This window comes from Cetorhinus maximus, chromosome 3, assembly GCF_964194155.1.
Source record: "Cetorhinus maximus chromosome 3, sCetMax3.hap1.1, whole genome shotgun sequence".
NCBI lineage: Eukaryota > Metazoa > Chordata > Chondrichthyes > Lamniformes > Cetorhinidae > Cetorhinus > Cetorhinus maximus.
Window position 1 is genome coordinate 17,341,890 of NC_135881.1, and position 288,358 is coordinate 17,630,247.

General features: G+C 44.1%; 2 protein-coding genes across 3 annotated transcripts; one reads left to right on the plus strand and one right to left on the minus strand.

Annotated features, from left to right (window-relative positions):
• The first annotated feature begins 52,854 nt into the window (after nt 1-52,854).
• Nucleotides 52,855-180,897, plus strand: wdr48a (WD repeat domain 48a). Its single transcript, XM_078536797.1, has 19 exons — nt 52,855-52,935; nt 76,818-76,958; nt 89,192-89,270; nt 91,534-91,616; nt 92,658-92,787; nt 97,647-97,735; nt 99,865-99,966; nt 104,780-105,004; nt 110,296-110,370; nt 112,449-112,551; nt 122,777-122,874; nt 130,395-130,502; nt 134,869-134,965; nt 155,409-155,504; nt 164,166-164,271; nt 164,662-164,749; nt 173,768-173,844; nt 178,581-178,773; nt 179,619-180,897. The coding sequence occupies exons 1-19, from the start codon at nt 52,888-52,890 to the stop codon at nt 179,712-179,714; spliced, it is 2,034 nt and encodes a 677-aa protein (XP_078392923.1). The 5' UTR covers nt 52,855-52,887; the 3' UTR covers nt 179,715-180,897.
• Nucleotides 180,898-201,790: 20,893 nt separating this feature from the next.
• On the minus strand, nt 201,791-272,976 carry LOC144672672 (uncharacterized). 2 transcript variants are annotated; one of them, XM_078534561.1, is made up of 11 exons: nt 272,756-272,976; nt 246,936-247,074; nt 231,285-231,438; nt 227,289-227,523; nt 226,671-226,759; nt 222,875-223,155; nt 215,245-215,406; nt 212,946-213,082; nt 205,824-205,930; nt 203,848-204,251; nt 201,791-202,113 (listed from the first exon to the last, which is right to left on the minus strand). In XM_078534561.1, the coding sequence occupies exons 1-11, from the start codon at nt 272,862-272,864 to the stop codon at nt 202,107-202,109; spliced, it is 1,824 nt and encodes a 607-aa protein (XP_078390687.1). In that variant the 5' UTR covers nt 272,865-272,976; the 3' UTR covers nt 201,791-202,106. The 2 variants fall into 2 exon arrangements, with proteins under 2 accessions (XP_078390687.1, XP_078390693.1); XM_078534567.1 differs by lacking the exon at nt 215,245-215,406.
• Between the last annotated feature and the right edge of the window lie 15,382 nt (nt 272,977-288,358).

Genomic DNA, 288,358 nt, shown 5'->3' on the forward strand with positions numbered 1-288,358 from the left:
TGAACACCAATTGGAGGAAGCACTGAGGGTGGCAAGGGTGCAGAATGTAGTCTGGGTGGGGGACTTCAACGTCCATCACCAAGAATGCCTCGGTAGCACCACTACTGACCGAGCTGGTTGCTAGACTGGGTCTGCGGCAGGTGGTGAGGGAACCAACAAGAGGGAAAAACATACTTGAGCTCAACCTCACCAACCTGCCTGCCGCAAATGCATCTGTCCATGGCAGTATTGGTAGGAGTGACGACCGCACAGTCATTGTGGAGACAAAGTCCCCCATTCACATTGAGGATACCCTCCATCGTGTTGTGTGGCATTACCATCATGCTAAATGGGATAGATTTCGAACAGATCTAGCAATTCAAGGCTCTGCATTCATGAGGCATGTGGGCCATCAGCAGCAGCAGAATTGTACAACCTGGAACCTCATGGTACAGCATATCCCCCACTCTACCATCAAGCCATAACATTTATAGACAGCCCTCTATCTACCAAGGCAGAGGCCTCCTCAAAACAATTCAACTAGATTCAACAGTGCTATCAAGTGGCACTTGCTTAGCTATAACCTGCTCACTGACGCTCATTTTGAGTTCTGCCAGGACCACTCAGCTCCTGACCTTGTTACAGCCTTGGTTCAAACATGGACAGAAGAGCTGAACTCCCAAGGTGAGGTGAGAGTGACTGCCCTTGGCATTTGACCGAGTCTGGTATCAAGGAGCCCATAAAAACTGGAGTCAGTGGGAATCAGGGGGAAAACTCTCTGTTGGTTGGAGCCATGCCTAGCACAAAGGAAGATGGTTGTGGTTGTTGGAGGTCAGTCATCTCAGCTCCAGGGCATCACTGCAGGAGTTCCTCAGGGTAGTGTTCTCAGCCCAACCATCTTCAGCTGCTTCATCAATGACCTTCCTTCCATCATAAAGTCAGAAGTGGGGATGTTCGCTAATGATTGCACAATGTTCAGCACCATTCACGACTCCTCAGGTATTGAAGCAGTCCATGTCCAAATGCAGCAAGATCTGGACAATATCCAGGCTGGGCTGACAAGTGGCAAGAAACATTCGCGCCACACAAGTGCCAGGCAATGACCATCTCCAACAAGAGAGAATCTAACCATTGCCCATTGACATTCAATGGTATTACCATCACTGAATCCCCCACTATCAACATCCTGGGGGTTACCGTTGACCAGAAACTGAACTGGACTAGCCATATAAATACTGTGGCTACAGCAGCAGGTCAGAGGCTAGGAATCCTGTGATGAGTAACTCAGCTCCTGACTCCCCAAAGCCTGTCCACCATCTACAAGGCACAAGTCAGGGGTGTGATGGAATACTCCCCACTTGCCTGGATGAGTGCAGCTCCCACAATACTCAAGAAGCTCTACACCATCCAGGACAACGCAGCCTACTTGATTGGCACCACTTCTACAAATATTCACTCCCTCCACTGCTGACAAACAGTGGCAGCAGTGTGTACCATCTACATGATGCACTGCAGGAATTCACCAAGGCTCCTTAGGCAGCACCTTCCAAACCCACGACCACTACCATCTAGAAGGACAAGAGCAGCAGATAGATGGGAACACCATCACTTAGAAGTTCCCTCCAAGTCACTCACCATCCTGACTTGGAAATATATCACCGTTCCTTCACTGTCGCTGGGTCAAAATCCTGGAACTCCCTCCCTAACAGCACTGTGGGTGTACCTACACTCCAGTCACTGCAGCAGTTCAAGAAGGCAGCTCACCACCACCTTCTCAAGGGCAACTAGGGATGGGCAATAAATGCTGGCCCAGCCGGAGTAGCGCACATCCCATGAATGAATTTTAAAAATGACCCCTATATACAATTTCCATATTCGGATGTAGTCATCCAGCTGAAAAATTTATGCATCCCTGGTCTAAAGTGTCAGAACTGCAACAATTCAGCATAAAACAACATGGAATTTCAGGTCTTGTGAGTTCAAAGAACATTGTCTCCTTTAATACAGTTTGTTTCAAAACTATTCCCAGTTAAAGGCTTTATCAGCAATTGAGATGAGCCAATGAGCTTCCCCTGGAGCATATCCGCACTGATAGCTTCGCGATCAGTTTGTTCAGAAACTGAGTTATGTTCTTTATGCCTTTGGATTCATTTTTATTTCCTCCGTTTCTTACTGTTTGGTACAGGAGGACACGAGTGTTGCCAAATCTGCTTGGACATATTCCTGGAGGTTTGACCAAGTGAGATTTGATCACGTAACATTTGATAATATGATTTTTGATTACATGACGTTTGATCACGTGACATTTGATCACCTAATATTCGACTATGTGACATTTCATCTGTTTGCTCATAAGGACACTTGATCACGTGATATCTATAAGGTTGTACTCCTGACTGAGTTGCAAGGCAGCTTATTATGTGATGTTCTCACCTTCCTAAGGTGATGCAAAATAATTATGTAATAGCACATGTGATTTTTTTTTATTAAGAAGAATGCACATTTTTGATGGAAATGTTTTGGAAAGATGATTTTATTATGTGTGCCAGGCTTTAAATGGCTTAGGACAAAATCTATGCAAATTGCTCATAAATATCAACAGCTTTGCAAAGCTTTCGGAGAACTGTAAAGCAAACCATGTGTAGAACGTGCAGTTGTGAGAAAAAGGAATTTCTTTTACACAGGTCACTGGCCCCTTCATCCACGCTCAGTGAATGAACCTCTGTGTGACTGAAAGGAGCAGTACCAATTTGTAATGCTCCTTCCAGTCAGAGCAGCTCCACGGATGTAATGTTTCTTCATCTCGGAACAATTTCTTTCCTTGAAATGTTTATAGTAAACAGAGTAGATATTACACTATACCAGGTAGACATCTAAAAAACTGACAGCAAATTGGATTCTGACATATTAGTTCACAGCAACTTATATTTATAATTATACAACACAGAATCACAGAATCACAGAGTGCAGAAGAGGCCCTTTGGCCCATCGAGTCTGCACCGACACGTGAGAAACACCTGACCTACCTACCTAATCCTATTTACCAGCACTTGGCCCATAGCCTTGAATGTTATGATGTGCCAAGTGCTCATTCAGGTACTTTTTAAAGGACATGAGGCAACCCGCCTCCACCACCCTCCCAGGCAGTGCATTCCAGACCGTCACCACCCTCTGGGTAAAAACGTTTTTCCTCACATCCTCCCTAAACCTCCTGCCCCTCATCTTGAACTTATGTCCCCTCGTGACTGACCCTTCAACTAAGGGGAACAGCTGCTCCCTATCCACCCTGTCCATGCCCCTCATAATCTTGTACACCTCGATCAGGTCGCCCCTCAGTCTTCTGTGCTCCAACGAAAACAACCCAAGTCTATCCAACCTCTCTTCATAACTTAAATGTTTCATCCCAGGCAACATCCTGGTGAATCTCCTCTGCACCCCCTCCAGTGCAATCACATCCTTCCTATAATGTGGTGACCAGAACAGCACACAGTGCTCCAGCTGTGGCCTCACCAAGGTTCTATACAACTCCAACATGAACTCCCTATTTTTATAATCTATGCCTCAATTGATAAAGGCAAGTGTCCCATATGCCTTTTTCACCACCCCACTAACATGCCCCTCCATCTTCAGAGATCTATGGACACACACGCCAAGGTCCCTTTGTTCCTCAGAACTTCCTAGTGCCATGCTATTCATTGAATACTTCCTTGTCAAATTACTCCTTCCAAAGTGTATCACCTCACACTTTTCAGGGTTAAATTCCACCTGCCACTTATCTGCCCATTTGACCATCCTGTCTATATCTTCCTGTAGCCCAAGACACTCAACCTGACTGTTAACCACCCGGACAATCTTTGTGTCACCCTTTAATGTAATGAAAAATCTCAAGGAGCTTCACTGGAGTGTTATAAAACAAAGTATGACACCAAGCCGCATAAGCTGATAATAGGTCAGATGACCAAAAGCTTGGTCAAAGAGAAAGGTTTTAAGGAGTGGTCTTAAAGGGGGAAAGTGAGGTCGAGAGATGAAGAGGTTTAGGGAGAGAATTCCAGAGCTTGGGCCCTAGGCCAATGGTGGAGCAATGATAATCGGGAATGCACAAGAGGCCAGAGTTAGAGGAGCGCTGATATCTCAGAGCGTTGTGGGGCTGGAGGAGATTATAGAGATAGGGAGGGGCAAACTCCATGGATAGATTTGAAAACAAGGATGATTATTTTAAAGTTAAGCTGTTGCTTTACCAGGAGCCAATGTACGTCAGCAACAGGGATGATAGGAGAAATGTGCTTGTCACAGATACATTTACTAGACACAGTGACCAATTTGGAACACAGGATTTTGGTGCATACACCAATACTTGAACAGATTGCATGCAATATGGCCCTTTTAGTCACATTTTTACAGCAGAATTGTAGTATGAGGGTCTGGAACATAAAGGGTCAACATGGGACTGAGTACGGTAACACCCACATGGTGATGTAAGAGAACACATGACCCACACCTAGGGGTCAGTGTCATGTTGGACAAAGCTGTGTGTAGAAGCCAGCATGGAGACAGCTCCTATTAAGAGGAGAAAGCAAGCCATGGTACAAAGTAAACCTCACTGTCCAGTGAGCGAAACAGCACAGAAACAGGGACACTCCAGGCCAAGGGAAGCAATACCCTAACCGACCAGTAGAGCGACCAAGCCAGTGCTGTGAAGCAAAGCGCCCCACAGGTGTGATCAATGTCTGGCAATTTCAGCCCAATTCTTGCAATGTAGCCAAATAGGACACTACGGGCAGCTGTGCAAAGCCAAAACATCAAAACGCACAGAAGATCCCAAGAAGATTCACGAGGTTGAGACAGCACCAAGAGGACACACAACCATGCTTTTTGGATGAGGTCAAAGATCCTGGATTTTTATCCTGGAATACAGACATCTCGTTGAATAGCCATCTCATAAACTTTAGGTTGGACAGGGGAGTCAGCGTTACATTCCTATCAGACAAAGAGCCATGGCTGAGAGGCCTCTGGCTACAAACAACAAACACACCAGAGGAATCCAGCTTCCAGTCACAGGCATGATTCTGGAACCATTGAGATATGGCAGCAAACAAACCTTCAAACTGATGTACATCATTGTAATGATTGTAAGTTAAACTATTTCTTACTGTTAAGGGGATCGTGTGACTGTATGGACGAATCAGCCCTAAGCGTGGGGAATCTTAGGGGCGGAGCTTTTTAGCTTTGGTCTTGGAACAAGCATGTAGCCACATCTGGAATCTGTGGATAAAGTTTACTGTTTCTTACAAGAAACTTGTCCTGCATTTCAAGTTTATTGCAAGCATTCATAACCAGTCTTTTTCTCTCTTAAGCAGAAATGCCCATGTGGCCCTGAATCTCCTCAATAGGGCAGAAGATGCCTCAAGAACCACAGTCATAAATTAGGCAGAACTGTAAGTTCCAGAGAGCCCCAACAAGAAACATTCAGCTCTGAATTGTCTTCCCTCTTTGCAGAGCAGGTTTGTCCACTTTCGTTACAGGTGCCAGGAGGCCCTCTTTGGTCAGATCAGGCAATTACTCAGATGGTTACCTCGAGCTGATGACAGTCAAGAGAGGAGCCAGCAATGAGAAGATCCTCGATCTCCAGCTCCCATGCCAGTTGGAGAGATAAACCCTGAGACCGCAGAGCAGGTGCTATAATCCCCAGACAGCATGGCAGCGCCAGATACGATACTGAACCGAGTAGCAGCCATCCATTGATGACAGCACACCAGACAGCCAAATGCAAAAGTGACCTTACTACCAAGTCACACTGCCACAACAGGAAGAACATCTTCTATCCCAGCGTATGCCATAGCAAGCCACACAAAGGAAAATGAGAAAAGAGCATTGTAGAGACGAGTCCAGAGTTCGCCGCCCTATAAAGAACAGGATAAACCAACCACCATCTATCACTGCAACTGGGGAATCGACAAAGAGCGATTCAATGCCAAAGAACAGAAAACGAGGTTGAAAAGACACCCAGATGCCAAAACAACCTCCGATTCAACAGAGTTTACCTGCAGTGACAGAGCCTAGCACTCCTCCAACGTTAGTGAGAACAAGATGTAGAAGGGTTATAAGGCCTCCAGACCTCCTGAACCTGTGAACTCAGAGACTTGAGGGGGGGGGGAGGGATTTGGGATAGTAGCAATGGTGTAAATACATGGAGTAAACTGGGAAAACTTGGAAATACATTGGATAAAGACTTATGGGGGAGGTGTAGTATAAGGATCTGGCACATAAAGAGTTAATGTGGGACTCACTACAGTACTGCCCACAAAATGATGTAAGAAAACAGATAACCCGCATTTATGGGTCAGTGTAGCATTGGACAGAGCCGTGTGTGGATGCAAGCATGGAGACAGCTCCTAGCTTGGACCTTTACTGTACCTATGTATATAGTTTCTAGTAGTTAATAAAAACTTACTGTTGAACTACCTAAGACTACGAAAACCTTAATAAGGCCCACCAAGCTACGGCCGGCACCTTACAACAAGAATATTGGCCCAGAAATCTCTGGACAAATGATGGCGAGAATTAAGTGTGTGCACCATCACCATGCTGATTGCTAAAATATTTGACCCTTTGCAGTGAAAAGGAGACTGCAGTGGGTGGTACGCTTCACAAAACATCCTGGGCGATTTGTGCTGCCCCACCATTAGCCTTAATAAAACTGGGGAAATAAAATGACAAATTCACCATGGGTTTCCCAACTGAGGCTCATTGCCTGTCATGGGATTTCTGCATTTACACCATTATTGCGAATGAATCTCACCACACATTTAACACTCAAACATAGAGGGCCAGAAAGGGAACAGTGAAGCTGTACAGTCTCATTCCAGCATGGTAGTAGTTGTTCATACACATTTCTTTTGAACTTCTTAATCTCTCTTGACATACTTTTGTGCTCTCTGTCCTCCTGTTAGTATCGGAAGCCAATCAGTCTCAGGAGGCAAATTTGCTTCAACATTCAGAAATGCAATAGGTTAGGTTTCTCTCAGAAAATAATTTTGGGATTCGGTAATTGAATAATTTGAGATGTGACATGGGGAGCATAGCACGCTTAGGAGGAAAAAGGTGACATTGGACCTCAGGTTCCCAAAGCTCTCCTCCATTGGGTGTTCTTCGTTACATGTCTGGGTCGTTTGTAGACTAACAGATATAGATATTTTAAATTATTTCGTGGGATGTGGGCGTTGCTGGCAAAGTCAAAATTGTTGCCCATCCCTAATTGCTCTTGAGAAAGGGGTGGTGAGCTCCTTGCACCTCTGCAATTAAACTGCTGCTAATTAAATTCAACTAATAAATCTGGAATTGAAAGCTAGTCTCAATAATGTGGCCATGAAACTGTCAGCAATTGTCATAAAAACCCTCCTGGTTCACTAATGTCCTTTAGGGGAGGAAATCTGCCGTCCTTACCTGGTCTGGCCTACATGTGAGTCCAGGCCCACAGCAATGTGGTTGACTCTTAACTGCCCTCTGAAATGGCCCAGCAAACCACTCCGTTCAAGGGCAATTAGGGATGGGCAACAAATGCTGGCCTAGCCAGCGACGCCCACATCCCATGAAAGATAAAAGAAAAAAATCTCATCGGAGAAATGTCACCACCAACAGTGCAGGATTCCCTCAGTACTGCAGTGGAGTATCAGCTTAGATTACGTGCTCACGGCCCAAGAAAGGGACTTGGAAGCCACAACCTTCGGATTCAGAGTGCTACCGGTGAATCGCAGCTGACACTTTTTGAAGTTCACACAATGCTACACAGAGACTACAAGGATTTTCAAGAAAATCTTCATGAGGCTACAGTTGGGGATATGATGTCGAAAATTACGTTTTGTGTCTTTTAAATTGCAAAGCCTAAGCGAAGCCACACCAACACATAATATCCTGATATTGATGGAATAAATAGTTTACATCAGCAATACTTTCTTACTTTCAGAGCAGGATTGCACAAACCATCAAACTCCTGGGGCTGTGGCCAATGTAATCCAAATGTCAGAAAGTGGCTCATTTCCTATGAACCACTCTCCTTAGTGATTTATCTGCTTTACACCATTGCATTTACTGGAGTTGATGAGCATTTTCAGCATTTTCTCTTGAGAGAGCTAAATTGCAGCTCAATATTAAATTTCATCTGCTGCTCTATTAAACTTGCAAGTGGCCAGTTAATGGGAACATTGTAAATTTGCTGGTATCTTTTTTCATGGGATGGAGGTGTACCATCACTGACTAGGCCAGCATTAATTGCCCATCCCTAATTGCCCTTGTTCAGATGGCATTTAAGAGTCAACCACATTGCTGTGCGTCTAGAGTCACATCTAGACCCGGACCAGGTTTCCCTCTGCTGCTTTTGGGTTTTTACAACAATCATGGCTTCTAATTCCAGATTCTTATCAAATGGCAGGATTTGAACCCAGGTCCCCAGAGTATTACCCTTAGTCTCTGGATTATTAGCCTAGCTACACCACTACACCACCACCTCCCTGTATCAATTTCTGTTGAATCTTACTGTCCTTTCATCCTGGGGGGGAATTTCCGTTTCTTTGTAGTAGAAGGTGCCTCCAACAAACTTTCTCCCCTTTTCTCTTCCCCCTGAAGATGCTGACTACTGCTTCTACCAGCACTGGCCCCCCACCATATTTAATAGTGGACATTCTTCATATGTGAAACTAGAACCTGGGAGTTTGAAGAAGAAAATGTCACAGCTGAGCTTGATCCTGTCTACGACACTCAGCAAACACATTCATCCATTTTACAGAAGAGATTCATTGGGTAGTAATTGAGAGCAGGCACCCTGGGCCAGATTTTCAATGTGAGGTTCGGGACCTAACACCTGGATGAATTCTGAGTCCCAAGCCCCTCCCGCTCTTGCTGTGCCATTTTTAAATGCAAATGGCCGAATTGGCCACTAGGTGAGCTCGGTGCCCAGTTTGAAGTACTGAGTGCCTCTTGGAGACGGGAGCTGCCTGGCTGGCGCCAGCAGCAAAGGCAGAAGCAGCCATGTTTGAGGCTGCCACTGGCTTCCTGATTGGGGATGGAAAGAGGAAGACAGAGGCCTTACGGTACGGACCAGCACTCACATTGGCAATAGTTGGTCCCACAGGTTTGTTTCCAAGACAACCACGGAGAGATTTATTTGAGCCCCGCAGGTGAACCCAACAGCTCTGCACTGACGTGCACGAGACTGTTCGCACTTACCAGGAAAGAAATTAGAAATTGCATTTGGGAACAGACAGGCCCCTTAACAAAGGTAAAAGCAAAATACTGCAGATGCTGGAAATCTGAAATAAAAACAGAAAATGCTGGAAATACTCAGCAGGTCTTGCAGCATCCGTGGAGAGAGAAAAACAGAGTTAACGTTTCGAGTCCTGGGAGTCATACGGACTCAAAACATTGGCTGGATTTTCTGGCCCCCTTGCGGGTGGGACCTGCTGCGGTCCAGGCTGTGCCCCAGCCAGAATCCCATTGACTTGCAGCGGATCTGGAAGATCACGGTGGTGGGTGGGTGTGGGAAATCCAGCCCATTAACCCTGTTTCTCTCTCCACAGATGCTGCCAGACTTGCTGAGTTTTCTGTTTTTCCTTTAGGCCCCTTAACAAGCTCCTTAAAGAGCCCATGGAGCTGCTAATTGGCAGTGAGCGCGTTCCCCGCTCCCTCCTCCCCCGCGTTCCCCACCTCCTGTGTTGCCCTTTGAAAATTCAAAACTGTCCCGAAGGCATTGGGATGCCAAGGCCACCTTCAGGAGGGTGATTTTCAAAGCCTGCCCACACTGGATCCCGACCTCTTGGCCCTTTGGAAACCCCGACCCCTTTCTAGGCAGGGAGTGCTGGGCTAGGCCGGTAGCGGGGCGGAGTGAGCTGGAAGCTGAGTACAATGTCATGTCTCTAACTCTGTCCCAATTACAGTGATCTAAACCATTACAGCTCTGGGGTTGGACTTGGCAACTCTCTGGCGTGTATCTGTTAGCCAAGGCAAGCTGGTGCCAGCCATGGCTCAGTGGGTGGCATTCTTGCCTTTGAATCAGAGGTTATGGGTCCAAGCCCCATTCCAAAATCTAGGATGACACTACACTGCTGTGGTGAGGGGGTGCTGCACTGTTGGAAGTGCTGCATTTTTTTTGCATGAGATAGATGTTTAACTACCTAAACTGCCCTCTTAGGTAGATGTAAAAGATCCTATGGCACTATTTGGAAGAAGAGCAGGAGAGTCCCTTTGGTGACTGCCCATCATTTATCCCTCAGCTAACATAACTAAAAGCAGATTATCTGGTGATTATCACATTGCTATCAGTGGGATCATGCTGTGCACAAACTGGTGGCCACAATTCCTACATTACAACAGTCACTGCATTTTATAAGTCATTACATGGGTGTAAAGTGCTTTAAGATGTCCTGAGGTCATGAAAGACGCTATGTAATTGCGAGATATTTTACAATGCTGAAAAGATTTCTTTTCCCCTTAGCCTTGTTCTGCCTGTTCCACATGTTGTTCTCCTGCAGCCAGGTGAGCCAGAAAGCAAGCTGATGCAGCTAATGCTGGTTTGGAATAAGCCAATAGAAATTGCACAGGAGTTTTCCGTTGTCCTTTCATCATGTGGGGAAGCCCACAGTCACCTCCTGACATTATAAAAGGTCATGTGGTGAGGAAAATTGACCCCAGTGCCCCAGGCTAGCTGGGGAAAAAAATCCAGTCATGCTCTCTGCTTCATGGCCTCTGCCTTCCCTATCCATGTAACTTCCGTAAGCCTCAAAACCCTCGGAGATCTCTGTGATTCCCCCAATTCTGGTCTCTTGTGCACCCTCGATTTCCTTTAAACATAACTTCAGCTTCTCGACCCTAAACTCTGAAATTCACTCCTTAAGCCTCTTCACCTCTTGGCCTCTTTTTCTCTCTCTCCACCTTTAAGATAATCCTTAAAACCTACCTCTCAACTGTCCTCATATTTCCTTATGTGGTTTGGTGCCAAATTTTTTTGCCCGACGCAACTTTTGTGAGACGCCTTGGGACATTTTTGCCGTGTTAAAGGAGCTATAGGAATGCAGGTTTTTGCTGTTCAGCATTACCCAATAACTCCTGCTGAAAAGTGCATGTGTGTGAGTATCAGGTGAGGGGAGAGCCTCGCTGTGTTGTGATTCCTTCTCCAGTTGAATTGTCTAATGGCGTCACTGTCTCACTGAATGTGGCATTGAATGACAACTGTGGATCCGTAAACCAGCGAGAGCCACCACTTTCAGGGGAGATGGGGAAGAGGGTGAGGAGGGACAAGAATAAACTTGACCACCACAGAATTTACCAGGAGACTTTATAGAGCGACCAAGCACTGTACATATTAGCCGCCCCTCACGGTGGAGTTTATAAACATAGAAACATAGAAACTAGGAGCAGGAGTAGGCCATTCGGCCCTTCGAGCCTGCTCCGCCATTCATTTTGATCATGGCTGATCATCCAACTCAATATCCTGCTCCCACTTTCTCCCCATATCCTTTGATCCCTTTCACCCCAAGAGCTATATCTAACTCCTTCTTGAAAACATACAATGTTTTGGTCTCAACTACTTTCTGTGGCAGTGAATTCCACAGGCTCACCGCTCTCTGGGTGAAGAAATTTCTCCTCATCTCAGTCCTAAATGGTCTACCCCGTATCCTCAGACTGTGACCCCTGGTTCTGGACTCCCCCACTATCGGGAACATCCTTCCTGCATCTACCCTGTTTAGTCCTGTTAGAATAAAGGTTCTGCTGTGTTCTGGTATGGATGGTATTTACAGCCACAAACAGTAAAGGAGGTAACTTTATCCTACTCTGTCAGGCAGAGAAACTGATGGGATTGGATCAATTGCCTGTTTGGCTCCTCATCTGGCTTCGATGGGCGCTGGGCGGCTTAAGTTAAAATCTACCACCCTATCATAGGGCAGGATTCTCCTGCCCCGCCCACCACAGCCGGGCCGTCAAATCTCCCCCGGCGGGTCCCGCCATGACTGGGCCACAAAACCCAGTCATAGGTGAGGTGAGTGGCATTGATGGGCTTAAGGGGAAGTTAGATAAGCAGAAGTGAATGCAAGCTTTTCCCTTTCCTTTATAGAAACCTATAAAATTCTAACAGGACGAGACAGGGTAGATGCAGGAAGGATGTTCCCGATGGTGGGGGAGTCCAGAACCAGGGCTCACAGTCTGAGGATACGGGGTAGACCATTTAGGACTGAGATGAGGAGAAATTTCTTCACCCAGAGAGTGGTGAGCCTGTGGAATTCGCTACCATAGTAAGTAGTTGAGGCCAAAACATTGTATGTTTTCAAGAAGGAGTTAGATATAGCTTTTGGGGCGAAAGGGATCAAAGGGTATGGGGAGAAAGCGGAAGCAGGCTATTGAGTTGGATGATCAGCCATGATCATAATGAATGGCGGAGCAGGCTCGAAGGGCCGAATGGCCTACTCCTGCTCCTAGTTTCTATGTTTCTATGTTTAAGCACATGACAGAAAATGGAATGGAAAGATATACTGATCGATTTAGAGGAAGTAGACTGGGAGGAGGCTCATGTGGAGCACAAGCACAAGCATAGGCCAGCTGGGCTGAATGGCCTGATTCCGTGCTGTAAAATCTAATTCTATAAAACTCTACATAACCACACCGCCCTCTGCTAAAATTGAGCACACAGGGATAGCATTGATCTCAATTTTAAACCCTGGGTAGTGAGAAGTACTAACCTATTACTTTCTTGTCCAATCTGACTGCCTGAAATTTTAGGACACCCAACCTAAACTGGCAGGTCCTGGTTAAATATGCAGATTATTCTCCATTGGCCTCATCAGGATCTGATCTGCTATTTTAACTGGAAGCCTGAGCTAAGGAGCATTGATGGCTTCCCCGCCACTGGCCTTACCTGTTGGAAGCTGGATTTTAGGGTGGGATAGGCCCAAACAGGTGTGTTTTCTTATGAGGTTGTGGTATGAGGAAAGGTAGAGCAGGTTGAGCCTGTTCTCATGGGAGTTTAGAAGAATGAGAGTTGATCTTATTGAAACAAGTAGGATTCTGAAGGGCTTTGAAGAAGGGTCACATGGACTCGAAACGTTAACCCTTTTTCTCTCTCTACAGATGCTGCCAGGCCTGCTGATTTTTTCCAGCATTTTCTGTTTGTATTTAAGATTCTGAATTGGCTTGGCAGGGTAGATGCTGAGAGAATGGTTCCTCTAGTAGAGGCATCTAGAACTAGGGGACACCACCGCCTGGGTCATAAGCTCCCTCCCTTACCCACTCCGCATCCTTAACTCTTTCCTTCAAGATGCTACCTCTTTGTGCAAGCTTTTAGCCACTTGCCCAAATATGTCCTTATATGGCTTGGTATTAAGTTTTGTTCCCTAACTCTCCTGTGAAGCGCCATGCAATGCTTTACTATGTTAAAGATGTTATATAAATACAAGTTGTTGTTGTTGTTGTCCATCTGTTACCCAGTTATTGTCCAAGTTCAACCATGTGAACTGGCAACTTGGGCAAGGTGTTGGCACCTGGCACTTATAGATTGGTGCCAACAGCCAGCACTGTTAATAAAGAGAACAAAGACTGAGAGGAAGAAACAGCTGTTGTGTTAACTCCGAACTCCTTTGCCTGTCACCTCTGACAGCAGTGAAGCAACATTCAGAACAAAATTCTACATGCTGTGCATTGCAGCTCAAAAGATAGATTTCAGCATGTTCAAAAAGTAAAATAGCTGAATGGCACGACTGAAGACTCTGTAATACCCCAGACTTCGGGACAGAAGGATTTTTTAAGAAAAGACAATCTGTGTGACACTTCCGCCTGCAGAAGTGATCGATTCTTAAAACCATTCTGCTGGTTTTGGGACCATTTTGCCCACAGGCTAAGTCTAGTTAAATTCATTACACACATGACTCCTACAGGCAGGGAAGAGAGTTTCATCTGTCTGGGCTCAACCTAAAATCACATTTGCCAGGAGCAACAGGGCAGGTGAGAAGGAACCACACCACCCAGTTGCCCTACAACATACCTGTTTACAAAAAAAAAATGCTTGTCATCAGCCAGGTAATTACTATCTCACCTTTAGCCCCAACCTATTCCCTTTCTTTCCCTCTCCCTCCCTCTCTCTCTCCCTCCAATGCTGCCTTTCTTATTTCCCTCTATTCTACTGATGTGATTGCATCCAATTCCAAGGACTTATCTTGCTCGTTGCTTCGGGTTATAAATATACCACCTTCTCTGCCATTCCTCCTCCCTGTCACTTTAGTAAAGAAAATCTAAGATTCCTTCCTCCTTTTCCTACTGTGCTCACTCTCCCCCAGGGATGGGATTCCTTTTCACACCCAATCTGTCCTTCCTCCAACAAGCTATGAATTGTTAAAACTTAGGAAGTCATCAGCTCATTCTCACACTCCCTGATTTACCTCACCTTTTCTCTAATGTGTTTCAGCCTTGCTGGTGTCCTGTAGTTTGGCCTTTGATCCTTTACACTGGGATACCTTTTGAAGCAGTGATCACCATGACTGGCTATAACCCACCCAAACTGATCTTGTCTAGGTTCTTAAAGATCCAGCAATAGACCTATTCTAATCCCATTTTCCAGCATTAGGCCCATAGCCTTGTATGCCATGGCATCGCAAGTGCACATCCAAATACTTCTTAAATGTTATGAGGGTTTCTGCCTATACCACCCTTTCAGGAAGTGAGTTCCAGATTCCCACTACCCTCTGGGTGAAAAAATTCTTCCTCACATCCCCTCTAAACCTCCTGCCCTTACCTTAAATCTATGCCCACTGGTTATTGATCTCTCCACCAAAGGGAAAAGTTCTTTCCTGTCCACCCTATCTATGCCCCTCATAATTCTATACACCTCAATCATGTCCCTCCTCAATCTCCTCTGCTCCAGGGAAAATAACCCCAGTCTATCCAATCTCTCCTCATAACTAAAATTCTCCAGCCCAGGAAACATCCTGGTAAATCTCCTCTGCACTCTCTCTCTAGTCCAATCACATCCTTGCTGTCATGCGGATTCCAGAACTGCACACAATACTCTAGCTGTGGCCTAACCAGCATTTTATACAGTTCCATTGTAACCTCCCTGCTCTTATATTCTATGCCTCGGCTAATAAAGGCAAGTATCCCATATGTCTTCTTAACCACCTTATCTATCTGTCCCGCTACCTTAAGGCGCCAGTGGACATGTACACCAAGGTCCCTCTGATCCTCGGTACTTCCCAGGGTCCTACCGTTCATCGTGTATTCCCGTGCCTCGTTTGTCCTGCCCAAGTGCATCACCTCACACTTATCCAGATTAAATTCCATTTGCCACTGATCAGCCCATCTGACCAGCCCGTCTATATCCTCCTGTAATCTAAGGCTATTCTCCTCACTATTTACTATCCCACCAATTCTCGTGTCATCCGTGAACTTACTGATCAACCCTCCTATATTCAAGTCTAAATCGTTTATATCTACTACAAACAGCAAGGGACCCAACACCTATCCCTATGGAACCCCATTGGACACAGGCATCCAGTCACAAAAACACCCCTCGACCATCACCCTCTGCTTCCTGCCACTCAACCAATTCTGGATCCAATTTGCCAAATTGCCATGGATCCCATGGGCTCTTACCCTCATTATCAGTCTCCCATGTGGGACCTTATCAAAAGCCTTGCTGAAGTCCAAGTAGACTATGTCAAATGCATTGCCCTCATCTACACACCTGGTCACCTCTTTGAAAAATTCAATCAAATTGGTCAGACATGACCTCCCCTTAACAAAATCATGCTGACTGTCCTTGATCAATCCCTACCTCTCCAAGTGTAGATTAATTCTGTCCCTCAGAATTGCTTCCAATAGTTTCCCCACCACTGAGGTTAGACTGACTGGCCTGTAGTTCCCTTCCTCCTTTCTTGAACAACGGTACCACATTGGCTGTCCTCTGGCACCTCTTCTGTGGCCAGAGAGGTATTGAAAATTATTGCCAGCGCCATTGCTATCTCCTCCCTTGCCTCACTCAACAGCCTAGGGATACATTTCATCCGGGCCTGGAGATTTATCTACTTTTAAGCCTGCCAGACCACTTTGAACCTCCTCCCTTTCGATGATAATTTCTTTAATTATATCACAGTCCTTCTGCCTGATTTTCATACCCACATCTTCCCTCTCACTTGCGAACACTGACTCAAAGTATTCATTTAGAACCCTACCTATGACTTCCGGCTCCACACACAAATTACCACTATGGTCCTTAATGGGCCCTACTCTTTCCCTAGTTATCCCCTTACTCTTAATGTACTTGTAAAATAACTTTGGATTTTCCTTTATTTTACCAGCCAATGTTTTTTCATGCCCCCTTTTTGCTCTCCTAATTTCCTTTTTAAGTGGCCCCTGCCACTTCCCCTGTTTTGAGCCCTCGGTATCTGCCATAAGCCTCCCTTTTTCTCTTTATCCAATCCTGTATATCCCTCAACATTCAGGGTTCCCTGGATTTGTTGGTCCCACCCTTTGTCTTTACTGGAATATGTTGGCCCTGTACTCTCCCTATTTCCTATTTGAATGAGTCCCACTACTCTGATGCAGATTTACATAAAAGTAGCTGCTCCCAGTCCACTCTGGCCAAATCATATCTGACCTTATTAAAATCGGCCTTCCCCCAACTTAGAACTCTGATTTCTGGCCCATCCTTGTCCTTTTCCATAACAACCTTGAATCTAACGGAGTTATGATCATTATCTGCAAAATGCTCCTCCACTGATACCTCTACCATTTGCCAGGCTTCATTCCCTAAAATTAAGTCCAGGACCGCCCATTCTCTTGTAGGACCTTCTACATACTGGCTTAAGAAGCTCTCCTGGATGCATTTTAAGAATTCCACTCCCTCTAAACCTACCACACTATGACTAACCCGGTTAATATTGGGGAAGATGAAATCCCCTGCTATTACCTCCCTATTATTTTTACACTTCTCTGAAATTTGCCTACATACCTGCTCTTCTATTTCTCTCTGACTGTTTGGGGGCTTATAGTACACTCCCAGCAATGTGATTGCTCCTTTTTTGTTTTTAAGTTCTACCCATGTGGCTTCATTTGAGGAGCCTTCTAAGATGTCATCCCTCCTTACTGCTGCAATTGATTCCTTGATCAATATTGCAATACCCCCTCCTCTTTTACCTCCTTCCCCGTCTCACCTGAAGACCCTATATCCTGGAATATTGAGCTGCCAACCCTGCCCCTCTCTCAACCATGTCTCTATGACAGCAACAACATCATACTTCCATGCATTAATTTGTGCCCTCAACTCATCTGCCTTATTCGTCAAACCCCTTGCATTAAAATAAATACCATCCAACCTTGCCAAACTCCCTTGTGCCTTAACTGGTCTATAATTTCTATGCCTTCCAGACTCACTTGCTCTCGCTTCTAATTTTGGCTGTACATCTCCCCCTGCTGAACCTCCTCTCAGGATCCCATCCCCCTGCCAAGTTAGTTTAAACCCTCCCCAACAGCACTAGCAAACCTCCCTGCAAGGACATTGGTCCCATTCCAGTTCAGGTGCAACCCATCTGCCTTGTACAGGTCCCACCGCCCCCAGAAATCATCCCAATCATCCCCTTACTATCGAGTCTCCTACCACTATTGCTCTTTCCCTCTTTTTCTTCTCCCCCTCTGCAGCTGAGCCACCCACAGTGCCATGAGCGTGGCTGCACTCCCCAGAGGAACTGGAGATAAAAGTCGTGATTCATGCAGGCAGTTCAACAAGTAACATTGGCCTGGATTTTGCCCTGCCCAATGTGGTAAAGAGAGGTACCCTGCCCCTTTAAAGGAATGCAAGTGTCCTGATCAGGTGACAGCACTGACAAGTCACTGTATAGCGTGGGCAACTGAGAATGGTAAGTCTCGTTCTGGAGGTTTCTGAGTGAGAACCTATGATCTGGTGCTCTGCCCTATGTCTCAATAAACCATCACTGTTTATTCTTACATCAATCTCTCCCCATTATTGATTGCAAGCAGCAATTGATGAGAACATAGGAAGGTGTGCAGTTAGAGGTCAGTTGGCCAACGAACTCATTTACCTAAGACATAAAACCCCCCTTCTTCTCACCTCAGTTAGACCCCTGCCCTGAATCATAGAACGTTCAAAGGATGCCACTTCTGATAACATAGCCATCTCTCAGCACTGCACTGAATTACAAAATCACATGCTGAAGCCCTGGAATGAATCTTGAACCCAGTAAACTTTGAACATAGGTGTAAGAGCACACATCAATTGAGCCAAATGATGGATTGGTTGGAACTCTTATAGTTTTGCTTTTGGAGGACATTCTGGAGGAACATCAACTCTCCATAGTCTTGACATGGATTAAATATTTTTGAAATATCAAAACTCTGAACAGTTTATACATGGGCTAAGGCAATGTAGCTCAAAGCGCCATACAATCTGATCACCTTCCTGGGAAACATAATCCCAAATTTTGTAATCGCTGGTGAATGCATAGTATTTGTCATTTATTCTACTTACAGCTGCACATAGACTTTTCATCAGCTCTCGCATGGCAATTCATGATAATTAGAAATCCCTTTCAGGTTGGCATCTTCAACAGGGAAGCATGTGAACAGAGCAAGCAATAGTGTGGCTCTTCAATCACTCAGATGAAAAATCCTTACAGAGATACACAGAGTCTAAAACAGGGAGCGTAAATCAGAATGCCTAATTCAACATAAAATCATGCTAAGGAGGCAAAATAAACAGTGGAAGAAGAAAATTGGACAGGGAGAGAGTGATATAAGAGACAGAAAGAAAAGTATGTTTTTATTTTTTAAAAATCTCCAAAAATAATTAAAATCTGAAGGAATGAGACTTCGCATTTATAAAAGTAAATTTTCAGTGCCAGAGAGGTTGTTTATGATAATTAAGAATTATTAAGTTGTTTAAAAAAATCACATATACTTGAATGGACAAACTCTAACTTTTTCTGGCGTGTTTGGTGGGTAACGACTGCAACTCCCCGTTCTTAATTTGTTTAATGATGAATTGTTCAGTGAGGTATTGATGTAGCAAGTACTGCAGAGGAGCAGAGCAACTTGGACAGCAACGTCCTGATTTCAGCTGTCCAGTTTACTTCATAGCAATGCAGTGTGTTAATAACCTCAGCTACCATAAAATCCAGGCCATAATGTCATTACATTTCCCAAATGTCATTGGGCCCCAGTGGTGTCATAACATCCTTGCAGAGTGACTAATAGACACTTGAATTGTGTTATCTTAAATGGATCAGCAGAGGTGATTTGCAACAAAATGTTTGAATTCACCTGAATGAATTAATGAGCACGTATACTCGTACAAAATCTTTCTTCTACATGCACTGACATAGTTCCTGTCAGCTGTGATTAACTCCTATTTCAAAATCTTTTTTAAGTAATGTATGGAATGTCATTATGTTTACATACAAATTGATCTGCAGCTCAGACCCACATATATTAGATGTGATGTAATATAAAAACATTCAGTTTTGTAAAGATATTGTGGCAGTAAACAACAAGCTGCAACATGACAGGAGAGATTGACAGAAGACAAACTAAAACGGATGAAAGCAGGAAATAAACTGCAATTAAAACTATGGAAATGCTGAGGAGAAATGCCCAAACTGAGTACAGTACATGTGAAAAGGGAGGATGACAGGTAGGATCAAATTAAGCAACACGCCAAAACAAATGGCTGGAATTTTCCACCCCTGTTGGCGTCAGGCATCACGGACGGCATGAGCAGACAATATGGCGAGAGGACCAAAAATTGGCTTTACGCCATCGTGAAACCAGTTTACGATCATCCGCTCCGCCCGTCAATGGCGGACGCCTTTCCCTCCGTCCAACATTGGGAACCGAATTTCAATGCATTTGCATCTCATCATCTTGCCTGCCCGCTGGAATCATCCCCCCATACTGGATCATCCGGGCAAGATGGCGTGATTGTGCATCAACATGTTTCACAACGGCATTTATAAGGTGCGCACCTGGTGAGCTGAACTTCGAGGGAAGCTCAGAAGTGAGTACACACTAACATTGCGCAGCGCTCACAAGGGTCACCCGTTCGACTTCAAGGAAGAGGCGCCGCGCATTCAGGCAAGGGCACAGGCTGTTCCCGGCTGGCTGACAGTGTGGTGATGCTGGGGCAAGGGCTGCACTGCTGTTGGGGCAAAAGGAGGGGCGAGGCAGCATGGTCTGATGGCAGCGCACACACCCTCTGTGAAAAGCTCCTATAATGGAGACATAGCAGATACCCATAGTCCCTACATTCCAGGAGGATGATGAGATGCAGTGAGGACACCCCATAGATCCTCACATAGTTTATGTGAATGTCTAACTCCTGTCTGGCTGATGGCAGCTCACTTGCGCTCTGTGAACAGGGTCATATCATGGAGATGCAGTGGAGAAACTTTAACTTCTCCTGATCCTATGGCATCCTTCATGAGCTGAACCCTTCAGGGGCACACTGTCACCGGGCACAGACGCTGATGAGATGGGGGCCAACCACACCTCAAAGGTACTAGGAACACAGAGAGAATGATGGAACTCTGTGCCGCCGGCCCAGGACATTCTGGCGGCATTAATAAGCCCCGTCGAGGTGCAGGCATGACCGATGTGTCCAGTGACAGTGAAGGCGCATCATTGGTGTACTGGGAAGGTTGCACAAAGCACAGGAAGGAGGCCCTGGAATGAGTCATCTTGTGCAGGAACCAAGCTTTCACTTCAGGCTGACACGAACATTGCTCATCATAATAAGGAGCCATTGACAGGGTGATACTGTTTGGAGTTTATTTACAATAGTCAATATTATGTACAAGTGATTAACACCCATGTCAACACAGTGAAACTACACTTTCCTAACCTTCCTAACCCTGTCGTTACATCTTGGTGCTCCCTGGACATCCACAGCGGAGGTGGAGGCAGCCTGCTGACTGCAATGCCCTGTCTGTGATGACCTTGACAGGCGCCATCTGGAGGGCTGAGCCTACTTTCAGGGTCCCGCTGTGTGGCAGTGGCCCTCCTCAAACTAGAACTGCTGGGGTCAAAGGAAGAGGGGGTTCGGATGGGTCGGACACTCCCAGAGTCACCTGGGTGCATGGCCCTGGGTTGTAGACCTGCTGATCCACCTCCCCATGGGTGCTTGAGGGCCCCTGGCTGACTCCTTGAGGAGAGGGGGGAGCTGGATTAAGGTCGAGCTGCCGCGCACGCCTCTCACGTTGACACTGTTGGAGGCCAACTATGGTGTCAGCAATGGAGTTCAGCTTGCGCAGCAGTGCAGGACCAACATCCTGGACCAAGGTCTGCATGGTAGCCGCCATCCTACCAGTGTTGACCTCGGTGCGTTGCAATGCCGGAGCTATCACCTCAGACTGAAGGTGGATGAACTCTTCCACCATGCCTTGCAATCTGAGGAGTGCAGCAGACATCTCTTCCTGATGTTCCCGAGCTTGTCTTTGCAGCTCCAGCAACTGTGACATGACCGAGCCATTGGTTCCTTATCTGATTCAGGTTCAGCAGATTCCTGGTCTTCTGCAGTCCTCTGAGTGCCGGAAACCTGGGAAGTCCCTGCCTCCGCCTGCTGTGGATCAGATGTGCTCACCAGATTGTGATCCCGAGGCTACTCTAAAGCTAGGTCCCACCGAGGTGTGTATCTCTGCGCTAGTGGAGGGTGTGGGTGAGTGCTGTGACGGGACTTTAATGAGAGTTTCATCTTCTTCCTCATCTTTGGGGCTTGAGTCAAGGAACTGGGTCGCGGACCCCCTCAACTGCTTCCCAGATGTGCCTGCGAAAGCAAGGAGGGATAATTAGTGCATGGCAGTGGCCTGTGAAACAGGACACATCACTCACAGCATGGCTGTCTGATGGATGTTGCACTCCTGGATCCTCACTAGGTTGGGCACCGCCAACCACACTGTCAGCACAGGAACAGTCCAGATCCTCTCTGGCCAGCTGGATGACTCTGTTTTCAAAGTCTGTGAGGACCTTGATGTCAGGCATTCCTCCACCAGTCTGCAACCTCTCCCTTTTGTTGTATGCCAGCTTGTCCTGCATGAAGACAGATGGAGAGAGCGTAATCAGGACGCCTGCCTGGCATGTGTGGGTGGTGAGTGGTGACAGGCACAGGATGAGGACATGATTCACAGGGCAGATGAAGGCATGTGGGAGAGAGAGAATGGTGATGTCCCTTGAACTGGCAGTGAGTAAGATCCCCGTGGATGTGTGGGAAAATCAGAAAATGCTGGAAAAACTCTAACAGATTCTGTGGAGAGAAAAACAGTTCACGTTTCTAGTCCTTATGACTCTTCTTCAGTCATACGTACTCGAAGCGTTAACTCTGTCTTTCTCTCCACATATGCTGTGAGACCTGATGAGTTTTTCCAGCATCTTCTGTTTTTGTTTCAGATTTCCAGCATCCGCAGTATTTCGCTTTTACCCTGTGGATGCGTGATGGGCTTGTGAATGTGTGAGAGTGATGAGAAGAGTGACTTACCCTGGCGGAATGGAGGTGACAATGACATTGCAGCATCCTCTCAGTACCACTTTGATGTGCCAGCCTTGATTTTTGTGCTCCACCACTGAAGTGGGAATTGAAAGTGAAACCTTGTGACTCAGAGGCAAGAGTTCGGCCAGCTGAGCTGTGGCTGACGCTCTGCAGCGTAGATGCACTTAAGATAAATAGAGAAGGATAAAAGGGACAAATAAATAGGATTAGATGAAGAGGACTTGGAGAAGGCTCATGTGGAGCACCTATAAAACACCAGCATAGACCAGTTGAGCTGAAAGGCCTGTTTCTGCACTATAAATGCAGTGCTCTGGGAGACATGATGACCAAATTTCCCATCAGTCCCTGACCAATATATGCACATACATATTCTCCAGCAGGTGTCATTGGATATGAAAGAGTGAGGAACCCGGGCTTATTTCTGCCCTCCACACCACCAACACCACCACCGCCCGCCACCCTCCCTCAACCCCGCCCAACCCCCGCACACATTTCAGGGTCATTGAGACCAACATCTACTGCAGCAGCTCAGCACAAGACAGAGAGCAAAACCCGGGTCGCTGGTTTAACGCAGGTAAATTTAAATAAGTCCCTCAAGGATTTGTTTTATACTTTACATAATCTAAATTTAAAGCTATGTATCAAATGACACGTTAGCAGTATATACACCCATTCCACACAATAGTCAGGTATTCTAACAGTGATGTGGTTAGAAGCTGATAAACAAGAGCAACAACTTCAGTGGAAATATTACAACGGGTTCCTTCGAGTAAGAGGCACAGATAAAAAAGAGCAAGGCTTCACAGAAAGAGGAAGGGATAGCTAATGAAAAATCTGATTTTAAGGGGCTGAGAATAGAATTTGGGAAAATAAAATGGACAGCCATAGTGGCCAACAATGATGTAGAACAGCAACGGGAAACATTTTGTGTTCAACAAAAAAAATATATATTCCCCTAAAAGATTAGAACAAACTATATACTAATGGGACAACATTGATCAATAAAACCGTAAGGAAAGACTTGATGGTAAGGAAATGGACAGCAGAGAAGAATGCAAAGAAATTAGGAGGGAAGTCAAATAAACTATTAGGAAGGGAAGGAGAAATTGTGAAATTGAAGTGACAAGGAACAGAAAACAAAATAGTAAAATATATTCTACAGGCACGTCAACAAAAACAGGATTCATTCAGGATGGAACTAGGGTCACCAAAGGGACCTACAGGATAAGATCACAGGCAGTGATAACGAAATGGCAGAAATATTCAAAAATTACTTTGCTTCAGTATTTACCAGAGAATCAGATCAGGTGGACATGATGTTTAAAATAAAAAGAGAAGTAGAAAATGAACCAACCAAACAAGACCGTATCCGAACATTACATTAAGTCCATTAAGGAAAGGCACTTTGCCAGAGGAATGAGGATAGCTAATTAAACCTACAATTAAGAAGGGAAATAGAACATGTCCAGGCCACTATAGACCGGTCAGCTTAACAATGGTAGTAGGAAAAATTATGGAATCTCTATTAAAGAAAAAAAATTAGTAAAACATATAGGGTGGAATTTTCTGTGCCCACTGCCGTGTTCAGTGACGTGAGCAGACAATACAGCGAGGAGGCCAAAACTCAGTTTCATGAGGCTGTGAAACCAGTTAGCAATCGTCCGCTCCGCCCATCACAGCAGCATATATAAGACGTGCACTTGGCAGGCTGCACCTTGAGGGGAACTCAGAGGTGTGTGTACAGTAAGGTTGCACAGTGCTCGCCAGGGTCACCTGTTGGGCTTCAAGGTGGAGGCGACTTGGGGGGGACAAGGGCTACCCTGCAGTTGAGGCAACATGCGGCAGCAGGGGGTGGGTGCAAAGGCTGCACTGCGATCAATGCAACTTTGGGGATGGGGCAAGGGCTGCACTGCGGTTGGTGGTAGAGCACAAGCACATGCGGGATGGTGGGAGGGAAGTGACCACACATTAGGGACACCTTGTATAAAGTGACCATTGCTCCGCAGCTGAGGGAGTGCAGACGCAGCCACATTGACATGCTTGGAGCTGGGCCTCTACCTTACCCCCAACGCCCCCCTCTCTCTACACATGGCCATCTATCACTAGTTTCTATATTGTGCTTTCACAGAGCACTGACCCTTGTTCTGCTATTAACACCCTCTGTTATCTTACTGTTATGCCACTATCAGCACCTTCTTTATTCTTTACCACTACCATTAACACTCCTTTTGTCTTGTGTCTATGACATCTTTGTCAATCTCTCTTTAGCTGTCACCTATCCCTGACCTTCTATCTTGCTCCAACTGCTCCAACACATTTCTACTTCTCTTTAGTTCTGACAATGGGAAATATGGTCTTGAAACGTTAACTCTTTCTCTCTCCACAGATGTCGAGAGAATGACGAAACTCTGTGACACCTTCCCCACAACATTCTGACAGCAATAACAAGCACTGCCGAGGTGCAGGCATCAATAATGTGTCCAGGGAGTGTGAGGCCAGACCATCACTTTGGTCTGAAGGCTGCACAGGGCACAGGGAAGAGGCCCTGGACTGAGATACCTGCCTTTATCTTGTACGGAAAGGTTTCACATCTGAGTGACATGAACACTGCTCATCAGAACAAGGAGCCACAGACAGGGAGACATTCTTGGGAGTTTATTTACATTAGTGAACATTATGTATAAGTGATTAACACCCGTGCCCAAGCTGTGCAAATACATCTTCTTAACCTTCCTAAACCTGCTGCTACGTCTTGGTGCTCCCCGGACATCCACATTGTAGGTGGAGGCAGCCTGCTGACTATGATGACTTTGGCCGGCATCCTCTGGAGGGCTGAGACCTGGAGGGCTCTGGCCTGCTTTTTGGATCCTGCTGTGTGGCAGTGGCACCCTCCTCGGCCTGTGAAGCTGGAGCTGCTGGGGTCACAGGGAGAGGGGATTTGGATGGGCCGGTCACTCTCTACGGCACCTGGATGGATGGCCCCGGGGTGTGCACCTGCTGGTCCACCTCCCTATGGGTGCCCGATGGCCCCTGGCTGACTCCTTGAGGAAAAGGGGACGCTGGAGTGAGGTCGAGCTGCCCGGCACTCTTTTCACATGCACACTGTTGGGGGCCAACTATGGCGTCAGCGATGGGTTTCAGCTCACACAGCAGTGCAGGACCGATGTCCTGGACCAAGCTGTCCATGGCGGCCGCCATCCTGCCAGTGTTGACCTCAGTGCATTGCAATACCGGCGCTATCACCTCAGAATCAAAATGGACGGACTCCTCCATCGTGCCTTGCAACCTGAGGAGTGCAGCAGACATCTCTTCCTGATGTTCCCGAGCTTGCCTTTGCAGCTCCAGCAACTGTGACATGACCGAGTCCAGGGGCTCTTCATCTGACTCGGACTCAACAAATTTCTGGCCTCCAGCTGTACTCCGAGCGCTGGAAACCTGGGAAGTCCCTGCAGCCGCCTGCTGTGGATCAGACTGTGCGAGGTGCTCACCAGATTGTGATCCCGAGGCTACTCTAAAGCTAGGTCCCGCCGAGGTGTGTGTCTCTGCGCTGGTGGAGGGTGTGGCTGAGCGCTGTGATGGGTCTTCAATGAAGGTGCCTTTCAATTCCTCTTCAGAGGTTTCTTCAGGGCTTGACTGAAGGCCCTGGGTCCTGAACTCCGTCAGCTGTCTCCCAGATGTGCCTGCGAAAGCAAGGAGAGATAAAATGAGTGCATGGCAGGGGACTGCGGAACAGGACACATCACTCACAGCATGGTTGTCTGATGGATGTTGCACTGCTGGATCCTCACTTGGTAGAGCATCACTGACCTCACCGTCAGCACAGGAAAGGTCCAGATCTTCACCAGCTAGCTGGATGACTCTATTTTCAAAGTCCGTGAGGACCTGTATTTCAGGCATTTGTCCACCTGTCTGTGACCTCTCCCTGTTGTTGTGTGCTGGCTTGTCCTGTATGAATAGGGACGGAGAGTGTAAGCGAGACTCCTGCCAGGCCAGATGATAAGTATGCCTGGCATGTGTGGGTGGTGAGTGGTCCCATGGATGGGATGAGGACAATGACGGTGCGTGCGAGAGAGTGAATGGTGATGGCCCTTGAATTGGACGAGTTAGGGCCCTGTGGATGTGTGATGGGTTCATGAGTGTGTGAGTTTGAAGTGATGAGAGGAGTGATTTACCCTGGCTGAACGGAGGAGATCATTTGGGAAGGCGATGACATAGTGGCTTTGTTACTGGACTAATAATCCAAAGACCCAGGGTAATGGTCTCGGGGTCCAGGTTCGAATCCCACCAGGGCAGATGGTGGAATTTGAATTCAATGAAAAGCTGGAATTAAAAATCTAACGATGGCCATGAAGCCATTGCTGATTGTCGTAAAAACCCATCTGGTTCACTAATGTCCTTTAAAGAGGGAAACCTGCAGTCCTTACCTGGTCTGGGCCTGCATGTGGCTCCAGATGCACAGCAATGTGGTTGACTCTTAAATGCCCTCTGAACAAGGGCAATGAGGGATGGGTAATAAATGTTGGCCTAGCCAGTGACGCCCACATCCCATGAATCAATACTAAAATAAAAAAATGCATCCTCTTGTGGCACTGGGTGGTTGTCCTCTTTTGCAGGACGTTGGCACTGACCACCGCTGCCACCGCCTCCCATGCTGGATTGGTGATGTTGCTGGCCCTCCTGTGGTCAGAGTGGGGGTAGAGGACATCACAGCATCACTGCATCCAAAAGTACTCGAGGGATGTGTCATTAAACTGGGGACCGTAGTCTTCCTGCCTTTTGGGGCCATGTCTTCTTTCACAGAATCACAGAATCACACAGTGCGGAAGAGGCCCTTCGGCCCATCGAGTCTGCACAGACACGTGAGAAACACCTGACCTACCTATCTCATCCCATTTACCAGCACTTGGCCCATAGCTTTGAATGTTATGACGTGCCAAGTGCTCATCCAGGTACTCTTTAAAGGACGTGAGGCAACCCGCTTCTACCACCCTCCCAGGCAGCGCATTCCAGACCGTCACCACCCTCTGGGTAAAAACGTTTTTCCTCACATCCCCCCTAAACCTCCTGCCCCTCACCTTGAACTTATGCCCCCTTGTGACTGACCTTTCAACAAAGGGGAACAGCTGCTCCCTATCGACCCTGTCCATGCCCCTCATAATCTTGTACACCTCGATCAGGTCAACCCTCAGTCTTCTCTGCTCCAATGAAAACAACCCAAGTCTATCCAACCTCTCTTCATAACTTAAATGCTTCATCCCAGGCAACAACCTGGTGAATCTCCTCTGCACCCCCTCCAGTGCAATCACATCCTTCCTATAATGTGGCGACCAGAACTGCACACAGTACTCCAGCTGTGGCCTCACCAAGGTTCTATACAGCTCCAACATGACCTCCCTAATTTTGTAATCTATGCCCTGATTGATAAAGGCAAGTGTCCCATATGCCTTTTTCACCACCCCACTAACATGTCCCTCTGCCTTCAGAGATCTATGGATACACATGCCAAGGTCCCTTTGTTCCTCAGAACTTCCTAGTGTCATGCCGTTCATTGAATACTTCCTTGTCAAATTACTCCTTCCAAAGTGTATCACCTCACACTTTTCAGGGTTAAATTCCATCTGCCACTTATCTGCCCACTTGACCTTCCCGTCCATATCTTCCTGTAGCCCAAGATACTCAACCTCACTGTTAACCACCCGGGCAATCAATGTGTCATCCGCAAACTTACTAATCCTACCCCCCAACATAGTCATCTATGTCATTTATATAAATGGCGAATAATGGGGGACCCAGCACAGATCCCTGTGGTACGCCACTGGACACTGGCTTCCAGTCACTAAAGCATCCTTCTGTCATCACCCTCTGTCTCCTACAACTAAGCCAATTTTGAATCCACCTTATCAAATTACCCTGTATCCCATGTGCATTTGCCTTCTTTATAATATGTGGGACCTTGTCAAAGGCTTTGCTGAAATCTATACAAACTACATCAACTGCACTACCCTCATCTACACACCTGGTCACCTCCTCAAAAAATTTAATCAAATTTGTTAGGCACGACCTCCCTCTGACAAAGCCATGCTGACTATCCCTGATCAAACCTTACCTCTCCAAGTGGAGATAGATACTCTCCTTCAGAACTTTCTCCAATAGTTTCCCTACCACTGACATGAGACTCACTGGCCTGTAGTTCCCTGGCTTATCTCTACAACCCTTCTTAAATAGCAGAACAACATTAGCTGTTCTTCAGTCCTCTGGCACCTCCCCCGTGGCCAGAGAGGAATTAAAAATTTGGGTCTGAACCCCTGCGATCTCTTCCCTTGCCTCCCTCAGCAGTCTGGGACACAAATCATCTGGACCTGGAGATCTGTCCACTTCTAAGCCTGCCAACACCTCCAATACCTTGTCACTCCCTATATCGATTTGCTTAAGAACCTCGCAGTCTCTCTCCCGAGTTCGATACCTTCATCCTCATTCTCTTGGGCGAAGACGGATGTGAAGTATTTGTTCAACACTCTAGCGATGTCCTCTGGCTCCACCCATAGATTGCCCCCTTGGTCCCTTATGGGCCCTACTCTTTCCCTGGTTATGCTCTTCCCATTGATATAGTTATAGAATATCTTGGGATTTTCCCTACTTTTACCAGCCAGAGCTTTCTCATATCCCCTCTTTGCTCTCCTAATTACTTTCTTAAGCTCCACCCTACACTTTCTGTACTCCACTAATGCCTCTGCTGATTTGCTTCCCTTGTACCTGCTAAAAGTCTCTCTTTTCCTTCTCATCGTATCCTGAACATCTCTGGTCATCCATGGTTCTCTGGGCTTGTTACTCCTTCCTATCACCCTAGAGGGAACATGTTGAGCCTGTACCCTCCCCATTTCCTTTTTGAACACCCTCCACTGCTTTTCTATAGATTTCCCCACAAGTAACTGTTCCCAGTCTACCTTGGCCAGATCCTGCCTTATTTTACTAAAATCCACTCTCCCCCAATCCAAAACATTTTTTTGCAACTTATTAATTTCTTTGTCCATAACAAACTTAAACTGTACCATGTTGTGGTCACTATCACCAAATGCTCGCCCACCAACACCTCAGCCACCTGTCCGGCTTCATTCCCCAGAACTAGGTCCAGCACTGCACTGTCCCTAGTTGGACCCTCTACATATTGACCTAAAAAGTTCTCCGATACACATTTCAAGAAATCCACTCCATCCAAGCCCTTAACACCACATCTATCCCAATTAATGTTGGGAAAATTGAAATCACCTAATATAATTACCCTATTGTTATTGTTTTTACACACTTCCACAAATTGTGCACATATTTGCTCCTCAATTTCTCACTGACTATCTGAGGGTCTATAATAAACACCTAATAATGTGGCTGCCCCATTTTTATTCCTAAGCTCTACCCACAAAGCTTCATTCGATGACCCCTCCAAGATATCATCTCTCCCTACTGCAGTAACTGACTCCTTAACTAATAATGCAATGTCTCCTCCTCTTTTACCCCCTCCCCTGTCTCACCTGAAGATTCTATATCCCGGAATGTTGAGCTGCCAATCCTGCCCTTCCCTCAACCACATCTCAGTGATGGCTACTATATCACAATTCCACGTGTCAATCCTCACCCTTAACTCATCCGTTTTACCTGTAATACTCATGGCATTAAAGTAGAGGCAATCCAGCCTTGCCTTACTCCCTTGAAGCTTAATGCAGCTGTACTCCCTCTGACTTGATTGTTTTACTGTATTATGATGTGTCCCTATTCTGCTAACATTCTGTGTCCCCTCCCCCTGCTGAATTAGTTTAAACTTCCTCCAACAGTACTAGCAAACCCGCCCGCAAGGATGTTAGTCCGGCTCTAGTTTAGATGTAGACCATCCCGCTTGTACAGGTCCCACCTTCCCCAGAAACGGTCCCAGTGATCCAGGAATCTAAAACCCTCCCTCCTGCACCAATTCTCAAGCCATGTATTCATCTGTGCTATTCTCCTATTCCTGAGATCGCTAGCACGTGGCACTGGGAGTAATCCAGAGATTACAACCCAAGAGGTCTTGCTTTTTAGTCTACTGCCTAACTCCCTGAATTCTTGATGCAAGACATCATCCCTCTTTCTACCTATGTCATTGGTACCAACATGTACCATGACCTCTGCCTTATCACTCTCCCCCTTCAGGATGCCCTGCAGCCGTTCAGTGACATCCCGGACCCTGGCACCAGGGAGGCAACATACCATCCTGGAGTCACATTGACAGCCACAGTAGTGCCTATCTGTTCCCCTGACTATAGAATCCCCTATTACTATTGCTCTTCCTGCCTTCCTCCCCTCCTGTACAGACAGGCTGCTTGTGGTGTCAGAAGCTTGGCTCCGTCCACACTCCCTAGATGAACCAGTGCCCTCATCAGCCTCCAAAATGGAATACCGATTTGCGAGCGGGACCCCAGGGGACTCCTGAACTACCTGCCTGTGTCTCTTGGGCTGCCTGGTGGTCACCCATTCCCTTCCTTCCTCAAGTCCCTTCAGCTGCGATGTGACCACCTCTCTAAACGTGCTATCCACGATGTTCTCAGACTCGCAGATGCTCCACAGTGTCCCCGGCCGCCGTTCCAGCTCTGAAACCCAAGCTTCCAGGAGCTGCAGCTGGGCACACTTCCTGCACACACGCTGGTCCTGGGCACTGGAAATGTCCCCGGCTTCCCACATGGAGCACAAGGAGTACACCATGGCTTTGAGCACTCCTGCCATGACTTATCCCTTTAAATTAAACCTTTTAAGTCAATTACTCTAGGGCCCTTCTTTCCTGATCCTCATTACTGTAGAATATACAAACTGTAAGCCACAAAAAGACCTTAAACTTTAAGCAATGAAAGTAGTAAATACCTTACCCACTACTTACCAGTGATTCCTTTCCCTTGTAGCCTCTCCTGCTGCAGCACGCTCTGAAGATTTAAGAAGTTGGATAGCAAGGAAAAAATGCAAAGAGCACCTCGTCCCCTACGCACCGAATTCCCACTTTGCACCAAATTGCCAATACCCACTCTGGCTGAGTGTCACTCAGGATGTGCTCTCTCTCCTGTTCGTGTGCAAGCACACTGCAGTAGTCCCCCAATGGAAGCACTGTGAGGTGTGCGTCCACTTTAAATAAGGCGCCCGGCATGATGAAGCAGCGAGGTAAAGGCGTGGTGGGGGAATGAGAGCCCGCCTGCCATCGAAACGGCATGTTTCCCGGGAATGAATAATTAATGAGGCGGGATTGGGATGATATGGTGTGCAAAGCTGCCAATCCGGCTGGTGGGTAAAATGTCCTTTCTCCCGCCTACTACAGCACTTGGTGCAAAATCTGGGACGATTCCGCCCATATAAACCAAGAATATGATAATGACTAGCCAGCATGAATTTCAAAGGGGAAGATTTTGTTTGACCAACCTCACTGAGTGCTTTGAAGAGGTAGCGGAGAGAATAGACAAGGCTAATATATTAGATATAATGTACCTAGATTTCCAAAAGGCTTTTGATAAGGTGCCACATAATGAATTAATTAATAATGTCAGAGGAGTCAGGGGACAAGAAGCGGAAAGGATAGCTAGCTGACTGTAAGACAGAAAACAGAGAGAATTGTTACGTAAAGAGAAATGGCTAATGCTAGGGACACAAGTTCAAATCCCACCATAGCAAGTGGTGGAATTTAAAATCAATGAATAAAATATCTGGAATGCAAATCTAGTCAGTAACAGTGACCATGACCACTATCACTAATTGTCATTTAAAAACCCATCCGGTTTACTAATGTCCTTTAGGGAAGGAAATCAGCTGCCCTTACCTGGTCTGGCCTACTTACAACTCCATCCCCACAGCAATGTGGTTGACTCTTAACTACCACTCAGTTCAAGGGTGATTAGGGATGGGCAACAAATCCTGGTCTTGCCAGTGATGCCCACATCCCATGAAACAATAAATTTTTTAAAAGCTGTTTACGCAGAAGGTGGGAAGTTGAAGCCTACAAGAATCTGAGCTGGGAACACTGTTCATAATTTATATTAATGATTTAGACATTGGAAACAAAAACACAGCTGCTCTGTCCGTCCGGCGATGGTGCCTGCAGCTGGCGAGACCGGAAAATCTCAGCCACAAATTCTAAATTTGTGAATGACACCAATTGGGCAGGAGAGTCTATATTGAGTGGACTGTAATAAGTAATGAGATGGCATAAATAAACTGGCAGAACCAGCATACAATTGGACAATTAAATAACTCACTGGGGTTGGAGGCTCCACAAATAACCCCATCCTCAATGATGGGGGAGTACAGCACATCAGTGCAAAAGATAAGGCTGAACCATTCGCGACAATCTTCAAGCAGAAGTGCTGAGTGGATGATCCCATCTCAGCCTCTTCCGGAAGACCCCCAGCATCACAGGCACCAGACTTCAGCCAATTCGATTCACCCCACATGATATAAGAAACAGCTGAATGGATACTGCAAAGGCTATGGGCCCTGACAATATTCCAGCAATAGTACTGAAGACTTGTGCTCCAGAACTTGCCGCGCCCCTAGCCAAGCTGTTCCAGTACAGCTACAACTCTGGCATCTACCTGGCGATGTGGAAAATTGCCCAGGTATGTCCTGTACACAAAAAGTGGGACAAATCCAACCCGCCAATTACTGCCCAATCAGTCTACTCTCCATCATCAGTAAAGTAATGGAAGGAGTCATCAACAGTGCTATCAAGCAGCACTTGTTTAGCAATAACCTGCTTACTGATGCCCAGTTTGGGTTCCGCCAGGATCACTCAGCTTCTGACTTCATTACACTCTTGGTTCAAATATGGACAAAAGAGCTGAACTCCTGAGGTGAGGTGAGAGTGACTGCCCTTGACATCAAGGCAGCATTTCACCAAGTGTGGTAGCAAGGAGCCCTAACAAAACTGGAGTAAATGGGAATCAGGGGGAAAACTCTCTGCTGGTTGGAGTCATAGCTAGCGCAAAGGAAGTTGGGTGTGGTTGTTGGAGGCCAATCATCGAATTCCAGGACATCACTGCAGGAGTTCCTCAGGGTAGTGCCCTGGACCCAACCATCTTCAGCTGCTTCATCAATGACCTTCCTTCCATCATAAGGTCAGAAGTCGCTAATGATTGCACAATGTTCAGCACCATTCGCAACTCCTCAGATACTGAAGCTGTCCATGTCCAAATGCAGCAAGACCTGGACAAGTGGCAAGTAACATTTGCACCACATCTCCAACAAGAGATAATCTAACCATTGCCCCTTGACATTCAATGGTATTACCATCGCTGAATCCCCCACGATCAAGCACCTGGGGGTTACCTTTACCAAAAACTGAACTGGACTAGCCACATAAAAACTGTGGCTACAAGAATAGGTCAGAGGTTAGGAATTCTGCAGCGAGTAACTTACCTTCTGACTTCCCAAAGCCTGTCCACAATCACAAGGCACAAGTCAGGAGTGTAATGGAATATGGTCCACTTGCCTGGATGAGTGCAGCTCCAACAACATTCAAGAGGCTTGACACCATCCAGAACGAAGCTTCCCGCTTGATTGGCACCCTTTCCACAAACATTCACTCCCTCCACCACCAACGCACAGTAGCAACAGTGTGTACCATCTACAAGATGCACTGCAGAAACTCACTAAGGCTCCTTAGACAGCACCTTCCAAATCCGCGATCTCTACCATCTAGAAGGACAAGGGCAGCAGTTACATGGGAACATCACCACCTAGAAGTTCCCCTCCAAGTCACTCACCAGCCTGACTTGGAAATATATCACCATTCCTTCACTGTCGCTGAGTTAAAATCCTGGAACTCCCTCCCTAGCAGCACTATGGTGTACCTGCACCACATGGACTGCAGTGATTCAAGAAGGCAGCTCACCACCACCTTCTCCAGGGAAATTAGGAATGGGAAACAAATTCTGGCCCAGCCAGTGACACCTACATCCAGTAAATGAACAAGCAAAATATGCAAATGTGAAGTATTACATTCTGGCAAGAAAATTACGGAGGCCCATATTCCTTGGAAAGTAAGAATTTAATATGTTAGAGGAGCAAGTGGATCTGGGACTACACATACATCAATCACTAAAAGTAGCAGTGAAAGTTAATGGGATCATCAATAAGCAAAACAAACACACGGGCTTATTTCCAAAGGGATAAAGTTGAAAAGTGGAGAATTTATACTGAACTTGTATCAAACTTTGGTTAAACCACAACTGGAGTACTGTGTACAATCTAGTCAACATATCATAAGAAGGATGTAGAGGCACTGGAGAGAATGCAAAAAAGATTTACAGGAATGAAACCAAGACTAAGACACTATACCTATCAGGAAATGGTGTTAAGCAAATGAGAAAGAAGAGACTAGAGGATTATGTTGATAGAGTTAAATGAGGAAGGATGGGAAGAGGCTTCATTGGGTCATAAATGCCAACATGAGCAGGTCGGGACAAATGGCCTGTCTCATGTACAGAGTTTATGTGTTTCTTTATTGTTGTACATAAGCAAAGTCTTTTAATGTGTGAAATGAGTGTGTTTTCTTACTCTCAGAGTGATTTGACCCAGCAGCAAGCTTTTGTGAATTTTAAAATAAATAAGGTTATTTATATCACACTGTTGCTCCGGATGTTTAAAATGTGACATCTCACAAACACTATCACACAAAAAGAGTAGATACAGATGAGGAAAAAAATACGATTACAAAGTGGAATTATTTCAGTCTCTTGTAGCAGGCTTGTAGTTTCTTGGGTGAATTAATGCTTTAACTGGAGTGGAGACCTTGTTAAAGCAGAGGATTCTCATAGGAGCATGCAAACATACTGTTCTGCCATTCAATAAGATCATGTCTGTTCTGTCTGTAACCTCCCGCCTTCCCCCAATAGCCCTTCACCCTCTTGTTTATATCAAGGATCTATCTACCTCTGCCTTGGAAACACTCAAGGACTCTACTTCCACCTCCTTTTGAGGAAGGGAGTTCCAAAGACTCAGGACCCTCTGAGAGAAAAAAATTTCATCTCATCTCAGTCTTAAATGGGCGACCCCTTATTTTGAAACAGTGAACCCTAGTTCTAGGTTCTCCGAAACAGGAAACATCCTCTCCACATCCATTGTGTCAAGGCCTCTCAGGATCTTATATATTTCAATCAATTTCAATATTTCAATATTTCGCCTCTTACACTTCTAAACTCCAGCGGATACAAGCCAAGCATGTACAAGCTTTCTTCAGAAGACTACTTGCCCATTCCTGGTTTTAGTTTTGTAAACCTTCTCTGAACTGCTTCTAATGCATTTACATCTTTCCTTAAATAAGGAGATCAGTACTGTACACAGTACTCCAGATGTGGTCTCACCAATGTCCTGTACAACTGAAGCAAAACCTCCCTATTTTATATTCAATTCCCCTTTGCAATGAACGAGAAGCTTTCCTAATTACTTGCTGTACCTGCATATTAGCCTTTTATGATTTATGCACTAGGACACCCAGATCCCTCTGAATCTCAGAGCTCTGAAATCTCTCACCATTTAGATAATATGCTTCTTTTTTATTCTTCCCACCAAAATGGACAATTTCACATTTTCCCACATTAAATTCCATTTGTCAGATCTTTGCCCACTCGCTTAACCTATCTATGCCCTGAGGAGCCTCCTTATGTCCTCTTCACAACTAACTTTCCTACCTATCTTTGTGTCATCTGCATATTTAGCAACCATACCTTCTGTCCCATCATTCAAGTCATTTATATTAATTGTAAAAAAGTTGAGGCCCCAGCACTGATACCTGTGGCACACCACTCATTACATCTTGCCAGCCAGAAAATGATCCATTTTTGGCTACCCACTGTTTGCTGTTAGCTAGCCAATCTTCTATCTATGCCAATATGCTACCCCCTACACCATGAGGTTTTATTTTTCGCAATAACTTTTTGATGTGACACCTTATCAAATGCCTTCTGGAAATCTAAGTACAGTACATTCACCAGTTCCTCTTTATACAAAGCACATGTGACTCCTTCAAAGAACTCCAATAAATTGGTTAATCATGGGCAGAATTTTACGCGTGCCTGACCTGATCGGACATGAAATCGCGCAAGATGATGTCGGGCAAGTGCCCCGATGTCATCCCGCACTCGAGTGATATTTCGGTCAGCGTGCAAAAGTTGGAAGCAACCCGTCGACAATTAAGAGGGCAATTAAGCCCATTAATGGAGCAATTGACTCCAATTTTTTGTGGTCTGTCCAAACTTACGGTTGGCAGACGAGCAAATCGGCCAGGGAACTTTGCATTTTTCATGAAACCTCATCTAAGGGCGGGATGAGATTTCCATTATTAAATAAAATAAAAATAAAACTCTATGGACAGCATTTTTATAATCTATATGTTCAGGTGCCTGACTGTGATGTTTGGACATTTCTTTCCTGATTTGCAAAACTTTATTTCATGGTTTTCAGGTCTGCAGCTCCCTAAGGCAGCTCTCTGCCTTCAGGGAGCTCTCTCTCAGCGTTCGCTTGCCCTCCTCCACCCCCACCTCAGCAGTGCTGAGCTTTTCAGCATGCGTTTCACGTTGGCTGGCTGTTAATTGGCCAGCCAGCGTGAAATCACGGTCAGAGGCTGATTGCAGTCAGAGGTTCGTTTCCCGCCCACCCACCGAGCTGAAAATTCTGGCCCATGATACCCCTTTCACAAAACCATGTTGACTCTGCCTGGTTGCCTTGAATTTTTCGAAGTGACCTGCCATAACATCTTTAATAATAGCTTCCAACATTTTCCCTATGATAGATGTTAAACCACCTGACCTGTAGTTTCCTGCTTTCTGTCTCCCTCCCTTTTTGAATTGTCTATAAAGCATAATAATTTTCACAATATTTTTCTGGTTTATTGTAAAGTACGTTTATTGGGGTAAGTATAGTTGGGTCCATCTGTGTGTGATTTAATTACATTTGGAGTCAAGTAGACTGCAAGCTTTAACTCACCAAAAGAAGCTAGGTGCTTGACATACTCATGAGTAAACATGGACGCTGGCTTAGCAGGGAATTAAAGGGAATTTGCATTTTTAGATAGATGAAGGGAGATTTGGATTTCAGAGGGATTTTAGTCTGTTTGCAACTAGCTAAATAAGCAAGGCTAAGGAATGTTACTGACAATAAATAGTAGCAACATGAAAGTTTTTATATTGTGAGGAAGATACAGTTTCAAAGACGTATGAAACAATTCAATTTACATATTAAAAAGAGAGAAACATATATAAAGGAAAGTGAGGCTATGTGTCATAAGAAGACCCGATGAGATCTAACAGAAGTCTGTGAAATAGCCTTAATGAAGCCTCCAGCATTTGTGCATAAGCCTGCTGTCTACCGAAACTGAAGCTGGAGAAAAGCCATTTGAAATTCCATTGTCCAGGTTATTGTGTTAATTTGCTGGATCTGTTTAAAATCTAAAACCTATGTTTGGACCGTTGCCTTAGGAATTCTAGGAATTATTACAGTCATTATTTGTAGTCTCATGTATGTGCTTGAAATCATTTCTTTCATTTATAAATATTTTAATAATTTTTTTTTAAGTCTCTAACAGGCTTGGTGGACTTATTACTTCTGAGTTCAGTGCACGCATCGCGAAATAAATACAAATTGCAAAACCATTGTGATAGCACGCTCAAGTTTCCCTCATGGATTTGGTCCACCTGGCACACATCATCTGTCCCATCATAACAGAATAAAGGAGTTACATTTGCTATTTTCCAATCTCATGGAGTCCTCCCTGAATCCAGGGAATTTTGGAAAATTAAAACCAACACATCAACTATTTCACTAACCACTTCTTTTAAGACCCTAGGATGAAGCCCATCAGCACCCCAAGATTTGTCAGCCCACAGCTCCAACAGTTTGCTAAGTACCACTTCCCTCATGATTATAATTTTCCTGATTTCCTCCCTCCCTTCTAATTCCTGATTTACAGCTGCTTCTGGAATGTTACTTGTATCCTCTATAGTGAAAACCAATGTAAAATACTTGTTCAATTCATCTGCCATCTCCTTATTTTCCATTAATTCCCCAGACTCGCTTTCAATAGGACTGACACTCATTTTGTTAACTCTTTTCTTATTTAAGTATCTATAGAAATTCTTACTATTGTGTTTATGCTTCTGGCAAGCTTTCTCTTGTACTCAGATTTTTCCCTCTTTCGTAATCCTTTTGTCATTCTTTGCCTTTCTTTATATTCTGTCCAATCTTCTGAACTGCCACTTATCTGCACAATTATATGCTTTTTCTTTACGTTTGATACTGTCTTTAACTTTTTTCAGTTAACCACGGATGGTGGGTCCTCCCCTTGGAATTTTTCTTTCTCGTTGGAACGTATCTATTCTGTATATTCTGAAATATTCCTTTAAATCTCTGCCACGGCATTTCTATTGACCTATCCCTTAACCTCATTTGCCAGTTTACTTTAGCTAGCTCCGCTTTCAGTCCCATATAATTGCCCTTATTTAAGTTTAAAATGCTAGTTTTGGATCCATCCTTCTCTCCCTCAAACTGAATGTAAAATTCAATCATATTATGATCGTTGATACCCAGGGATGCCTTCACTATGAGGTTATCAATTAAGACTATCTCATTGCACAATACCAGGTCTAGTATAGGCTGCTCTCTTGTTGGCTCCAGAACATGCTTTTCTAAGAAACTATACCAACAACATTCTATGAACTCCTCATCGAGGTTACTTTTGCCCATCTTATTTTTCCAGTCTATATTCAGATTAAAATCCCACATGATTATCACTGTGCCTTCCTGACAAACTCCCATTATTTCTTCCTTTATACTCTGTCCTACTACATAGTTACAATTAGGTGGCCTGTACACCACTCCCACAAGTGACTTTTTGCCTTTATCATTTCCCACCTCAACCAATGCCTCTTCTACATCCTGGTTTTCTGAACTGAACCCCTCTCTAATGTGCAAATACCATCATTAATTAGCAGAGCCACCCCTCCACCTTTTTCTAGCTTCTTGTCCTTCCTAAATGTCAAGTACCCTTCAATATTCAGGTCCCAACCTATGTCATCTTGCAGCCCTGTCTCTGTAATAGCTATGAGACCATACTGTGTTATTTCTATTTGCAGTTCACCTGTTTTGTTTCAAATGCTACGTGCATTCAGATATAGAGCCTTTAGTTTTGTCCTATTATTTTTGTAACCTCTAACCTTGACTGCTGTTTTACTCATAGATTTGTATTCTCTATCCCTTCCGGTCCTGTTCTGTTTACCCTTTCCCACATTAATACCTTTCTTTCTTGCCTTGTCTCTATTTTTTGGTTTACCACACCTTCCCAAATTTGATCCCTTGCTCCCACTAATTAGTTTAAAACCCTCTCTACTTCCCTAGTTATGCGGCTCGCAAGAACAGTTCCCAGCATGGTTCAGGTGTAAACCATCCCAACAGTACAGATCCCACATTCCCCAATACTGGTGCCAGTGCCCCATGAACCAGAACCTAATTCTCCTACACCAGTTTTTGAGCCACGTTTTCATTCCTATCATCTTATTTGCCCTATGTATGTGGCTCAGGTAATACCCCAGAGATTATTACCTTTGAGGTTCTGCTTTTGAATTTAGTGCCTAGCTCCTCATACTGTTTATGCAGAACCTCTTTCCTAGTTCTACCTATGTCACAACTCAGTAAGTTGCGAGGCTACTTGTGGTTGAATTGCTAGGAGGTTGATTCTCAGGTGAACTTGAGGTTGAAAAAAGTTTGTGGGAGAGTCTTTCTCCCACTTTCTGTATTGCATATTACTTTGGTTGCATTGTTGTCTTGCAGCTGGTTCAATGGCTAAGGTGGTGTTTCTGATGGTGTCTGTCCCAGTACAACTTTGACTGTCACATTTTAAAAGCAGGTAACAAACATGGCTGCCTTACCCATGTGACCTGTTACAAGTCCAATGTGATTGTCCAAATAAGGTGGTGAGCAGAATGATCCACTTTGAACTCAGTTCGGTGGCCAGCGCTGATGTGGGAGTGATTCCTGCTGGGGCGGATGTGCCAGGGGGGGAGCAGGATGGCCGACCAAGGCGATCTTGCGCTGGTCAGCTCATTAAATATGCATCTGTGCGGAGCAAAGCGAATCCCGCATCGGGGGCAGACAGAAAGTCTCCGTCCCCAACATTACCTTGTGGGCTTGAAGGTCCAGCACCATATTTAAAGTGTAATTTTAAATATTTAAAAGGTACCCGGACAGACATTCACTCACAGAAGGCCAGGAGCTTCAGCCTGGGTGAGAAGAAAACAACGTGTGGCCCCACAGGTCAGCGAAGCCTCCCTGCGGCAGGAGGCCCTCTGACCACGGCCGCTTGAACAGAGGTCACAGTGGAGGTTAGCGCCTCTGGGGCCCAGCACAGAGATGCCCGGCAGTGTCGAGAGAGGATGAATGACCTGCTGCGCTCCGCCACAATAAGTGCACTGTCTACCCAATGCAAACTGACACTCATAAGGGCTTAAGGCAGACTAAGTATGTGAGTGCACAGGTTTGGGTTGCAGCACTCACCAGCAGATGGGACATCTTCACTGAATGTGTGCCAGACACTTCATGCTCTCAATCTCACATCAGTTGCAGGACATCCTGCTTCTTAATCACTTTTCTGGGGAGGACTCAGCAGCTGACAGAGTCGCGCTCATGCAGCCATTGCCATGACCATCAATCCTTCTGCCTTTCTGCAGGAGAAGAACGCCCACAACAAGCACAAACACTGCCAGGAGGTGGAATTCTGGACATCAGAGTCCTCACCCTGTGTGAGGAGCAGGCTGCAGAGAGAGCCGGGGAGAAGCAGGATCGTGCCTGGGCTGAGGGCGAGATACCCCCAGGAAGCCAGTGAGGATGCCTTCAGTCTGCAGCTGTCAGCCCCGCCCACTGAGAGGTGTATTTGATGAAGGAGCCAGCTTACTCATTCACTAAACCTTTCTCTTCTCCATTCCAGGTACCAGCAAGGAACAAGAGAGGCCAGCGACCCTGACCAGCTACACCCCCAGCCCCACCCCCAATCCCACCTTTTGAGGAGGATGCCTCAAAAGCCTCAGAGGGTGCATCATCACGGAGTTCACCTGCACCCTCCATCAGCACAGGTACATTCACCTCAATGGGTGCACGGTCTAGAGTAAGCTCGGGGTTACAGTCTGGTGAGCACATGACAGACACGGGTCTACAGCTGGTGAAAAAAGTGACAGCCGAGGAGACCAGACCCCTGCTCAGCCCCACGCAGATGACGAGCCCTAAGAGACCTGTTGGAGATGCAGGTACACGTCGGCGAACATTGGGCAGAGATGCTCGAGGCCATGCGCAGGCTGGACTGAAGACCGGAGGAGTCTGTCCACATTCTCTCTGCTATCGCGGCTCCAGCATGTGAGTGCTCCATGGAAAAGGTGGCAGTCACCTTGGAGACCCTGGCACAGCAAAGCGCACACTGGCTGCCGGATATACCGCTGGACCTGCGCTCTGTTACTCTAGCCACGGGCGCAGTGCAGCAATAGCCAGGCGAGAGGGGGATGTGGTACCTTGTCCTCCCTCCAGCTGCTTCTTCTCCTCATGGATTCATGGAAGTGCCATCGGAACGCACAGGGAGAAGGAGCGCCAGCCAGGTCCCCTACGGGAGCTTCATCCCAGGACACTCCAATGGTGCCCTGCCGCTCCACCTCCCCTCTGCCAGTGACCCCATCGCCTTCAGCAGGTCAGACCTAGAAGGGCGCACCTACATCTGAGCAGGAGATCTTTAGCAGGCCAGGGCCCTCTAGGGCTCAGGCCACCAGAGGTCGCCCTTCAAAGTCATCACAGTCAGCAGGGCGTAGCAGTCAGCAGGCTGCCTCCACCTCTGCTGTGGATGTCAAGGCTACACCGAGGCAAAGCAATAGAAAAAGATAAAGAAATTTTGAAGGCACATCAGTGGCATGGGTGTCCAATCAATCTATATTTATTTATTTCTGATTTGTACATGTCATTATATGTTTAATTGCATTGTGTTTAAGTTTGCTGTATTCTCATCATGCTGCTAGTCGCTGTAATGGTCATGGGGATTTAAGGGAGTTGTAGCTTATTCCCCATCAGATCCCAAAGCTGTGGTTCTACTGATTCACCATTTATTGTCTCACATCATCAGTAGTGTCATCACCGAGTATCCCGACATGAGCATGTTTCAGCCTTGGCCATCACTGTGAATGTGCGGCCTAGGCACACATCAGGCAACCCAGCATCACCCAGTTTTGAGCCTCTGAGACTGTTGTCTGTACAGTGTCTACAGTCAAGTCATTGCATGTTCTGCAGGGGTTTGGCAATGAGCTGTGAGGAGGATGCAAAGAGACCTCAAAGGGAATTGGACAGGCTAAGTGAGTGGCCAGGATCATGGCAGATGGAGTATGAGGGTCAAAACCATGAGGCTCTCCACTGTGGTCTGAGGAATAGAATACCAGAGTCTCCCGTAGGTGCTGAGATAATGAAAGATGTGGCTGTCCTCGTTTAAAAGGGACTATGAGCTAACATGCAGGTGTAGGCGGCAAGTAAGTAGGCAACTGGCAAGTTTCCCTTGATTGCAAGAGGGATAGAGTGTAGGATTAAAGAGATCTGGCTGCAGTCGACTGCAGCCTTGGTGAGACCTCACCTGGCATCTTGTGCAACCTGTTCATCTCCTCACCTAAGGATCGCCCTCCCATTAAGAGATTACAACCAAGGTTCACCAGACTGATTCCAGGGACTGTGGGATTGTCCTGTGAGGTGAGAGTGAGGAGAATGAGCCTGTATTCTCAAGAGTGCAGAGGTCTGTGAGGCTATCTATGTGAAGCATGAAGGCCTTTTACAGGGCTCTGCAGGCTGGATGTAGGAAAGATGTTGCCCATGGCTGGGGTGAACAAAGGGCCACAGCCTCAGAGTAAGAGGTAGGCTACCTAGGATTGAGATGTGTCGGGATTTCAACACTCAGATGGTGGTGTGCGTTGGGAAGCCCCCATCCCATAGGGCAGTTGAGGCTCTGTCATTGAGTATGCTCAACTAGTAGATCGATAGATTTGTAGCTAGACCAGGGACCCTCGAGAACATAAACCAACGCATTGTTGTGTCCCCCACCCCCCCAAAGCCCTGGGGTGCTAACCCCTGCCTCCCTCCTTCCATCTCTGCCTTGGTCAACTTGGGTTGTCCTTTTTCCCTTTAACACAGGGCATAAACAGGGTTTATGCAGCTCCTGACATTAGGGATCTTAATGTTATTAGGCCCATAAGTCAGGAAACAAACTGCTGCCGTATGGTCTTCACCAGAGAGAGGAGAACGCACCTGAGCATGGTTCTCATGCACTTGACTCATGGTTATTAGGGTGGCTCTTCAGTCAACCAACTCTGTTCACCATTAACTCCAGCCACCCAAAATGATCCTTCACCCCTTTCAAAGGATCACAGTTTCAGGATGACTGCATTTCGACAAACACATTTTAAAATGGTGTGCATCACATTTCTCCTGGCTCCACCACCTTCGACCCTTCCCCTGTCACCCAACAACTTCCCCTCATTACCCTTGACCCACCCAATATAACCATTCCTCTCTCTTCTGTTACCCTTCAACCTCCTCACTTTATCCTTGCACCTATAACTATCACCCTTCACATGCCTTCTCTCCCCTCTGAGCCTACACCCATTACTATCCCCATGCCCACCCTTACCCTGACTCCTCCCATTATCTGCACCAACTGTTTTGTCTAGTTCCGTGACCACCCTCCCCCCACCCCCACCCCACCTCTTACCGCCATGAGACCATCCACTACTCCACCATGACTCTGGACCTACCATCCTACCACATCCCACTCCCCCACCCCCACAGTGACTGTTCCATCCACTGCCCAGTGGCCTCAGTTCAACCTCAAGACCCCATTGTAGACAGCACCAATCCCACCCTTTAGGACCACCCCTGCCCAGAAAAGCCCACCCCCATCCAACCACAGGATACCCACACTCAACACACAAGGCCCTTCTCTCACTCCCTCCCAAGCCCCTGCACACTTGCATTCCCCCCGCGCCTCCCTCTCTGCCCCAGACAGCCTGCCTCCCTCCCTACCTCCCTCCCTGGCTCCCTTTTACCCAGAACAGTATGGCTTTCTTCCCAGGACAGCCTCCCACCGTTCCCCGCCGGTCTTCCCTCCCGTGTCCAGCCTTCACGCAGCTTGGCCCTCCAGAACTCAATCTCACATTTCTGAGTGGTCCCCAAGAAGGTCAAAGCAGCGGCTACTCACTCTAAAGTAGTGGAAGAAGTCAAGCTGATCACATGCACGCTGCTTGTGTACAGGCGTAAATACGAATGTCCTAATTCCTCGCTGACGGGGAACTTAATTCCGGCAAGCTGGCCTTTTAATAAGCATGCATGACGCACTAATGCACACAAAGGGGCTTCCCCACACTGTTCGTCAGGAAGCTCGACCTGCCTTTAAAGTCCCTAGAACTCAATTGCAAAAGTTCATCCCGCCGTCGGGAAGCTGATTTCTGCCCTCATGCCAAATTAAGTTCCCCCGCCCGCCAGACATCCCGCTGCTGGCGGGACTGGAAGATTCCATCCAATGTTTCAGGTCACTGACCTTCCGTCAGAGCTGGAAGAATTTATAGATTTAGCCAATGATAAGCTGGAGCTGAGATGGGGAAAGGGTGGGCTGGGAGCGCAGACTCCTGGGGAGGTGGTCAGTCTCTCTCTTGGCCATGGCCTAGCACTTGAGAGGCAGAAATGTTCCTTGCTAGGTCTATGGCAGAGGGGAGGGGCAGGAGCGATTATATTACAAAAGCGATGATGGTGTAATCGCTTGTTTGTAGATTATATGTAAAGCTATGTGCAAGGCAGCAATTCCCAAACTGCAAATGGGAGTCACAAGGTATAAAATCACCTTAATCTCCCACACCCTCATGTTGTCCTGGCAGTGGGAAATAACCAATCACAAGACAAACTCCCAGCGTTGGACACTTTGATTGGCTGCAGGGACTCTTATCAGTTGTGCTGTGACGTAACTATGCATCTACCTAAATATGTCTGATAATTCACAGAGAGGCTTCTTGGAGAAGCAGTGGTGGAGGAGGACACAAATTTAGTGATTGGCAGCCCAGTCACCAAGGGCCCTGTAGTTTAAGGGCCTGGCACATAAAGGGTTAAGGTGGGATTATGTACAGTACCACACACATTGATGTAAGAGAACACATGGCCTGCACCGAGGGATCAGTATCATGTTGGACAGAGCCATGTGTAGAAGCAAGCATAGACACAGCTCCTAGCTTGGACCTTTACTGTCTCTATGTATATAGTTTCTAGCAGTTTATAAATACTTACTGTTGAACTACCTAAGACTACGAATACCTCAATAAGACCTACCAAACTACACCCAACACCTTACAACATAGTGGCAGTGAATGGAACAACTCAAAACCTCACAGCGACTGCAGAAGAAAATTAAAATCCTGGAAAACTGAAGGAAAAATCAAAGGCGTATTCTGACCCGAAGAAAAGCTCAAGGAGCGATGGCTCAGAAGGAAATCGCCAGAGAAAAGCTCCAAAGAAAGGCTTGGAAACTGAAGGCAGAAATGAAATTCCTCACTGCAGCAGAAGACTCCATTGAATCCCATGGGGGCATCAAAATCCCAGTAAAAGGTGTTCTGCAGGCAACACTAAGGTACAAAGACAAAAGAATCTGAGAGACTCTGTTTGTGGTCCACAGCCAGAACTGCGGAAAATCTGCGTCAACTTTATCCTTTCACAAAAAATTGATCAAGCCAACCAACGAGGGCCTGGATCCAAGTATTAAAATGAGTTCCCGAAGCTCTTTACAGGATTGGGATGACTAAAGAACGAAGACAAGATCACACTGAGGAAGGATGCTAAACCTGTGAGCCTGTTCACACCACAAAAGATTCCCCCCCACCACTCATCAAGCAAGTGCAGTCGCAGCTGGATGAGATCACAAATATGTCAACTCCCACAGGTCCCACAACTAACTGCATGGTGTTCCGGGATTGTCTCAGTACCAAAGCCAAACAGGTCCATTCGTATTTGCTTCGACTTGACACAGCTCAATAAATCCATAGTCAGAGAAGGGCACCCTATGTCCTCAGTAGACAAAAGCCTGACTAAACTCTCTAAGAGCATGGAGTTTTCAAAACTCAATGCCAACAGGAGCTTTTTGCCGCTTCCCTTAGTTGAGAGTTCAGGTTGCTGACCACATTCATTACCCCCTTTGCCAGATTCTGCTTCAACCGCCTGCCATTTGGAATCACTATGACACTAAAAATATTTCAACGTACAATGTCGGCCATTTTGTAAGCCCTACAGGGTGTCATCTGCCATATGGACGAAGATTTGGTTCCCAGCACAACAGTGGAGGAACACGACAAAAGATTCTCAGCAGTCCTAGAACACCTGCAGGAAACAGGGCTGACACTGAATGAAAAATGCAAGTTCTCCAAGACATCAATTGGGTTCCTGGGACACACACTTAGGAAAAGAAGCTATTAGCGAGTTCCCAACCCCATCCTCGATTCTGGATCGCCAGAGATTCCTAGGGATGGTGAACCAGTTGGCAAAAGTCTTACCAAATCCGGCACAGGTCACAGAACCTGAGACATCTACTTAAGAAAGACCAGGCATGGTGCTGGAACACACATCAAGAGCAAGCATTCACTCGCATCAAAGTGATGCTGCTCTCAACCGACATTCTGGCCCACTACAACCCAATCCCTGCCCACCGCCATAGCAGCAGATACTTCATCCACAGGCCTCAGGGTGCTCCTACTTCAAGCAGTGGTATGAACTTTTCTGTGCCATTTTGTTCATAATTAAAACTCCCTCAGAGTTTTCAGCAGTAGGCTACCCATATGAGTTTTGTCAAACAGTAGTTGAACGGAAACATACAATACCACTGCGTGCTTTATTGTCACATATACATGTGACCAGTTTTCTGAGGATGATTTCACAATGGTTGTTTTATGATGGTACGAAAGCCAACCAATCCAACTTGAAAAGAACACTTTGCCCGATTAATTAAAAATTAAAAATGCCCTAATCTGTCAGAGCTATTACTTCACTATTAATCATACTTGCTCAACATGGTGACTCTCCCACAATAACGAGAGGAGCCATTGCTGTTTAAAAAACTGGCCAGAGAAATTTCCTGATCATCTGGCTGTAAGTTACATTATAGTTGTCAAACTTTGCAACATGAAAGTCTCCTATATTAAAGGATGTGTAATATAATGTAAAATTGGAATATTCCAAAGTGGTCATGTCATCTTAGGGTTCAGATGTGCATTGTGAGAGTCATTTAAGATTTACAATCTGAATTTCTGGGCTGAGATTATTCATTTGTAATGATGATGCTCAGGTTTTGTTTTTTTACACGCTGGCATGCATGCTGAGGCTTTGTTGTAATTGTGTATTTATTATTATCTGTATAAACCAGTGAAACTGGATGCTAAATATACAAGGTTGTGAGGTCTACAGGAAGGTTGCGTAAATGGTAGAGGAGGAAGAGTAGTCTTCGTGATTCAGGATGAAATTGCTTCAATGGTAAGAGGATTAATGAGAGGTAAGCAGGCTATATGGAGACTATATGTGTTGTTTTAAGAAATAGAAAACGATTTGAGACTTCTAGTGGGAGTTGTTTGTAGGCATTTTAAGTAGCAGCTATAAAGTGTTAGATTGTATAAATGCAGAAGTTAGACAAATATGTAATAAAGGCAGAGCATTTTTATGGAGGGTTTAACTTTCATATAGATTGGAATAAGCAGACTAGCACAAGTCAAAAAGGCCGTGAATTTTTTGTGTGTCCAGGGTAGTTTTATGTAATAATAATCTGGATTTCTGGGTGCAGCATTGGTCACCCTATTTAAGGAATTATGAAAATGCATTGGAAGCAGTTCAGAGAAGGTTTACCTGAAATGGGCAGGTTGTCTTATCATGAAAGGCTGGTCAGGCTAGGCTTGTATCTGCTGGAGTTTAGAAGAGTAAGAGGCAACTTGATTGAAACATATAAATCCTGAGGGGTGTTGACAGGGTGGATGTGGAGAGGATGTTTCCTCTTGTAGGAGAATCTAAAACTTGGGGTCACTGTTTAAAAATAAGGGGTTGCCCATTTAAAATGGAGATGAGGCGAATTTTTTTTCTCTGAGGGTCGTGAGTCTTTGGAATCTCTTCCTAAAAAGGCAGTGGAAGCAGAGTCTTTGAATATTTTTAAGGCAGAGGTGGATATACTCTTGTAAGCAAGGGGGTGATAGGTTATTGGGAGTAGGTGGGATGCAGATTTGAGGTTAATATCAGATCAGCCACGATCTTATTAAATGGCGGAGCAAGGTCAAGGGGCCGAATGGCCTACTCCTTCTCCTTGTTCGAGCAAGTGGATGGAAGACACCGACTGGTGTACGACTATGGAGGACTGTCAGACAGAGACAAGGTATGCCATCATCAAAAAAGAAGCCCTCACAGTCACATGGGCGTGCAAGAAATTTTCAGACTACATCAATGGCCTAAAGGTCACAATTGAACAGACCATAATCCACTGGGCTCATTGCCAGATGAGAAGGAACTGGCAAAGATGCCTCCCAGAACCCAGAGATTCCACCTACATCTCATGAGTTTCGCCAACGAGTCAGTATACAGCCTGGGCAAAAACCAAACAAAGGCAGACATACTTCCCAGAGCCACAGTGGGCTTTCTGAGAAATCTGATCTGATCGAGGAGCTTGAAGCACAGTCCCAATTGACAAGGAGACACCTGCTGGCGACTGCAAGTAAACGCCTTCGTCTCCGTGCTCACTTCTTTGGGCAGGAGTCCTCTCCCCGTTCAATGGATCCTTTTACCCACCTCCAATATTCTCCCTCCACCTGGACCCCTCCCTCTGGATTCTTACCTTCTCTTGATCTTCTTATTGAGAACTGTCGGCGTGACATTAGTCGTCTCAATTTCTCTGCTTCTCTCACCCATTCTAACCTGTCTCTCTCTGATCTTGCCGCATTCTGTTCTCTCAGGTCCAACCCTGACATTGTCATCAAACCTGCTGACAAGGGTAGTGCTGTTGTGGTCTGGCGCACTGACCTCTACCTCGCAGAGGCTGAGTGTCAACTCGCAGACACTTCCTCCTACCTCTCCCTGGACCATGACCCCACCACTGAACATCAAGCCATTGTTTCCAGGACTGTTACTGACCTCATCTCCTCTGGAGATCTTCCTTCCACAGCTTCCAACCTGATAGTCTCCCAACCTCGGATGGCCCGCTTCTACCTCCTACCCAAAATCCACAAACAGGACTGTCCTGGCAGACCGATCATGTCAGCCTGTTCCTGCCCCACGGAACTCATTTCTTGCTATCCTGACTCCCTTCTCTCTCCCCTTGTCCAGTCCCTTCCCACCTACATCCGTGATTCCTCTGACACCCTACGTCATATCAACAATTTCCAGTTCCCTGGCCCCAACCGCCTCCTCTTCACCATAGATGTCCAATCCCTCTACACCTCCATCCCCCATCGGGATGGTCTGATGGCTCTCCACTTCTTCCTCGAAAAGAGGCCTGAACAATCCCCATCCACCACTACTCTCCTCCGTCTGGCTGAACTTGTTCTCACACGGAACAATTTCTCCTTAAACTCCTCTCACTTCCTCCAAATAAAAGGTGTGGCTATGGGTACCCGCATGGGCCCCAGCTATGCCTGTCTCTTTATGGGGTATGTGGAACATTCCTTGTTCCAGTCCTACTCCGGCCCCCTCCCACAACTCTTTCTCCGGTACATCGATGATTACTTCGGTGCTGCTTCATGCTCTCGTCGGGACCTGGAAAAATTTATTAATTTTGCTTCCAATCTCCACCCCTCCATCATCTTCGCATGGTCCATCTCTGACACTTCTCTTCCCTTCCTTGACCTCTCTGTCTCAATTTCTGATGATAGACTGTCCACCAATATCCATTACAAGCCTACCGACTCCCACAGCTACCTCGACTACAGCTCCTCACACCCCGCTTCTTGTAAAGACTCCATCCCATTCTCTCAGTTCCTTCGCCTCCGTCGCATCTGTTCTGATGACGCTACCTTCAAAAACAGCTCCTCTGACATGTCCTCCTTCTTCCTTAACCGAGGTTTTCCATCCACGGTCGTTGACAGGGCCCTCAACCGTGTCCGGCCCATATCCCGCGCATCCTCCCTCACGCCTTCTCCTCCTTCCCAGAAACATGATAGGGTCCCCCTTGTCCTCACTTATCACCCCACCAGCCTCCGCATTCAAAGGATCATCCTCCGCCATTTCCGCCAACTCCAGCATGATGCCACCACCAAACACATCTTCCCTTCACCCCCCCGACGGCATTCCGTAGGGATCGTTCCCTCCGGGACACCCTGGTCCACTCCTCCATCACCCCCTACTCCTCAACCCCCACTTATGGCACCTCCCCATGCCCACGCAGAAGATGCAACACCTGCCCCTTCACTTCCTCTCTCCTCACCGTCCAAGGGCCCAAACACTCCTTTCAAGTGAAGCAGCATTTCACTTGCATTTCCCCTAACTTAGTCTACTGCATTCGTTGCTCCCAATGCGGTCTCCTCTACATTGGAGAGACCAAACGCAAACTGGGCGACCGTTTTGCGGAACACCTGCGGTCTGTCCGCAAGAAAGACCCAAACCTCCCTGTCGCTTGCCATTTTAACACTCCACCCTGTTCTCTTGCCCACATGTCTGTCCTTGGCTTGCTGCATTGTTCCAGTGAAGCCCAACGCAAACTGGAGGAACAGCACCTCATCTTTCGACTAGGCACTTTACAGCCTTCCGGGCTGAATATTGAATTCAACAACTTTAGATCTTAAACTCCCCCTCCCCCCATCCCCACCCCGTTTCTCCACCCCTCCCCCCCCATGCTTTTTTTTTTCAATAATTTATATAGATTCTTCTTTTTCCACCTATTTCCATTATTTTTAAATCTAAAACTAAAACCTTGTTAGCCTTTCCACCCCACCCCCACTAGAGCTGTACTTTGAATATCCTGTCCTCCATTCTTAATTAGCACTTTTCTCAGACAAAACACCTCTTTGACCCTTTTGTCTGTGACATCTTTTGATTATCTGCTCATCTCCACAATCACCACACCCTCAATGTCTCTCTCTCCCCCCACCACCCCCTCCCCCCCCACCTTAAACCAATTTATATTTCTCCCTTCTTCTAACTATGCTTCAGTTCTGCCGAAGGGCCATGAAGGCTCGAAACGTTAACTGATTTCTTCTCCGCCGATGCTGCCAGACCTGCTGAGTTTTTCCAGGTAATTCTGTTTTTGTTGTGTGATGGAATACTGTCCACTTGCCTGAATGTCCGACAACACTCAAGAAAGTTGCCACTATTCAGGACAAATCAGCCCACTTAATGACACCCAATCCACAACCTTAAACATTCACTCCATCCACCACCGATGCACAGCCGCAGCAGTGTATACCATCTACAAGATGCACTGCTGCAACTTAGCAAGGCTCCTTCAACAACACTTTCCAAACCCACAACCTCCACCATCTCGAAGTGCAAGGGCAGCAGATGCATGGGGGGGACACCACCACCTGCAAGTTCCCCTCCAAGCTACACACCATCCTGACTTGGAACAATATTGCTGTTCCTTCAATGTCAAAATCCTGGAACTCCCTCCCTAACAGCACTGTCGGTATACCTACACCAGATGGACCCCAACGGTTCAAGAAGGCAGCTCCACCACCACCTTCTCAAGGGCAATTAGGGATGGGCAATAAATGCTGGCCGAGCCAGAAATGCCCACATCCCGTGAAACAATAAATTTTTAAAAAGTGAAAACAAAAAGTGCTGGAAACATTCCGCAGGTCTGGCAACGACTGTGGAAAGAGAAACTGAGTTAAGGTTTCAAGTCAAATCCCAAAAGGAAAACACCAAGAGTAAAACTTGGAAAGTAAAGGCATCAGTAAAACCTGTCTGAACTGACTCTGTGCATCTTTAAATGGAACTCCAGTCTTAACTGATTTTTATTGGGATGTGAAAATTTTGAACTGTTTTTTCCTTCTGGGATATGACTCTTCAGATACGAAGGAGCCACATTCGACTTCAAAGGTTAACTCTGCTGTTGCTCTCTCTGCAGATGCTGCCGGACCTGCTGAGTATTTCCAGCACTTTCTGTCTTTCCAGCATTCGCAGTGTTTTTGCATCTTCGGAGTGTAGTTTGGGAAGCGCTGGGTGTTGAGCCCTCAGCGCGTCGCCAGGTGAGGCGCTCCAGGTGTTCCACCTGCTGACCCCGCCCTCCCCTTCTCTGATTGGCGTAGCCCTCCCCGTGGCCCCGCCCACGCTTCCGATGCCGTCACACAGGAGGTGACGTTGCGCTGTCAACATGCAAAATGGCGGCTCATCATCGCCAGAACACCGCGGCGCGAAGGAAAGTCCAGGTAAGGATCGGGCCGACATCGCACCCCCCCCACCCACCGCTGGCGGACCCGGCTCCCGGCGATCGCGGGCACCAGCCGCTCGGAGCCTCCGCCTTCCTCCAACACCTTCCTCCCTCCCTCCCTGGCTGCCTCTCCCCGGGGCCTCTCTGCAGCCTGTTCAAATCAAGCGCCTGCAGCTGCTGCAAGGAGGGGGGAGGAGGAGGAGGGGGGGCGTTGCCGGGGGGTGGGGGGGGTGGTTGGTGACCGGACTGGTCCCGTTCCATTTACATACTGTCACGTTTCAATTTTCAGTAAACCAATCCATTTAAAATGAACAGAAATCTCCTGCTAAACCATCTGTAATCCCCTTGTGTCTTACTGTACGGAACCTGCTGTTCACTTGTTTCATCCTCAATCATCACCCTCGTGTATTTTTCTCTAGGCAATTCATTTCTATCGCACAGTGTGAGAACTCTGCAGCTGTGCAACTGTCTGCTTGTGATTTGCTAATTTGTGCGGCAGCAATTATGAACCGTGCTTGCAAATTTGACGAGCGGGATTTGCATAGTGATGCTAGGGAAGTGATGCAGCGAAGAGAGAGGCGCGACTCCTGTGGGGGCATAAACGCAGTGGCATAGGCCAGAAGGGCCGAGTGGCCTGTTTCCGTGCTGTAAATTCTGTGAACCCAAGGTTTTATGTGGTATTGTGCTTGTGTGATGCTTGTAATTTATTGCCTCACATTGCCTGCAACAGTAACCCCCATCGACAATAGTCCTGGGGTTGTTACTTCACTTTGATGTTCCGAGAAGTTGGGAGAATAGCATTAAGTAAATTGCTCATTCAGAGAGGTGGTGCAGACACGATGGGCCGAATGGCCCCCCTGCACTGCTTAAAAAAACATTGAGATTCTGTGATTCTGCTGAAAGTGTCCATGAGAACACAATTCCAGTTGTATACTTTCTGGTAAGTGACCACATCATGCATTGTGCACCACTGTTAACCAAATAACACCTTCCATTATAATAAAGGCAAAATACTGCTGATGCTGGAAATCTGAAACAAAAACAAAAAATGCTGGAAAAACTCAGCAGGTCTGACAGCATCTGTGGAGAGAAAGACAGAGTTAGCATTTTGGGACTCGAAACGTTAACTCTGTCTTTTCACAGATGCTGTCAGACCTGCTGAGTTTTTCCAGCATTTTTTGTTTTTGTTTGTAACACCTTCCATTGATTTTTTAAAAAAATTTTGTATTTCCAAATATCTAACACCCTCTCAGTAGAAAAGCAGAATAATATGTAAAATGTTCGACCAACTGAGTGGCCTAACCTAAACTGCAGTCTCAAATGTTGCATTCTTTGGCCAAGTTTCATGCAGAGGCTTATTGGAGCATGGGTTGTATTGTCACATGTGTTGGCTGAAGCAGAAACCATTGCACATTTAAGGGAAATTTGTACAAATCTTTGAAGATGAGTAAGATGTATAGCAATGGGGAGAGGGTGGTTTATTGATGAAGTTTAAGCTGCTGTCGTAAAGAGTGAGTACAGACTTCAGGGTCTGTAGGGCTTCCTCCTATACTGAAACTTCCATGGTTCCTTTACAGCCACAAGGTATAAACTTTTGTAAAGTTTGTGTAACAGATGACTGGACTGTGGCTGACCTCATTAAGCCAAGTGTTGGGATTAATATTTTGGTTTACTTTTCTATCCATTTAACTGATGATGCAAAAGTAATTATTTTTGTAGTGAGTAATCAGCTACACAAAATCCCCTAGGTTCCAGTGACATTCACAAATCCTTAAGCTCTTGTCAAGAGATTTGTGAATTTATCCATACCTGCTGAGTTTTTTTTTGTTAGAACCCCGCAAGCTCCTTAGCTGGGCAGTGTTCCAGATTTGGGAAAATTCACTAAGTAGAAAAGCAAGCAAATCGCAGAAAAGTTTTAGAAATCACTAGTTTGCCCTCAGCTGGAGTATTGTACTGGACAATTCTGGGCACCTCGCTTTAGGAAGGGTGCCAAGGAGGGGGTTTGAAGAAGACTTACGAGGATGATACCAAGGGGGACTTCAGTATGCGGAGCGATTAAAGAAGCTGATAAAACCAGAAACTGTTGGAAATACCCAGCAGGTCTGGCCGCCTCTGTGGAGAGAGAAAGATTTAACATTTCAGGTCGGGGATTCTTCATCAGAACTGCAGAAGGGTCACCAGCCTGAAATGTTAACTCTGTTTCTCTCTTCACAGAGGTTGCCAGGCCTGCTGAATCTTGCCAGCATTTGGCTTTTATTTCAAATTTCCAGCATCTACATTATTCTACTTGTTAATTAACCTGTGATAAAATTAACCTGAGTCAAAATAACTAGAGAGGAAATGAGAAAATATTTCACATATGGCTGTAAAAATCTGGAAGACACTGTTTGATAGGATGATAGAACCAGATTCCATAGGAACTTTTAAAAGGCAGTCAGACATGCACTTGTAGCAGACTAATTTGCAGGGAAATGGGGGAAAGGCTGAGGTGCAGGACTAAATTGGACAGTTCTGGGCACAACAGGCCAGATAGCCGCCTCCTGTGCTGTAAAATTCTATGCTATGTAACCACTGCATAAAAAATGCTTTCTGACAACTTTGGGTGTCGTTACATATCTTCTTGTGGCACTGTGCTTTCTTAGCTGTCTATCTTATGTTTTAACATGCTGTGATTTAGGTACCACTGTCACAGCTGAAATTCTTTGAGTCTGAAATAGTTTGTGGTAGCAATCGCAAGCTCTACTGTCAGTGAGAAATACTGTACCTCACTGCAGTACCCTACATCCCGTGACATTGTATCACCTTGTATTGTCAGTGTGCTGATTGCACTAGCCAGAATGTAGCACTACTAATGCAACACACTATTAAGCTTGCAGCTTAAGAATGTGTTAGTTGCATCTTTGCAGTATCTGCCTGAACCTGGAGAATGCAACCTTATCTGACTTGTGAGAAATAAACTTGCTGTATTCATATTAATTTCACAGTGAGCACTTCAGCACCTTGTTACACAAGAAGGCTAATATTTGATACAACAATGTGAAGGAAGCCCAGTTTAAAAAGCTCAGGGCATACAGATGCACCTTGGAAAGCTTTTACACAATACTAAAGATAAGACAATTGGAAGAACAATTTAATCAGTATACCCAAGAGCTCTAGGTGTATTGATACCTTTCATCTTTCTGACGTGAAGTATTCACTTTCCTTACTTAGTTAGTGCAGGTCAGGGTTTGATTGCAAAATGGGCTAATTTAGTAAATGTGGTACTTTTTTGGAAAATATGATTCAGTAATCAATTCTGTTGCGAAATGGAGATTGAGGTTTTGTATACTTGGCACTTTGACCATGAACTGGGGTCCAAAATGAGCAATAGGACCAAGCTTATAAAGCTGAATAGTCTGGTATTTTAAGTAGCATGGATAATGTACATCAATTGCACAGAATATGATGCATGCAAAAGGGGTGGCTATACTTGGTGTACTTTTTTTATTTTGCAGTCTTTGAAGGTCTGCAAAGTTATGGGAGAAGGGAATGAAAAGTTAATGTATTGCATAGAGGTGTTCAACAAAATCTTGAACTCTTCTGCAAAATTTGCCTGGTCGTAACCTCCTACCCACTGTAAATTTGGAGTTTCGGGCATTACAAAGAAAGTGTTTGGGATGAAATGGGCTGAAATGTAATTTTTTAAAAATGCATGGTAAGAGATGAATGACAATTGTGATGCTTTTCTATTGTTCCCCTTTGATATTTTTTCCCCTCATTTTAAATTCATTATAACACTTATGGATGAAATAGGTTGACATACGAGCATTTCCCTGAGATTTCAGTTTTGATGCAAAAGTTTTGCTTAGTCCTAAATAGTTCTAAAATGTTGCACTCAAAATAGTGGTAGCTTGAGCTCCAAGGTTTAGCTGCAGGAAGACTGGGTGCCAGGCAAACAGTTTGACAACACAACCACTCGATGGGTCAATTTAGTGGTGGACTGGTAGAGATCAGTGTCAATAGCAGATGTCTGGAAGTAGAGCTCCATTGATTTGGCCAAAAGGCAACATTTGGATAAAAAGACTAAGGATGAATGCTTGGTGAGAACTACCGGTGGTTGGCTGGGGAGAGAAGCTATTGCTCGAGCTAGTCTAGCTATGACGGGTAATCTAAGAGTGGAAGCAAGCAAGGGCAATTCTATGGTTCAGGACAATGGAAGAAAAGTGTTGGAGAAAGGTCATATGATCAAGTGTGTCAAAAATTGACAAGAGATGAAGGTGAGAATTGATGCATCATAGCCACACTCCGGTTGTTTGTGACTTTGGTTAGGACAATTTTGGTGCATTGTGATGGAGGTTGGTCTTCTAATTGGAGGCATTCAGACGGGAGCGGGCATGGAGCTGGAAGTGGCCAACACGTTCAAGGACCTTGCAGAGAAAAGAGGATAGAGATGAGGCAGTGGTTAGTGAGGACAGGAGTTAAAAGCAAATTTTCTTTGAGAGGAGCTGATGTCAGTTTTGACAGGGGAACAATGCCTGAGGAGACAACCATTTGCAGTCATTCCTAAAGTGAGGGGTAAAGGTCATTTTGGTAATTGGGAGGTTTTTAGTGAGAATGGGGTCAGAGGAATAGGAGGTGGGTTTCCTGGAGGGAAGATGCACAAGAGATTGGTGAGATTGAGCCCCATTGTTCAGCTTTGCTTGTGCTCCTGCTTTATTAGCCCCAAACCCACTCTACCTTCTAATTTTTCTCTTTCCACACATACCCCCACCTTGAACATCAGATCTACCATCTGCTCCCTTGACCTCTTCCCATTAAATTGATGACCCACATGCTAGCTAACATTGTAAATGGTTTTGTGTCCTTGGGTATGATCACCCTCCCTTTCAGAACCAACATTGTCTTCAAGAAAGCTACCCTAGACCTCTACAGTGCATCTCCAATGTTCCTTTAAGTTCGTAAACATATTGCCCCTCAAACCTGTGTCCAGCTTTCCAGCAACTCCATGTTTAAACCTCTTCAGTTCCTGCCAAAGAATTAAAACAGCCCTCCTCAAGGTCACAAATGACATTCTCTGATCACTGCTGCTGTTAGGTCAAACTATCCATCAGTTTAAAAGTTCTAAGCTAATTCATGCTTGTATAGTTTTGAGCATGCCTGTTTCACTGAACCTTGCCTCCAGAAGTCTGCTATTAGCACTTTAGTAAATTGTGCAATACCGTAGACATCGCCAAAGGTTCTGACAGAAACTAGCACTGTAACTACTGAAGTAACTAGCACATTACCTTATCTTCGAACTATGTTTAAAACTTTCCATTCTCAGCTTAAAGTTGCTGCATCTGATCTGTTGGTGTCTTATCCTGATCCCCATGCCCCATTAAGCCAGTTCCTTGTCCTCCTTTCCCAATCTATTCCTTCTTTCAAATCGATGATTTTTCTCCATTCAACTGCCAACTCTGTGTTCTCCAACATCATTCAGTTTGCCGATCTGAATGGCAGAATTGCCAACTCTGCATCTTCTGTGTACTGCCGTGGAATCCTGAGAGTCTTATTTCCTTGATATCAGCTGGTTCTTTCTGTCTTTCAAATCCTACCAACAATTTTAACTTCCTACACCCAATGAGCCAATAGCCAATTCAATTCACTCCACATGATACCAGAAACGGCTGAAGGCACTGGATACTGCAAAGGCTATGGGTCCTGACAATATCCCAGCAATAGTACTGAAGGCTTGTGTTCCAAAACTTTCTGTCCCCCTAGCCAAGCTGTTCCAGTACAGCGACAACACTGGCATCTACCCAGCTTTGTGGAAACTCTTTTGAGTTACCAACTGTCACTGATTGCAACTTCTTTCGAGTACAATCACAGTTCTTGGTTTTGCGGGAGTGGGACATGAACCCACAACCCTCTGATTCAAAGGCGAGGGTGCTATGAACTGAACCACAGCTGACACGTGGAAAATTGCTCAGGTATGTCCTGTACACAAAAAGCAGGACAAATCCAACCCAGCCAATTACCGGCCCATCAGCCTACTCTCGATCATTAGTAAAGTAATTGAAGGGGTCGTCAACAGTGCTATCAAGCGGCACTTACTTAGCAATAACCTGCTCACTGATGGCCAGTTTGGGTTCCGCCAGGGCCGCTCAGCTCCTGACCTTGTTACAGCCTTGGTTCAAACATGGACAGAAGAGCTAAACTCACGAGGCAAGGTGAGAGTGACTGCCCTTGACATCATTCGCAACTCCTCAGATACTGAAGCAGTCTATGTCCAAATGCAGCAAGAGCTGGACAATATCCAGATTTGGGCTGACAAGTGGCAAGTAACATTCGTCCCACACAAATGCCAGGCAATGACCGTCTCCAACAAGAGAATCCAGCCCGCCTTTTGATGTTCAGTGGCATTATCATCACTGAATCCCCCACTATCAACATCCTGGGGGGTTACCATTGACCAGAAACTGAACTGGACTAGCCATATAAATACTGTGGCTACAAGAGCAGGTTAGAGGCTAGGAAGCGTGCAACGATTAACTCACCTCCTGACTCCCCAAAGCCTGTCCCCCATCTACAAGACATAAGTCAAGATTGTGATGGAATACTCTCCACTTGTCTGGATGAGTGCAGCTCTCACAACACTCCAGAAGCTTGATACCGTCCAGGACAAAGCAGCCCGCTTGATTGGCACCACATCCACAAACATTCACTCCCTCCACCACCGTCGCACATTAGCAGCAGTGTGTAACATCTACAAGATGCACTGCAGGAATTCACCAAGGCTCCTTCGAAAGCACCTTACAAACCCATGACCACCACCATCTGGAAGGACAAGGCCAGCAGATGGATGGGAATACCACCACCTGGAAGTTCCCCTCCAAGTCACTCACTATCCTGACTTGGAAATATATTGCCGTTCCTTTACTGTCACTGGGTCAAAATCCTGGAACTCCCTCTCTAACAGCACTGTGGGTGTACCTACACCACAGACTGCGGCGGTTCAAGAAGGCAGCTCACCACCACCTTCTCAAGGGCAACCAGGGATGGGCAATAAATGCTGGTCCAGCCAGCAAAGCCCACATCCTGTAGATGAATAAAAAAAAGACTTGAATATTGTCCCAGTGTTTAGAGAGGTTTGTTTGCTGGGATGCAGCCAAAGCTCTTTAATTAAATATCTCGCTTTCACCCCATCATCTAAATTCTCTCATTTCTTGTGTTTATTTTTTATTTAATTGTTTGCTATGGACATTATTTCTTGAACTTACGTGGTCCAAATATGTATTATTCGCATTTTTTCCCTTGTCTTTCAATGCAACAGGAATGGAATGAAAGCTGTGCAATCCATTATTGTTACTTCTATTGCAACTTATTACTTCCTGGGAACTACTCCTCTCTTTGGCTTTCCTTCTTCAAATCTTAAGTCTGGGTTTTCAAAAGCCTTGGTATCAACTAATGACTAATTTCTTATTTATCAAGTCCTCTTTCATTTTTACTTTTCGCCCTTTGTGTGGCCTTTTGCTTTGTTTTCAATTTTAAAAAACCTAAAATACTGAACCATAAGTGCTCCCACTACTTTAGTTTGGTTATCTTCCCTGGGAAAATTCATCCTGCATAATGTGGCAAGAGTAGGAACATGTTAAATGCAATGTTGACTTGAATATTATCCAAGTTTTGCTATACATAATAGACTTTTACAAACCTTTACACTAGACCTTTAGTGATTGGAAGCCAGTGTCCAGTGGCATACACAGGGATCTGTGCTGGGTCCCCTATTATTTGTCATTTATATAAACGACATAGATGACTATGTGGGGGGCAGGATTAGTTAGTTTGCGATGACGCAAAGATTGGCCGGGTGGTTAACAGCGAGGTTAAGTGTCTTGGGCTACAGGAAGATATAGACGGGATGGTCAAATGGGCAGATAAGTGGCAGATGGAATTTAACCCTGAAAAGTGTGAGGTGATACACTTTGGAAGGAGTAATTTGACAAGGAAGTATTCAATAAACAGCATGACACTAGGAAGTTCTGAGGAACAAAGGGACCTTGGCATGTGTGCATAGATCTCTGAAGGCAGAGGGACATGTTAGTGGGGTGGTGAAAAAGGCATATGGGACACTTGCCTTTATCAATCGAGGCACTGATTACAAAAGTAGGGAGATCATGTTGGAGTTGTATAGAACCATGGTGAGGCCACAGCTGGAGTACTGTGTGCAGTTCTGGTCGCCACATTATAGGAAGGATGTGATTGCACTGGAGGGGGTGCAAAGGAGATTCACCAGGATGTTGCCTGGGATGAAACATTTAAGTTATGAAGAGAGGTTGGGATAGACTTGGGTTGTTTTCGTTGGAGCAGAGAAGACTGAGGGGGCAACCTGATCGAGGTGTACAAGATTATGAGGGGCATGGACAGGGTGGATAGAGAGCAGCTGTTCCCCTTAGTTGAAGGGTCAGTCACGAGGGGACACAAGTTGAAGGTGAGGGGCAGGAGGTTTAGGGGGATGTGGGGAAGAACTTTTTTACCCAGAGGGTGGTGGCGGTCTGGAATGCGCTGCCTGGGAAGGTGGTGGAGGTAGGTTGCCTCACATCCTTTAAAAAGTACCTGGATGAGCACTTGGCAAATCATAACATTCAAGGCTATGGGCCAAGTGCTGGTAAATGGCATTAGGTAGGTAGGTAGATCAGGTGTTTCTCACGTGTCGGTGCAGACTCGATGGGCCGAAGGGCCTCTACTGCACTGTCTGGTTCTGTGAATCTATGCAAGGTTCACTGCCAAGGTACTGGGAGCTTTCAGTAGCCCCATGACCAGTAACAGTTGTGGATATATGATGTAGGGTCAGATGATGTAGAATCTGTGTGGGTAGAGTTGAGGAACTGCAAAGGTTAAAAAAACCATAATGGGAGTTATGTACAGGCCTCCGAACAGTAGTCAGGATGTGGGGCACAAGATACACCAGGAGATAGAAAACGTGTGTAAGAAAGGCAAGGTTACAGTGATCATGGGCGATTTCAATATGCAGGTAGACTGGGAAAATCAGGCTGGTAGTGGATCCCAAGAAAAGGATTTTGCAATGCTGTTAGGGAGGGAGTTCCCTGAGGTGCATCTTTGTAGATGGTACACAGTGCTACCATTGTGCATTGGTAGTGAAAGAAATCAACGTTTAAGTTGGTGGATGCCAATCAAGCAGACTGCTTGTCCTGCTTGGTGTCAAGCTTCTTGAGTGTTGTTGGAGCCACACTACAGTGGAGAGTATTTCATCACACTCCTGACTTGTGCTTTGTAGATGGTGGACAGGCTTTGGGGAGTGACTCAGAATCACAACTATTACAGCACAGAAGGTGGCCTTTTGGCCCATTGTGTCTGGGCTGGCTCTCCGTAGGAACGATACACCTCGTGCCACTCCCCCGCCTTCTCCCCATAGCCCTGCACATCCATCCTTTTCAGATAATAATCCAATTCCCTCTTGAATGCCTCGATTTGACTAGCCTCCACCACATTCTCAGGCAGTGCACCCCAGATCCTAACCACTCGTGACAAACCAGAGTTTTTGCAGGTTTGTCAGCGGAGATCTCCGGTCATCCCGTGTCTCTCCCCTCCAGAGGATCCATGGTGCATGTGAACAGGGCATGCAACAGCGAGGCTCTTCAATTAATCATATTGAAATATCCTCACTGAGACAAACAGAGACTAAAGCAGGAAGATGTTTTTAAAAAAAGGAAATGTAAGTAACATTTAAATAATGTATGGGAAGTGAAATAGAGTGGGAAATGTAGTTGGGATTGAGAGAGATAAAAGATGAAAATAAAAAGTTTAACGTTCAATTTTTATTTTTAAATTTGTAATTTTCTTGAGGGAATGAGACTCCACATGTAAAATTAATTTTTCAGGGCGAAAGAGGTTGTTCAGCAATTATCACCTATTACGCCATTTAAAAACTCACACACTCCTAAATGTACCAATCCTGACTTTTTTGGCCATTTTATACATAACTAATGGGCAAGTACCCAAGATTCATGGCATCATAGTGATTTCAATACCAATTCTATTGGCAAGGCCTACAGCTGTGGGAGGAGTGGGAATCTCTGATAGGAGCTTCTGGATTTCCGACTTTAACTGCACGTGTGAGGACGACAAAAGTTGCTATCAGATTTTCTTTAATAGCGACAAGTGCCGATAGCTTTGCTTTCATTATTACAGCAAATCCCAGGCCATTGTGTTATCTTCTGTGGATTTTTACCCTGTGGAGAACAGCTAAGTGCTCCATTAATATGAAGAGCTTTCTGATGCATGCTTGGATAGCGCATTGTAAAGTGGAAAATATCATGACACCTTTAAGAAGTGGATAATTTATTAAAGATTAAATCATTATAACTCATTTAAAAGCGAACAATGGGAGGCGGAAGGTTTCAAAGGCTGTTTTGGAGAGCTAGAATGTTAGTTTTAGAAACAATCCATAAGTTAATTTTCACGTTGTATAATTTAATATTGGGATTTGTGCTTGTTTCACTAATTGTACAATGCCACTAACAGCATTTAATGTATTGGTATCAGTATGCTATATCCTAATCTAATTCATTTTTATTTATTCACAGGATGTGGGCGTCGCTGGCTAGACCAGAATTTATTGCCCATCCTTAATTGCCCTTGACAAGGTGGTGGTGAGCCACCTTCTTGTACCCCTGCAGACCATCTGGTGTAGGTACACCCACAATGCTGTTAGGGAGGCAGTTCCAGGATTTCGACCCAGTGACAGTGAAGGAATGACAATATACTTCCAAGTCAGGATGGTCTTGCTTGGAGGGGGACTTGCAGGTGGTGGTGTTGCCATGTGTCTGCTGCCCTTGTCCTTCTAGGTGGTAGAGGTCATGGGTTTGGAAGGTGCTGTCGAAGGAGTCTTGGTGAGTTGCTGCAGTGCATCTTGTAGAGTGTGCGCACTGCTGCCACTGTGTGTTGGTGGTGGAGTGCATGCCAATAAAGTGGGCCTACTTTGTCGTGGATGGTGTCAAGCTTCTCGAGTATTGTTGGAGCTGCACTCATCCAGGCAGGTGGAGAGTATTCCATCACACTCCTGACTTGTGTCTTGTAGCTAGTGAACAGGCTTTGGGGCAGGCAATGGTAACCCCCAGGATGTTGTTAGTGAGCTGTCAAGGAGAGATGGTTTGATTCTCTCTTGCTGGAGATGTGTGTGGTGCAAGCCTGAATGTAGTCCAAGTCTTGCTGCATATGGACCTGGGCTGTTTCCATATCTGAAGAGTTGCAAATGGTGCTGAACATTGTGCAATCATCAGCACACAACCAGTGGGCAGTTTTCCTCCTGATTCCCATTGACCCCAGCTTTGCTAGGGCTCTTGATGCCGCACTTGGGTCAAATGCTGCCTTGTCAAGGGCAGTCAGTGTTACCTGACCCCTTGGTGTTCTTTTGTCCATGTTGGGAAAGGCAGTAATGAGGTTTGGAGCTGAGTAGCCCTGGCAGAATCCACACTGAGCAGGTTATTGCTGAGTAAGTGCTGCACGATGCCACTTTCCATCACTTTGCTGATGATCGAAAGTAAACTGATGGACTAGTAAGTGGCCAGGTTGCATTTGACCGGCTTTTTGTGCAGGATATACCTGAGTAATTTTCCGCATTGCTGGGTAGATGCCAGTGTTGTAGCTGTACTGAAACAGCTTGGCTAGGGGTGCAGCAAGTTCCGGATCTCACATTTTCAGTACTATTGCCGGAATGTTGTCAGGGCTCATAGTCTTTGGGGAGGCAGAGGCGGTGGCATAGTGGTATTGTCACTGGACTAGTACTCCAGGTACCGAGGGTAATGCTCTGGGGACCCGATTGAATCTCACCACAGCAAATGGTGAAATTAGAATTCAATAAAAAACCTGGAATTTTAAAAAAGTCTAATGATGACCATGAAACCATTGTCAATTGTTGTAAAAACCCATCTGGTTCACTAATGTCCTTTAGGGAAGGAAGTATGCCATCCTTATCTGGTCTGGCCTACATGTGACTCCAGACCCACAGCAATGTGGTTCACTCTTAAATGCCCTCTGAAATGGCCAAGCAAGCCACTCTGTTCTCAAGGGCGATTAGGGATGGGCAACAAATGCTGGCCCAGCCAGTGACGCCCCCGTCCCATGAATGAATTTAAAAAGAAGTATCGTTTCTTGATATCACGTAGAGTGAATCGAATTGGCTGAAGACTGGCATCTTGTGTTGCAGGGATCTAATTTGAAGTGGCAGTAATGGGTTTGATGGGGGCATATGTTAATTATTTGTAGCTGGAAGTAAATATTTGGCACTAATTTTTAGGATAGTCAAAACATTTTTTTGAACCTTGGAAGTTTTTAAAATTGTAATTTTGCTCAGATTCTCTCAATTTAATTTTAATATTGTGCAATGCCCTGAATTCTTCAGCTTAACCTGCTATCATCAGTTGCAGCAAACCTAATACCAGGAATGACCCACATGTAGAAGGGCAAAATTTGCAGCCTGTACTATCATCTATTTGTCATACTTGGAGCCGGTAGAGGTTTCACAAGCCCATCATTACATTTTACAGAACTCCAAGCAGCAGCATTGGCAGATTTGAAAGCAAAAGTAGCGGATGGTTTAGATTTCCCCTCTTGCCTGCAGGTTGCCTTAGTGAGCACTTTGTACAAATTGCTGGCAGAAGACAAAGGCTTCCTTACTGAGTTTTTTTAATTTATTTTTACAGGATGTGGGCACCGCTGGTTAGGCCAGCATTTATCACCCTTGAGAAGGTGGTGATGAGCTGCCTTCTTGAACCGCTGCAGTCCATATGGTGTAGGTACACCCACAGTGCTGTTAGGGAGGGAATTCCAGGATTTTGACCCAGCGACAGTGAAGGAACGGCGATATATTTCCAAGTCAGGGTGGTGAGTGGTTTGGAGGGGAACTTCCAGGTGGTGGTGTTCCCATGTGTTTGCTGTCCTTGTCCTTCTAGATGGTAGAGTTTTTTGACTCTAACCAAAAAATTAGCTTCTGTTGTCAGCTTGGGCTCACAAGTGGCAAGTAACACTTGCGCCACACAAGTGATCATCTCCAACAAGAGAGAATCCAGCCATCGTCCCTTGATGCTCAATGGCATTACCATCACTGAATCACCTACCAACAACATCCTGGGGGCTACCATTGACCAGAAACTGAACTGGACTAGCCGTGTAAATACTGTGGCTACAAGAGCAGGTCAGAGGCTAGGAATCGTGCGGCGAATAACTCACCTCCTGACTCACCAAAGCCTGTCCACCATGTACAAGACACGGGTCAGGAGTGTGATGGAATACTCCCCACTTGCCTGGATGAGTGCAAACATTCACTCCCTCCACCACCGACGCACAGTAGCAGCAGTGTGTACCATCTACAAGATGCACTGCAGGAACTCACCAAGGCTCCTTAGACAGCACCTTCCAAACCCACGGCCACTGCCATCTAGAAGGACAAGGGCAGCAGATACTTGGGAACACCACCACCTGTAAGTTCCCCTCCCAGCCATTCACCATCCTGACTTGGAAATATATCGCCGTTCCTTCACTGTCGCTGGGTCAAAGTCCTGGAACTCCCTCCCTAACAGCACTGTGGGTGTACCTACACCACATGGACTGCAGCGGTTCAAGAAGACAGCTCACCACCACCTTCTCAAGAGTAACTAGGGATGGGCAATAAACGCTGGCCCAGTCAGTGAAGACCACATTCCGTAAATGAATTTTTAAAATGTTGTCAGCTTTTGAAATAAAAATTTTAACAGAGCAAGATGCTTTCGTGCATCACTCAGTTTGAAAGATATTTCTCTCTCTGGCTCACCCGCGCGCCCTGCCCCTCCCCGCTCACCTGCACACCCTGCCCCTCCCCGCTCACCCGTGCGCCCTGCCCCTCCCCGCGCGCCCTGCCCCTCCCCGCGCGCCCTGCCCCTCCCCGCGCGCCCTGCCCCTCCCCGCGCGCCCTGCCCCTCCCCGCGCGCCCTGCCCCTCCCCGCGCGCCCTGCCCCTCCCCGCGCACCCAAACCCTTTGAGTAGTCTGATTTTACATGAAAAAATGTAATTTTCCTCAATTTTATGTTCTTGTCAACAACTTGAAACAATTTTTGAAAATATGTGCAAAGTTTTCAGCTTCAATGAAAATAATTTTTTAAAAATGTAGGCACCTGGTAACGAAGTTGCACTTTCAGTTTCAGCATAACGGTAATGGCTATGCTGGGCTGTGGATACTGTACCACTGAGGATACTTCTGAATGGTGCACTGTGCTAGCCTGTTTCACAGGCTTATGCTTGTCAATTCAACCAGTACAAATTGCCAAAATCACTTTGGTAATATCTTCACAACACAAACCTATTCTGATGACTGATGGCCTAGCAGAGCGATTGTGGTAAATATTTCTGTAGAGAATATATGCACTTGTTGTCCTGCTCCCCCACCCCACAACCCCCAGGCTTCTGAACATACAGAAAATTTAGATGCAAATCTTTGGAGTATATGGACCCACAGAGGGAAGGAGAAAAAACTGTCAAAGCACTTGGGTAATCAGTGACCTCGTGGCAAATCTAATGGGCTTCAATGAAGAAAGTTGAGCTTTTATTTGCACAGTGCCTTCCATCATCCCAGGACGTCCCAAAGCACTTTGCAGAGTGGTCACTGTTCTAATGTAGGAAATTGGGCAGCACAGCAAATTACACACAACGATGTCCCATAAACAGCAATGTGATAATGACCAGATCATCTGTTTTAGTGATGTTGGTTGAGAGATAAATACTGGCCAAGACACCGAGACAAATCCCCCTGCTGTTCTTCAAAGTAGTGCCGTACGATCTGTTTGAGCCACCTGAGTGGCCCGATAGTTCCTCGTTTTAATGTCCCATCCACAAGGCAGCACCTCCAACAGTGTAGTGCTCTCTCAGTACTGTAGTGGAGTGTCAGCCTCGATTTTGTAGTCAAGTCCCTGTGCCTTCTGATTTAAGGTGAGCTGAAGCTGTAAGGTATTGAAATTTTGTGACACCCCAAATCATTAGTTTGGAATTAAAGGGCCTGGAGGTGTAATGTTAGCTGTTTTTATTTTTGCCACTTAGTGCAGATATCAAAAACTCCTGATTGAGATACAGCAAAAGCCTGTTTCCAGCTATGTGCCTCAATTCCCGACTTCAGGAAAGTTCCCTGAAAGCCAACCATATAGTTATTTCCCATTCTTGTACCAGCCAGCCAGTGGCCTTATGTAGATGAGATTAGCAGTAAATGCCCAATTGGGACAGGTTTACACCGTAGTGTTGGAGCCAGCAGGAACTCAGCCTAAAACTTTCAAGGGCTAGAGAGGAGGCTTCAAAGTCGGCCTTCGGCTGGATTCCCTCCCAGGTTCTCAGAGGTGAAAGGGCTCTGTTCTAAATCATTGCACCTCCCTGGCCTTCTCTCCCTGTAGAATCTGTTACTGACAATGTAGAGGTGCACAGTCCATATACCGGATCACCCTGTGCTTTGTACCTTAAGTACCTTTGTACCTTAAGCTTTGAAATATCACACGCAGTGTAGTGGTGAAATACAATTTTAGAGCTTTTGAAGTGTTTTGGAATTACGCATTGGAATCATTGAGGAAGTTGCATCTTAGCTCATCCTGTGGAAAGACCCTTCAGTTCTCTCTTTCATCCCTTCTGATCTAAATAAGACTATAATTTTTCCTGTCACTAATGATCAAATGGAAATTGGTGAGGCACTTGAGGAAAATAAACTTGCAGGGGAATGGGACTGATTGGATTGCTCTACAGAGAGCTGGCATGGACATGATGGGCCAAATAGGCTCCTACTATGCCATAATGTAAAAATTCTGTGACCCTAACTATGTAAGCTGCATGTGTAATCTTTGTGTGAAGAAATTCCTGACATTCTGTCACTGGCTGTCCAAATGCATAAGTGGCCAAAGCATGCCAAATTAACAATTTGAATACATCAGACTTGGCATCAATTCCATGGTACTGCTAGAATGCATTTTAGTTTTATGATGTTAGATTTGAAATTCCAACTGTTCTAAATACTTTTAATCTGTTATTGCTGTGAGAATTTATATACAATAGATACTATCACTTGGTGCTTCACTTTATATAAACTTGGAATGATTACTGATAAAATACTTCAGCACGGTTGAATAATAGAGGGGAACAGTCTAGAATTAACAACTATTCCTGACATTGGTATTCTCATTTATATTATTTTCAAATTTAAAAATCATTCTTTAACATTTTTATCCCGCGGTAGATTCCCTGTTTTTCTCCCCTCTTCTTTTGCACCCTCAATTGCACAGTTGCCCAGCTGAACAGGCAGCCAAGCAGCTTGCTCACAGGGCCCTGGTGCACTGGCCTGTTTACTTTTCCATCTGCCATGTAACCACCAGAAACAGTAGAAGTGGGAGGTCATAATTCCCAGTCGAAAAACATGTTATCACTTAAGACCTGTTATCACTAGAGCAAGGTAGATCAAAACACAGTATCACAGAATTTGTACGGTGCAGAAGGAGACCATCCGGCCCATCATGTCTGCCCTGGCTCTCCAAATGAGCAACTCACCTACTTCTATTCTCCTGCCTTCTCCCCATAACCCTGCACAGTCTTCCTTTTCAGATAATAGTCCAATTCTCTTTTGAGTGCTTCAACTGAACCTGCCTCCACCACACTCTCACGCAGAGCTTTCCACACACTCACCACTCACTGCGTGAAAAAGTTTTTCCTCGTATCACTATTGCTGCTTTTGCTAATTACTTTAAATCTGTGCCCTCTTGGTCTCCATCCTTTCACGAGTGGGAGCAGTATTTACCTTGTCCGGATTCCTCATGATTTTGAATATCTCTATCAAATCTCCATTTCACACTTACTTAGCAAGTGCATAATGGCTGCAGAACTGCACTTTTGCAATTGGTCACACTTTTTACATAAGGTGAAACACTTTAATCAGCTGCCAGGCGATGTGATGAGTTCTGCTCTTTTGGCCCTCCCTGTGAGGAGGTTTTCAGCATTTGCATTGTGCCTGCTTGCACATCAAAGTAGTGCTAATCTGGGGATATTTGGTACAATGCTGAATCTTACCATCCTGGCATTCTAATATGCTGCACCACCTTGTGATCAATAATTGTCTGCTTTTACTCAAATTTGAGCTTTTTGGTTATCCGTCCGATCATTTTTACCATCCAGATTGCGTTTTCCTAATCTTCCACTGTGCCTGGACATCTTTAATGCTTTGGGATGATATTCTAGGCTTGAACCTCTCCGCTGCGGACATCAGTGCTGCTTTGTAATGGTGCTGCTGTGCTCAGGGTTAGTGGGCAGACTTTCTCTCTTTCCTCTCTACTGCCCGCAAGAAAAACTTATGGGAAGTTTCACTGGAGAGAACAAAGCAATTGCATCAAATTTTGTCTTTTAAGTTATGATGCAAAATTAAAATGGATGTTCAGTGTTAAGGACCTGCTTATCGGCTAAATAATTATTTGATTTCACTTTTTCTGCATCATATACCTGAACCCCTGAATCTTTGTACGCTGTTGCAGGTTTTCTTCATCTCACTGGCAAAGCGTACATTTTTGGCATAGAAGGGGTATTTTTTAAGGATCTATGTCCTTTGATTAAAGCTCATCACCTCCTTACTGTCTTCAGTAATTATGGAATCCTTTAATATTGGCATTACATATTTTAACAAGAATTGTTTTGTATTGGAAAATACTTACCAAGAAAATTGGCAGATATTGTTTAAAAATGAAAGCAGTTATTGTAATCATGGTACCAAAAAAAGTTGCAATCAGAATGTCAGAGGGATCCATAAATTGTTAAATAAAGATTCTCCTGCGTTTAGATTTGGCTTCGTAAAGCTAATTTAATAAATAATGTACATTGATCATTGCATTTAGATTATTCCTAGAGTCTTGATCTAAGAAAATATTTATAAGAAAGTAATACATTTATATAGCACGTTGCAGGGTCTTCCAAAGCACTTCACAGCCAATGAATTACTTTTGAAGTGTAGTCAATGTTGTAATGTAGGAAACGCAGCAATCAATTTGTGAACAGCAATCTCCCACAAAAAAGAATGTGATAACAACCAGGTAATCCCCTTTAGTGATGCTGATTGAATGATAAATACTGGACACTGGGAATATTTTCCCCGTTCTTCTTCAAAATAGTGCCATGAGTCTTTTTAAGTCCACCTGAGAAAGCAGACAGGGCCTCTGTTTAACGGCTCACCTGAAAGATGGCAATTCCAACAGTGCAGCATTCCCTCGGTAATGCACGAGAAGCGTCAGTCTAGATTTTTGAGCTTAAGCCTGGAGTAGGGCTTCAGAGGCAAGAGGGGTACTGACTGAGCCACAGCTGGAGAGTCCTAATGCTTACTTGATTGTTTACCAAGAGCCTACCTTTCATTTGCAACATAGATTGTGTTTGCCAGTTTGGTTCCTGGAAACGCTGCTGATCCCACTCTTTAAACGCGGACCTATTGCAAAACAAAGAGACATTTCAATTTGAGCCTGTGCTTGGTGTTAGCGTGCTTGTACCTTTTCCACTTGGTGCTGTCTGTTTATTGTCAGGCACTGGACTGGCATTGGTATGCTGCCTCTGTATCTGTGTAGTGCGAAGTTGGCAGCATTGTGTTGACATTTCCACATAACAATTTCAGGATGTGATTTTTGTTTTAGTATCATCCTTTCCTCCCTGTAATATCTGTGTTGCTTTTGGCTAAGCCTGATTATCTTGGTCTCAGTGAGATTTCAGTAAAGTAAAGGAGCACAGCTAGAGATTCAATTTTCGAACTTAATTTGTGCCTGCAAGGAGCACCCTGAGCTGTGTAAGTGCTGGTGGTAGAAGTGCTGGGATAGTCTGAACTGACAAATTAAGTGAAGCACAAAAATATGAATAGAAAAGCAGAATATCTTTTAACTTGTAAGTGTTGATGTTCAGAAGGATTTGGGTGTATTCGTACAAGGAACATGAAGTTAGCATGCAGGTACAGCAAACAACTGAGAAAGCAGATAGCATGTTGGCCTTTATTGCAAGGATATTAGAGCACAAGATTAAAGAAGCCTTGCTACAATTGTGTGAGGCTTTTGTGAGACCACACCTGGAATACTATGTGCAATTTTGGTCTCCATATTTAAGGAAGGATGTACTTGCATTGGAGGCAGTACAGTAAATTGGTCTCTGGGATGAGAGGCTGAGTAAATTGGGCCCATATTCTCTGGAGTTTAGGAGAATGAGAGGCAATCTCCTTGAAACTTACAAGGTTCTGAAGGGGCTTGAGAGTGTAGATACTGAGAGGTTGTTTCCCCTGGCTGGGAAATCTAGAACATGAGGGCACAGTTTCAGGATAAGGGGCTGATCGTTTGGGTGAGATGAAGAGAAATTTCTTCACTCCAAGGGGTTGCGGATCTTTGGAATTCTCTACCGGAGAAGGTTGTGGATGCTTCATCGTTGGATATATTTAAGGCTTGGATAGACAGATCTCTCTGAATCGAGGGATATGGAGAGTGGGCTGGAAAGTGAAACTGAAGCCCAAACTCAGCCATGATCATACTGAATGGTGGAGCAGGCTCAGTGGGCCGTATGGTTCTTGTTTATGTTCAGAAAATCCCTTATGCAATTTGCCCAATTTCAGAACTGGTTACCTCCACCATACCCAGAGCAATCAAAGCAACTCAGAAATTTGACCAAATTCAATCCCATAAGATGCAGGACAGAAAGGTACAGCTGCAACCCTATTCCTTACATGGTTTGGCTCGTCGATGAAGTATTTCAATGATGAAATTCATATGTACTTCAGTGCCTGTAGTGTAGGAAGCTTGACACCATCCAGGATAACACAGCCCGCTTGATTCGCACCCCATCCACCAGCTTAAACATTCACTCCCTGCACACAGTGACAGCAGTGGGCACCATCTGCAAGCTGCCTCCCAAACCCGTGACCGCTACCACATCCCACGAATGACTAAAAAAATTCACTGCAGCAACTTGCAAAGCATCCTTCAGCAGCCCCTTCCAAATCCATGACCTCTACCACCTTGAAGGACAAGGGCAACAGATGAATGGAAACATCACCACCTGGAAGTTCCCCTCCAAGCCACACACCATCCTGACTTGGAACTATATCGCCATTCCTTCACTGTCGCTGGGTCAAAATCCCGAACTCCCCTACTGTTAGCACTGTGGGTGTAATTACACCACATGGACTGCAACAGTTCAAGAAAGTGGCTGTCCACCACTCTCTCTCTCTCTCTCTCTCTCTCTCTCTCTCTCTCGAGGGCAATTAGGGATGGACAGTAAATGCTGGCATTGCCAATGATGTTCACATTCCAAGACAAGTAAGAAATAACTTGCCATGCAAGGTTTAAAAACCTAAACATGCAAGTCTGCTGTCAGATGCTGCCCTGCTGCACCAAATGATGATCCCATGTTTTTCCAGACCTCACCCCTGTACCCCCTGCAATGCTATATGGTTAAAATTCTGGCAAACTGATTTTCAAATATTGCCTGCAACTCAGTGTACAGCACTGCACCTTCCTTCAAGTACCTGGTACCCGATGTATAGTATGAGCGATGCCTTTTATGAAGTGCTTTGTTAACCAGTATAAAAATGGGTTTCTCATTGTTCAGTTTTATCAGACACTTTGAATTTTATTTTCATAAACACTAATTTAAGCATAACAGAAGTACTCAAGGTGACATAGTTTGATTGGATACTAAGCGTGGATTGGTTTCTACTTTGTAGAAGCAATTGTGTTTGTTTAATCTGTTGACAGTTGCAGGAGCAATACCTTTAATTTATGCTTTTTATGTTTTTGACAGCGCCACATAATCTTTTCTTTCTAAAAAGTGGAATTTGCACTTATTAATGTAGCAGGTAATTTCAGCCTCTTCATTTAGAAAATGGGTGGTTACTTGCTCTTATGCATCGCTACCTTTTCCTAGCAACCTTATTACGTTGACTGTTTTATTATTATAACTTAATTTCAACCTGCAGGGCATGAAAGCCTTTATAATGACTGAAAGTGTTCTTCCTGTAACTAGTTGTGTTTTGAATCTCTACTGTAAACTGAGGCTTGACAGCTTTCAGCAGAAAGTCCACTCATTGCTCTGGACATGTATGCAGCTGTTTGTGAATGTGCCAGCTGTGCACTCTGGCTTGCATTTGAATAAAGAATCATTTTACACTTAACTACACATCCAGACACGAATCAGATGAACCTTAAGCCCTGGGAAACCATAATTTGAGCATTTTAAAAACTTGCTACAACAATTTAAATAAAAAGCTAAAGACAAGAAAATAGATGCAAATTTTAAGATGGCACATTTTAACAGTCATGAAGCAATATTGCACTTTTTAGTAGTGATTGGTGAATTCACATGTCCACTTCAAGTTTAGTTACTCCCATGTCTATTCCAAATTCAGATATCCTTTTTTGTTTGTGTAAGCGTGAATGGGGCAAAATGAACATGGAGTGAACTGCACAATCTAAGTGCAGTTTTTATTCTGAAAAAAAATTGCAAAATAATTTGATGCAGGTGTGAAAACTACAAATCTCACTCCTGAATTGACTCTGAGGTGAATCAGTTTCCTTGCTCTTGGATACTTAACTGCTTAGATCAAGTGTTGGGAATAAGAGCACTGAATCTTTATAAAACTTCATGACACTACTCTGAGTGCAGCTGATCAAGTTGATCATAGCCCTGCCTGACTTTACAGGGAGGCGCTAAGCCAGATTCTCATTTTCCACAATGCTGTAATGCAGGTGACCAGTAGACCAGTGTGCTGTACAGTGAGCTGTGTTTCACATCTCAAAACTCATAATTTCAACCAAGGTTTTAGTTGATTCTCCTAACCCGTCCATTGTGGCCCACTGTCCGTTCCTTTTACTTTAGGTTTCTACTCCTCTGTAAAGCTTCTTGGCACACTTTGTACAAAAAATACATTTTGTAGCACAAGTCATCATTGTTGAACAAATAGTAAGTTTATCACTACTCTTGCTGGGAATATTTCTCTCAAAATCTTTTGCTATGTCTGTAGTTAGATGTGTGCTGAGTGTTGAAGCTGGTAAGTTTTGCCTGGTTAGACTCTAGCATTGCACGCTTGAGTTTCCATAAGCCTTGCCTATTGGCAATCCTTTGTTAGAGCTCCTTGCAATTTGAGTGTAGTGTGCCCGTGTAGGTAGAGTATGTGTACTACATATCTTGCAAATAAAATCACTACCTGCATGGATTACACAGTAGCTTAATTTAGGTATGCTTGAGTTTCCATTCCGGGCGCCCACTAGTTGTTCAAAAGAAAAGAAAGAATTGGCCAAAAGCAGAGTGTTACTTACCTGCTGGATCTGTTAATGGCTAGGGATCTAGCTAGGCTGTACCTCCAGCAATGATGTTTAAATTACTATTGGATAGACCAGCACTCCCACTGGAGTACCTTGTGAAAAGCTGGTAAGCGAGGGGGGGAAAGTTGCATTTATATAGCATCTTTCATGACACCCGGCTGTCCAAAAGCACTTCAGTCAGTTAAGGACTTTTGATGTGCGGTCACTGTTGTAATGTAGGATGCATGGCAACTAATTTTACACAGCAGGTTCCCGCAAACAGTACTAAGAAGAATAACCAGGCCATGGGCTTTGCTGTTGGTCAATGGATAGATATTAGCCAAGACATTGGAGAATATCCTTACTCTCCTTTTTAAATGGTGCCATGTCATGTTTTACATCTACTTGAGAGGACCATGGCGGGGGGTGGAGGTGGGGCCTTCCCTTTATTCAAAGCATGGCACCTCTGACAGTGCATCACTTGCTCAGCATTGCACTGGAGTTCAGCTTGAGTACGTGCTTTAAGTTTTCAGAATGAAAGTTAAGCTTTCAACTTTCTGACTGGAGCCAAGGCACTATTCCCGAACCAAGGTGGGTACCAAGCATCTCCCCCTTCAAGTTGTTTATTTTATTGTGGCGCTGTTAAAGTTTTGAGTGCTCCTTCAACCCACAATCTGCTGTCAAACTTTGTTTTGCTCAAAATGAATTTTGCAACCTACAATGGCCTGTTCTAGAACTATGAAAGTTTAAACAAACAAAGTATTTGAACATAAGTATAGCACTGATGATATGGTGTAGAGTAAGTGCCATGAATGCTACTTGGAATAAGTGTCATCCTCGATATCATCAATCTTCTTTGAGTGTTGTAGCTGGAATATTTTATTTTTTAGCAGAGCTGAGTTTTTGGCTCACTAAAAAGATTTTTTTTTTAACGGGTCCTGCAACTTTACAAAGTACTGTCATTTTTGTAGCTGCAGACATGAAATATCACTCAGAAACTAATAGCTAACTTTGTGTGAGAAGCAGTGGTAAAGCAGGTTGGAAAGGTTAACATTGTCTAATCACAAGCCAGAACGTAAGTGACTGGTGGAGCATTCTCAGTCTTTGTAAACCAGCCTTTTAAAAATAAACAATAAATGTGTACGATAAACTTTTATCCTCCTTTTGAGACCTGAAGAGGCTCTAATGAGTTCTATACGTGAAAGCTAGTATGTATATACAAATTATCTTTGAGCTGTGTGTGTGTGAATCATATTTGCGCCTTCTTACTTTGTAGTCTGGTTCTAGTGCCTGGTTTGATTTGACTGCAACTGACGTAAAGGGACCAGACTTTGCTGAAAATTTAAGGTCACTCAACAAATTATCAAAATGAGAGGGCGTTCTTACAAGTAACCTCCTTACGCTGTAATGTGGAGAAATTAAAAGCATGGGTTACTGCTGCTTAAATTAACCACGTAAATAATATATTTGTTGCTTTAAATAGCCACTGCACAATTCAACCTGTATGACAGGTTTCTTGTATTTTATTATGTTGTGGCATGACTCTTGTGGTAATGTTATTAAGGGCTGACTCTGACTCTCTTTTTCACTTCAGGTGTCTTATGTTATTCGAGATGAAGTAGAGAAATATAATCGTAACGGTGTTAACGCACTTCAGCTAGATCCTACGTTAAACAGACTGTTTACAGCTGGTCGAGATTCGATTATCAGGATATGGAGTGTCAACCAGCACAAGGTGAGAAATTTGATCCAGAATATTTTCGGCTCCACACACAGGAAGAGCATTAATCTGCAATCTCAATATTTATTTCAGTATTGCAGGGAGGCGATGGCGTAGTGGTATTGTTTCTGGACTAGTAATCCAGAGACCCAGGGCAATGCTCTGGGGACCTGGGTTCGAATCCCGCCACGGCAGATGTTGGAATTTAAAATCAATAAAAAATCTGGAATTAAAAGCCTAATAATGACCATAATTGTTGATTGTTGTAAAAACCCATCTGACCTACATGTGACTCCAGACCCACAACAATGTGGTTGACTCTTAAATGCCTTCTGAACAAGGACAATTAGGGATAGGCAATAAACGCTGGCCTAGCCAGCAACGCCCAAATCCCATGAATGAATTTTTTAAAAATTGGCAGTAGGGAAATGTTAGGATTCCATGTAGTAATGCAAAATGCGCATCATGTGTAAATAGAGCTCCCACCAATCTTTCTGTACCAGGATCCAAAGCATCTAATGATATTTTCACTCAATCTCTTCAGGGATCTGTATTAACTTGATCTATGACCTCTGAGGATTCTGGAAAATTCATTGTTCTGTCATTCAACATCAGGAACTATTGTTCCTACTGGAAGCCACCAGAAGACTAATAACCATTGAAATTAAATGAAGCATTAAGTCTTTTCAGGACCTTAACAATGGAGACAGAAATGTCGTGGTTTTTGTCCTGGATAAGCAACCCATAAGTCAAATTCCACATCTGGTCATTTATGGGCTAATGCAAAAGGGAAGCCATTGAAAGTAAAAGCAGTCAGATTCCAAAGCAAACTACCATAGATGCTGGAAATCTAAAATAGAGAAAGTGCTAGAAATACACAGCAGGTCAGGCAACATATGTGGAGATAGAAATTAATTTTTATAATTTTTTTTCCTTCGTAAAGCAATACAACAATTGATCATTTCTTCTAGCCCCCTGCCTCCTTGTGCCTATCCCCTGCGTGCACACCGCCCCCCCCCCCCACCCCCCTTCCACGCCAACAACAACCTGACCATTCAAAGCTCTGTCTGCAGAGGATTCTTCATCCTTCAGCCGACATGCATCTCTAACCTGAAGAGAGGCGAGGCCTGTGGTTTTGCTTTCAGTGGAATTGCTTATACTGTCATAGGGGCCAGAAAATTCCTTGGATCTGCTGGCGATTCACTGCGGTTACTTCACCAGAAGTGAGGTGGGAACCTCATTTACACGCCATTTTTCTGCCACATTTCCAGAAAAGTTAAGTCAGCGAAGCAGGAGCAGATCCTAAGAATTTTCTGGGCAGTACTTTGTATTAAAAAGCTGAAGTGACCAAAATGCAGAAGTATTTTGGGTTACCCGTTGTATCTACATTAACATTAATTACCGTCTCTTAGAAAGAGAGGAGCTTACATGGAACATGAATCTCCAAAACTAGGCTGAGCAAAAAAACAAGTTTGGGAATCTCTGTTGGGGGGAAAAAGCTGACACCTGCTTGCTGCCGTTTCAAAGTAACAATTGTGATTGTTGGGGTGGGGGTTTGCAGCTACAAGCCCTTGTCCTTTCTCTTTGCAGTATGTTGGGTTGAGATATTTACAGCACAGGGACACACCGTTTTGCCCAATAGGTCCATACTGTCGTTTCCTCTTTGGCTTTGCCAATGTTTCATATCTACTGCTCCTCTGTTGTGAGCCTTCAAAAATAGTCCTATTTGACCAAGACTTTGGTTGCAGTTGGGGTGACGTAGATTGTCATTTGCTGTTGCAGGAGTGACTGCCACATGCTCCTTCCTATGATGGCACTCTTCTGTGGAAATCTGAAGACTTAATTCTTCAAATTTGCAAGCTCCACTGCGAAGACTTTGGCGTCAAGTGTTTCAGTTGCAGACTGTTCCCAGTGTTTAAAGTCATGGGACATGAAATGATGTCTCACGTGTGAATCCTTGTTTCTAAGTTTTGGTGCCCCAACAGGTCTACTGGCACCATCAAGCTCTCTATATAGCACGTGACAATCATCCAGTCTAATGACATGGCCTAGCCATCGTAATTGGCATCACTTGAGCATAATACCATCACCAGTGTTTATGCTTCACACAGACCTCCTCCATCTAAGCCCATCAACATATCCTTCTATTCCATTCTCCCTCATGCTTACCTAGCTTCCACTTAAATGCACCTATACTGTTACCCTCAAACACTGCTTCTGGCAGTGAGTTCTACTTCTAACCACCCTCTGGGTAAAGACACTTCTCCCGGATTCCCTCTTGGATTTATTCGTGACTATCTTATATTTGTGGCCCATAGTTCTGATTCACCTGCAAACGGAAACATCTTCTCTATGTCTACCTGATCAAACTCTTTCGTAAACTTAAAAATCTCTATCATGCACTTCTCAATCGTTTTTTTTTAATTAGAGAAAAGGACCCCAGTTTGTTCAACCTTTCCTGATAACCGTTCAGTCCTGCTATCATTCCAGTAAAATTATTTTGTACCTTCTGCCTCCATATCCTTTTTGTAATGTGGAAACCAGGACTTTACACAGTTCCTGGAAAGTGTGGTGTGAATAGGGTTCTATAAAATTTAACTTCTCTGCTTTCAATTCCATCCCTCTAGAAATGAATCCCAGTGCTTTGTGTGTGTTTTAATGCCTTATTAACCTGTATTGCTGCTTCTATGATTTGTGTATATGTAGCCCCAGACCCCTCCTATTCCTGTACCTCATTTGAACACTTATTTTCCAGAGACTATGTGGGCTCCTTATTCTTCCTACCAAAATGTACTATCCCACACATCTATATTGAAGTTCATTAATGTAATTCTCCACATGAAGTTTCATCAGACTGTGCAAATAATCAGCAGAAACAGTCACTTCTTTAAACATTACATGTGAATAATAGCACAATTGGATTTCTGTTTATTGCATATGGCCTATGCTATTCATGATCTGCACTTTAATTGTAAAGAGCACAATTGATCTTTCTAAAAAGAAATACTGTTTTTCTTCCTCCGCCACCTCCTCAACAATGTTTGTTCTAGGCTACTGAACCCTGTTATTGGTAATATAGTTGGAAATGTCAAGAGTTCTTGAAGAATAAGTACTGAGAATTATAAATTTATTATTGCAAAAAATGCCATTGTGAATTTACCAAAAGAGTTTGGAATGATAATGGGTTATTAGGTCCATGAAACCCACTCACCTGTAATCTATTCATAACTACATCAATCATCAACCCACTTCATCCCCAAGAACCCATGTATTCCTTTCCAATATGATCTATATATTAATACTTGTATAGTATCAGACTGGCAGTAAAAATACTGAAGAATTAGATTATTGAGTCTTGCCACACAGAAGGACGTCATTCAACTTGCATTGCCTGTGTAGGCTCTCTTTGGGGAAAAAAAAAGGTGGGGGGGGAGGCTGTGCAATTTAGACCACACCCCAAATTTTTCCCCATTTCTCTGCAAGTTAGTCTTTTTCAAGTGCATGTCCAGCTGACATTTGGAAGTCTAATAGTATCTACTTCTACCACCTTCTCACGTAGAATATTCTATGTCTCTACAACCCCCTATGTGCGTTTGTGGGGTGGGGGGAGGTCTCCTTGCTTCCCTTGCACTTCTTTGGCCAATTGTTTTAAATATAAGCCTCTGGCTGTTGACCCATTTGTCTGAGATATAATTTTTCATGACTTGCTCTCACAAAATCCCTCTAATTGTGAATATATGTATTAGAACCCCCCACACTCTTGACCTCCTCTGTTCGAAGGTGAACAATCGTAGCTTCTCCAATCCCTCCACATTAGTGAAGTTCACATCCCTGGTACATTTCCGGTAAATCTCCAAAGCATCTCTCCAGGACTTTCACATCCTTCCTCAAGAGTTTCCCTGAGGTCTAACCTGAAACTTGTGAAAGGTTTAGAGTGACTGACCTGTTTTTGTATTCAGTGTCCTTATTTAGAAAACCAAGCATCCCATGGGCTTTTTTTAACCATCTTGTCAAGTTGCCTTGCCACCTTCAAAGATGTATGAATTTGCACCCATGGTTCACTAGATTGATTCCTGCAATGAGGGAGAGATTGAGTGGAATGAGCCAATATTCCCTAAAGTTTAAAAGAATAAGAGGTCATCTAACTGAAATGCGTAAGATTTTGAGAGGATTTGACAGGTTAGCTGATGAGAGGCTCTTTCTCCTGACTGGTGAGTCTAGAACTAAGAGGCATTGTCTCAGGATAAGGGTTCGACCATTTAGGACTAAGACAAGGAGAAATTACTTCACTCAGTAAGCTGAGAATCGTTTGAATTCTCTGCCCCAGAGAGTTGTAGATGCTCAGTCACTGAGTATATTCAAGATTCAGATCGGCCTTTGGATTCTAGGAAAATCTAGGGTGCGAAAGTGGAGCTGAGATTGAAGTTTAGCCATGATTTTATTAAATGGAGCACATTCAAGGGGCTGTATGGCCTTCTCCTTTTTCTTATGGTTTTATCTTTATGCTTATCCACATTAAATTGCATCAACCTCAGCTCCACTTTTCACCCTAGATCCTTCTAAATTGCACTGGCCATTTCTCAAGTCCTCCTGAAATCTGCTACTACCCAGCTCACTTTCCTATGGTACTGAGTTTTATTTCATCTGCAAACTTCAAAATTGTACTCTCCATATCCGAGTCCAGGTCATTTACATATAAATCAAGAAAACCAATGGTCCCAATACTGATGCCTGGTGGGCCCCACTGCATTCTTCTATTCAGTCAGAAAAGCATCCATTCACCACTGCTTTCTGCCTCCTATCCCTTAGCCACATTACCCAAGTTGCTACAGTCCCTTTAATACAATGTGCTTCAATTTCTGGATAAATTTTTATATACGTCTTCTGCATTACCTTCATCAATCCTCTGATATTTCATCAAATAACTTGGTTAGTCAGACACTATTTGCCTTTAATAAATGTGTTGGTTGTCCCTTATTAACCCATGCTACACCAAATGAGAAGTATTTTTTTTCCCTGACTGAGGTGTCTAGTACTTTTCCTGCCACTGACATTAGACTAGTTAGCTTGTAGTCACAAGGTTTATTCCTCCTTTTTTTCAGTCTTTGGAATTTGCTACCCCATAGGGTTGTGGATGCACCATCATTAAATATATTTAAGGCTGAGATAGACAGATTTTTGGTCTTTCAGGAAATCAGTGGATATGGAGAGTAGGCGGAGAAACAGGAGTTGAAGCTGAAGATCAGCCATGATCATATTGAATGGTGGAGTAGACTTGATGGGCTGTATAGTTGTCTTCTCTTATTTCTTGCGTCCACCTGTTTTTTACCCTCTGGAATAGAGAATTCCCATAGATGACAACCCTTTGTGTGTAGATATTTCTCTGTGTCTCAGTCCTAAATGATCGGTCACTTTATCCCGAGATTATGTCCCATGTTCTAGATTTCCCAGGCGGGGGAAACAATCTCTGGGTCTATCCTGTCAAGTTCCATCAGAATCTTGTATGTTTCAATGATATCACACCTCATTCTTCTAAACTCCATGAAATATAGGCCCATCTACTTGGCCTCTCATCGCAGGACAACCCTTTCATCCTAGTAACCAATCTAGTGAACCTTCGCATTTCTGCCTCCAAGTTAGGTATACCCTTCTTTGGATATGGAGACAAAAACTGCACATACTACTCGGGTCTGGTCTCACCAAAGTCCTGTACAATTCTAGAAAGACTTCTTATTCCTATACTCCAATGATGACAAATGTGGGTCTTGGCAAGACAGCTATGTTTTAGAATGTCTCTTTTAATATAAGGTGAAATAGAATGCTCTGAATTAGAGGGATGATGATCATACGAACTATGCCCGGAGACAGGCCCATGTGATCTGTAACCGAAATCTATTGAAAATCAAGTGACAGGTTATCGCACCTGTGGTGTGAGGTGACAGCGCAGTGGTATTGTCGTTGGACTAGTACTCCAGAGACCCAGGGTAATGCTCTGGGGACCCGGGTTTGAATCCCACCACGGCAGATGGTGGAATTTGAATTCAATAAAAATCTGGAATTAAAAATTCTAATGATGACTCATGAAACCATTTCCAATCGTTGTAAAAACCCATCTGGTTCACTAATGCCATTTAGGGAAGGAAATCTGCTGTCCTTACCTGGCCTGGCATACACGTGACTCAGACCCACAGCAATGTGGTTGACTCTTAAATGCCCTCTGAACAAGGGCAATTAAGGATGGGCAATAAATGCCCAGCCATGAATGAATTAAAAACACCTGGGACAGTTGCTTTGTGAAACACAGATGCAGAGACAAAGGAATTATTATGTGGAGTAGAAAGCATCCACTGTTGTGAAGAGCATTGTGAGCTATGTTTGTGTTAACGACTAGCAGAATGCTTGGAAAAGTTAGTTTTCTTTTTGAAGGGAAGAGAACAAGGCTTTGAGATTTAAGGAGCAAGGCGTCACCGAGGTAGGCCTTGCTGGTGAAAGTCGGTACTGAGACAGTCCAGCTGAGTGGAATGATTTTCGAAGGACATATGAAAAACCTGGTGTGCAGGGAGAAGGGAGCCTGCTGGAAGCTGAGAGTACCTTGAGACTCAATCTTGTATGACTACCCATCTGGCAGAAAGGTGGATTAAAATAAAAGGTGCCTTACAGCATATTTTGAGTTCAACCAGTTAATGCAAAAGTGCCTTTTCTTTTGGTTGGCGTATTAATTGCCTGTTAAGTAATTTTTAGTTTGTTACAGTAAAATGTCTTAAAACATGAGATCTCGAACTACGATTCTTTCTGTTGGTCGCTGGGAAGTTCATTTCTTTTTTGAAAAGTTATCAGTCTCTATGGTTTTGTAAACAAAATCCTCTTGCAATAAAGGCCATATTGCCATTTGCCTTCCACATTGCTTGCTGTACCTACACGGTAGTATTGTGTTCCTTACACAAGTATGCCCAAGTTATTCTGAACATCAACACTTGCAAGTTTCATGCCTTCTAAAAAGGCTTTTGTATTCTTACGACCAAAGTAAATAACCTCACACTTCCCCACACAGGGAAGGCAGTGACTTGGTGATATTGTCATGTGATTTGAAATCCAGCGACTCAGCGTAATGTCTGGGGACCCAGGTTCGAATCCCACCACAGAATTTGAATTCAGTCAAAAAAGTCTGGAATTAAAAGTCTAATGATGACCATGAAACCATTGTCGATTGTCGTAAGAACCCATCTGGTTCACTAATGTCCTTCCTTTAGGGAAGGAATTCTGCCATCCTTACCTGATCTGGTCTACATGTGACCCCAGACGCACAGCAGTGTAGTTGACTGTTAAATGCCCTCTGAAATGGCCCAGCAAGCCACTCAGTTGTATAAACCACTACGAAGTCTCTAAGGAATAAAACCAGATGAACTATTTGGCATCAACTTAGGCACCAGAAACGACAACAGCAAAATTCAGCCCTGTCGACTCTGCAAAGTCCTCCTTGCTAAAATTAGGAGAGCTGTCCCACACACGAGTCAAGCAGCAGCCTGACATAGTCATACTCACGGAATTGTGTCTTACAGATTATGTCCCAGACACCTCCATCACCATCCCTGGGTATGCCCTGTCCCACCAGCAGGACAGACCCATCAGAGGTGCTGGCACGATGGTATACAGTCGGAGGGAATTGCCCTGGGAGTCCTCAACATCGACTCTCATGGCATCAGGTCAAAGATGGGCAAGGAAACCTCCTGCTGATTACCATATGCCGTTGCCCACACCTCAGCTGAATGCTTGGAGGGTGGCAAGGCTGCAGAATGGGTGGGGGACTTCCATGTCTATCACCAAGAGTGGCTTGGTAGCACAACTGAGGACCTAAAGGACATAGCTGCTTGACTGGGTCTGTGGCTGCTGAGGGGGAACCAACAAGAGGGAAAAACATACTTGGCCTCATCTTCACCAACCTGCCTGCTGCAGATGCATCTGTGCATGACAGCATAGGTAGGAGTGACCACCGCACAGTTCTTGTAGAGACAAAGTCCCATCTCCTCATTGAGGATACCCTCCATTGTGTGGTATGGCACCACCACCGTGACTGCGAACAGATCTAGCAACTCAAGACTGGGCACCCATGAGGTGCTGTGGGCTATCAGCAACAGAAGAATTGTACTCAACCATGGTCCCTTGTTCCAGTACAGCTACAACACTGGCATCCACCCAGCAATGTGGAAAATTGACCCAAGTGCCCTGTGCACTAAAAGTAGGACAGACCCAACCTGGCCAATTACTACCCCATCAGTCTACTGTCGATCATCAGTAAAGTAATGGAGGGGTCATCAACAGTGCTATTAAGCTTAGCAATAATTGGGTTCCGCCAGGGCTGCTGGGCTCCTGATCTCATTGCAGCCTTGCTTCAAACATGGACAAAAGAGCTGAACTCCAGAAGTGAGGTGAGAGTGACTGCCCTTGACATCAAGGCAGCATTTGACCTAGTGTGGCATCAAGGAGCCCTTGCAAAATTGGAGTCAATGGGAATTGGGGGAAAGCTCTCCACTGGTTGGAGCTATACCTAGCACAAAGGAAGATGGTTGTTGGAGGTCAATGATTTCAGTTCCAGGACATCACTGCAGGAGTTCTGCAGTGCTTGTCCTAGGCCCAGCCATCTCCAACTGCTTCATCAATGACCTTCGTTCCATCATAAGATCGCAAGTGGGGATGTTGTCTGATGATTGTTTAATGCTCAGCACCATTTGCGACTCTTCAGACACTGAAGCAGTCAGTGTTCAAATGCAGCAAGACCTGGACAGTGTCCAGGCTTGGGCTGAAAGGTGGTAAGTAACATTTGCACCGCACAAGTGACAAGCAATGACCATCTCCAACAAAAGACAATCCAACCATCACCCCATGACATTACCATCACTGAATCCTCCACTATCATCATCCTGGGGGGTTACCATTGACCAGAAACTGAACTGGACTAGCTATGTAAATACTGTGGCTACAAGAGCATGTCAGAGACTAAGAATCCTATGGCGAATAGCTCACCTCCTGATTCCCCAAAGCCTGTCCACCATCTACAAGTGTCATGACGAATGCAGTTGGTAAAGCTGAGTTATTTAAAAATCCTAGAGGAAAACTTTAAACAACTGTCATAACCAATAATTTTAAGTGTTATGTTTGAGATGAGACTCTAAATTCCAGAATCAGACCACCAGTTCTTGAGGTTTTATATTAAACTAAATAGAACATTTTATTAACTTACACAGGTTAAAATATATATACATATGGCTACAAATTACTACTATTATAACTTTTAACAAATTCCCAAACTAATCTCCATTAAGGCAACAGCAACCCATAGACCTAACCAGACACTAGTCAAAGCATTTTCATCCTACGAATTCAAAATTAGGTTCTTTTCACTTTGGTTCCTGTGGGGACAGCTGGAAGCTTACAGCTGCATTTTGATATCTCATTGCCTCTGCTCCGCATACCCGAAAACTGCTGAAGTTATTCCGACCACCGTCCATTGAATATAAATTCTCACTGTATCACCAGCCTCTTCTAACAATAAAACCCCTTTCATAGAACTCATTTTATTAGTAATATAAACAAATTGCTTGGTATCTGCTAGATAGGTGTCAGTTTTCACCCCACTTCTTGAATGCTCTATTCAAAAAAAATGCAAATGCACGCTATCTCTCTTACATATCAAAACTAGTACATATCAAAGCACCCACACTAGCTGGCTTTAACCCAATTAAGACACATCCACAGACTGAACCTCCATTTTAAAAGAAGAATATTTTCCAATAATATAATATACTTTAATAGCTTCATGACACAAGGCACAAGTCAGGAGTGTGATGGAATATTCTCCACTTGACTAATGAGTGCAGCTTCAACATTGCTCAAGAAGCTTGACACTAAGGACAAAGCAGCCCACTTGATTGGCACCCCGTCAGCAAACATTCACTCCCTCTACCACCGATGCACAGTTGTTTCAGTATGTACCATTTACAAGATGTACTGCAGGAACTCACCAAGGCTCCTTGGGCAACACCTTCCAAACCCATGACCACTATCATCTAGAAAGTCAAGGGCAACAGATAACATGGGAACACCACCAGTGGATGCTGCTCTCCAAGCCACACACCATCCTGACTTGGAAATATATCGCCATTCCTTCACTGTCACTGGGTCAAAATCCTGGAACTCCCTTCCTAACTGTGGGTGTACCTACACCATATGGACAGCAGCGATTCAAGAAAGCAGCTCAACACCACCTTCTCAAGAGCAGTTAGGGGTGGGGAATAAATGCTGGCCTAGCCAACTGTCCACATCCCATGAGTGAATGAAAAAAAATGTATATTCCATCTGCCCCCCTATTGCCTACTCACTGTCTCTTTGCAGGCTCTTTGTGTTGACGTCCTGCATTCAGATTTGAATGAGTATTCCACACAGATGATGAAGGGTTCCTTCACTTCCGTGAAGACAAATGCGACCTGCGTCTTGACAGAAATGCCATGTCCATGTGACCGTTCAACATTGCGACCCTATTCATTAATGTACCATTCAAGGAAACCATAGACCTTTGCGCCGCATCACTTTCATAGCAATCTAGACATGCTGCCATGTTCTGAATCTGAGTTCCTTGAACTTGTGAACTTAACTCATGCAGTTGATTCCGCTTTAATGACACTGTATGCCAAAATAGATGGTGTTGCCTTCGTTCCCCTCTAGGCCCAGATGCCTCTTGACATTTTTTGTCAGTTTCCACAAGAAATGCATTTTCGACAAAATGACCCCTAACCTCCTACCCTTTGCATACTTTCGATTCGTAGATGACACATTTGCTATATTTGAATCAGCAGCTGCATGTAAGAATTTCCTTCAGCACTTCAATGCACTCCATCCTGCGCTCAAACTCACCTTTGAAATGGGGCAGTCCAGCGAGCTCCTTTTCCTCGACTTGCTAGCGGAGAAATCTGCTAATTGGGTTCTCCACTACTGTCTACTGTAAGCCTACTTTCACTGATCGATATATGCGTTGGGATTCCTGCAGCTCCACGTGCTGCAAGATTGGCCTTGTTGGCAATCTCATAAATAGGGTCCAAGCGATTTGCTCACCATGCAAAGTTGGAGCTGAAATAGGGCACAACAAAGCTATCCTGCGGCATAATGGCTACTCTGGTCAAATGATTGCTTGCTGTGTGTAGTGCATACTCATGATTGGGCCTAAGGCCACAGCTTTCAATCTGAAAAGTGCCCAGTCTACCTCAAATTATCCCAGAAAGGTGAAGAATCTTAAATATTTGAGCAACAGGTGAAGCTAGTCTTTTCCTTGCTGCTCTTATGCAGTGGCAACGCGATTGGTGTTTTCCACTTACAGGATGCTGCCGTCAAGCCAAAAAGATGTTCTGCCTTCCATGCAAATGAATAATGTGGTATATGAACTTCAATGCCAGTGTAATGCCAGGCATGTCGGCTATATGTCCCAGCAACTGGTAGATCATACCAAACAATACATCCCTTCAGCTGTTCGCAATAGACAGAGTACTGACCGTACTTGACTAAGCTGTGCTTCCAAAACTCAACACAATGTCTAACGTTAGATGTGATTCTGCAATTGAACAATACCCTGTGTGCTGAGAATTACACTAACTAACAATTTTAAGATTATCAGTCAGGCTTACAACATAGCTCACTTACCCTTGCTAGAAGCTATATGTATTCATAATCGGACCTGTCCTCTTCAGGCAAAAGGAATATGTCCAAATGTTGCAGCTTTTTTGAATGAACTAAAAACATGGGGGATAATAGCTCCCTGGTGTATTCGCCATGGCAACATCTCGACCAATCGGAGCCGACTTGCCAAAATCAGCATTCTTTTTCTCATGCTGTATAAATTGTTGTTCTCTTTAAAATGCGGCACTCTTGCATCTTTCCTGATGAGTGCAAGATGAAAAGCTTCAATAGCATGTCTCTTTTTTTCAACAATACTCAAGTTCTGCACGACAAGCTACTATTTCTCTGGAGTTGTTTTAAATGGTTCCAACATATCCCCTACAGATTGTTATGACTACCTGTTGCCTAGACCTGGTTCATTTCACTTCTCACACCACAAGAGAGTTGTACTCCATGTGGTATTAAACCCAGGCAGTATAAGACTGCTCCTCCTGAGGGCCTTCGCTCTGGAACAGATTGTAATCAAACTTTAAAGTTGTGCTTCCACTTTTGTGTCAGTTTAATAATTTCTCTTTCTTTTTCAGCAAGATCCTTATATTGCGTCCATGGAGCACCATACTGACTGGGTGAATGATGTGGTGTTGTGCTGTAATGGAAAGACCTGTGAGTAATTCAGCCTTACTTCATTGGATCAGGGTTTTGTACATAGAGTTTAACAGTAAAATTGTCTTCTTACCCAGTCTGGTTCCCGTTGTACCCCTTCGAGGGGCTGAGCAGCCAGTGACTGATGCTTTACACTATATGATTATTGTTTAATTCAGCCTACACAAGGCTATATTGACTACTTGCAGTGCTCAGTGTTGGCAGTAGCTGATCTAAATGCTCTTTAACCAGCCCATTGCTGGATGGACCTTGTTGCAATATTTTTGTCATTCTTTTTTTCTCCAGCTTTGGTGCTTCAGAAGTGTTCCCTTCCCACCTCAATGATCCAGAATTGTGTGTTACTGATGGCTTGCTCACTTGTCAATTCTACAAGGCCAGCATTTATTGTACTTCCCTATTTTTCCACTAAAAAAAGATGACTGCTCTTGAACTGCTGCAGTCCACGTCGTGAAGATACTCCCACAGTGCTGATGGATATGGAGTTGCAGGATTGTGACCCATCAACCATGAAGGAACAACAAGTTATGATCTGGAAGGCGATATTCCTGTGCATCATCTGCCCTTGCCACTCCAGGTGGTGAAGATTGTGTATTTGGGAGGTTCTGTCAAAGAAGGTTTGGGGAGTTACTGCAGCATATTTCATAGTACGCACTGCAGCCACAATGGGCTGGTGGTGGAGGGAGTGGATGAGGGATTGTAATTGTGAGGCTAGGGCAGATAAGCTGGGTTTGTTCTCCTTGGAACAAAGGAGATTGAGGGGAAACCTGAGAGATGTACAAGGTCATGGAAGGTTTAGATAAGGTAGACAAGGAAACGCTATTCCCATTAGCTGATAGTACAAGGACTAGGGAGCACAGCTTTAAGATTTTGAGCAAGAGATGCTGTGGCATATAGGGAAGAAGCTTTTTACGCAGCAAGTGGTAATGACCTGGAACACGCTGCTTATGAGGGTGATGGAAGCCGAGATGATGGATGATTTCAGAAGGAAATTGATAGGCACCTTGAGGGAAATAAACTTGCAGGGTTACAGGAATAGAGTGGGGGAATGGGACTGACTGGATTGCTGTACAGAGAGCCAGCATAGACTAGACAGGCCGAATGGCCTTCTGTGCCACTCTGACTCTTAGCTGGTAGAGAGTCTTTGTAAAGTCAGGAGCTGAGCCACTTGCAAAATACCAACCCTATGGCCTTCTCTCATAGCCATGTGGCTTGTCCAGTTCAGTTGCTGATCAGTGGCAACTCCAACACGATGATGGGAAATTTGATGATTATAATGCTTTTGGATGTCATGTGGAGGTAGTTAGTGTCTCTCTTGTTGGAGATAGTAATTGCCTGGCACTTGAGTGGCAAGAATGTTACTTGCCATTTACCAGCCAAAGCCTGTGTGCAGACCTTGCTGTACATAGGCATGGAATTTTTTTGGCTACTTGTCATTTTTTAATAGCATTAAGGATTACCATTAGTTGCCTTAATTCGGATTTACCTCTTTTTTTTCCCCGCTACATGTCAAGATTTATCTACAAGAGAACATAAGAATTAGGAGCTAGATTAGGCTATTTGACCATTGGAGCTTGCTCTGCCATTCAACAAAATCACGGTTAATCTTCTACCTTCACTCCACTTCCCATAGTATCAGCATATCCCTTAATCTCCTTAGTACCCAAAAAAATCTATCGACTTTTATCTTGAATATATTGAACTACTGAGCATCACAGCCTGCTGGGGTAGAGAATTCTGAAGATTAACAACCATTTGAGTGAAGAAATTTCTCCTCATCTCAGTCCTAAATGGTCGGTGCCTTGTTGTGAGACTGTGACCTCCTAGATTCCCCAGCCAAAGCAAACATTTTCTCAGCATCTATCCTGTTAAGCCCCCTTCAGTTAGATCACCTCTTACTGAAGAAAGCTGACACCATTCAGGACAAAGTAACCAATTTGATTCACATTCCTTAAATATTTGCCCCTTTATTACATTTGAAATTCACAGTTTCTTGAATCCCCCCCACCCCCCACCCTTTATTAGTTTAAAGCCCTTATTCTGGTGGAATAAGTTTGGCCTCTAGCCCTAGAGGGTGCCTAATAACCTGGTAGTGTAACAAGATCATACAGTCCACCTGATGAATTGCTGGTCAACTGGCTGATTCTAATGTGAGTTTGTTTCGCAGAATTGTGTTGTATAGTTCACATATGAGATCCATTTAAGAGATAATTCTAAAGTTACTTGCAGACACCTTCAGTGTTCAAAATTGCTTTTTATTTTGTAGTAATATCGGCTTCGTCTGACACTACAGTGAAAGTGTGGAATGCTCATAAAGGATTTTGCATGTCCACGTTACGAACTCATAAGGTAACTTTTTTTTGTACTGTGGAAGACTGCATATCACCAAGGAGAGAAATGAAGTGTATTTATTTGTGACAATGCTAACGCTTTTATTTTTTTAAAAATCCTTTTTTTCTCCCCTTTAATGCTGAATTAGCTTTGATGTGAAGGTGACCTTTTGGGTAATGCGACTAATAAAGATCTCTTCCTCGTGCTCCATATTTTGCATATGTTCTAGAACATCACGTCTCAATTTTGAGAATGTAAGAATAAATTTGGCCTATATATCAAAAGCTGGAATTATCCATTTTATACCCAGTTAATTTGAAGAATGAAAATTTAAATCCCTTCCTTTTAGTAAATTAGAGCTTAATCCACTGAAGTAACTAATCACCTTTGTGGTTACTTGAGGTACTTGAGAGGATGGATCACAGGAAATATTTTTATCTATAAAAACATTTTGAGTCGGCTCGGTTGGCAGCAATTTTGTCTAATGAGTCAGAAGCTTGTGGATTCAAACAGCACTGTGTGATCTAGCCTGACACTGCAGTACTGAGGCAGTACTGCATTGTTACAAATGTTTGGATGAGATATCAAACTCAATTTCCTGTCTGCTTGTTCTGATGGCACAGGTGCACCTTGTGGAATTCCCTCATGGAATTGAATCTAGATACTACTTGTAACCCAAGAGTATTTAGAGAATATCCTATTGGAATTGGTTTCATTAATTTAAGAATTGTGCAATAAATGTGATTTTGACCAGTGTAAGGTAGAAGAAGTAAACTCCCATTTATAATATTTTTCCCGTTGTGGAGTTGAGCTGTGCAAACCAAGGAGGAGAAGAATCTTCTTATTTCCAACTCCCAATTTCTATATCCTAACCATTGCTAGAAAATGCATTTGTTTAATAAGGACAGTGTCACACTCGATTGTGTTGTTCTCAGTGTTGGAAGCTCACTGTCTAATTGCACACGTGGAAATGAAATAATATCGCAATGTAAGTCACTGGCTTTGGAAAAGAGGGAGAAAATTGGGTGTCAACAACAATTTTCCTTTTGTTTTGTGTAGGATTATGTTAAGGCATTGGCTTATGCAAAAGATAAGGAGTTGGTGGCTTCAGCTGGGCTGGACAGACAGATTTTCCTCTGGGATGTAAATACTCTTACAGCACTGACTGCCTCAAACAACACTGTCACAAGTAAGTTCCTGATGGTGAATGGAATGGGGGAAAATACATATGGAGTCTTTATCACAATAGGAGGCGGTGGTATTGTTGCTGGGCTAGTAATCCAGAGACCCATGGTAATGCTCTGGAGGTCTGAGTTTGAATCCCGCCACGGCAGATGGTGGAATTTGAATTCAATAAAAATCTGGAATTAAAAGTCTAATGATGACCATGAAACCATTGTCGATTGTTGTAAAACCCATCTGGTTCACCAATGTCCTTCAGGGAAGGAAATCTGCTGTTCTTACCTGGTCTGGCCTGCATGTGACTCCAGACCCACAGTAATATGGTGGACTCTTAAATGCCCTCTGAAATGGCCTAGCAAGCCCCTCATTTGTATCAAACCGCTACAAAGTCTCAAAAAGGGAATGAAACCAGACAGACCACCCGGCATCAACCTAGGCACCAGAAGCGACAACAGCAAACTCAGCCATGTCGACCCTGCGAAGTTGTCCTTACTATCATCTAGGAGCTAGTGCCAAAATTTGGAGAGCTGCCTCAGACTAGTCAAGCAACAGCCTGACATAGTCATCCTCACGGAATCATACAGATAATGTGCCAGACATCACCATCCCTGGGTATGTCCTGTCCCACCAACAGGACAGACCCAGCAGAGGTGATGGCACAGTGGTAAAAAGTCAGGAGGGAGTTGCGCTGGCAGTCCTCAACATCGATTCCGGACCCCATGAAGTCTCGTGGCATCAGGCCAAACTTGCTGATTATCACGTACTGCCTTCCCTCAGCTGATGAATCAGTTCTCCTCCATGTTGAACACCACTTGGAGGAAGCACTGAGGGTGGCAAGGGTGCAGAATGTACTCTGGGTGGGGGACTTCAATGTCCATCACCAAGAGTGGTTCGGTAGCACCCCTACTGACAGAGCTGGTGGAGCCCCAAAGGACTAGCTGCTAGACTGGGTCTGTGGCCAGGTGGTGAGGGAACCAGTAAGAGGGAGAAACATACTTGATCTCATCCTCACCGACCTGCCTGCCACAGATGCATCTGTCCAAGACAGTGCTAGTAGAGTGACCACCGCATAGTTGTTGTGGAGACGAAGACCCGTCTTCATATTGAGGATTCCCTCCATCGTGTTGTGTGGCACTACCACCGTGATAAATGGGATAGATTTCAAACAGATCTAACAAATCACGACTGGGCATCCATGAGGTGTCAACCTGGTGAAACTACAACACAGGACTACTTGCGTGCCAAAGAGCATAAGCAGCAAGTGATAGACAGAGCTAAGCGATCCCACAACCAACGGATCAGATCTAAGCTCTGCAATCCTGCCACATCGAGTCCTGAATGGTGGTGAGCAATTAAACAATTCACTGGAGGAGGAGGCTCCACAAATATCCCCATCCTCAATGATGGGGGGGCCCAGCACATCAGTGCCAGTAGATAATCCAGCTTAGCCTCCTACGGAGGTCCCCAGCATCGCAGTCTTCAGCGAATTCAATTCACTCCGCATGATATCAAGAAACGACTAAAGGCACCGGGTAGTGCTGAGGCTATGGGCCCTGACAATATTCTGGCAACAGTACTGAAGACTTGGGCTCCAGAACCTGCCGTGCCTCTAGCCAAGTTGTTCCAGTACAGCTACAACACTGGAATCTACCTGGCTATGTGGGAAATTGCCCAGGTATGTCCTGTACACAAAAAGCAGGACAAATCCAATCTGGCCAATTACCACCCCATCAGTCCACTCTCTATCATCAGTAAAGTAATGGAAGGGGTCATCAGCAGTGCTATCAAGCAGCACTTGCTTAGCAATAACTTGCTCACTGATGCCCAGTTTGGGTTCCACCAGGGCCACTCAGCTCCTGACCTCATGACAGCCTTGGTTCAAGCATGGACAAAAGAGCTTAACTCACGAGGTGAGGTAAGAGTGACTGCCTTTGACATCAAGGCAGCATTTCACTGAGTTTGGCAGCAAGGAGCTCTAGCAAAACTGGAGTCAATGGGTATTGGAGGGGAAACTCTCTGCTGGTTGGAGTCATACCTAGCACAAAGGAAGATGGTTGTGGTTGTTGGGTGTGAGTCATCTCAGCTCCAGACATCACTGCAGGAGTTCCTCAGGGCAATGTCCTCGGCCGAGCCATCTTCAGCTGCTTCTTCAATGACCTTCCTTCCATCATAAGGTCAGAAATGGGGATATCTGCTCATGATTGCACTATGTTCAGCACCATTTGCAACTCCTCAGTTGCTGAAGCAGTTCATGTCCAAATGCAGCAAGACCTGGACAATATACAGGATTTGGCTGACAAGTAACATTCACGTCACACAAGTGCCAGGCAATGGCCATTGCCAACAAGAGAGAATCTAACCATCGCCCTTTGACGTTCAGTGGCAATACCATCACGGAATCCACCACTACCAACATCCTGGGGGTTACCATTGAAACTGAACTGGCCTAACTATATAAATACTGTGGTTACAAGAGCAGGTCAGAGGCGAGGAATCGTGCGGTGAGAACTCACCTCCTGAGTCCCCAAGGCTTGTCCACCATCTACAAGGCAGAAGTCAGGAGTGTGATGGAACACTCCCCTCTTACCTGGATGGGTGTAGCTCCCACAGCATTCAAGAAGCTTGACACTGTCCAGGACAAAGTAGCCCACTTGATTGTCACCACATCCATAAACATTCACTCCACCACAGTAGCAGCAGTTGGGCCATCTACAAGATGCACTACAGGAATTCACCAAGGCTCCTTCAACAGCACCTTCCAAACCCACGACCACTACCATCTAGAAGGACAAGGGCAGCAGACAGATGGGAACACCACCTCTTGGAAGTTCCCCTCCAAGTCACTGACCATCCTGACCTGTAAATATATCGCTGCTCCTTCACTGTCACTGGGACAAAATCCTGGAACTCCCCCCTAACAGCGCTGTGGGTGTACCTACACCACATGGACTGCAGCGGCTCAGGAAGGCAGCTCACCACCATCTTCTCAAGGGCAACTAGGGATGGGCAATAAACCCTGGACCAGCCAGCGAAGCCCACATCCTGTGAGTGAATAAGAATAAATAAATGTTTGGGAGATTTCTAAATATAGCATGAATTGTTTTGAGGCTTTTTAAAATTTGTTGATGGGATGTTGACAAAGCTGGCAAAGCTACATTTAGTGACTATCTATAAATGTCCTGAAAAAATTAATAGGACTGAGGCTTGCTAGGGCACTTCAGAAGGCACATAGTATGGAGTAGCATGTAGGCCAGACTGGATTTGGATGGACTAAATGGATGGAACATGGCAACATAGGAAATAGGAGCAGGAGTAGACCATTTGGCCCATCGAGCCTGCTCCACCATTCAGACAGATCACGGCTGATCATCGACCTCTACGGCCAGAATATAACGCTCGTCGGGTGGGCGCGCGCCTGACCCAACCGAGAGTAAAATGATGCGCGATGACACCAGGCGAGCGTCCTGACGTCATCATGCACTCGCACAATATTTCGGTCAGCGGGCATGTGTGGGAGTTGGCAGCGCACCTGCCGGCAACTAAATTGGCCGGCCAGCATGAAATCGAGGTCGGGGGTCGCTCACAGCCGGGGGCCTGCTTCCCGTTCACTCCCGGGCCCGCCAATCACACGCAGCCAACAAGCAAGAAAAAAATTCAGGCCCGTTTCTTCAAACACACATTCACCTCCCTAATCTATTTATCCCTGTGCCAATTTGCATGTGGCTCAGATTATAACCCTTGAGGATAACTAAGTTTATTTAATACCAGGTTGAAGGACCAGTGATTTTAGTGAGAGGATCTGGGGAGATCAATTCCAGTTTTATGGATAAATGTTAATAAATGGTTAGATTTGAGTGCATGCTCATCCATAGCATTGGAATTGGCGACGAGTACAGTGAACTGACTGGGAGCTGAAACATTGTCAAAATAAAAAGAATGATGAGTCAATGGCTTCAGCACTTTCTAAGAATTAGATATGTCCAAATAGAGCAACTTCTGGCAGAGAATATTGGTAACAATATAAGTGCAATGTAAATGACAACAAAAGATAAATTAGTGACAGGAGCATAGTTTTTTTGACTCTGGGTAAGTATTAATTACTACACTCTGCAAACACTTTTCTCATTGTAATGGTATTTTTATTGGTCTAAAATTGTTTTTTTCTTTATTTTTCTTTCATGGGATGTGGATGCCACTGGCATTTGTTGTCCATCCCTAACTGCCCTTGAATTGAGCGGCTTGCTAGGCCATTTCAGAGGGTAGTTAAGAATCAACCACATTACTCTGGACCTGGAGTCGCATGTAGACCAGACCAGATTTCCATCCCTAAAGGACATTCGTGAACTAGATGAGTTTTTATGACAGTCGATGATGGTGTCAAGGCCGCTGTTAGCTTTTAATTCCAGATTTATTAATTGAATTTAAATTCCGCCAGCTGCCAGGAAACTGTGTCCCCAGCGCATTAGTCTGCGCCTCTGGGATACTAGTCCAGTGACATTAACACTATGGCACTCTTTCCCCCAATTAAAATTATTATTGCAAACCTCTTGTTACTATTTTTTTGAGCCTATGACTGCAGCAAAAGCTGTACTGCAGGCTATCCAGGAACTCAAACCTTCACAAAATTAACTAACAATGAAATCCGCTGTTAGCAGGATTTCTTTTAACATTGAGGTTTACGTTTATGTCCATAACATTGGAAATAAGTTTAACTTTGGTTTGGGCAATGAGCAGAAGAAGATAGCTGCCTTGCTCTCTCTCTATCTCCCCCTGCCCGTCCAGTACATCTTCCAATGTATCGATCAAGAAGTGAAGACTGCACAGAAACTTTACAGCTAAATACGTGTTTTTTTTTTGCAACAACAGCATCGTCATTGAGTGGGAACAAAGACTCCATTTATAGCCTTGCAATGAACCAGATGGGAACAGTAATCGTTTCTGGGTCTACTGAAAAGGTAAGTTGAATTATGATGCCGACCGTGCTTGATTGGTTCCTGTAATTGAGAAGACACCTTTTCAATTTTGGTGACCTGTTTTCCAAATGTGTTTGATGAGCTCCCTCAACTGTCAAACAGCACTTGAACTTGACATTGTGCCTTTTGACTAGCTATGATTTTTTTCATGTTTCCATGTAATTAAAGCTTAGAAAAGCCATGTGTGTATTAGATTTCACACTTTATAAAAAGTTGTGCAAGCGTCCAGATTGGGGAAATTACATTTTGCAGTTGCACTGTTTGCTGAATGCAAAAAGGGACAAGTGACCAAGAACAGTTTCTTTAAGTTTGCTTAATCTAATAATTTGCTTCTAATAATTTTCATAATGTAAATTTTTTTCTATTTCATTGGAAGGGCAATTTCTGTTTGATTTGCTTAAAATTACTGATTGAATTTATGACATTAAACAGTGTTATGATACAGCAGCTGGTAAAGGCTAAGTTATTTAAAATCCCAGTGGGAAACTTTAAACAACTGTCATAACCTATATTTTCAATTGGTATGTTTGAAATGCAGCTCTTGAGTTCAGGAATAAAACCCACCAAGCCTGAAAAGGTTTTTTATATAAATTAAATTAAACATTTATTAATTTAACAAATTTAAATGCATACACATGTCTTACAAATTACTACCACAAAATCTTTTAAATCCCCAAATTAATCACTCCCAGGTAAATCTTCACCAAGGCAACAATAACCCATAGGGCAGAATCTTCTGCCTGTTGGGTGGGCTGGCCGGGAGCAGGCATAGGCGGGCGCGGAGCCGATCGCCGCCATTTTACGTGGGCGGGCCAATTATGGCCCACCCAGCATGACACGCGCCCAGTAGCTCAGCGCTACCTGCGTGGGGGAGGAGGGAGAGTCGGGGCCTGCGCTCTTTCGCATGTGCGTGCAAAAGAGCACAGAAATCTCCCTAAGACATGGAGCTGCCTCAGGGAGATAAAGTTCACTTTTAAAGTTTGTAAAAAAGGAAAAATAAAAATGATTCAGACATGTCCTCTCATATGACAATGTCACATGAACAGGGACATGTTTATGAAGTGTCAAAAAATGTTTTATTCATTTAATAAAACCTTCATGAAACCTCATCCCACCCGCGGATGAGGTTTCATGCAAAACGCGAAGGCCGGCCGCTTGGGCTTTTCCCCTGCCCGCCAACTTTAAAGTTGGACAGGCAGCCATGTCAATTTGGTTAATTAGTTTATTAATGGCCTTGACAGGCCTTTGACAGTTCGGCGGGTGCACAGCCAACTCCGGTGCGCACCCGCCGAACGGAAGATCGGAGTGACGCATGGTGATGTCAGGACGCACGTCTGTCGTCACTGCATGTCATTTTACACGTTGGCATGCGGGGCCTGCCCCCGCACACCGACGAGAAAATTATGGCCATAGACTTTAAATAGACACCAGGCAAGGCACATTTTTAACAAATTCAAAATGAGGTTCCTTTCAATTTGTTTCCTTTGCAGACAGTTGTAGGGCTTAAAGATCACACAGATGCCCTTTACATGCATCTGGCTCATACCCAAAACTCTTTTTCTGTCTTTACCTAGCCTTCCCTTTGAATCCAAATTCTCATCGTATCACCAGGCCCTTTGAACTCCACCCCTTCTAACAATAAAACCCCTTTCATAGTACCAACTTTATTAGTAATATAATCATATTGCTTGGTGTCTCCTAGCTAGGTGCAAGATTTCACCCCCAGTCTTTAAATGGTTTATTCAACAAAATACAAATGCCCCCTCTACCTTACTGTTTAATGTCTCGAAACTGCTATACATCAAAACACCCAGTCTAGCTGGCTTTAATCCAATTAAGACACTCACATCCACAGACACAGACCCTACTACAAGTCCTGTTTAAAATAATTTCCAATAACATTATGTAGATTAATCTCTTCATGACAACAAGAATTATCCAAACATGTTAGAAGAGGAATCTTAAACAAAAACAAAAATACCTGGAAAAACTCAGCAAGTCTGGCAGCATCTGTGGAAGGGAGCACAGTTAACGTTTCGAGTTGTTTAACAGCAGGTGCCATTAGTCCCAATTTGCATAAAATATTATGAGGTGTTGGTTGTAATTAACAGGTTCTGAGAGTGTGGGATCCCAGGACATGTGCAAAGCTGATGAAACTTAAAGGTCACACAGATAATGTGAAAGCTCTATTGTTGAACCGAGATGGCACACAGGTATTTCGCATTTCTTACTATTGTTCTAGTAAAGGTCATTTTGTATTGCTCTGTGCATCAACCTTAATTGAGGGCCTTGTATAACTTCACTTTCTTCTCTTTTCTCTCCTGTTTGCTTTTGCCTCCATCTCTTGCTCCCCTTTAAATCTTTCTCTTCCCCCTCTCTTGTTCACTTCGGCCTCGCTCACTTGCTCCTCCCTTACTCAATCTTGCTTCTCTCTTTCTTTTTAATAACAAGTTATAATGAAGTTCTGTCATTTTTGAATCTGCACTGTACTATGAAATTAGTATTTTTAATCAGGGTTTGGAGGTAATGGGAGTTGCCTTTCACCAATGTATCTGTTTAATTGGTGTTGATGGAATACAGAAGAACCAGTTACCTTTGCCCTCTGCCCAATAAATGTTTCTATTATGTAGTTTGCAACTCGTGGAGCTGTTTCATCTTTTAATAATCTATTTTACTCTAGAATTTTTCCTTTGAGCTTTCAGACTACCCTTGTATGTGAACCTAGTTCCCTCTATCACAGTGGTATTACTTGCCTAGGTAATATTTGTAGCATGCCTAAGTTACACACTGAACCTTTTGCAGATTATTTTCCTTGGCTAGTCAGATCCCGTGCCTTCATGGGATCCTTTCTGGGTTCAGATGGTATCAGACGAATATTGCACTGGACAAAAACAGAAATAAAAATACCTGGAAAAACTCAGCAGGTCTGACAGCATCTGCGGAGAGGAATACAGTTAACATTTCGAGTCCGTATGACTCTTCAACAGAACTAAGGAAAAATAGAAGAGAGGTGAAATATAAGCTGGTTTAAGGGGTGGGTGGGACAAGTAGAGCTGGATAGAGGGCCAGTAATAGGTGGAGATTGCCAAAAGATGTCATAGACAAAAGGACAAAGAGGTGTTGACGGTGGTGATATTAGCTAAGAAATGTGCTAATAGGTGACATTAAGGGTAGAAAGCAGGACGAGCAAGGTACAGATAGCCCTAGTGGGGGTGGGGTAGGGGGAAGGGATCGAAATAGGTTAAAAAGTAGAGATAAAACAATGGATGGAAATACATTTAAAAATAATGGAAATAGGTGGGAAAAGAAAAAATCTATATAAATTATTGGAAAAAAGGGGGATCGGAAAGGGGTGAGGATGGAGGAGAGAGTTCATGATCTAAAGTTGTTGAACTCAATATTCAGTCCGGAAGGCTGTAAAGTGCCTAGTCGGAAGATGAGGTGCTGTTCCTCCAGTTTGCGTTGAGCTTCACTGGAACATTGCAGCAGGCCAAGAATGAACATGTGGGCATGAGAGCAGCGTGGAGTGTTGAAATGGCAAGCGACAGGGAGGTCTGGGTCATGCTTGCGGACAGACCGAAGGTGTTCCACAAAGCGGTCACCCAGTCTGCGTTTGGTCTCTCCAATGTAGAGGAAACCGCATTAGGAGCAGTTCGGCAGGGTAGTTGGGGGGTGGGCGCCATTAGTCGAGAGGTCGAGTGATTGGGGGGTAGTCAGGGGTTGGGGGGGTGTAGTCAGCAGGTATGGAAGGGTAATTGGTGGGCCGTGAGTGTAGTCGGGGGAGAAGATGGTGAGGGGTAGTCTGGGGATTCAGTTTGGTAGTAAGGAGAATGGGGATGGTAGACAGGGTATCCAGGGGGGGTTAGTTGGGGGAGTGGGGAATAGTCGGGGGTTCAATCTGGTAGCCGGGAGGTAGACAGGGTGTCGGCGGGGGTGGCTATTCGGGGAACAGGGTGGTAGTGGGGTGGAGGGGTGTGGGGGGGATAGTCAGGAGGTCCAGTGATTTGTGGTCAGGTGAAGTCAGCACTGTAGTTACCCATGTGTTAGAAGTGGTTTTAATCCTGCTAGGCCTTGAATCCCTGAACAAGACTTGACAGAATCACAGAATTTTAACGGCACCGAAAGAGGCCATTTGGCCCATCATATCTGCACCGGCTCTCCAAATGAGCATTCTGACCCAGTGCCATTACCCTGCCTTTTCCCCATACCCTTGCATATTACTTCTTTTCAAATAATCATCTAATGCCCTCTTGAATGCCTCGATTGAACCTGCCTCCACCACACTTCTAGGCAGTGCATTCCACACCCGAGCCACTCACTGTGTGAAAAAGTTTTTTCTCACGTCACATTTACCTCTTTTGCAAATTAATTTAAATCTGTGCTCTCTTGTTCCTGATCCTTTTACAAGTAGGAAGAGCTTCTCCCTATCTACTCTGTCCAGCCCCATCATGATTTTGAACATCTCTATCAAATCTCTTAACCTTCTTCTCTCCAAGGAGAACAGTCTCAACCTCTCCAATCTATCCTCATAGCTGAAGTTTCTTATCCCTGGAACCATTCTTGTAAACCCCTTCTGCACTCTCTCCAATGCATTCACATCCTTCCTATAATGTGGTGTCCAGAACTGTACACAATGTTTTAACTGAGGTCTAACGAGTGTCTTATATAAATTCAACATAACTTCTCTGCTCTTGTACTCTATTCCCCTATTAATAAAACCCAGGCTACTGTATGCTTTATTAACTGCTTTCTCCACTTATCCTGCCACCTCCATTGATCTATGCACATATGCACCCAAGTCTTTCGGTTCCTGCGCCCCCTTCAAAATTTCACCCCTTATTTTATATTGACTGTCCATGATCTTCCTACCAAAATGCATCACCCCACACTTCCCTGCATTGAACTTCATCTGCCACCTATCTGCCCACTCCACCAACTTGTCTGTGTCCTCTTGAAGTTCTACACCATCCTCCTCGCAGTTCACAACACTCCCAAGCTTCGTATCATCCGCAAACTTTGAAATTGTCCCCGATGTACCAAGATCTAGGTCATTAATATATATCAGGAAAAGCAAGAGACCCAATACTGACCCCTGAGGGACTCCACTACAAACCTTCCTCCAGCCCGAAAAATACCCATTGACCATTACTCTCAGCTTCCTATTTTTCAGCCAATTTTGTATCCATTTTGCTACTACCCCATTAATTCCATGAGCAATAACTTTTCTCACAAGCCTGTTGTGTGGCACTGTGTCAAATGTCTTTTCAAAGTGCCTGTACATCACATCAACAGCATTACCCTCATCGACCTTTTCTGTTACCTCTTCAAAAAACTCCAGCAAGTGAGTTAAACACCATTTCCCCTTTAGAAATCCATGCTGGCTCTTCCGTATCAACCCATATTTTTCCATGTGACTATTAATTCTATCCTGAATAATTGTTTCTAGAATCTTGCCCGCCACTGAAGTTAAACTGACTGGTCTGTAATTGATGGGCTTAACCTTTTTTGACCAAGGTCATAATGTTTGCAATTTTCCAGTCCTCTAGCACCACCCCTGAGTCTAGGGAAGATTGAAAGATTATTGCCAGTGCCCTTGCAATTTCTAATCTCACTTCCTTCAATATCCTTGGATGCATCTCATCCAGCCCCAGTGCCTTGTCAACTTTTAAGTACTAACTATCTATCCAATACTCCCTCCTTATCAATTTTGAATCCTTCTAGTAACAGAGTTTCCTCGCCTGTCACCATGGCCTAGGTAACATCTACCTCCTTGGTAAAGACAGATGCAAAGTATTCATGTAATACCTCCTCCATGGCCCCTTCATCCATGTGACTACTAATTCTATCCCAAATAATTATTTCTAGAATCTTGCCCACCACTTTTCCTTGTTAACTGCCCTGCTAAGAGAGCCAGAAGCATCTGAAGTCTCTGATTTAAATCTTAGTATTGAATGGTTCCCTGTGCAGGGTAATTGCCTGTCAGAAGTTTGAACTTCCCAGTCGATTCCCACCAAGGGACGATCGGCGGGTCCCCCAGCGCATCTCCTGGTTAGCTCCCGGGTACGACCCACCAGAGATTGGAAGTTACAGACCAGAGTTTTCAACTGCTGTGCTAAACTATGATGCAAGTAATTTCCTTACCTAGAGATTTATTTTTGTTTGCTCACTACCTATGTAAACCAGCTGACCTGATGAATTCTGCTCAAGATTTAGGCAGAGATCCTGATTTCGAAGAGATTCAAAAACAAAAGCCACTGTGACTCACTGTATTTTTAAAAAAAACCGAAGAGTTGTAAATGAAAAATATTTTCAAACAAATTGGGCATATGTTGTTTGTTTGTGGAACTTGAGTGGCTTGTCTCCCCCTGTTGACACCTGTCTTCAGATAATCCAACATAATCGTTGCAACAATTGTAACATGATGAACTGACATTCTGAGTGAACCTAATCTATTGAGTGTCATAATATTAAAATAGTCTTTGAAGAGATGCTTCATTTTTTGTCACAATGGCAGAACTGAGAGCAGCTCCGCTTTGGGAATTCCTGTGCTACTGAGGAATATTCCTTCACTGAACGATTGATCTTCACCGTACTGTTGTGGCAAGATGCCAAGTAAGACCAAATGATCACTGACAAAGCCTAGGGGTTGGAGAAATCTCCTACAAAATTAACTTTATGAGCTTTTTGAAAACAAATTTAACATAGGAAGTATTTATATATGGTTATGAGTGAACTATCGTTGTGCTTATGAAGTATGTTACAACTAACCGCGTTGTAAACGGGCTTGATGGCAGAGAAGGCAAGAGGTTGGAAATTTCTTCTCAGCGACGCACTTGCTTTTTGAGCAGGGTGGAAGAAAGGAAAATGGATGTACTACTTTTCACGCCAGCTCAGTTTGCAATAATCCTTGAGAGGATCAGCCCACAACAATTGCCATGTTGTCCTTATCCTAAACGGGTTTGTAATTGGTTTGAAGCTTTCTGTTGGTGCAGTTGACAGCAAAACTTTTCTGTTTTTATCCCTTAGTGTTTATCTGGCAGCTCTGATGGAACCATCCGTCTGTGGTCCTTGGGACAACAGAGGTGCATAGCAACCTATCGCGTCCACGATGAAGGAGTTTGGGCACTGCAGGTCAACGAAGCCTTTACGCATGTCTACTCGGGAGGACGAGATCGAAAAATCTACTGCACGGACCTCCGGAATCCAGATATTCGAATTCTGATTTGTGAAGAAAAAGCACCAGTTCTCAAGGTACAACCAGAAAAATTAGGCACAACTTTTGGCAACACTGCAGCGCTCAAGAACTTGATTTTTCAAATCTTTTTGCATGAAATAGATAGATACAATACTGCAAACAGACCAAAGGTTAAGTAGTGAGGATAGGAATCAGAATATTAAAGGTGATTTTTTTTTAAAAAAAGCACTACCCTCTGAACCAACAAATATGAAGCAAGGTAAAGTTGTCAGGTAGCAGATGGCAGGAAGCTGCAACCCTTTGGGCATCAGCACAACTACTTCGTGTGACATGAAGATCTTGTTGCCTTCAGATCATTCGTTGCCACTTGCAAAGCTTTAGAGAATGAGGAAGAGGGGCAAAAAAGACTCCGCAACCTATTCAGGAAGAATCCAATCGCTAAGGGAGGCAACCCAAGCAGTGTTTATGGCTGCGAAGAAGAAACCAATCTGAAATACACACAACAGCTTAAATTTACGTAGTGCCTTTAATGCTTTTGAGGAGTATTATAAAAGTCACTAAGCCACATAAGAGGATGTTAGGTCATAGATCAAAGTACTTAAGTTTACAACACAGAAACAGCCATTCAATCTAACCAGTCCAAAGCATTTATGCTACTTACTTAAAATTATTGGTTTATAATGCAAAAACAAACTTTTAATATGCAAAAGATACGTACAGTGACAGAAGTGTCTGCAAATACTTGATTGGCTGTTTGGTGTCCAATATCACTTTAGAGCATGATTTCCGCTTAATGAGACAAGGCAGGTGCTGCTTTTAGGGTTGACTCAGAGCTGCATGTGAATGTGTTTTAAGAGAGAAAATACCTAAATTAGAAGGGTGAAAATGTTAAAGAAGAAACGAACAAAAAACATTGCAGGATAAAAAAGGGAAGAAACAACCTTTAAAGAGAGATGGGCACTGAAGTATTTCAGTTCTAACTCATCAGTGATACAGTATGGCATACTGCTCTGCTTGCTAGTTTGTTTTTCTTTGGCTCCTGAGAATAATATTTCATCAAGGGATAGAATTTTCAAGAGTGTGCAATGTACACTGAGTCTATACTTACAACATTTGTCAGTCGTTCAACAAACAGAGTAGGGGGTGAAGTGATGCAGTAGATATCTGGGTTCTTGAGAATTTATCTAACAGATCACTGTGGTTGTAAGTGCTGCTCCATGAAGGGAGGCAAAACTTCTCAGTAGTGATTTTAAAGCCATACATGACACTTTGAGATTAATTTGACAACTTTGTTCCTTTTTTGTATTGGCTTTTCCAATTTCTTTTTCCTTTTCTTGCCCTTCCTTTCCTGAAGTCGGTGTCTGATTCTGCAGGTGCTAATGGCCGTGCCTCCATCCTGTGCAGAGTTTGCTGGTAAATAGCTCAGCTGTGGGAGGATAGCACAGCTGGGCCCGCCCCCAGCCACACCAGTTGTGTGCACCCATCCGTGGTAGGAAATATAACGGAATTCCACTAAAGGAGAGAATAGGGAACATCTAGAAAAGAAAATTATAATGAATAATCAGCATAGATTTCAAAAGGGAAATCTTGTTTCACCAACATTCTTGAATTTTTTGAGGAGGTGACAGAGAGTAAAGAATGGTAATGCAGTTAATGTAATTGATCTGGATATTCAAAAAGCCTTTGGTGAGGTGCCCCACAATACATTGAGAATAAGGTCAAAGAATGCAGAGTCAGGGGATAAGTAACAGATTGGATAGCTAGTTGGGTTCAAGGCAAAGCAGAGTGCGCAGGTAAAGGACAGTTATTCAGAGTGGCAAATAGGGAGAGATGGTGGCGTAGTGGTAATGTCAGTGGACTAGTAATCCAGAGGCCCAGGCTAATGCTTTGGAGACGTGGGTTCGGATCTGACTAAGGAACTGGTGGAATTTAAATTCATTTAATAATTCTGGAATATAAAGCTAGTCACAGTAATGGTGACCATGACAACTATCATCAATTGTCATAAAAACCCAACTAATGTCCTTTATGGAAGGAAATCTGCCACTCTAACCTTGTCTGGCCTACGTGTGACTCCAGACCCATAACAATGTGGTTGACTCCTAGCAAGCCACTCAGTTTCAAGGGCATGCTGGCCCTGCCAATGATGGCCATGTTCTGTGAATGAATAAAGAATGAAAAAAGTGGTGTTACACAAGTGCTGGGACTCCTGCTGTTCACAATTTATATTAACAATTCAGACTTTGGAATCAAAAACACAATTGCTACATTTGCGGATGATGCCAAATTGGGGAAGAATAGTCTATACTGAGGAGGACTGCAACAAATTACAGGAGGACATGAATAAATTTACAGAATGGGCAAATAATTGGCAAATGAAGATCAGATAAATGTGAAGTTTTGTTAGTAAGATTAGGGAGATCACTTATGACTTGGAAGGTGCAAGTCTAGGTGGGGTGGAAGAACAAAGGAATCTTGGAGTACAAATAGACGAATCACTAAAAGTTGCACCACAGGTTACAAACCCATGTAAAAATAAAGAAAACCAAGCATTAGGCCTTATTACAAGAAGAATGACAGATGATCTTATTGAAGCATATAAGATTATGAGGGGGCTTGACAGGATAGATGTGAAGAGGATGTTTCTCCTTGTGGGGGAATCTAGAACTAGGGGGAACAGTTTAAAAACAAGGGGTCTTCCATTTAAGATGGAGATGAGGAGGAATTTCTTCCCTGAGAGTTGCCAGTGGGGATTCTTTTCCCCAGGGAGCAATGGAGACTGGGTTATTGAATGTATTCAAGGTTAAGTTACAGATTTTTGATCAACAAGGGAGTCAAAATGTTATGGGGGGCAAACAGGAAAGTGGAGTTGATGCCACAATCGGATCAGCCATGATCTTTGGCAGAGGAGGCTCGAAGGGCAGAATGGTCTACTCCTACTCCTATTTCTTATGTTCTGATGATCTTGTGATTCTAGATGGATAGAATTGAAAAGTAGGGAAGTTATACTAGACCTCTGTTGAACCTTGGTTAAGTCACACACATCGTATCAGGAAAGGATAAACAGACTGGGTCTCTTTTCTCTTGGAAAAAGAAGGCTGAGGGGTGGTCTAATAGAGGTCTTTAAAATTATGAAAAGTTTTGACAGTGGTTACAGAGAGAATGTTTTTACTTGTGGAGAGAAGCATAACTAGTGGTCATCAATATAAGTTAATCACCAAGAAATCCAATAGGGAATTCAGAAAGAAACTCCTTTACCCAAAGAGTGGTAAGAATGGAGAACTCTCTACTCCAGGAAGTAGTTGAAACAAATAGTATCGATGCATTTAAGGGGAAGCTAGAAAAGCATACAAGGGAGAAGGGAATAGAGGGTTACAATAATAGATTTAGATGAAGAAAGATGGGAAGAGGCTATGGTTGTTGGAGGTCAGTCGTCTCAGCACCAGGACATCACTGCAGGAGTTCCTCAGGGTAGTGTCCTCGGCCCAACCATCTTCAGCTGCTTCATCAATGATCTTCCTTCCATCATAAAGCCAGAAGTGGGGATGTTTGCTGATGATTGCATGATTGTTCAGCACTATTCGTGACTCCTCAGATACTGAAGTAGTCTATGTCCAAATGCAGCAAGACCTGGACAATATCTGACAGGTGGCAAGTAGCATTTGCACCACACAAGTGCCAGGCAATGACCATCTTCAACAAGAGAGAATCTAACATTCGCCCCTTGACATTCAATGGCATTACCATCACTGAATCCCCCACTATCAATATCCTGGGGGTTAACCATTGACCAGAAACTGAACTGGACTAGCCATATAAATACTGTGGCTGCAAGAGGTCAGAGGCTCAGAACCCCGCAGCGAGTAAATCACCTCCTGACTCCCCACAACCTGCCCACCATCTACAAGTCAGGAGTGTGTTGGAATACTCCCCACTTGCCTGGATGAGTGCAACTCCTACAACACTCAAGAAGCTGGACACTGTCCAGAACAAAGCAGCCCGCTTGATTGGCACCACATCCACAAATACTCACTCCCTCCACCACTGACACACAGTAGCAACAGTGTGTATCATCTACAAGATGCACTGTAGGAATTCACCAAGGCTCCTTAGACAGCACCCTCCAACCCAGGACACTACCAGCAAGAAGGACAAGGGCAGCAGATAGATGGGACCACCTGGAAGTTCCCCTCCAAGTCACTCAGCATCCTGACTTGGAAATATATCGCTGTCCCTTCACTGCCGCTGGGTCAAACTCCAGGAACTCCCTTCCACCAGCACTGTGGTGTACCTACACCACATGGACTGCAGCAGTTCAAGAAGGCAGCTCACCACCGCCTTCTCAAGGCCAACTAGGGATGTGCAATAAATGCTGGCACAGCCAGCGAAGCCCACATCCCGTGAACGAATAAAAAAACGCTTCCTGTTCTTTATGTATATATCTGAATCAAATCCCATCTAATCTCTGCCTCTGTCTGAATGGAATATCTGAGTTCAGTTACTGCAGCTGCAGCTGAAACCTTTATAATCTTGTCCAGTTCTGCTTCTGCCTGGCAGCAACTAGCACGCAACTTGGCAGATATACCTCTTCTTCCTTGTGGCTGATGTAGATGGAGAGCAACAACTTAGCCTGCAGATGGTTAAACTGTGCCCTGTTCTGGGTGACCATAGTCACCCAGCTACTTCTGGTCCATACCAGTGCACCAAGTAGACAAGGGTCATTGCTGATGTCAGAAGCACAAATGCTCTTGCTCCCCAGCTTGTGCTTGTTAATTTTTGGACCAGGTTGACCCTTGTCTTCCTCTTGGCTGCTACCTTTGTCCAAGGATCATGGAAGTTAATGCACAGTTCAACTTCACTCCGAAGTAGATTGGAGTTGGAGTATTGCTGGAGAAGATCACTTTCAGGTTTTTCACTGATTTCCGGGGTAGTCACGTTTAAAATCTTGTTGAAGCCCTTTCCACAAAAGTGGGCCAAATCCATTTCAATGAGATGCCCATCATATTCATTTTGTGCAGCATTTGGATTATGGATTTTGAGAGACCTGAGCATCTAGTGAATCTTTCATCCCTCCAAGAATGTCTTTTGGAAATACCAATATCCACACATTGTGTTGATAGTGTTGCCCTCGAGCCTTATGACACCTAGGAGATTTACTAAAAATTGGGGAACAGTGTGGTTCAAAGCAGCTTTAAAATTTGCAGCTGTTTGAGTATTGCTATCATTTCTGCAAGAAGTTTTCATCATGTTCGCTCTGCCTAACTCTCGATTAAGTTTTGTTCTGTTAGTGTTAGGTATTAACCGTGTGCTCCCTTTTAACTTCTCTGTATTTTAACTTAATTTGCAGATGGAGATTGATCGATCAGCTGATCCAGCTCCAGCTATCTGGGTAGCCACCACAAAATCGTCAGTGAATAAATGGGTGAATATGTTTGTGCTCATGCAAACTACATCGTACTTATTTAATGTTGCAGCCCAGTCCAAGTGTTGCTTATTGACATCATATCTGCTAATGCGCATGTTGTATGGAACAATTCACATTATTACCATATTGATGCACGCATCGTCTGCTCGACAAACTTGAGCACTTTTCTTTTGTCCATCCTTGCTCCCCACTCTTCTGCCCCACAATTTTAAAGAATGGTTTAGGAAGCAGCATGGGCCAAATGGTCTTTCCTATTAGTTTCTACCTTGTGAAAGGCCCCACCCCAACTCAAACTGATTTTCCTTTTTTAAAAAAAAATGGAGCTTATATGCAAATACAGTGCAACGTGGAGTCATATAGTTTCAACCTTGAGCAGCCCCTCTTCACTAAGTTCCAATTCTCAACCGCTGATAAGTTTGCGGTGTAATCTGTGTGCTCATTTGTACTTTACTAAAACCTGCAGTCTAAGCTTGAAACTTTTACTTTAAAAAAATAAATCCCTCTTCAGATCCGTTTCAGGATCCTGATTTTGAAACAGTTTCACAAACACTGGTGGGGGACAAGTTGCCACATTGGTAGAAGAATAGGCTGACTGTCTTTCCACCCAACTTGGGAGCTTTAATTGTTTCAGCCTTAAGTAGTCCTGCTAAACTGGCTATCCTAAAATGGTGGGGGAGGGGTTGGCAGGGAGAGGAGAAAATATTTCTTTTAAAAATTTGCAGGTGTTCCAACATGCTGTGTATATAGTGATGTTTGTCTGTGTACACATACACATTTTATAATCATCTCTGGCATCTTTTGACTCTAATAAGAGTGGAACAACTGAAGGAGCAACCAAGCTTCTTCAGTCAGAAGTGCTTCTTAAATTTATCCACACTGCCAGTATTTTATGGTGAAGCACCTCTTTAAAATGTTGAGTTTTGTTAACTTCAAACAGTTTAAACATTCACATAGAAGAAATGGGAGCCCGATTACTGTTTTCTGTTCCAGTGATATGATTTATGTTTGCGGTATAGGCGTTGTAGCATCAGCATTCCCACTAAAGATTTATAGAGGTTCTCCGAATTTGCTTTAAATGGTGCATTGTGGCTGTAGCATCATAACCCTGTGAGTCAGTGAAGAATGGGCAGCCAAGGCAGTTTATCAAAGAAGTTTATTCAATGAGATAAACATTTACAGTTAATTCTGTAAGATCCTAGGAGGCCTGGACATTCTCTTCTTTCTGTTTCCTGCCCTAGCAACTATGGCCCTTCAGCCAAGGGACTAGGTAAGCAAAATCCAGCTGATGGTCTTAACTCTCACAATAAGGTTAACAGAAAACACTGCAGAGCACAAAAAAACAATGCTGATATTGAGGGGCTGAATCAATTATTTTTATCTCGACTATTTTTGTTAAGAACCAATGTAATTTCTGAATTTAATGTTTTGTGGTTTGAATATTTAAGTTTGGGGCTTAAATAAATCTGTTATTGCTTCTGTGCTTCCTTGATAAAGAGGAATATTAAAGGGCATCATAAGCAAGCAGGCAAGACTGGGTGGCACACAAATAAACCCCACATAGACTACAGTTCATAGAATAATGCAACACAGAAGGAAGTCAATCCCCCACCCCCATTACTCTTGCTTGTTGTCCTGCAAAATTTTTGTCTTCAAGTATTTATCCAGTTCTCTTTTGGAAGTTGCTATTGAATCTGCTTCAATCGGCCATTACCCATTTTTTCCTCCTGTTGCCTCTCGTTCTTTTGCCAATTACCAAGCATCCTTCCATTGGAAACTGTTTCTCTTTATTTGCTCTATCATGTCAGTTCATGGTTTTGAATTTCTCCATCAAATCTCCTCTTAACCTTCTCTGCATTGCATTGAGTTAAGAGATACAGCCTAGTGTTCTCAGAAAATTATAAAAATTAAGATGTGGAAATCCACTTGAAGCCATTGTTTTTTTCCTCCTGAAACCTCAGCTTTGATATAGCTAGACCTATATATTTGACATTTTAAAATGGATGCATAACTGAGGAAAATACCTGTGTTCTGTGTGGACGTGACTTAACCAAAGTTTTTTGTAATTTGTCTTGCAGTCCACGAAGGGTATTCAGAATTTTAGGGCATCTGGTGATTATGACAATGATTGCAGCGCGCCCTTAGTTCCTCTTTGTCCACAGCCTGAGCAAGTAATTAAAGGTATGTGTCACTTACCTAGCAATGCATTTATTTCTCGCTTGACCATATAAATGCTGTGTGGTATCTTCTAATACTCATAGGCTCGATTAGCCTGGGATGAGCTTCTTGCGGCCAGTTAGCAGCAGGTTAGGAGCTGGAAACACTTGGGATTTTCCCACAGATGCTGCCTAACCTGCTGAGTATTTCCTTATTTCACTTACAGATTTTCCAGCATCTAAAGAAGAAGAAAGCCTTGCATTTATATAGAGCCTTTTGTAACCCAAAGACAATGATGTGTTATTTTAGGAAACCTGATAGCTAATTCATGCACAGCCAGCTCCCACAACAGCAATGTGATAATGACTAGATAATTTGTTTTTGTCATGTTGATAAGAGAGATAAATGTTGGCCAGGATACTGGGGAGAACTCCCCTACTCTCCTTCATAATAATGCCATGCGATCCTTTTATGTCTTCCTGAGAGCGGCAGAGAGGGCCTCAGTTTAGTGTCTCCTTCAAAGGATGGCAGCTCCAACAGAACTACACTTCACTGTACTGACAGCCTAGCTATTTGTGCTCTTACATCCTAGTAGCAGTCTTTGTTATTTTCTGTTAACAAGATACCCTTAGTATTTCTTTTTGAATGTCATCCTCCCCCTCCTTGCCATGGGAGGGGAAGGTATGGGAATTAAAATACTAATAAAAAGACACCAGATTAATCAAAAGAAGAAAATTAAATGCCAGAAAATTAGATTGGAGGAATGGTATTTTTTTCAGTGTATTATACATATAGTGTTAGCTGAAAATTATGTATTAACAGTACCCATTCGTAACTTTCCAGTGTATTTTATTCATATTAACAGAAATGAGACATATTTGGGTAAAATAATTGCTTATCTGCTGTGAACTGTGTCCAGGTGTTCCCTCAGTGCAAATGGATGTTTTATTGCATTTCAAAAGTTAGTATGTTAGTTAATTAGTTCAGAAACAAAGGTTTTGAGGAAGTTCTGAGCACTTTTTTAATGTGAAAACACATGGTAGCTAATCTCAAAGCATTACGGCAATTGAGTTAAATTTTAAAAATCTGAAAGGTTAAATCTTGGACCAGTGTCAATCAGACTGTGGCTTGGGGTCGTTTAAGCCTTTACCTTTGACGTTCAGCAGAATTGCTACTCCGTACACCTGTAGGCTTCCATTTACCAGCTACCTCACTGTGATGTGCTAACCAGGTTTAGATCCACAGCAGTTGAATATTAGGAGATGTTGTGTGGTCAGAGGACTATTCGAATGTCATACAATAAACAAAGGCCCTTATTAATGTATAGTATTTAATTACAATAGGATTTTGATTTTTGTTAGTGCCTGGCCTCCACTTAGCAACTTATAATTGAAATCACAAGTCCTCTTTGTGGTGATACGCAGGGATAGATCTATGTTCAGTGTTGTGACGCGACAGATGTGTGCCAGGCAGATCAAATCCACGAGGGAAACTTGATCCCGCGGTCAGAGCAATTTTGCAACTTGTATTTTATTTCAAGATGCGTGCCCTGAATTAAGAAGTTATAAGTCCATCAAGACTCTAGAGATTTCTACAAAACTAAATTAAACGTTTACTAACAAAAGAAAAGATTCCAAGCAAATACATAGGTCTACAAATTGACACTATAATAACTCCTAAAACCCCTAATTAATCTGGCTTCCAGTTACACCCCCGTTAAGGCAACAGTAAAACAAAAGATTTTAAACAGATCCAGGCAAATCACCACAATACCCTGGACAATAGAATTCAAAGTGGCTTTTCCCAGCTTCGGTTTCTGTAGACAGCAGCTTAATGCACAACTACTGGAGGCTTTTCACACTTCTAGTAGATCTTACAATGCCTTCCTTTCTCACACATAGCCTCTTCTCCTTTATACATGTTTCTCCCTTTTAATTCAAATTCCATTGTTCCCATATGCCTTTGGAACTTTACTTTTTCATAATATAAATTTATTCATGGTGCTAATATTGTCAGTAATCTTTGGGAAACATAAACACACTGCATGGTCTAGTTTCTCTGGCTAGGTGTAACATCCTACCACCGCTTTGAAATTTAAGCTACCCTGATTTACCTAAAAATGCAAATTCTCCTCGCCTCACATTCTAAAACTTCGGCCATGTTGACGTATTTAGCATTTCAAACTTAGCTTCCTTTTGATGAGTCAAAAGCCTCCAGACCAGCTGTCTCCAATTCAATTAAATCCCTCACACGCACACACACACAATCCACATCCCACTATTAACCTACTTTTACAACAAATCAGTAATATTATGAGAATTATTATCCTCCCATGACATCAGTCACTCTGTTATGTTGCAACATTCCTGCGGATGACTGTTGAGCACTATGGGCGTACCTATGCCAGATGTACTGCAACAATTGAAGGAGGTGGCTTATAACTATCCTCTTGGGGACAATTAGGGGTGGGCAAAAATTGCTGACCTTGCCAGTGACGCCTGCTGGAAGAATTTAAAGAAAAACATTGGCAGCGTTGAAAACATTTTATATGGTTTCTTAAAAAAAAAAGTGGTAGTTTTGGCGAAAATTTGTTGCACACCAATTAAATTTTAATGATACTAACATTTTTCTACCCCATCCCGGGTTCCAACTCCATCTGCCATGGGCAATTTGAAATTTTTTTCCTTTTTTTAAAAAAAAACATTCACAGACAGCAGCAGCAGCTATGACTGCTGTGTTGGGCTAAAATGCACCCTGGTGTCCTGCCTCCATTCCTGTCGCCCCTTTCTTCCATCCCTGACTGCTAATTGGCTAGCATACCTGCTCCTCCTCTAATTAGGCTTTCGCCTCAACGAAAATGCCGATCAATTCCTGGTTTGAGCCAGGGGCAGTTTCGTGACCCATGCCTCCTGAATCCCACCTTCTCTATGGCAATCTGCCCCTTCTCGCCCAATTGACTCGATGTTGAGTATTGTCTGGCTATTCGGCACACGGTGGGCACAATGATCCTCACTCAATACCCATGCATGTTTGCTTTCATCGGGGTTTGCTGCTTAGGAATCTAGAGAGAGCAACTCTGGCCCACTGATAGAAGTACTAAACTTGACCATAGCATTGCCTTCGACTCAATAGCATCGAGATCAATTCTATTACTAGGGATACCTCGGCTGATGTTGGCCATCTCAGCTGGGGCCAAACCCAGAACCGTCTGAATCTGTACAGCTCAGCTACTCAATGGATAAACTCAGCAAGCCAGAAGGGGAATACTATCAACAAATGGGTAAAAAAAAAAAATTGAAATAATTTACGAGTAGTCGAATGAGTAACGAGCTGTTTGAATGCTGCAGGTATGTGTTTTCTCATTGTTGTTAACCCAGTTAAAACATTGTAGTGTAGCGCTCGCTGTTTTTTCTTTAAAAACAAAGCTGTACATCTCCATGGAGACACAGTGGCTTCACCGAAATTCATTCAAAGCAGTAGCTTAATCCAAATTTAGTATGTATTTCTCAGTCTTCCTGCGGCGACGGAAACATCAGGTCCACTATCCGCGCTATTTCAACTTTAGCTGGCTTTTAATGAAGCAGAATGATCCAGTATGCCTTTTGCTTCCAACATCACCCCGACTCAGTTCCCCAGCTTCATTGTTTTGAAGAAAAACAAACAAGCAAACCTAGCATGAGGTTTGGCTGTTTTGAGAGGTCACGGTCAACACTCTCAAAGTCATCTTGACCTCGTAAAGTTAGCAAATCTGTTCTAGTTTGGGCTTTCTCCAAACTTTTTCCCCTTTTGTTTTCACAGCGAAGAGGCAGCTTTTGTATGTAGATATGGTCTTTTATAAATCAAAGCCTGTAACCTTCTGCATGCCAAGAATGGGACAACATGTTCGGAGGCCCTATATTACATTACACTGAAAATCAATTGGAACCTCCATCGTTTTCTGCTACTACTCCAAAAGACAATAAATATAGCATTGTCAGACCTGTGTAATCAGGAAAGTGTTAGATTTATGTACAAATTTGACATTTCACAGAGGCAGAAAAGCACAAGAAGAATATTGATGGCATAAATAATTAGGAATGTCCACCAGCTGAATACTGAATGAAAACAGAACCTATATTAATGTCTGTAAGCCAAAAGAAGTCATTCATGTCACTAGTTTTAATGTTAACTTTAAAACTAATCTTCCTATAAAAATAGTTGTTTGGTAGTACAGAACTATTGTTAGTACAGAAAAAAGAGACATTTTTTTGTCAAACCTTTTCATCTTGCACTCATCAGGACAATTCTCTTTCATACCGTGTAAATATGTTGTTTCCCCTGACGTTGGTATTTTCTTGCAAATTGTCCTAATGAGTGCAAGATGAAAGGCTTCAACAAAAAATATCTTTTTTTTCAGCAATCCTTCCTATAAACACTATTCCCTAATGTGACCGAAAAGAGGACCCGGAGGCAGAAGAAAAATAAATTAATTAACATATAGTAAAGATGACAGGGCAAGTGATGTGTTGTGACAACAGAATGTGGGGCTTCCTGGATGCTGGTGTGATCCAGGCAAACACGTATATAGTAAGTGTCTGTGGCTTGAGGAGCTTCAGCTCAGAGTCATTGAGCTGGAGGCAAAACTGCAGACATTGCTACACATCAGGGACGGGGAAAGTTACCTTAATACTTTATACCAGGAGGCAGTCAGGATATAGGGTCTTCTGATTTGATCAGTGGTTGGGGACAGGAGGGTGCGACCGCAAGTGATGCAGGTAAGGGGACCCAGAAGGTAGTATTGGAGAAGCCTCAGCCTTTGCAGTTGTCCAGCAGGTTTGAGGTGTTTGCATGGATGAACATGGGGCATGCAGGGTCGATGAGCGAACTGACCATGTTACAGGAGGCCATTCAAGGGAGGGTGGGAAATAGGACAGTATAGTCAGGGAGGTAGACACAGAGAGCAAGGGCCCAGAAGGCTGTGTTGCCTGCCCAGTGCCAGGGTTCAGGACATCTTTATATTTTTTCATTCACTCATTCATTCACCTGCTCTGGGCTGGAGGGAAACCTGCAGTTGGAGAGGGAGGGTCCAGTGGGCGTGGTCCACATAGGCACCAATGGTGTAGGTAGGACTAGGGAAGAAGTTCTGCTTCAGGAGCCTGAGCAGCTAGGGGGCTAAATTGAAAAGCAGAACTTCAAAGGTAATAATCTCTAATCTCTGGATTATTACCTGAGACGTGAGAAAATTGGTGAAGGGTAAATGAGATTAGGGAGTTGAATGCGTGGCTCAAAGATTGGTGTGGGAGAAATGGGTTTTGATTTATGGGCACTAGCACCAGTACTGGGGAAAGTGGCAGCTGTACCACTGAGATGTTCTTCACCTGAACCGTGCTGGTTCAAATAACTCGGGTGGTAGAGAGAGCTTTAAACGAAATAGTGGAGGCAAGGGATCAAGTGTGGAAAGATGTGATCAATTAAAGAGAGAAGACAAGGCAAGAGAGCAAGGTAGCAAGCAATAAGAGAAGTGATAATCAGAGCGTTACAGGAAGGGACAGAGAGTACAAACTTAAGAGCCTGTCAGCAGATAAGGCCAGTGATTACAAAAATAAAAATACGGAGTTAAAGGCTCTGTATTTGAATGTACATAGCATTTTTAACATGAATCGACAGCTCAAATAGATATAAACATGTATGATCTGATAGCAGTTATAGAGACACGGCTGCAAGATTTCAAAGGCTGGGACCTGAATATTCAAGGACACATGATGTTTCGAAACAACAGGAAGCTAGGTAAAGGTGGAGGGGTAGCTCTGCGAATTAAAGATGATATTAGTACAAAAGAGAGAGATGACCTTCATTCTAAAGATTAAGATGTAGAATTGGTTTGGGTAGAGATAAGGGAACCCTCACAACATTTAAGTATTTGAAACACCATAGCATACAAGGCTACGGGCCAAGTGCTGGAAAATGGGATTAGAGTAGATAGGGGCTTGATGACCAGCATGGACACAATGGGCCAAAGGGCCCCTTTCTCTGCTATAAACACTATGGCACACTATAAATAGTATAGGTAGGTCCCCAAACAGTAACCACGCTGTAGGATGGAGTATACAGGAAGAGATTCAGGTGGCTTGTGAGAAAGGCACAGCGATAATCATGGGTGATGTTAATCTACATATAGACTGGATGAATCAGATTGGCAAAGGTTGCTTGGAAGATGAGTTCAGTGTTTTCGGGGCAGTTTCTTAGAACAGCTTGTGCTGGAACTAACCAGAGAGCAGGCCATTTTTTAAAATTCATTCATGGGATGTGGATGTCACTGGCTAGGCCAGCATTTATTGCCCATCCCTAATTGCTGTTGAAGAGGTAGTGGTGTGCTGCTGCCTTGTACTGCTGCAGTCCGTGGAGGAACACCCACAATGCTGTTAGGAGGGGAGTTCCAAGATTTTCACCCAGCGACAGTGAAGGAACGAACGATGATACAGCTCCAAGTCAAGGTGTTGTGCAACTTGGAGGGGCACTTGCAGCTTGTGGTGTTCCCGTGCAGCTGTCCTTCTAGTTGGTAAAGGCCACGGGCTTGGAAGGTGCAGTCAAAGCATCGTTTGGTGAGCTGCTGCAGTGCATCTTGTATATGGCGTACACTGCTGCCACCGTGGGTCAGTATTAGAGGGAGTGATTGTTTAAAGTGGTGGATGGAGTGCCAGTCATGTGGGCTGCTTTGTCCTGGAATGTGTCAAGCTTCTTGAGTGTTGTTGGGAGATGCACTCACCCAAGCAGGTGCAGAGTATTCCATCACACTCCTGACTTGTGCCTTGTAGATAGTGAACAGGCTTTGGGGAGTAGGGAGATGAGTTACTCTCCACAGAATTCCTAGCCTCTGACCTGCTCTTGTAGCTACAGAATTTAAATGTCTGGTCCAATTCAGTTCCTGGTCAATGGTAACTCTCAGGATGTTGATAGTGGGGGATTCAGTGATGGCAATGCCATTCAATATCAAGGAGAGGTTGTTAGATTCTCTCCTGTTGGAGGTGGTCATTGCTTGGCACTTGTGTGGCACGAGTGTTACTTGCCTCTTATCAGCCCAAGCCTGAATATTGTCCATGCCTTGCTGTATATGGACATGGACTGCTTCAGTATCTGAGGAGTCGCGAATGGTGCTGAACAACCATCTGCGAACATCCCCACCTCTGACCTTATGATGGAAGGAAGGATGAAGCAGCTCAAGATTGTTGAGCCTAGGATACTACCCTGAGGAATTCTTGTAGCGATGCCCCAGGACCGGGATGATTGATCTCCAACAACCACAGCCATCTTCCTTTGTGCGAGGTATGACTCCAACCAGTGGAGAGTTTCCCCCTTGATTTCCATTGACTTCAGTTTTGCTAGGTCCCCTTGATGCCACACTCAGTCAGATTCTACCTTGACGTTAAGGGCAGTCAGTCACTCTCACCTCACCTCTTGAACTTGGCTCTTTTGTCCATGTTTGGAGCGAGGCTGTAATGAGGTCAGAAGCTGAGTGACCCTGGCGGAAACCAAACTGAGCAAGTTATTGCTGAGGAAGTGCCGCTTACTCTGCAATAACGACGCTTTTCATCACTTTGCTGACGATCGCGAGTAGACTGATGGAGCATCAATTGGCCGGGTTGAATTTGTCCTGCTTTTTGTGGAAAGAACATACCTGGGCAATTTTCCACATTGCTGGGTAGTGCCAGTGTTGTAGCTGTACTGGAACAGGTTGGCTATGAGTGCAGCTAGTCCCTGGAGCACAAGTCATCTTCAGTACACAGTCCATGTAAACCTATGGCACCCAGTGGTCAGACACACCACATTCTGAAACCAAATGACAGATGCCACCTCAAACAGATGCTATGGATCTCTCCCGAACTCCCACCCCAGACACATATCACACCATGAACCAACTGGTCTCGCTGCACTCCATCCTTCGCACAAGGGTTTCCAATCTCCACTCTCCAAGACCTCACTTTGGAATCTTCTCCCAAACCGACACTTTCTCTAGGATGCCTTCTGCAAGGGTTCACCTCCAGGGTTTCGAACTGTCCTTCTGATGTTCCTCTCCCCTGGGTCACCACATGCATTCAAGCTGTCTTCCCCACACACTCTCACCAACTCAGCGTTAACAGTACACCACTGCTTCACATGCCTATAGCAAAAGAGTTACAGACCTTCAGTTGTCTCTTTGGACATTCTTGCCTCTTGCAAGCAGTTCTTGCTTTAAATCTGCTTTCTGCAGCTTTTATCTCTTTAATCTGAAGTTTGGAGCCTTACTCTCTGTCCCTCACTCCTAACTTCATTAACAGGGCCTTTTCCCAGGTTCTTGTCCTTCCTTCACTAGAAGGTCTACTTTGGTCTTTCCCCTCTTCCACTCTCCTGGATTTTTGGTTTTGATTTTTTTAGCTTGGGACTGCCATCTGTCCCTTCTAGGCTGCTTCTGCTTCACAGCTGTCTTCAAACCAACCGAATTCCAACAGCTTCCAAAACAAACTGCTATTTCTCTTCTTCTGTGTTTGTCTCGGTGGGAGGGACCTGCCTCTGTGGCCCCCTGTTGCTAGGCAATAGCCAATTTTCTACTGTTGTTTGTTTAACTTCTCCTCAGGGGTCGTAAAACTCTTCATTAGAAATGTAAGCACCTTTTTAAAGTGAAACTAAAACTCCACTTGACCTTTCTTACCACACAGATACAGAAATACAAATCAGCCTTAAACTTTAAAGCTAAAACTCATTCCTAACACCCACAAGTTAACTTAGTTAAACTATCCCTATTTCCTAACAGCATACAAATGTAAAAGCCAATTTAGCCTGCTTGTCTGTTGCCACTACATTAGAAATCTTCAGGGCCTTGTTTGCTCATAGCAAGTAACAAGATCCATTCTGAGCGACACCTCCCTTCCTTGCCTTCAGTTTGTGTTGTTATACCATTTACTCTGCCAAAGAAAGAGGCACCGATAAAAAGGGGTGGATGATGGGAGAAAGAGGGGCCTAATTTCTGTCATGTCTGGGGATATTTAATTAACTTGTATCTTTAAAGATTGGCCTTTTAACCCAGTACTTGGCCAAGGTTCACTGTCTTGCACCATAACTTATGGGCTATGTTGGAGGAGCAGCCATATTCAATTTGACCAAAGTTGACAAATGTTGTGGCTGACTTTGTTATTCTTTACTATATCATCCTTCCTGGCTTGATGCAAAATTGATTAGGTTACATCTGTTGTGTAATCATGAGTTGTTCTGGCATTTGAATCAGCCTTTGGTTGTATAAACTTCTCTGATCATTGCTCAACTTTACCCCTGTGTTCTGTGTGCAGGCGATGGCACAGTGGTATTGTCGCTGGACTAGTAATCCAGAGACCCAGGGTAATGCTCTGGGGACCTAGGTTCAAATCCGGATATAAATCTGGAATTAACCATGAAACCATCTGGTTCACTCATGTCCTGTAGTCATATCTTACATGTGGCTCCAGACCCATAGCAATGTGGTTGGCTCTTAAATACCCCCTTAAAATGGTCTAGCCAATAAAAAAAAAACAATTTAATGTTGCAAAGAATGTTGGCAATTATAATCTTCCTTATCTCAACTGGAGTGAGATTGTGTACACATGTATTTGGACATGTCATATCTCCCAGCAGGGCCCTGTCCCTGCCAGGACTTGCCTGCCACTTGAGTAAAGTGTTAGAAGTGCTGTTGGCACAAAGGTTTGAGAAGAGGAGAAAATTAGAGGAATTTTTTTTATAAAGAGAATAGTTAATGGTCCTAATTACCAAGTTTGACAAAAATTGGGTGAACATTGGACCAATAGGTGAAAGAAAGAGAAGTGGAAAATGACAAAAAAACAATTGAATAAGTTTCAGGTTTTGTAAGGTTATATTCCAGCAACGACATGTGTTTTCAGCATTGCAGCTAATGGGTTGCAAATTGTAACAGCAGTGAGATAGAACCAACTCTGAGATAGTGGAACTTCCCCGTATCTACCAACAGTCTAAATGCAAATTGAAAAAAATCTTGAAAATGTCTGTAACCTACAAAGCATTTTTGCCAAATATTTATCTTTGAAAGTACAGATTAGCAAATACAGAGAGAGGCCTTCGTAAGTAATCTGCACGGAAATACTTGTAGAAGGATACTCGTGGAGCATAAACACTAGTGTGACCTGTTGGGCTGAATGGCTCTTCCACCTCTCCACCATGACATTGCGTTTTTGAAAAACTATAATCACAAAATCCAGCCTCATCAGTGAATTTTCTTTATATCCTCTAGGGGGTGCTAGTATCATCCAGTGTCATATATTGAATGATAAGAGACACATAGTGACCAAAGATACGAACAACATTGTGGCGTTCTGGGATGTGCTGAAGGTGAGTCCAGATTTAAGTCAGGGATTTGCTTAGAGGATGTTTGTAGCCTAATGGCTTTACCTGAAGAACAGATGACAAATAAGCCTTCCTTCCAGCCCATCTCTATCAAATGCAACGGAAATGACTTACAACAGATTATAACAGGTCAGCATTGACCTGATTGTCCAGTTTGCCTGATCTTAGTTTTAGCAACATGAATCGTTTCAATATTGGAATGGGCATTAAGGTCATTCTTTGACTACCTTGTGAACAGAGCACCGATGCAGCTTTTCGTTTTGGTAGGTGCTGCTTGGTTTGCCAAATTGTCTAAATAAACTGACTGCTAGAGAGTGCTCAGTATTCACAATCGCTACCAATGAAGTTTCAATGCTTTCCTTTTTATGTATGGTTGGGGTGGAACCTCACTGTGAGAATTTTTTGTTTTGTCTTTGGGGGTGTGGAGAGGAATTTAATATCTATAGCCGGGATCTTCCAAGTGGCGACCATGATCGTCGGATTGCCGCTGCACTAGTAAATTCCTCTGACTCGATACTGCTACGCATTTCCCCCAGGGTCTTCCGAATCCAGCTGTCAAAGTTATGCGCAGTGCAGCGTCATTCAGGGAACTCCATTGGAGCAGAGTAGAGTTGGGAGAAGACAGGACATGCCCCCTTTTTATGGCATATATGGTAACGTTAAAGGTCCAATTTGAATGTTAGTGAATGGGTGAGGGGATGAGTGGGTGTGAGTGAATTGGTAGGTGGGTAGGTAGCTGGAGATGGGATGAGTGATATGGGGGTGGGATGGTTAATCGGGTCAGGTCGGAAGGGGTCATCGGGTCTGGTTGAGAGGTTCGGGTTGAGGGGTGGGGGTGATGTGACTGGGGAGTCAGTTGCGTAGTTACCCAGATGTTAGACTAGGCTTTTATCTGTCTAACATTCCCTGAGTAACTACCCAGGTAAATATGGCAGAACTGTCCGAAGACTCTGATTCTAGCTCAGAGTCTGAGCCATTCATGCAGGGTCCCTGGGGGTAGGGGAATTGCCCCTTGGAATTTGAAACTTCCTGGACAATTCCCAAGGAGGTCCACGTGTCAGGACTTCCACAGGGTTCCAACATGTATCTTCGGTCGTACATCCAGTCGGAAGATTTGGCCCATGTCTTGTTAAAGGGTCATTAACTTGATCTGTGAATTGTGGCACAGAGTTACTGACATAAATTAACTGGATGTAAAAGCAGTTTAATCACTGATTTATTTTTTTAAAAAAGACTATTTTTTGCTTAAGCTGCTCCCTCACACATTCTGCCCTCCAAACTTGTTGAGCTAGTTGTTCATGAGTGACATTGCTAGCATTTACCAAATTAACATAAGTATTCAGGGCATGGAAAGGAAGGTTAAGTTATTTATAATAATTCCAGTGGTCTTTAAAGTTCTTCTTCACTTTCCACCCAGCACATCTACCCCTAATCTCTAACAGTGTCCTTTTGGACTAATAGCCAAAGACTGGCCAGGAAAAGACTCAATGGCATTAAATGGTGCTAATTTAAGTGAATGCGTTTTAAAGCAGTTCTGTTTCAAACAGGCTGGAGATTTTTGTTTGTTTTGTGGTATGACTCATCTTGAGATTGTTTGGGAGAGTTTGGCTGTCACTGAAGTGACATTCAGTTCTATTCTGCAGGAAAATGGCATACGCACTCTATACCATAAACTGAATTGGAGCTGATTTGCTATTTATGTACAAGTTGTTAGCAATAGCCGAGTATTTGTTCAATGTTGTAGCGTTGTATATCAGGCTCCAATGGAGCATAAACGCCAGTATATACTGTTTGGATTAAAGGCCTTGTTTGTGCTGCAAATTCTATGTAAAATGCACACCACTCCACATTGCTGGGTGCTCCCCAAGGGTAAGTGCTAAAACCACTGCTTTTTTGCTATATGTTTAACACTGACACGTGAAGTGATTCATTTTGGCAAAAAAGGAGGGGGAGAAGTATCACAGTCTTAATGGCACAGTTCTAAAGAATGTGCAGGGGCAGAGGGACCCGAAAGGGTTCATGTGAATATATCTTTGAAGATGGCAGAACATATTGAGAGCAGTTAGTAAAACATAAGGGATCTTGGGCATCATAAATAGAGGTTTTAAGTACAAAAGCAGGAAATTTATGCTGCACCTTTATAAAGCTCTGGTAAAGCCACAACTGGAGTAATGCATTCAGTTCTGGTCACCACACTTCAGGAAGAAGGTGTGGGTCCTTGAGAGCAGAGGAGATTTACCAGAATGGTTCCAGGGATAAGGAATCTTAGCTACTAGGTTAGTTTGGAGAAGCAGGGGTGGTTCTCCTTGGAGCAAAGGAGTTTATGGGGAGATTTGATAGAGGTGTACAAGATTATGATAGATTTAGATGAGGTAGACAAAGAAAAGCTTTTCCCATTAGCTGATGGTAAAAGGGCTGGGGGACACAGATTGAAGGTTTTGAACAACAGGGTGGTGGTGAGGAAGAACTTTTTTCTGTTGTAAGTGGTAATGACCCAGAACTCGCTGCCTGTGAGAGTGGTGACAGCAGAGACGATCAATAATTCCAAAAGGAAGTTGGATAGGTAATTGAGGGACATAAATTTGCAGGACTGCAGGTATAGAACAGGGGAATGGGAATGAAAAGAGAACATAGGCCCCTGAGAGAACAAGGCTGGGGAATTAATAATGGGAACCAGGAAATGGCAGAGGAGTTGAATAAATACTTTGCATCAGTCTTCACGGTAGAAGACACTAATGGCATTCCAAAAATACTAAATAATCGACTGGCAAAGGTGGGGGAGGAAATAAATACAATAACTATCATGAGAGAAAAAGTACTAGGGAAACTAATTGGGCTAAAGGCCGATAAGTCCCCTGGACCTGATGGGTTGCATCCTAGGATATTAAAGGAAATAGCTACAGAAATAGTGGATACAATGGTAGTAATCTTCCAAGAATCCTTAGATTCTGGAAAAGCCCCAGAGGATTGGAAATCTGCCAATGTAAAGTAAATTTCCTGTTTTTGTACTTAAAACCTCTATTTATGATTCCCTTATTCAAAAAGGGAGGGAGACAAAAAACAGGTAACTATAGGCCAGTTAGCTTAACACCCATCATTGGGAAAATGTTACAGTCTGTTTACCATCTTACGTGGTAAATGCGGGCTCACTCTTAAGTGTTAAGAATAAATTAGATAGATACATGGATGGGAGAGGTCTGGAGGGTTATGGACTAGGTGCAGGTCAATGGGACTAGCGGAATAATATTTCGGCACAGACTAGAAGGGCCGAATGGCCTGTTTTCTGTGCTGTAGTGTTCTATGGTTCTATAAAGGAAGTAACAGCAGAGCATTTAGAAACACATAATATAATCAAGCAAAGTCAACGTGGCTTCATGAAGGGAAAATCATGCCTAACAAACCTATTAGAATTATTTGAGGAGGTAACAAGCAGGATAGTTAAAGGGGAACGAGTAGGTGTAATATATTTGGATTGCCAAAAGGTGCTCGATAAGGTACCGCACGTAAGGCTACTTAATAAGGTAAGAGCCCATGGTGTTGGAGGTAGTATATTAGCATGGAAAGAGGATTGGCTAACTAATAGAAGACAGAGAGTTGGGATAAGGGGGGCATTTTCAGGATGGAAACCCGTAACTAGTGGAGTGCCACAGGGATCAGTACTGGACCACAATTATTTACAAAAATATTAATGACTTAGATAAGGGAAGTGAATGTTCTATCGCCAAGTTTGCGGATGACACAAAAATAAGTGGCGAGAATGAAACGAGTTTACAGAGGGATATAGACAGGTTGAGTGAGTGGACAAAAACTTGGCAGGTGGAATATAATGTGGGAAAATGTGAGGCTATGCACTTTGGTAGGAAGAATAGAGGAGCTGAATATTATTTAAATGGAGAAAGACTGCAGAAAGCTACAGCACAGAGGAATTTGGAGATCCTCGTGCATGAATCATAAAAAGCTAACATACAAGTTCAGTAGCTAATCGGGAAGGCAAATGAAATGTTGGCCTTTATTTCAAAGGGAATGGTGTACAAAAGTAGGGAAGTCTTGCTAAAACTATTCAAGGCACCAGTTAGACCACACCTAGAATACTGTGAACAGTTTTGGTCCCCTTATCTAAGGAAAGATACACTGGCATTGGAAGCAGTCCAGAGAAGGTTCACTAGATTGATCCCGGGTATGGAGGGATTTTCTTATGAGAAGAGCTTGAGTAGGTTGGGCCTGTACTCATTGGAGTTTAGAAGAATGAGAGGCAACCTTATTGAAACATATAAGATTCTTAGGGGGCTTGACAGAGTAGATGCTGAGAGGTTGTTTCCCCTTGCGGGAGAGTCTAGGACCAAAGGGCATAATCTCAGAGTAAGGGGTTGCCCATTTAAAACAGAGATGAGGAGGAATTTCTTCTCTCTGAGGGTAGTGAATCTGTGGAATTCTTTACTGCACAGGGTTGTAGAGGCTGGGTTGTTAAGTATTTTCAAGGCTGAGATGGACAAATTTTTAATCAGTAAGGGGATCAAGGTTCATGGAGAAAAGGCTGGAAAGTGGAGTTGAGGATTATCAGATCAGCCACGATCCCATTGAATAGTGGAGCAGACTCAATGGGCTGAATGGCCTACTTCTTCTCCGGCGTCTTATGGACTGGCTTGTTCTACAGAGAGCTAGCATGGACCATATGGGCTGAATGGCCTCCTCATCTACTGGACAACCTGATGACATGGCTTTTTTCATTCAATTTCAAAAATTTTCTATATCAAAAAAAATATAAGGTAATACATTCATTGCATGTTCACTGCTTTCATTTAATCCTGAAAAAGTTCATTGTTTTTCCATTTCACAACAAAATTGATGGAGTACAGTCCCCAAAACAATGGCTAAAACTCCTGGAATTACATGCAATATTTTATTTATTCAGTTCCCATAAACCAGTGACCCCCTGAGAGCATTATTCTTTGATAGATCTGTTCCATTAACTTCATTATCCTCTGTATTACAGCTTTCTCTTATATTTCGGGCATTACCAAATATTCACCATACACTATTCACATGAAGAATAAAACTTTGTATTGCGCTAATAATTGTGGCCCATGAAAAATAAGAATGCAATTCTCAGCAACCTCTGATCAAAAAGCAATAACTTTGGGATAGAGTGGGACAGCAGGATTAGTTTTATAGCTATATGGTTATATAGAAGAATTAATGGGCATTCGAGAAGGCAACAATTTCATAATAGAAAGCACATTGGAAATTGTTATGCCCTGTCAAGGCACATCATATTCATAACTTTAAATATGGACCCTGTATGTTCATATAGAAGTTTCTGGAACTGTCTTTTATTTAAAATGGACACTAGTGAACTGTTAAGAAGGCCACCAAAGGTGAGGCGATCTTTGCAACTTGAACAGACTATCACGAGCTTCCGGAAAGCACCTGGTTAAATCACCCTGCTTGTGGGCCTCCCTGCTTTACTGGACGTGCTCGGTCAGCACACCTCTGTGGAAATCATACTGCCTCAGAAAGACAGTGGGACCCATTTCAGACCAAGTGTTAACACCCATATCCTGAAACCATCCAGAACTGCGTTTGTGGCTTGAAAGAAAGGCAGTAATGGTCTCCAGCCCCCAGGAGGGACGGCTGGAAACGGTAGCCCAGGAAGTGCCTAATCAAAGGCCAACACCTTATTTAGAAAGCCACAGGGGCAGTCATGTTTTTAGGCTGCCCCTTTTAATTCAAACTGGCAATCTGTAAAAGAGACAGCAGCTGCAGCAAAAGGCTGTGTCATCTTTGCCTTTAAAGACCTGGAGGCCGTACATCTTAAAAGAGCCTCCCAGCCTAATTCCAAATAAAGTCCATCTGTACATGGACATCAGTGGTTCAATTGGACCTCCCCATACAAAAACCACAAGTGTCTTAGCTTCAATACCTGCTGAATTTTCATCTCTTTGAGGGAATCCTGCAATAATCCAGGTATCTGTCTTCAGCTATTTGAGCCCATCTGAACTACAATTCAAGAGAGGGCAAAGACTCCTCTCTTTATTGGGTCCGCAGTGACTGTTCTTTTACCATGATCCCAATACGTGAACTATGAACTATTCCTTTGGTTTACAACTTGTGACGGTATACTATTTTCTTTAACTGTTCCTTATGTGTGTGGGAGTGATTGACATAGCGGTTCGGCTCTTGGGTTGAATATTTGAAGAAATAACCCTCTTTATTTAAACACACAAAAGCTAGCTGCTGTTATTTCTAAATTGACCACACACTCCGGGGGCTAAGACGCATGCACATCTCCCTCTCCAAAACCACATTCATTGCAGACAGTAAGGGAAAAAGGGTACAAGGGTTTCAGTTCTCTCCCGACCGTGTCCATAACTAAATAAACAGACTCCTTTTTTAAAATATTCTTTCATGGGATGTGGGTGTCGCTGGCAAGGCCAGCATTTGTTGCCAAGCCCTAATTCCCACAACTGAATGGCTTGCTAGGCCATTTCAAAGGGCAGTTAAGAGTCAACCACACTGCTGTGGACCTGGAGTCACATGTAGCTCAGACTGGGTATAGATGGCGGATTTCCCTCCCTAAAGGACATTAGAGAACCAGCTGGGTTTTTACAACAATTGATAATTTCGTAGCCATCATTACTGAGACTAGCTTTCAGTTTCAGATTTTTCAATTGAATTTAAATTCCACCAGCTGCTGTGGAAGATTTGAACCTGCGTCCCAGAGCATTAACCTGAGCCTCTGGATTATTCGTCCGGTGACATTACCACTATGCCACCATCTCCCATCTCTTGCTATTGAATGGTGATTAAAACACATTTCAGTCATTTATAAAAAGATTTCCATTTATGTAGCGCGTTTCATGACCACCAATGATGTGCTTCTGAAGGCTGTCACCGTTGTAACGTAGGAAATGCTGCAGCCAATTTCCAAACAGGGGTTCCCACAATGAAGGCATAATCTGTTTTATTGTTGTTGATTCAGGGCTAAATGATGACCCGGACACGGGGATAACTCCCCTGCTCCTCTTCAAAATAGTGCCATGGGATCTTTTATGTCCATTATGAGGGCAGGCAGGGCCTTTGTTTAACATCTCATCCAAAAGGCTGCGCAGTATTCGACCTCAGAACTACAATGGACTGTTATATCGCACCAATCTTGCCCCTTAAGGCATGACCTGGCAGTTGGTTTCAGTTTCTTCCTTAGAACATATTGTGTGAAAATGCTTTAATTTTGTGTAAGTTCCGTTGTCGCATGTAATCTGGTTGATGTTACTGAATTTTGGGCAGTTACGTTCTCTCTGCAGATAGTGGGACCCCAAGATCTGGCACAAACCTTCCAAGGAATAAACCATTGGTCATTTTCTGAGTGATTTTGGCCTAGAATTTAGAAAGGAACTGACAATGATTCAATACAGTGTGCTGCCCGGACCCCAGTGATTGCAGTAACTGGTCTATTTAAATAGATAATAAAATATTTAAAATAAACAGCTCATGCATTCTCCCAACAGGCTTGTAAGGTGGAAGACCTTGGGAAAGTAGAATTTGATGAAGAAATCAAGAAACGGTTCAAAATGGTTTATGTGCCAAACTGGTTCTCAGTGGACTTGAAAACAGGGGTAAGTTTTGATCTTAAGTTTTTGTCCCACTACTTTTCTTTCTTCATGTGATGATGTGCTCCTGGCAAGGCTGCATTTATTGCCCATCACTAGTTTCCCTGTGAAGGTGTTTGGCATTGTCTTGGAACTGTTATAATCCTGGTCCTTCCACAATGGTGTTGGGTAGGGAAGTTCAGGAGTTTGCCCTAGTGATGTAGAAAGAAAGATGTTGTATGTCCAAGCCTGTGTGGACCATTTTAGAAGTGATCTTAGAAAAAAACATAACGAAACATTGGTGTGTATACTGTAACACTGTCAGAATGAGTATTATGCAGAGGTGATGTGGCTTCCATCTCCTTAAGGGCAGTTTTCTCAGTGTCATTGTTTGACAAGCCACATTATGCATCATCCTCGCTCCTGTAGTATTTTGTGAGGGGGGTAATATATTGGCATGGATTGAGAACTTGTTAACAGACAGGAAACAGAGTAGGAATAAATGGCTCTTTTTCGGAGTGGCAGGCGGTGATTAGCGGGGTACCGCAGAATTCAGTGCTTGGGCCCCAGCTATTCATATATATATATATATATAATATATCTATCAATGATTTGGATGAGGGAACCAAATGTAATATTTCCAAGTTTGTTAACGACACGAAACTTGGTGGGAATGTGAGCGGTGATGACGACTTTAAGAGGCTACAAGCCGATTTAGACAGGCTGAGTGAGTGGACAAGCACATGGCAGATGCAGTATAACGTGGGTAATTATGAAGTTATCCACTTCGGTACGAAAAACAGAACTGCAGAGTATTTTTTAAATGGTGACAGTTTGGGAAATGTTGATTGTCAAAGGGACCTGGGTGTCCTTGTACACTAATCACTGAAAGTAAGCATGCAGGTGCAGCAAGCAGTTAAGAATGCAAGTAGCATGTTGGCCTTCATTGCAAGAGGACTTGGGTACAGGAGCAAGGATGTCTTACTGCAGCTGTGCAGGGCCTTGGTGAGACCACACCTGGAGTATTGTGTGCAGTTTTGGTCTCTTTACCTAAGAAAGGATATACTTGCCATCAAGGGAGTGCAGCGAAGGTTCACCAGACTGATTCCTGTGATGGCAGGATCCTCGATCTCAATGAGGAGAGATTAGGCCGACTAGGCCTGTATTAAAAGGAGTTTAGAAGAATGAGAGGAGATCTCATTGAAACATATAAAATTCTGACAGGGCTAGATAGACTGGATGCAGGGATGATCCTTGCTGGGGGGGTCTAAACAAGGGGTCACAGTATCAGAATACAGGGTGGGCCATTTAAGACTGAGATGAGGAGAAACTTCTTCACTCTTCACATTGGAATTCTCTGCCGCAGAAGGCTGTGGAGGCCAAGTCACTAAATATATTTAAGAAGGAAATAGAGTTCCAGACTCCAAAGGTGTCAGGGGGTTTGGGGAGAGCTCAGGCGTATGTCATTGAGATAGAGGATCAGTCACATTGAATAGCGGAGTAGGCTCGAAGGGCTGAATGACCTACTCCTGCTTCTATTTTCTATGTTTCAATGTTGAGAGCGCTACCGTGCAACCAGCCGCAATTGTGCACATGAAGTGTAGTGCTCAAAAGTTTTGGTGGTGTTTGGTGAACCAATTCTTTAATTGGTGCATCTTTAATTGACTAAGCTGTATCAGTCTTTCTTGTAGTGAAAATAAGTCTAGCCCCTTCAATCTTTCTTCATAATCTAATCCACTAAGACCTGAAGTGGTCTGGGTCATTCTTTTCTCCTTACGCGCCACAGAGAGAGGTTGGTTGTCCGACCTGCAGTGAATTTCCACTATTTTTATTTAAGATCACCAGAATTCAGGTTTGTTTCATGCCCCCACCCCTCCACCTCCCCTTATATGAAATTAATGACAAAATAGGATATCTGCTTGAAAATTGGTTTTTAAATTTGTATCAGTTGAGTTGCTGAAATGTGGGAAAGTCATGCATGGTTTATATCAGTCACTCTGAGCCATTCTTGGGCACACATCCTGCCAGCTAGATGTCTAACGTGTATTGCAGGTCTGCAACAAAGAGTCTCAAAGGTAAGAGTTGTTATAGAAAAAGTGGTAATAAAATAATAACTGCTCGGCATCCAAAAGTGGGTGCTTCATTGCTAGAGAAGAATTTTTAAATGTACTTGACTTTAGGAATCAAGTAATGGTGAAACCTTAACTTGCCTTTGACTGAAATGACATTGTGTCCCTGAAAACTTTTAAGCCAGTTTCGTCCTTCAAACTGTTCATGTTACAATAGGCTCATCTGTGTTTTATTTTAAAGAATGTGAGCTGGTATTATTTACTTTTGAGGGGGCATCAGTGGCATTTACTGTAAGTGAATCCAAGAACAAAGATGAGATATAATTAAAAGCCCTGTCAGTCAATGTAACTGAAGAGAAAAAGCTTGCAAGAGCTCTCACTTTTAAAATCTACCCACTTCAGAAAATGTAATCAATGAGTTCTCCTGGAAAACGAGCACAATTAGAGAAAACTGATAAAAAGCAACATCAGAGAAGACTATTGAAGGGTTTATTGAAGGGGATCAAAGGTTACGGGGAGAAGGCAGGAGAATGGGGTTGAGAAACTTATCAGCCATGATTGAATGGCAGAGCAGACTAGATGGGCCGATTGGCCTAATTTCTGCTTCTATGTCTTATGGTCTAACATTATACTTCAAACTTAAATAAAAGCAAAATTCTGCAGATGCTGGAGATCTGAAATAAAAACAAAATGCTGAAAAACCTTATTTTGCTAGACAAAGGTTTTCCAACACTTCGAAATTAGTTTGACAAAACACTGGCTTAAGAAAATTATTCTTATTTTTTTTGTTTGGAAGTTGGCACTTTTCCTGAGTCTTTCTTTGTGCCAATTTTGAGCTTGGTGATTCTGCTAAAGCTCTATCGTTAACTTTCAGAATTTAGTCTTCTCTGATGTTGCTTTTTATCAGTTTTCTCTAATTGTGCTCGTTTTCCAGGAGAACTCATTGATTACATTTTCTGAAGTAGGTAGATTTTAAAAATAGGAGCTCTTGCAAGCTTTTTCTCTTCAGTTACATTGACTGACAGGGCTTTTAATTATATCTCATACCATGCCTTCTGAATTGCGATTTCCTTATTAAAAGATCTGCTTATTTAACAGCCTGCAAATTCCTGGATTGTAGTGGTCCCAGAACTCTAAGTAAGTTTGTAGATAACCGATTTCCCTAGTGGCTAATTGTTCACTGAAATGCTGTTGTACATTTTAATGCAGTGAGGTTGTTATGTGAGAAAAAAATGTAAGAAGCTATTGGCTGAAGATCAATTACGCAATTAAATCACTCCAACAATTTATTAAGCCGTCAGAACTGTGAAAGAGCTTATCTGTAACCTAATTGAAATATGCATTCAGCACCTGCTTTATATTAAATGTTGCTGCAACTTTATTAGAAGGTTATTGCAACTTTATTAGAAGGTTATACTATTATTTAAAAAATGACAGTGATTCCTTTCATGTCTTTGCTCATGATCTCATTCGTAGAAATAAGACCACCAAATCTCCATCATTACAATCATTGATTTTTAGCCTCTTGGTAACATCTTATTGTCATAGCTAATGCTGCTTCTGTCATCCAGCAGCCATATTCAATACTAACTTGAGCTACTCCCTCAAGAATTGGCGCTTCCTTTTTTAAACTTAAGATTGACTCCATGTTTAACCTCTGTTATCACTCCTACTGCCAGTCCCCTGAGCTGGGACCCAACCTCTAAGCGAACTCTGCACACACATCTGACCATGGGCTCAGCAATTTTACTCATGCCCAACAATGGTGCAGCCTTCATCATGGTCTCACTCTGTGCCATCCACCCAATCCAACACCTCCAACTCCACTCCAGTGCAGAGAAAAGTGGAATAATAGGACAGTCGTCTACATGAGGTGTCTATGATGACCTAATTAGTGATCAGTAATCAGCTCATGCAGGTTAGGCTTGTCAATGGATTTTAAAAGAACAAATTCCAACTCTAACTCGGCTCAGCATCTCAATGTTTAATTTGCATGGGAACTGCATTCAGTTTCTTTGGTTGAGGTTTCTGTCAGGACTGCATCCAGTGTAGATGATGTTCACAGCATGTTCCAAGTGATAAAGTTCACACTACAGGATTAATGAATATGGCATCATTACTTTTAAGTTTATTGAGAAGTAGCGTGGAATGGATTACCAGGAAATCCTGTAGCCAGGGAACATTATTAAGAAAAATGCCTAGTCAGGAGATAATGAACAAGACTGAAGTTTGGTTATCGTTGCTGCTCTGATAGCTGTGAAGCTGTGCACCCACCCAATTAGTTGTGTCTAAATTTGTGCTTGTGTTCTGTTTCTTTCTGGCAGATGTTGACAATTACTTTAGACGAGAGTGACTGTTTTGCTGCCTGGGTGTCAGCGAAGGATGCTGGATTTAGCAGTCCAGATGGATCAGACCCAAAACGTAAGTGGCTAATGGTAAGGCTGAAGTTGGGGTAATGTACGGTACCATTTTATCTCCAGTCTTGACAGTCAGGATAAGAGCTGGCTCTGGTTACTGCAAAGTGGACGTCAGGGATGGTAAGTCAATCAGCAGAGTGAAGTAGGAAAACAACATTTATTGGCATTTATTCCAACAGTAGCAGTGATCTGCCTCTGGACAGCTCTCCTGCGTATTCCTCCTTACCTCCTGGTCTTGTGCTTCCCTCTTCAGTTACTCATAGGAACCTCCCATTTTCAGTATGACTACTGAAAAGAATCCATGAGGTTGGTTCCCATTGCCTTACTCACGCTTAAGGGAAACACAAGTCCTTTTCCTGAAGGGAACTCTGCCTGTCAGCCACATTGCCCCTCAAGGCCCTAGCTCTTCCACCACCACTGAAAATTTGTTGGTTCTGTTGTTGACCATGTCTCGTAACCCCGAGCATGGGACGCTTACCTGGGCCTGGGGAGACTCTCAAAAGGCCAAGGAGAACCATCCCCTGAGGTCTCAAATGACCTTGCTACCCTAATTCTAACAGTATTGTATTGCATAAAATGGGCAGAGCTATTTTGAATATTTTTTCTTTAAATAAAAGAGCATTTGGTCCAGACAAGTAATCCCATTGACCCTGCGTATTTTCAGCCCACATCTTTCCTCCATGGAACTTAAAGCTTGGAACTTAATTGAACAAAACTGCAAGTGTCAAGTTCCTGTTGAGAGGTTACATGAGTTTTTATGTCCGGTTTTTGGGAGTTTGAGTCAATATTAAACATAATTGTTTCAAAGTGTAATGTAATGAAGCTATGACTGTTATTCATCATGCTGACTTTGATTTGTAGTGATTTGATTCATTTCCCGTCACCAATTTTTATCCTTGCTATTCTCAAACACCCTTTAATTTTTGAACCTCTTCTGTCTGAAGTCTCCATTTACTTGCCTATAATTATTAGTCTCAGTGGAACATAGGTTGCAGATAAATACAAGGTCAGACCTGCTGTTACTGGCAAGTTGTATTCTACCTAGGGGAGATTTTGTTTCTTAGTACTAGCCTTTTATATTTAATTTGAGCTATTTTAACCATAACTGCTTGGAGTCATTTATGGCACCAAAGGAGGCCATTCCGTTCATTGAATCCATGCCAGGTCTCTGTATCGGTCCTGTTCCCCTACTCTATTCACATATTTCCTTCAAGTGCCCATCCTACTTCCTTTTGAAACTGTTGGTGGTCTCGGCTTCCACCACCCTCTTGAGCAGCAGGTTCCAGGTCATTATCACGCACTGTGTTGCTTGAAAGGGAAAAGAAATAATTAACTGATTGGCCTCACAGATCAGCACAGAATCACCAGCAGATTTCTGACAAAGGTCTCAGTTGCGCTTTCCATCGTTATAGCTGTTTGGTAGTACAGGACTTGAGCATTGCTGAAAAAAGAGACATGCTATCAAATCTTTTCACCTTGCACTCATCAGGATAACTCATCAGGAAGTACAGAGGATCAGAGGGACCTTGGTGCACATGTCCATAGATCCCTGAAGGCAGCAGCACAAGTAGATAAGGTGGTTAAGAAGGCGTATGGGATACTTGTCTTTATCAGCCGAGGCATAGAATATAAGAGCGGGGAGGTTATCTTGGAGCTGTATAAAACGCTAGTTAGGCCGTAGCTGGATTACTATGTGCAGTTCTGGTTGCCACACTATAGGAAGGATGTGATTGCACTGGAGAGGATGCACAGGGTGGGGAGGTATTGAGAAAGAGAAGACAAAGAAGAGATTTAATAGAAATTATTGCAAATGGAGTGGGGCGGAGGTGGGCTGGGGTTTTGGACAGCCAATGAGCGCACTACACACTAGCCATCCAAATGGTGGCCAGCACACTCCTGCATGAGTGAAGGGGCATTCAGACTTAACCAAGTGAGGTTCTTAGTACAGCCATGCTAACACACGTGTCTCTCTCTTTGATCCTGAAGGAGGAGAGCATCAGGATCATCGAGGCTGGTGATTTAACAGTATGTCTCATGGCTTACAGACACCAGAGAAGAAGAAGAAAAGAGCGGCAGAGGAGCATAGCTCGGCAAAGCGCCCCCCTCAAAATGAAGGAGTGGCAGGGCCTGCTACACACACACAGCGAACCGTCACACGTAGGCTCCTTGTTAGACCCAGGGTCAATAGAATCATTCCTGCAGATGACTGAGAACCAGTGACACTCAACACTGCTCATGTCTAGGGAACTGGTCCGTCACATATGCCACCTGCTGCAGGATTTGGCACAACAGGGACATGGAGGGCATCCACTGCCAGTGGCCGTGAAAGTGACCACAGCACTCAGTTTTTACTCCAGTGGCCCCTTCCAAGGCTCCACAGGTGATCTGTGTGGGAACTCGCAAGCTTCCACGCACAAGTGTACCCAGGAGGTCACAGGCGCCACCTTCACAAAGGCACAGAACTTTGTGCATTTTGCCCAGGATCAGGAAAGCCAGGAAGCTGGGATTTGCGCAGATCTCAGGTTTTCATAGGTGCAGGCTGCCATCGACTGCACCCACATGGCACTTAGATCTCAATGGCAGTCAACTGCAGCAACCACAAGGGATTCCACTTGCTGATTGTTCAGCTGGTGTGTAGCCACCACAAACACATCCTGCAGGTCTACACATGACTCCCAGGGAGCGTCCATGACACCTACATCCCTAGCAGGTCTGAGATCCCTGATATCTTCCAGGGTCCACAGAGGCTGCAGGGTTGGCTCCTTGGGGATAAGGGCAACCCACAGAAGACGTTACTGATGACGCCTGTACGGCAGCCACAGACTGCAGCAGAGCGACGGTATAACAAGGCTCATGCCACAACCCGGACTTTGGTGAAGCAAACAACAGGCATTTTGAAAATGAGGTTCCAATACCTTGGCAGGGCTGGTGGAGCACTGCAATACAGTCTGACAAGGGTGTCGCACATCATCGTCGCTTGCTGTGCGCTCCACGACCTGGCACTGCAAAGTGGGGAGGACCTGGCTGAGGAGGAGGTGGAGGAGCTGCACGTATCCTCCAATGAAAAGGACATTGAAGGGGATGATGATGATGAGGTCCTCGAAGGCGAGGTTGCTGGTGATGAGGCCATCATACTGGCCAGATGAAGCAGGTACGCTCAGGAGGCCCTCATAGCCGCAAGATTCGTGGAGGATGATGTCGAGATGCAGTGAGGACAGTCCTGACACCCTTACCTCGCATTTGTGAATGTTTCGCTCCTGTGTGGCTGATGGCAGCGCACATACCCTCAGTGCTCAGGCTCATGTTATGGAGACGCAGCAGAAGCCCTAATAGTCGCTAGATTCCAGGAGAAGGGTGATGACATGCAGTGAGGACACGCCATAGATCTTCACATTGCTTCTGTGAACGTCTGACTCCTGTCTGGCTGAGGGCAGCTCTAATCAGGGCCACGTCATTTGGAAACGTAGTTGTGAAACTTTAAATGCGCCTGATCCTTTGTCAGCCTTCAGCACCTGACTCTTTCAGGAGCACACTGTTACCAGTCATAGATGTGAAGAGATGGGGGGGCCAGCCCCAACTCAAAGCTGCTGAGAGCACACAGAGAGAATGACGGAATTCTCTGACGCCTGCCCATGACATTCTGGCAGCAATGACAAGCACCATCACGGTGCAGGCATCAGTAATGTGTCCAGTGAGTGTGAAGCTGGGCAGTCACTTTGGCCTGAAGGTTACACACTGCACAAGAAAGAGGCCCTGGACTGAGACACCTGTCTTTATCTTGTGCAGCAATCAAGGTTTCATATCTGAGTGATACGAACACTGCTCATCATAACAAGGAGCCATAGGCAGGGTAACATTCTTGGGAATTTATTTGCAATAGTGAATGTTAAGTACATGTGATTAACACTTGTGCTCAGGCTGTGCAACTACATCTTCTTAACCTTCCTAACCCTGCTGCTACGCCTTGGTGCTCCCCCGACATCCACGGCGGAGGTGGAGGTCTGTGATGACCTTGGCAGGTGTTCTCTGGAGGACAGACGCCTGGAGGGCACCAGCCTGCTTTTGGGGTCCTGCTTTGTGGCAGTGGGACCCTCCTCAGCCTGTGGAGCTGGAGCTCCTGGGGTCACAGGCAGAGGAGGTTCGGATGGGCCAGACACTCCCAGAGTCACCTGGGTGGATGGCCCGAGGATGTGCAGCTGCTGATACTCTGCCCTATGGGTGCCCGAGGGCCTCTGGCTGACTCCTTGAGGAGAAGGGGAAGCTGGAGTGAGATTGAGCTGCTCAGCACCCCTCTCACGTTGACACTGTTGGAGGCCAACTGTGGCTTCAGCGATGCAGTTCACCCTCTCAGCAGTGCAGAACCGATGACCTGGGCCAAGGCCTCCATGGCGGCTGCCATCGTACCAGTGTTGACCTGAGTGCGTTGTCATGCCACCGCTATTACCTCAGACTGAAGGCAGACAGATTCCTCCATTGTCTGAGGAGTGCAGCAGACATCCCTTCCTGATGTTCCCGAGCTTGCCTTTGCAGTTCCAGCAACTGAAGTACGATGGAGTCCAGAGGCTCCTCATCTGACTCGGACTCAGCAGATCTCTGGCCTCCAGCAGTCCTCCGAAAGCCGGAAATCAGGAAGTTCCTGCCGTTGCCTGCTATGGATCAGACAGTGCAATGTGCTCACTATATTATGACCCTGAGGCTCCTCTAGACATAGGCCCCACCAAGGTGTGCGTTTCTGCACTGGTGGAGGGTGTGGGTGAGCGCTGTGATAGGTCTTCAATGAGATTCTTCTTCCGAGGTGTCTCCAGGGCTTGAGTTAAGGACCTGGCTTGTAGACCCCCTCAGCTGATTCCCAGATATGCCTGCGAAAGCAAGGGGAGATAATGAGTGCATGAAAGGGGACTGCGGAACAGAGGAGTTGATTCTCAGCATCGTTGATGGATGTTGCACTGCTGCATCCTCATTTAGTTGAGCACTGCTGACCTCACCATCAGCTCAAACGGTCCAGATCGTTACCAGCCGGCTGGATGACACTTTTCAAAGTCTGTGAGGAACTTGATGTCAGGCATTCTCCCACCAGTCTGCGACCTTTCTTTTGGTGTGTGCCAGCTTGTCCTCTATGAGTACAGATGGAGAGAGTGTAAGCAGGATGCCTGCCAGGCCAGATGAGAAGGATGCCTGGCATGTGTGGGTGGAGTGTGGTGCCATGGATGGGATGAGGATACAATCGCAGGGCAGTTGAAGATATGGGTGAGAGAGTGAATGGTGATGTCCCTTGAACTGGCAGTGAGTGAGATCCCTGTGAATGTGCAATGGGTTTGTGAGTTGAGAGTGATGAGAAGAGTGACTTACCCTGGCAGAACGGAGGAGGCCATTCATGCTCTTTCGGTACAGGGTGGCTATCCCCTTTTGCACGGCATTGGCGCTGACCCTTACTGCCACCGCCTCCCATGATGGTTTTGTCACCCTGCTTGCTGGTCTTTGCCCAGAGTGGGTGTAGAGGACTTCACGTCAGGCCTCCACTACATCCAGTAGGTACCCGAGGGAGGCGCCCCATAAATTTGGGGGCAGAATGTTTCCTCCCTTTGGCAGCTGTGACTTTGCAGCAGCTTCCAATCCCATAGAGTGTGCTAGCTCTGTGCAGGGGTGCCCTTTAAATATGGCGCCCGGATTACTGAAGGCCTGAGGTGATGGTGGGGTGGGTGAATCAGAGGTCGGCAATCTGGCGTGTTTCCTGGGAATGCATAATTAACGACACATGACACACTGGGACTGGGGCGATATGGCGCAAAAAACCACCATTGCGGCCAGTGGGTAAAACTTTTTTTTCACCCGCTACTGCACTTAGTGAAAATTTGGGACGATTCCACCCTTAGATTTGAAGAAGCAACTTAAAGGAGGAAAGGGATGGTGAGTTTTAGGGAGGGAATTCTAGAGCTTAGGACCAAGGCACCTAAAGGCACAACCAGCAATAAAATCGCAGATGCTCAGAAGACCAAAGTTAGAAGAGCAAAGACGAGGCTTGTGAGACTGGAGGAGGTTACAAAGATAGGGAGAGGTGAGAACATGGAGCAATTGGAAAGCGAAGATGAGAATTTTAAAACAGAAGTGTTACTTAACCGGGAGCCAAAGTAGATAAATGGGTGAATCGGACTTGATGCAAGTAAAAACATGGCAGCAGAGTTTATGATGATCAAGTTTATGGAGGGTAGAATGTGGGAGGCAAGCCAGGACTGTTAGAATAGTCAAGCACAGAGATAACAAAAGCATGGATGAGGATTTCATCAACAGATGAGCTGAGACAGGAGTGGAATTGAACAATCTTAGGGAGGTGGGAGTCAGCGATCTTAGTGATGTCACGGAAATCTGGCCGGAAGCTCATATCGGGGTCAAATGAAACCAAGGTGGAAAACAAGGTTGATCCTAATCCAGTTGCCAGGGACAAGGTTGGAGTCTAGCTAGGGAACTGAGTTTGTAGGAACACAGAAGTCTATGGCTTCAGTCTTCCCGATATTTAATGGAAGGAAATTTTAGCTCATACGGTAGAGAGAAGCCATTCTCTAGCCACTATTAGAATGGAACAAAGTTAGCGTAGTCCCACCCAGCTGGATATGACGGTGGAGAGACAGAGTAGGACATTGTGATCAATCATGTCAAAGGCTGCAAACAGGTCACAAAGAATGAGGAGAGACAGTTTACCTTTGTCACAGTCACCTAGGATGTCTTTAATGACATTGATAAAAGCCATTTCGATACTGTGGCAGGGGCTGAAATCTGATTGGAGGGAAAGATGAAATGGATTTTGGAGGCGACAACGTGCTCGAGGACTTTAGATTGGGGGAGGTTGGGGAAGGAGGTTGGGGATTGGGTGATACTTTGCAAGGGTGGTGGGTTCAAGGGTTGATTTTTTTGAGGAGAAGGTTGGTGGCAGCAACCATTAACAATATCAGCTAACATGGGGCCCAGGCAGGCAAGTTAGATTGTCAGCAGTTTAATGGGAACAGGATCGAGGGAGCAGGAAGTGGGTGTCATGAACAAGACAAGCTCAGAGAAGGCATGAAAGAAGCTGGGAGTATAACTAGAGAACAGTGTTAGTTCAGGGCTATGGCAGGCGGGGCTCTTTAGAGGAATTTTGGCCCGGTGGACATGGGGAAGGTAGACAAGTGATAGAAGCAGCTGATCTCAGGATGATCTCAGTCTTGTGCTAAAGAAGCCCATGAGCTGCTTGCAGTTATTGTTGGAGGTGAAGGAGATAAAGAAGAGGGGTGTAAGAAGAAGACAAAGGTTTACAGTAGAGAAAAGAAGCCAGGAAATGTTAAAATGACACTACCTGGACAAAGTGAGAGGAATGTAACTTATTGATGCATTGCATTGAAATACTGCAGCAGCAGGGCCAGCATTTATTGCCCAGTCCTAGTTGACCTTGAAAATGCAGTGATGGGCTGCCTACTTATCCATGGTACCACAGAATAATAGCATGGGCTTGTATGTATGATTTCTCCTCTTGCTTTCCCTCCCTACCTACTTGTAATTATCAATTTCAGCCAGGCCACTCTGAAGCCATGTCTACAGCCAAACAAGAGGCAATGCAAGGACAAGAAATCACTGGCCTGCTTGCATATGTATTTGGAATTAGAATTAGAATGGGATTGGATGTTGGCCATAGATGGTTAATGCATGGATAGGGGAGGCAATGGAGAATGGAAGGGGATATAGCAATTTAAATAGATGGGTTCCTATACTAAGTTTTTTGCGTATTTCTTGTTGCTTTAATGGGGAATATAACATTTTAACGTAAGGCTGACAGCCAAAATAGAAAATGTGCCTCAACAAAATTATTGTTGATGTTTTGTAGACAAATTGCTATTTGTCTGTGATTGATTTGGACTGTATGTAGTTTAAAAAGACAAGACTTATTTGATTAGTAATCATTTCCGAATAAATCAATCTCCTCTAAAGAGCTCTTGCTGCCACATTCAGTGTGATATTTTCTTCAAACAGTGAATATAGATTTTGACACAAAAGGGATTTTAAAAAGCAGAATGCCGGAATGGTCACTGTGTCAGCTTATTACAGGAAGTCAATTAATCGTAGAATAGAAAGAACTACAGTGATGTGCACTAAGGGCTGAGAAGCTGATTTTGCTGCTGTAGTAACTCTTTCAGCCGATTTCAAAGAGAAAAATTATCTTTTTATTTGAAAAAAAGTTGGCCAGACATCCGTGCATTGATGAAAAGCGTTAAAACTGGAGCCTGAAAGATTATATTTTTGGTGCCTCATAAGGGACTTAATTGTAATAATCAGAAGACCTTTGTCACTTCTTTTATATGCAAGGTGTACTTCATGGTCAGGTCAACAGGCTATTATTTAAAATCTGGAACTGTGCCAGTGTCCTGCTTAGAATATTGTGAATCCCAAGTTTTCTGTTACACCAACTGATTGCATCATTCATTTTTGGTTCTTGAATGATGCCTTTTTCTTCTCACCTTATTGCACCGTTTCAGCCAGCAACATTTTGCGGCCTGTTAATCATCTTCCCTCATTCGCTAAATTATCGGCATAACTTTAGTCTTTGGATTGATTAAGTTCAATATTTAAGAAGAAATGGAGGAAGGAACTGGGTAATGACAGATCTGTCAGTTTAACATCAGTTAAGGTGAGGTTACTGGAAGAAGAGTGACTGAGCAGTTGGACAAGTACGAGCTGATCATAATGTTCGCCTGGATTCGTGATCTGCGTGTTGAATTTTATTTTTTATTCATTCATGGGATGTGGGCTTCGCTGTCTAGGCACGCATTTATTGCCCATCCCTAGTTTCCCTTGAGAAGGTAGTGGTGAGCTGCCTTCTTGAACTGCTGCAGTCCATGTTGTGCAGGTACACCCACAATGCTGTTAGGAAGAGAGTTCCAGGATTTTGACCTAGCAACAGTGAAGGAACGGCAATATATTTCCAAGTCAGGATGGTGAGTGACTTCGAGGGGAACTTCCAAGTGGTGGTGTTCAATCTATCTGCTGCCCTTGTCCTTCTGGATGGTAGCGGTCATGGGTTTGGAAGATGCTGTCTAAGGAGACTTGGTGAATTCCTGCAGTGCATCTTGTAGATGGTACACACTGCTGCTACAGTGTGTATGGTGCCAATTAAGCGGGTTGCTTGGTCCTAGACGGTGTCAAGCTTCTTGAGTGTTATAGGAGCTGCACTCATCCAGGCAAGTGGGGAGTGTTCCATCACGCTCCTGACTTGTGCCTTGTTGATGGTGGATGGGCTTTGGGGAGTCAGGAGGTGAGTTACTTGTTGCACGATTCCTGGCCTCTGACCTTTTGTATTTATATAGCTAGTCCAGTTCAGTTTCTGGTCAATGGTAACCCCCAGGATGTTGATAGTGGGGGGATTCAGTGATGGTAATGCCATTGAACATCAAGGGGCAATGGTTGGGTTCTCTCTTGTTGAAGATGGTCATTGCCTGACACATGTGTGATGCAAATGTTATTTGCCACTTGTCAGCCCAAGCCTGGATATTGTCCAGGTCTTGCTGCATTTGGGCATGGACTGCTTCAGTACCTGAGGAGTCACGAATGGTGCTGAATATTGTGCAATCATCAGCGAACATCCCCACTTCTGACCTTATGATGGAAGGAAGGTCATTGATGAAGCAGCTGAAGATGGTTGCGCCGCGGACACTACTCTGAGGAACTCTCCTGCAGTGATGTCCTGGAGCTGAGATGACTGACCTCCAACAACCACAACCATCTTCCTTTATGCTAGGTATAACTCCAACCAGCGGAGAGTTTTCCCCCTGCTTCCCACTGACTCCAGTTTTGCTAGGGCCCCTTGATGCAACACTCGGTCAAATGCGGCCTTGATATCAAGGGCAGTCACTCTCACCTCGTCTCGGGAGTTCAGCTCGTTTGCCCATTTTCGAACCAAGGCTGTGATGAGGTCAGGAGCTGAGTGGCTTTGGCGGAACCCAAACTGGGTGTCAGTGAGCAGATTATTGCTAAGCAAGTGCTTTCCAACCATTTCAAATGTTGAAATGTTTTGAGGAGACCTCTGCCTTGGTAGTTAGAGGGCTGTCTATAAATATTGTGTATGGACTTAAATAAGACATTTCATAAGCTTTCACATGAGATTATTAGCAAAAAATTTGAGTGACAAAGTTTGGAAATTGGTTGAGAGGTAGAAGCAGAGAGATGGGATAAAAGGAAAGTACCCTGGGATGTTGACAAGTGCCGTTCCCCAGGGATCTCTCCTGGGATCTTAGCTTCTTGCCATCTGTATAATACTTGAATGAAGCTATACAGAGTTCTGTATTCAATTTTGCAGATAACACTAAGTTAGAGAGCACATTAAATTGTGTAGATCGAAGTGAGTGGGCAAAACAATAGCAGATGAAATTTAAGGTGGGAAAGTTTGAAGTCATCCACTTTGAGTCTAAGACAATTCTTAATGGATTTCTTAATGGGAGACTGGAAACTGTGGAAGCGAAGGGATTTGGGTGTCCAGATATAAGGTGAAGTAAAAACTACTTGCACAGTTACAAAAAGTAATTACAAAGATTAATTCAATGTTGGTTTGTGTTCTGAAAAGGGCTGAAATACAAAGGGGTCAAAGTTATGCTTCAGTTATGCAGAGACTTGGTCAGACCCCACCTGGAGTCCCCTGTTCAGCTCTGGGAACCACCTTTCAGGTTCTGTTCTAGCAGGGGTGCAGTGCAGTGAGAAGCGCATGGTCACAGAGAGGAGACTTCAGCCTGAGTGAGACAAAGACCAAGCAAGTATATTTGGGAATTTGGTTCAAAGTTGGAATTCAACTGGTAAATCTTTTTCAAGTTAAATTTTAGAGTAAGAGTCGATTCTGACCTAGAACTAGCAGCCTTTAAGTATGCTAAGTAGCCTAGTTAAACAGGCAACTGCCCTAGTGGCAGTTAACTGTCAATCGCCTGAAAGCCCTTGCCTGACTAGGTGTTGATTACTCTAGCAGGAACCTAAGCTAGAGGGTGACTCATCACAGGGTTCTATATAAGAAAGGGACTTTTAAAGTGCACAGTCCGTAAGAGGTGCACGGTCACAGAGGGGAGACTTCAGCATGAGTGAGACAGAGACCGAGTGAGTATATTTGGGAATTTGGTTCAAAGTGGGAGTTTGGTGCATAGGGAGAAAGAGGTGTTTTAGGTAAGGTTCACTGCAAGAAGTAAAGTGTGCTGAGTGGGGAGTTCGGTGAAGGGTGGGGAAGAGGTGCTTTTTTTAATCTACTCTTTTTCAACCTCCAGTATTTGATTTCCACTTTGGTGCAGCAGAAGGAGCAGGTAAACTAGTGACTGGTATTATTAGTTTTATCAGTATTGTAAAGTTTACTGGCAGCGCCAAAACATATTGGGAAGTGTAAGCTTTATTAATTATAATTAATTAGCAATGAATTAACACATGTTGGAAATGACAGGGTAGGTGATGTGCTGCGATTGCAGGATGTGGGAGCTTCTGGATACCTGTGTGATCCAGGGCAAATGCATCTGCAGTAAGTGTTTGGGGCTGCAGGAACTTCGGCTCCGAGTTATTGAGCTGGAAGCTGAGCTGCAGAAACTGCGGCATATCGGGGAGGGGGAAGGTTACCTGGACATTTTATTCCAGGAGGCAGCCTCACCCCTTAGGATGGAGTCTTCTGATTTGGTCAGTGGTCAGGGACAGGAGGGTGTGACTGCAAGTGAGGCAGGTAAAGGGACCCAGAGGGCAGGAGTGCACAAGCCTTGGAATTGTCCAACAGACTTGAGGTTTTTTAAGTTTGTTTAGATGAGAGTGGGGGCTTCAGGGTGGATGAGCTAACTGGCCATAGCACCATGATACTGGAAGCCATTCAAGCGGGGGGAATTACAAAGAATATAGTAGTAGTAGGAAACAGTATAGTCAGAGGGATTGACACCGTACTCTGCAGCAAAGAGCATGAATCCAGACAGATGTGTTGCCTGCCTGGCGCCAGGTTTCAGGACATCTGCTCGGGGCTGGAGAGGAATTTGCAATGGGAGGAGGAGGACCCAGTCGTCCATGTTGGTACTAACGACATGGGCAGGACAAAGAGAAGATTCTGCAGAGTCAGTATGAGGAGCTTGGCACCAAATTAAGAAGCAGGATAGAAGATAGAAATTAAGAAGCAGGATAGAAGATTGGCTAGCTAACAGGAAGCAGAAAGTAGGCATAAATGGGTCATTTTCAGGTTGGCAAGGTATAACGAGTTGTGTGCCACAGATATCAGTGCTGGGACCTCAACAGTTTACAACTTATATAAATAACTTGGATAAAGGGATGGATGGGATGGTGGCCAAATTTGCTGATGACACAAAGATAGTTAGGAAAGTAATTTGTGAAGATAACATAAGGAGGCTACAAAAAGATATAGATAGGTTAAGTGAGTGGGCAAAGATCTGGCAAATGGAGTATAATGTAGGAAAATGTGAAATTGTCCACTTTGGCAGGAAGAATAAAAGAGAGGCATATTATCTAAATGATAAGAGATTGCAGAGCTCTGAGATGCAGAGGAACCTGGGTATATTAGTGCATGCATCACAAAAGGCTAGTATGCAGGTACAGCAAGTAATTAGAAAAGCTAATAAACGTTATCATTTATTGTGAGGGGAATTGAATACAAAAGTAAGGAGATTATGCTTCAATTATACAGAGCACTAGTGAGACCACATCTGGAGTACTGTGTAGTGTATTGGTCACCTTATTTAAGGAAGGATGTAAATGCATTGGAAGCAGTTCAGAGAAGTTTTACCAGACTAATACTTGGAATGGGTGGGTTGCCTTGTGAGGAAAGGTTGGACAGGCTAGGCTTGTACCCGCTGAAGTTTATAAGAGTAAGAGGCAACTTGATTGAAACATATAAGATCCTGAGGGAACTTGACAGGCTGGATGTCATGCAGGATGTTTCCCCCTGTGGGAAAATCTAGAACTAGGGATCACTGTTTAAAAATAAGGGGTTACCCATTTAAGACTGAGATGAGGCAAATTTTTTTCTTTCAGAGGGCTGAGAGTCTTTGGAGCTCTCTTCCTGAAAAGGCAGTGGAAGCAGAGATTTAAGGCAGAGGTGGATAGACTCTTGGTAAGCAAAGGGGTGATAGGTTAACCGGGGTGGGCAGGATGCAGATTTGAGGTTATTAACAGATCAGCCATGATCTTATTAAATGGTGGAGCGGACCTAAGGGGCCAAATGGCCTACTCCTGCTCCTTGTTCGTATGTTGGATGCAGGGGCTTAAAAGGTTAAAACTGAAGTTACAAATTTAGGTTGTATTCTCCTGAGTTTGAAAGGTTGTGGGGTGTTCTAATTGAGATATTAAGGATTTGATAGAGTAGGTAGACTATAGCGATAAAAACAAAAAACTGCAGATGCTGGAAATCCAAAACAAAAACAGAATTACCTAGAAAAACTCTTTCCACCCCACCCCCACTAGAGCTGTACCTTGAGTGTCCTGCCATCCATTCTTAATTAGCACATTCTCTTAAATAATATCACCACCTTTAACACGTCTTTGTTCCTTTTGTCTGTGACATCTTTTGATTATCTGCTCCTATCACTGCTTGCTTGTCCCCACAACCACACCCCACCCCCACTTCTCTCCCCCCACCCCCCCACCTTAAACCAGCATATATTTCACCCCTCTCCTAATATTACTCAGTTCTGTTGAAGGGTCATGAGGACTCGAAACGTCAACTCTTTTCTTCTCCGCCGATGCTCCCAGACCTGCTGAGTTTTTCCAGGTAATTCTGTTTTGGTAGACTATAGCCTTTGGTGAGGGAATCTAGAACATGAAGCATAATAAAATTAGAGCCAGGTCATTCAGGAGTGAAATCACACTTTTTCACACACACCAGTGGAAATATGGAATTCCAGCCCCCAGCGTGCTTTGGTTGTTGGATTAATTGAAATTTCGAAGACCGAGATAGAATTTTGTCAGTGGGATTAAAGGAATCTACGTGGGGTGGAGGTGCAGATCAGCCGTCATCCAATTGAATGGCAACAGCAGATTCAAGGGGTTGAATGGCCTACTCCCTGTTACTATGTTTCTACATATTTGATTACCTAATCTGCCATTGATTGACTTGGTTTCAATTTCTATTGCCAGACATAGTATTTTAGAGCCAGCTCAATGCCGAAGAGACCTTGCTTACATTAGTGGCTTCAAGCAATCAACAATTTGTACCAAAAGTGTAAGCCGTTAGTTTGAAGGCTTTCCACCTGATTGAATTACGTATTCCCCAGCTCCCTGGAGCACTTAGAACTGATCAGCCTCACAGTTCTGTTGTGCACAAGGGAGTTTCAAAGCTGCGCTGTCAATTTGAGGAGAACTCCCTCCAAATAACATTTAGAAAATAACAATAGCAGAACATTATTAAATTCTAAATTAACAATTATATTTTTGCTGCCAGCAAGGTATGCCTGTGACAGTTAACATGTGAAGACTGAAATTGCTGCTGCAAAATAAAGTTATAGTTTGTTGTAAGAATGGTGCAAGTGAAATGTTATACAGTCATGCCCAGATGCCTTTCTTTATTCCTGTTCTTCAGCATTAAGAAATGCAATACTTTGAAATTTGATTTGCTCATTGTCCCTGAGCAGGTTGACTTCTTGTTGGATTATGTTGGTTATACCTCACCCAAGTGAGGCTCCTCATCGGAGAGTCTAAAGGTTCAGGTGTTCATTGGCTTTTCCACAACAGATGGCATCACAGCTGAGCAAGGTCTCGTCCACACCTCACATCCCACACATGAGCTTTCCAGCAGAAAGTGCTGGCTACTGGATCACTGGTTAGTGATCAATTTGAGGATTCCTGGAACCTTCTTGCCTTTGACTTTGCACTGTACCGGGTGCCAGCCAAGGTGTCTGAGTGTACTCGGTTCATCTTGAGTGATTCAAGAACCCTTGAGCATAACCGTTACTTGTCTGTTGTTGCTCTTCGCATGGTACTTAGTAGCTTCCTCTTCCTACACAGTCCCTCAGAATCAAGAATGACTTTCTCCCACTCCAGGGATCTGCACACTTGCCACAGGTGGGACAGGCAGTGTTTGCTGAGGCAGACGAGTGTGATGCTCAGATTTTGATACACTCCTTCCACTGTTTACATTTGGCTTCCAGCGGGCCTGTTGGAGACACTCAAAATAGTTGGCATCTTCACAGATGCTTCTTCTCCAGTTTAAGCAATCTCGAGCAAGAGATTCCCACAAATTGGTGGGGATGTTGCATTTTTTCAGGGAGGCTTTGAGGAAGTCCCTGAAATGTTTCCTCTGTCCTCCTGGTAACCGCATGCCATGACGAAGCTCGGGGTAGAGAGCTTGTTTTGGACATCCTGTGACAGGCATATGGACAATATGGCTCACCCAATGTAGCTGATTAACCATGCTAGTGCCTCGGTACTGCGGATGCTGGGCTGAGAGAGGACACTGATACTGGAGTGCCTATCCTGCCATTGAATTTGCAGGACTTTACAGAGGCTTCACTGGTGACATTTGTTCAGGGATTTAAGATGTATGTTGTCCATGTCTCTGATGCATACAGGAAGGCAGATGGCACTGCAGCCCTGTGGACCATGAGCTTGGTGCTGAGTTTGAGGTCATCAAACACTCTTTTCCTCAGACGGCCAAAGGTTGCGCTGGCACTCTGGAGGCAATGTTGAATTTAATCATCAATGTCTGCCCTTGCTAAGAGGAGGCTCCCGAGGTATGAGAAATGATCAGTGTTGCCCAATGGTTCACCATGGATTTTGATAGTCGGGGGTGCAGTGGGGAGGGCAGTGTTGCACAGCAGGAACAGGCTGATAGAGGACCTTTGTCTTCTGGACGCTTTGCCTAAGGCCCATTCTTTCACTCGTCTCTGAACGCATTGACGATAGTTTGGAGCTCGGCCTCTGTGCATTTAGTAGCACATCCTTGCACTGGCCGTTTTCAGAGATACCATATTTTTCCAATGGGTGTTTTTCTGATTTTGAAGGGCAATGACATGTCTTTGACTCTGGCTCATCTAAGCAAACTGCACACAATGATGGTGTAGACTGAGTAACTGCCAGGCGACATGGCACATTAATTTCTCTTAACTCGTAAATTTTAGGCCAACATTATCATACTAGTGTGATGTGTGGTTGACAGCCTGGAATTATACCGTTGGCTGCATACCATTCTGCATTGCATGCTCTCCAGGCACATAATTTGAACATGAGGGTAGGTTCATCCTGACATTGCTAAGTTTAAGAAAACAATATAGAAAGTCTTTTTTTTTGCTCTTTGGGATGAGGATGTCGTTGCCAAGGCCAGCATTTGTTGCCCATCCCTAATTGCCCTTGAACTAAGTGGCTTTTGTTAGGCCATTTCAGAAGGCAGTTAAAATTTCAACCACATTGCTGTGGATCTGGAGTCACATGTAGGTCAGACCAGGTAAGGACAGCAGGTTTCCTTCCCTAAAGGACATTAATTAACCAGATAGGGTTTTATGACAATCGATGATGGCTTCATGGTCACCATTACTGAGACTAGCGTTCAATTCCAGATTTTTTTTTTGCTAAATTTAAATTCCACCAACTGCTGTGGTAGGATTTGAACCCACATCCCCAAAGCGTTAGTCTGGATTTCTGGATTACTACTCTACTGGTTTTAGTATTTTCAGAACTCGGATTAATCTCCCAACTTGTGCTGCAGTTTTTTCATCAGTGCCAGTTGCACCAATTCAGTTGAACGAGAAACTGGCTGTATAATAATAGCATTAGTTATCAAAGGTCTAATGCCAAAGTGTGAAGCAAGTCCGATTTGGTTTTGTTGAGTTTAAGTTCAGAAGTTCACCGACAATGCCAGCCTGTTTGAGAAATAATTGATACTTTTGGCAGAATGCAAGCATTTCATTGTTTGACCAAAGAAGTTAATTCCCAACTTTTTCTTTCGTTGGCTAGTTCTGCAGATTAGTTTTTAAAAAGGACTTCTCCTTTTTCTGTTTTGGCAGTGTACTATGGGGAACTTCTGAACTGGCGACGGTGGGACCTGTAAACCTGCCAGTGAAACAAGTGGGATTTTTAAATATGTATTCATTTTCGGAGTGTGGGTGTCATAGGCAAAGGTGGCATTTATTGCTCATCCCTAGTTTTCTTGAGAAGGTGGTGGTGGACCACCTACTTGAAACACTTTTCTTAATAGAAACTCTTTGCAATTGAGTGGCTTGCTGGGCTACATCAGAGGCCGTTATGATTCAGCCACATGGTATTGGAATAGTGTCATATATAGGCCAGACTGGGTAAGAACACCCGATTTCACCCTTTACCTCAGGGACATTTGTAAAGCAGTGGCTTTTTATTGACAATCAGGCAGGCTCATGGTAACTTTATTTACTTTGTTTGCCACATTAACAGGAAACTGGCAGTGTAATAGCAGCATGAGTTATCAATGGTCTAATGCTAAAGTGCGAAGTAAATCCGATTTGTTTTTAGTTGGGTTTAAGTTCAGGAGTTCACCGACAATGCCAGCCTGTTTAGAAAATAATTGATACTTTTGGCAGAATGCAAGCATTTCATTGAATTCAAAGCTCAAACTGGTTGAACTCGGGTTCCCTGGATTATTAGTTCAGTAACATAGCTGACAATGCCATACCCATGCCATTCTTTTTAATACGGCAATCGAATTTCTATTGCACATCGCTGTAGTTATTTATTCTCTGAGCGTTTGCATCAAAAGATTAAATAGCAATATAACCTGAGAAATTTTAAAATGGCACTCTTTAAAAAAAAATCTCATCACTAAACATAGGCACAAAGATGAGAGAATTTTTCACACAAAGGGTTTAGAATACAGATCGCATTACCATGAGTAGTTGTTGAAGCCCAAGATATTAACACGGGAATTAGAAATATGTTGAAGGATATGAGAAAAGAGCATGGAAATAGGATTAAAGTAAATAGCTGTTATGTGGAACTAGGCCAAACAGGCTCCTTGAACACTGAAACTTCGGTGATTTTGTGTAAATGGAATTGAAGCATGTTTTCATTTCGCTTGCATGAGTTGTCCAATTTCTGCCTTTCCAAGCAAAAGTAATTACCAAAATATTTCACACTATTTCACCACACCATTAGAAATTGCTATATTATACCAGTAGCAAATGGTAATGTTATTGGGCTTATAATACAGATAATTCTGTTTTTGTTTTGGATTTCCAGCATCCACAGTAGCTTTTAGCTTTTTGTTTTTATAATGCAGAGACCTGGACTGATTTTCTGGAGACATGTGTTCAAATCCCACCATTCAGCTGAAAGAATTTAAATTCAGTGAATTAATAAAAATCTGGAATAAAATGCTAGCCCTTTAATGATCATGAAACTACCGATTGCTGTAAAAACCCATCTGGTTCACCAATGTTCTTCAGGGGAGGAAATCTGCCGATCTGGTCGAGGTGTGATTCCAGATCCACACCAATGTGATTGACTTAACTGCCCTCTGAAATGGCCTAGCAAGTCACTCAGTTGTAGAGGGCTCAAAGCCAATCAATTGGGGATGGACAATTGTGGGATGCTCACATCCCACAAACAAATTTTTGAAAGAGAAAAATTGCTGTAGGCCTATTTAATACCCATTAGCTGTAACTTTGACTTTGGGTGAGAGGAAGTTCACAATATGGTTGGGTCAGATGGCCTGTTCCTGTGCTGTAAATTCTATGTACTGTGTACTGCTGATCTCGTGGATGTTGGCCATTTGCTTTCAGTGTGTCCTTATGGAGCTGGATATTTATTTCAGCCTAATTTCTTGTAAATTTTGGGCAAGTTTTAAATCACAGTAAAAGAGAAAATAATTGAACTGTAGGACACACACAGACCTACTGGGGAAAGCAGAGATTTATTGCCTGCTCTTACGGTATGAAGATCAAGTTCTTACTGCAAAACTTAATGTTGTACTAAAGAAAATAATCATGGCAATTGTGTGAGTCACCTAAGAAACTGAATTGCTTAGAGGTGTGCAGGCCTTTGCCATCCAGTCAATTCAATCTCTGGGAATTAATTGGAATGCAAATGAATCAGCTTTTCTTCACATATATTGGGGATATGGGGAGGCAGCAGCGTAGTGGCATTGTCACTGGATTAGTGTTCCAGAGACCCAGGGTAATTCTCTGGGGATCCAGATTCGAATCCCACCACAGGTGAAATTTGAATTCAATAAAAATCTGGAATTAAAAGTCTGATGTTGTAAAAGCCCACCTGGTTCACTAATGTCCTTTAGGGAAGGAAATCTGCCATCATGTGACCCCAGACCCACAGCAATATGGTTGACTCTTAAATGCCCTTTAAACAAGGGCAATTAGGGATGGGCAATAAATGCTGGCCTAGCCAGTGATGTCTGCATCCCACGAACAAATTTTTTAAAAATTAATGACGTATGAAGGAACAGAGGATAGTGTATCCAAATTTGCCAGTGACATTAAATTAGGCATAGTAAGTGGACAGACAATCTAAGTGAATGGGCAAAACTATAGCAGATAAAATTCAATGTGGGCATTTGTGTAGTCATCTACTTTGGATCTAAGACCAAAATATCATCTTAATGATGAGAAGCTAGGAACTATGAGGGAGTAAAGAGATTTGAGTGCCCATGGTCACAAATCAGGAAAGCTAATGCACATGAACAAAAAGTAATCAAAAAGACTAATTCAAAATAGCCTTTTTTGCTAGGGGGTTGGAATACAAAAGTGAGGAACTGATGTTTCCATTGTTCAGAACCTTGGTCAGGCCCCAACTTTTAGACACCGGACATCAAGGAATCCTCACGCAGATTCCCCAGAATTAACCCCTCTCTTAAAGGGTTAAATTCTAATCAATATTTACAAAAACATAGTTGTACTTCCTTGTTCAGACTTTAAAATGTTAAAGGGATTTGATGAGGTAAATACAGACAAACTATTTTTTTACTGGTGTGGGAATCCAGAACCAGAACACTAAAAGGAAAATAATAAAAACTTGCTCATTTAGAAGAAAAATCAGAAAGCACTTTTCACTCAAATGGTAGTGGAAATCTAGAACTCGCTCTCCCAAAAGGCTGTACATGCCTGTGTGCAGGTCAGTTGAAATTTTCAAGACATGTCATCGTAGGGCTCTTTGGGCAAAGGTATCGAGGTACATGGATCAGAGTTGGGTAAACATAGTTGCGACATAGATCAGTCATTATCTAATTGAATGGTGGAATAGGCTCGAGGGGTAGAATGGTTTACTTACCCTGTGCATTTTTTCCATTATTTATGAATGGGAAAAGTATGTGTTCAAGATACTACAAAAATTGTCAAATGTCCTGGGGACCGGAATGGTCTCTTCAGCTCCTGTACATTTCTGGATTCTGATTCTGATTTTAGATGTCTAATTTATTCTTAGTCTTCAAAGGAGACAGGTATATCTTTTTATTAGTTATTTTCATTTTGATTAAATTGATTGCTTCAATGTTACAGTTAACCTCGGAGGACTGTTGCTGCAGGCTTTGTTGGAATATTGGCCAAGAACACACATCATTCCAATGGATGAAGAGGAAAATGAAATGAATATAGGTCAGTATATCACATCAGAATTTCTCTTAAGAGCAGATGAATGTAGAATTTGTTCAAAAATTGAAGTTGATATAACATATTTTTGTTCTGTCCTACATGACCCAAAGGGAATCAGGGGGAAAGCTCTCCACTAGCTGGAAGTGTACCTAGCACAAAGGAAGATGTTTGTGATTGTTGGAGGTCAATCATCTCATTCCTGGGATATCACTGCAAGAGTTCCTCAGGGTAATGTCTTAGACCCAACCATCTTCAGCTACTTCATCAATGACCCTCCCTCCATTATAAGGTCATAAGTGGGGATGCTCACTGATGATTGCGCAATGTTCAGCACCATTTGTGACGACTGAGAGACTGTAACAGTCTGTGTACATATGCAGTAAGACCTGGATAATATTCAGGCTTGGGCAGATAAGTGGTAAGTAATATTCACGCCACATAAGTGACAGGCAATGACCATGTCCAACAAAAGAGAATCTAACCATCTCCCCTTGACACTCAATGGCATTACCATCACTGGATCCCCCACTATCAACATCCTGGGGATTACCATTGATCAGAAATTGAACTAGACCAGACATATAAATACTGTGGCTACAAAAGAGGCTGAGAATTCTGCAACAAGTAACTCACCTCTTGACTTCCCCAAAGCCTGTCCACCACCTACTAGGCACAAGTCAGGAGTGTGATGGAATACTTTCCGCTTGCCTGAATGAGTGCAGCTCTAACAACACTCAAGAAGCTCACCACCATCCAGGATAAAGCAGCCTGCTTGATTGGTACCCCATCCACCACCTAAACGTTCTCACTCCCTCCAACCCAAAGGAGAGTGGCAGCAGTGTGTACCATCTACAAGATGCACTGCAGCAACTCACAAAGGCTCCTTCGACGGCACCTTCCAAACCCATGACCTCCACCACCTAGATGGACAAGGGCATCAGATGTATGGGAACACCGCAACCTGCATGCTCCACTCCAAGTCAAACACCATCCATACTTGGAATTATATTGTCATTTTTTCACTCTGTTGCTGGGTCAAAATCCTGGAACTCCCTTCCTAACGGCAATATGGGCATACCTGCACGACATGGACTGCAGCAGTTCAAGAAGGCAGCTCACCATCACCTTCTCGAGGGCCAGTAGGAATGTGCAACAAATGCTGGTCTAGCCAATGACGCTCACTTCCCAAGAATGAATAAATTTTTTAAAAAATAAATATTAGATAAGTTTACGCCCTTAAAGTTATTTTTTCTCCTTATTCCTTCTTGGTAGTGCATAGTAACTCCATGTCCTTGTTTCTTCAAGGATTCGCAGATCCCACTTAAATTCAAGGATTTTTAATTCCACTTTATGATCCCAGCTGATGTTATTACTGGATAAGTCAGATCCCAGAATGGAACCTGACTTGATGGACCATGATTTTTTTTAAACCGTGGAGGGTACTCACTGAAACAGATTTACAGGAGTCTGCTGTTCACTTTTTAACAAAAAGATAAAACATCTATTAAAAAAGAAACATTAACTATGTTATACTGGACAACAAAAAGGTTGGAAAGATTTCAACAGAAACACCAAGGAAAAAATGATTCAAACTCACGCTATTCCTTTTATCCCAGCAATACCCTTACAGACTCCCCAACACTCCAGTGAAGAGGTACCACTATTTCCACACCAAGGCTAGAGCTGGTTCAGTTGCAAAGAGATTTATTTTCCAGTAGACTTCTGAACATTCACTCGAAGTCTTTCCACAATTGGTATCTTCCTTGAAATACCCAGAAAACTCACTCTAAATTCACAATTACTTTAACTGTAGAGCAATACATATGAGTTCTTTAAACTCATTTCCTCAGCAGTCTGGCATCATTTCCAGCTAGAGAGAGTCTTAGGCCTTTTCTGTCTTCACTCTGTGGTATACAAATACCAACTGAACTAAAATCTACCTTTCTGTCTCTCCCTGTGTCTCACTCTGATTGCCTGTTACTAGGCAACAGCAGTTTTTATTCCCCTACTTTTTGCATTTGTTGTAATTTCCCTAAGCTACTAACCCCTTGGTAACCTGTCTCTTCACTTCGAGTGGTAAAACCTCATTAAAAATGCACGCAGCCAAACGGGGCCTGGAGACTTCCTGGCTCCATCTTAAAAAACTCTAAACTGAAACCAAATCCAGGTTTCACCTTTCTTAACGCACACATAAAGAAGTATAAATAAACCTTAAAGCTTTATCTTGTTTCTAACACCCACAAATACAAATATGGCTTACTTAAAACTATATCTAATTCTTAACACTTGTCCAGCAATCCTGATTTTTCCATTATATGGCAAGTATATCCAGTTTTAATTTAAAAGGTTGTGTCACTATCTTAAATAAAACTGTGTCATCAAGAAAAGGAATGGTGCCAAACAAGTGTTCCATCAGTTGTTGTCTGTGGTGGAATTTCAGTCCAGCTAGCTCCTTTATAATTGGGCATTCTTTTCCAGCAAAACTCTTCTGACTGCAGCAGATGCAAAAATTGGAAATTTGAGATTCAAAGATAATATTACAATCAGAAGCAGATTAGTGCAAGTTAGGAAGAAATAACTTGCATTTATATAATTTAAATAAATGAGACTATAATACAGTCAACAGGGACAGAGCACATGGTTTTATAGTACTAAATATTAATTATATTCATCTCAAATAGTGCACCTCACGTACAAGAAGGCATCTTAGCATAGTTTACATCAGGGAGGAAGAAAGCATTGGTGATGAGCAGGAGGGGGAAAAGGGGAAAGCGGAGAAGATTGGGAGGGGAACAGAAGACATGGGACTGAGCTTAAGCAAGACTGTGAAAGCAGTTCATAAGTAAATGTAAAAGACAAGCTGATGCATGACCCTTCAAAAGTAGATGAGCAAAAAACCTAGCTGGACATAAATAAGCAAGCCCTTTACTTTTGTGCTCTGAATGCAGTAACTAAAAATCCAAAGTGAGAAATGGAAGCTTCTTTTCCCCACTTGTAGATGAATCTGGTATTCTGTATTTGTCCAGCATTAAGTGATTTCTTCCAGTGATTATTCCCTTTCTTGGGTTGCCCTTCACAAGTTTCCCACAACAGTTTGGCAGAGAGTTGCAGCAAAGAAGAAAAACTATGACGTTATGTTAAAGTTTGTTCTTTTGTGTGGGCTTGAGTTCTGCCAAGTGCAGTAATTGACTGAGCACTTAGAACTGATTGGGAATAAATTTGTTCTTTCTGGTAATTCTATACTTTCAAACTTGATTGTTCTCATTAGATGCTGTTAGTAAGTGATGTCAGTGGGATTAGCGGCCTGAATTTTTTGAATGGGAGCATCTTTCTTCCCACCATCCAAACTGCAGACTCCGTGAGTGCCCTGCAGCCATTTCACACTGGAATGAGTGACAAGTGGCTGCAGGCAGGACATTTGCCCCTCACTCAGGAGGAAGTCCCAATTTAGAGAGCTCCAGGCCAATCTGATTGACCAGCAGCTCTCCAGTCCCTGCAGCAACAAGAGCTGCATTGGGCTGGTGAGGAAATGCAGGTGGATGCCCGAAACTAAGTCCGGGCACCGGAGGACCGTATAAGTTTAAAGGGTTCAGGGTTGAGAAGGGTAGGGAAGGCCTGGGGCGAAGCGAAAGGGGCGATCTGAGTCTTGGGGGAGAGGCCAGCAGTGGGAGGGAGGTCCAGAAGCCACCAGACCTTCACTTAAGGGCTTTGGAAGGCGGTACCCCCTCTCTCCTCCCCCCTCCCCCCCCACTCCTGCCCAGGATTTAACTCAGTTGATTTTCAGGCTTCCCCCAATCAACTTCAGTCCTTCCACCAGCCTAAAAATTGAGGCTGGGTGGGAAACAGCCCTTAAGTTCAGCACCATTTGCGAATTCTCAGATACTGAAGCAGCCCATGTCCAATTGCCTCAAGACTTGGACAATTCCAGGCATGGGCTGACAAGTGGCAAGTAACATTCATGCTACACAAGTGCCAGGCAATGACCATCTCCAACAAGAGACCCTAACCATTGGCCCTTGACATTCAGTGCCATTACCATTGCTGAATCCCCCACTAGGACATAAGAAATCTACAAGGGGATATAGACAGGTTGAGTAGGTGGGCAAAAACTTAGCAGATGGAGTTTAATATCGGAAAGTGTGATGTCATGCACTTGGTAGGAAAAATAAAAAGGCAGACTATTTTTAAGTGGAGAGAGACCCCAAAAAAGTATAGCACAGAGGGACCTTGGCGGTGTGCACGAAACACAAAGTGTTAACATGCAGGCGCAGCAAGTAATTAAGAAGGCAAATGGAATCTTGGCCTGTATTGCTAGGGGGTTGGAGTTTAAAAATAAGGAAGTCTTATTACAACCGTACAGGCTGTTTGTGAGGCTGCACCTGGAGTACTGGGTACAGTTTTGATCCCTGTATATAAGAAAGGATGTACTGGCTATGGAGGCAGTTCAAAAGAGATTCACTAGCCTGATTCCTGGGATATCAAGAACGGCTAAACAGGCTAGGCCTTTATTCATTAGAGATTAGAAGAATGAGGGATGATCTTATTGAAACGTACAAGGTTCTGAGGGGGCTTGACAGGGTAGATGTTGAGAAAATGTTTCCACTAGTGGGGGAAACTCGAACTACGGGACATAGATACAGAATAAGGAGACTCATTTAAAACTGAGATGCAAAGGAATTTCTTCTCTCAGAGGGCAGTGGAATTCTCTACCTTAGAGGTGTGGAGGCTAGATCACAAAGTATTTAAAGAGGAGGTAGATAGATTTTTAAAATATTGAGGAGTTGAGGGCTATGAGGAGCTGGCACGAAAGAGGAGTTGAGGACTGGGGCAGATCAGCCATGATCTTATTGAATGGTAGGGCAGGCTTGAGGGGCCGAATGACCTACTTGTGCTCCTATTTCATGTTCTATCAACATCCTGGGGGTTACCATTGACCAGAAACTGAACTGGACTAGCCATATTAATACTGTGGCTACAAGAGCAGGTCAGAGGCTAGGAATCCTGTGGCAAATAACTCACCTGACTCCCCAAAACTTGTCCTCCCTCTACAAGGCACAAGTCAGGAGTGTGATGGAATACTCCCCACTTGTCTGGAGGGGTGCAGCTCCCACAACACTCAAGAAGCTTGACACCATCCAGGACAACGCTGTCTGCTTGATTGGCACCACACCCACAAATATTCACTCCCTCCACAACAGTGGTGTGTACCATCTAGAAGATACACTGCAGGAACTCACCAGGGCTCCTTAGGCAGCACCTTCTAAACCCATGACCCCTACCATCTAGAAGAACAAGAACAGCAGACACATGGGAACACCACCAACTGGAAGTTCCCCTCTAAGCCACTCCCCATCCTGACTTGGAAACATATCACTGTTCCTTCACTGTCACTGGGTCAAGGCCTAGAATTTCTTCCCTAACAGCACTGCGGGTGTACCTGAATCATGTGGACTGTGGCAGCTCTCAAGGGCAATTAGGGATGGGCATAGAGTCATAGAGGTCTACAGCACAGAAAAAGGCCCTTCGGCCCATTGAGTCTGCGCTGGTCAAACAAGTGCCTAACTATTCTAATCCCATTTTCCAGCACTAGGCCCATAGCCTTGTATGCCATAGCATCTCAAGTGCACATCCAAATACTTCTTAAATGCTATGAGGGTATCTGCCTCTACCACCCTTTCAGGCAGTGAGTTCCAGATTCCCACCACCCTCTGGGTGAAAAAATTCTTCCTCACATCCCCTTTAAACCTCCTTCCCCTTACCTTAAATCTATGCCCCTGGTTATTGATCCCTCCCTCCATCAAGGGGAAAAGTTCCTTCCTGTCTACCCTATCTATGCCCTTTATAATTTTATACACCTCATTCATGTCCCCCCTCAATCTCCTCTGCTCCAGGGAAAATAACCCCAGTCTATCCAATCTCTCCTCATAACTAAAACTCTCCAGCCCAGGGAACATCCTGTAAATCTCCTCTGCATTCTCTAGTGCAGTCACATCCTATAATGCGGATTCCAGAACTGCATGCAATACCCTAGCTGTGGCCTAACCAACATTTTATACAGTTCCAGCATAACCTCCCTGCTCTTATATTCTATGCCTCAGCTAATAAAGGCAAGTATCCCATATACCTTCTTAACCACCTTATCTACCTGTCCCGCTACCTTAAGGGACCGGTGGACTTGCACACCAAGGTCCCTCTGATCCTCAGTACTTCCCAGGGTCCAACCATCCATCGTGTATTCCCGTGCCTTGTTTGTCCTGCCTAAGTGCAACACTTCACACTTATCCAGATTAAATTCCATTTGCCACTGATCAGCCCATCTGACCAGCCTGTCTATACCCTCCTGTAATCTAAGGCTATCCTCCTCACTATTTACCACCCCACCGATTTCCATGTCACCCACAAGCTTACTGATCAACCCTCCTGCATTCAAGTCTAAATCGTTTATATATACCACAAACAGCAAGGGACCCAACACCAATCTCTTTGGAACCCCACTGGACACAGGCATCCGGTCACAAAAACACCCCTCGACCATCGCCATCTGCTTCCTGCCACTCAGCCAATTCTGGATCCAAATTGCCTTGGATTCCATGGGCTCTTACCTTCGTTATCAGTCTCCCATGCAGGACCTTATCAAAAGCCTTGCTGAAGTCCAAGAAGACTATGTCAAATGCATTGCCCTTATCTACACACCTGGTCACCTCTTCGAAAAATTCAATCAAATTGGTCAGACATGACCTCCCCTTAACAAAATCATGCTGACTGTCCTTGATTAATCCCTGCCTCTCCAACTGTAGATTAATTCTGTCCCTCAGAATTGCTTCCAATAGTTTCCCCACCACTGAGGTTAGACTGACTGGCCTGTAGTTCCCTGGTTTATCCCTTCTTCCCTTCTTGAATAACGGTACCACATTGGATGTCCTCCGGTCCTCTGGCACCTCTCCTGTGGCCAGAGAGGTATTGAAAATTATCGCCAGCGCCCCTCCTATCTCTTCCCTTGCCTCACTCAACAGCCTGGGATACATTTCATCCGGGTCTGGAGATTTATCTACTTTTAAGCCTGCCAGACCACTTAGAACCTTCTCCCTTTCTATGCTAATTTCTTTAACTATATCACAGTCCTTCTGCCTGATTTCCATACCCACTTCATCTCTCTCACAAAGTATTCATTTAGAACCCTACCTACATCTTCTGACTCCACACACAAATTAACACTATGGTCTTTAATGGGCCCTACTCTTTCCCCAGTTATCCTCTTACTCTTAATGCACCTGTAAAGTAACTTTGGATTTTGTTTTTTCATGCCCCCTTTTTGCTCTTCTAATTTTCTTTTTAAGTTCCCCCCCACACATTCTATACTCCTCTAGGACTTCCGCTGTTTTGAGCCCTCAGTATCTGCCATAAGCCTCCCTTTTTCTCTTTATCCAATCCTGTATACCTCTCGACACCCAGGGTTCCCTGGATTTGTTGGTCCCACCCTTTGTCTTTACTGGAATATGTTGGCCCTGTACTTTCCCTGTTTCCTTCTTGAATGAGTCCCACTGCTCTGACGCAGATTTACCTAAAAGTAACTGCTCCCAGTCCACTCTAGCCAAATCATATCTGATCTTATTAAAATCGGCCTTCCCCCAATTTAGAACTCTGATTTCTGGCCCATCCTTGTCGTTTTCCATAACAACCTTGCAATAAATACTGGCCAGCCAGCAACGCCCACATCCCATAAATGAACAAAAAAATTAATTGGCCATTTAAGGGGCTCAATTGTGGCAAGGGTGGGCTTCCTGTCCGAGGCCTTGCCCACCCCAGCATAAAATCCCATCAATATTAGCAATATTAGATTCCGCTATACACTACCAGGAAGGTAAGTGCGGTTAAGAAAATCCCGTTTAATAATATGTTACAGTTGTTATCCACATTGTTATAGTTCTCTCTAAGTTCCCACAAAAATCGATAGATGCTTTGATAGATTTTTGCTAGCCAAGGCTGAGTTGGACTACAGATCAGTCATGATCTAATTGAATAGTAGAACAAACTCCAGGGGCTGAATGGCCTATTTCTGTTCCTCTGTGTGAAACCTTAGCGCTCTCATGCTACATTCCTGCGTGTGTATCACTATTTCACAGGTATTAACTCAGCCTCTAACCTTGGTTGAGTGGAAGTTCTAACCTGGGCTGTTTGATTATACTGTATTTGAGTTGAGAGGCTGATATGTTTGAAATACGATGATATCAGTGGGGAAGTGCAAAGCTGGGCGCCATAAATGTAAGATAGCCAGTTGTACAGCCAAGAAGGAATTCAGAAGAAATTTCTTTACCCACAGAGTATACACCTTCCTACCACGTGGAGTAGTCAAAGTGAATAGCGTGGATGCATTTAAGGACAAGCTAGATAAGCACATGAAGGAGAAAGGAATAGATGGGAATACTGGGAAGAGGTCCGAGTGGAGCATCGATACTGACATAGACCATTTGGACCAAATGGCCTGTTTCTGTAGTTCCGTTTATAGATCACTTATTCCTTAGTAGCAGAGGTGAGGAATTCGTTTAGGCTATTGAATTGCCTCTTGTCAAGTGGGACTTTTATAAACTAATGGTAGCTCTATGTAAACTAAATGGCCAAGTTTAAAGCTTTATTTAAAAAATTGAAGATTTTTTTTCATTTCAGTTAATGGCGAGCAAGAGAACCGAATACAGAAAGGCAATGGATATTTCCAGGTGCCACCACACACTCCAGTCATATTTGGTGAGGCAGGCGGTCGCACTCTCTTCAGGTATTGTCTAATACCATATCTTCTAATATTGCTGTGGCCAGAAGCAGTATAGACTACATGGAGGTTTCAGTGCATTTCTTTAAGAAAATTTTAACTAATCAGTCTAGACCAGTGCATGGTCCTATTACATTACGACTGCCACCTAAACGTGTAAGGAATTAAACATCAATTCTGGCAGCGAAAATGGAAAGGACGAAACTAATCTTGGTTTGCACTAGAGATTCAATTCAGTTAACAGAAGCTTTTGGTTTATTGTTGTCCAGATTCATGAATATTCTGTTTTCAAAGCTGTCTTCAACGCGTGTGTATTTTTTTCCTTGTCTCTTTTTCACTCTCCTTATTCCTAAATCATTGAGCAATGAGAGTAGGACTTTATTAAATTCTTTGCAGGCTTTTGTGTCGAGATGCAGGGGGTGAAACCGAATCCATGCTTCTGAATGAAACTGTGCCTCAGTGGGTTATCGACATCACTGTAGACGTAAGTAACTACCTTATTCAGTTCTCCCACCGGCATGGAAGCTCTGAACATCTCAAATCTCTAAACACGTGATGCAACATATTTATTTGATGTTTGAAACAGTTTCACTAGCACTATACAACAGCAACATGTATTTATAATGAAATGTCCCAAGGTGCTTCACAGGAGGCTGAAAAATAAATTTTGATACTCAGCCACATGGTCAGATGAAAAAAGCTTGGTCAAACCGTAGGTTTTAAGGAGTGCCTTAAAGAAGGAAAGCGAGGCAGAGAGGTGTATTACAGAGGTATTCTAGGCAGCTGAAGGCATGGCCACCTGTGGTGGACTAATTATAAGTGGGAGTACACAAGGGGCCAGAATTAGAGGAGCGCTACACTGATTTAGAACAAAGAACAAGGAAAAGTACAGCACAGGAACAGGCCCTTTGGCCCTCCAAGCCTACGCCGATCATATTGCCCATCAACTAAAACATTTGCACTTCCGGGGTCCGTATCCTCTATTCCCATCCTATTCATGTACTTGTCAAGCTGCCTCTTAAACACCACTAACGTACCTGCTTCCACCACCTCCTCTGGCAGCGAATTCCAGACACTCACTACCCTCTGCGTAAAAAACTTGCCTCACACATCTCCTCTATACTTTTCTCCTCTCACCTTGAATCAATGTCCCCTAGTAATTGACTCTCCCACCCTGGGAAAAAGCTTCTGACTATCTACTCTGTCCATGCCACTCATAATTTTGTAAACTTCTATCAAGTCGCCCCTCAATTTCCGTCGCTCTAGTGAGAACAATCCGAGTTTCTCCAACCTCTCCTCATAGATAATAACCTCCAGACCAGGCAGCATCCTGGTAAACCTCCTCTGCACCCTCTGCAACGCCTCCATATCTTTCTGGTAATGTGGCGACCAGAATTGCACGCAATATTCCAAGTGTGGCCTAACCAAGGTTCTATACAGCTGCAGCATGACTTCCCAGCTTTTATACACAATACCCCTGCCAATGAAGGCAAGCATGCCATATGCCTTCCTGACTACCTTATCCACATGCGTTGCCACTTTCAGTGACCTGTGGACCTGTACACCCAGATCCCTCTGCCCGTCAATGCACTTAAGGGTTCTGCCATTTACTGTATAATTCCTGCCTGTATTAGACCTTCCAAAATGCATTACCTCACATTTGCCCGGATTAAACTCCATCTGCCATTTCTCCGCCCAAGTCTCCAACCGATCTATATCCCGTTGTATCCTTTGACAATCCTCTTCACTATCTGCAATTCCTCCGACCTTAGTGTCGTCTGCTTACTTACTAATTAGCCCAGTTACATTTTCCTCCAAATCATTTATGTATACTACAAACAGCAACGGTCCCAGCACTGATCCCTGCGGAACTCCACTAGTCACAGCTCTCCATTCAGAAAAGCACCCTTCCACTGCTACCCTCTGTCTTCTATGACCAAGCCAATTCTGTATCCATCTTGCCAGCTCACCTCTGATCCCGTGCGACTTTACCTTCTGTACCAGTCTGCCATGAGGGACCTTGTCAAAGGCCTTACTGAAATCCATGTATATAACATTCACTGCCCTTCCATCGTCAATCATCTTTGTCACTTCCTCGAAAAACTCGATCAAGTTAATGAGACACGACTTCCCCTTCACAAAACCATGCTGCCTCTCACTAATACGCCCATTTGCTTCCAAATGGTGGTAAATCCTGTCACGAAGAATCTTCTCCAAAAATTTCCCTACCACTGACGTAAGGCTCATCGGCCTGTAATTTCCTGGATTATCCCTGCTACCCCTCTTAAACAATGGAACAACATTGGCCATTCTCCAGTCCTCTGGGACCTTACCCATAGCCAGTGAGGATACAAAGATTTCTGTCAAGGCCCCAGCAATCTCCTCCCTTGCCTCCCTCAGTACTCTGGGGTAGATCCCATCTGGCCCTGGGGACTTATCCACCTTAATATTCTTCAAGACGCCTAACACCTCTTTTTTGATCTCTACATGATCCAGGCTATCTACACACTCTTCCCTAGACAAATCGACCACTAAGTCCTTCTCTTTGGTGAATACTGATGAGAAGTATTCATTTAGTATCTCTCCCATTTCTTCTGGCTCCACACACAGATTCCCACCTCTGTCCCTGAGTGGGCCTACCCTTTCCCTGGCTACCCTCTTGCTTTTTACGTATGTATAAAAGGCCTTGGGATTTTCCTTAATCCTGGTTGCCAGTGACTTTTCATGACCCCTTTTAGCCCTCCTGACTCCTTGCTTAAGTTTCTTCCTACTTTCTTTATATTCTTCACGGGCTTCATCTGTTCCCAGCCCTCTAGCCCTTACGAATGCTTCCCTTTTCTTTTTGACTAATCTCACAATATCCTTCGTTATCCAAGGTTCCTGAAACTTGCCATGCTTATCCTTCATCCTAACAGGAACATGCCGGTCCTGAATTCTTATCAACTGACGTTTGAAAGCCCCCCACATGTCAGTTGTTGATTTGCCCTCAAACATCCGCCTCCAGTCTAGATTCCTCAGTTCCTGCCTAATATTGTTATACTTAGCCTTCCCCCAATTAAGCACCTTAACCCGAGGACTCCTGTTATCTTTATCCACCAGTACCTTGAAACTTACTGAATTATGGTCACTTTTCCCGAAATGCTCCCCTACTGAAACTTCGACCACCTGGCCAGGTTCATTCCCTAATACCAGGTCCAGAATTGCCCCTTCCCTCGTTGGACTATCTACATATTGTCTCAGGAAGCCCTCCTGGATGCACCTTACAAATTCTGCACCATCCAAACCCCTAGCACTAAGTGATTCTCAGTCAATATAGGGAAAGTTAAAATCACCCACCACAACAGCCCTATTGCTTTTATATCTTTCCAAAATCTGCCTACATAACTGTTCCTCAATCTCCCGCCGGCAATTGGGAGGCCTATAGTAAACCCCCGACATTGTGACTGCACCCTTCCTATTCCGGAGCTCTACCCATATTGCCTCGCTGCATGAGCCTACCGAGGTGTCCTCCTGTCGTACAGCTGTGATATTCCCCTTAACCAGCAGTGCAACTCCCCCCACCTCTTCTACATCCCTCTCTATCCTGCCTGAAACATCTAAATCCTGGAACGTTTATCTGCCAATCCTGTCCATCCTTCAACCAAGTCTCTGTAATAGCAATAACATCATAGTCCCAAGTACTAATCCAAGCTCTAAGCTCATCTGCCTTGCCTTTTATACTTCTCGCATTGAAACAAATGCATTTCAGACCCCCAGTCCCACTGTGGTCAGTAATTTCTCCCTGCCTGCCCATCCTCTTAGTCCTACTGGCCATATTCACTGGTTCCCAGTCATTTATTTCACCTGTTTAGTGATGCCTTATTAAATTAACAGCGAGCGACTAAAAGCGATTTATTCCAAATTCCCAAATAAAATATATTGAGCATCTAATTAATATGCGCAGATTTTCAGGATCCTGAAGAGACTTCCATTGGAATTGAGGCTTTTTGCAAGATCGCTGGGCCCTTGGAGACGTAGCCTTGCTGCCTTGGCTAGTTCTTCATGCTAAACTTTTGACTGTGGAAGGCATAGCCCAACTAAATCCTGTCCTATGTTCATGTGTATTCTGGGAGAGGTTATTGGATAGCGATCAGAACAGGCAATACTTAGGTTTTCTTTCATCCTTTTTCCCCAATGGGTTTTGAAGCAAATTTCACATTTGCAGTGATTGCTTAAGCTGAGCTCCATCAGTGCACCTTGGTCTGGGACCATCTTGGTGTGTACATTTCAAATCATTCGCCTACCTGGCATGTAGGGGGCAGGCGCGTACTCGCTGTCAGTTTTGGCTCCTAAATTCTATCTTTTCAAATTACTGTGCCAGTTGTTGTTGTCATGATAGTTAAATCTTTCACCATAGTGAAGATCAACAGGTTTCATCTCAGACTTCAGTTGGGTCACCTCAAAAGTGTCCCATTTAAAAAGGTTAAACTTGATTGAGCTTAAACTTTAAATTAAACTTTCCTAGTTTCTTGTGTCTCTGGCACCTGGCACCATGGCTCCTCGCCTGTGTTCCCCTCACAATCCTACCTGTGATTAGGTAACCAGAATTGCATCTTAATGCAAACATTTTTAACTTGCTTTTTCTCCCCTTCGATTTTTCAGTTAATAAGGATACATTGCCTGCAATGGTGCCATGCTTTTATTTCCCATTTTAATGATCAGATGATGCAGAATCTTTTACATAGCAGCCAAGATAATATGATGGAAAATCTTGTTGCTGAATTTTGAATGGAATCTTATCAATAAAGCATCACAACATTTTTTAAACACAAGACGACTCAATATAAATTTCTTATAAGATGTCTTATCTTTTCTCCCTTTGAGTTTCTTGCTCCAGATTTCTTTGTGGACTTTCTGTGCCCCTCACAGAATCAGAATCATAGAATATTACAGTGCAGGAGGAGGCCATTCAGCCCATCGTGTCTGCACTGGCTCCCCGAATGAGCATTATGACTTAGCGCCATTCTCATTCCTTTTCCCTGTACCCTTGCACATTGTTTCTATTCAAATAATCATTCAATGCCCTTTTGAATGCCCCCAACACATTTCCAGGCAGTGGATTCCAGACTCGAACCACTCGCTGCGTGAAAATTTTTTTTCTCACATTTGCCTCTTCTGCAAATCACTTTAAATCTGTGCCCTTTCATTCTTGATCCTTTTACAAGCGGGAACAGCTTCTCCCTATCTACTCTGTCCAGCCCCCTCATAATTTTGAACACCTCTATCAAATCTCCTCTTAGCCTTCTCCTCTCCAAGAGGAACAGTCCCAGCCTCTCCAATCAATCCTCGTAACTGAAGTTTCTCACCTCTGGAACCGTTCTCGTAAACCTCTCCTGCACTGTCTCCAATGCATTCACATCCTTCCTATAGTGTGGTGCCCAGAGTTGTATACAATACTCCAGTTGAGGTCTAACTAGCGTCTTATATAAGCTCAGCATAATCTCCCTGCTCTTGTACTCTATGTCCCTATTAATAAAGCCCACGATACTACATGCTTTACTAACTGCTCTCTCCACCTGTCTTGCTACCTTCAATGATCCATCTGGGGGCTAGTGCCAAAATTGGGAAAGCTGTCTCACAGACTAGCCAAGCAACAGCCTGACATAGTCATCCTCACGGAATCATACCTTACAGATAATGTCCCAGACTCCATCATCACCATCCCTGGGTATGCCCTGTCCCACCGGCAGGACAGGCCCAGCAGAGGTGGCGGCACAGTGGTATACGGGAGGGAGGGAGTTGCCCTGGGAGCCCTCAACATCGACTCCAGATCCCATGAAGTCTCATGGCATCAGTTCAAACATGGGCAAGGAAACCTCCTACTGATTACCATGTACCGCCCCCCTCAGCTGATGAATCACTGCACCTCCATATTGAACATCACTTGGAGGAAGCACTGAGGATGGCAAGAGTGCAGAATGTTCTCTGAGGGGGGGGATTTCAATGTCCAAACTAAGAGTGGCTCGGCAGCATCACTACTGACCGAGCTGGCCGAGTCCTAAAGGACATAGCTGCTAGACTGGGTCTGCGGCAGGTGGTGAAGGAACCAACAAGAGGGAAAAACATACTTGACATCATCCTCACCAACCTGCCTGCCGCAGATGCATCTGTCCATGACAGTATTGCTAGGAGTGACCACCACACAGTCATTGTGGAGATAAAGTCCCATCTTCACATTGAGGATACCCTCCATCATGTTGTGTGGCACTTCTACCATGCTAACTGGGATGGATTTCGAACAGATCTAGCAACTCAAGACTGGGTATCCATGAGGCGCTGTGGGCTATCAGCAGCAGCAGAATTGTACTCAAACACAATCTGTAACCTCATGGTCCGACATACCCCCCACTCTACCACTACCATCAAGCCAGGGGATCAACCCTGGATTCAATGAAGAGTGCAGGAGGGCATGCCAGGAGCAGCACCAGGCATACCTAAAAATGAGGCGTCAACCTGGTGAAGCTATAAAACAGGGCTACTTGCGTGCCAAATAGCATAAGCAGCAAATGATAGACAGAGCTAAGCGATCCCACAATCAACAGATCAGATTTAAGCTCTGCAGTCATGCCACATCCAGTCGTGAATGGTGGTGGATAATTAACCAACTCAATGGAGGAGGTGGCTCCACAAATATCCCCATCCTCAATGATGGAGGAGCCCAGTACAGCAGTGCAAAAGATAAGGCTGAAGCATTCGCAACAATCTTCAGCCAAAAGTGCCGAGTGGATCTCGGCCTCCTCCGGAGGCCCCCGGCATCACAGATGCCAGTCTTCAACCAATTCGATTCACTCCATGTGATATCAAGAAACGGCTAAAAGCACTGGATACTGCAAAGGCTATGGGCCCTGACAATATTCTGGCAATAGTACTGAAGACTTGTGCTCCAAAACTTGCCACGCCCCTAGCCAAGCTGTTCCAGTACATCTACAACACTGGCATCTACCTGGCTATGTGGAAAATTGCCCAGGTATTTCCTGTACGCAAAAGCAGGACAAATCCAACCCGTCCAATTAGTCTACTCTCCATCATCAGTAAAGTAATGGAAGGGGGCATCAGCAGTGCTATCAAGCGGCATTTGCTTAACAATAACCTGCTCACTGATGCCCAGTTTGGGTTCCGCCAGGGCCACTCAACTCCTGACCTCAATACAGCCTTGGTTTAAATATGGACAAAAGAGCTGAACTCCCGAGGTGAGGTGAGAGTGACGGCCCTTGACATCGAGGCAGCATTTGACTGAGTGTGGCATCAAGGAGCCCTAGCAAAACTGGAGTCAATGGGAATCGGGGGGGGGGGGACTCTCCGCTGGCTGGAGTCATACCTAGCACAAAGGAAGATGGTTGTGGTCATTGGAGGTCATCATCTCAGCTCCAGGACATCACTGCAGAAGTTCCGCAGGGTAGTGTCCTCGGCCCAACCATCTTCAGCTGCTTCAACAATGACCTTCCTTCCATCATAAGGTCAGACATAGGGATGTTCACTGATGATTGCACAATGTTCAGCACCATTCGTGACTCCTCAGATACTGAAGCAGTACATGCTCAAATGCAGCAAGACCTGGACAATATCCAGGCTTGGGCTGACAAGTGACAAGTAACATTCGCGCCACATAAGTGTCAGGCAATGACCATTTCCAACAAGAGAGAATCCAGCCATCGCCCTTTGATGTTCAATGGCATTACCATCACTGAATTCCCCACTATGAACATCCTGGGGGTTACCATTGACCAGAAACTGAACTGGACTAGCCATATAAATACTGTGGCTACAAGAGCAGGTCAGAGGTTAGGAATCGTGCGACAAGTAACTCACCTCCTGACTCCCCAAAGCCTGTCCACCATCTACAAGGCATAAGTCAGGAGTGTGATGGAATACTCCTCACTTGCCTAGATGAGTGCAGCTTCCACAACACTCAAGAAACTGGATGCCGTCCAGGATAAAGCAGTCTGCTTGTTTGGCACCACATCCACAAACATTCACTCCCTCCACCACCGACGCACAGTAGCAGCAGTGTGTACCATCTACAAGATGCACTGCAGGAATTCACCAAGGCTCCTTAGACAGCACCTTCCAAATCCACGACCACTACCACTTAGAAGGACAAGGGCAGTAGATAGATGGGAGCACCACCACCTGGAAGTTCCCCTCCAAGTCACTCGCTTACCTGACTTGGAAATATATCACCATTCCTTCACTGTCACTGGGTCAAAATCCTGGAACTCCCTAACAGCACTGTGGGTGTACCTACATCACATGGACTGCAGCGGTTCAAGAAGGCAGCTCACTACCACCACCACCTCAAGGGCAACTAGTGATGGGCAATAAATGCTGGCCCAGCCAGCGAAGCTCACATCCCATGAATGAATAATAAAAAAAATGCACATATACACCCAGGATCCTCTGCTCCTGCACCCCTTAAGAATTGTACCCCTTATTTTACATTGTCTGTCCATGTTCTTCCTACTAAAATGTATCACCTCACACTCCTCTGCCTTGAACTTCATCAGCCCACTCCACCAACTTGTCTATGTCCTTTTGAAGTTCGATATTGTCCTCCTCACAACTTACAATGCTTCCAAGTTTTGCATCATCTGCAAACTTTGAAATTGTCCCATGTGTACCAAGATCTAAATCATTAATATATATCAGGAAAAGCAAAGGTTCCAATACCGACCTCTGGGGAACTCCAATACAAACCTTCCTCCAGCCCAAAAAATACTCATTGACCATTACTCTGCATGTCCTATGACTCAGCCAAGTTTGTATCCACGTTGCCACTGTCCCTTTTATTCCAAGTCTTTTTTTTTATTCGTTCTTGGGATGTGGGCATCACTGGCTAGGCCAGCATTGATTGCCCATCCCTAATTGCCCTTGTTTTGAAGGCATTTTTAAGATTCAAAGAAATTGCTGTGGGTCTGAAGTCACATGTAGGCCAGACCAGGTAAGGATGGCAGATTTCCTTCCCTGAAGGACATTAGTGAACCAGATGGGTTTTTACGACAATTGGCAATTGTTTCGTGGTCATCATTAGACTTTTATTTCCATAATTTTTTTTAATTGAATTCAATAAAAAACCCGGGTCCCCACCTATCCAGTGATAATACCACTATACCACTGCCTCTCCTGTTGTGTGGCACTGTATCAAAGGCCTTTGAAAGCCCACGTACACCACATCAACAGCATTACCCTCATCGACCCTCTCTGTTACCTCTTCAAAAAACTCCAGCAAGTTAGTTCAACACGATTTGCCCTTTAGAAATTCATGCTGGCTCTTCCTAATCAGCCCACATTTTCCCATGTGACTGTTAATTCTATCCCGAATAATAGTTTCAAGAAGCTGCCCCACCACTGAAGTTAAACTGACTGGCCTGTTATTGCTGGGTTTATCCTTACAACCTTTTTTGAACAAGGGCATAACGTTTGCAATTCCTCATGTCACTCTTAATGTTTTTACACTCTTTTGCAGAAAAACATGCCCAAATTCAACAAAATCCCATTCTACCTGCAGCCTCATTCTTCTTCGGGAGCAAAGACACTTAAGAAGTAAGTAGGCGTAATTAAAGAGCTCCTCAGAACGATATTCATTTCCACTAAGCTGATAATTTGTGCTGTTTTAAAGCTGAGAACAATTGTCTCTTTTTCTTCATTTTTGGATCTTTTCTTCTTTGGACCTCAGTTAGATCAGAGGGAATGTGCAAATGAAAGTTTAAGACTGTTGAGTTTGTACATCGAACATAGTGCTTAAATTATCAAAGGGGTGAATTTTGTAAAGTGATACTGTACTGATCGAAAATGGTGTTGTATAAAGACTTGCTGAACTTGATCCTACTTCATTTAGCCTTTCAGTGTTTAATGTGACTATTATAAGTGTTTGGGGAAAACTGTTTACAAAAGATTAACTGTCAGCATTAGCTGCAAGTTTTTCCTTTTAAAGTGTTCAATGTGCTTTGTGTTCTTCTGGTACTTCTCTGTGCTAATATCAAAAGGCAGTTCAGGTAAAAATAAACCCGACAACCAATGTCATGAAGCCTTGGAGAATCCTTGCTTAGAAAGGACTGCCTGGAAGGAGGAATAGGCCATCAGACTTACTCCATTCTGAATGTGTGTGGACGATCATTCTCTAATGGGTACTATTTGCTATCACCAATGCCCATTGATCTCCCATTCTAAGGGGCACTAACATTCTTCCTTGAGCTCTCTTTAAAAATAAAATCAGGCCATGCTATTAATACCTTTTAAAGGCCTTCACAGGGATGATGGAGAATTATGACTGAAGTTTTTGTATCTTTGTTTATGAAACTTTTCTCACAAAAAGTCACTGCCCAATGGCTGTGCTCGTAATACAAGAGGCAAAAAAAGTGTATTAATTCTATTATATACCTGTGTACAATTTTAACGGCCAGTGAATATTTTAACTCCGATATATTTGCAAACGCTCAAGGTAAACTCAAACTGCTAATTCTGATTCCAGCGACCCAATGCAACTCGATGCGCTCTGTGCTGTAACATTTCTTGTGTAAATTTAATACTGATCCCAAGAACAAAATGTGCTCAATAATTGGGTTCTTTGTACTGAGCTCACAAAATAGAGACAGTGCTTTGCCAAGTTTCACCTCGCAGGAGCAGCAGCAGTTTAAAAAATACAATCACGTTTATGTCTTTTTTTTTAATTTGAATTCCTGACCCAAGGCTGTGGTTTGAGATTTGCAAACTGATCAGTTTAATCTGAAAGCTTCTAACAATCCTGATTTGATGCAGAAACGTTTGAGCAACTTGAATCAATGTTGTGCACAGCAGCGTGGGATCTCAGCTTTATTTTGTTCACTTTATGCGAGCCACACTGCAAGGCCTCCTTTATCTTCTGTATCTGCTGTGCACAGTAAATGGGAATCACTGTGAAAAGTGAATGTTTGTTTTCCATTTCTGTAAATAAATATTATTCCGTATCTCATTTGATATAAGAAATCTATATGATTGTTAAGCACCTAAAAACTGGAGTGGCAGCTGACCCCTCAGCACCTGGGAGTAAAAAAGTGCGTTGAAGTTTTGAGTGGAGGTGTATTGAGGCGGGGGCCTAAATTATTAAATGTTCTTTCTTCTGGCTGTGGCTCAGTTGAAAGCAATATTGCTTCTGAGTGAGAAGGTCATGGGTTCAAGTCCCACTCCAGAGAATTGAGTACAAAAATCTAAGCTGTCAGTCCGCTGCAATACTGAGGGAGCACTGCACTGTCAGAGGCGCCATCTTTCAGGTGCAATATTAAACCAAGGTCCCATCTGCTCCCTCAGGTGGGTGTAAAAGATCCCATGACATTATTTTTAAAAAGAGCAGGAGGAGTTTCCCCTGGTATCTGCCCAATATTTGTCCCTCAATCAACATCCCAAAACAGATTATCTGTACATCTCATTGCTGTTCGTTGGGAGTTTGCTGATTGACTGCCACATTTCCCACATTATAATAGTGACTATATTTCAAAGGCCCTTCATTGTGTGAAGTTCCCCAGGGGTCGGTATTGGAATCCTTGTTTTTCCTGATGTATATTAATGATCTAGATCTTGGTGTGTAGGGGACAATTTCAAAGTTTGCGGATGATACGAACTTTAGGAGTATTGTGAACTGCGAGGAGGATGTTGTGGAACTTCAAGAGGACATAGACAATTTGGAGTGGGCAGACAGGTGGCAGATGAAGTTCAATGTAGAGAAGTGTGAAGTGTTGAATTTTGAAAGAGAGAACATGGACAGACATAAAATAAGGGGTGAAATTTTGAAGGGAGTGCAGGAGCAGAAAGACTTGGGTTTATATATGCATAGATCATTGAAGGTGGCAGGTTAGGTGGGGAGAGCTGTTAGTAAAGCATATAGTACCTGGGGCTTTATTAATAGGGGCATAGAGTACAAGAGCAGGGCGGTTATACTGAATTTATATAAGACACTCATTAGACCTTGGCTGGAATAATATGTACAGTTCTGGACACCACATTATAGGAATGATGTGAACACATTGGAGAGAGTGCAGAAGGGGTTTACGAAAACGGGTTCAGGGATGAGAAACTTCAGCTATGAGGATAGATTGGAGAGGTTGGGACTGTTCTCCTTGGAGAGAAGGCAGCTAAGAGGAGATGTGATAGAGATGTTCAAAATCATGAGGGGGCTGGACAGAGTAGATAGGGAGAAGCTGTTCCCGCTCGTAAAAGAATTAAGAACGAGAGGGCACAGATTTAAAGTGATTTGCAAAAGAAGCAAATGTGACATGAGAAAAAACTTTTTCACACAATGAGTGGTTTGGATCTGGAATGCACTGCCTGGAAGTGTGGTGGAGGCAGGTTCACTCGAGGCATTCAAGAGGGCATTAGATGATTATTTGAATGGAAACAAGGTACAGGGGTATGGGGAAAAGGCAGGCCGGTGCAGACACAGAATCTCAGAATCCTAACGGCACAGGAGGCCATTCGGCCCATCGTGTCTGCACCGGCCCTCCAAATGAGCATTGTGACCTGGTGCCATTGCCCTGCTTTTTCCCCGTACCCCTGTACCTTGTTTCCATTCAAATAAACATCTAATGCCCTCTTGAATGCCTCGATTGAACCTGCCTCCACCACACTTCCAGGCAGTGCATTCCAGACCCGAACCACTCGTGTGATAAAGTTCTTTCTCACGTCACATTTGCTTGTTTTGCAATCGCTTTAAATCTGTGCCCCCTCATTCTTGATCCTTTTACGAGTGGGAACAGCTTCTCCCTGTCTACTCTGTCCAGCCCCTTCATGATTTTGAAAACTTCTATCAAGTCTCCTGTCAGCCTTCTCCTCTCGAAGCAGAACAGTCCCAACTTCTCCAATCTATCCTCATAACTGAAGTTTCTCATCCCTGGGACCAATCTTGTAAACCTCTCTGCACTCTCCCCAGTGTGTTCACATCCTTCCTATAATATGGTGCCCCAAACTGTACACAATACTCCAGCTGAGGTCTAACGAGGGTTTTATATAAATTCAGCATAACCTCCCTGCTCTTGTACTCTATGCCCCTATTAATAAAGCCCAGGATACTATATGCTGTATTAACTGCTCTCCCCACCCATTCTGCCACTATCTATGCACACATACACACGTCTTTCTGCTTCCTCACCCCCTTCAAAATTCCACCTGTTATTTTATATTACCTGTCTATGTTGTTCCTATCAAAATGCATCACCTCACACTTCTCCACATCGAACTTCATCTGCCACCTATCTGCCCACTCCACCAACTTGACCATGTCCTCTTGAAGTTTCACACCATCCTCCCCGCAGTTCACAATACTCCCAAGTTTCGTATCACCCGCAAACTTTGAAATTGTACCTTGCGCATCAAGACCTAGATGATTAATATATATCAGGAAAAGCAAAGGTCCCAATATCGACCCCTGGGGAACTCCACAACAAACCTTCTTCCAGCTCAAAATATCCATTGACCATTACTCTCTGCTTCCTGTTTTTCAGCCAATTTTGTATCCATGTTGCTACTGTCCATTTTATTCCATGAGCAATAACTTTTCTCACAAATCGGTTCTGTGGCACTGTGTCTTTTGAAAGTCCCTGTACATCAACAGCATTACCCTCATCGACCTTTTCTGTCACCTCTTCAAAAAACTCCAGCAAGTTATTTAAACATAACTTCCCCTTTAGAAATCCATGCTGGCTGTTCCTTATCAACCCATATTTTTCCATGTGACTACTAATTCTATCCTGAATAATTGTTTCTAGAATCTTGCCCATCACTGAAGTTAAACTGACTGGTCTGTAATTGCTGGACTTTTCCTTACAATCTATTTTGAACAAGTGCGTAATGTTTGCAATTCTCCAGTCCTCTGAGTCTAGGGAAGACCGAAGTGCCCTGCAATTTCTACTGTCACTTCCTTCAATATCCTTGGATGCATCTCACCTGGTCCCAGTGCCTTTAAGTACCAACAATCTATTCAACACTTCCTCCTTATTGATTTTGAATCTTTCTAATGACAGAAATGATGTGCCAAAAGCCTCCTTCTGTGCTGTTAAAATTCTGTGATTCTGTGAAGTGCTTTGGAAGGTCCTGAAGTTATGGAAAGTGCTATATAAATGTAAATCATTTTTTTTAAGCTGACTAGTCTGCTGTGAATTTCGCATTGTGCTGCTTTTTTGATTTCTAGCACCCAAGACCTTTTTGTGACTGAATTTGATTTAATATGTTAAGCTCTGCTTCCCAACAGCATTCAGAGAATCATATTGCAATCATGCTTACCGACTCTCCAACTCTTAACCGTTCTCCAGAGATCGTTTGTCGGCTAGTGACATGCTGCAGGTTCGAAAGGTGATGGAGCATGTTTACGAGAAGATCATCAACCTGGACAATGAATCACAAACAACCAGCTCCTCAAACAATGAGAAACCCGGGGAGCAGGACAAAGAAGAAGACATTGCTGTGCTGGCAGAGGAAAAGATTGAATTGCTTTGTCAAGATCAGGTTAGCTTGATCCCTAATCTCTTCTCAATTAGTTAATCTCATTCAAGCCAATAGTTATGGTGCTATAAGGTATCGGCATTGGCTCAGTAGTAGCATCCTTGTCTCTGAGTCAGGAGATTGTGCGTTGGAGAACCACTCCAGATACTTGAACACAAGATGTAGGCTGACACTAGGCTGCAGTACTGAGGGAGTGCTGCACTACTGGAGGTGCTAGCTTTAATCAGAGAGATTTTAATCAAGGTCTGTCCGCCTGCCTCCTCGTCTCCCACCCCCGCCCAAACCTCTTGGTTGGATGTAAAAGGTACCATGGCACATTCAAGGAAGAGCAGAGGAATTCCAGTGACCTAGCCAGAATTAACCCCCGAACCAACAGCTCCATCAGAGTGAGTGCTACATTGTCAGGAGATGCTGCCCTGTGGTTGTGGAGTCCCATCTGCCTGCTTTTGTGGATCAGATGGAAGTTAAAGATATGTGGGACCAATTCTTAGGGCAATATTAGCCACTTCATTCTCTCACCAAAGAAGACACAGTTATTAATCAACCTGTTAATGGGATGTTGGCTCAGAATATTTACCACGCTGCTTACATAAGTCTTCACATGCTGAGAGTAATTTATTGTGTGAAGTGCTTCGGGAAGTTTCTTTGGCGAAGGTGCTACATAAAAGCCATACTGTTCTCTCCTCGTAAGAGGATGCAAGCGTGCAGTGAATGCCTGAAGATCCCAGTTGATTCCATGTTAATCATCCCACCCTGTTCTGTATTTGAGGTTTATTTGGTGATTCTCATTACATGGTAACATCTTCAAATATTTTGATTCTAAACACCTTCCAAACTTAAATCCACAGGTGCTTGATCCAAACATGGACCTGCGGACAGTGAAGCATTTCATCTGGAAGAGTGGAGGGGACCTGACGCTTCACTATCGGCAGAAGTCGACGTGATGTTTAATCAGGAATGGCAGAGGGCTTGACTCCTAGAAGCCGATACTCTTATTTTGAACTTTCTTGTCTGCACCTAATCTCATTACCTGTACTGGGTTAAAAGAGCAGTAACAGTGCCCCCCCCCAGCTCACTGACCGATTTAATCCAGTACGGAGAAAAACGTCAAATCATATGGAAAATTCAAGTGCTATACAATATAGGAAGATTGCAGATTGTAAATTGAATTTAATCCCAGTGCACTGTCTTAATTTGAATGGGCAGGGCGCAGATTATTGTAGATTTATAGTGTGGCAGGGAATACACTGCCCAGTGTACAAAGCATAGATAAATGAACCAGATAATAGACATAACCGCTTCATCAGTAGGTGTCCTTTATTTGTTTCTAACTCATGGTCTACACAAAAACATTTCCCGCATGGACACCACACCAGCTACTGCTGTCACCTTACTATATGTGATGTTATCCATCACTGCAAATTCTTGTTTCCATACATTCCACAGTTTTCTTTACAGATGTCATATAAATGCCACCAATCTTGTTGGTTCATTTGGGAAATGGGGCGGGCAAATAGAATGATAAGGGAATGTGCAAAGAGCAGATTCATCACTAGTGTTGAGCTCAAACAGTGTCCCCAGGTACCAGTTAAATGTGCTTAATATTTGTGAATTGTGCCCCAGATTGACTGTTCTTGCTGCTTGAGCTTGTCTTTTATTCTGTTAAATTCAGTTAGTGGCGCTGCATCTGTCAAAAGTTAATCTTTTGATGTGTCAGAGGGGGACCTTGTAGAGAGAGTTCAATTGGAAAGAGAACTAAACCTGGATAGTAGGACACAAGGGCACAAGTTCAGGATTAACAGGGCAGGTTCACGACAGATGCCAGAATATATTTCTTTACGTCAGGATGGGTTGAAGCCAAACTAATGGTGGCCTGGTATGATTGATATTCTAAAAGGAAGAAATCTAATGGGCTGTAAGTCACTTTCATCCAAACCCTATCTTGTGAGAAGTTTGTTGTAAATAAGATTTTTTTTTATTCACCTACTAAGAACAGAAAAGATTTTTAAAACTTTTTTTTAAGAAAAAGCTTTGAGACTTTGTAGTTGATTGCAAAGCTAATTCCTTTTGGATGCTTCAAATCCAGAGTTGAAACATTAAGGCTCAAATAAAGTAATATTTAAATCAGTGTGGTACCTTCAATGTAATACACTAGATACGCAAAACAGACAGGATACCTTTGTTAGTGATGTCTTGTCTCAGAACTTTGTTGCATATTTTATATTGTAAATTATAGCTGTTGGGTTTCCAGACCTTTCCAATTTGAGAAATCAAGTTGCAGGACTTTTAAAATAATGTTAAATAAGTTCATCCTGCAGAGGCAAGTTATTGCCATTTTTAAGCAATGATCCATTTTATGCCAGTTTGATTTTGCTGTTGTCTTCCTCTACCCATTGATATATACACACCAACTCATTTCTATATTGAAACTAGAAGTCGCCTCACAGAGAAAAGAATGGAAAGGAAATAAAATCATGATGAATGTCACAGTGACATTCATACAAAAGGGCAGGGTAAGAATTCACCCTCCTGGCCTGAATTGATTCTCCCAAGTTACATAGGAATAATTAAAAACTGCTATCACGTTAGCCTTGGAAAGGTACTTGCGATTTTAGCTCTTGGTCTGAAGAGCTTGCGTACTCTACAGCACCATCCATCAGTATAAACTTAACGGATTTGCTATGATGACCCACTCAGAGGCCTTTTATTTTTGAGCTGGCTGTTTGAAGCGACCAGTCTTGAGTTGTCACTGGCTGCACCATAGCTGTCCAACAGAAACCTTCAGCGCTGGCACTAGTTTAGGGCTGGTGTGAAAGCGGCTTTGGGAAAGTCTTGCACAGAAGTGTTAAATCGAGGCTACTTGCCCTCTCAGCAGACATTAATGGTACATGGCACTATTTCGAACAACAACAGGGCAGGAATATGTAATCCTCAACCAACATCATTAATATACAATTATCCCGTTTCAGTTTGTGGGACCTTGATGTATGCGAATTAGCTGCCACATTTATTACATGTGACTGTAATTCACAAGTACTTCTTTAGCTGTAAAATGCTTTGCGAGGCCCTGAGGTTGTGAAAGGTGCTAGATAAATTCAAACCTGTGTGTCTCAATAGGAAGGGACATTTTTTTTCCATACATTTTTTTCTGGACCCCCAAGGTTGGTTCCTACTTATTAATGGATGGAATATTTGGGGATATTGTCCTTTTTATAATGTACTGTGCCATCATTGGAAGAACAATGCATTGGATGTAAAAAACCAGGCAGGCTCCCATTTTCTGCCTGGTTTGTCAGTGTAACTGCCAGTTATCTGTTCGTCTACTAGGATCTTTTTCATCTGAATTTTTTTAAAATATCGAACACTGTTTAACAGATACTCTGGAATTAATTAACTTAGGAATGAACAATTTCACATCTCCAATTGTAATCTCCAGGGTTCCAGAGGTAGAGCTATGACTGTTCAGAGGAATGGTCCCATTAATGAAACTGTTCAGTCATGTGGCCAATTTTCTTTTTCACCTTTTCTGTCCAGTAAAATTTACTTTATGCCAAAATAGAGCTACTGCTTCTGTTCCATGCAACATGCTTAACAGTATTTTTTGGATATGGTATTGCTAGCAAAGCCAGCAATTATTGCCCACCCCTAGTTGCTCTTGAGAAGATGGTGAGCCACTGCTGTCTTGAACTGTTGCAGTCCACGTGGTGAAGTTACTCCACAGAACTGTTAGGGAGCTCCAAGATTTTGATCCAGTGACAAAGAAGGAAGGGCAATATATGTCTCAAGAGGGACAGTGTGTGAGTTTGACAGAGAACATAGGATTACATTGCAAAGGCTATATGCACAGGAAAAGGCAATTCAGCTCAACCTGGCCATATTGCTCCACTTGAGCCTCCTCCCATCTTTCCTCATCTAGCTCTATCCCTTTCTATTCCCTTCTCCCTCATATCCGTGTCTAGCTTTCCGTTAAATGCATCTATACTGTTCACTTCAACCTGGAGGAGACAGCTCCACAAAAATCCCCATCTTCAATGATGGGAAGCTCAGCACATAAGTGCAAAAGATAAGGCTGAAGCATTTGCTACAATCTTCAGCCAGAAGTGCCAAGTGGATGATCCATCTCGGCCTCCTCCAGAGGTCCCCAGCATCACAGATGCCAGTCTTCAGCCAATTCAATTCACTCCATGTGACATCAAGAAACGGCTGAAGGCACTGGATACTCCAAAGGCTATGGGCCCTGTCAATATTCCACCAATGGTACTGAAGACTTGTGCTTCAGAACTTGCCACACTCCTAGCCAAGCTGTTCCAGTACAGCTACAACACTGGCATCTACCCGGTTATGTGGAAAATTGCCCAGGTATGTCCTGTACATAAAAAGGACAAATCCAACCCGGCCAATTACCGCCCCATCAGCCTACTCTCCATCATCAGTAAAGTAATGGAAGGAGTCATCAACAGTGCTATCAAGCGGCACTTGCTTAGCAATAACCTGCTCACTATGCCCAGTTGGGTTCCGCCAGGGCTTCTTGGCTCCTGACCTCATTACAGCTTTGGTTCAAACATGGACAGAAGAGCTGAGCTCCCGAGGTGAGGTGAGAGTGACTGCCTTGACATCAAAGCAGCATTTTACTGAGTGTGGCATCAAGGAGCCCTGGTAATGGGAATCGGGGAAAACTCCACTGGTTGGAGTCACACCTAGTACAGAGGAAGGTGATTGTGGTTGTTGGAGGTCAGTCATCTCAGCTCCAGGACATCACTGCAGGAGTTCCTCAGGGTAGTGTTCTCAGCCCAACCATCTTCAGCTGCTTCATCAATGACCTTCCATCATAAAGTCAGAAATGAGGATGTTTGCTGATGATTGCTCAATGTTCAGCACTATTCGCAACTCCTCAGATACTGAAGCAGTCCATGTCCAAATGCAGCGAGACCTGGACAATATCCAGGCTTAGGCTGACAAATAACATTCGTGCTACACAAGTTTATTCATTCATTCATGGCTAGGCCAGCATTTAGTACCTATCCCTAATTGCCCTTGCTCAGAGGGCATTTAACAGCCAATCAGATTGCTGTGGGTCTGGAGTCACATGTGGGCTAAATCAGGTGAGGATGGCAGATTTCCTTCCCTAAAGGGCATTCGTGAACCAGATGGGTTTTTATGACAGTTGGCAATGGTTTTGTGGTCATCATTAGACTTTCAATTCCAGATTTTTATTGAATTCAAATTTCACTATCAGCCATGGTGGGATTCAAACCCGGGTCCCCAGAGCATTACCCTGGGTCTCTGGAATACTAGCAGTGACAATACCAATATGCCACTGCCTCTCCGGGTAGGCGATTGCCATCTCCAACAAAAGAGAACCTAACCATCGCCCTTTGATGTTCAATGGCATTACCATCACTGAATCCCCCACTATCAACATCCCGGGGGTTACCATTGACCAGAAACTGAACTGGACTAGCCATATAAATACTGTGGCTACAAGAGCAGGTCAGAGGTTAGGAATCGTGCGACAAGTAATTCACCTCCTGAGTCCCCAAAGGCGGTCTACCACCTACAAGGCACAAGTCAAGAGTGTGACAGAATACTCCCCACTTGCCACAATATTCAAGAAGCTTGACACCACCCAGCACAATGCAGCCCGTTTGATTGGCACCACATCCTCAAACATTCACTCACTCCACCACCGACGCACAGTAGCAGCAGTATGTACCATCTACAAGATGGACTACAGGAATTCACCAAGGCTCCTTAGACAGCACCTTTCAAATCCACTATCACCTAGAAGGACAAGGGCAGCAGATAAATGGGAACACTTCCACCCAGAAGTTCCCCTCCAAGTCAGTCACCATCCTGACTTGGAAATATATTGCCTTTCCTTCACTGTCACTGGGTCAAAATCCTGGAAATCCCTTCCTTACAGCACTGTGGGTGTACCTACACCACATGGACTGCAAAGGTTCAAGAAGGCAGCTCACCACCACTTTCGCAAGGGCAACTAGAGATGGGCAATAAATGCTGACCCAGCCAGCGAAGCCCACATCCCGTGAATGAATTAAAAAAAACACTACACATACTCACCACACTTAGGGTAAAGAAGGTTCATCTGAATTCCCTATTGGATTTCCTGGTGACTATCTTCTGTTGATAGCCTCTAGTTATGCTCCACCCACAAGAGGAAACATTCCCTCTGTAACCACTCGATCAAAACCTTTCGTAGTTTTAAACACCTCTAGGTCACCCTTTGCCTTTTTTACAAGAGTAAAGAGACCCAGCCTGTAAATCATTTCCTGATATGTTTGCCCACACATTTCTGATACCATCGTGCACCTTCTCCAAGACCTCTATATCTTTTTTATAATATGGCGACCAGAACTGCATTCAGTACTCAAAAGTGTTGTCTAATTGAGGTTTGATTCAGTTTTAGTATAATTTATCCCTCTAGAAATAAAACCTAGTACTTGGTTTGCTTTTTTTTATGGCCTTGCTAACTTGTGGTGCAACTTTTAGTGATTGATGTAATTGTACTCCGAGATCCAAGGCTCAATACAGATTTAGCATAAATTCCCTACTTTTCAGTTCTACACTTGGAGGAGGTGATGTTCCCATGTACTTGCTGCCCTCCTCCTAGGTAGTGCACATCATGGGTTTGGAGTTGCTGTCAAAGGAGGATAGTTTAGATTTTCGCAGGAGAGGATACAGAAAGTTTGGATGAAAATTCAGATTTGGGAATTATTTGACATTATTTGATGATGCGCAACAGATCATTCTAAAACCTCCACCTCCTGTGTTACCAGGGCAGGAAAGGACCCCTGAAAGTCCAGCAGAATCAATCCTCACCTGTCTTTTGTGTCAAAAGGTCTCCTACGTGTCCTGGGAATATCCTATCTGCAGCAAAGGAATGGCAGGCATCCTTAAGCGAAATGATTTTGGATTGCCTCAAACGCAGTTCCTGAGGGGTGTCAGTCCAAAACCCAGAACTGACATTCTCAGCCAGATAAGCCACCAGTACGGTAGGTTTGTGACATGTAATTTTTACTCTTCTGACAACTCTAATTTTTAGGTATTTTGAGAGCGCTCGGTGGGGGGGGATGGGGATCACTAAATATATTGTAATTCTTTTATCACATTGTTAATTTTACATCTTTGTTAACCTATCTATTTCATTTTATTAAGTTTAAGCAGAAGCGGGTTACAGGCAGTATTTTCAATCTAGGCCATCTGAAGAAGGCTGTGGCTGTGCACTGTTTACCTCCAAACTGACCCAGTTTCACAGCAGGTAGGCCAGTGATGAGATATGTTAGGTTTCTTTTTGCGTTGATCACTGGGTTTGATATTTGAGTGTGAGGGGAAGCACGGTTTCTTTTGAATATTTGTTTTAATTAATAATTTTGGCGGGCCCAGTACAGTGCATTGTACGTTTGAGAGTGATGGGTGGAAACAGAGGGTTTGGCAAGTCTTGTTTTACTTTCCAGTTTCCAATAATTACTACCCCACCTACTGTTAGCCATTATTACAGCCCCATCAGCCAAGAGCTGACGACAGTTTTGTTATTGACATTTCCAAGTAATTATCAAGAGATTAAAATGAAAAACCCCCGAATGTCAGGGAGCCGAAATTTTGTTTTAAAACAGAGAAAGCAATTAAATCACTGTCCGCATCTGAAAAAGGAAAGATAGATTACGGTTTGGGGTATGGCTCTTTTATCAGAACTGGCCTGCACTGATCAGGATTCCCACCTGAAAACATTAACCTGTTATTAGGGGTAGATGGGAATGTGGAATTCATAACACAAACAGACCAGCCATGATCTGATTGAATGGTGGAGCAAGCTCAAAGGACCAAACGGCCTACTTCTGCTTCTATTTCGTATGTACTAAACCCCGCCCCCTAGTACTCCAGATGCTGCTGACTGTGAACTTCCTGCAATTTAATCAAAGAAAGAACTGAAGCTGTTAAATCACGGATGTATTAACAAAATCACGGATTGCACTAACAAAATGCTGGAAATGCACAGCAAATCTCAGCATCTGACAGGTTTGCACAGAGACTCTGAATCGTTACCTGAAGCGTTTACCTGGAATTGTTTTTTCCCTGCGCTGGATCTTCTGTGTATTTCCAGAATTTTGATTTGATGTCTGATTTTCAGGGTTTTGTTTAATAAACCATCCCTTATCAACAGTCCTGTATTTCTCCCGTAAAACTAGTACTGCCGGAGGGTTTGAATAGACATTTATGGTCGTCATATTTATTACCTAAACCTATTCACACAGCATCTCTGTCAACTACTGTATATGAAGATCTTTATTAGTGAAACGCTAGTATAATTTGGTTTTTGCACATCCTCCACAAATGGAATCAGCCAAAATTATTATTGAAGGTCTATTTGCTTTGCCTGCTTCCTGTATTTCACCCGTGCTGCAATGTTATGTCGTATGGTGAAAGCCCTCCTGTTTCAGCATTCTGCTGGATTTATCCTACATGTGACACTCTGACCTACTCAAATTTCACCTTCCCACCAGCCTTGTGTTGCATCGCTAGCCAGTGATTAAAGCAGATTGATCCACAGCACATTTAACTGGAAACCTGTCAGAATAGTGCAACACCAAAAGAGTGACAAATGTGCAAAATTTACACATGTTAAATAAATAACTTTGTTTAAAATGTTTTAAGATTTCTGAATTTAAAGAATGTTTATGTACTTTTGTGTGTTTTTTTCTTCTTGTGGAGGGGTGGGAGGTGGGGTGGGTGGTAGGGAGGGAAGGAATTGGTGAAGTTGAGACGTGCTTTCTTTACGACAATGTAAGCTTACAGGAGAAATTGTATTACAGAAAAAGCAATCAGAGTCAAGGATCTGGTTTCCCTTCAGGTGTGGTGAGGTAGGATCACAAAGAAGAGCAGTCTGACCTGTCTAGCCACATTTTTGGTTATTTATAGATTCAGAATCCAAATCAAGGGGAAGAGTTTTCACCTTACTAAATTTTATCAGAAGTCAATGCCAGTATGTTAATAAGGGGACTTGGCGATTCCCTGTATAAGATGGTTCAAATAAGACATCAAATGTAGTTGCAACAATAAAAATCGAATTATTGGGTACCAGTCTTGTAAGGTGGCTCCATTGTAAGTGTAGCACACTCACCGCTCCAGGGAGAATACGGATCCATTCAGGGTGCATAATTTGGACTGGCAGTCCAGTGCAATAGAAACGGAGTGCTGCGTTGTCAAGGTTCCTTTAAAAGTGATGTTACGCCAAGACCTCAAAAGATTCTGCGACCATTCAAAGAAAAGCAAGGCCCACCAGATTGGCTGGTCACTCTGCCGGTTGCTATTGACTGGAGTTTGGTCTTGAGATTTTTGCACAAGGCAATCAGGTGGGGGAAATAAAAATCCTTGGGTATATGGTAGGTAAAGTCATTAGTTTTTCCATTTTGAAGCAGAGAGACAGAACTGCAGAATGCCATCCTCAAATCACCCTTTGTAATCATCTGCTGAAAACCCCTGGTACTAGAGGATTTTGTTTTTCAGTTCTTAACCCACATCTCCCAGGACGTAGAATTTCATACATGGTTTATTATTATGGTTGGATTTTTTAAAAATTTGTTCATGGGATGTGGGCGTCACTGGCTTGGCCAGCATTTATTGCCCATTCCCCTTGGTCAGAGAGCAGTTAAGAGTCAACCACATTGCTGTGAGTCTGGAGTCACATGCAGGCCAGACCAGGTGGATTTCCTTCCCTAATGGATATTAGTGAACCAGATGAGTTTTTATGACAATTGGCAATGGTTTCACAGTCATCATTAGTCTTTTAATTCCAGATTTTTATTGGATTCAAATTCAACCATCTTCTGTGGCGGGATTCGAACCCTGGTCCCCCAGCATATTACCTGTAGGTTTGCAGATTACTGGTCCAGTGGCAAAACCACTACACCACCGTCTCCCCATGAGGTTCCTGGCTTTAGCAGTACCTGCAAAGTATGAATCCATTGCCAGGGCATGAAAATTGCAGCTATGAGGAGAGATTGGATAGGCTAGGGTTGTTTTCCTTAGATCAGAGGAAACTAAGGGGTGATCTAATTGAGGTTATGAGGGGCCTAGATAGGGTAGACAGGAAAAAATTGTTTCTCCTGGCTGAGGGGTCAATTACCAGACAGCATAGATTTGTGATTGGTGGAAGGATTAGAGCGGACAGGAGGAAAATCTTTTTCAGCCAGAGGGTGGTGGGTGAACTCACCGCCTAAGTTGGTGGCTGAGGCTGAAATGCTCATTTGAAAGGAACCTGGATCTGTATCTGAAGTGCTGTAACCTGCAAGGTGACAGACCAGGTGCTGGAAAGTGGAATTAAAATGAGCAGCTGGTTTCTTTTTTCTCTCTTTGGCTAGCGCAGACATGATGGGCTGAATGGTCTCTTTCTGCGCCGTAACTTTTCTATGGTTCTGTGGTTTGTCAGCATCTCACCACTACCTTCTCAGGGGCAGTTAGGAATGGGCAATAAATGCTGGCCTAGCCAGCGCCGCCCACATCCCATGAATGAATAATAAAAGAAAACAGTCTATATGAAGAGGTCGTATGGTAATTGGTGAACTATATGTCTTAGACTTTAAAGTAAAAAAGTATTTTTCCAATTAATATAATCTTGTATGAATTATGCTCATTCTATGGGTCACAATCCATAAGTAAGCCATTGGAAGATTTTTCTTGGGAGAGAAACTGAAAATTATAAACTGTCTGATATAGGAAAGCTGTGGCTCATTGATGTACCTGATAGACTGGACACTATTAAATTCACATTGACAAGGACACTGTGTTTTACACTCATCTGCAGTTGAACAAAGTTGATTGAAATAAAATTGAATGGCAGCAAAGGAGGAAGGACATGCCTTGCACATCTAATTATTAAAGTAAATTATATTAGAATATATTTGGCTTAATTTTATAAGAAAGAAGGCCACCTTGGTGGTTTTTACTTCAATGTTCTGGCTCCTGAAAAATTTAAACTCTTAAAACCAGAATGATGTTAACCGTGTGAGTAGAAGAAGCGACCAGAATTGCCAACTAGGTAAAGGCCGATTAGCACCGATTGTGTAAGTTCTTCACACACCAATCAACAGATGAACTGAATTTCCAGGTAATTGTAGGAGCCTGTAGAAAATCCATTGCTGGAGGTGGAGGAAGGCAAGGAATCCAGAAACAGCCAGAAGAGATGGGGAAGAGTCTGATAGAGAATGCGAGGTGAGGGTTGGGTGGAAACTGGAAGCATAGTTAATTAAATACTGAATACCAGGGCAGGAAGGAGTCCTAGCAAAACGGGAGTCAATGGGAATCAGGGGGAAAACTCTCTGCTGGTTGGAGCCATACCTAGCACAAAGAAAGGTGGTTGTGGTTGTTGGAGGTCAGTCATCTCAGCTCCAGGACATCACTACTGGAGTTCCTCAGCATAGTGTCCTAAGCCCAACCATCTTCAGCTGCTTCATCAATCATCTTCCTTCCATCATAAGATCAGAAGTTCACTGATGATTGCACAATGTTCAGCACCATTCACGACTCCTCAGATACTGAAGCAGTCCATGTCCAAATGCAACAAGACCTGGACAATATCCAGACTTGGGCTGACAAGTGGCAAAAAAAATTCACACCACACAAGTACCAGGCAATGACCACCTCCAACGAGAGAGAACCTAACCATCGCCCCTTGACATTCAATTCATTACCATCACTGAATCTCCCACTATCAACATCCTGGGGGTTACCATTGACCAGAAACCGAACTGGACTAGCCATTTAAATACTGTGGCTACAAGAGCAGGTCAGAGGCTAGGAATCCTGTGGCTAGTAACTCAGCTCCTGACTCCCCAAAGCCTGCCCACCATCTACAAAGGCACAAGTCAGGAGTGTGGATGGAATACAATAAAAACAAAAAATGTTGCCAAAACTCAGCAGGTCTGACAGCATCTGTGGAAAGAGAAACAGAGTTAACATTTTGAGTCCGTATGATTCTTCAGAGCTAAAGAGAGAGAAGTGGAAATGTGATGGAATTTATACTGTTTAAGGGGGTTGGGGTGGAGCAGGTGAAGCTGGATAGAAGGTCAGCGATAGGTGGGGGCTAAGGAGAGATTGACAAAGATGTCATGGACACAAGACAAAAGGAGTGTTAATGGTAGTGGTAAGGACCAGAGAAGGTGCTAATAGCAGCATAAAGATAAGAAAGCAGAATGTGTGAATAGCAGAACAAGGGTCAGCACTCTGAAAAACAACATGGAACAAGTAACAGGTGGCCCTTTTTGGGGTGGGGTGAGGGTTGGGGCAGTGGTTGGGAAAAAAAGATTGAAAAGGAGGATAAAACAATAAAAATAAGTAAATAAAAAATAAATTTTTTAAAGGGGTGAGGATGGAGGAGAGAGTTCATGGTCTGAAGTTGTTGAACTCAGTGTTAAGTCTGGAAGTGCCTAATCAGAAGATGAGGTGCTGTTCCTCCAGTTTGCGTTGAGCTTCACTGGAACATTGCAGCAGACCAAGGACGGACATGTGGGCATGAGAGCAGGGTGGTGTGTTGAAATGGCAAGCGACAGGTAGGTCTGGGTCATACTTGCGGACAGACCGAAGGTGTTCCGCAAAGCGGTCACCCAGTCTGCGTTTGGTCTCTCCAATGTAGAGGAGACCGCTTTGGGAGCAGCGAATGCAGTAGACCAAATTGAGGGAAGTGCAAGTGAAGCGCTGCTTCACCTAAAAGGAGTGTTTGGGGCCTTGGATGGTGAGGAGGGAGGAGGTAAAGGGGCAGGTGTTGCACCTTCTGCAATTACATGGGAAGGTGCCGTGGGAAAGGGATGAGGTGTTGGGGATGATGAAGGACCAGGGTGTCCCGGAGGGAACAGTCTCTACAGAATGCTGAAGCGGGGTGAGGGGAAGATGTGTGATGGAATACTCTCCACTTGCCTGGATGAGTGCACCTCCAACAGCATTCAAGAAGCTTGACACCATCCAGGACAAAGCAGCCTGCTTTATTGGCACCACATCCACAAACATTCACTCCCTCCACCACCAAAGCACAATGGCAGCAGTGTGTACCATCTACAAGATGCACTGCAGAACCTCACCAAGCTTCCTTGGACAGCACTTTTTAAGCCCACAACCACTACCATCTAGAAGGACAAGGGCAGCAGGTCCATAGGAACACCACCACCTACAAGTTGCCCTCCAAGTCACTCACCATCCTGACTTGGAAATACATCACTGTCACTGGGTCAGAATCCTGGAACTCCCTCCCTGACAGCACTGTGGATGTACCTACAGTACATGGTCTGCATAATTTTGGACTGCTACCTGAGACAGGAAGAATTGGTCCAGCTATACCCTCCTCCACGCTGGAGAATCGTTGGTGAACTTCATGACATCTATTGGGCCCCATCTTCACCCGAGGGAACTCCAGACTGGCAGCATCCAACCTCGTGAACTTTAATTTTTCTTTCTTTCTAAGAGAGTTTTTTATTCCATCCGCCCAACTCCACAGAGATTTCCTGTGTGCCCTTTGTTTGTCTGTGTGTGTGTGTGCGCTGGGGAAGTTTAAAAGGGTTAGTCAGTTACCATTCTGGATTACAATTGTGTGTCAACCAGTTCTTGAACTTGTTTAAAAGAAGTTTTGTTTTATAATAACTTAATCATTCTGAGCTTTTTCAAAGAAGCCTGGTCAGGGTCTCTTTTCCCCTCGAAGTATATGTACACAATTGGCCATTGCAGTGAGAAAATTAAACATTTAAATTAATGGTATGTCCTGTTGTGTAGTGGAGCGTTATAATTCACGCACTCCTCCCATCCCGGTCGTAGCAGATCGTTCTAGGGATGTGAGTGTCACTGGCAAAGCCAGCATTTAATGCCCTTGAGATTGTGGTGGTGAGCTGCCTGCAGGAAGAATTGAGCATGGGGAGGATCTGGGTCAGATTTGAATATTGTTTTTAAATCCAAGAAGAAGATAGGCATAGGTAGTGCCCACAGGGTGAGGTTTTAGCAAGTCTGGTCTGACTAGTATGTAATCTCAAGACTTGTTTCTCTACTGTTCATTCTATAAATCCCAGTGGTCTATCAGCTTCTTTTAATTGGCCCACCAGATTGTCTAGGAAGGAACAAGGAACACAAAGCTAGCATGCTGGTACATCAAGCAATTAGTCAGGCAAATGGCATGTAGGCCTTTACCCCAAGGAGTTTGGAGCACAAGAGTAATGGAGTCTTGCTACAATTGTATAGGGCTTTAACGAGACCACACCAGAAATAGTGTGCACAGTTTTGGCCTCCATATTTAAGGAAGGATATACTCAGATTGGAGTTGGTACAGCGAGGTTTCACTAGATAGGACAACCCCTTATCCCAGGAAACTATGTTGACAGGCTGAATAAATTAGACCTATGTTCTCAAGAGTTTAGAAGAATGAGAGGTGATCTCATTGAAGCATACAAGATTCTGTAAAGGCTCAACAGGGTTGAGACTAAGAGGTGGTTCCCCCTGGCTGGGGAATCTAGAACGCGGGCACAGTCTAAGGATAAGTGGCCGATCACTTAGGACTCAGACTAGGAGAAATTTTTTCGCTCAAAGGGTTGTGAATCTTTGAAATTCTCTACCCAGGAGAGTTGCGCATCCTCCATTGTTGAGTATATTTAAGGCTGAGATAGACATTTTTGGTGTCTCAAGGAATCGAGGGATATGGGGAGCAGGTGGGAAAGTGGAGTTGGGACAGAAGATCTGCCATGATCATATTAAATGGCGGAGCAGACTCAAGTGGCCATGTGGTCTGCTCCTGCTCCTGTTCCTATTTCTTATTTCTATAAATCCCAGAATTCTAACATCTTTTTTTAACAGGCACATCAGATTGTCTAGACATTGAATGTTGAGCCTATAATTGAGAATTTTTAAAGAATGTCAGAGCAAGAAAAGGTCATTTAGTCCATCATGCCTACTCCATACAAACCTCATGCGTGATTATTATTCATGGATGCCCTCCCTCTCAACATCACCACTTTTCAGTAAGTTACTTTAAAGCAATAATTTATATTTATGTGGCAACTTAACAACCCACTTTACGGGAGCATTATCAAACAAAATTTAAAACTGAACCGTATACGGTGACAAAAAAGCTTGAGAAGTAAGTTTTAAGGAGCTTCTTGAGTTCCTGATCCAACTTCACATGGGAGGGAAAAGAGCAGGCAGTGCAGTTAATATTTTAATAAGCCTCGGATCCATCTCCTTTTAAAAGGTGTAATTTGACCCGAATCGGATACCTTCGACAGTCTGTTCAACTTGCCCACTTTACTGTGGAAGGGGAACAATTTTTCTAATTTCTAACCTCACTTGGAAATTTTATAGCTGTAGAAGGATTCATTTGTAAGTGGGTTTTCCCTCATCAAGTCGAATTTAAAAAGGCTAATTATTAATAAACCTAATGAGCAAATATTAAAGTACTTTATTGGTTGTAAAGCACTTGGGGACATCTTGGGGTGATGCAAAGTTCTATTTAAATGCATGCCTTTTTAAAATATATTTATGAACATGGAAGTTCTTTTTTAACATTCAACTTTATCAAGTTAGTACAGTAAAAGCACATTGAGTTGTATCAGATGGGGAAAAGGCAAAAGCCAGTGTCTCGCGGAGCATTATTGTTTATTAATAACCTGAAAGTGCAGATAAAAACAAAACACTAGCATGAGGCGTCAGGAAGATATAATAATGTCTATAATGTTATTGGAAATTATTTTAAAATAGAGTTTAGTGGTGCCTGTGCCTATGTGTGGGTGTCTTAATTGGATTAAAGCCAGCTGGTCTAGAGGCTTTGATGTATAGAAGTAGGTTTGAAATGGTAATTAGATGAACATAGGGAAATAGAAGGTGAGGTGTAAAGGGGGCAATTTGCATTTTTAAATAGACCATTCAAAAGAGCAGGTGAAATATTACACCTAACCAGATGAAGCTCAGAAACAATGTGTTTATTTTTTAAAAAGTTTACTGGTTAAGTGGGTATTATGAAAGGGTTTTATTGTTAGAAGATTTAAAGTTTAAGAAAAAACCTAGTGACAATGAAAATCTGCATTCAAAGAGGAAAATATGTATAAAGGAAGAGAAGGCCCTTGGTACAAGGAGGGATTCTAAGATCTAAAGCCTCCAGCCTGTAAGCCTCAAGTCTGTCTGCAAGGACCCAGAGCTGAAAGAAACGCATTTTGAATGTGACTGTCCAGGGTGTGCTTTGCTGGGGTCTGTTTAAGTCTATGGGCAGAATTTTATGACAACAGGATTTTACGTTCCCGCTGTCGTCAATGGGATTTATAATGGCTCACCACATTTTACTGCCCCGTCCCAGCCGAAACGGGGCTGTAAAATTCTGCCCTATGAGTTTTACTATTGCCTTACTGGGGGTCTAACTGAGAGTCAGATTAATTAGGGGATTTTTGCAGTTATTATAGTAGTAATTTTGTAGACATATGTATGTGCTTACAATCGTTCTTTTATTAATAAATGTTTAATTTAGTTTCATAAAAAATCTCTTGAGACTCGGTGGTCTTATTAGTAATGAATGCAAAGCTTGCAACTCGAAACATACAAATTGCAAAAATGGGTTATAAGAGTTGTTTTAAGTTTCCCTCTGGGATTTGAACAACTCTGCCTTTACCATCGGCTGTCATAATAGAGGAATAAACTAGGAACAAATAGGGGGCTGGCTGTTCTGATGGATAACATTTTGAAACCATCAGGCTCAGTGTTCAACAAAAGTAAAGATGATAAACCAGATACTTGGGTGTACAGTTTCAGTGATAGAACACAAGTTCCACTGTGCTGATGTTGAATTTGTTTACTGCCCTAATTTGGCCCCACCTCAAGTATGTATATATGGTTCTGGTCACCAAACTATAGCTTGGAAAGTTTAGCTATAAAAAGGTACAGAGAAGGACACGGAAACTGTTGAGTGATTGGGAAGCTTAGCTATGACAGAGACACAAATGGAAATTGGACCATTTCCAACAGACAAAAGTTCAAGGAGAGCTCATTTCAAGATCCTAAAAAGTATGGTTATCTCCCAAATCCATTTATAAACCCCTCTGCACATTCAGTTCCACTCCTTGAAGACTTTTTGACCAGTGAGTACTGCTTCATCAGTGTTAAGTTTCCAACTGCATAACCAGTCTTAATCCTTGTGCAAATTTATGCCATCTTAACTGTTCTCATTGTTTTAGAAATTGGGCATGTTTCCATTTTATCATCTAGACTATTGATTTGGACTGAAAACAAATGGACTGCACTCAGTACCTCCCTCCAAGTAATGTAAACTTGGAACCTGAGGAAGTTTACAACAAAGGAGCCTTTTTAGCCCATTACTTTGTGCCTGCTCTTTGTGAGAGCAAACCAAATCTAACCCCACCACTATGCTAAACCCCTATAGCCCAATATATTCCACTTTTTTTTTACTGATATTTAAATACTGCTTTAGAACTTGAGTATTGCTGAAAGTGATGATGGTGATTGACAGTTAACTGCCAAGCATTGTTTGAAATCTAAACTAGACAGCTTGACCCCAATTGCCCTGAGGAATGAGTCAGCGAATGGCTGTCACTTATTTTGTTTAGCTGAAGCAGTTGTAATGTTTCTGTCTGCAAAGAACAGGGCCCTGTGTACTAATATATGTAGCTTCCAGTACACACAAATGTGCCAGACTGTGAGCCTGACTGACAATCTTAAATTGGTTGTCAGTGAAATTCTTAGCACATTGAAGGTTATTTAGCAAATGTTGTCCAATCATAGAATCACATCTAATCACACTGTTTGGAGTTTTGCAAGCACGGGCCAGTTGGGTATGATCTGTACCTTGTCCGTCATGAACAGCAGCTGGGACGTGCTGTTTGGTACGATTCACCAGTCTTTTAGACATATGGCCTATATACTTAGCATCACACTGGCATTGAAATTCATATACCATGCTACTCATTTGGTTGATAGGCAGAACGTCTTTTTGGCTTGACAGCAGCATCCTGTAGTGACAAGTACGCCTTGTATTGCTACTGGTGTATTATACGTGGCAATGCCTCTACCAGTCAGTCCACTCGCCAACCAATCATCACTCTCTTCTCATACAGTATAAATTGTTGTTTTCCCCTTATATTGGTATTCTTGCGAAGTGTCCTGATGAGTGCAAGAAGAAAAGCTTTGATATGTCTCTTTTTTCAAAGATTCTTTCATACTCCTGGAACCCTCCTTATTTTGTAGCACAGAACTTGGCTATTGCCAAAGCTTTTCAAGCCAAAGCTCTGCAAACAAAAGGAATATGTTCAATCCTTGTGCCTTTTTTGAATTAGCCAGGAGCTTGGGGAGTCTATAGTTCCCTGTTGCTTTCTGCATGGCCTCAGCCAATCAGAGTTGACTTGCCAACCAATCAGAACCCTTTTCTCCTGTAGTATAAATTGCTGCGATTGTTTGAAATTTGGCTTTCTTGCATTTGTCCTGGCCAAAAACCTCAACATTCTTATCAGCAGTATTCAAGTTTACTTGTTTCCTAATTTTTCCTTTATATTCACTTATCTTTATCAATCCCAAGCACCATAAGCCACCTTTCTCAACTTAGTTATTTTCTAACCTGTATTTATTCAGTACTTCCTGAAACTTTGTCTTTATTTTAATGGTATATATTCTGTACCTTTGTTATATACGATTGTTGAATCTACAATTTTGCATGACAATTTCTCTTTCCACCTTGTCTCATTTAGCTTTCTCCTCATCTTTAAAAGTTCTGCCCTATTCCAATCTGGTGACCTTGGCTTCGATAACAGGTTCACCCTTATTACTATCACTAATCTCAAGGTGCTTACCATAATTAATCATCATCCTGATCATCAGAACTTAGAAAAGGTCAATGACCTGAAACATTAACTCTGTTTCTTTCTTCTCTAACACTTGGGTATCGCCCAGTAACTTAAAGGATTCCCTGCAGTGTTAGTCCAGGTTTTTGCCACTACCCCCAGTGATTGTTGCCCAACCCTCTGTAGTATTACTGAGTCTTGAACTGTCTAGCTCTGCCTCTTGGGTGTCCAGATTCTAGACAGTACAATCCAGAAACTGCTGTCCCTCTCTCTGATGCTGTGAATCATGGCTGGTTGTTGCAAGGTAACAGATTCCCAACTCTGGCACATCAAAGGGGAACCTGTGGATGTACTGTTCTTAGATTTCCAGAAGGTATTTGATAAAGTGCCACATCAAAGGTTACTGCAGAAAATAGGGGGTAACATATCAGCATGGATAGAAGATTGGCCAGCTAACAGGAAACAGAGTTGGCATAAATGGGGTTTTTTTTCTGGTTGGCAGAATGTGATGAGTGGTGTGCCACAGGGATCGGTGCTAGTTACCTCAACTTTTTAACAATTTATATAAATGACTTGGATGAAGGGGCCGAAGGAATGGTTGATAAATTTTCTGAACAACACAAAGATAAGTAGGAGAGTAAATTGTGAAGAGGACATAAGGAGACTACAAAGTGACATAGATAGGTTAAGTGAGTGGGCAAAGATCTGGCAAATGGAGTATAATGTGGGCAAATGTGAAATTGTTCATTTTGGCAGGAAGAATAAAAATAAATAAATGGTGAGAGATTGAGGAACTCTGAGATTCAGAGGAATCTGGGTATCCTAGTGCATGAGTCACAAAAGGTTAGTATGCAGGTACAGTAGGTAATTAGGAAAGCTAATAGAATGTTATCGTTTATTGTGTGGGGAATTGATTACAAAAATAAGGAGGTTATGTTTCAGTTGTACCAGGCATTGATGAGATCACATCTGGAGTATTGTGTACAGTACTGGTCTCCTTATTTAAAGAAAGATGTAAATGCGTTAGAAGCAGTGCAAAGAAGGTTTACTGGACTAATACCAGGGATGGGTGGGTTGTCTTATGAGGAAAGGCTGGACTGGGGCAAAAGAGAGGGGGGGAAATAAATACAATAACTATCACTAGAGAAAAAGTACTAGGAAAACTAATGGGGCTAAAGGCCAATAAATCCCTTGGGCCTGATGGGTTGCATCCTAGGATATTAAAGGAAGTAGCGACAGAGATAGTGGATACAATGGTAGTAATCTTCCAAGAATCCTTAGATTCTGGAAAAGTCCCAGAGGATTGGAAAACTGCCAATGTAACAAACCCTTATTCAAGAAGGGAGGCAGACAAAAAACAGCTAACTATAGGCCAGTTAGCTTAACATCTGTCATTGGGAAATTAGATATAAATATAATATAATATGAGTCTATTATAAAGGATGTAATAGCAGAGCATTTAGATTTACATAATCTTATCAAGCAGAGTCAGCATGGCTTCATGAAGGGGATATCATGCCTGACAACTTTATTAGAATTCTTTGAGCAGGTAACTAACAGTATAGATAAAGGGCAACCAGTCGGTGTAATGTTTTTGGATTTCCAAAAGGCGTTTGATAAGGTACCGCACATAAAGCTACTTAATAAGATAAGAGCCCATGGTGTTGGGGGTAGTATATTAGCATGGATAGAGGATTGGCTAACTAACAGAAGACAGAAAGTTGGGATAAGGGGGGCATTTTAAGGATGGAAACCTGTAACTAGTGGAGTGCCACAGGGATCAGTGCTGGGCCCACAATTATTTACCATATATATTGATGAGGGAAGTGAATGTACTATCGCCAAATTTGCAGATGATACAAAAATAGGTGGGAAGGCAAGTGGTGAGGATGACACAAAGAGTCTACAGAGGGATACAGACAGGTTAAGTGAGTGGGCAAAAAAGTGGCAGATGGAATATAATGTGGGAAAATGTGAGGTTATGTACTTTTGCAAGAAGAACAGAGGAGCTGAAATGGAGAAAGACTGCAGAGGGTGCAGCACAGAGGGATTTGGGAGTCCTTGTGCATGAATCCCAAAAAGCTAACATACAAGTTCAGCAGGTAATAGGGAAGGCAAATGGAATGTTGGCCTTTATTTCAAAGGGAATGGAGTATAAAAATAGGGAAATCTTGCTAAAACTATACAAAGCACTAGTTAGACCACACCTAGAATACTGTGAACAATTTTAGTCCCCTTATCTAAGGAAAGATATACTGGCATTGGAGGCAGTCCAGAGAAGACTCACTAGGTTGATCCGGGTATGGAGGGATTTTCTTATGAGGAGAGGTTGAGTAGGTTGGGTCTATACTCATTGGAGTTAAGAAGAATGAGAGGCAACCTTATTGAAACATATAAGATTCTTAGGGGTCTTGACAGAGTAGATGTTGAGAGGTTGTTTCCCCTTGTGGGAGAGTCTAGAACTAGAGGGCATAATCTCAGAGTAAGGGGGTGCCCATTTAAAACAGAGATGAGGAGGAATTTCTTCTCTGAGGGTAGTTAATCTGTGGAATTCTTTACCACAGACGGCTGTAGAGGCTGGGTCGTTAAGGATATTCAAGGCTGAGATAGACAGATTTTTAATCAGTAAGGGAATCAAGGGTTATGGAGAAAGGGCAGGAAAGTGGAGTTGAGAATTATCAGATCAGCCATGATCTCATTGAATGGCGGAGCAGACTCGATGGGCCGAATGGCCTACTTCTGCTCCTACGTCTTATGTTTAGGCTTGTATCCACTGGAATTTTGAAGAGTAAGAGTTGACTTAATTGAAACCTTTAAGATCCTGAGGGGTCTTGATAGGGTGGATGAGGAAAGGATGTTTCCTCTTGTGGGAGAATCTAGAACTAGGAGGTCACTGTTTTAAAAAAGGTGTTGCTCATTTAAGACAGAGATGAGGAGAATTTTTTTCTGAGGGCTGTGAATCTTTGGAACTCCTCCTCAAAAGGCGGTGGAAGCAGAGTCATTGAATATTTTTAAGGCAGAGCTGGTTAGATTCTTGATTAACAAGGGGATGAAAGGTTATCGGGGGTAGGCGGGAATGTGGGGTTGAGGTTACAATCAGATCAGCCATGATCTTATTGAATGGCGGAGCAGGCTCGAGGGGCTGAGTGGCCTGCTCCTAATTCGTAAGTATGTTTGTAATATTCCAGCATTCGGTGCAAGTCTGCTGCCTCTGGGAATGCTGAGGAGTCATGGCTTATGGAAATCAAGAGGGATCCCAACACTGCATTCCCTCTGTGTCTAATTTAAAAGTGTAGATAACAAGCAAACAGTTGACCAAAAAACCTTTTCATGACCAAACCTTCCCATGAGAAATTTCCATATTGCAAATTGGTCTTTTCCCCAGTTTTTTTAATACCCAGCAGCCGTAACTTTACATCGGCCCAGCTGGGCCGATTGATCTGCTCCTGTGCTGTAAATACTGTGTAATAGAATTTATTACACATAATTTACACCAAAAACAGATTGTGTGTCTTTAAGACTATGCATTCGCTGTACATGTTGCTCAGAGACCAGTTTGTGGTTGTTACATCACTGCTTTGAGCTCTCTCATTTTGGACTATTTCCCAAGCCAGTTCCCGGCTCCCAGCTATGTGCATTCTATGGAGATTGGTGCAACATGGTGCCAGTTTCCTGCATGGCATACTGAAAGTGAAAAACATAAATGGTAGCAAGAGTAGACAATATGGCCCACTGAGCCTGCTCCACCATTCAATAAGATTATGGCTGATCTTCTCCCTTAATGCCACTTTCCCACCCTATTCCCTTCGTGTTCAAAAATCTATTGCTCTCAGTCCTGAATATATTCATCGACTGAGCGACCACAGGTCTCTGGGGCACAGGATTCCAAAGATTTACAATCCTCCTGAGTGATTAAATATCTCATCTCAGTCCAAAACGGCAGAACTGTTTAGGAATGGGGAAGTGGGTACAAAGAATAATGATCTATTTTTAAATACTTAGCTGGGCTGCAGGACTGGACATCCATTTGTACACCCAAACTCTGGGAGCAGGAGGTTGTACCATGACTGGCAAACTGGGGAATTGGGCCCAAAATGGCCAGGCAGATTTACTGCTGCAAGTCAGAGCATCATCGACTCTGGAGTGCCGGGAAAGTGATTAGTGCTGCACCATTATCAAAATTCGCCAGAGTTCAGTCTGATTTCAGTGCAGGTTTTATTTAGTAGAGGTTTGTAACAACATTATTAAATGCTACAGTAAACTGAGACAGTGTGGCTATCAGAGCTACCCGGTTCTGGATTACAGCAGTCAGTGCAGGTTCACTAATGCTACTTGCAAGGCCCTCAACCAGTAAGTTCCATGTCTGCGAGTCTTGGTTTTGGTGCTGCTCACTAAGCAAGGCGAACGATATGCTGTGGGAAAAACGGTGACTCCAAGAATCTTCTGTCCTCGGAAAACATCCTTCTCTTCGGTCTGACTGCTCTTCTTGGTGACACTGTCAGTTCTCCATCGTCAGTACCTGTTGGAAGAACAAGACCAATGGTAAAACTGGCCGTGCTTCTTCGTATCAACCATCAACCCCTTCCCTGCCAAGATGCACTTCCATCTACTCCCTGCTCCAGGGAATGGTGCTGACCACTTGCCTTTTTATATCAGATGCCCTAACTCAAGTAACATTCTATGGTACACCCAAGTGATCTGGCAAGCAACTTACGTTCAGGCCTTGACTAATATTGCTATGTTAGCATCAAAGCAAGATGATAGTTAACTCTCCCTCCTTTATACCTGCAATATCAGGTTTCATGCTGTCCGTGCATTAGGAGGGGATGGAAAAAAAATGATACAAAAGCAAAATAGCACAGATGCTGGTAATCTGAAATAAAAACAAAAAATGCTGGAAACACTCAGGTTTGGCAGCATCTGTGGAGAGAGAAAAACAAAGTTAACTTTTCCTAGTTCTGACAAAACGTTAAGAATGTAATAGATTTTGAGCAAGTGAAAAAGAGAGGAGGATAGGAAGAAGAGCAAATGGGAAGGTCTGTGATAGGGTTGAGGGTGGGAGAGATTAAACAACAAAAAGTTTTAAGGTGCAAGACCACAGGCAGCGGTAATGGGGCGAGTAAAGAAACAAAAGGTGTGTCTGGAGGAGGTGTGAATGACAGGATCATGAATAGTTGCCATCCCAAAGCGATGGAAAGGAGCTAAGCGAAAAACAAACCCAGCAAAGAAAAAAGGAAACAAAGTAAGGGAGGGGTTACGATCAAAATTGTTGAATTCATGTTAAATTGGGTCCTTAAGGCTGTAAAAGCGCCTGGTCAAAAGGTGAGGTGCTGTTCCTTGAGCACGTGTTGAGCTTCACTGGAACACTGCAATAGGCCAAAACCGGAAAGCTTGCAACCGTGACCCTGAGCACCTGTCATTTTAATCCTCCACCTTGCTCCTAATTTGACCTTCCTGTCCTTAATATTTCTAGTACTTTCAATTTTTATTAAGGGAAACATTTGTGTTTTCAATTAGTCGCTCTCATCTCTAGCAGGAAATGTGGGTTTAAGTGCAATACCAGTACCTGAGTACACAATCTAGACAAGCACTCTACTGGAGAGGTTTTCTCTACCTTCCAGCCACTATACTGTCAGCTGTGTCTCAAGTGAGTAGCACTCTCGCCTGAGCTGGTGATTCAAGTCCCACTCCAAAGGCTTGTGCACAAAATCTAGGCTGACATTCAGTGCAGTACTGAGGGAGAGCTGCACTGGTGGAAGTGCCGTTTTTCAGTTGAGACATTAAACGAGGCCTCTTATGGCCCTCGCAAATGGACATAAAAAAAATCCCACAGCACTAGTTCAAAGAAGGGTAGGAAAGTTCTTACCCCCGCACCCCCTCTCCCCTCCCACCCAGCGTCCTGACCAATATTTATCCATCAACCAACACCTTTAAAAAAAAAGATGACCTGATCATTATTTAAGTTTCCGTTCATTATTTAAATTCCATTAGTGGGAATTAATTGCCTGCCATGTTTCTACAGTGGCTTCACTTAAAGTACTTCATTGGTTGAAGTGCTTTGGGATGCCCTGAGGATCTCTAAACACAGAAGGACAAGGAGCTCTCCAGCATTCTGGCTAACATTCTTCCTTCCCCCAAAAATACTTCCTTCAATCACCACTAAACCCCTCTCCCAAAAACATAAAGTACTTGACCATTCATACGTGGGTACAGAGTTGTAAGCAGGTGGGTTTCGAAGAGCTATTCCACCCACCTCGAAACTTTCCTGGGGCTGGCTCTGTTTGGTGCTTGAGCTGGTCTGTACTGGGTGAAGTCAGGAGGTAGACTTGCGGTGATAGTGGAAGCCCGGTTACTGATTTTTGGCTGCGGGGAGGAGACTGGTGCCTTCTCTGTCCTCTCATTACTGTCACTCCATTCTTCCTGAGAGGGGGTCACACTCGTGTTGGGTGTCCTCGAGGAGGTAGATGCTCCCGACTTCCTCAGAACTCTCTTAGTTGCACTGAGGTTCTTGGGTACGTGCTGCTTCTTCTTCCTGGAGTTAGCTTGATGGCTGTGCTCTCCTCTGGCCCCAGAATTGTTGGTCAAAGAGGAGAGGGATCCGTGGGAGTGCCGATGTTGCGATGAGCTTAGAGTTGGAGGTGAATTGGACTTCTTTGGCTGTAACAGAGTAAAGTCTGAACGTGTTTAATTTTGTTTTCTCCAGCAAATCAAAACACAAACAGATAGGGAATCAGTGGCACAGTAGTTATGGTACTGGACTAGTAATCCAGAAACCTGGACTAATGATCAAGAAACATGAGGAATGGGGAATGTAAAATCAATTAATTAAATTGGAATAAAAAGTACCAGTAATAGTGATCATGAAACTACCAAATTGTGTTTTTTTTTAAAACCCATCTGGTTCACTAAAGTCCTTTGGGGGAGAAGTCTTGTCTATAATCACACCTACACAATGTGGTTGACTCTCAACTAAACTGTGAAATGCCCTAGCAAGCTACTCAGTTGTAACAAATCCACTGCGAAAATTTCTAATAACAAAGCCAGGTGGCCCACTTGAAATCTGCCTAAACATTGGATTTGGACACAACAAAGACTCAGCCAGCCCCCATTGCAAAGTCCTTTTCACTAATATCTGTGGACTTATAGCCACCAAGAAGGATTTGGACATACAGATGGAAACATACTTTGAAATATATCATCACTGGGTCAAAATCCTGGAACTCCCTCCCTAACAGCACTGTGGGTGTACCTACACCACATGGACTGCAGCGGTTCAAGAAGGCAGCTCACCACCACCTTCTCAAGGGCAATGAGGGATGGGTAATAAATGCTGGCCTTGCCAATGACACCTGTGAATTAATTTCTTTTTAAAAAAGCAATTGTAAATCATTGCTCTCTGCCCAATCGCTGTGGTGCTGATTATAGTGACAATGATCCCTGGTCCGTATTGAATTAGCTGCATTCAAACTGGCCAGCAGTAACGATACCACAAAAGGCATCAATATCACGGGCAAGGGCAGAGGGAAAAGGTGGGTACTTGCTGCTCTTTGCTATCACGTGACACCTTCCTGTTGTGGGGCTCGATAGTGAAACAACTTCCCAACACTTGCCACCGCTGAGTGCCCAGAAATGGAGTCTTTCAGATGAGATGTTAAACTGAGGCCTCATCTACCCATTCAGGTGATACGAAAAGATCCCACGACACGATTTGAAATGAGAGCAGGGCAGTTATCCCCGGTGTCCTGGCCAATATCTATCCCTAAATCAACATTGTTAAAACAGATGCTTTCATTGTTTTTTGTGGGGCCTTGCCAGGTGCAAACTGGCAGCTGTGTTTCATGCGTTACAATGGTGGCCATACTTGCAAAGCATTTTGTTGGCTGTGGAGTGCTTTGGGACATCCTGAAGGCATGAAAAGTGTTGCATAGTGAGGGACCTATGCCACATGCGTCTCTGACTTTGGCATGCTTTGCCGTTGTTCCTCACCCCTTCCACTGCACCTTTAAGTCGACGAGACTTTATCCTCCTCAGCTCCACACGCTTGAACACTCTCCCCAAGTCTCTTCCCACTCATGACCCTCTCCTGTTATAAAATTTTCCCCAAGACCAATCTAGTGGAACATGTCTTTGCTTATCCTCTGTGAAGTGCTGCGTGATGTTAGAGTATATATGCACACACGCCGTACATTTATGCACAGATGCAAGTCATACAGTTTCTTCCCATCTTACCTTTTTATTTATAACATAAAATATCTCGTGCACTGGAACAAAAATGGCAAAGTTCTCGTAACACTGGAAATATCTCTTTCCTTCAAATGTGCCATCATGCTGTCCACCTGTAGTCCAAACAGATATTGAGGAACTTAACAACAGGCAATATAACTGGTAGTCTACATACATTCTCTGTTCAATTACAACTGTTGGGAGAGAGCTTATTTGTTCTGGTTTAACACGCTGCTAATTTCAGTCAGAGGTGCCCCACTCAAACGATGATCCAGGTTTAATCCAGAGCCTCCATCCCTGTTGGCCTGGGTGCCAAGTGCCTCTAGGTCTCTATTTACGTCCTGCCTAGTCTTGGAACCTGAGACTTCGGCCCATGTTTTCATGCCCCCATCATGTCGGAACGAAGGCTGGAAGGATTTAAAAATGGCAGTCAGGTCCGGAATCCGGATTCCCCCTCCCATTTCTCATTGGGCAGAATTTTTCCGTCGGCGAGTTGGGGGCGGGGCCCGTTCGCCGACGCGGGATGATGTCGGGAGGAACCCCCGACGTCATCCCGCCCCATTTAAATATTCAGGAAGGCGGGCGGACAGCGAACTCAGCTGTCCACCCGCCGACCTGTCAATGGCCAATTGACGCCATTGACAGGGTAGTTAATCCAATTAAAGGCCCTGCCCGTCCAACCTTAAGGCTGGCGGAGAGGCCAGGAGCCCCAGCGAGCTTCTGAAAAAACATGAAACCTCATCCACTGGCGGGATGAGGTTTCATGTCGGTTTTAAAAACCTTTAATAAAGTTTCTGTGATATTTATTAACATGTCTCAATTCCTGTGACATTGTCACATGAGGGGGACATGTTAATAACTTTTTCATTTTTCTATTTTTGAACTTTCAAAAACTTTCAGCGCTCTCCCTGAGGCAGCACTTAGTCTCAGGGAGCAGTGCGCTCTTTCACGTACATGCATGAAACAGCGCACTTTGACAGTTGGGGAATCCCTCTCCCCCCGCACAGGAAGCACATAGCGCTTCCCGTCGGGCAGGCCGCTGGACAGACCTTAATTGGCCCGCCCACTTAAAATGGGAGCAGGGCCCGTTTCGGCGGCGACGATCGGCTGCCCGCCCGCCCATCAAGGGCAAAATTCTGCCCATTGTGAGGGATTTTTATGGCCCCAGGATTAGGATGCGGCTAGCGAACCCACACTCAGCAATCCAGTCTCTCCCATTTCTGTTGTCTCAAAGAAACACAGAAAATAGGAGCAGGAGTAGGCCATTCAGCCCTTTGAGCCTGCTCCATAATTCATTATGATCATGGTTGATCATCCAACACAACAGCCTGCTCCCGCTTTCTCCCCATATCCTTTGATCCCTTTCACCCCAAGAGCTATATCTAACTCCTTGAAAACATACAATGTTTTGGCCTCAACTACTTTCTGTGGTATCGAATTCCACAGGCTCACCGCTCTCTGGATGAAGAAATTTCTCCTCAGCTCAGTCCTAAATGGTCTACCCCGTATCCTCAGACTGTGACCCCTGGTTCTGGACTCCCCCACCATCGGGAACATCCTTCCTGCACCTACCCTGTCTAGTCCTGTTAGAATTTTATAGGTTTCTATGAGATCCCCCTTCATTCTTCTGAACCCCAGAGAATATAATCCTAATCGATTCAATTTCTCCTCATATGTCAGTCCCACCATCCCAGGAATCAGTCTGCTAAACCTTCGCTGCACTCCCTCTATAGCAAGTACATCCTTCCTCAGATAAGGAGACCAAAACTGCACACAATATTCCAGGTGTGGTCTCACCAAGGTCCTGTATAATTGTAGCAAGATATCCCTGCTCCTGTACTCGAATCCTCTTGCTATGAAGGCTAACATACCATTTGCCTTCTTTACCGCCTGCTGCACCTGCATGCTTACTTTCAGCGACTGGAGTACGAGGACACCCAGGTCTCGTTGCACATTCCCCTCTCTCAATTTATAGCCATTCAGATAATAATCTGCCTTCCTGTTTTTGCTACCAAAGTGGATAACCTCACATTTATCCACATTATACTGCATCTGCCATGCATTTGCCCACTCACTCAGCTTGTCCAAATCACACTAAAGCATCTCTGCATCCTCCTCACAGCTCACCCTTCCACCCAGCGTGTGTCATCTGCAAATTTGGAGATATTACATTTAGTTCCCTCATCTAAATCATTAATATATATTGTGAATAGCTGGGGTCCCAGCACCGATCCCTGTGGTACCCCACTAGTCACTGCCTGCCATTCGGTAAAAGGCCCATTTATTCCTACTCTTTGTTTCCTGTCTGCCAACCAGTTTTCTATCCATCTCAATACACTACCCCCAATCCCATGTACTTTAATTTTACACGCTAATCTCTTATGTGGGACTTTGTCGAAAGCCTTCTGAAAGTCCAAATAAACCACATCCACTGGCTCCCCTCATCAACTCTACTAGTTACATTCTCGAAAAATTCCAGTAGATTTGTCAAGCCTGATTTCCCTTTCGTAAATCCATGCTGACTCTGTCCGATTCTGCCACTGTTTTCCAAGTGCTCAGCTATTAAATCTTTTATAATGGACTCTAGAATTTTCCCCACTACCGATTTCAGGCTGACTGGTCCATAATTCCCTGTTTTCTCTCTACCTCCCTTTTTAAATAGTGGGGTTACATTAGCTACCCTCCAATCTGTAGGAACTGTTCCAGAGTTATACACTATCTTCATGGAGTCCGACCCAATTTGTTAGGAGACATAGTTCATGGCACCTCAGAGGAATCGTAAACCATGGGAAAAGCCTGTTGTGGAGTCGGGAACCTTTTAACAGTTAGGTTTAAAGATCTTGCCAACTTCAGCTGTCATGCTTATATGCTGTATAAGTTAAATATGTTTAATGCAGTGATTGATCATAGAGCTCTGTCCTTAAAATGTAAGTGACCATTAAATTGACCATTATCTTGTAAGTGTTCACGTGCATTACAATACTTTATCCAATAGATAAAGGGCTCTTCTGCATTCAATATTGAGAATCTGACTTTAATGTGCCCTCTGGACACTATGTTTTCATCTTCAGATTGATATAAAGTTCAGAGTTCTGTTGAACCTTTGACGCGTTCTTCCAGTATCCACTATGGACAGAACTCAAGCCCTTTCAAAACACTGGCAAGTCTTTGAAATGCTCAGGAAACTGTCAAAATAAACACTCATCAAACTCCCCTTGAAAAGAATTGACTCTCTTAAAAGCTCATAAAACTGTCAATAAAATTCATATTCCCATAGAAAAAAGATATAACGCCTCTTAAAACGTCTTAATCTTGCCCAAATAAACAAAATGGCATTGAAAAGCCACTCCAAAGAAAGATAAAATTATTGTAAGCTCACAAGCTGTCAATCGATTTCAGATAAAAGTCCCCGTTAGAGCTGTGTAATCAACACCCTCTACAGCTAATCCATTAACTGACTTGAAACTTAGTCAAGCATTCATAATGGGATGCCATTGCAGAGCTGTGTCAAAAATGATTCTAAAATTGAATACATTGAAACCTTTGAAACAGGCTGAACACAGCTGGCCTGCCAACCAAAGTGGTCAGTGATCTGGTGAGCCAGTCTGCTTCAAAGGTTTCAATGTATTCAGCTTTAGAGCCTTTGTTGACACAACTGTGCAATGGACTCCCATTATGAATGTTTGGCTGAGCTTCAAATACACTAATGGGTTCAGCTTCTGAAGGGGATTATTTACGCAGTTGTTATGGGGGGGCTTTTAGATTTGTTTGACAGTTTTATGAGCTTGCAACAACTTTATCTTTCTTTGAAATGTTCGTTTATTTGCACAACGTTAAGAGGGATTATGAAGAGGATGTATTCAATGGGAGTATGAATGGATGTGTTTGATAGTTTTAGAAGCATTAAGAGGGATAGTTTTTTCAAGGGGACTTTGAATGCCTGTTTGCTTATTTTGAAAGTTTCGTGAGCATTTCAAAGACTTGCCAGTGTTATTATAGGTCTCACTGGTACTGTACTTAGAGGATACTGGAAGATTGGAAATGATGGGGACATGGAGTGGGGATGTGCAAGGGCCAGGGGGCCAAACAACCGTGTGCAGAACTGGGCCGATGTCCCACTGGACAGAGACGGGCCTCTAAACTGGCCGCCTAGGCATTTGCCTTGGGCCTGCTTCAGGAGGTGGCGCCCCATCTCCAGCCATTGCTCACCACCTCAGGATGAAAATAAGGCAAGTGGGCACTGCCAGAACGGAGGTGGGATCGCAGAGGCGGGAGCAATCCCGAGGCCTGCGCTACCTGTGCGGGGGGGGGGTAGGGGGAAGAAAGAGGGAGAGCGGGCCTGGCACGCAGCTCAAGTATGCGCACTTCAATGCCTCAGGGAGATTGAAGCGCTTTTTAAAAAAATGAATAAAGACAGTAAAATTTTTTTAAAACGCCCCCTCACGTGATTCTGTCACATGAGCTGGGACATGTTTTTAATTCAAAGTTTTTAGTTAATGTTTATTTGCTTTAGGAAACCTCATCCCACTCGTGGAAGAGGCTTCCTAAAAAATGTAAAGGTCGCTTGGCCTTTTCGCCATAAGGTTGAACGGGCAGCATTAATTTGATTTTAATTGACTTCTAATTGCCTTAATAGGCCTTTCAATTATCGGCAGGCGCGCAGTAGAATCTGGCATGCGCCCACTGAACGAAATATCGCGCGAGTGTGTGATGACGTCGGGATGCGTGCCCGGACGCCAAACGTAAAATTCTGCCCCTGATTCTTGCCTCGAAGATGAAACTCTGGCCCTTAGTTTTCTTCTCTCTCCTTTCCTCACTCTTCAGTGCACAAAAAGGCAGCAAATCTGTGAGGAGACGGGTCTATAGCTAAGTGACAGGGCTTTATTAAAGCAGAATTAGAATCACTCAGCTCAGGAGGCCATTCACCCCTTTGTGTCTGTAGAGTCTCTTTGAAGCAGCGAACCTATCAGTCCCTCTCCTCTGCTCTTTCCCTATAGCTGTACAAGTTTTTCCCCCTTCAAGTATTTATCCATTTCCCTTCTGAAAGTTACTATTCAATCTGCTTTCACCATCCTTTCACACAGTGTTTTCCAGATCATAACAACTTGCAGTGTAAAATAAAAATTCTCATCTCCCCTCTGGCTCTTTTGCCTATTACGGTATATTAAATCTGTTTCATCTGGCTATCAACTCTCCTGCCAGCGGGAATGGTTTCTCCTTATTAACTCTATCAAGAAAGAATATACTTGCATTGAAGGCAGTACCGTGCAGCCTCACTGAATTGAACCCTGGGATGAAGGGGTTGTCCTATGATAAGAGGCTGAACAAATCAGGTCTACATTCTCTGCAGTTTAGAAGAATGAGAGGCGATCCTATTGAACATGCAAAATTCTGAAGAGACTTTGATAGGGTGGATGCTGAGAAATTCTTTCCTCTGGTCAGGGAATTTAAAACACGGAAGCAAAGTCTTAGGATAAGGGGGAGGGGTCGATCATTATTTATTTATTTATTCATTCACGGGATGTGGGTGTCGCTGGCTGGGCCAGCATGTATTGCCCAGCCTTAATTGTCCTCGAGAAGGTGGTGTTGAGCCACCTTCTTGAACCGCTGCAGTCCATGTGGTGTAGGTACACCCACAGTGCTGTTAGGGAGGGAGTTCCAGAATTTTGACCCAGCGACAGTGAAGGAACAGCGATATATTTCCAAGTCAGGATGGTGAGTGACTTGGAGGAGAACTTCAAGGTGGTGGCATTTCCATCCATCTGCTGCCCTTGTCCTTCTAGCTGGTAGAGGTCATGAGTTTAGAAGGTTACGTCAAAGGAGCCTTGGTGGGTTTCTGCTGTGCATCTTGTAGATGTACACACTGTTGCCATTGTGCATTGATGGTGGAGGGAGTGAATGCCGAAAATGGTAGATGGGGTGCCAATCAAGTGGGCTGCTTTTTCCTGGATGGTGTCAAGCTTTTTGAGTGTTGTTGGAGCTGCATTCATCCAGGCAAGTGCAAAGTGTTCCATCATGTGCCTTGTAGGTGGAGGATCGGCTTTGGGGGAGTCAGGAGGTGAGTTACTCACCACAGAATTCCCAGCCTCTGATCTGCTCTTGTAGCCACTGTATTTATGTGGCTAGTCCCATTCATTTTCTGGCCAATGGCAACCCCCAGGATGTTGGTCATTTTGGACTTGAGATGAGGAGAAATTACTTCAAAGGGTTGTGAATCTTTGGAATTCTCTACCCCAGAGGATTTGGATGCTCCATTGTTCAATACATTTAAGGCTGTAGACAGATGTTTAGTCTCTTGGGGAATCAAGGAACATGGGGAGCAGAATTGCAAGTGAAGGTGAAGCCCAAGATCAGCCATGATCGTATTGAATGGTGGAGCAGGCTCGATGGGCCATGTGGTCTACTCCTGTCCCAAGTTCATGTGTGTTCATCATTTTGTGCATCTCGACTAAATCTCTTCTTAACTTTCTCTGTTCTAAGGAGAACAATCCCAGCTTCTCTGGTCTTTACACATAAGTGAAGCCCCTCATCTGTAAGTAACCACTGGTTTTCTTTTTACTTCTCCTCTGGTGGGATTTGCCTTGTCTCCAGTTGGTATCTGTCTCCAATGATTGAAAGTCAGAGCTTAGATACAGCAACAGTCTGACAAGAACCAGATGGGAGATGAGGATCGTTATATTTATCCGGTGAGTTACGATGTTCTGGAATGCACTGTCCAAAAGGGTGGATGCATGAGCGATGTTCGTGGGTGAAGGAGATGGGTTGGCTCAGATGATTTCCCCATGAGGCAAGTTCTCAATCTCAAGTGTGACACTGTAGGGAGATGTGGAATGGAGGCTAGACACTACCTCACAAGGATGGCTCATTGGATTCTTGTAACTCTTTATACATAGTCAGTTCACATGTGGTGCTAACAGTAACCTGAGTGTATGATGTTCTCTCAGGTGTTCTACCCTGTGTAGTCAAAAGAGGCCCAAGCAAAGGAATGGAGAAATAGAGAAGAGCTTAAATATAAACAAAATAGATTCGAAGAATTAATCATGTGAATTGGGAGGTGGCCTAACCGATGTCATTTTAAGTACAGATTCAAGATTATATACATGCACTTGGTGAAGTTACTGTACTTACTTGGCTCATCGAGCTCAACTCCTACAAAGACTGCATTGGCCATTCCTGAACCATCCAAATGGCCAACATAGCGAGCAGTGCCTGACTTGTTGCCATTTACAATCACATAATCATTTATGTTAATGGGAACTTTCTGTCTGCAGAAGGATCAGAAGGAAAGGTTATTACATGGGCTATCGCACTCTGTAGAATGTTTCTTAAACATAAAAATGTCTCAGCAAAAGGTGGCCATTCAGCCCATCAGCTCACTTCACCACTCAGCAGCAGGGTAGGTTGGATCATTTTCTTTTTTCTATTCCACATTGCTGAATTCAGGGATTGATTGAATTTGTCTTTGTCTTTGACTACATTGGGACAAATGCACTGAACTGACTGAGCCATCAGCCCCTGTAAAGTCAGTAGCTCCTGCACTGGGAGGGCATTCTCAATTATTGTATTCTCCTTCCCAGCTGAATTTCAAACCACTTCATTTAGACACTTTATGCTCCTTCTACTCTGCGTCCCATACCCCCAATTACAAAACAGCACCAGCATGACATTCCGTGCCTGCCATCTTTGTAGTGTATCTGAGTGAGAGGGTTAATGCTAGACATAGTGGCAAATTTTCCACTGCAGGCTTGCACCAGAGCTGAAACCCATTTCACCAGGTAGTAGAGAACAAGGTCTCTGAGCTACATTCACATCCAGAATCCAGAGGTGAAAGGAGTGTGCGCTAACTCACTCCAACACTCAATGTTGGAGGATGCTCATTCAGTCTTATCTGGATCACCAGCTGGAACTGCGATTTTAGTCCTGGCGCACACATGATGCGCGGAATGGCCTCATTCTGCCAGAAATCTTTCTATGCTTTAGTCTGCATCAGCAGCACTGAAAGCTTTATTTATTCTACAAGTGCTTTCTTGAGTAATCCTTACCAATCATTACCAAACATTTATTTGTTTGTTTCCATACCACTGTGATGTCATTGTAAGGTCATCCAAAACTCTACTGCCCATGTCCTAATTCACACCAAGACCCTGTCCACCCATGACACGTGCTCACTGGTTTACATTGGCTTCAACTTAAGCAATGCTTTGATTCTAATATTCTCATCCTTGTTTACAAATCCTTCCTTGGTCTCACCCCACCCAATCTCTGTAATCTGCTCCAGCCCCACAATCTTCCGAGATATCTGCCCTCCTCTAATTCCGACCTCTTGCAATTTTCCTTTGGTGGAAACACCTTCAGCTGCCCTGGGCCCCAGGCTCTGGAATTCCCTCCCTACATCTCTCCACCTCTCTTTCCATCTTTAAGACACTCCTCTTTGACCAAGCTCTTGGTCATCTGCCCTAATCTCCTTGTGTGGCACTGTGATATAATTTGTTTTATAATGCTCCTGTGACGAGCCTTGGGACATTACATCATTCCATTAAAGGTGCAATAAAAATACAAGTTGCTGTTCCTGAGGTTGACGTAAATGACACTAAGGCCTAGAAATTCATTGAAACCTCATCAGCTTCACAAACATGATAAAGGCACTTAAACACCCGATATGATGCAGTCAATGGAAAATAAAATCCGGTGGAGTATAAAGTGCCCAATTCAATACGGTCACTTTCCCACCATTCAGCTTATATTACAATTATTGACCCCACAAATGTCACTATTACTATCACTATACTCTGTGATAACAATGGGCCTTTCCTTAACACTCAGGACAGCATTCCCCATTGAGCCAGCATAATATTTTCTAGTTATCCTTGTGGCTTTTCTTATTGAGCAGCCAATTCCGTACCAATTACTGGTAGTTCTTTGCTGCAGAAACAAAACCCATTCGGAACTGCATCAAGACTGGCAAAATTCATTCAATGCAAGACCCTGAACAGGGAGCAGGGAGGAAGATGTTACACTGAATAGACAGCTCAGAAACAGGGCTTGGCCCAACCAATTTTTCATGTCATCAATTTCAGGAATTGGGCAATGCTGGTAAGCAACAGCCCTAACTGCACCAAGGTGGCATTCATGGGCCTCCGTTTGCATTCCCTTGGGATGCAGGTGCTTCCACCAGGATATTATGCAAGGATTGGGCCCAGTGATCGATGTGTTCCACAAAGTCAAAGGAAATGTAAGGAGGCAGGATGGTACGACCTACTTTCTCTACTATAGCCTCTGTCCAATACCTCCTTACAATGACATGGCCAAAAGTGAAAAGCTGTTGCATAGGGAGTCGCATCCATCCACTTGCTGCCACAATACGCTGGCTGAAACATCTTTTTTGACCCACAGTTAACCCGCGAGAAGAGAGTGGACAAAAACTCACCTCTGCAAGTGCAGCAATGGTTTGATTTCTTTGTCATGGCCATTGCGACCATTCGTCAATTTGTAATTGCTAAAGAAAGAGACGCAGCTGGAGCACTGGCAGCCCACCAGAGGAAAAGGGAGGACGGAGTAACTTAAAGTGGCGTCGACCAGAAAATCAAGACTAAGGCAGAAGAGAAGAAAACCACACTCAGCAAATAGTGAAGTAAAATTGCACACTACCAGAAATCAGATCAGAGGCCATCACAACCCTACTTACAGTGAAGCATCATGCCCAGAATTATCATTGATCTTCAGATCCACCGAACCCAATGTGACCTCGTCTACATCTTTACACCATTTTTCTCATTTACATCTCAGTTCAATACATTATATTGCCAGTACCTGAGCAGCAAATCTGTGCTTCATTTTCCTTCTCCTTTCATTGCTATAGATTCCTCCTTTCGTGGTCTCATTTGCTTCCCCTTTATTATAATCCATCCTCCCCTCCCTTCTCTTCCCTCTGCATTGTCATCCATCCACCATCCATTAGGTGTCACCAATGGCACAGTGGATAGCACTGTTGCCGCTGAATCAGCAAGTTGTGGGTTAGAGTCCCAATCCAGAGTCTTGAACACAAAACCAAGGCTGACACTGAGGGAGCACTGCATTATTGGAGGTATTGTTTCTCAATGCAGATGTTAAACCAAGGCCCTGTCTGCGCTCTCAGGTAAATGGCACCATCTCAAAAAAAAAAATGGAATTTCTTTCCTCATCCAATGCAGTGCTTAGAGTCACAAAAGACAAGCCTAGAATGCTTAATGTGTCGGTGTTTATTAAGGAGGAGGAATCTGACAAAATATTGGTAGAAGTGGAGATGTATGAAGCAATGGACAGGGTGCAAATTGAGGGAGGTGATACTGGATAGGCTGGCTATACTTAGGGTAGATAAGTCATCTGGCTTGCATTCCAGGTTGCTGAAGGAAGTGGGGGTGAAGATTGCGAAGGAATTTGCCATAATCTTCCAGTCTTCCCTAGATATAGGGGAGGTCCCAGCGGATTGGAGAGTGGCAAATGTAGCACCCTTATTCAAGAAAGGATATAAGGACAGTCCCAGCAACTACAGGCCAGGTAGTGTGACTTCAATAGCGGGTAATATTTTAGAAACAATAATCAGGGAAATAAACCAACCTGCACTTTGAGAGATTTGAGTTAGTTAAGGAGAACTAGCAGACTAATTAAGTTGAATTTTTTGATGAAGTAACAGATGGTTGATGAAGGGAGTGTGGTGGAGGCTGTCTATATGGATTTTAAGAAAGCTTTCAACAAAGAACCACATAAAAGGCTGGTTAACAAAACTGAAGCTCAGGGAATAGGAGGGTCAGAATCCAATCGGATAAAAAATTAGCTTAAGGAAAATAGCAAGTTTTTTTTTATTTATTCGTTCATGGGATGCGGGCTTCACGGGCTAGGCCAGCATTTATTACCCATCCCGAATTGCCCTTGTTCAGGGGGCAGTTAAGTGTTGCTGTGGGTCTGGAATCACATCTAGGCCAGGCCAGGCCAGGTAAGGACGGCAGATTTCCTTTCCTAAAGGGAACCAGATGGGTTTTTACAAGAATCAGCAATGGTTTCGTGGTCATCATCAGGCATTTAATTCCAGATTTTTATTGGATTCACTACCTGTCATGGTGGGAGTGAAACCCGGGTACCCAAAACATTACTCTGGGTCTCTGGAATACTAGTCCAGTGACAACACCACTATGCCACTGCCTCTCCCATTGGATTTTGTGATAAATGGTTATTTTTCAGACTGGAGGAAGTTAGGCAGTGGTGTTCATCAAGGGTCAAGGCTAGGGCCACTGCTTTTTCTGTTATATATAAATGTCCTGGACCTTGGAATACAGTGTAGATTTTCAAAATTTGCCAATGACACCAAACTTGGAGGTGTGGCAAACAGTGAGGATGATATTAATCAACTACAACAGGACATGGATGGGCAGAATGGGCAGATGGGATTTTACACAGAGAGGTGATACGTTTTGACAGAAGGGATAGGAAGAGGCAATAGAGACTTAAATGATACAGTCCTAAATGGTGTGCAGGAACAGAGGGACCTTGGGGTGCATGTGCATCATTCTTTGAAGGTGCCAGCACATATTAAGAAAGTGGTTTGCAAAGCATATAGGAGACTGGGCTTCATAAATAGAGGCATTGAGTACAAAAGCAGGAAGTTATGCTGAACCTTTAGAAAGCTCTGGTTAGGCCCCAACTGGAGGATTGCATCCAGTTCTGGTCACTGCATTTCAGGAAGGATGTGAAGGTCCTTGAAAGGGTGCAGAATAGATTTACCAAAATGGTTCCAGGGAGAGGGGAATTTAGCTACAAGGTTAGGTTGGAAAACCCAGAGTTATCCTTGAAGCTAGAGTTTGAGGGTAGATTTGATAGAAGTGTAGAAGATTATGACAGATTTGAATAAAAGCTGTTCCCATTACTGATGGGACAAGGACTAGGGGGGCATAGATTTAAGGTTTTGGGCAAGAGATGCAGGAGGGATGTGAGGATGAACTTTTTTAGCGGTAATGAGCGGTAATAACCTGGAAATTTGCTGCCTATGAGGGAGGAGGAAGCAAAAACAATCAATGATTTCAAAAGGAAATTGGATAGGCACTTAAAGGAAATAACTTGCAGGGCTACGGAGATCAAGCAATGGAATGGGACTGACTGGATTGCTCTAAGAAGTCCTGGCATGGACTCTATGGGTTGAATGGCCTCCCCCCTGTGCCGTAAATGACTGGAGTCTTGGTCAATATTGATCCCTCAACCAACATCACTGCAAAACAGATTGTCTGGCCATTATCTCTTTGCTGATGGCGGGATCTTGCTGTGTGTAAATCGGCTGCAGTGCTTGCCTATATTCCAACAGTGAAATAGAAAAAGTACTGGCTGTGGAAGAAAGTATATAAATTCTTTCTATTCTTCTTCTCTCCACCAGAATTAAACACAATTAGTTGAGTGTGTCTCCTTCAAACAAACTGTTTAACCAATAATTCCAGACTGTTGCCTCCTCAAAACTGTGCTCGCACAAAATGATGTCCTGAAGACCTTGTTATCTTGATATGTCAACGACACCTTACAGATGTTCAGCTCCAATGATCAGGATCTAATGTCTCTGTCCTGGAGTGTGACTGATGGTATCTCCTTATAAATAAACAACCTGCTGTTCCTGCCAGAGAAACAGGCACACGCCCATCAATGTAAAAAAAGATTTGCTTATTATTGATCTTATTTGGTTTTAAAATAGAAAAGGGAATGCAGTCATATCCTAAGATACCAACAATTCACATGAGTTAGTCACACCAGCAAAATACGTGTAGCTTTCCCAGGTTTCCAGGGTACTGAAGGGTTACGTAACCTGGCAACAAGCCACTCAGTCAACTAGTAACAGAAACTGCACTAACAGAAACCAACTGGAGAGCTATTCCCCCACTGACCAACCTTGTGATCAGTCAGCATGTCTGATACTACCATTCCTCAGTATCTCACCAAAGTGATACACAGCCTGGGGTACTGAGGCTAAATATTTCATCACCATGAGACGGATCCTATTCTCAAGCGGCTACACACATGCAAAAAGGTTTAGCTCAGATGACAAATAATTTGCTGGGTCAGAATATAAGCCGATTTTTACTCCTTCCCACCACCCTCCACAACCCCCAGCAGCCTTCGATCTTGTGAGACGATGGTTTGCGCCTTGGTGGTAAACTCTGTTAAACATTGCCCAGTGTGTCTCAGGAGCCCCGCTCCGACATGGCAGTCTCCGCTGCCTCGACAAGGTGCACGGTTAGCTCGCCTCTGTTTTCTCCGGGCTCTCTTCTCAGCCAGCCGAACTTTCCCTTTCTCCTCACTTCTTCCAGTGCCCCTCCGAGCAGTCATGCCTCCAGCGGTCAAGGCCGTCAGCGACTGTCTCCCAACTGTCTGTGTCAATGTCCGCCATTTTCACATCTTGCTTGCAGGCATCCTTGTATTGGAGGTATGGATGTCCAGTGGGGTTGTGACCCAGTGGCCAGTTCACTGGACAGAAGAAGGTCTTTGGGTATCCGGCCGTCATTCCCCCATCCCTAGCTTGGCGAAAACGGACTGGCAAGGGGGCAGTTAAAATGAGGCCAGTCACTTACGCTCCTGCGACCTCGCAGCCTTCCCCCCCCGCTATCCTGAACTTAAGCTGATTTTTCGAGCAGGGAAGCAGAACGCCTGCAGGAAGGTGGTGGTGGTTGGGGGGAGGGGAATTCTATAAATATGCAGGTCAGCTCTGATGATGTCATCTGGATCTGCAACTTTAGTCGAAGGCTTGAATGGGGTGTGCCCATCAGAGTAAACCTGCTGGGAATGGATTGTAGGCTTGGAAGAGGCCCAGCTGGTTAAGTGTGCACATTTTTAAATTTAAGTTTCCTTAAGAGCCAGGAGGCAGTCTCCAGGCCTCACAGGAAGCCTCGGTTCCAAACCCCACCAATTTTCCCCAGATCCCTACTAAAGCCTCCCACCCTCATTACCTCTAGATTCCTCCATTTTCACTGCCGCCAAAATTCTGCTCCCGCTCTCTGGCCAGCTAAGTGGACTGGGTCAGTTTAGGGTGGGGCTCCTGAAACATTGATGGAAATTAGATCCGATCCAATCAATCAATCAATCGAGCCTCCGAGCTTTTGGGCTTCCCACTTTGGGCCTAGCGAGGTACCATAGCTGACCTCCTCCCCCTCACTTTTAAAATTGGAGCCAGGGAATTTGCACATCCTGAATTAAGAGCATCAGAAATAGAAGTAGAAGTAGGCCATTTGGCCCCTCAAGCCTGCTCTGCCATTCAAGATCATCATGGCTGACCTGATCATGGCCTCAACTCCACTTTCCCTCCCTGTCACAGAATCACTTGAATGACTCCTGAGTATTTTGCTGAGGTCCTGGTAACTCTTTAATGTGCAGAAGTACTAGCCTGACCTCAGTGCTGAACTTTATTAGTTCCTATCTACGTTCCTTGTCCTATAGTCATCTTCTAACTTGGTTCTACCCTCTCTACTCCAAATTACAATCAAAACCACGGTTCAACACACGTCTCCCTCCGCAATTCATTTTTGGAACCAGCGTACTGCTAATAACCACATACACTGTCACTGGGTCAAAATCCCGGAACTCCCTCCCTAACAGCACTGTGGGTGTACCTGCACCACATGGACTGCAGTGGTTCAAGAAGGCAGCTCACCACCACCACCTTCTCAAGGGCAATTAGGGGTTGGTCAATCGATGCTGGCCTCACCAGTGAAGCTCACATCGGCTTGAATGAATAAAAAAGTTACTTTTATATGCTTAATCAAGATTGCTTAAATATTTCAAGAGGACAATCAGCACAAGTGCTGTGATTTTACCAGGATTTAACAGCAAGTCTGCTTTGAATTTAATGCGCATTATCTAATAAATTACTTCTGGCAGTAAAGCACAATCCAATTATTTTCATGGGGCGGAAGCTAATGGCCCAGTCGGTGTGGGGCTGTGAAATGCAGCCAGCCGCTCAAAACGCCAGCTGACTTTGGCAGGAATGGAAGATCCCACCAACAGGAGGGGCCATAAAATCCCGCTCAGGGTTCCTGCTTCTCCCCCTCCCCACCAGGGCAGACCTCACTCACTGCAGCTTAAGAGCAACTTGGCAATGGCATCGCTTGCAGAATGTCGGGGAAACAATCTACCAACCTTCCCACTTCCAGGCCGTATGCAGCTTGCAACCAGGTTCGGGTTTAACTGAGACGCCCCAATTCTTGCAGGTAAATTTAAAACCTGTCCCAACTTTAACATTCCCAACCTGCAAAATGTCTTCTAAATCTAAATGTGCTAGTCCCGGGACTTGTAACTAGCCTTGCATTTCAACAGTGACTATACTTCATAAATAGCTGGAAAAACTCAGCAGGTCTGACGGCACCTGTGGAGAGGAAGACAGAGTTAACGTTCTGAGTCCGTATGACTCTTCATCAGAACTCCATCAGTTCTGATGAAGAGTCATACGGACTTGAAACGTTAACTCTGTCTGCCTCTCCACAGGTGCCGTCAGACCTGCTGAGTTTTTCCAGCTATTTTTGTTTTTGTTCCAGATTTCCAGCATCCGCAGTACTTTTGCTTTTATACTTCATAAATGCCTCATTTCGCTGCGACATGTTTTGGAACATCCTGAGGTCATGAAAGGCGCTACATAAATGCAAGTAAAAACAGAAAATGCTGGAAAAGCTCAACAGGTCTGGCAGCGTATGTAGAGAGAGAAACAGAGTTAACAGAGTTTTGAGTCCGTCTGAAGAAGGGTCCTACGGACTCGAAACGTTAACTCTGTTTCTCTCTCCAGAGGCTGTTAGGCCTGCTGAGATTTTCCAGCATTTTCTGTTTTTATTTCAGATTTCCAGCATCCGCAGTATTTTGCTTTTATCTTCTTTTACATAAATGCAAGTATTTCTTTATTCTTTCTACTGAGGAACTATTCAACCAAATCTTTTAGGCAATTTGGGATGATAAGCGGCAGATGCTGTTTTATGTGTAATTAGATTGGAAGTAAATACCAAAAGAAGAATTGTGTATTAAATGGAACAACAGGTACAATCACTGAGCAGATTAGATCAAAGCGCTATTACGGTAAATAAATTTATGAAGTTGCCAAATACTTAATAAAGAGAACAAAACAGGTAGAATGTAATCTTAAATAAACTCTACTGTTATATCGGGCTGGTTCGACAGATTACATCTGGCACAACTCCAAAGTGTAGCTTCTGATGTAATTCATGGAAATGCAGCAGCCAATTGATGCGTTGCCTTTGGTCTATTTTAATGGCAGGACAAAACGCTATTTCTCACTAGTAGCATGATCACACAACATTGTCCCTCTAATGTATGTGGGTCTATAGAACATAACTGCCTTTGGACATTGTAAGATAGCCCAAAAAAAAATCAAAACACAAGGATGTCAAAGGAAAGGGTAGTTCTCCTGTACTCTAGAATAATGAAATCATCTCCTGGACATTTCCTTTGTGATTCATAGTTGACTGCAGTGTTCCCAACATGTCATATCTGAAGTACTGGCTAATGCTTTGTTCACCAGGAGGTTTGAACCTTTTAAGAGCCCGTGAAGCCTTTCAGAGGAAAGCAAAGACATAACTGCTTAACGCTAAAGGGAAAGGGGCTATGAAGAATAACTAGATAAGCTCTGGCTCCTTATGCCTTATGCAGTTACATAAGACACTTAATAGAAAAGGGAATGTAACCCTGAAACAATTATTTTAGATATACCAAGGAGACAGGATAAAGAGGATACAGGTTCTGACATGTCAAAGGCATATTTAAGGGCAGACAGAAGCAAAGTGTTCCTTTTAACAGAGAGTGTTTAATAGCCGGAATAAATTGCTGGGAAGGATGAATGACATACTGTCATGAAATAATGGTCGAGAGTTTGTGTTCTGGAAGATGACGGACCTTCTTCTGTAGCATATATCCAGCACAGGTACAATGGGCCAAAAGGCCTCCCTATGTGTTTTCTTTATGTCAAGTCTTACAAATAGAAATGTTGAGTATCAATTTGCCAAGGACATGAATGGAAGAAACTAAACTACACTCCTCCCTTCACCCACCTTCTTGCCTTTGGTGCATGGGATGTAGATTGTAACTGTCCCTCCTTTGTTGGGAGTGTGCAATTTATTGAGTGTTTCCTCAATCTCCCCTCGTCTGTTCTATTTGTCTGCTCTCTGATACCTTGTTCTTCTCTGTAACCGGTTCGTGCTGTGTCCTGATTGGCACATCGGCAAGCTGTGGTGATTGGCTCTCGGTCATGTGGTCTAGAGTCACCTGTTTTCCCAGTGCCGTTTTCATGGCACGTATATTCCATTGACAAAATCTCCTGGGTCTGTTGTTTCTGAAAAATCAAAGATTACATGAATTTAGTTTGAGAGTTTTATTTCTCACCTGAAAGTATCGGCATCCTTGCAGCACATAGTTCCAGGCAATGGTCGCCTTCTGGTGCAGGAATGAAGAAGAAAGAGAGAGACAAAGAAACAAAAGAAAAAAAAGTGAGTAAGAGAAAGAAAGTGAGAGAGAAAGAAATAGAGAGAGAGAAAATACTTTTGAAGAGTAGTCACTGTTGTAATGTAGGAACAGTTATTAGCCAATGGAAGGGATGGGGAGAGTGGACTGGATTAAATGTTGTCCCATGCAAAAATGGTCCAGCAACCCACACCCATTCTCTGCTCCAATTCCTGGAACTACTCTTCATTCTCCCCTGAAGCCTTTGGAGGTAGCTGGATCTCTGCTACTTGGCGTTTCTCACATGTCGGTGCAGGCTTGATGGGCCGAAGGGCCTCTTCTGCACAGTGAGATTCTGTGTGCTCTTCAGCATCCTGTCCAAGAGGTCAGGATAGGGTGGGGTTGTTTCCTCCGGAACAGAGGAGGCTGAGGGGAAGGTTAATTGAAGTCATGATAATGGGTTTGGATAGAGTGGATATGAATTCCTATTCCCCTTAGCAGGGAGGTCAAAAAAGCATGAGTCATAGGTTTAAAATAATTAGCAGAAGGTGCTTGGGGGGGGGAGAAGGGGTGGCAGTGTGGGGGGAGTTGAGGAGACATTTCTGCACTCAGAGGGTGGTGGGAGTCTGGAACTCACTGCCTGAAAGGACGATAGAGCCAGAAAACCCTCATTGTATTTAAAAGAATTCTTGATATACACTTGAGGTGTATATTAACCTACAGGGCTATGGACCAAGGGCTGGAAAGTGGGATAAAAGCAAAATACTGCAGATGCTGGAAACCTGAAATAAAAACAGAAAGTGCTGGAGACACTTGGTAACTCTTCTGAAAGAGTCACATATTCGGCTCAGGATGTTAACTCTGTTTCTCTCTCCACAGATGCTAAACATTTCTAGAACTTGTGGTTTTTATTTGCTGGAAAGTGGGATTAGGCTGGATTAGGCTGAATAGCTCTTTTGTGACTGGCATAGACATAGTGAGCTAAATGGCCTCCTTCTATATCATACATTTTCTATGTTTCCTATTAACGTGCAACCCTTGGCAAGGAGTATGAATACGCTATTCAACAGCAGACGGTAATACAGTGTGCACCATCCTATAGACACACACACACACACTTCCAGTAGAGTTTATTGGATCGTTATCAGGAACGAAGGCCCTAAGCAATTTTCTCTTCACCAATCTAGGGCACTGCAATCAAGTATAAAATTACATGGCCAACAACCATCCTAAAATCAGCTAAGGGCAGGCCCAGGGATTGCACTGAGCAAATTTCGTTAGCAAATTTACCTCACATAAATATCAAATGCAACCATAAGCATATGAATAAGGCGGCCTTTTGAATAACTAAGGATACCTTTCTTTCAGCTGCCATGCACCTGATAGGTCCTAGGAACATAGGAGGAACAGGAGGAGCCATTCAGTCCCTTGTGCCTGTTCTGCAATTCAATAAGATCATGACTAATTTGTACCTCAAGTACATATTTAGTACTTAACTAATTTTCACCTTCACCACCTTTCAGATGTCGGAATCCCAAGAGTGCACAGAATGGCTACAACTCAGAAGGACGCCATTCAGCCCGTCATGTCTGTGCTGACTCTTTGCAAAAGTAACTCACCCAACCCCACTCACCATCCTTCTCTCCATAGCCCAGAAATCCTTTCTCTCTCCAGATTCACTTTTGGAGGGTTCCACCATACTCTCAAGCAGCGCATTCCAGATCTTAACCACTTGCTGCATAATAAAAGTTTTTGCACATGTTGCCATTCTCCTTTTAGCAATCATCTTCAATCTGCACCTTCTGGTTCTTGATCCTTCAGCCAGTAGGAACAGTTTCTCCCCCTCTACTCTGTACAGGCCCCTCATAATTTTCTGTCCTCTATCAAATCTCCTCTTAATCTCCTCTTCTCCAAGGAGAACGGTCCCAACTTTTCCAATTTATCCACGTATTGAAGTGCCTCATCCCTGGAACCATTCTTGTGAATTTTTTCTGCACTTTCTCTAATGCTTTCACATCCTTCCTAAAGTGCGGTGCCCAGAATTGGACACAATACACCAATTGAGGGTGAACCTGTGTTTTATACAGGTTTAACATAACTTCCTTGCTTTTATACTCTATGCCCCTATTTATAAAGCCCAGGATCCTGAATTATTTATAAATGCTTATTCAACATGCCCTGCCACATTCAATGCAAATATATGCCCCAGTCTCTGCTCCTATGTCCCCTTTAGAATTGTACCCTTTATTTTATATTGCCTCTCTTTGTTCTTCCTACCAAAATGAATCAGTTCACACTTCTCTGCATTAAACTTCATCAACCACTTGTCCGTCCATTTCAGCAGCCTGTCTGTTCCTCTTGAAGTTTATCACTATCCTCCTCACAATACTTCCAAGTTTTGTGTCATCTGCAAATTTTGAAACTGTGCCCTGTACACCTAAATCCACTATATACCTGCCTCCAGTCCGAAAATCAACTGTTCATCGCTATTCTGTTTCCTGTCAGTCGATTTCAAAGCCATGCCCCTACTGTCCCTCTCATTCCATGAGCTCTAACTTTGCTGACAAGTCTGTTATATGGCACCTTATCAAATATCTTTTGGAAGTCCATGTACGCCACATCAACCCCATCACCCTCATCAACCCTCTCTTTTAACTTACTTGCACATTTCATATGCGACAGGTAGGTGAGGAGAAACTATTTCCTCTGATGGGGAGTCCAAAATGGGTGGGGAGAGGGGGATGAATCCATAACATTAAATTCAGAGCTAAACCATTCAGGGGAAGCATTTCTTCACACATGAAAATCTAGAACTCACTCCCCCAAAATTAAATTTAAAAAATTTAAAAACCAAGATCAATTGAGTTTTGTTAGGCAAAGGTATTAAGGATTATGAACCAAGGCGGGTAAATGGAGTTAGGACACAGATCACCCATGATCTAACTGAATGGCAGAACAGACTCAAAGGGCTAAATGGCCAGCTCATGGAATAAGAGTTCTTGTGTTCCTATTAACACATTACCAGGCAGTGTGGTAATATTTGCAGGAGTCCCCGTCAACCAATTTTGAGAACCAATAGGTATGGTCAAAAATGCATAATTGGTATAAAAGCTTTATTCCTTGATGAAGAACCATGTGGCATGGTTCCTATTCCGATGGGAACCATCGGGTCTGCCTCCTTTCTCTCCTGCACTGGTTTCACTGATGAAGAGGATTTCCGGAATGTTGTCCATCCAGTTTAATCTGGAGCTGATCGGGTGCCGCCCAACTGCAAGAAAACATGCTGCCGGCAAAGTATTTGTTTTCTTTTTAATTTTGTGTGGATGTTGGGACTGTATTTTTTTTTTTGTCCTCCCCTCTCGATTGCTGGGCAATGTGCACTGACCAAAAAAGCATCTCGCTGATTACCTCACTCTGTCTTAGACGATCACGTAGATGTTCAATCTGATTCCAAGCATTCCCCAAATCTTCTGTCAGCCTGGAATTTAATAGCAACGCTGTAAAAAGGGAAAGAGAAGAGAAGGTTGAGAGGGAATTTGGTAGAGGTGTTCAAAATCATGAGCCTGGGCAGACTAAATGGGAAGCAACAGTTCCCATTGGCCGAAGGGTCGAGAACCAAAGGCCACTGGTTTAAAAGTGAAGAACGAGAGGTGACATGAGGAGTAGCTTTTTCTTTTAATAGAGCGAGTGGTTAGGATCTGGAACGCACTGCCTGAGTGTGTGATGAAGGCAGATTCAATCGTGGTTTTCAGAAGAGAACTGGATAATAATCTGAAGAGGAGAAATTTGCAGGGCTATGGGCAAAAGGTGGGGTGTGGGGCTAGCTGAGGAGCTAGCCAGCACAGAGAGGAGAGGCCAAACGGCACTCCTTCTGTGCTTTAACCATCCTGTGATCATTTATAAAACCAGCCAAAGAAGCCTCATTTATTTGCACAATTTAAAAACAAAATCAATCCCAATGACAACTGTTTAAAGAAATAAAGTAGACTGCGGTTGTCCATTAAACATTGTTGGACTTGTGCATACTTTCCATTAGCTGCTCCTCGCACCTCTTCTGCATAAGGAGCTTAGGGCATTCCACTTGGACTTCTCGAGACACCGTGGACTTATGTCTATGGACTGGCTTCTGTGGTGACTCCACATTCCGCGGTGCAGAGACAGGTTTTGCCAGTGTTTCCCGATCCAGTTGATGGCGAGGCACCCTGGGAGATACCTGGGTCACAAGCTGCCGTTCCTCCTCACAACGTACCGGTTCTGTTGTCTGCATAGTGAGAGAAAAAAAACCCGCACACAATTTAAAAATGTGTAAATTTTGACAGTGAACTCGTAAGTCCACAGAATCTCACAGTGCAGAAGAGGTCCTTCGGCCCATCGAGTCTGCAGTGAAATGTAAGAAACCTAGTCCCATTTACCAGCACTTGGCCCATAGCCTTGAATGTTATGATGTGCCAAGTGCTCATTCAGGTACTTTTTAAAGGATGTGAGGCAACTCGCCTTCACCACCCTCCCAGGCAGTGCATTCCAGACCGTCACCACCCTCTGGGTAAAAAGGTTTTTCCCCCCTAAACCTCCTGCCCCTCACCTTGAATTTATGTCCCCTCGTGACTGACCCTTCAACTAAGGGGAACAGCTGCTCCCTATCCATGCCCCTCATAATCTTGCACACCTCGATCAGGTCGCCCCCTCAATCTTCTCTGCTCCAACAAAAACAACCCAAGTCCATCCAACCTCTCTTCATAACTTAAATGTTTCATCCCAGGCAACATCCTGGTGAATCTCCTCTGCACCCCCTCCAGTGCAATCACATCCTTCCTATAATGTGGCGACCAGAACTGCACACACTACTCCAGCTGTGGCCTCACCAAGATTCTATATACAACTCCAACATGAACTCCCTACTTTTGTAATCTATGCCTCGATTGATAAAGGCAAGTGTCCCATATGCCTTTTTCACCACCCCACTAACGTGCCCCTCCGCCTTCAGAGATCTATGGACACACACGCCAAGGTCCCTTTGTTCCTCAGAACTTCCTAGTGTCATGCCGTTCATTGAATACTTCCTTGTCAAATTACTCCTTCCAAAGTGTATCGCCTCACACTTTTCAGGGTTAAATTCCATCAGCCACTTATCTGCCCATTTAACCAACCCATCTATATCTTCCTGTAGCCCACGACACTCAACTTTGCTGTTAACCACCCGGCCAATCTTTGTGTCATCCACAAACTTACTAATCCTACCCCCCAAATAGTCATCTATGTCGTTTATATAAATGACGAATAATAGGGGACCCAGCACAGATCCCTGTGGTACACCACTGGACACTGGCTTCCAGTCACTAAAGCATCCTCCTGTCATCACCCTCTGCCTCCGACAACTAAGCCAATTTTGAATCCACCTTATCAAATTACCCTGTATCCCATGTGCATCCCATGGATATCCCATCCATCTTCTTAATAAGTCTCCCATGTGGGACCTTGCCAAAGGCTTTGCTGAAATACATATAAACTACATCAACTGCACTACCCTCATCCACTAATGCTTCTGCCTTATCTCAGGCTCCACATTCTGCTAGCCCGTACCCAATCCCTTCTGAACTCCAGAAGCAAGGGAAAACTAACAGCCTGCTGAATAAGAACGGTTTATGTGGAGCAGTGCAAAAATTCAGCTGAAGGCTTTAGAGCTTAACACTGTAGTCAGGGAGGTGGCCAGACAACAGCTTCTAGTCAAGCAATCCTGCCCTGCTTGACAGTAACATAGTATTTGAAAACTTGCATTTATGCAGCATTTTAGCATGGCAAAACATCCCAGGGTGTTTCACAGGAGCATCATCAAACAAAATTATACAGCAAGTCATGTATAAAGATTTTAGGACAGATGACCAAACGCTTGGTCAAAGGGGTGAATTTTAAGGAGCAGCTTTAAGGAGGAGAGAGAGAGAGGCGGCAAAGCTTAGGGAGGGTATTCTAGAGTTCAGGGCCTAAGCAGCTGAAGACACGACCACCAATGATGGAGCGATGGGAATCGGGGGTTGGCGAGAGGCCAGAATTAGATTGCAGACATCTGAGAGAGATTAAGGGATACATCCCTTCCAGCTGCAAAACATACAGAATATTCTTTCTAAAGCTGTCATTATGAACCAATCCTCCTTTGACTTTTTACACTGAGAGCAGCCCACATACATGCATGTCTCTCAGCTCTTGTGTTCAGAACAGTCAGGCCAGATAACATAACGTAACTGTCACCCCTAGTCCATGGTCCTTAAAACCCCCTTTTATTTTCATCTCTCCCCAAGAGTACTATGACAGCCTTCAACAACTTATCCAAATGTCAAGTGTATTATGTGTGCTCCTGGTCAGTTATTGCTGGCGAGCTAGTCAACCGTGGCGAGATTCACAGCCAGTCGTCTACCCTGCTTCACACCCACTCATAGACATACCTCGGACTTTGGAGCAAGGATACAAATAGTACACTCCTCACCGACTTCTCAAGCCAAGATAGGCGATGGTCACTCATGCACCAATACATACGTATCAGAGAGGGTAATGCCACAGGCAACTGGGCCACCTGCAGTTAAAACGGGGATTTTTTTGTTCTAGTAGGTTGTTTAGTCATGAAGTTGGGTGAGGCTGTTTTTAAAACAAAAAACTGGTTCTTGTGTTAAGTAAAAAGTTGGCAACTCATCAGGGACAGCCAGTTTGGTTGGAATCTGTCACCTGCCTAATCTGTGCTGCCATCACCAATTAAAGAGCTGATTGTGTCCTGTGAAGCACATCTTATTCATTATTAATATAAAACCCCAGGCAACAGCCCTGTCTGAGGATCAGTGCTGACGATCCAAACCAAAAGAGAAACGGGAACTTTTGTTTCATTCTTCCACACCGGCAAGGCCAGCTTTTGTTTCCAATCCCTGATTGCCCTTGAACAGATTGGCTTGCTAGGCCATTTCAGGGGGCAGTTAAGAGTTAACCGCACTGTTTGTACCTGGAGTCACATGTAGGCCAGACTGGGTAAGGACGGCAGATTTCCTTCCCTAAAAGGACATTAATGAACCAGATGGGTTTTCACAATTCTTGATAGTTGTCATGGTCACTATTACTGAGACCAGCTTTACAATTCCCAATTTTATTCATTGCCACAATGGGATTTGAGCCTGTGTCCCCAGAGCATTAGCCTGGACCCTGGATTACTAGTCCAGTGACATTACCACTACTCCACCATCTCCCCATGACTAAAGTAGAGAGGTGTCAGCCATGGCTCAAGGGTAGCACCCTCACCTGTGAGTCAGAAGTTTGTGTATTTCAGTCCCACCCCAGAGACTTCAGCCTATAATCTAGGCTGGCACTCTGGTGCAGTACTGAGGGAGTGCTGCATTGTCAGAGGTGCCATATCTGGGGTGAGATATTCAACCAAGCCTCCACTTGTCCTCTCGAGTGGAAGTAAACATCCCATGGCACTATTTCAAGCAAATCTGGCCAAAACTTATCCCTGAACCAACAATGCTAGTCGTGCAAATGATCTCACTGACCATGCTGTGTGCAATTAATTGGTCATTTCCTATAGTGACTGCACTTCAAAAGTGCAGCATTGGCTGTGAAATGCTTTGGGGTGTCCTGAGGTCGTGAAAAGGGCTATATAAATGCATGTTCTTTCTTTCCTAGTTATTCCTCATTTTGACTGAGGGCTATCCTCACTATAAAACCGTGACAAAGAATAAAGTGCACGTACTGCAGTGGTTCAAGAAGGAGCCCCACCACTAGCTTCTCAGGGTAACGAGGAAATGAACAAGAAACACTGGCCTTGCTAAGCATGCCTACAACCTGAGAATGGTTCCAAGGTGACTGCAGCAGCATTGTCATGTCAGCAGGCTCAGGAATCTTTCGGGTGTACAGAGGATTCAGAGGTTTAGCTCTGCCCACTTCACCTTCAAACTCATGCTGATTAGAGCAATGATAAGCTCCTTAGACCAAGGCTGACTTGCTTCATTTGGGGAAAGGGATGTAAGTTTACAGGATGCTTCCTACCTGTGAAACAGACTGGGCACTTGAAGAAGGGTCTGCGCGGCCGAGGACACTGGAGTTGGTTTGAGTGCTGGTTGAGGAATGATTGCAATGTGCCCGGGACATGCTGAGCAAGCGATGGATCTCCAGTTGTTGAGCTTTGATGGTTCGTTCTAATCTGGAAAGGAGAGTCACCAAGTCTTTATTTCACTTCACACAATCTAACACTTCTTTGCTAACACAACGTACAAATCGGGGAGGACATAATCTATGACGGTTCTAGTGAAGTCGTAAATAAGTTGTAACAAAAGAACGTTTACAGTTTGGCTAGAAACAAAGATCGGGGGAATTTGGGTATGGCTCAAAAAGGGTCAGTTTGTCGAAGCTTAGCGTCTTGCACTCATCAGGACAATCACAAGAATACCAATGTCAGGGAAAACAATAACTTTATACTGTATGGGAAGAGAGTGCTGATTGGATGACAAGTGGACTCAAGTTCTGTACTACCAAATTGACTATTCATCAGAGGAAATATTCTGAAACATTTACAACAGACAGCGACCAAGGAGGGACATGCTTGCGTTGGAGGCAGTTCTGAGAAGATTCTCTCGGCTGATTCCTGGGATGGAGGGGTTTCTTAAGAGGAAAGATGGAGTACATTGGGCTTCTACTCATTGGAGTTTAGGGGCTTGACAAGGTAGATGCTGTGAGGATGTTTCCCCTCATAGGGGAATCTAGAACTATAAGGAGTACAGTTCCAAAATAAAAGGGGGTCTATCATTTAAGACAGAGAGAAGGAGGAATTTTTTCTCTGAGTAGTCAATCTTTGGAATTTGCTTCCACAGAGAGCAGTGGAGGCTGGCTTAGTGAATATATTCAAGTCTGAGTTAGACAGATTTTGGATTGACAAGGGAGTCAAGGGTGTTTGGGGGATGCAGGCAGGAAAGTGGAGTTAAGGCAACAATCAGATCAGCCATGAATAGCAGAGCAGACTTAAGGGGCCGAATGGCCTTCTTCTGCTCCTATTTCTCACGTTCTTATAGGAGGTGGTTCTTTTCTCAGAGATTAGTGGAGCTAATTACTGGAGAAGGCTGCCAGCTCATCCGTGAACATTGAATTCCTTCGAGCACATGCTGGACATTTTTCAGGAAGAAACAGAGATCAGGTTGTTCAAAAGATAGGTACTGCAAGAAATTATCAAGGCCAGAGTGATCTCCTAGATTAGGATCAATCGCCTAATGGGGCAGAGAGGTATTGCTCAGATTTTCCCATACCCTCCCCCCCAAAATCGACCTAGGTTTTTAATCTGGTTTACCACCTCTCCATGTGGGTGGGGTGTGGAGCGTGTGTGTTATAACGCACAAGATGTCACAAACTGTGGGAGGCAGGCTGGATGGAGCAGAGGGTCTTTTCCTGTCCATGACTGTTTGTGTCTTAAACAAAATTGTATTAAAATAACCATAGCCAAGTGTTCCTCAACAGCTCAGAGAGCAGGGAGCCAAACCAGTCCCAACTTTAGTCCTTGATCGGTGTTAAGCTGGCTGACCTCACTCAGTGTGACACTGCAGCCATTAGGAACACAGGAAACGGGAGCAGGAGTAGACCACACGCCCTTCAGCCTGCTCCCCCATTCAATAAGGTCACGGCTGATCTTCTAGCTCAACTTCGAACAGATCTAGCAATTCGACTGGGCATCCATGAGGAACTATGGACCATCAGCAGCAGCAGAATTGTACTCAACCACAATCTGTCATATCGTGGCCCAGCATATCCCCTACTCTACCATTACCACCAAGACAAAGGTTCAATGAAGAGAGCAGGAGGATATGCCAGGAACAGCATCAGGCATACCTAAAAATGAGGTGTCAACCTGGTGAAGCTATAACACGGGACTACTTGCGTGCCAAACAGCATAAGCAGCATGCAATACACAGAGCTAAGCGATCCCACAACCAGCGGATCAGATCAGATCTAATCTCTGCAGTCCTGCCACATCCAGTCGTGAACGGTGGTGGGCAATTAAATAACTCACTGGAGGAGGAGGCTCTACAAATATCCCCAACCTCAATTATGGGAGAGCGCAACACATCTGTGCAAAAGACAAGGCTGAAGCATTTGCTACAACCTTCAGCCGGAAATGCCGAGTGGATGATCCATCTCGGCCTCGTCCCCCTCCTCCGGAGGTTCCCAGTGTCACAGATGCCAGTCTTCAGCCAATTCAATTCACTCCACATGATATCAAGAACAGCTGAAGGTACTGGATACTGCAAACGCTATGGGGCCTGACAATATTCCAGCAATAGTACTGCAGACTTGTGCTCCAGAACTTGCTACACCCCTAGCCAAGCTGTTCCAGTACAGCTACAACACTGCCATCTACCCAGATATGTGGTAAATTGCTCAGGTGTGTCTTGTGCACAAAAAGCAGGACAAATCCAACCCAACCAATTATTGCCCATCTGTCTACTCTTGATCATCAGTAAAGTGATGAAAGCGGTCATCAACAGTGTTATCAAGCAGCACTTGCTCAGGATAACCTGCCCAGTTTGGATTCCGCCAGGGTCACTCAGCTGATGACCTCATTACAGCCTTGTTTCAAACATGGACAAAAGAGCTGAACTCCCAAGGTGAGCTGAGAGTGACTGTCCTTGACATCAAGGCAGCATTTGACCGAGTGTGGCATCAAGGAGCCTGAGCAAAGCTGGAGACAACGGGAATCAGGGAACTCTCCCGCTGGTTGGAGTCATATCTAGTACAAGGGAAGGTGATTGTGGTTGTTGGAGGTCAGTCACCTCAGCTCCAGGATATCCCTGTAGGAGTTCCTCAGGGTAGTGTCCTCGGCCCAACCGTCTTCAGCTGTTTCATCAATGACCTTCCTTCCATCATAAGGTCAGAAGTGGGGATGTTCGCAGATGACTGCACAATGTTCAGCACCATTCGTAGCTCCTCAGGTACTGAAGCAGTCCATGTCCAAATGCCACAAGACCTGGACAAGATCCAGACTTGGGCTGACAAGTGGCAAATAACATTCGTGCCACACAAGTGCCAGGCAATGACCATCTCCAACAAGAAAGAAACTAACTATCACCCCTTGACATTCAATGGCATTGCCATCGCCGAATTCCCCACTATCAACATCCTGGGGGTTACCATTGACCAAAAACGGAACTGGACTAGCCAAATAAATACTGTGGTTACAAGAGCAGGTAAGAGGCTAGGAATCCTGCGACGAATAACACCATGTACAAGGCACAAGTCAGGAATGTGATGGAATACTCCCCACTTGCCTGGATGAGTGCAGCTCCAATAACACTCAAGAAACTTGACACCGCCCAGGACAAAGAAGCCCGCTTGATTGGCACCACTACCACAAACATTCACTGCCTCCACCACCAATGCACAATGGCAGCAGTGTGTACCATCTACAAGATGCACTGCGGGAACTCACCAAGGCTCCTTAGACATCATCTTCCAAGCCCATGGCCACTACCATCTAGAAGGACAAGGGCAGCAGATAGTTTACCTGGAAGTTCCTCTCCAATCCACACACCATCCTGACTTGGAAATATATCGCCGTTCCTTCACTGTCACTGGGTCAAAATCCTGGAACGCCCTCCCTAACATCACTTTGGATGTACCTATACTATATGGACTGCAGCGGTTCAAGAAGGCAGCTCACCACCACCACCTTCTCAAGGGCAATTAGGGATGGGCAATAAATGCTGGCCTAACATCCCATGAGTGAATTTAAAAAAACTTCACTTTCCCACCATATCCCTTGCTGTCCAAAACATTACCTTACAGTAACCTCAGTGGTCCTGGTTTAGGGGAGGGGGAATAGGTCAGTTAGGGGTGGTGCAGGGGTGGGGGCAGCGGGGATGGGGGTATAAGACACATCACGGGATGATATTTCCCACACACTGGGTGTGATCTGATGGGGTTCAGTGATCTTTTCCATTCCAGTACACTGATAATGAGGGTAGCAAGGGGAATCACAAATGTTGAAACTCAACACCTGACTACCTCGAAATTAGATGAATCAGTTTAATATTATATACACTCCTACTTTTCTTTCTCACTCAAACCTCCATTGATCCTACAGCGGCTCTGGCTGGTATCTATGGAGACAGCTGTGGGCTTAGGCAACCTGTTCTCTCAGCCGAGGAAGAGAAGGCAGATTCCAGGAATTACTTAGTGCTTGAGGGGAGTTGCAACTTTTGATATAGAGGTTCGATGACAACTTACGTGATATTGATAACAAAAATCTTGCTTAACTTTCCGCTTCAACGAAAGGCACTAACGAGTTGTGTCTTTTAAGTATTCTCTCCTAGACAGCTGCAGGTTTACAGGAAAGGCCTCCCTCAAATGCAAAGAAAGAATCTGCATTTATATAACACCTTTCATGAGCTCAGAACATCCCAAAGAGCTTCACTAGCCAGTGGAGTAGCTTTTGAAGCACAGGCACTGCGGTAATGTAGAAAGTGGAAGAGACCGTGGCATTGTGGTCATGTCACTGGACATCCAGAGGCCCAGGGTAATGCTCCAGGAGCGTAGGTTCAAATCCCACCAGGGATTTGGTCGAATTTAAATTCAATTAACAAATTCCCAGAATATAGAGCTAGTCTCAGTATTATCAACCATGACCCATGAAAACTAGTCTGGAGATCACTGATGCCCTTTAGAGAAGGAATTCTGCCATCCTTACATGGTTTGGCCTACATGTGACCCAAAGCAAGGTGAATGACTCTTAACCGCTCTCTGAAATAGTCTGAGTTCAAGGGAAAATAGGAATGAGCAACAAATGATGGCCTTGCCAGCGATGCCCGGGTCCAATGAAAAAAATAAAAGAAAGTGGATTATCAGATGAATGGCAGTGAGCCGCACAGACTAAGAAGGTCCCAAGGTGCCTCATACTACCAAAAATGACAACAGGAATACTACAATTGACTGATCAGTGCTCCTGAGCTGGGAGCAGCAAAGAAAGAAATGGCCCAAAATAAAAACAGAAAGTGTTGGAAATGTTCTGGCAGCATCAGACAAACAGAGTTCATGTTTCAAGTCGATATGACTTCTTCAGAACTAAAAGAAATGATCCAGTTGAGTCGCCTAGTAATGCACATGAACACTGGCCATTGCTTGTGGAACTGCACTCCAGTTTGAGTCAACATCTTCAGAAAATTTTAAAAGTGACAAGACCCAACAGAAGCCAAATTCCAAGCTCCTCTCCTCTCCCACTACTGCCCCTCCCCTCTCCCACCCCACACCTCGCACTGCCACCCCCCCCACCCCCACACTGCCCCTGCCCCCCAACCCTTTTTCTGTCCAACAGAGATATGAAACACCTTTGGGACTTTCGCCAAGCCTAACGAGTGATGCATAGCATTCACTCAAGACCGGAGATGCTCCAGAAGAAGGAGCTTCCTTTGTAAACAGGAGAGTTCAATACTCCTCCCAAGCCACTGCAAAAAAAGCCTACCCAACAACCACCCTGGATGTTCGTCCAAAATACGCCAGATGTTCCAGCCTAGCTCTTGCAAACTTCCCTCTTCCCCATGCCCACCAGCACCAAAGGACCTAGATCAGGGGTTAGTCTTCGCGTGAGTATTATGTCCAACTCTGGACGGCATGTTTAATAAAAGGGTGTCAAAGCCATGCAGAGGATATGGAGGAGATTTATCAGAATGACACCAAGGATACGGAGAGACTAGAGAAAATTGGATTTTTCTCCTTAGAGTAAAGGACAAATTGTAGAGAAAAGAAGGGTAAGGGAAAAATTAATGGAATTGTTCAAAATTCTAATAGGCCTTGACAGGGTACATATTAAGAAACTGTTTCATCTGGAAGAATGGTCTGTAACCAGAGGACGCAGATTTAAGATAATTGATAAAAAGAACAGGGGGAGATGAGATTATTTTTTACCTAGTGAGTTATGATGATCTCTGGAATTAGATTCAATGGTAACTAATAAGGGGCTAAATACTTAAAAAGGAAAATTCCACAGGGCTGTCCGAGAGAGGCGAGTGGGACGAATGATAGATCTTTAAAACAGCCAGCACAGACATGATGGATGGTCTCTTCTGCGCTGTTTCATTCAACAAATGCAGTCACAAATATCCACAACTGTGCCAAAATACTCAATGGATGAATCACACTACCACAAGCTGTATCTGGAAACAACACCATGTCCAACACATCCGTGTGAAAGCAAGTGTAAAACAATGAAAAACAAGAGCTTTTCTGAAAATTAACAGTTCGAGTCAAGTCTTAGGAAGGCACAAGAATGGGCTATAATGAGGGGAAGTGCGAGGTCATTCACTTGGGTCGTAAGAGTAGAAGAGCAGAAATTCTTTTTTAGACCTCGGAAACTTGAAAATTTTGATGTTTGGAGAGACTTGGCTGTACTCGTACAAGAAACACAAGGTCAGCAAGCAATTTGGAAGGTAAACAATATGTTGGCCTTTACTGCAAGGGGATTTGAGTGCCAGAATAAAGAAGACTTGCTACAGCTATACAGAGCTTTGATCAGACCACATCTGAAATAATCTGCAGTCTTGGTCCCCATATCTCATGATGAATATACTTGCATTGGAGGCGGTACAGCAAAAAATTGCTAGATTGGTTCCTGGGATGAGAGGATTGTCCAGTGACGAGAGGTTGACTAAATTGGGCCAATACCCTCTGGCATTTAGAAGAACGAGAGGAGATCTCATTGAAACATATGAAATCCTGAAGGGGCTTGACAGGGTAGATCTGAGAGGCTGTTTCCACTGGTGGGGGAATCTAGAACACAGAGGCACACTCACAGGATAAGGGCTGATCATTTAGGACTGAGATAAGGAGAAATTTCTTCGCCTAGAAGGTTGCGAATCTTTGGAATTATCTACCCCAGAGGATTGTGAATGCTTCATCATTGAATACATATACGTGGATGGAAACAACACCACCTGGAAGGTCCCCTCCGAGCCAGTCACCATCCTGACTTGGAAATATATCGCCATTCCTTCACTGTCGCTGGGTCAAAATCCTGGAACTCCCTCCCTAATAGCACTTTGGATGCACCTATAGCACAGGGACTGCAGCAGTTCATGAAGGCAGCTCACCACCACCTTCTCAAGGGCAGTTGAGGATGGGCCTAGCCAGCAACGCCCACATCCCATGAATGAAAAAAAGGAGAGATTTTTAGTCTCAGGGAATCAAGGGATATGGGGAATGAGCAGGAAGGAGGAATTGTGGAAAGTGAGTCAGCCGTGATTCTATTCAATGCTGGAGCAGGCTCGAGGGGCTGTATATGGTCTACTCCTATTTTTTAAGCTCTTACGATAATAGACTATCAAATGACAGGCAAGGTATTTGTAGGAGTAGAGCTTGTCTTACCAAACTCTCAGACTTTCATAAGCTGGTAACATTCCAAACTGGTGCTGGAAAACCATGTGATCTAGTTTACAAGACTTTCAAATAGTCTTTTAATAAATTATCCACTTAACAACCTCCTTTTCATACCAAGATCAGTGAGTATTACAAACAGGACACGGATAAAATTTATTAACTGGTTAACAGAAAGGAAGCAGAGTGAAGCGATCAAGAAAACTCGGTTGAAATGACGGGAGGCAATGAGTGGGCAGTGACTCTGGGATGGAATGTTGCCTCCCTGGTGCCAGGGTCAAGGATGTCACAGAATGGCTGCGGGACATTCCAGTAAATCTCCTCTGAACTGCTTCTAACGCATTTACATCCTTCCTTAAGTAAGGAGACCAAAACTGCACACGGTATTCGAGATGCCATCTCACCAATGCACTGTATAACTGAAGCATAACATTCTTACTTTTATGTTCAACTCCTCTCGTAATAAAGGATAGAATTCTATTAACCTTCTTAATTACTTGCTGTACCTGCATACTAACTTTTTGTGACTCATGCATTAGAACACCTCTGCAGCTCAGAATTCTGCAGTCGCTCTCCATTTAAGTAATGCTCTGCTTTTTTATTCTTTCTGCCAAAGTGAACAACTTCACGTTTTCCCACATTAAACTCCATTTTCCCACATTAAACTCCATTTTCCCACATTAAACTCCATTTTCCCACATTAAACTCCATTTTCCCACATTAAACTCCATTTTCCCACATTAAACTCCATTTGCCAGATTTTTGCCCACTCACTCAACCTATCCATATCCAGCTGCAACCTCATGTCCTCTTCACAACACACTTTCCTGACCAAACACAGATTGATTGATTGCTTTGTATTCGCCGTTAATAGGATAGAAAATGTAAGCCCAGTGCAATACTCGCAGGTTTCAGGTTGTGAAAGTCAAGTTTAAGTGTATTTCTTTACATAGTAAGAGGCGAATGGCTGGGAAGCATAGTTGAAGTCAGGCCACCACAATCACTGAAAAAAACAAGGATCACTGGCTAGGCCAGCATTTATTGCCCATCCCTGATTGCCCTTGTTCAGAGGGCATTTAAGAGCCAACCATATTGCTGTGGGGTCCGGAGTCGCACGTCGGCCAGACCAGCAGATTAGTGAACCAGATGGGTTTTTCCTGCAATGGTTTGTGGTCATCATCAGACTTTCAATTCCAAATTTCACCATCTGCCGTGGTGGGATTCGAACCCGGGTCCCCAGAGCATTACCCTGGGCCTCTGGATTACCAGTCCAGTGACAATACCACTACACCACCACCTCCCCTTTACCAGTAGAGCAGCAGCTAAGGGTTGAATTCATGTGACATGTCCCCAGGAATTTAGGTATCTCACTGAGGTTGTGCTCCCCTATAAAACGTGAACAACTCTTTATAAATCTCTTCCGACGGAAAAAGAAAAGCTAGTTTTTTTGGAATTAAATTGTGGAAATTGGAAATTGCAGAGGCACTGGTCATAATTTTCCAGTCTTCCTTAGACTCAGGGGTGGTGCTTCAGTACTGGAGAATTGCAAATGTCACACCCTTGTTCAAAAAAGGGTGTAAAGATAAGCCCAGCAACTACAGGCCAGTCAGCTTAACTTCAGTGGTGGGGGAAAGTTCTAGAAATAACTTGGGACAAAATTAATAGTCACATGGATAAATGTGGGTTAATTAAGGAAAGCCAGCATGGATTTGTCAAGGAAAAATCATGTCTAACTAAATTGCTGGAGCTTTTTGAAGAGTTAACAGGGAGTTACTGTTGATGTGGTGTACATGGATTTCCAAGAGGCACTGATGCAGTGCTGCACATCAGACTTGTGAGCAAAGTTATAGCTCAAGTAATAAAAAAGACAGTAGCAGCATGGATATGGAATTGGCTGAGAGACAGAAAGAGAGAGCAGTGGTTAATGTATGTTTTTCAGGTTGGAGGAAGTTTTATAATGAAGTTCCCCAGGGACTCTTGTTCTTCCTGATATATATTAAAGACCTAGACCTTGATGTACAGGGCACAGTTTCAAAGTTTGAGGACGATACAAAACTTGGAAACATTGTGAACCACGAGGAGGATAGTGTAGAACTTCAAAAGGATACAGACAAGTTGGTGGAATGGGCAGACAAGTGTCAGATGAAGTTCATTGCAGAAAAATGTGAAGTGATTCATTTTGATAGGAAGAACATGGAGACACAATATAAAATAAAGGATACAACTCTAAAGGGAGTGCAGGACCAGAGAGACCTGGGTGTATATTTGCGTTAGCCATTGAAGGTGGCAGGACAGGTTGAGAGTGCAGTTAATAAAGCACACAGTATCCTAGGCTTTATTAATAGGGACATAGAGTCCAAGAGCAAGGAGGATATGTTGAATTGGTATAAGCTACTAGTTCAGCCTCAGCTGGAGTCCAGTTCTGAGTGCCGCACTTTAGGAAAGATGTCAAGGTATTGGAGAGAGTGAAGAAAAGATTCACAAGAATGGTTCCAGGGATGAGGAACTTCAGTTATGAAGATAGTTTGGAGAAGTTGGGACTGTTATCCTTGGAGAAGAGAAGGCTGAGAACGGATTTGATAGAGTCATTCAAAATCATGAGGAGTCCAGACAGAGTAGATAGGGAGAAACTTAACGCGTGCTAGAAGCTACATATGTTAATACACAGGGCCCTGTTCTTTACAGACAGAGATTCAACACATTGCACCTGTTTCAACTGAACAAAATAGGTGACAGCCATTCTCTGGTTCACTCCCCAGGGCAATTCCTTGGCCAATCAGAGTCAACCTGCCTAGTTTGAATTTAAACAAACCTTGGCAGTAAACTGGTGTATCCTGGTTGGCAACGCCTCTACAAATCAGAGCCCACTTGCCAACCAATCAGGACTCTCGTCTCATGAAGTATAAAGCCGCTTCTTCCTTGAACAGAGGCCCGAACAATCCCCATCCACCACTACTCTCCTCCGTCTGGCTGAACTTGTTCTCTCACTGAACAATTTCTCCTTTAACTCCTCTCACTTCCTCCAAATAAAAGGTGTGGCTATGGGTACCCGCATGGGCCCCAGTTATGCTTGGCTCTTGATGGGGTATGTGGAACATTCCTTGTTACAGTAATACACAGGCCCCCTCCCACATCTCTTTCTCCGGTACATTGATGACTGCTTCGGTGCTGCTTCATGCTCTCATCTGAACCTGGAAAAATTTATTAATTTTACTTCCAGTTTCCACCCCTCCATCATTTTCACGTGGTCCATCACTGACACTTCCCTTTCCTTCCTTGACCTCTGTGTCTCAATTTCTGGTGATAGACTGTCCACCAATATTCATTACAAGCCTACCGACTCCCACAGCTACTTTGACTACAGCTCTTCACACCCCACTTCCTGTAAGGACTCCATCCCACACTCTCAGTTCCTTCGCCTCCGTCGCATCTGTTCTGATGATGCCACTTTCAAAAACAGTTCCTCTGACATGTCTTCCTTCTTCCTTAACTGAGGTTTTCCACCCACGGTGGTTGACTGGGCCCTCAATCGTGTCCGGCCCATCTCCCGTGCATCCGCCCTCACACCTTCCTCTCCCTCCCAGAACCATGATAGGGTCCCCCTTGTCCTCACTTATCACCCCACCAGCCTCCGCATTCAAAGGATCATCCTCTGCCATTTCCGCCAACTCCAGCATGATGCCACCACCAAACACATCTTCACCTTCACCCCACCACGGCGGCATTCCGCAGGGATCGTTCCCTCCGGGACATCCTGGTCCACTCCTCCATCACCCCCTACACCTCAACCCCCTCCCACGGCACCTTCCCATGCAACCGCAGAAGGTGCAACACCTGCCCCTTTACTTCCCCCCCTCCTCACCGTTCAAGGGCCCAAACACTCCTTTCAAGTGAAGCAGCATTTCACTTGCACTTCCCTCAATTTAGTCTACTGCATTCGCTGCTCCCAATGCGGTTTCCTCTACATTGGAGAGACCAAACGCAGGCTGGGTGACTTTGCGGAACACATTTGGTCTGTCTGCAAGCATTACCCAGACCTCCCTGTCGCTTGCCATTTTAACACTCCACCCTGCTCTCTTGCCCACATGTCCGTCCTTGGCCTGCTGCAATGTTCCAGTGAAGCTCAACGCAAACTGGAGGAACAGCATCTCATCTTCCGACTAGGTACTTTACAGCCTTCCGGACTGAATATTGAGTTCAACAACTTTAGATCATGAACTCTCTCCTCCTTCCCCGCCCCCTTTCCGATCCCCCCTTTTCCAATAATTTATATATATTTTTCTTTTCCCACCTATTTCCATTATTTTTAAATGTATTTCCATCCATTGTTTTATCTCTACCTTTTAGCCTATTTTGAATCCCCCCACCCCCCACCCCACCCCCACTAGGGCTATCTGTACCTTGCTCGTCCTGCTTTCCACCCTTAATGTCCCCATTAGCACATTTCTTAGCTAATATCACCACCGTCAACACCTCTTTGTCCTTTTGTCTATGACATATTTTGGCAATCTCCACTGGCCCTCTATCTAGCTCTACCTGTACCACCCCCCCTTAAACCAGCTTATATTTCACCTCTTTTTTAGTTTTCCTTAGTTCTGATGATGAGTCATTCGGATTCGAAACGTTAACTGTGTTCCTCTCTGCAGATGCTGTCAGACCTGCTGAGTTTTTCCAGGTATTTTTGTTTTTGTTCAAGTATAAGTTGTTGTTCCCTGGTGTTGGGCAAGGCACCCTTCCTCCCCCAGATCATCACCCCTTTATCACTCCCTGCGACTCTTGCAAATGTCCTGATGAGTGCAAGACAAAAAGCTTTTTTTAGTGATACTTTGATACTTGGTATCACTACTTACTACTACTAGGTACTTACTACAACTACGACTACATCTCGGTAATGCACTGGAATGTCAGCCTTGATTTCACTGTTGCTAAAGTGAGAGCTTAAACCTGCTCCTTCCAACTCAGAGGCAAGAGTACTACCAACTGAGCTATGGCTGACACCTTGTTGGGATTAATTGGATAGTTCCTTCAAAGAGCTGACACAGGTACAATCAACTGAATGATATCCTGTGCCTTTTATTTATTCCTTCATGGGATATGAGCATCACTGGCAAGGCCAGCATTTATTGTGCATCCCTAATTGCCCTTAAGAAGGTGATGATGAGCCACCTTCTTGAACCACTGCAGTCCAACTGGTGTTGTTGTAAGAGGCTTGGTGAGTTGCTGCAGTGCATCTTGTGCATCTATGGTACACATTGCTGCCACTATGCACCTGTGGTGTCAGGAGGAATTCCTGCCTTAGACAGCTGCCAGCCAATCAGATGGCCAGCAGCTCTGTCGTCTCAGCAGTGCCAGACTGGAACAGCAGCCACGACTGGGACTACAGGCAGTCCCACTACACAAAGGCCCAGGTAGGTCCAGGCTCAGGGTCTCGGTGAGGGAGTTGAGGCAGGTGAGGGCCTGGTTCAAGGCCGCAGGGAGTGTTAAAGGGGTGATGATCTGGGGGAGGAAGGGTGCCTCGCCCAACACCAGCCCACGCACCCAAAGCTGCCGGGTTTCCCATATGGCTTGGGCCTCCTACCCGCTGTGGGTAAAATGCTAGCAGCAGCGGCATGAGGCCTGTACGTAGCCATTAATTAGCCCAAGGGCGGGGGTGCTGCCAGATGCCTCCCCCGCCCACCGTAAAATTGCAATAAGTTGGGTATGGGCGGGTAGTCGGTGGGAAGGCCAACCACTTGATTTTGCATGCACCCCTAGCCTTCAAACCCAACGACAGGGAACGTAAAATCCACCCCATGAAGAACATGCATATGGACAGGTATCAGGGAAATAACAGAGTAGCTCTGCTCCTGTCCTGGAACGTCACCTTATGGCTCAATGTTAATTAAACTTTTTCAAAACACCCAGGTTGATATGTATGCATCTTGTGTACAGTTTGTCTGTTACATATCATCCATGTAATATTTATATCACCCATGCAAATTTCTATCAGGACTAAATTTCATAACGTGGTGTCAGCCGTGGCTCAGTGAGCAACACTCTTGGCCTCTGGAGGCAGGAGGTTGTGGCTCAAGTCCCACTTGAGCAAATAATCAATGCTGCAGTACTGTGGGAGTACTGCAGGGTCACAGGTGCCATCAATTTGGTAGGCATTATTTCAAAGAAGAACAGCGGCATTCTCTCCGGTGTTCTGGTCAATATTTATGCCTCAACTAACACGAATACAAAGATTATCTGTTCGTAGGCTAACATCTCACTGATGTCGTGCTTCTCTATAAAATCTGAACAACTCCTCTTTGTGTAGTTTTGCAGTGCACCTGTTGGCTGCCACATTTCTTACATTACAACAGTGCCTAATTGGTTGTAAAGCTCTCTGGGACCCTCCCGAGGTTGTAAATGGAGATATATAAATGTAATTTCTTTAATTAACATTGCAACATATCAAAATTCAACAAGTAGGCTATGTATCAAAATAACATAACAAGCAGGAAGGAAAACCATTTATCATGAAACCCCAAAAATGGACATTCAGCATACAGAAGGCGACCCAATCAAATGACATAAAACACTTTTAGAACATTTTTTCCAACGCCATCTTGAACACTAGAAAATTTAGTGGGGTCTCTGAGAATTTGAGAAATAAGGAAAACAACATTGGATTTCATTTATATAGCAATTAACACAGTAAAACACCCCAAGGCATTTTACAGGAGCTTCAAACAGGATTTGGCATCAAGCCACATAAAGAAACATTAGGACGGGTGTACAAAAGTTTGGTTAATGAAGCAGGTTTTGAGGCGCGTCTTAAAGGAGAGGAGGGGTAGCGAGATCGAGAGGATTAGGGGCTAAAAAAGGCATTCCAGCTGGACAAAATTTTTCCAAAAAAAAAGCTTGCAATTGACAGCAAAACCACGCATTCACAGGGTAAACTTGCTCCTGCTGCATTCCTCTAAATTGACCGAAAATTACTGTGGGTGAAAATCCACAGAGAAATAACCGCGTCATTTGAAAATTTGCCCAAACGATTTTAAAAAGTAGCACCAACTTTTCAACTTTTTCTGGAGGCAACACTGGGAGCGGGAAATATACAAATTGTGTATATTTCTTAATCTGTCATAAACAGCCAACAAGTTCAGGAAGAGAGCTGGACACAGCTAAACTGAGAAGTACAGGTAATTGGTGAAGATCTTTAGATTTATAATGCATTCTGTATTCAGCATTCGCGATGATCACAACCTTATTTTCATGTTCACACTGACAACTCAAGGACAAGAAGATGTTGTTCCTAGAAGCAAGGAAGCAAGATCTGGCCGCAATGGAAATGTCTAATTCCTAATTTAAACATGTATATTTAAGTACAGCATTTTTGTCACAGCAGGTACTGTTGGAGATCCCTTTACAAATTCTTTTAGTGAAAGTGAGGAAGAGAAGCAGCAAAACTTGCAATTATGTAAGGTCTTTCCCGATCTCAGGACGTTCCAAACACTTTACAGCCAATGAAATGCTTTTTTTTTTAAAAAAAGTGTAGTTGCTATTGTAATGTACATCACAAAAGTTATAATGTCTGACTATTAGTATAGCCAGGAGAAAGTAGTGAGCACTTCTTTTACAAAAGTTACATATTTCGGTTAGTGATATGAAAGTATTTTAACATGGGAGTCTGGGGTCAAAAGAGGAACATGGGTTTTCTAGCTGCAAGGGAAAAATGAGGAATGAAGAGTGAGTTAGGGCACTGCCTCGTGTGAAGCATAAATACTGGCATAGACAAGTGGGGCCGAATGGCTCATTTCTGTGCTGTAGCCTCCCTGGCCTGGATATTAACAGAGATGGAGTTTCTAGACAGGAAGCCCGGTTTTCCTTGCATGCTACGGAGTTGCCTCTCGGCAATATGTGCTTCCTGCCCTCCTCTGCTGGGAATCAGCCCGATTCAGCGAGCTTGGCTTCCGGCCGGACAGGAAATGGACTCCGGAGCAGGTCATTGGGAGCAGGTTTGATTACCCCGACGCCAGAGGGATTCTCCTGGCCCACAGCTGGTGCTGCCGTGGCCTTTTCAGCTACTGCCCAAGCTGTTCCTGCTTCCCCTCAACTCTCAAGTTCCCAGCAGGCCTGGGAAACCCAGCCGGCCACCGTTAAAGCGTGCAAAGCAGGTTAAATCAGAAGCTACGTTAACATATTTATGGCAGCGGGTGAGTTTCAGAATTTTAACATCTGACTTGACTCCAATTCACCTGGCTTCTGCTGTTAACAAGCGCCCCGATATATAACAGCCTGTCTGCTGCTGCTGCCTCTACTCACCTCCACTTGATCTTCAGGAGATTGGCAACATCAGCGCAGAGTGGGACAACACCCTTTCGAGAACTTCTGATAACAAACGCCACAGCTTTCGATGCAATTTCTTTATCTTCGTCTCCACCGTCTATTTCTGAACCGCTTCCTGGAAGAAAAGGAGGAGTTTAGGGACAGGGAAGAGTTTAGTAACAATTCAGTTCATTCACGCTCACAAGAAACGGAATCATCAGGCTACAAATCCCCACGGAGGGGAGGAGGTTTCAAATCTCTTCACCTGATCTGAGCTGGGTCAAAAGAGTTCCAAAAGATGTGCTTTTCATAAGGTAAAGAAAGAAACATGTGCATTTATAAAGTACCTTTCATAACACCCAAGGTTGTCTCAAAGCACTTGATAGCCAATGAAGTATTTCTGAAGCACATTCACTGTTGCAATAAAGGAAACATGACAGCCAATTTGACCACAGCAAGTTCCTGCAAACAGCAGAGCAATAATGACCGATAATCTGTTTCTGTGATGTTGATCGACGGATAAGTGTTGGCAAGACACCCAGAAGCACTCCCCTGCTCTCCTTCAAAATAGTTCCATGTGATCTTTTACATCTACCTGAAAAAGCAGTTTAACGTCTCATCCAAGAGACAGCACCTTCAACTGCGCAGCGCTGGGGGTGTCAGCCTCTATTTTCGTGCTCAAGTCTTGAAGTGACTTGAACCTTCTCACCCCAAGGCAAGAATACTACCAACTGAGCCATGGCTAGCACCAGGAGCTTTTGGTCTTCAAGAACGCTACGACCAAGTTAGGTTATTTTTTTTATTCATTCATGGTATGTGGGCATCACTGGCAAAACCAGCATTTGATGCCCATCCTTAATTGCCCTTGAGAAGGTGATGGTGAGCCGCCTTCTTGGACTGCTGCAGTCCTTCTGATGTAGGTACACCTACGATTGTTAAGTAGTGAGTATTGAGGATTTTGACCCAGCGATGATGAAGGAACGGTGATATAGTTCCAAGTCAGGGTGGTGTGTGATTTGGAGGAAAACTTGAAGGTGGACATGTTCTCATGCACATGCTGCTCTTGTCCGAGGTAATAGAGGTCATGGGTTTGGAAGATCCTGTCAAAGAAGCCTTGGCAAGTTGCTGCAGTGCATCTACTATCTGTGCACATACATAAATATCGCAGTATTTCTTTTCTGAATTACCTCCCTTCCTACCTTGCAGGCATTGCCTAAGTTATGGTTCCATGGGTCTCAACAAGCCTCTGGTTCCTTTCCCAAATATCCCTTCTTCTTGTGTGAGGTGAAGCAGTGAGTGTTGGGTTTGATTCTGTTCTCAGCTGACATCAATGCAGATGTGCTTTCCATTTGGCCTACTGAATAGCAATCAACTTCCAACTTCCCAAGGCCTGGAGCGGAAGAACTCTTGAGGGAGTTCTGCACTGTTGGACATATCATCCTTCAGACGAGTTAACCCAAAGTCCTCCCAGGTCGATGTAAAGGATTCCAAGGCACTCTATGAAGAAGAGGAGCTGGGAACCTATAATTGTTCCTCAACCGATATAGCACAAACAGATTATCTGGTTATTTCTCCCATGGCTGTTTGTGGGACCTTGCTGTGCTCAAACTGGCAACCACATTTCAGATTGCTTCATTTACTGTGAAGCATTTTGTGACATCCTGAGGTTATGCAAGGTCATCCTTGATTCCATCGCTGCTAAAGGGTGACAGAAGTTAAGCTAAGAATTGAACTCTGGTCCTTCGGTAGTTCAGTAAAATACTACACATTGTAGTTACCTTTAGGCTGGCAGGTGAGCATAACGTTTTTAGGCCAATTTTTATCATGTTGGGGCTAGACAAACCATTTTCTTTAATAGCAGATCTATTAAGCAAGAAAATGTCCATCATTGCATACATCTTTCGGTTTCGTCAACTCTTTTGTAGGAAACTCAGATTCTACCTGTTAGCTCATTGTTAACCAGAGACCGAAACCAAGGCTATATAGTATTTGTGCAGCTCAAATGCCATGCACACAGTTCACTCGCACACTTGAACCAGGAGTAGGTCATTCAGCTCCTCAAGTCTGCTCTGCCGATCAATTAGATTACAGCTGATATGTATCGCTGCTCCATTTTCTTTTCTCCAAATCCCTTGATGCCCTTACCCAACAAAAAATCTATTAACCTCAGTCTTGAAAACTTGAAGTGTCGCAGCATCTAACGTTATTTAGAAAGGAAGGGATTGCGGATTTCTAATAGTCTTTGTGTGAAAAAAAAAGTGCTTCCTGGTTTCCTTTGTAAATAGCCTAACTCTAAACTTAAAATGATTCCCCTGCGGAGGTAACAGTTTCTCTGTAATGACACGACTGAATGTTTTTTTTTAACATTTATTCACTTTGATCAGTTTACTCCTCATGAAACAAGGGAATACAAGCCAAGTTTATGCAATCTGTACTTGTAAACTGAACCTTCCACACCGCGGTATGGGTAAGAGTGCCTCAGTCCAGCTACCCAAAAGGTGGTTGTGTCCGAAAGCAGGATATTTTTTCCCATGCTTCGAGTGGCTTAGTGAACCTTAACTCCACCCGACTCAACTCGGAAAGTTCAGGGAGTTGCTGTATCACCGCAGCGGAGCACTGATCGGCTTCTCGCGCCTGATGTTTAGTTTTCAGTTATAACCACGGGATATTTTTAACACCATTTCAGTCGATTGATCTTTTCTCATTTTAAACAGGGTGCGCTAATGCAGGGAAGTGGGGCAGACATGAAAGAGTTATTGAATCCAATGCATGAGAAGTGAATTAATATCAGCAGCGATACGGCCATTAACCGAAAGTGCTTTGCAATTGTGTCATTTGACTTTCCTGTGTCCCCTATTCATTGAATTCCGATCTTTTTTTTTCTCTGAAAACCAGCAAGTTCTGAAATCCGGCACGGACTCATCCCCAAGGTTGCCAGATTTGAGGTACTCTACCTGTATCATTCTGCTGTCTCTGCGCCGCACCCCCTCCAAGGCCAATATAATCTCCCCTGAGATGTGATGCCCTGACAGTCTTCAGGAGAACCTGCTATGACCCAGTTCTTCATTGCAGCAATCTGTTCACATCCAGCACTCAGAGTGTGCCATCAACAAAACTGTACAAGGGTTGTTGAATACAATGAGTCAACTGTGTTCTTAATCCGGTCTTTGAGCACCAGACCAGTTATTCCCAAAATAGTCATAAACCACAGGACTGCTCACCGCACCTGTCGATGCTGGCAGTTTGGGGCCATAACATTGTCAGGGTAACCGAGGGAAAGAGAGAGAGAGAGAGAGAGATAGAGAGAGAGACAGAATTAGCAAAGGGCATTCCAGAAAACATCATCCGCTGAAACCATCATGTAAGCTTTTGTTATTTCCAGACTCAACGATTCCAATGCTCTCCTGCCCGCTCTCATCTTCTACTCTCCATAAACATGAGCTCATCCAAAATCTCCTGACTCACATCAAGTCCCATTTACCCACCGCACCTGCACTTCCTGACCTACATGGACTTCTGGTCCAGCAACGTCTTGATTTTGAAGCTCCCATTCTTGTTTTCAAATCCCTCCATGATCTTGCCCCTCCCAATCTCTGTAATCTCCTCCAACCCCATTATCCGCCACGATATCAGCGCTCCTCTAATTCTGGCCTCTTGTGCGTTCCCGATTTTAATTGCTCTACCATTGGTGGCCGCGCATAAATTGCTTAGGCCCCAAGCTCTGGGATTCCCTCCCTATGCCTCTCCGCATCTTTATCGTGCTTCCCTCCTTTAAGACACTCCTTAAAATTTACCTCTTTGACCAAGCTTTTGACCATCTGAACTATTACCTCCGTATACTTTACTTTGTTTCATAAAGCTCCCGAGAACTGTTTTATTAGGTTAAAGTTGTTGTTGTCGCTGCTGCAGAGAGGCTTTTGTAAACTACGCAAGTCAGATATCCTGATTTTCACAGTTAAAGTCTCGCATCTCCAAACCATGTACACTGAGCCAGGTTACACCAAGTGCCACAGTTGGACTCAATGCCTCTGTTTGGCGAAGAGTTAGATCAACCCTGATACACTTGATTGTTATCCAGTAACGCCACATGGATGGATCTGAAGAGCTTTCACAGTGAGACCTCTGCCGGGCATTACCCTTCACCACAGTCGCTGCCAAATTTCGAAGGTGAAAAGCGGTCACTTAGCTTAGCAGAGAACAACTGCTGTTTGTGCAACTGTAGCCCAGGGGAGGAGGGTAGGGGAGGAAGCTGGTATGTATAAATCCTCTCAAAAGGTAATAGCATCATCTGGTGAACTGCTTTAAAAGAAACTAATGTTCAACATGCAATTGAGCTGAATTAGCAGAAGTGGATACAATCATTGCCTTTAATGACCTGGTCATTTCAACAACAAATTCAGTTCTCTTATCCTGCTGCACTAATATATAAAAAAAACTTGCATTTACATAGGGCCTCATCACAATGTTGAACCACCTCAAGACTGCTTTGCCCAGCAAGTTCTTTTTGGCTTTCGGTGACTGTTTTTACACATCTGGCAGTCAGGACCACATATTCAGTTGAAATCATAGAATGGTTACAGCACAGAAGGAAGCCATTCAGCCCATTCGAACCCATGCCAGCTCTCTGCAAGAGCCATTTAGCTAGTTCCAGTACCCACCTTTTCCCTGTAACCCTACAGGGCAATTTATTTTCCTTCAGACGCTTGTCCAATTCCCTTTTGAAAACCACAATTAAATCTGCCTCCACTGCACTCTCAGGGAGTGCATTCCAGATCCTAATTACTTCCCATGTAAAAACTTTGATTTGTTTTTTTACTAATCATCTTAAATCTGTGCCCTTTACTTCTAGACCCTTCCACCAACGGGAACAGTTTCTCTCTATTTCCTCTCTCTAGACCCCTCATGAGTTTGAGCACCACGGTCAATTCTCCTCTCAACCTTCTCTTCTCTAAGGAGAACATCCACGGCTTCTCCAATCTACCGATTTAACTGAAGTCCCTCATACCCCTGGAACAATTCTAATAAATCTTTTCTGCAGCCACCCGGAGGTCTTCACATCCTTCCTAAAGTGTGGTGCCCAGAATTGGACACAATACTCGAGTTGAGCCCTAACCAGTGTTTAACAAAGGTTTATTATAACTTCCTTGCTTTTGAACTCTGTGCCTCTATTTATAAAGCCCAGGGTCTGTAAGCTTTATGAACCCCTTTGTCAAGCTGCCCTGCCACCTTCAATAATGTGGGTACATATGCCCCCAGTGTATCCTACACTCTCTTTAGAATTGTACCCTTCACTTTATATTGCCCTCTCCTCAATCTTCCAACCAGAATGTAACACTTCTTTGCATTAAATTTCATCTGCCGTGTGTCTGCCCATTCCACCAGCCTGTCTGTGTCCTCTTGAAGTCTATCGCTATCCTTCTCACCGTTCACAATACTCATGAGTTTTATGTCGTCTGAAGATTTTTAAATTATGCCCTGCACACTCCAATATAAATCAGGGAAAACAGTGGTCCTAGTAATGTTGCATCTAATGGGCTGCCAATACAGCATTGTCCATTTTGTGTCTGAGATGAATTAGAACCATAGAACCATAGAACACTACAGCACAGAAAACAGGCCATTCGGCCCTTCTAGTCTGTGCCGAAATATTATTCCGCTAGTCCCATTGACCTGCACCTAGTCCATAACCCTCCAGACCTCTCGCATCCATGTATCTATCCAATTTATTCTTAAAACTTAAGAGTGAGCCCGCATTTACGTCAGATGGTAGCTCGTTCCACACTCTCACTACTCTCTGAGTGAAGAAGTTCCCCCTAATGTTCCCCCTAAACCTTTACCCTTTCACCCTAAAGCCATGTCCTCTCGTGTTTATCTCTCCTAATCTAAGTGGAAAGAGTGAAAGTTCTTAACTCGACAGCTCAACATTCCCTCAGCACTGCACTGAAGAGTCAGCCTCGATCGCATGTTCAGGTCCTGGGGTGGGTCTGCATTTAAGCCAGTGACATATTCAGATACAATAATAAAAACGCAATAAAATTAACCAGGCAGAAGGAAACAATTTATTTTTTTTAAAACACTGTAATGCTCCAACAATATCCAAATACTCAATGCTGTCCAACAGTTTGAAATCCCAGCAAAGTGCTGACAGGAAGATTCTGAAATGGCTGAGCCCAACAGTAGAGCGACATAAAAATCCTTTCAATTTTTGAGTTTGGCAGCAAAATTTACTGACGTCAGTAAAATAATGCAAACAAGGTTAGCGCATGTGGGTCAGCAACTTAACTCTTTCTTCAAACAGGAAATATCACTGGTTGCTGCGGTGACACGTTCATTTTCACATGCTGTGCTTTATTTTTTTTTTCAAAAATTGGCCAATTAAAAAGTTTTTTTTTAAGAGAAACTTAAGTCGGGGGTGGAAAAGCAGAAAAGATACGTGCAGGCTGGATTTAAACGGAGACAGCCACGTCCACTGCCGGGCCATGTCGGGTGGAGGGGGCATGCAGGCGGCGGTGAGTGGAATGACACGCGGGATATTATCAGAGCCGACCAATTAAGAGCCAGCAGGCGGAGGAAGGTGCCCAGTGGGTGGGGGTGCAGGCAACCACTAGCATGTGAAAAAGTCCACCAAGCTGCAATTGGTTTGTACGGGGTTAGATCCTGATGTTAGATGTCACCTCGATGTGTACTTGTCCGAAATGAATTGGGATATTGTGCACCACTGGAAAAATTCTTTACTTCTTTAAACATGATTGCACCATCAACAATTCACTGGCTTCCCCCAGAGGTTGTGATGGAAACGTAAGAACATGAGAAATAGGAGCAAGAGTAGGTCATACGGCCCATTCGAGCCTGCTCCGCCATTCAGTACGATCACTGGTGACCTTCTGTCTCAAGTCCACTTTCCCGTCTGCTCTCCATATCCCTCAATTCCCCGGGACACCAAGAACCAGCCTATCCCAGTCTTAAATATATTCAGAGATGGAGCATCCACAACCATCTGGGTGGAGAATTCCAAAGGATCACAACCCTCTGAGTGAAGGAATTTCTCCTCAGCGCAAAATGAACATCCCCTTATCCCTGAGACTGTGCCTCTGTGCTCCAGATTGGCCAGCGAGGGGAAACAACCTCGGACCCTCTCAAGCCCCTTCAGGAAGGGAGTATATTAACATCTTCTGTTTTTAGTTTGTGCTTTTAAAATTTGTACTTTGTAGGACGAAGGGATTCCAAGTGCAATTATACTATTCCCACTGCAGTTAACTAGCTCCAGCACAAGACAGGAATTGTCACTGGGATCTTTCTCATCTATATGGTTCATTACCGTGGCAGCGCACCTAACCATTAAGCCACAGTTAGCGATGACTCATTGTCAGTCAAGATCCCCAGGTCTCTTCCACTCTCCATACACATTATTTTTGTTCCATTTAAGTAACAGACTCTCCCGGGACTTCCTCACTTTGACGTTTAGCATTGAAACAGCCAATTTAGGCATTTACAATGGAAATAGTGTATGTAAACAGCTGCCTGTAACAAGGTAATTGCCAGTGGCTGTGTAAAATAGGTGTTTGAAGTCTCTCTCCCAACTCCATCGCCGCCCTGTCCATTAAAGTAAAACTGCAGCCAGTGACACCACCAGTCACGGCCAGAATGGAGATGATTGGATAAATTTCACGTCCATCAGCCCCGCTCACCTCCTTTAAGCTGAAAAGTTTCTGAAGGTCCAGTAAACCCACGGATAAACACACGAGGGAGATAGAGCCAGGAGGATATGCTGATAGGGTTAGATGATGTAGGGATGGGAGGAGGTTTGTGTGGAGGATAAACACCGCTGGACCTTATGAGTTCATTGGCCCGTTTCTGCGCTCCATGTGCTATGCAGTTGCATGTAATAACTACCACTTTTTAAATACACTCCAACATGATTGTCCAGACACATCAACACAATGAGCAGGACAGAGGCTGCAACCTCTCAGATCAGTGGCACAACTGCTGATGCCCCTCGAAACAAGCCTCAAGTCAGGACTCTTGGAAGTATGCAGCTGCAACAACACTCAAAACACTGACATCATTCAGGACAGAACAGTGAGCTGATTGGCACCCATATCACCAAATTTAGTATGCACCCCTTCCATCACCGTTACAGTATGTACAGTCTACAGCATGCACTGCAGCAACACACCAAAATAACTTAACAGTGCCTCCTTCCCTTGCCACCTCTGCCACCAAGAAAGGGAGAGCGGCGGTGTTGTAGGAATACCAACAACCCAAATCTGCCCTCCAAGACAAGCACCCATCCTAACTTGGGCTGCGTTACTATTTTCTTCATTGTCACAATAACAACTTGCAGTTATATAATGTCTTTAACGTGATAAAGCATCCCTTAGCGCGACACAGGAGCGTTATAAAACAAAATGTGACACGTTACATATGGAGTTGAGGTCAGATGACCGAAAGATTGGGCAGAGAGGAAAGTTTTAAGGAGTGTCTTAAAGGAGGACAAAGAGATACAGAGGCAAGAGAATTTTGAAATCAACACCCTTGTTTGACCAGGTCAGTGAGCACACGGGTGATGGGCGAATGGGATTTGGAGCGAGTTAAAACAGGGGCAGCAGAGTTTTGGATGACCTCAAGTTTAGGGAGGGTAGAATGTGGGAGACCAGCCAGGAGTCTGTTGGAAGAGTCAAGCCAAGAGATAATGAAGGCATGAATGAGGGTTTCAGCAGCAGATGAGCTGAGACAGGGGCAAAGTTGGGCAATGTTACAGAGGTGGTAATAGGCGGCCTTAGTAATGGTGCAAATATATGGTTGGAAGCTAATGACGGGTCATAAATGACACCAAGGTTGCAAACAGACTATTTAGTCTCAGGCTGTTGCCAGGGAGAGGGATGGAGTCGGTAACTGGGAAATGGGGTGGAATTTCATGTAGCTCAGAGGTGGGCGGGAAGCCAATCCGGAGTCAGTGGATCGTCAACTCCTGCTCCCGCCTTTGAAAGGGAGGGCGTAATGGGTGTAGCAGCCAATTAACGGCCACCCAGCGCAGACCGGCCAACAGCTTCGAGAGATGGTAGGCAGCGCGTCCAATCAGAAACTGAAGGCTGGACTCCAGGGACAGAGGGGGGGAGGCTGTGACCTGGAAGGTGGGAGGCCACCCATTGAAAAGGGACCCCAGCACAGGACTCTGGCAGCTGCAACAGAAAACAATGATTGAGCGAACAGGTAAGAGCGTGTTTATACATGTGTGTACATCTATTCAACTGGTTTGGAAGCATTTTGGACTTTGCCAGGAAAGAAGTGACATTGGAATGCAGCTGCCCCATTCCCCTGATGAAAAGCGAGTGTTTCGGGAGATACTGGAAATCAGCCTTTGGACTCTCTTTTCGTCTCCACAGATGGACAAGAGAATGGAACCCGGAGCTCAGGAGGGCCCCAGATGAAGGATGGCCCCAAGGTTCGACGTGAACTTCCCGTGAGCTCTCCTCCAGTGACAGGTGGGTAGAGGAGACCTCCCAGCCTGGACAGAGGTTGCAGAAGAGGTCAGCAGCTTTGGAGTCATGCAGCGAACCTGGCTGGAGTGTGCTGGAAAAGGCTCAATGACCTTTTGAGATCTGCGAGGGTCAATGTGTCACCATTCTGGAGATGGACGTACAAGGAAGGGTGTGTTGTGGGTCCATTATGAAAATGTCATGTGCGTTGCCCAAGTGTGTAAGGCGACATGATGCACACATGCTGCTCTGCATGGCCACGGGGTTTAAGGAGTGGCGGGGGGGGGGGGGGGGGAGAATTGCCACAACTATTAGTTGGGGAAGAGCATAGGATAAAGTGTGCTGCTGACAGTGTACACAATGACCACACTTCTGAAGGTCTGATTGTAGCACAGCATCATCATTACAATCTCCCTCTTCACTTGCAGGAGGAGAAGAGGGTGCACAACGCCTGAAAAAGGAGCAGGTGCAGAGGCAGTGTCCCCAACATCGTCTCCAACACCACCGTCCTGACACCACTGAGGAGGTGGTCCTGGAGCTGGCTGCCAACCAATGGGGCCAGGCCACAGGTCGAGGTGAGTTTGGAGGAAAGCCAGGGAGTGGTCAGATTCCAAGGGCTCATATCTATAATTTCAGCAAACACTGCTTAAGAGGTTGGGGAGGGGCGGGTGCTTAAAACTGGGGAAACTGGCAGGAAGGTAGGTTGATGGTTTGTGACTTTGAAGGCTTATTGACATCAGGGAGGAAGGCATGCCTCTATGTTGAATGGTATAATGTTCTAACAATGAATCACATTTCCCAATGCCTCATGTGTTCGCTATGACAAACAGCGTCTCACAAAACTCACCTGGAAGGTTGAAGATGCCCCTAATTTTCCCTTTCATTTACCACACAGGTGCAACATCAGCAGCTGTGGACATTAGCCCCAAGGGACCAACTGCAACCTCTGAGTAAGGAGAGGAAGCCTCAGTCATATCCTTGCGCCGCACCGAGCACCAGCACAAGTACACGCACCTTGATGAGTATGTGCTTTTTTTTATTCATTCACAGGATGTGGGTGTCGCTGGCTGGGCCAGCATTTATTGCCCATCCCTAATTGTCCTTGAGAAGGTGGTGGTGAGCTGTCTTCTTGAACTGCTTCGGTCCATATGGAGTAGGTACACCCGCAGTGCCTCGGCTATAACGGATAGACACACTGGTGAGAGCGCATCACAGTTGCACGAACAGCTGATGGAGAGTGAGATGGAGGAGAAGGCCTCTGACACTTGGAGGAGTGCTGGAGGTGACCAAGATGTTGAGCCTAGACTGATCATGAGCTCTGGAGTCGCCCATCAGGAGGCAGGTGCTGGTGCAAGGTCCATGGAAATAAGACAGAGATACCAAAGGGGTTGTGTGTTCCAGCACAGACATTGGAAGAGTCCATCCAGACCATGAGCGCTCTGGTGACCCACTCTACAGGATGCATGGCTACCTCCATTGAGAGACTGGCAACTGTCACAAAGTGCCAAACCCAGCAGATCACTGATACGATACTGGGTATGCATTCTGACCAGCACGCTTATAATGATTCTGTGATCATGAGCGTCCTTCAGATGGACATTATTTGGCTGACTAGCAGCGCCACATGCGGCACTGGTGCTCACGTTATTGAGCTGCATGGAGAAGGAGATGGTAATGGTCATGAAGGTGATATTGAGTTGGAGAAATTCAGCTCCTGGAATCTTCCAATGATCAGAGCTTCCTGTGTCTCACGGGAATCCAGGCTCTCGCTTGGACCAGCTGGGATATTTGCCTGCTGTGGCTCACCCACCTTTTCCTTGGACTCCTCATCAGAGGACCAGGCTGTCTCCCTTAATCCCTCGTCTCTGACAGGGTTTCTCTCTCTGAAGGGTCAGGTTGTGCAACGCAGCGCAGACTATAACCAGGAGGGAGACTCTGGCTGCTGCATATTGGAGCAACTCAACTGATCTATCCAGGCATCGGTATCTCATCTTCAGCTGACCAATGGTCTGCTCAATGATGGATGGACATGATCGTTGCATGGCTTTCATTGTAACAATGTTCAGACTCCATATTTTGACCTCGCACTGGAGTCATCAGCCATTTCTTCAGAGGGTATCACTTGCCTCCAAGTAGCCATCCATTCAAAGCATCTCAGTCTGTAAACATCTCTGGCACCTGGGAGTATCTGAGGATCTAGGAGTCGTGGCTGCTTCCCAGGTACCTTGCACACACCTGCATGATTCTTTGATTGTGGTCGCACACAATCTGCACATTTATGGAGTGGCATCCCTTTCAGTTGATGAAAGCTCCTGACTGCCCTGCTCCCTGCTGGTGTTTTGATGGCTAGATGGGTACAATCAATGGGCCTTTGTACCTTTGGGAAAGGAGCTATGACTGCAAAGCCTCTGGCTCTTTCCACTTGACTGTTGTCTGTTGTGAAGGAAATAGATTGATGCGCAGGCCTAAACATGGCACCAGTGAAGACCTTAATGCAGTTTGGGTGATACCACTGAGGTCTCTACATGCAGCCTGGAATGAGCTGGTGGTGAAGATGTTCAAGTCGACTGTGATTTTTAAGGCCACAGGCATTGGGTGGCCACCCAGACAATTGGACAGATCGCATGTCACAGAGCGATGTGACTGTCTCTCGTGAAAGGCACAGTCTCTGGAGACATTGTCACTCCATCATCTACAGGTAGGACATTCGGACCCTGTAAACTTGGTTGGCAGGGTATGGCCTCTGCCTACATCTGCATGCCTGCTGCTGCCTTCCCTCCGCAGCCACTTGTCCAACTTCCTGCAAGTCATGCTGCACCCGCCCCTGGCCAGCTGACCTCCTCTTCCTCCTCACCGGAGGCAGTATCTCCTACACAATACTTACAGGGGACACATTTCCACACCACAAATGGTGCAGTGTTCAAAGATGACCCCAGCACCCAACTTTTTGGACCCTCCCCTGAGGAATAGCCCTGAGCCTGATGTATGAACAGCAAACTTTTCACAAATACCTAACTCTCAGCAGCCTGTCTTGCTAAAGTCAGGCATTGACCCACCTCCAGCCTTTTTAATCTGCCCTTTCACCAGGCCCTGAAAAAGAAACGTGTTTCCCACTGGCCTCGTTTCCCACGCACCCAGCTTATTATAGCATGGGCAACGTATTACGGCAGTCAGTTGGGCTGTTAAGTACCTTAATCGACGTTACAGTGCAGATTTCAAAACGGAGGACAGGCTGCTGATTTCGGATCCGCCCACCAACTGTATTATTGCGGGCCAGTGCGACGATGTCAGGTTCACAACCCAATGTCAGCATGCTGGATGTTATACTTTTCCGGTAGTCCCACTTTGGCCAGCTAAAATTCAGTCTACGGAGTTTGTACTGAAAACAATGGCTTTGGGTCTTCGCAATATTTAATTGGAGGAAACTTTCGCTCACCCGCTACTGAATATCGGATAAGCAGTGTGAGAATTTAGCTACAGTGGGAGGAGTTGAAAGAAGTGGTGGAGAGATGGAGCTGGGTGTCATCAGCGTTAATGTAAAAAACTAACACTGTGTTTTCAGAGGATGTTGCCAGCGGGCTGCATATGGATGAGTAATAGGAGGTGGCCAAGAATAGATTCTTGGGAGACACCAGAGGTAACGTCACAAGAGTGGGAAGAGAAAGCATTGCAAGTGATTCTCTGACTACGATCAGATAGATAAGGATGGGACCAGGTGAGAACAGTCCCACCCAGCTGGACAACAGTGGAGAGCTGTTGAAGGAGGATGGTGTGGTCAAAGGCTGTAGACAGGTCAAGAAGGACAAGGAAGGATGGTTTACCTTTGACACTGTGCATATGCACAGATCCCTGAAAGTAGCAGGGCAGGTAGATAAGGTAGATTAAGAAGGCGTATGGGATACTTGTATTCTATGCCTCGGCTAATAAAGGCAAGAGCAGGGAGGTTATGCTGGAACCGTATAAAACGTTGGTTAGGCCACAACTGGGGTAGGGTGTGCAGTTCTGGTCACCACATTATAGGAAGGATGTGATTGCACTGGAGAGGGTGCAGAGGAGATTTACCAGGATGCTGCCTGGGCTGGAGGGTCTGAGCTATGAGGAAAGATTGGATAGGTTGGGGTTGTTTTCCTTGGAGCAGCAAAGAGAGGGGACCTGGTAGAGGTGTATAAGATTATGAGGGGCATAGATAGGGTGGATAGAAAGGCACTTTTTCCATTAGTAGAGGGGTCAATATCCAGGGGGCAGAGATTTAAGGTAAGAGGTAGAAGGCTAAGAGAGGAGTTGAAGAAGAATTTTTTCATCCAGAAGGTGGTGGAAGTCTGGAACTCACTGCCTGAAAGGGTGGTTGAGTCAGAAACCCTCGTAACATTTAAGATGATTTAGATATTCACTTGTATTGCCACAGCCTCCAGGGCTATGGGCCAAGCACTGGAAAATGGGATTGGTGTAGTCAGATCTTTGTTGATCAGCACAGACACGATGGGCTGAATTGATTCTTTCTGTGCTGTAAACATCTATGAGTCAAGAGGGTGTCATTGTAATTTTGCTAAGACCTGTTTCAATAAAGTGGAAGGGGAGTAAATGTGGAGTTCTGGGAATGATAAACATGGATTTGGGAGGCAACATGTTCAAGGACTTTGCAGAGAAAAGGGAGGTTGGAGATGGGGTGGTAGTTTTCAAAGATGGTGGGGTCATGGGGTTTTTATGATGAGAAAGGTGCTGATGACAGGTTTAAAGGAGAAAGGGTTAACACCTGAAGAGAGAAAACTTAACAATGTCAACTAAAATGGGGGCAGGAAGGGAAACTGGGTGGTTATTTGTTTAGTGGAAATAAGATCAAGGGACCAGGAGGTGGGTCTCGTGGACAAGTTGAGCTCAGAGAGGGCATGAGGGGAGCCAGGTGAGAAATTGGAGAAAGATGCGGGTTCAGGACTGGGGCAAGGGGGAGTATTAAAGGAAGTTTGGCCGAGTGAAAGGGAGGGACAGGACAGACAGCTGATCAGATGGTCTCCGTCTTATCCTTTCAAGTCTGTGTCTCTTGTTCTTAAGGGAACAGATTTCCCTACCTATACCTATTGCAAGGATACCATATACATGTATCCTGATAATTGTTTTCACTCTAATAATTTTCTCAATGCATATACACAACACCCCCCATTGATATACATTCCACATAAAACATTTCCTTCATAGATATGTACAGTGATATAACTTTCCCCTATAAATCTTGCTGCCTCTGTACTACTTCCTTATACAATCATTAATATGAATGGGTTAACACACCAGCTTCCAAAAACCCTTTCACACCTCACTGTGGTCTCTTGTTGCAAGTTCCTGCTATTCACAAGCCCTACAGAAGTGTTGATGGATTGCATCTCGGCTATTCACACTATCTTCTGTATATCCTGTACCAGCATCACCTTCCTGCTACATACTGATCCCTGAGAACATAGCTGCACATCTCACAAGCTTAATGACAATTCCCATCACACGTAGAACTAGTTGAGCCAGTGAAAGCCGGTAGGCTTGTTCAAGCTTCCTTTTTCTTTTCTACTGTCCACTTGTCAGGGCTCACTACCAGTCATCAATAGTAATACTGCATTATACCACCTGTACCTTCAACCCTCCATAAACTTTAACTCATCTAAAGCGCTGCTGCTCCTAACGCATCACGCCCCATTCATCCACCACCCCTGACGTCGCTGATCTACATTAGCTCCCAGTCCGATAATGCCACCCTAAATCGCTCCGTATCCCTATTTCTCTAACTTGCATTTATATAGTGCCTTCAACATCATGGAATGTCCCAAAGTGCTTCACTACAGCATATGGCACCGAGCCACATCCGGAGATATCAGGCCAGGTGATGAAAAGCTTCTTCACTTGTCCGTATATTGGTGTTAAATTTTGGTTGATAATGCTCCTTTGAATTGCCTTGGGACTTATTAACCACCTGAAAGGCACTATATAAATGCAAGTTGTTGCTATTTTACATGCCTTTACACAATTAGCTCCTTCTTAAAAATTTTATAGAACATTACTTTTGCTCTGCGCATCATTTTTCCACCCCTCCTGCCTTTTCGTTCTATTGTTCCTTGTTGCTCCCTCTATCTCTTCCTTAATTTCAATTTACATTACTATTTCTGAATTTACTTTTACAATCCAATTTTACCTGTTTCTTCTGTTCCATTCTAAAGCTGAGCCCTGTGTCTCCCTAAACGTGGGCCTTGGCTGGTTGAGAAATAGTTTCTATATGGCTGTTTTATTTTCAGTCAATCCAAGTCTGCTGGCACGTCCCAACTTACCATGCCAGGCTTGGCTATCTTCTGTGGCCACCATAGAAGTTTAATCACACCTGACTATGGAAAGAGGGAGCAGTACAACTACAACAACAACAACAACATCATCTTGCAGTTATATAGCACCTTTGACTTAGTAAAACGTCCCAAGGTGTACCATAGGAACTTTGAGAGAAAAAATATGACACTGGGTCGCATAAAGAGATATAGGGACGGGTGGCCAAAATCTTAGTCAAAGAGATAGTAAGGTGGGACATAGGAGAGAGAGGTAGACAGGCAGAGAGGTTTAGGGAGGGAATTCCAGTGCTTGGGGCCTAGGCAGCTGAAGACAGAGCCACCATTGGTGGAGCAATTAAACTCGGGGATGCGCAAGAAGGCAGAATTAGAGGAGTGCAGAGGTCTTCCAGGGTTGTCTACAGAGATAGGGAGGGATGAGGTCATGGAGGGATTTGAACACAAGGATGTAAATTTAAAAATTGAGGTGTTGCTGGACAGGGAGCCATTGAGGTTAGCGTGCACAGGAGTGAACAGGACCTGATGCAAGTGAGAATATGGATAGCAAAGTTTTGAACGAGCTCAAGATTACAGAGGGTAGGCTGTGAGCCAGGAAAGCATTGGAATCGTTGAATTTGGAGATAGTAAAGGTAAGAATGAGGGTTCCAGCAGCGGATGGGCTGAGGCAGGCAATGTTACGGAGGTGCAAGTAGACTGCCTTAAAGACTGAGAGGATATGTGCTCGAAAGCTCAGTTCAGGGTCAAATAAACATTTGCAGCAAAAAAACATTCAAAAGAGTCATTTGGGCGAGATACTGGGGAAGGGAGTCACCTGAAATCCCTTCACAAGGATGGTAATTGTTTTGATGGACAAAATGTGGCCCACTCAATGTGATCTCCTGGACTGGGTTCATTTTCCTCAGAAGGCTGGAGAGCAGTTTCACAGAGAATTTTTTTCCCTTATTGACGATGGGTGTTTTCGCTTTTTTCACATCTCCCAGGTGGTGGTGGGGGAGGGGTTGCGGGGGTGGGGGTGAGTAGAGGGAGGAGAGGAAGGACGGGGGTATGTGGCAGGGTGGGTGGTGGGTGGGAGGTTGAGAAGTACGTAGGCAGGACGATCCAAGCGACATGAAATGTGCGGTTGGCTGGATGTAACCATCTGGCCTTATCTGGCCTCTCGATTTTGTGATTTCTTCAAAAAGGGAGGGGAGGAAACTGATGTCGGAAAAAGAGAGAAGAACAAATAAAAATGCCTCTAGAGCTGACATTTAACTTGATCTGCTCCTGAGCCTGCAAAAGGTCTAAGCTCAAGTTAACTGCAGCCCTGCAAGTTTGCCAAACAAATCCTGTGGTCTTGGTTCTGGGCACTGATCCACATTTAATAGGGCAGATCACAGCACATTGTACACATTTAGTGTTACAGCAACGCACACAATCACTGGAGCCGAACCAGGCACTTCAGCTTCAGGTGCTGGGGCCAACAGGTAACCTCACACCAGTGGTGGCACAACGAATGAAGCCAACTTTTTTTGAACACTCCATTTGAAAGTTTGAAGGCGTTCCCAGGAACTCAGCACTTAGGACTTCAGGGTTAACAAAAGGACCAACAGGTTGGCAATCAGCCCGTCAAGCCTGTCTGCATTCCCTGCTCTGGTTAGCAGAGTATTCTCTGTGTGCACGCATTTCTGTTTTTGTCAACTTTACACTGGGACTAAGAGGGGGACAGGAAGCGCAGGAACAAAGCACTGAGCACATTATGTAGAAGACAGGTCGGTCGCTCAGGAGCCCAAAGTAGGCGTCTCAGTGGGTAACGTTCTCACTTCTGAGTCAGAAGTGGGTTCACAGAGACTTGAGCACAAAATCTAGGCTGACGCTCCCTAGCACAGTGCTGAGGGAGTGCTGCACTGTCAAAGAGGCCTTCTTACAGATGAGATGCTAAACCGAAACTCTGTCCACCCTCTCAACTGGATGTAGAGCATCCTGGGACACCATTTTGAAGAACAGCAAGTGTCTCCTATGCAAGTGTACATACCAATATCTATCCTTCAACCAACATCAATAAAAACGGACTACCTGGTCATTGATCACATTGTGGGAGCTTGCTGTGCGCAAAACTGCCTGCCACATTTCCTACGCTACAACAGTGACTACACTTAAAATTACCTCATTAACTGTAGAGTGCTTCAGTTGTGAAAGGTGCTACATAAATGTAGATCATTCTTTTTCACGTTTTGCAGAAGCACTTCCGGGGAGATCATGGAATCTGAGCAACACAACAAATTCTTAATTTACATCAGAACTGTTGGACAATAAAAGGTCAAGGGCCAAGTAATTCGCCATCCTGGTTGTCGCACAGTAAAATTACAACGTAATGAAATTGTTTAGTAATCTCTATCAACAGACCCAGACATGATGCATGAAATATCTGCGGCGGTGGACAGCTTTGGATACCATAGATCTGAAATCACCTTTTTCAGGCCAACGTTTATCCCTCAACCAACATTTAAACAGGTTGTCTGGTCCGTATCTCACTGATGTTCCTGAGAAGCTGCTGTGTGAAAATTAACTTCCGCGCTTCCTACATTACAACAGTGACTACGTTTCAGAAGTACTTCATCAGCTGTAAAGCACTTAGGGACATCCTGAAGTCATGTAAGAAACTTTGTAAATGGAAGCCTTTCTTTTTACACATATAGCTTCTCGCTATCTGGTTAAGGTGATTAAAGGATATAATCTTGCTCGCCCTTCGAGATGAAGATGACCATGTTTACTATTTGGAGTGTTTGGTAGGGTTGCGGTGGGTAGGTGGGTGACTGCTAAGGCCGATCTGCGCCTGAAAGGTCCTGCTGCAAATAGGACAGGGTACTGCAGGCAATTGAGTTCTGAACAAGTTGCTGGCTCGGGATTTCCTCTCCTAGCGGTTTCTCTCTGCCTCTGCGCTTGCTTTCGCAGGTGGCCGCACCATTGCGCCAGGTGCAGCGAATCTGGGTGAGCTTCTCCCAGGACTCAAAGTTGATATCAAGTCTCCTAAGTGAAGCCTTCAGAATGTCCTTGTAGTGCCTCCTTTGACCACCATGAGAGTGCACCCCAGGCTCACGCTCTCCATAGATTTGCTTTGGTTAAGCGAGTGTTAGGCAGTCTGGCTACAAGACCCACCCAACTTAGTTGTGACTGTCTCAGTATGGTGTGGGTGCATGGCATGCCAGCTCGGGTGAACACCTCAGGGTCTGCTATTCTGTCCTGCCATCTGATCTTCAGAAGCTTTCAAAGGCAGCCCAAGTGAAAGCGGTTGACCCTTTTGGCATGACACTGGTACACAGTCCAAGTCTCACGTGCATAGTGCAGAGTGGGCAGGACTATTGCTCTATAGGCTCTCAGTTTGGTGGACAGACTTACTTTTCTTCGTTTCCAGACTGACGTTCGACATCTGCTAAAGGCTACACTTGCTTTAGCAATTCTTGCATGCGCTCGTTGTCAACATAGACAGTTCAAGACAGTGTGCTGCTGAGGTGTGTGAACTTATCCACTGCTAACAGGTTCCTGTCATGGATTGAAACCTTGGGTCAAGTATACAATAGGGAACATAAGGAGAAACTATTCCTTCTGGTGGGGGAGTCCAGAACAAGGGGGCATAAACTTAAAATCAGAGCTAGGCCATTCAGGGTGATACCTCCCCAAGCTGTAAAATACAACGGACCGGTGTGCAAGTCAGGCACAGTCAAGTCTATTGGACTTCAGCCACCTTCTTACACACTAAAGCATTAGGAATTTCTGAGCAGTGTAGACTTGGTCAACAGTCCCTGTAAATGTCTACCTTCTCTCTTTTTCTCCTTACAGAATGATAAGGGAATCAAAGTTTATCGGGGGTAGATGGGAATGTGGAAATCGAAACACAAGATGATCAGCCATGATCTTATTGAAAGGAGGAGCAGGCTTGAGGGGTCGACTGGTCTACTCCTGTTCCTATTTCTTATGTTCTTATGATAACAGAACTGGGAGATTATACCTATCAGGAGAGGCCAAACAGGCTACATCTCCCCTTTCTCTAGAAAAGAGAAAGCTGAGGGGTCACCTGATAGAGGTCTTCGAGATGACACAAGGGTTTGATAGTCATAGAGAAGATGTTTCTCCTTGCAAGAGAGTCCAAAATGAGAGGTCATAAATATAAGATAATCACAAATAAACTTAATAGGGAATTCAGGAGAAACTTCTTTACCCAGAGAGTAGTGAAAATGTGGAACTCGCTACCTCAGGGAATAGTGGAGGCAAATAGCACGGATACATTTAAACTGAAGCTGGATAAGCAGATGAGGGTGAAAGCAATAGAAGGAAATGCCAACGGGGTTAGATGCAGAGGGACGGAAGGAGATTCGTCTGGAGCATAAACACCAGCATGGTCCTCTTAGGCCAAATGGACAGTTTCTCTGCTCTAAATACCCTGTGATTTTGTAACAGAAAGGTGTACAGCCCCTCAGCTGGTACTTTTCCTATGTTACAACATTGATTACACTTCAGAAGCACTTTCTAAAAACACTTTGGGGCATCTCAAAGTTGTGAAAGGCGCTATATAAATGTGAGTCCTTTTTCTAAATTGACACAAATTGCTTCCTTCCGATGCTCATTAGAGCTCACAGCTGATTGAAGAATTTAACACCACTCCCTTCCCACTGCCTGACCCACTGTGTGAGTGAGAATTCCCATAAGTGTGGTCCACAACCTGTAATAAAACAACACCATCGCAGGTGAATTAGCAAGAATAAATTCTCCCAGAAACTTTTAGTAACCCCAGAGTTTGTAAATGAGTTCAGCATCAACACCAATTTCTAGGTTCTGTGAGGAAAAGGAAAGCAAGACAGGGAAAAAGAGAAAGAAAGGGAAGAGAAAATCTTGCATTTATATGGCGCCTTTCACAACCTCAGGACGTTCCAAACAGCATTGCAACCAATAAAGTACTTTTGAAGTGTAGCCATTGTTGTAATGTTGGAAATGTAGTGGGAGTCAGAGTGACTGCCTTTGACATCAGTTTTTGACCGAGTGTGGCATCATGGAGCTCTCGCAAAATTGAAGTCAATGCGGGTCAAGGGAAAACTCTCCACTGGCTGGAGTCATACCGAGCACAAAGGAAGATGGTTGTGGTTGTTGGAGGTCAGTCATCTCAGTTCTAGGACATCACTGCAGGAGTTCCTCAGGGTAGTGTCCTCGACCCAACTGTCTTCAGCTGCCTCATCAATGACCTTCCTTCCATCATAAGGATGTTCACTGATGATTGCACAATGTTCAGTACCATTTGCAACTCCTCAGATGCTGAAGTAGTCTGTGCCAACATGCAGCAAGACCTGGACAACATTCAGGCTTGGGCTGATAAGTGGCAAGTAACATTTGTGTCACACAAGAGCCAGGCAATGACCATCTCCAACAAGAGAGAATCTAACCATCTCCCCTTGTCATTCAATGGCATTACCATCACTGAATCACCCACAATCAACACCTTGGGGATGATTGACCAGAAACTGAACTGGACCAGCCATATAAATACTGTGGCTACAAAAGCAGGTCAGAGGCTAAGAATTCTGAGACGAGTAACTAACTCCTGACTACCCAAAGCCTGTCCACCCACAAGGCATAAGTCAGGACTGTGATGGAATACTTTCCACTTGCCTTGATGAGTGCGACTCCAACAAACTCAACACCATCCAGGCAAAGCAATCTGCTGATCAGTACCCTAACTTAAACAGTCACTCACTCCACCACTGATACACAGTGGCAGCACCGTGTACCATTTACAAGATGCAGTGCAGCAATTCACCAAGACTACTTCAATAGCACCTTCCAAACCTGCCGTCACTACCACCTAGAAGGACAAGGGCATTAGATGCATGGGAATACCACCAGCTGCAAGTTCCTCCTCAAGCCACACAACATCCTGAATTGGAACTATATTGCTGTTCCTTCACTGCTGCAAGGTCAAATCACTGGAACCCCCTTCCTGACAGCACAATGGGTGTAGCTGCACCAAATCGACTTGCAACAGTTCAAGAAGGCAGCTCACCACCACTTACTCAAGAACAATAGACAACAATGCCCACTTCCTATGAAATAATTTTTTTTTTAAATCGGCAGCAAATTTATGAACAACTGGCCCCCACAAACAGCAATGTGACAATGGCCAAATAATCTGCTTTTTTGACATTAATTGAAGGGTAAATATTGGCCAGGACAGCGAGGATATCTTCCCTGCTTTTCTTCAAAATAATGCCACAGGATCTTTTGCATCACTCTGAGAGGGCAGATGGGGTTTTGATTAAACGCCTGTTGATGGTGCCAAAAATGTGGCCATGACACCAGGAAAGCTCCCAGCTGCTGTTAAAAATGGCACCTTTAAGGCCTGAGGGCCCCAGCTAAGTTGAAATCACTATCACTAAAACAAAAGCAAGACATTGCAGATGCTGGAAATCTGTAATAAAAACCAATAACACCTGAAACGTTGACTCCCTTACTCTCTCCACAGATGCTGCCTGACCTGCTGAGCGTTTCCAGCATTTTCTGTTTTAAACTTCATTCCTAATATTAATTTGTGGCTATTTCAAACGTGCTTGATAGCTGGAGATAAACAAAAGCACTGGCTACAGAGCAAACATCTTCTTATTAAAAAAAGTCCCTACAGCCACAAATGAACTTCCTAAACATTAATCATCCAATCACAACCATGACAACAGTCGATTCAATAAACATGTACACCATGTACAATGGCATCACTTTTTATGGCTTCATCATGTCACTTCATTTCTGTGTTAATCTGTAAACAAGTCTGCCGTTTTTATCAATGCACACTAATTGTCCAAGACCTACTGAAGTCACAAGCCTAGGATTAGCTAAATCAGTGCAAACCAAAGATAAAACCTGGCATTACCTTGGTCTGTAACCTAGAAATGGTCAACTGAAACATTTTTAATTATAATCTGACATTTATGCCATAAACTGCAAACATATCAAATGGCCACTAAATATGGCACTTAATCTACAGACTGACACCAATTTCATAATGAACACCTTGTTTGCAATGAATACCTAAATGTTGACCTGGCGTATCCTTTATCCTTCATGCAATCATGAAAAATTGTCAATAAAAGATGATTTTTGGTTTTATTTATTATTAGCGACAAGAGTATTGCCTAGCCTGAATTGCCTTTCAAGGGGCTGAAGATTTTGTTTTTACACTACGTGCAGTGCCCCCAATCATTCTAACAGACTGGCTCACAATCTATCACCATTATGTTTATAGGTAGGGTAGAATTTCCCAAAGGCTCAGTGTGTAAGTGATATGGTCATTATGCAACAGACTCAAGAGGACAGGGAAACTCCTACATTCAACCATTGTTCTGTATCACATTAGTTGATCTTGGCGAGACAGTTATACCAATGCTATGGTTGACCTCAGTATTCCCATGCAAGGGAAACAGGAATAAAAAATGAACTGGCTAGAATTTCCAACCTTGATGATCATATTACTGCTATATATTCTGCATTTGTGCCAGATCAAACAGGCGAGGAAAAAAACTGGATTCAAATCCTACACCCTCCACAGTCAAATAGTCTTCTGACACTCACTTCCTAGGCTCACCCATAAAGAGTGGGCCCTTGGTTAAGGCACCTGGCACATGTGGGAACTTAGCATTTCTAGGATAGGAAGCTAGAAAATTGGAATGAGCATTTGTTCAGCCATAGTGCACTGAGGAGCTAGAAACTGTGTACAAGGACTTAAAATACAAGAACACAAGTGTAGAACTCCTCAAGCTGAATTCCTGACATGGAATGTACACTGTGAATATCAAGCGTATCAAAATTGTATTGAGGCTAAGAATGGCAACATGCTTTATGGAGAAAAGTTGAATTCTATTGCACTTTCTGTAATATTCAATTTGAAATGTTTTTCCCTCGGGCTGTATGCCTGACATGGAACAAACATTGTAAATATCAAGATAATTGCAATTGTATTGAGGCATCTCAGAGTGGAATATGTTATACGGAGAAAAGTTTAATTTTATTACACTTACTGTAATTTTCAATTCAGAATGTTCTGTAATGTACTTTTACAAATTTTATGAAGTATATTTTTGGAAAAAAAAGTTGCTTGACATGAAATGGTGGCGAGAAGAGGCCTCCCCATCAGATCCTTCCTGCATACCCAGAGTCTCGCCCCCTCTGCACATAGCAGTGGGGAAGAGACCATTATCCACCTCCTACTGGAATGTGCTTTAGCAAAGCAGGGGGCTTGGAAAAAGATGCAGTGGTTTTTTTTTGTCAAGGTTCATCCCAAGCATCTCCGTAACGCAGGACTCTGTGTTTTAAGGGCTGTTCCATGAACACGTACTGAGATAAACATCAGCTGCTCCTGGGTGACCATCAACTTGGTGAAAGGCACTCTTTAGTCTGCCCAAACCTTGTTGGTCCTCTAGCGCAAAGAGCTGTCAATGATTGAGTGTTGCAGACTGGCACATCCCACGGGTCTAGGACTATATGCTGAGGGATGCACTAAAACTTGGAGCAGCTACTGCAAAAGACTCAATGGGGACAGGTCACTGGCTAAAGGCCCTCCTGCCCTGGGATACTGGAAACCGAGTAAAACCTCTTGGGTTGTATGTCTGACATGAAATGAATATTATAAATATAAGCTGTAAAAGTAAGTGTAGCGAGGCACCTCAGAGGGCTACGTACTGTATTGAAAAAAAACTGATCTCGTTTCCACTTTTGAATATAGTCAACTTTGAACTGTCACGTAATGTACTTTTATAAATGAAGTATATTTTTGGGAAAGAAATTGTTTGACATGAAACGAGTATTGTAAATATAGCCTGTAATTGTAAATGTAGTGAGGCACTTCAGAGTGCCACATACTGTATAGGAAGAAACTAATCTGTTTCGTACTTTATATAAAAAACTGTTATGTAATTTTATGAATAATTGAAAATGCCAATCCTTGGTCTTTCTTGCTTTTCATATGCATGCCCATTATCAGAGGGTTGCTAATCATGATTCAATGGGGCAAGCAGAAGAAAGCTGCTCAAGAAGTATCTCAGCTGGTACAGGAATTGAACCAACACCATCAGCATTGCCAATGCACTAACCAACTGAGCTAAACAGTCCTACTTAACAATATATAGGACATGATATAATTGAAACAACATCAGTGAATTTCTTACTCAACCTTGCAGAACCAAGTGAGAACCAATATTTCTGTTGCAATGTTCATGACAATAATGACTTCTGAAGAGTGGGATATTTACCCCACTCTTTTGGAAGCCAATTAATCTCTAAATAAGCCAAGCTCCAAATCAGTTATTTAAATCAGGTTTACAGTAAAGTTAGAAGAATTTTAAGACTAAGACTGTCTCATACTACCCCTCAAAAGTATACCTGGCTAAACGACAGTCGAGCGTCACAAACAATGATGGCTAGATTATTAATAAAAAAAAGGTCCCCAGACAGAATATTAAAACTAACTATCCTGTGAACTTTCTCCCCATGTTACATGGTAAGAAAGGAAAGGGGGACTAGGACTCCTTGTTAATTCATGCATCTTATTCAATAACTTGTTCAGGTCCCGGGTGCCATCCTCAATATTCTGTGCTGTGTGAGCGGATCCCAGCAAAAGGGGCGGTGGTACAATTGGATTCAGGAAAGGGATTGCGCCTGAGTTGCGGTTCACGGTAAACGCACATTCGCGCACCGGGTGACGGCAGGATCAGGGTAGGGTAGGGTTGAGGGGAGTCTGCCTGAAGAGGGATCAAGGTTGGTGCCGGCTAATAATAGGGGCAGAGGAAGAGCCCAACTGCAGCAAGGGTACTTGTGCAATCATTGAGAACCCTGACAAAGTCAAGGAGAGAGTAAAACTGAAGAAAGTTTTTTTTTTGTACAAATAAAGGATAATTGGAGAGAAAGAAAAAAAAAAAGTGTTCAGTACAGGCAAAACCAAACTGGTGCCGAGTAACAGGCGCCAAGTTTGGGGTTGGGGTTGAGGTTTGGGGGGTGGAGGAGCTTTTCCTACCGATGTTTAAAGCCGATAAAGTGCTGCTGTTGTCCCACGAGCGCATCCAAGAGTTGGAGCCGGCGCTTTCACTCCGAGATGGGCTGTTGTCTCCCCCGCTGCTTTCCATCGCCCCTCCCAGCAACAAGCGGGCTCTGGGAGGAAGGTTAAACCCCGCACCCCGCCATCAGACTGAGTTAGGATGAGCAGAGGTTATAGAGATAAGCGTCAGCCATGTTTGTTGATCTGATGTGATGTGTTGTTGGTGGCGGATGTGCAGAGCAGAGCCGAGCCGAGCCGAGCCGGGGAGTGACGCGCCGGGAGCCTGGCACACCCCTGCAGGCGGCCGGCACACCTGACACACCTTCCCCAGCCCAGCCCAACGCAACCGGACCCGACCCGACCCGAGCCAGGCCCCTGCCCACAGCAATGTAGACCAGTCCAAGCCAGGCCAATCGAGTCAGACCGGACCAAACCAGGCAAGACCCAAACAAGCCAACCCAGACCAACCAAATCATGCCAAATCAAGCCAAGCTGGACCAAACCAAGCAAGACCCAAACAAACCAAACCAGACCGATCAAATCATGCCAAACCAAACCAAGCTGGACCAAACTAAGCAAGACCCAAACCAGACCAACCAAATCATGCCAAACCAAACCAAGCTGGACCAAACCAAGCAAGACCCAAATCATGCCAAACCAAACCAAGCAAGACCCAAACAAACCAAACCAGACCAACCAAATCATGCCAAACCAAACCAAGCTGGACCAAACCAAGCAAGACCCAAACAAACCAAACCAGACCAACCAAATCATGCCAAACCAAACCAAGCAAGACCCAAACAAACCAAACCAGACCAACCAAATCATGCCAAACCAAACCAAGCTGGACCAAACCAAGCAAGACCCAAACAAACCAAACCAGACCAACCAAATCATGCCAAACCAAACCAAGCAAGACCCAAACAAACCAAACCAGACCAACCAAATCATGCCAAACCAAACCAAGCTGGACCAAACCAAGCAAGACCCAAACAAACCAAACCAGACCGACCAAATCATGCCAAAACAAAACAAGCTGGACCAAACCAAACCAAACCACCAAATGAAGCCAAACCAAGCAAGACCACAACAAACCAAACTAGACCAACCAAATATAAAAATAAAAGCAAAAAACTTCGGATGCTGGAAATCCAAAACAAAAACTGAAGCAGAAATACCTGGAAAAACTCAGCAGGTCTGGCAGCATCAGCGGAGAAGAGCACAGTTGACGTCCCGAGTCCTCATGTTCTGTTGGGGGGGTCATGAGGACTCGGGACGTCAACTGTGCTCTTCTCCGCCGATGCTGCCAGACCTGCTGAGTTTTTCCGGGTATTTCTGTTTCTGTTTTTGTTTCAGACCAACCAAATGAAGCCAGACCCAAACAATCCAAACCAGAACAAATCAGACCAACTAAATCAAGCCAGACCAAACCAAAACACACCAAACCAAATCAAGCTGGACCAAACCAAGCCAGACCAAAACAAACCCAAACTAGACCAAACCAGACCAACCAAATCAAGCCAGACTGCCAAACCAAGCAAAGCCCAATCAAACCAAGCCAGGCCAGGCAGGACAAAGGGGGCAGTTCATTGCCAGGCAGCTAGAAGAATTCATCTTTAAAACTTTGGCAAATGTTGCAGAATGAATATTAGAATTGCTTTAATGTATTTGAATATTTTGAAGATTTTGCAAAAGGGATCTTCATAAAATATTCCCCAAAAATTGTTAAAACAACACGTTATGATTAATAAATGGGAAAAGTTTGGACCAAATTTTAATATATTCAAATGTCTTGTTTATTTAGTTCATAATTATATTTGCTCAGCTCCAAAAAATTGTACTTGAGTTTTTATGTGGGTATTTGAAGCACATAAATGGAACAATTTGTCCCAACCTGGTTGGGGCCTTGGTTTAACATCTCATCTGAAAGACAGCACCTCTGACAGTTGAGTGCTCCCTCAGTGCTGCACCGGCCATCAGGCTTTGTTCTGAGAACCTGCATTTATGCTTCTGCCCCCTCCCCTCATTTATCTAGCCCTATCACCAGACGTTTCTAATGGCTGTTTTTGACAGGGTCACTTTACAGGACAAGTTTTAAGGAGCCTGGGGAGAAAAAAATTGTCCTCACTCACTAATGGACCATCTATTCTCCCCACCCAATGCATTTTAAAAACCTTATGAGTGCATTATTATGTTAATTTTCCCTTGGTTAATTTGAACCCGTGACAATTTAGAATTTACAACAACAACAACTTGCCTTTTATATCGCATCTTTCACATAGTAAAATATCCCAACATGGTTCACACAACCGTTGTCAAACCAAGTTTGACACCAAGCAACATAAGGAGATATTGGGGTAAAAGGTAGATTTTAGGGCGTGTTCTAAAGGAGGAAAGAGGGAGAGGTTTAGGGAGGGATTCCACAGTTTACAGCCCAGGCAGCTAATAGTGTAGACAACAGAGAATAGTTAGCAATTAAAATCAGGGATGTGCAAGAGGCTAGAACTGGGGAAACACAGATATCTTGGAGGGACGTGGGGCTGGAAGAGGTTACAGAGATAAGGAGTGGAGGCAAAGCCATGGAAGGATTTGAAAACAAGGATGAGAATTTTTAAATCGAGTTGTTGCTGGATCTGGAGACAGTCAGGTCAATAAGCACAGGGGTGAGGGTTGAACAACTAAGTACTTTTGAAGGATAGCCGCTGTTGCAGTACAGGAAATGCATAGACATGATAATCATTTTATACACAGCAAGATCCCAAAAATAGCAACGTGATGAGGAGCAGCTAATCTGATGTTGGCTGTGCACTAGGATCTTTTATGTGCAACTAAGAAGGTTAGCTTGATTTAATGTCTATTCTGAAAGGCGGGCACCTCCAACAATGCAGCAGTCCATCAGTGCTCAGTTTTGTGACTTCTCTGCATTGGGCCCATGCCACAAATACTTTCCCTGGATACTAGTGAGCAGAATTGGATATGGCACTGAATCATTGAATTTTACACAGTAGGAGGCTATTTAGTCCATTGTGTCAGTACATGCTGTTTGAAAGTGTTATCCAATTAGTTCCACTCCCCTGCTCCTACCACATAGCTCTACAATTCTTCTCCTTTCTCATGGTTTGTTATGACTAGAGGATTGTAAAATAAATTTTTATTTGTGCAACTGGTCGCTGAAATTTGAAATGAAGAGTAGTTGTTGATAAGAATTTTTAAATTGTGCAAGAGCAAGTTACTGATACTGCAGGGTTACTTTTTGGGTAAATGAACTATAAAGGGGAAAATGGGCTTTGTCATCCAAAACAATTTAGTGACCTTATTTCTAGATTTGACTTATGGCATTGAACAATGCTGAGACCAGATGAGTTGTTATGGTCTGGAATGGGCACTACCTGATAGGATGGTGGAAGCAGATTAAATACGAACTTTCAATAGGGAATTGAATAAATAATTGGAGGTGAGAGATTGCAGGGCTATGGACCAGTACAGATATGATGGGCTGAATGGCCACCTTATCTGCCGTATCATTCCATGATTCTGTGGGATGAATTTTCCCCCCTTCGGGGGGAGGGTTGTTGTGCGGGGGCGGGCAGGATCGAGTGCAAACCCAATCGCTGCCCCCGATCAGGTCCGCGCCTCCATTTTATGTGGGCGGGCCTTAATTGGCATGACACTCGCCCGGAAGCACTGAGCGCTCCCTGTCCAGGCAGGGTTGGGGGGGGGGGGGGGGGGGGTGGAATTCCCTGAGTCCGAGCCTTAAACATCTGAATAAAGTAATTAAAAACTTATAAAACATGTCTCCTCATGTGACAGTGTCACATGAGCTGGGTCATGTCAATGAACTTTTAAAATGATTTTTATTGAATTTTTAAACACTTTGTGAAACCTCATCCCGCCCGTGGATGAGGTTCCATGAAAAATGCGAAGGCCGCCTGGGCTCTTCGCCTGCCCCCCCTCGCCAACCTTAAGATTCGACGGGCAGCTCATTTAGTTTTACCAATTAGTTCTTAACAGGCCTTAATAGGCATTTGACAGTCATTTTACACGTCGGCAATCGGGCCCCACCCCCCACTCGCCGACCGGAAAATTCTTTGCTATGCGTTCCTGTACAAGGATAACAGAGTATTCCTAAAGGTGGTGTGGATGTTCTATTATGGCACAGCGAACCAATTCAAATGGGACACACTTACACAATAACACTTGTGTTAAGCAGTTGTGCATTACATTAACACTGACTTCTGGTGTAAATGCAGCTGAATCCAGAGTCAGACCAGTCCTGATCGGAATGATGAGGAAGGATTCTTACTCCAATTCACTCCTGAGTCAGGTGAGGACAGCTGGTCCGTGAAGCAAAGCTGAAACTTTTTGTCACCAATGCTATACTTGTAGTGTGGATGTATTGTGTTACAATCGGACCCCGGGTGGGCTCCCCAATTTGTTATGATCCCTGATGAGATACACCAAATTGTTAACTTCCCAAAACATGACCCCAATTTTATTATGCTCCCAGGTGAGGAGGAATGAGCTGGCTCCCCTTCTTTATTCAACCCCCATGGTTGGTCGCAACATGGTTAATTTAAAAAGGATCCCTTCCCTCGTGGATACCTTTTCCCAGTCCACATGTATTTATGTTTTAGAAAGAGCCAATTTAACCAGGCTTTCTTGAGTCAAAGAAAAAATAAGTTTATTAGTTACTAAAGACCCGAGAAAATAATAATAAAAACACAACACACGTACACACAAATCAGAAATGAGAAGTTGAGTCCAAAAGTAAAAGTTAAAAAAGTTATGCAAATCAGTCTTTGGCTTGTCCGTGAGGAGTAGATGGCGAAACATTGTGGCTGTTAAGTTGGGTGATTTCAGCAGAGCCCACTTTGGCAGTTGAGCAGTTGGTTTGGAGACACTTGGTCCTGTAGATTGGCTGAAGGAACTGTCCTGTTTCCTTCTTGACTGTGGTTTTGCTGACTTGCCTCCAGCCAGAGAGAGAGAGACACTTTTACCTGCAAGCTGCAGGAATGCCTAGTTGCTGTTCTTCAGCTGTGACCCTCACATCACACGCTAGCACACCAGGACTAGAACACACAGATCAGGTTGGCAGCTGGCTTTTTAACCCATTTTCTTATGTACCCCTGGAATGTGCCTTACTGCTAGTTTTAAAGAAAGCAATCAACTGAGGGATAAGGAGAAACCAGATCAATTCTTTAAGAGTCAACAGCTTCTGAGAGATGCTGGAGCCACATAACAATTGAAGATTTGCATATTACTGGAGTTAGCCCATACCCCAAACTCTAACATGCAATGATCGAAGTCTCAAAGTTCACTTACTTATAATAATGGCAGAGTTGTCATCAATGGCTAGTCAGTACACCTCTTGTTGATATTACACCTCAGGCCTGAAACCTTCCTCAGGCATTATTCATAATTGCTGTTACTGGGAGCACCAGAACAGTAGAATACACCAGCAGTCTATGAAGAACATGGGCTCATCATTATAGCACAAAAGGAGGCTATCTTGCCCATTGAGTTCATGCCAGATCTCTGTAGAGCAATCCAATCAGTCCACTACCCTGCTTTATCCCTATAGCCCTGCAAGTTTATTTTCCTCAGCTGCATCCTTAAGGACAGAGCAGCTGAAAACCGTAGCTCGGGAAGTACAGTTAAAATTACACAGTAAAGTGAAGAGAAGTGGACTGATCCAGTTGCTGGTAGGGCATTTGGATCTCACATATCTGACAGAGTAGGTAGATGAAGAGCCCAACCCTGACTCTGAATAACCTCCCCTAGCCAAATATGAGCTGGAAAAGCTCAGAATGCAGCTAGAATTTCAGGAGAGAGAAAGGGAAGCTCAGGAAAGAGAGAGAAAGAGAGAGAGAGAGCACAACACAATAGGAGAGAGAAAGAGAATTCCAGCACCAAAAATGGAGCTAGCATCTCAAAGGGAGAGAGAGAAACACCAGGCAGCTGAAAGCTGTGAGGGAAAACCTCTCTCTACCCAGTAGCACACCCTATCTCCTTACCCCAGAATCACTCCCTGAGTTCCTCAAGCACACTGGACTCATTCCCAAATTTGAAGGTAGGGATGTGGAGTCATTTTTTGCCACTTTTGAGGAAAATAGCAGGACAGCTAAAATGGTGATCAGATACCTGGACATCATTACTTCAAGGGCAGCTGTGAGGGAGAGCCCAGGAGGTCTACTCCAGGCTGCCTCCTGATGTGTCCATGAATTATGAACAGACCAAGGCTGCCATCCTAAGTGCCTATGATTTAGCCTTGGAGGCAGATCGCCAGCAATTCCAGAAAGCTCGTAAGAAGCCCACGCAGACCTATTGGAACAACAGAAACAAACTGCATTTGACCAATGGGAAAAATCCAGCGCAACTACGAGGGATTGCATGAGTTGATATTGTTAGAGGAATTTAAAAACTGCTTACCCCCAGCCTGAAGACGCACTTGGAGCAGTAGAGAATCCTCACAGCCTGGGATGTAGCTGTCACAGCCGACAGCTACGATCTCACCCATAGGCCTGGAAACTCAGGCAGACTCTTCCCAAATCATTCCCATGACCACTGGAAAGACAAGCAAGGTGACCTCGATCGGAGAGACCCCCCCATCCAGAAAAGAAAGCACAACTGAGGGTGCGAAAAGCCCAGAATGTGAGCAAGACCATTGTACTGCTCCGGGACACAGGGGCCACTCAGTCCTTAATGTTGCAGGAAAACATAAACCTACCCCGAGTCCTCCCTGAAGGCCAAAGTCCCGATCAGTGGAATGGGAGGAGGATCTGTGTTTGCACCCCCTCCGTAGGGTATACCTAAAGTGTGACCTCATTTCAGGCCCTGGCACAACAGGAACTGTCCACGAACTACCAGCAGCAGGAATCAATTTCCTCCTCAGAAATGATTTGGCTGGCAGCAAGGTGTTAGCCGGCGGGAAAGAAGAGTCAACATCAGCCAGCAGGAATCTGCAGAAGTGCAGAGGGCTGGGGAATGTTCTGAAGCCCAGAAGGGTGAAATAGAACCCATAACCATTGAGCGAGATCTGCTTGAAGTTAACAAGGCCAAAGCCAGGCCAGTCGCTTTAAAGGAGATCCAGAAAGGGCCAATAGAACTTAAAGCAGACCCACAGAATATCCCAGAATTACACAGGGACCAGAGAAGTCCCAGATAGTCAAAGAGTCTGAAGGAAAGCAAGCTATTAAAACAGGAAAGAAAAAAGGCTAAGGGATTGCTTGAATAATGGCTGGCAGAAGCCTTCTTTCCAAATTTAAAAAAGGACCAGGGGAGCCCCCAAACCGACGAGCAATTTGGGAGTGAGATGCCTCACCCAGTTGAAAAGCTACAAGGGAGTATAGCCCCAGCTAGCCCTCCACTTGAGGGCAGAAGTGTCCGGGGACATGGAACAAGTTAGGAGAGCACCCACTCCCAAGCTAAAGACACCGGCTAATGAGCCAGTAATTGGTTTAGCTGACAGCTTTATGGCAAATTTAAATGGGGATCGGGAAAGTTCCCAAATCAACCTGGAAAGCGCGAGGGTGATGCCACAGTGTGATGCAGCGAGAGCTGACCATCCACCAGAGGGCAGTGGTGTTCCAAACGACGTGGAACAGCCTTGAAGAAAACTCATTCCCAAAGCAAAAGAGAAAACATGGAACATGATTGCAGGGAGACACGGCTGAAGCTCACTTCAACTGACCAGCTGAAAAATTCCAAAACGACGGTAAAAATAAAATACTGCGGATGCTGAAAATCTGAAATAAAAACAGAAATTGCTGGAAAAGCTCAGCAGGTCTGTGGAGAGAGAAACAGAGTTAACGTCTCGAGTCCGTATGACCCTTCTTCAGAGCTAAAGAGAAGTAGGAATGTGACAAGATTGAACCCCATGCTCACCCACCTTAATGCAGAACCACGAGGTAACCTGGCAGAGCTGCCCACTGCATTTAAAATGACCTGTAATAACCCGCCAGGTTACATCACCTGGTATGGATGAGGGGAGAGACCCCTTCCATAGTCTTCCTATCATCTGGGCCCAGAAAGGCTGGCCCAGGTTTGGGAGAACATTTCCTGCCTGATGCAGTGCCAACCCATAGCCCCTAGCAACAGTAACTGGAACCTCCGAGCTGTGCTCACGCCCAAGCTAGACGCTGAACCGGGATCCCCGAAAGAGGCCAAAATCCCATTGAAAAACCCCAATCGCCTCACAATCAGCTTAACCACAGTGCCTGGGTTTGAACAACTGAACCCACAAGTCACCAAGGTGGACAGGCAAGAGCTAAACTGGACAGGGGGCAGCTCAGTCCTACAACCAAAAGGCCTTGCATTCACTGAGTGAGAAACCCAGAATTCCCCAAAGGATAGCCCAGAGCAGCTTGACCACGATTAACCCTCTGAATGCTAAGCACCCTGTAAAACCCCCGGACCCTTTAGAAGATACATAATCGGGATTTAGACAGACACAGAGTTCTGAAAACAATGGCTTTGCTTATGCCTGATCCCCAAGAGGGAAGAATTCAGAGCTCTAACCCCTGAATAGACTTCCCAATAAAGATCGATTCTGAATGCCCCAGGTCAACCTAAACACTATCCGCATCACAGGAGAGGACAGTGTCCTTGCTGAAGGCCTAGACCACATCTAAACTTCAGCAGGGAACTGTCATTGCCCCTGTTAGCTGTGTATGTGACCTTCCGGTGTGAATGAGACAATGAATGCCGACCTCTTTCCTTCCTGCTTTTCTCTCACATGATCACATAATAATAAAAAATGAACTAGAATTCATCTTTTTTCTCCGAGGGTGGGAGAACTGTGACGGAACAACTCATGGCTATATCTTAATTTTAAACTGAAACTTTCGGCTGACAAAGACTCAATTTTGTTAACCAGCCTTTTGTCATCTGTTTTCTTAAAATCCATATAGGCAACATCCAGTGCATTCCCTTCATCAACCTTCTCTGATACTTCATCAAAAAATTCAATTAGTCAAACACAATCTGCCTTTTACAAATCTGTGCTGACTCTCCTTAGTTAACTCGAACTTCTCTGAGTCCCTGTTGATATTTTCCCTAATTATTGTTTCTAAAACCTTACCCAGCACTAATTTTAAACTGACTGGCTTGTAGTTACCACAAATGTCCTTACACCCTTTCCTGAATAAGGATGTCATGTTTGCCACTCTCCTATCCTCTGGCACCTCTCCTGTATCTAGGGAAGATTGAAAAATCATGGCAAGCCCTTCCGATATCTCCACTCCCACTTCCTATGCAAGCCATCTGGGTCAAATGACTTATACAAACATACAAATTAGGACTAGGAGTAGGCCACTCGGCCCCTCGAGCCTGCTCCGCCATTCAATGGGATCATGGCTGATCTAATTTTAACCTCAACTTCACATTCCTGCCTAGTCCCCCCGAAAACCTTTCACCCCTTTGCTTATCAAGAGTCCACCTACTTCTGCCTTAAATATATTCAAAGACTCTGCCTCAACCAGCTTTTGAGGAAGAGAATTCCAAAGTCTCACAACCCTCTGAGAATAAAGATTTTCCTCATCTCTTTCCTAAATGGGTGGCCCCTTATTTTGAAACAGTGACCCCAATTTCTAGATTCTCCCACAAGAGGAAACACCCTCTCCACATCCACCTTGTCAAGACCCCTCAGGATCTTATATGTTTCAATCATGTCGCCTCTCACTCTTCTAAACTCCAGCGGATACAAGCCTAACCTGTCCAGCCTTTCCTCATAAGACAACCCACCCATTCCAGGTATTAATCTAGCAAACCTTCTCTGAACTGCTTCCAACAGATTTACATCTTTCCTTAAATAAGGAGACCAATACTGTACACACTACTCCAGATGTGGTCTCACCAATGCCCTGTATAACTGAATTATAACCTCCCTACTCTTGTATTCAATTCCCTTATCCACTCTAAACACAGCCAATGTTTCCAAAGTACACCTTTCCTATCCATTTTCCCTCCATCCATTAACCTCTCTCATCTCTACTTCTACCAATATTTTGTCAGCATCTTTTTCCTTAGTAAACACTAATACAAAGTATTCTAGCCTTGACCAGTGCCTCTCAGTACATATCACCCTCTTTATCCCTAATAGACCCCATCCCACTTCTTACTACCCACATGCTATTTACACACCGGTAGAAGATTTTTGGGTTACTTTTTATGTTAACTGCTATTCTGTTCTCATATTCTCTCTTTGTCAGTTTTATTTTCCTCTTCACTTCTCCTCTCAACTTATTGCATTTGGCCCGGTCCTTGTTTGAAGTATTCATCCAGCATGCATCAAATACCCTCAGTTCCCCCACAAACAGTCAGCCCACTTGGCCCACCTCATTCCCCAACACCAGGACCAGCAATGCCTCATTCCTAGTTGGGCCGAGAATATATTGACCAAGGAAGTTCTCCAGAACATATTTCAGAAATTCCTCCCCTCCTTACCCTTTACCCTAACAATGTCCCAATCGATATTTGTGTAATTAAAGTCCCCCAATATCACCACTCTACAGTTCTTCCATAACTCTGTGATCTTTCTACAGATTTGCTCCTCTGCCTCTCTTCTCGTGTTAGCTTGACTTAGTTGGTGGCACACATCGTGAGCTAGAAGGCCATAGGTCCAAGCCCCAGTATAGGCCCTGAGCAAGCAAGCTAGACTGAAAGTTCAGTGCAGAGCTGAGTACTATCTTTCAACTAAGACTTTAGCACAAGGTCCTATCTGCCTGTTTTGGTAGTTCAAACAGATGTTAAAGATCCTACAGTATTATTCAAGGATTACTCCTGGTATCCTCATTCTTTCCTCATTTCTGTTTGAAGCCTTTTCAAATAGCAGCTGTTTTTGCTTCCATAACTTCACTGCGCTTTAGATTAATTAATCGTAATTAAAGTGATTTGATATGTGCCTGAAAAATATGACAAGGTGCTATATGAAATATGTACTCAGAGGTGAACCATTGAGTACAGTACAGGTCCCTGTGGATCACTTGTAAAGCCTACAGGAGGTTAGACTAGAAGTTCCCTAATGTTGTGCAGTTCTAAAAGGAATGAAAGACTTAGCACAAGTTTTTACATGTTCCAGAAGGCAATTGGGAACAGATGTGGATGAACATAGGGCTTTCGACCATCTGGAGTCACAGAAAAAGGCTGAATGGTTATCATATAGCTAGACTACAATTGTCATAACAAGCCTATTCTCCCCAGTGTATTCTTCATACCCATTAATAATTGAATATATTCTGAAACTAATTTAACCCTCTATGTTGAGTGAGCTGAGTTTGCTGTGATGTAAGATCCAAGGTGGGGAAAGCTCAGTTGATGGAGGGAATGGCTAATGTAATCCACACAAATTCCCAAGGCTATGGAAAGTATTCGGAAGTAATTTATGTGGCGAATGCATCTGACAACACTTCAAAATATCTAAAGGCAGTTTGAATAGCAGGTAACATGAAAGTCAGAGTCTTTTTTCATGCCAAGTTTGGTAATGAGAGTCCAGAACACTGGGGGTAAAAAAGACCTGGAAGAAAAAAAATTCATTTAAAAAGTGCATTAATTACTTCACATACAATTAGCTATTTTAAAGTGCAGTAACCATTGCAGACAAATTAACCCAGAATAGTCCACCATAGAATGGGCATTAGTACTATGCTTTGGGGAATTCAATAGTACCTTCTTGTGAATTAACTTTCAGGAATAAATACCCTTCCCAGTTTTGGCCATCTGTTGCTGCCTAAAAGCCCAGAATTGGTAAAAGAAGCAATGAAAGTGACGTGTCAATAAGACATGAAAGAAATCAAACACTATGTACATCAAACATTTTTTGGCCTATTTTAAAATAGACTTTTGCTGAGCCAAAGATGGCTGCTACATGTCACATGACTCAAGGTTGGCCATCTGTTCTGGGAATCTCCAATAGCAGTTACAAGGACAAAAGAGCCCACTCTCATCCTTGTGGAATCTCACACCTCATTGTAAGAACACATTATAATCATGAAACCAGGGGATTCGCAGACATCGGAACTCATGACTCCTGCAGAACTTCTAACAGCCTCATCTCACACCTGGGCCTGTCAAGGTCATTTCAAAAAGAGAAATGGACGTCATTTACATTTTTGTAAGCTTACCCCTCTAGTTATAGGGTCTATCAAGACAATGGCTACCCGAAACGGGGTCGTCAAATGGGATGGTGACTTTTTCAGAGGCTAATGACTGGGACATTATAAGGCATAAAACAAAAGCTAGTCCAGACACCAGATAAAGATCCTTTCATGAAAGGAGGTCACATGACTCAAGTGACCATTTTGAAATCTCTTTATACAGTTGAGAACTCAGCAGCAGGCCAGTCTGTTGATTTATCTCCAACCTGAAAAAACAAACAACAGCAGGGCTCTCAGCTGACCAAGCAGCCAGCAACAAATCCCACCTCCTCGAAGCCTGTTCATCTGGAAGCCACTGGCCACTGCCTGCCAAGCAGAAGTCATCTCTGAATCGCCTTACACTTTTAAGTAATTTTGTGCTGCTGTCCTCAGCTGGGAAACCACCAGAATTCGAACCACTCCATGAACCCTTCTCCCCTTCTGGATTTTGACTTTCTGGACTCTGGAAATCACCTGTACTAATATTAATTTCTGTAGTTCTTTTACTATTGTTATCCATAGCTCCCTCTTTTCTATCGCCCTTACTGTATATAGATGTGCGCATGTGTGAGGCTGCGAACATTCCCCCATGCCCTCCCGGGGTTTAAATGTATGAATAAACTAACCCTCTGAGTTAATCATAAAGAGAGTTTGCTACAAGTTACTTATAAAATTGGACCACACAAACTGAGGGTTTGGGGAAACATGCCACAGTCTAGTTTTAAAACAATTAAAAACACCTCTGCTCACGGACAGACAATGAGAGGATAAAGAAGTTTAGTTTGCCTCTTTCTCCTGTCCGTAACAAAAGTGTTGCTACCTTTCCCAACAACATGCACTTGTGAAATATAACTATTTGCTATGACAGCAATGAAGACAAAGTACAGGACCTGTCTGTAAGTGGAAAACGATTTACAAATGTTATTGTCAAACATCACACGAAGGATAGACAGACTCTGCAGTGAGAAGCAGGCACACCCATCTCACTGATATCTATGTGTAAATAGCTGTTTTAAGCGAATTATGAAAACACACTTTAAATGCAACACTTTCTTATTATAGGTGTTACATAATATTATAATTTAGATAAGGGCACCGTGATCACCAATCCATTTGAAAAGTGGTCTTTCAGTCAAAAAGGTTTGAGAACCTAATATTCATGTGGCTGAATGTCAAATTTTATTTGATAATGCTCTTGTGAAGCTTTTCTGTTCTAAAGATGCTACAGAAATGCAGGTCGTTTCAATTGCAACAATGAAAAAGCAGACAAAAGAAAATATGAACACTTTACAATACTTTTTTCCAAAGTGCAAAGACAGAGAAAAGCTGTAAATGTGCTTGTCAAGGTGAAGGATGTCAGTGCAGGGGAATCACCCAGTTTAACCTTTGGGTCAACAGGGGAACTCTGCACTAACAATGGGGGTAGCATTCCTCTGTGTTGCCTGTAATAAAATTATAAACCTGTTATTTATAATTGAGTTCATAACTTTGTACCTAGGGAAAATCAACTTCAGAGATATGTCCAAAACAAAAACAGAATTACCTGGAAAAACTCAGCAGGTCTGGCAGCATCGGTGGAGAAGAAATCAGTCAACGTTTCGAGTCTTCATGACCCTTCGGCAGAACTGAAGCATAGTTAGGAGAAAGATGAAATATAAGCTGGTTTAAAGTGGGGGGGCGGGGGGAGAGAGAGAAGTTGAGGGTGTGGTGATTGTGGAGATAAGCAAGCAGTGATAGGAGCAGATAATCAAAAGATGTTACAGACAAAAGGATCAAAGAGGTGTTGAAGGTGGTGATATTGTCTAAGAAAGGTGCTAATTAAGAATGGAAGACAGGACACTCAAGGTACAGCTCTAGTGGGGGTGGGGTGGAAAGACTGACAGGGCATTACAGGTATAGATTTAAAAATAATAGAAATAGGTGGGAAAAGAAAAATCTATATAAATTATTGGAAAAAACAAAAGGGAGGGGGAAGAAACGGAAAGGGGGTGGGGATGGGGGAGGGAGTTTAAGATCTAAAGTTGTTGAATTCAATATTCAGCCCGGAAGGCTGTAAAGTGCCTAGTCGGAAGATGAGGTGCTGTTCCTCCAGTTTGCGTTGGGCTTCACTGGAACTATGCAGCAAGCCAAGGACAGACATGTGGGCAAGAGAACAGGGTGGAGTGTTAAAATGGCAAGCGACAGGGAGGTTTGGGTCATTCTTGCGGACAGACCGCAGGTGTTCTGCAAAGCGGTCGCCCAGTTTGCGTTTGGTCTCTCCAATGTAGAGGAGACCACATTGGGAGCAACTCATCCAATTCATCCGTTGTCCTTCCAATGCATTTTCAGCCACCTGACTGAAAGTGTCAAACCAGGGCTCAGTTGGCCACACCCTTACCTCAAGAGTCATAATATCATAGGTTCAACACACACTCTAGATATTTGAACCCATTTTCCAGACATCCACTGCATTGCTGCACATAGGGAGTACTGCACTTAGGAAGTGCTGCATTGTTGGTAGGGTTCTATCTTTTGGGTGAGACATTTAAACTGAGGTCATGAAGGACAATATGTACAGGCAAGTCTTTCTATTTTCATACAACTTGAAAGGTCTCTGACATGATGGAGATGCTGTCAGCTTCATTAGCTGGATCCAGATGTGCCAGAATGACAGCTTCATGCTATGGTCATCTGTCAATCAGTTACGTGCCTCAATGTGCCTGTATTGTTAATGTAAATTGGCATCAGGATCCAGAAAGCTTAACACGTACTGGCTATCTGTTCCTTTGAATCAGATTCAGACAATCTGATGGATAAACTTCATCTGACACCCCCCCGCCCCCCCCACCGCCAACAATGAATGTTAAGCTTATGTCATGTGCCTCACTCTTCTGTAGTTCATTGAGAGGAAGCTGATTGGAAAACAGAGCACCAAGATACAAAGAAGTACAGCTGTGGAGGTTGCTTTGACATGTTATCCTGAAATCTGGGACTTAACTTTAAAGTACGTTAACATTTGTATTTTAAATCCATTGCTTCATTGTGAAAGTAGTTTGCATGTCTGAACTTTTGACCTTTCCTGCTCCCATTTGGGTCAGCTCTTGTAAAGGTGCTCTCTCTCTCTCTCTCTCTCTCTGGCAGCTGTTTAGTTCACACATGAAACGTAAGCCTATCTTTCCCCTTTACAGGTTGATTCAGCGCCTGTGTATGACCTGCATTTTGCCTGTGTGTGCACACGTGTGTATTTTTCCTCACATCACTTGTCCTGTATCTGGTTTGTATTGTTCCTGAACAGGAATCATTTCCCATCAGTGAAGGCTCATCTTCTAGAGGGTGAATCGACGGGTGACATGAGCGACATGATCAGCAATCCCGTGTCTAAAACAGGGCAGCCGACTCCACTGGTAAATTGTCAGGAATCAATTTCACAAAATCCCAACAAATTTAAGAGAGTTGCATTGAAGGAACACGT

What these genes read in the sequence shown, in the direction of transcription:
- wdr48a (XM_078536797.1), top strand. Translation starts at nt 52,888, where the DNA reads ATGGCGGCTCATCATCGCCAGAACACCGCGGCGCGAAGGAAAGTCCAG. An exon ending in CTCAAACAACACTGTCACAA is followed by an intron (nt 92,788 to 97,646) that starts GTAAGTTCCTGA and finishes TTGCAACAACAG; the next exon opens with CATCGTCATTGAGTGGGAAC. An exon ending in AATCGTCAGTGAATAAATGG is followed by an intron (nt 110,371 to 112,448) that starts GTGAATATGTTT and finishes TTTGTCTTGCAG; the next exon opens with TCCACGAAGGGTATTCAGAA.
- LOC144672672 (XM_078534561.1), bottom strand. Translation starts at nt 272,864, where the DNA reads ATGGAAAGCAGCGGGGGAGACAACAGCCCATCTCGGAGTGAAAGCGCC. An exon ending in TTTATCGGCTTTAAACATCG is followed by an intron (nt 247,075 to 272,755) that starts GTAGGAAAAGCT and finishes CTTTTCTTCCAG; the next exon opens with GAAGCGGTTCAGAAATAGAC. An exon ending in CCATTGCTGCACTTGCAGAG is followed by an intron (nt 213,083 to 215,244) that starts GTGAGTTTTTGT and finishes ATCCTTCTGCAG; the next exon opens with ACAGAAAGTTCCCATTAACA.